The sequence below is a fragment of the Phycodurus eques genome, chromosome 5 (assembly GCF_024500275.1).
Source record: "Phycodurus eques isolate BA_2022a chromosome 5, UOR_Pequ_1.1, whole genome shotgun sequence".
NCBI lineage: Eukaryota > Metazoa > Chordata > Actinopteri > Syngnathiformes > Syngnathidae > Phycodurus > Phycodurus eques.
The window spans coordinates 6974712-7263069 of NC_084529.1; the positions used below are offsets into that span (position 1 = coordinate 6974712).

Here is a 288358-nt window from a genome sequence, read left to right on the forward strand (position 1 = left end):
TGGTGAAATTTTAATACTAATAATGCATGACAGTTATACGGCACTTTTGCCCTGGGGCAGTCTGGCAGAAGCTTGGCCCCCATTCTGTGCCCACGGCCCTTCCGACCACCACCAAACATCCAACCACATTTCTTCATATGCAATACGGGCTTATGATGACATGTGCTCAGGTCGGGATACGAACCGGCGACCCTCCAGTTTCAGGGTATATTCTTATCCTCTCCCCTTTTATAGTAGGCCTACTATTGTATACATTCCGAATGGGATAGAACTGAAGAAATTCAAATGCAAATACACTGCGTATAGAGATGCCTCATCATCTAAACATTTTCCAATCAACAACCTAGTTGTTAACACTTGTATGCATAGAGTGACTTTATTTTGTGTATAACTGTATGCCAATCAATCAAATGGAAATCTTCCAACCTCCATTTACGTATTTTAACCTCATGCTGCGTTTTGATGCCCATCCAAATACCCCCCCCCCCCCCCCCCCCCTTTGCATTTGCACGCCACTGCTTGTGATAGTTGCATTGCAGCTGCAACTAATTGCGTACGTGGTGAGTGTTAAAGAATAATATTTTAGAAAAATGTTCCAACCAATGAAAAGTGTTTCGGATGAAGTGTGCCTAATCCTTTCCATGGCCAACGTACCCAGGGGTGTGTTTAGTTTAGTTCGTGCTGTTCTAAGTATACATCATGCATCGTTAAGCCGAAGCGTGTGAGGCTGCCGGTGGGGGTGGGGTGTGGGGGCAATCTCGTTCCGCCCCTAACCACAGCACAACATCCGCGCTGACCTTTGATGTGCTCGTTGACGACCCTCTCCAGCTCGTCCAGCCTCTCCACGATCCTCAGGGTCTCCCCTCCGCTGTCCTCCCCCAACTTTCTGCGCGCCTCGACGCCCGTCTCCGCAACTTTAGGCTCGCTGCTCGCCAGGAACTTGGTGATCCAGCCGACGTAGAGGAGACACGCGATGTTGGTCACGCCGCTCACAATCACGCATGTCGACACCAAAGTTTTAGTCCTCCTGGTGCACAGCATCGCGACATCCCTCCCTCGGCGGGCTCCTCGTTCCTCTCCCTCCTGTGTCCGAGGCGCGTGAGAGGCGAAAGACGCACAGGTGCGGAGTCACAAGTCCTCAAGACATGCTTTAGTTTCGCCTTGATTCCCACAGTCGGGAATTGCTGCGAAAGCGAGAGAGAGAGAGAGAGAGAGAGAGTGTGTGCTCATCGGTTACTGAGTCAAAAGCTCTGCGAGCCCTTGCGAAGCTTTCTGATGATCCCACTCTCATCCTTCAGTCCAATAGGAGGAGAGGAGGCGGGGCGCGGCTGGAGCACAAAGGTAGAAAGAGGAAAGTGTGTGTGTGCGGGGGGCAACAAGAGGACGCTCAAGTGCGTCCGTTCATCCACACAAAAGGTTGGAAAGGCCCACTATGGAAATTTGCCCATGTTATAGTTCAATGGGGGGAACAATACATTTCTGGTAGAATCTAACAGTGCGTGGAAATTGTACAGAATTGTCATTTGCTGATTGCTTGGGCTCTAACGAGACAAGTTTACGCGACAAACGCGTCATCTTCCAGATATAACGTTTAAAAAACCTCAATTCCCTCCCCGAAAGGCAATCACACCGAATAGTCGCCAAGAGCCAAAAACGCCCCTTATATCATTTATGATCTCCATGTCCATGGCAGCAGAAACAGGACTGCAATTTTTTTTTGCTAAAACCATAATAATAATAATAATGTGTGTGTGTGTGTGCATGCATGCGTTCAAAACTGTGACCCTCTGACAAAACCCCTGGCCCCAGGTCGGCCCCCGTCGGTGAAACTGGTCTTGGTGAAATTATATATTTCTAATATAAAGATTTAAACACCTTCGCCAGAACAGAGAGTTTAGATATCGGTCTGTATAATTGTTTAAAATACTAGGGTCACCTCATGTCAGGACAGGTACAACAAGGTGAGATTTCCAAAGGGATTTCATTTGAAGTCAAGTAAGATTAAAAATGTGACACAGTGACAGCTGTAATTTCAGTTGCCAACTTCAGGAGGAGTGACTGGAAGTTATCCGAGCGAGCTCTTTTTCTGGGATTAAAGTCCCTTTCAAGTGAAACTGTCTTCTGAATTTGACACACCACAGACAAGAGTGTTGTTACCCACTCTGCCAAATCTGAATGGTTACATAATTGGCAAGTATGTAAAGGGCATTTTAGTATAATGTGATCAATAACGGTAAAGATATGGCTCACTGAATTTCCTTTTGAAAATCAATTCATTTGACTGATATGAATGTTTGAATTATTTGCTTCTCCTCACTCGGGTTGCGGACGTGCTGGAGCCTAACCCAGCTATCATCGGGCAGGAGGCGGGGTACGCCCTGAAGCGGTCGCCAGCCAATTAAAACATACAATTAAAAAAAAATAAATAAATTCTAAAATATTTTTCAAACCTTTAATACCAAACAGTCTTCACCATTACGTATCCAAAATGAAGTTTCATGATTTCTGAAGATGCTAATTATGCAAAATTATTAATTATTAATTTTTGGTTCATTTGGATTTTCCTCCGATTGCTTAATATGTAGTTTCCACGAAAACCAACGCAAATGCATCTTAGTGTTTTCAGAGTTGCATTTTGTTGGTTCTTTTACAAAGGATCCTTCTTTGTCATTCAAGCTGTCTTTACCGTTAATACCAATGGAGAGACCCTCATTATGTACATCAGAGGGATCGGCGAGCTGAAATGCCAGCATGAGGCAGCCATTTTGCATTCACACAATAACAGACAGAACAAATAAATGTTTATTTCTGAGATATGAATGAATAATATGATAATTATATAATATTATATAATTTATGACAGTGTCAGTACTATTGCATGTATTTACCATTACTAAGCTTGTATAAAGACAAGAGCGTTTGGATCATTGATGCACTTGCATCTGCAGAGTTTGAAGGGCAACACATGTAAATTGTGCAACTCCCACACATCCATTTTTACAGCAATAATAAGCGCAAAAATAATGTATTTTAGACTAATTATAGTAATTTGAGTTGGACTTATGTGAATCAATTCATGTCATGCGTGTGTGTGTTCCGGTTTTTGTCTTCCCCCTGTTTCACAGCTTGCTGCCCTCCACCTTCATCTAGAGGGACTATCAGAACATCAGGACAATATGATGAGACAGGTGGCCTCACACTTTGAAGTTCTTATGAAAATGATTCAGAAGAAGGAACCAGTTGGCACAACACCCGATGCCGCCACGGTACCAATGTTTTCATGTGAAGCAGTTATCATGCAGCCACCTGCCACCTCCGCTGCTGTCCGCCCACAGCTCTCTCGACCGGAGAGGTTCTCTGGAGATTCTGGGAATATTAAGCCATTCATCACTCAGTGCGAACTCCACTTTGAGCTGCAGGCAGCTGCCTTCCCCACCGAGCGGGCAAAAATCGCTTTCGTCATTTCCCACCTGACCGGTCGTGCGGAGGCGTGGGCTACTACTGAATGGAGCTGCTATTACGCCGCGTGTCATTCGTGGGCTTTTTTTTTGTAAAGACAATGGAACAAATTTTTCAGTTTTCCACACCAAATCGTGAGGCAGCTCGCTCCCTTGTCACCTTACAACAAGGCAAGTGCAGGGTTTCCGATTACGCGATTGAGTTTCGCATTCTAGCAGCTGAAAGTCAGAGGAATAACAGGGCACTGCTCGATGAATTTCTTTCAAGGACTATCCCCCATTGTCAAGGATCATTTGGTCCTGCTAGACCTGCCGACCGACTTGGACACTCTCATCGCTCTCGCCGTAAAAATCGACAAAAGGCTTTTGGATCGCGAGCTGGACGGAGTTCGGCGGAGGGGTTAGTGTGAATGGTATAAATATTCTGTGTGATACGTTTTATAAATTGTGTACACAATATAAAGTAAACCCTAGAACTTTGATGAATACAATTATATGACTATGTATGTAAATAGTTATAAAGCGCTTTAAAGGGTACCCATTATATTTATTAAGTAAATAAATGAGGTATACGTATTGTATTTATACATAGGTAAGCATACGATATTCTGGAAGATAAATTAAATAATACATAAATTAATGCGTGTGCCTGGCGGATGTGATCAAGGCAGAGTGGCGTCGTGACTTTCTACTTCCAGGTCAGCAGAGCGGACCAGAGCGGCTCTGCATGCCCAGGATAACAGCCTGAAAACAGTACCGGATGTTTTTGGTGTCAGAAAACGCTTTGGAGTTTGAATAAATGGCGTGTAAATTGTTATCTGAGCTGGTGAATGTGATTTGATATATAGAGAGCTTAGAGAGCGGGGGCACGGTGGATGACTGGTTAGAGCGTCAGTCTCACAGTTCTGAGGACCCCCCCCCGGCCCCACCTGTGTGGAGTTTGCATGTTCTGCCCGTGCCTGCGTGGGTTTTCTCCGGGCACTCCGGTTTCCTCCCACATCCCAATAACATGCATGGTAGGTTAATTGACAACTCTAAATTGCCAGTGGGTGTGAATGTGAGTGCGAATGGTTGTTTGTTTGTATGTGCCCTGCGATTGGCTGGCAACCAGTTCAGGGTGTACCCCGCCTCCAGCCCGATGATAGCTGGGATAGGCTCCAGCATATGTTGCAAAGTAATGAAAGATGTGTTAACTTGTGTCAGAGGGAGTCATTTTTCATTTTTTACGGAGTGGCACACAAGTAAGTGGCTGGAAGACTGTAATTGGGAATATACAGAGAGTCTGTAATTTTTGTAAGTAGATATACATAGAAGTTCCTGTTTGTGGCAAACCGGATTAAGAAAATTACGCGAGGTACACCAGTCAACTAAAGACATCCTTACAATATTGAGTTGACACAGTATCGTGACTATTAATACAGCATAGCGAATGCAATCCTTTCCATTCACAGAAGTGGGCGGATAGGCCAGAGGTGTCAAGTTGAGTTGCTACTTACGCTACATACATCATGAGACTGTGCCTAATTTGCATCATGTACAAGGGAAATGTGTGGAGTACATGTTTTTGAGAATGCTTAATATGGTATGAGGATTAATCTGTTTGATTGTCTCCCCAGATTCAGCATTAGAGCAGGGAGGACAAAGAGGATTTTTCCATCTGTCTGGCAAGTAAATTTTGGGGAGGTTTATTTATTTGCATTCTGTCTCCTAAATCAGGTTGATTACAACAATTTGTGGACAAGCGGAGAGCTACTTTTTGAGGGTAATAGTAAAAGGGTAATAGTTAAGCGCCATATATAGATTAATAAATACAAATTAAGGCTTCTTGAGGAAATAGCAGACAGAATAATCTGGGATGTCCTTCTGAGACCCAGAGCTCTAAAATCGCAGGGAACTGGCACCAAATTGTTTATGACAAGACACAGGCGTCCCACCTGGGGTGGGGGGGCAGCTTTACGACGGGGCGCGTGTGTAAATTTTACGAGTTTATGGTATTGGAAAGGCCAGGGAGAGATTTACAATAGGATTGTTTAATTACTGCAATGGATAGAGGCCTGGGCTGTAGTAGTTGAGGGTGACACGATTTGATAATTTGCCAGATGTAATATTGGGAATTAGGGGACTTACGCTAACATTTAGTTACAGTATATTAGCGAAAGCAATGAAGGACACCTGTAGACTTGTAAAGGTACCTGGGGAGAATTAACGTGTGGTTGGTGGTGCGACATCTAGCCAAACCACTTATTTTACACCTGGATAGTGATAAAAATGAATTATTATTAGCCTGAGCTATTTTTAAATTGTCACTCGAGTAGAAATATCGCTTTACTGAGGAGGAAGACCTCGTGTAGTAATGGTAATATTCATTTCAAGCCTATGAACTTTCAAATACAAACTGCGTGGTTGCAGGAGTTGGGTTGACTGTTTGTCCAAACAGGAAACGAGGGAAGTTGGATATTAATTGTGTTAAAGAAGCCTTGGCTGTACAAGTTTCATAACTCTCGAATTATGGATGTGGATCCGCAAACTGGGTAAGAACGCTAATGCTTCAAAATGGGATGCTTAGGTGTTATGGTTCAGCCAATAAGTGTGCTGTGTTCAGTTTTGTCTGTGTGGTGTATGTGAGAGGACATTCACTCCTGGGTCCAGGTCAATGTTGTTGTCTGTGAAGTCTCGCTTGTCATGTCATGTTAATGGTTTATGTTTTGTGTTAAATGTTTGTGTCGTCTTAATTAAAAGCAGAAATGGAGCACTTATGAAGCCGGCTGACAGAAGTAATGAAGGATGTGATCACGTGCAAGAGACCATAGACCTTTAGTTACCAAGGACTGACTGACGAGAGACTGTTGAATGACTGATTTGTTCAAATAACATTATTTTACAGGACGCCGAGGAGGATGCAGCTTGATAGTGTTGTTGTATTGCAGGTTGTTGGAGTGCTGACTCAACGCTGATTTTTATGTGATTCTTGGTTTATTGACATTAATCTATTTTCGGAATGCCTTCAAAACAAATAGAACAAGTGGAAAAGAGGGCAGTGAAGCCAACAGGGGCCCTAGATTTGAACTTCACGCTCGGGGAAAGGACGCTGGAAACAGGTAAATTTTACTGCTGCTGCTAAATTGTTTTGACAATATGGAGGGAAACTGAAGGAAACTGGAGCACCCAGGACTTGACTATTCTAACTAACTTCACTGAACTGTAAATACATGTTTTTATCCATCAACCTAAAAATAATTAACACATTTAAATACAGTATGAACATTAAATCAGACCATTTGCTTACTTAAAACAGATATTTCAAAACATGGACGTTATATATTGCCATCAATCGCAGCTGATGTCAAAAGTGCTCTTTATATTGTAGTACGAATGTTTAAAAACAAATAAAAACATGCAAAGCAGTGCGCAAACTCCGAGAAGAAACTAAGGATTGGGTTTGTTTCTAACTTTAAAATACTGTACTGTACTGTATTAGTCTCAGTGTCAGGGCTCTCATTCATACTATTCTTTTCCAAAAACAAATACAAAGTGAACAACTTTGAGTTGTGAAGAATAATAATTATTATTTCTAAGCTATAAATCCAATATCCCCTCCATATCCTCCCATATCCTCTCTCCACATTATCCCTTGGACTGTTAACGTTCACGTTACCTCCTAATTTGTCATAAATTGCCTTTATTATCAACGTCTAATACAATGTTTCTTAACCTGGGTTCGATCGAACCCCATGGCATACATCTTGTCTGATCTGTTCCTTGTGTGATTGATCGTCTGCCCAGCGATTATTAACAATGCAGCTTGGGAAAATGTGTAACACTGTGTTAAAAAGGAAGTGAATTGTTTTGATGGTTGTATAAGTGTGCGCGTAACAGCCTGAATAAAGGGAGATGAAATGACCACTTAGACAGCGATGTTTCTTCTCCGGAAGCTCTACCGAGAATGAGATGTATTTTAAGTAGTCATAAATAATACAAAAGACATTTAAATACAAATATTCCAACAATGATACAAAAAAACCCACTCTTTTATATAACATGCATATTCACAAAAATAGTTCATAATAAATTAAACAAAACTTACATATAAAAGATGTATTATGCTTCAAATAAACTAAACAGTACATAAAGATATTCATTTATCTGTAAGTCTATTGACTAATGAAATAGTTTGCCAAAAATAGCCATTAAAAAAAATACATAAATTCTGAACACACACATCGCCCCAAACCTCTTAAGTTGCGTGCGCATGCATAGCCGCATTGCCTGAGTGGGAATGTACCACGTGACTTCCCACTTCTCACCCGCGGCAATCTACAATGGCCGCTGAGTGTCACCCAAACTAACGAACTTAACTCGGACATGAAGGTGAAAGTACAGCTTCCGACACAGTCAAAACAAATACGCGACTCAAAAACAAGCTCTAACCCGCTGGTTTCCCAAAGCTTATGCACATTAATATTCACAGATCATACCTGAATCAAGGGAGATGAAATGACCACTCAGACAACGATGTATCTTCTCCGGAAGCTCTACTGAGAATGCGATATTGCTCTCCAGATAGCTACGAAGTTGCAACCCTGGTGCTATGGCCCCGTATTATCAGTGCATCAACTAGTTCTAGTTCAGGAAACCCTTTATTGCCTTACTCAATCTGGTGTGCAAGACTATAGAAGGTAAGTTTATCCTGTTTTGCCTGTTTTTTTGTTGCCTGTTTTTTTCCCTTGAATTTCAACACCCTGTTGCAGTGCGACAATCTTATCATCTTTTATCTCTTTTATGTAGCATGCATATTCACAAAAAACCTTCCAAGCATCTCATTTTGATGATCAAACTGAAAGCACCATGATCATTAGAATTACTTCAAACTTCACAGAAAACAAGAATATACTAGTCAATCACCACCATATACTTTGCTATCGTCACCACTCTTATGAACTTGATTTTCAAAGGTGAAATCGAGGAACATTTTCATCTTTGTCGAAATTTCAAAATGAATTGAAACATTTTAAAACGAGGTGGTAAAGGGATTTCCCCGCAACATAATCTGAAAAGATTATGTTGTTATTGTATGTTATGTTGTTATTAGTATTACCTTGCGCGAAACACAATTTTGGTGGACCTCCACTGAAGTCACCTGCCCTATATCTGAGTAAAAAGCAAATAAGGAAAAAAATGGCGTCCTTCTTTTGGGATTTAGTATAAGATACCTACTGAAAGTGCCCAAAAAATAATTTTCCGGGCTGAAAGTACTACACCGTAACTATTTTGCTTGACCCAGCCTCACAAAGTCGAGTTCTTCCGTGAAACTTGCACCTAGAAAATTGATTTTTAATCATGCCTGACCTCGTCCTCCTCAGTAAATAAATTTTATGCGCATATTCAGCTCAACCAATCAGAGGATCGGAAAAATGCCAACCTGGCTCAGTCTGCACAGTGAATCTGAGATCTGACTGGTTAGACCATTTCAACGGTGTGTGTGTGTGTGTGCGTGTGTTTTATCTGTTTGACGCCAGCACTTGGGATTCTGAAGGCCTTGAGCAGATGAAATACATTCATACAAACATTAAATTACACCAATATTTTTTTTTACATTCTTTTAAATCATAAATATTCAAATCAGCGGAATGCCAACATTAAAAATAAAAGGTTATTCTTATATATGCAAAAACTCTTCACACCTCATAGTTCCTGTAATATCGAAATACATAAGTAAAACTCTCAGCCTTGCATACTCCAGTACATGTCCGATTGAAGTTTTTTGGGAGACAAATTGTATCAATGTACCTTGAAGTAAAAATGTGTACCCACAATGCAAAATGCATTGCAAATGTTCTCAGGTGTGGTTATGTTTTATTTTTTTACATTATATTATATGCATATTTTCCAGAGATATTGAACAAAATATTAAGTTCAACAGGTATCAACAAATTGTCAGAAAAGTACAGATTTACCCGACACTCCAATATTGATTTTAATACTTGCTTGTTAAATGAAATGTGACTTCAATAGAACTCTAATGAATCCTTTATCAACAGGATAAACCTTGAAGGAGCAAGTCTGTCTCAATAAACTGATTTAATTTCACCTGATTACTTGCTTTCAATGAGCTACAATCGAGTCAAACTACTCAAAACTAAAAAAAAAAAAAAAGGTTTGGCCATATCTTTGGGGTGTGAATGAGCGTCACGTCTTCCCTTTTCCCTTGTAACTGGACAAGCAATATGGCTGAAATGACTACCACGTTTACAATGGCTTTATTTTATTGCAGTGAAAATCCGGGATTTATACCTTCAGCATACAAGCCTGCAAGGTGGTGACTACAAGGTTTGCTCTGCTCCTTAAGACAGCAAAAAATGCTATACCATGATAAAATTATCAGGGGTCAGCACTGATGACGGCCATCGGAACACTGAAACTTGAAAATCAAAGGTCAGGTCACCAACAGTTTCAAAATAGTACTGAACATTTGGCATTTGTATATGTAAGATATATAGGCTTTCTTAGGGTGCACAATGTATTTTTTTTGCCTATGCTGTCATTGTCATGTTTTACTTGATTTTGACTTGAATACATATTGGAACAAAAACAACTAATCAATGAGTTCAAAAGTCACTGATGGTGTAGCAGTACACTCGCCTGACTTTGGTGCAGGCAGCGTGGGTTCAGTTCCCACTCAGTGATAGGTGTGAATGTGAGTGCGAATGGTTGTCTGTGTCTATATGTGCCCTGCGACTGACGGGCGACTAGTTCAGGGTGTAGTCCGCCTTTCGCCCAAAGTCAGCTGGGATAGGTTCCAGCGTCCCGCGACCCTAACCAGGATAAGTGGTGTTGAAAATGGATGGATGAGTTCAAATAATTGGCACATGTAAGCATTAGGATAAGCAGTCTGAATAACACCGACAAATACAAAGATCGTTATTGCCATCTGCAGGCATACTACAGTATTGGTTAGGTGGTTAGATGCTTGGAAACTGCTGATAAATAAGCTACTAAAAAATATATGAGAATGTTTGAACGATAAGTATGAACTAGTTAAAATACTAATGTGATGATGTACATAACAGGACAGCCTTATTGACAGTTACAGTTTGCGTATTGCCCAGTGATGTGGATAAAATGATCAGTTGTCCGATCCTCACCACTTAGCAGTAAAATGATTGAGTCTTGATACATTTCAAGAATTCAGTCTCGCAAATGTGGAAATACTGCATGCTGGAATCGTAACTGATATCTTCAATTCCAGCCCTTGTGGTTTTTCTAGTTCCTGTTAGTTTTTGTAGTTTGGGCCTTTTTCTAATCCACAGATGACTGTGTTTGATTCTCTCCTCTCTGACCTCTAACTTGTGTACCCGTTTCGCCGTTTGTATGGGACCACGGTGGCCAATCGAGGCCCATTCTCTTGTTTCCAAGTCACCTCATTCCGTGCCCATTTTGTTCACCTCGTTTTGTTTTTGTTTCGTTATCATATTGTTCCATGCCTGTATCTTCGTCACATCCTTCTGCGCTTGTTTCTTCAAACCGTTCCATGCTAGTCACTTACTTCCTAAATTCCCATGGTGCAAATCTGTCCACCAGTTTCTTCTAGCTCACCTTCTTTAGTGCCTGTAGATGCTGTTCAATTGTTTCTGGTATCCTTGAGCCTCTATGACAGCCAGTTCGGGCTCCACAGCAGCTGTTCCGGCTTTCGGACCAATTACCAGGTCAGCGGCTAGTGCGTGATCTGCGGCCGCCTTCTGCACCTGTTCTGTTGACGTAGGTCCTGTGATAGCCATCAGACTCTGCTCCGGGAATTGCATATTTAACACCCGTCATTCGTCTCTGCTGGTCGGGCAAAGCCTCATGCCTGGCCCCTCCAACTTTGTCAGACGTCAAGGCCTGAATTGCCAAGCCTTTACTTCCGCCTACCCTGCTTTAGAGAGTTTTGGTTTTGTGACATCTGTCATGTGTCTCATAGAGAGGGGCCACTGATCTGTGGTATTGTTTTGGGTTTGACAAGAGAACTGATCATTTTTCTTTTATGGATTTGGTTATGATTGGGTTTTGAATTATTGATTTTCCTTTGTCTCCTGTTCTTATCTTCCCTGTCTGCTCGTTATTTTTCTAGTCAGCCAGTCAGCTCTCTCGAGCCACTTGTGTCTTGTCCAGATGTGTCTCGTTGTCTAGTTTGTCTCTGTGGACGTAGTTTCCAGTTTCTAAACAATCTCGAATGTCACAGTGAGTGTGTCTTTTATTCTTTTAGTGTTTTTTGGACTCAGTAACTTTTTACCCTTACTCCAATATCTTTTACAGTGTTTGCCTTTTTCATCGCCTGAGATCCTGCACTTGGGTCCACCTGCCTTTTGTCTACCACACAAAAAAAACAACAACCTGGCCAAAAATCTTGGTCTCAGCAGATTGGCAACCGTTAAAAGGATACAACTGGACTCTTCTTGTTTGTCAGTCCTTCATTCTCTCTGTCAAATTTCAACTAACTATTTATAAAGAAATATGGTTCTAGTGTCACAGGTTTTATGCTTTGTAATTGTTTATGATACAGAGACGTCTGATGACAATATGCTGGAAGAACTATTCTGCAGATCAAAGCACCTTGACAAAGAATTTTAAGGGTCAACAGCAGCCAAGTATTGATTTAATAAATGGCACATTTAACAGAAATGTATTCTTCCACCAAGTATTTATGTGGTTTTGTGTGTAAAGTAAACACACTCTTTCCATCTTCACACAGGTCCAATCTTTGTCTTTACTTGAGTGCTATCCTTGATTCAAATGAGGAATTATAGTTGGAGTTGGATCAGCTGACCGAGAGCTGCTGAAGGTGCAAGGAAGCAGCACTCCATTTAAATACATCAAGATCTGGAATGGGTGCAAAGGCTTCACTTGGGGAAATGTAGCAGATGCACATCCACACAAGTTGAGTGTTAAATTGCCACTCTGTTAAAAGACAATACACATATCTTACTCAACTATCGGGATATACAAACTTTTGATGCACTGTATTGTGTTCAGAAGAGAAATTCTCTTTTTACACACTGATGTAGCAAAGGGGTTCAAAGTCTTGTTCAATCAGACCTCAGTACTGCATACAGAATTGAAAAAGTGCCATTATTACTGAGCAATGGCTCTGATACAAGTGCCAAACAAGTTACCTGAACTGATTGTATTAAATAGACATCTAACTAAACCTCATACAGTTTTTTGTGCTTTGTTTTTGTTTTTTTACAGTACACGCCTGGGTGATGTGCCATGTTGGCCTGGCAGCAGTTGTACCAGGGATACTAACTGGAGTTATTAACTCATTAAGAAGGACGGTTACATCATGGGACTGGAGACATTTGAGTCAGTGAGGGACGAGAGATCACTCAGAAATCCACAAACAATCCTCCTCAGCCTCTCTATGTCACTCTGGAGCAGCAGCTGAGCTCATTCTCCAAAAGAATCATTCAGTCCTGACTGTTTATCCAGAAATAAACAATAAATACTACTGCAATAGTCCTGTATTTTGGGTGGTGACTGGGATATGGAGTAGTTATGACTGAGCTCTATGAAGTTAAAGAGCATTTCTGACACAAAGTAAAAATTCACGTCTTTGAATCAACCTCCATTTTTGTGTATTATTTAACTGATCTTAACTGACTTATCATTTAGATTGTTTTGCACTACTTTCTAGTTACTAACTTTTACTTTGGAAGCATTACATATACAGTACATATCCCAATTCCAATGAAGTTGGGACAATGTGTAAAATGTAGATAAAAACAGAATACAATGGCTTGCAAATCCGTTTCAACCTATATTCAATTGAATACACTACAAAGACAAGATATTTCATAATCCAACTGATGAATATTATTTCTTTTTGCAAATGGTTTTTCATTTTTAATTTGATGCCTGCAACACATTCCCATAAAAGACAGGGTCAACAGAAGACTGGGAAAGTTGAGCAATGCTCCAAAAACAACTGTTTAGGCTCTTCCACAGGTGAAGAGGTTAATTGGAAACAGGTTTGTGTCATGATTGGGTATAAAGGGACCAACACGGCATGGTGACGACTGATTAGAGCGTCTGCCTCACAGTTCTGAGGACCGGGGTTCAATCCCCGGCCCCGCCTGTGTGGAGTTTGTATGTTCTGCCCGTGCCTGCGTGGGTTTTCTCCGGGCACTCCGGTTTCCTCCTACATCCCCCAAAAAAGGTAGGTTGACTGAAGACTCTAAATTGCCCGTATGTGTGTATGTGAGTGCGAATGGTTGTTTGTTTATGTGTGCCCTGCGATTGGCTGGCGACCAGTTCATGGTGTACCCGCCCTCCTCCCCAAAGATAGCTGGGATAGGTTCCAGCACTCCCACGACCCTAGTGAGGAGAAGCGGCTCAGAAAATGGATGGATGGATGGGACCAACACTAAAAGACTCAGTTGTTGACAAGCAAGGATGGAGCGATTTTTACCATTTTGTGAATAACAAATGGCAGTTATATTATTCACCATTTTGCGAATAACTGCGTGAACAAATAATCCAACAGTTTAAGAATAAGTTTAAGAATAATGTTTCTCAATGTACAATTGCAAGGAATTTAGGTATTTCAACCTCTATGGTAAATAATATCATCAAAAGATTCAGAGAATCTGAAGAAATCTCTGTGCATAAGCAACAAGGCCAAAAACCAACACTGAATGCCTATAACCTTCGATCCCTCAGGCGGTACTGTGTGAAAAACTGGCATCATTGTGTAAAGGATATTGCCATGTGGGCTCAGGAACACTTCAGAAAAACATTGCCAGTTAACGCAGTTTTACAAATGCAAGTTAAAACTACCATACAAAGCGAAAGCCATGTATCAACAACATGCAGAAACAATGCTGGCTTCTCTGGGCCCGAGCTCACCTGAGATGAACTGTTGCTAAGTGGAAAAGTGTGCTGTAGTCTGACGTGTCCACATTTCAAATTGTTTTTGGAAATCATGTACTCCGTGTCCACTGGGCCACCCGGAATGTTATCAGAACAAAAAAAAAAAACAAAAAAAACATCTGTGATGGTATGGGGGTGTGTTAGTGCCCATGGCATGAGTAAATTGCACATCTGTGAAGGCACCATTAATGCTGAAAGGTACATACAGATTTTGGAGCAACATATTGTATGCTGCCATCCAAGCAATGTCTTTTTCATGGACGTCCCTGCTTATTGCAGCAAGACAATGCCAAGCTACATTCTGCACGTTACAAGAGCGTGGATTTGTCATAAAAGAGTGCGAGTACTAGACTGGCCTGCCAGCAGTCCAGACCTTTCCCCCATTGAAAATGTGTGGGGCATTATTGAAGCACAAATTACGACAACGGAGACACCAAACTGTTGAGTAATTGAAGTTGTGGGAAATAATTCCACCAACAAAGCTTCAACAATTAGTGGCTTCTAGAGGCTTATTGAGTGTGATGTGAAGGGTGCTGTAACTCAGAATCAGAATCATCTTTGCTTGCCAAGTATGTCCAAAAAACACACATTTTGTCTCCGGTAGTTGGAGCCGCTCTAGTACGACAACAGACAATCAATTGACAGAGAATACTTTTGAGACATAAAGACATTGAGAAAAACAGTCACTGAGCAATAAAGGGTTGCTAGTTATCTGGTAATGCCGGTACAATTTATTATATTTTTTTTTGACAATTGTGCAAAAAGATGCAGGGTCCTCTAGCACTTAGAGCAGTTCGAATGACTAATATCGCAATAGTCCGGTGCCATGGCCATTGTGCAAAGGGCACCGAGACTTCAAGGAGTGTATGCAGTTTAAAGTGACGAGTAGTGCGATAAACTAGGACAATGTTGATTGTGCAAATGTTGCAGATGCTACTCTGGCATGAGTGGCCAGTATTGGTCAACAACAAATAGTGCAGCGTGGCGAGACTAATGAAGTGAGTGCACGAGTAATGTATAATTGGCCCGACAGAAATGTGACAACAAACTCAGACAAAAAAAAATAATTGGCAGCATGTTGCAATGGAATTATAAACTAGCTGTTTAAGAAGTTGATGGCAAGAGGGAATAAGCTGTTGGAATGTCTGCTAGTTCTAGTTTGCATTGATCAGTAGCGCCTACCTGAGGGAAGGAGTCAGAAGGTGTGGAGGGTCCGAGAGGATTTTGCACGCTCTTGTCTTAGTTCTGGCAGCGTGCAAGTCCTCAAGCGTGGGTAGGGGGTACAGACAATCGTACCAGCTTTATTGAAATGTTGAATATATATGAGTGAATATTTGCAAGAAAAACAATAAGGTTTATCAGTTTGAACTTTGTAGTGTATTCAAATGAACATAGGTGGAAAGGGATTTGCAAAACATTGTATTCAGTCTTGATTTACCCTACATTTTACACAACGTCCCAACTTCATTGGAAATGGGATTGTTATGTGTGTGTGTGTGTCTGTGTGTGTACACATGCTTGTGTTACGTTGCAAGTTACTAATTAGCCTAGGTTTTCAAGCAAATAGGAAGCTTCCATTGCTTTAAGCAAAGAACAAGCCATTACGTTTTATCGGAACATGAAAGGTTTCAAATGCTCCAGTGGTCCCTGGTTAGAATTCTGTAAATTATGCAGAAATGGATAACAACAACCACTTGAGAAAGGTATGATGGTTTAAAAAGTTACTGACTAGAGGTCAAGTGCTAAAAAAAAAATACCATGAACCCATGCCGATAAAATTGTTCTGAAAAATGTCGTTGATCAAAATCTATGCACACCAAAAAATAATGCACATAATTTTGGAGATGAGGTTATACTGTGAAATTTTGATGCACATTCTGGATTCTGTTTCATGCAGGTAAAAACAATAATAGAATTACAGAATATGTATGCCTGTTATTCCCATAACACATTAATCTCTGAGTAATGTTTTCGACTTAATGTTTAATTTAGTCTCATACAAGTACAGTGATGACCTTCTGTTATTTTAGAAAAGGCGTTTCAAATGCTGCCTGCGGTGTTCAATGATGCAGTTTTACAACTTACATTCTAACTCAAAAGGCTTACTCGATATTAAAGAGTAATAATTACCATAATACACAAAATAATAATACACAGCTAGAAAATTGTCCTTCATTTCCTTGTACCATAGAGTGACAGTTTTAGTTGATCCTGCATTGTGGTGTGTTTTAATAGATCCTGTAATGACTCTTGTTCTGTAACTGTTCACTGCACATGGCCTCTTACATGGCCTGCAGCTCTTCCTGGTCTGACTCGGGTGGAATATAAAACTGCCCGACACAATGAAGCTTCCTTCATATGGCTTTGACAAGAGAATGGCTTTAGTCCCTTTACTGGCCTTTTTTAACCTGCTTTAATACAAAAACAACAACAACACCAAAAAAAAACATACTATTTATACAGTATATACTTTTGTTCTGAATGGAGCTACAAGTTATCAACGATGGAATTCACCTGTCTGAATACAGATCCAGAATTCCTCAATCAGTGACCAATGACAAGACAGCAGAGTATGAATCTGATTATTACCACTACTCCGGGGATGGCAGTCATGTTGTGTCCTGCGGATCTGATGTCCAAAGTGGCTATGAGACCCTGGATGCCCCACCAAACTACGACTTCTATGCCAACACAGACGTTTGTGGACGACGAAAGCGCTTCAGGCCATCTCTCTACCAACTGTATGCCAACCCTGAGGTGAGGAAGTGACATGCAATCATTAAAATGTACCAACAATCCATTTTTAATATTATTATTGTGTGTGCTTTCCATTTAATTTTAAGCAAATTTGTAATCCCTAATTTTTGGCTTAAAATTGATTGCCTTTACTAGGACATCTCTCAGCCTCCCATGTACGTGAAAACAACACCTGGTGGTATGGAAGGAGACAGTTCTGAGGAAGAGGAGCAAAAGGAGCCCCCGCCTGAACCAACACGATTTGGCTGGGTGCATGGAGTAATGGTCAGTAATGAGGAGTGCCTAATGCGTCTGTGAGTTGTAGGCAAAAATACAAATAATCTGTAATAAACAGGATCTCATGGCCAGGGCTAAAATAAGGAAATATAGTCATGTTAATTTCTTACAAATTACATCATGATCATGTCTATATTGTGGAAATCTACTGTTGTGGCTCATGGTTTTGGCCGTGACAACATATTTGTATTTCAGCAACTTTTCTGCTTTTGCATTTTTTCAAGATTGATTATGTTTTTGTTTATAAAATGCTGGAAAACAACCATAAGGAGAAAACATTTTGGTTGAAAATAAATTGTTCTCATCATAAAAACATGAAACCTGAAACAACAAGAGTAGTGATATATTCACATTTTCACTTCTTTTTGGTTTCCAACTGTGGTTGTTTTTAAAGTGCTTTATAAATGATTATATATAGTACTTCTTTTTTTTTTTTCAACTCATGGTGTATTTTTACCACTAAGGCTTATCTCTTTAGGGACCTCTAATGGAAACTAAATTACTAGCTTTTGGCACAGCTAAAGCCTCCATCCCCTCAAAGGACACTGATTGGTCAGTTTATTTCATGCATTGCATTTGACCCCTTTGAAGTAAAGCAAGATAAATTTGTTTACGTATCACTCTGGTGAATATTTTGACTGGTAAATCATTAGCCACACAGTAGAGGTTTACAGATAGCCATTTATTAAAAGCGGTATTTTTTACCTAAATGCCGATATCAGAACACAAGGTTTGAAAACTGTTTTGACCATGTTGGTGCTTGAACTCAATTGATGTTCAAGTTCAATAAAATCTGCTGCCTGTATGGTTGAGAAAATTCAGTCAGTCATGTATTTTTAGATCCGTTGCATGTTAAACATTTGGGGGGTGATCTTGTACCTGAGGCTCCCTTGGATTACTGCACAAGCTGGCATAGGCAAGTCAAAGAAAACACTCCTGACCCTACAGTATACCCTTTATTAGGGATGCACGATAACTACCACACCGATAATTATCGGCTCGATATTGGAAAAATAAATTACGTCACTCCATTGGTCAGATGTTGAAAATAATGGACCAATAACAAGAAACGGCTCATACAGCAGGGCGCTGGTCGGCAGCAGCTGCTGCTGCTGCATTGACTTGTGACAGGCATGGATAGTTTAACCAAAATTATTGGCCTACGAGTGACACCAAAAATAGTCTATATCCACAATAAATTAGCATATAATCGCCAGCTCTTGCTGAAATTACAATCATCCATCTACTGACGTTGAGTTCGTAACTTCGACACTCGTTACTGTCTGGTCAGAGAGCAGCTCTTGGCAAGACCCAGTGGCCTATGACGCAGCGGACTCGCTGAGCAGCGCAAGCCAACAGAGGAGCAAGGGGGGGGCGGTTTGGCTGCATGCAGAAACGGTGTTGCCGTCGTGGGTTAACAGCTAAGGCAAAAGCTAACCCTTGCAGAAGGCCGCACCTATCCATCTTTCTTCCCAACCTTCGCTCACTGGACAATAGTTTAAAATAAAATACATGCATATTTGAACCTGTGTATTATTCAAGTTTGAGAAGGAAAAAAAAGTGCATTGAGTCATCAATACTATAGGAATGATTACACAATAACAAAGTACTCTACATTGCATCTCAACTCACTGCAGGCATTCTTTTATTCTTATTACAACCTCAATTCCAATGAAGTTGGGACGTTGTGTTAAACATAAATAAAAACAATACAATGACTTGCAAATCATGTTCAACCTATATTTAATTGAATACACTACAAAGACAAGATATTTAATGTTCAAACTGATCAACTTCATTGTTTTTAGCAAATAATCATTAACTTGGAATATTACGGCTGCAACATGTTCCAAAAAAAGCTGGGACAGGTGGCAAAAAAGACTGAGAATGTTGAGGAATGCTCATCAAACACCTGTTTGGAACATCCCACAGGTGAACAGGCTCATTGGGAACAGGTGGGTGCCATGATTGGGTAGAAAAGAGATGGGGTGAGGTTTCACCTCTTTGTGAACAAGTGCGTTCAACGTTTATTGAATGTTAAAAAGAAAAGGTGATGTAACACAGTGGTAAACATGACCCTGTCCCAGCTTTTTTGGAACATGTTGCAGTCATATAATTCTAAGTTAATGATTATTTGCTAAAAACAATAAAGTTTATTAGTTTGAACATTAACTATCTTGTCCTTGTAGTGTATTCAATTAAATATAGGTTGAACATCCATCCATCCATTTTATGAGCCGCTTCTCCTCACGAGGGTCGCGGGCGCGCTGGAGCCTATCCCAGCTATCATCGGGCAGGAGGCGGGGTACAGCCTGAACTGGTTACCAGCCAATCGCTGGGCAAGCTGCCTTTATGCCCAGCCAAAAGGGGGTGCCCCCGGGGGCCAAAAGGGGGAGATAGACAGCCTCTTAATGTTATTTTTGCATCATAGAATTATTTTGTGGTTTAAAAATTTAAGACATTCAAATTAGGAGAAATACAATCACTCATGGCATTGGTGTGGTGGTAGGCACTGCGAGCGTTCATGCAAAGTTCTTAAAATGTCCCACAACATTCAAATTCGGAGAGGCTATGTTTGCAGTAACTCTCCACCGCCTGTGGGTGTCACTCATGTCCCATCCATTGTCCCAGAGGTCTTAAGTTGCATTTCAAAGGACAAATGGTCTTTTGAACTTTTATCTTGGCATGCGGGACCAGCAGATTTTCAAGCTTTTTGGGTCGGTATCTATACCTAGGGGGTCTCCTGATGACTGGGAGTGCAGGTTTCTGGGGTAACTGCTAATTAATTTAAAGTCCAGATGAGAAGTCAGGATTCCTGGTCTCTGCTTTTGATGAGCTCTTTCAGACTGGCTGGTAATTCATTGAGCGTCCATGTGAGATAAATCAGGCATCCCCGTGACCGTCTGTATCAGCAGGCGAGCGGAGATAGGGATGCAGTCCCAGCCCGAGATTGGGGGTCATGGTGCCATCTGGCAAGAGCATGTCTGTTACAGTGCCCTGCAATTGGCTGGTGACCAGTTCAGCGTGTACCCCGCCTCTCACCCAGAGTTAGCTGAGATAGGCGCCAGCACGCCCACGACCCTAGTGAGGATAAGCGGTCAGGAAAATTGATGGCTGGATTTATGTTATATAGATACGATACAGTGTTCCCTCGTTTATCCCGGGGGTTACGTTCCCAAAATAACCCACGCTAGGTGAAATCCACGAAGTAGGAACTTTATTTTTTACAATTATTATACTATGTTTTAAGGCTGTAAACCTCACCATTAACATTTTCTCACATTTCTCTCTTGTTTAAACATGGTCAAAGTTCAAACCTTTGTAAGAAAAATAAGTACATTATTATTATTATTATTGTTGTTGTACTTATTATTATTATTGTTAATATTCTTGTATAACGAAACAAAGGTCAAAACCTGGCGGCACGGTGGGCGACTGGTTAAAGCGTCTGCCTCACAGTTCTGAGGCCCGGGGTTCAATCACCGGCAAGTGTGTGTCACGTTTGGGGTTTGTCCGAAGGCGAGGAATGCAAGGCAAGAGTATGGAGGACCCAAGTGCAGGGAAGCAGGGAGGCAACGCAGTAGTGCCGGAGTATATAAAAAATTATATTTAATTCCAAAAACTAAGGAAAACAAAGATCATGAAAAAGTCTAAATGCTAAATTAACAAAGTCCAAAATCTAAACACAAAGTAACAAAGAAACACTTGAGTAAACCCAAAACAAGAAACAAGACATGACTGGTGAAATAACTGAGTGACAACTGACAAGAACTGAAAGAAACCAGGGAACTAAGTACAAACAGATTGACGAGACGAGGAACACCTGGACAAGACACGAGTGGCTGGAGAGAGCTGATTGGTCGACACAAGGTAGACGAGAACAGGTGGACACAACAACGAAATGAACACACGACAAACATGGAACACAGGAAAACATGGAACAAAACTAAACACAACCCAAACCAAAACACGGACCATGACAGTGTGGAGTTTGCATGTTCTCCCCGTGCCTGCGTGGGTTTTCTCCGGGCACTCCGGTTTCTTCCCACATCCCAAAAACATGCATGAATTGGAGACTCTAAATTGCCCGTAGGTGTGACTGTGAGTGCGAATGTTTGTTTGTTTGTATGTGCCCTGTGATTGGCTAGCAACCAGTTCAGGGTGTACTCCGCCTCATGCCCGACGATAGCTGGGATAGACTCAAGCACGTCCGCGACCCAAGTGAGGCTCAGAAAATGGATGGATGGAGGTCAAAACCTGTTTCAAGGCCCAAACATTTACAAAATAAAAATGTAAACATTTTCTGACAAATAATGATGACAATGTTTAGAAATAACAAATATAATCTGAATGAACAACGTATGAGGTTGGAAACATAAGAAATTATTAATTGTGACGTATTTCACGCTTCCTCTGACCATCACTCTTCGTCTTCGGCTGTAGCATCCATTTCCACTGTCTTTTTCTGAGAGAAGAATATAGTTATAGGTAGTTGTTGCCGCTCTTTTTTCTTCTGGGATTCTTATAAACAGACATGCCACCTTCGATAGTTAGCACCTTCCTTTGCCTTTTGGGTGCGACTGCAGGTGCCCTTGTCGGTGCAGCACGTTTCGTCGACATTGTTGGTTATGTCTGGGAGAAAACTTGCAAACAGGAGGCACTTGAGAGTCACATTGCTAGCAATCGAACACTAATTTAAACTTAGCAAGCCGAACGCATTCTGTGCTGTACGGGAGACATGGCACGGAGGAGATGGATTCAAATTGGTCTACAGTACCGTAGCCACTCAGGACGCAGAATACAATGCGGGTTTGTACACTGTAAAAAACAGCATGCAAGATTGCACTGTAAAAAATCCGCGAAGTCGTGAATCCATTATAGTCGAACCGGGAAGTAGCAAGGGTTCACTGTATATGATCATAAATTATTATACTATATTAGTATAATACTATTTTAAATTCAATTATATTTTCTATACAAATGCATTGAAGGCAATTATATGACCAGTTTGTTCTAAAAAACAACTATATACAATATACATACAGTACAGGTCCCTGCACCAGCTTTCTATCAGTTTGTGGATGCTTGCTTGGCTTGGAAATCTTGGAAGAAAAAAAAAGATCAAAACCGTTTAAATAATTACTGTATATCGATTATCAGTATTGGTTTGAAGAAGGAGAAGCAAGTTATAAACTATCTACTAACTACAACAACAAGAAAAGTTATCGTGCATCCCTACCCTTAATATTTGTTGTGATTTTCTGTAGACAATATAGGCAAAGAAAATGAAACATTTTTTTTTTCTCTCAAGCTGTCTTCCTTTACAATTGTATTTTGAACCAGGTCTAACCTGGGTGATCATCCTTCTTTCCTCGTGTATAACTGGCATCACTGGGCTCTCTACATCTGCTATTGCTACCAACGGCAAAGTCAAAGGAGGTCTGTTCCATCTGTGATCCATCACTGGCTGATACACGCAACATGATTAACATGGCATGTAACATGGCACCTCTCAGTGTGGATGGCTCCTACAGGTTGTCTTTCCTTGCCAAGTCTTTCCTCAGTGCCTTGCCATATATCTTAAATATTTGTCAATAAGTGCTGTGTTTGTGTGTACAATTTGTTGGTATTAGTGAGTTTGCATTTAAATGTGGGGATGGAAGGGGTGGGCTTTTGCATAATTCCTGCTATTTTAATTGTCTATTTTTATCTCTACAAAACTTTGTGTTGCATTTCTGACGTATGAAAAGTGCTAAATAAATAAATTGGAATTTGAACATTGAACCATATCCACTTTCAAGAAAATGTATCTTAATGTACTTTAATATGCAGCAGTATACAGCACTATTGATAGCTGCTGTCATACTGTATCTTTTAACACAATGTTTCTTAAATAACCTGGGTTCGATCGATCCCCAGGGGTTTGTGAGTCAGTAACAGGCGTTCGGTGGAGTACAAGACTCACAGTGTGTGTGTGTGTGTGTGTGTGTGTGTGTGTGTGTGCAAACGTCCATCCAACCGTCCTTCCATGGAAGCCTACCACTTAACTCCTCGTTCCCTATTTAACTCTTGTGTCCCATGTCTTTCCTGCCACCAAGGCAGTCGCCTGTTCTTTCCACTGCCTGCCACCTGTCTACGCCGCTGCCTGCCAACACATCCAGGACCACCTCCATAACCTTTCCTCAATAAACTGTTCATCATTTTACATCTGCCACCTGCTCTTGGGTCCAGCTACTCCCCACACGTGACAGAATACTTAAGCCACTATGGACGGAGCAAGTCCGGAGGGACTGAAGAACGCACTAACCTTCCAAACCGCCCACATTGGACGACAGGACAAAATAATGCAAGAAATCACCAAAACGCTCCACTCCCTTTCGCAACAGGTCTCCCTCCTTTCCCAACAGATGCAATTCATTCAACCCCCTGTAAGTACTCCTCCTGAGCCCGCAGCCTCCAAGCCAACCCGCTTCCCATACAAAGATCCTCATGTCTCTCCGCCCGAGCCCTACTCCGGGGACCTAGGTGCATGTAGCCAGTTCCTACTTAATTGCTCACTCGAATTCAATCTCCAACCATACAGTTATCCCACCGAACGATCCAAGGTAACATATGTCACTAACCTCCTCCACAGCAAAGCAGCACAGTGGTCCACGTCCCTATGGAAAAACTCCTCTCCGGTACTTCATTCATTTGAATCTTTTTCCACCGAACTCCGCAAAGTATTTAATCACCCTGTTCAGGGCAAAGAAGCCATCCGTCGCCTCCTCACGCTCATGCAGGGCGCTAAATCAGCAGCAGACTATTCCATTGAGTTCCGGATATTGGCAGGTGAATGCGGGTGGGACGACGCGGCGCTAAGGGGGATTTTTTCAAATGGCCTCTCCGACCAATTTAAGGATTAGCTAGCGGTCCGAGACGAGCCCTCCTCTCTCGAGGGTCTCATTGCCCTTAACATCTGTCTTGACAACAGACTGTGAGAGAGAGCACGAGAGAGGAGGGTCCGCGTATGTAAGAATCCTCCCACTCAGACCACCCCCGCACTTCCGTCACTTCCCGTAGCTACCACAGAGCCCATGCAAATTGGTAAAACGCGTCTAGACCCACAGGAACGTCAGCGTCGAGTCATGCAGCGGCTGTGTATCTACTGCGGTCAATCCGGTCACTTTATTTCCTCGTGCCCTCTCCGACCAAAAGACCACACTCACCGCGACCCGAGAGCGTCGTGGTGAGCCAAACCTCCATTCCCTTAAGCTCTCCCTCTCGCATGACCATTCCCACTTGCATTATAGTTTCTGATCAGAACACCCCCATTACTGCCCGTACAGATTCCGGTGCCGATGGCAACTTCATTCATGAAGCAATAATTCACCAGCTCCAAATCCCTCTCCAACCACTTCCATCCCCGAAGAAAGTCACTGCCTTGGATGGCCGAATCATCTCCCCCGTTACCCACCAAAAAGTGCCATTCACCTTGCTCATTTCGGTTAATCACTGTGAGAACAACTTTTTTTTTTTTTATCCCTTCCCGATACCCCATTCGTCCTCGGAATTCCCTGGCTCAAAAAACACAACGCCACCATCGACTGGACACACTTAGCCATCACTGGATGGAGCCCTCACTGCCACTCACACTGCCTCCTCTCAGCCATACCGCCCTCTGATAAATCGCCACCCTCTCCCACGCCCTTTGACCTCTCCCGAGTCCCGGTGTTCAACAAAGATCTGGCCATTTCTCTACCCCCCCCCACACACACACACACCGCCCATATGACTGCACAATTAATCTGCTGCCGGGGGCCCCTCTTCCCTCCAGTCGTCTCTACAACCTTTTCCGATCTGAGAAAAAGGAAATTGAGGACTATATCCATGACTCTCTGGCTTCGGGACTCATACGACCTTCCTTTTCTCCAGTAGGGGCCGAGTTCTTCTTTGTTGAAAAGAAAAGCACCACTCTCCGCCCATGTATCGACGACCGTGGTCTCAATGACATCACCGTCAAAAATAAATCTCCGCTTCCCCTTATCGACCCCTCGTTTGAACCCCTCTGTGACGCCCAGATATTCACCAAGTTGGATTTACGGAACGCCTACCACCTCATCCGTATCCGAGAGGGGGATGAATGGAAAACCGCTTTCAACACCCCTCTCGGACACTTCGAATACCAGGTCATGCCGTTTGTATTGACTAATGCCCCCGCTGTCTTCCAGACCTTCATTAACGATGTCCTCCCTGATATGGTGAACCGGCTTCTTTTTGTCTATTTGGATGACGTTCTTATTTTCCCCTGCTCCCTTGAAGAACATCAGGCATCATGTGCGCCAAGTCCTCCAATGCCTTCTTGAAAACCCGAAAAATGGGAATTCCACCTGTCCTCCATACACTTCCTGGGCTACGTTATCTCCAAAGGACAACTACAACCCGACCCTGCCAAGATCCAAGCTGCCGTTAACTGGCCCAATCCCACCACCCGCAAAGAACTGCAATGTTTCCTTGGATTCACCAATCTTTACCATCGATTCATCCGTAATTACAGCAAGATTGCAATTCCCCTCACTAGCCTCCCATCCACCAGCTCCCCCTTTCAGTGGACCCTGGCAGCATCCCAAGCATTTAATCAACTCAAGACCCTGTTCACCAGTGCGCCCATTCTTCACCAGACCCCTCCCTCCAGTTTGTGGGTCGAGGTTGACGCCTCGGACATGGGGGCAGGGGCTGTCCTCACGCAGCGGGACCCCACGACCCAGAAACTTCACCCCTGTGCCTTTTTTCCCTGTCGTTTGTCCCCTGCTGAGAGGAACTACGACGTCGGCAACCGAGAGCTGCTGGCCATTGTATGGGCCTTGAAAGAGTGGAGACACTGGCTGGAGTGTACTGAACTACCATTTATCATTTGGACAGACCACAAGAATCTTTCTTACCTCCATTCCGCCAAATGCCTTAACCCTCGACAAGCTTGCTGGGCTCTCTTCTTGAGCAGGTTTAATTTCAGTCTCTCCTTCCGTCCTGGCTCCAAAAACACCAAACCAGATGCCCTGTATCGAATTTACTCACCCCCCTCCAGCCCTGATAAACCAGAGCACATCCTTCCTTCCTCATGCTTCGTTGGAGCAGCCACTTGGCAGATTGAACAGGTGTTTAAGGAGGCCCAGAAGACTCACCCCGATCCCAAGACCGGGCCTCCAAACCGCCTGTTCTTACCCGATTCTGCATGCTCTGACGTCCTTCATTGGGCCCACAACTCCAAACTCACCTGTCATCCCGGCATCACCCGCACCATTCACTTCATCCGACAGCACTTCTGGTGGCCCACCCTTGTTAAAGACACCAAGGAGTTCGTCCAAGGCTGCTCTGACTGTGCCCGAGGGAAGTCTTCACACCTGCCCCCAGCTTGGCTGCTGCGTCCATTGCCTATCCCGAGCCGCCCTTGGTCCCATATCGCTCTGGACTTCTTTACCGGCCTACCCACCTCTGAAGGTAACACTATCATTCTCACTATTGTTGATCGCAACAAACTGCAACAAACCCTAACCTGACCATCATCGCTCCCCAACGCCCGAATACAAGGTGGGTCAATCCGTCTGGCTCTCTTCCCACGACCTTCCACTTCAGACGGAGTCCTGGAAACTCACTCCGAGTTTCATTGGTCCCTTCCCCATTACCAAAATCATCAATCCCACTTCCATCCAATTAAAGTTTCCACAGTCCCTGAAAATTCATCCCGCATTCCACATCTCCTTCCTGAAGCCTGTCTCCACCTGCGCCCTCCACGTTTTTATTTTTTGTCAACATAAAATCATGTTCTAATAATACAGAACAGAACAGAAAAAAAAAATAAAGGCTGAAAAAAAATCTTGCTTATGAAAGGTTATTCCCAGTTCCCTTGTTGTGATTCTAGAGGCATCCTTGTTTTTGTGCCATCCACAAAATTGGAATGCACTGATAATTTGCCCCTACTAGCTTTGTGTCACCTTAGGCACCCCACTTAAACCGGCGTGTCGTATCTACCTATTGTTCATATCTATGACAGCAATAGACCAACAAGCGCTAAAGCATCGATCAACCACTTTCAAATATGGGCAAGCTTGCACTGTATAGCGAACAATTATTTTCAAGGACTGTAGTTGTAAAAACAAAGAAAAGGAACAGACTTTGTTGTGAAAATTATATGAGTGGCACTTGCCAAGGTGAAAGGCAACAGCAAAATTTACGTTCATTTCAAGTAAATTTTCATTGAATTATATAGTCCATCCATACATCCATTTTCTTCCATTTATCAGTGGTCAGGTAGCAAGGGAAGCTGCTTAAACAGGGAGGCCCAGCCTCCAGTCCCTCTCTCCAGGCACTTCATCCAGCTCTTCCTGGGGGATCCCCAGGCCAGAGGGGCGACATAGTCTCTCCAGTGTGTCCTGGGTCTTCCCCGGGGCCTCCTCCTGGTAGGACCTACCAGGAACACCTCACCAGGGAGCCGTCTAGGGGGCATCCTAATCAGATGCCGAGCCACCTCATCTGACTCCTCTCGATGTGGAGGAGCAGCAGCTCGACTCTCAGCCCCTCCCAGATGACTGAGCTTCTCAACATATGTCTAAGGGAGAGCCCGGACACCCTGTGGAGGAAGCTCATTTCGGCCACTTGTATCCGCGATCTATTTCCTCAGTCATTCACGTTCCACATCCCTAGAGCTAGCTAACATGAAATCGGACCGCCAAGGTCCCCGCCTTTGGCCACCGCCCAGCTCACACTGCACTGGAGTGGGGACCCTCATTGCCTCTTTGGGCTCTGCCCGACCGGGCGCCATGGGTGCAGGCTCCCTGACCACCAGGCGCTCGCAACTGACCCCCACCTGGTTGCAGACGGGGGCCCCGGTGACCTGCGTCTGGGTGAGGAAAAACAGTATCCACTCAGGGGGTCTCTTCAGCCATGCTTTGTCTGGTCCCTCACTTAGCACCTGTTTGCCATGGGTGACCCTACCAGGGGCATAAAGCCCCAGACAACTTAGCTCCTAGGATCAGTGGGAAACACAAACCCTCAACCACGATAAGGTAACGTCTCAGGAAGGGGTTAATTTAATTGCGTTTTTGTTTTTTGTGTGAATTTGATATTTTATTGGTTTTGTTTTTTGAACACTGATTTTGAGTGCATGAATAAAATAAAATATATACCTGTTTTGAAAAAAATATATACCTGTTTTGAAATTGAAATAAACCATATTTCATTTTTCTAATTACGAAGGGGTCCGTGAGTGCGCGTATGAAACTTGCGGGGTTCAGTACCTCCTATAAGGTGAAGAGCGACTGTTTTAACACTTACGACTGACCAAAATAAATGGCTTATCTTAAATTTTTCTCAGGTGGGACCTACTTTCTAATCAGTCGTAGCCTTGGTCCAGAGCTGGGAGGGTCCATTGGTCTTATTTTTGCCTTTGCTAATGCTGTGGCTGTGGCCATGCATACTGTGGGCTTTGCTGAGACTGTTGTGGACCTCATGCATGTAAGTAGCATCCTACCTTCTAATCAGTCGTAGCCTTGGTCCAGAGCTGGGAGGGTCCATTGGTCTTATTTTTGCCTTTGCTAATGCTGTGGCTGTGGCCATGCATACTGTGGGCTTTGCTGAGACTGTTGTGGACCTCATGCATGTAAGTAGCATACTGATTGTTATAGAATGTGGACAAAGAGTTGGTCAAAATTGTTTGGAAACAGTAGGAATGCAAAATCTCTCACGGACCAATAAGATGGGCAAATTACTCTATTTGGCATAGTACACCTACTCACCCCAACTCATTTGTTGGTTTTTCATGATTTTGTCTCAGGTTTTATGTAGTGTTCAATGTTCTTCTTCCTCAGTTTCCTCAGATTTACTTTTGTCTCTCAGGAAAACGGTGCTGTAATGGTGAATCAAATCAATGACATCCGCATCATTGGTATCGTCACGGTCACATGTCTTCTAGGTATCTCAATGGCTGGCATGGCATGGGAGTCAAAGGTAAGCTCAACTAAATATAAGACCATGAATAAGTGGCTGGTGATTTTTCAAAGTATCTTTTCAACAAACTTTAATTCAAAAGCATTTTTAAGTGTTAAGTTTCACTCGGGTGCTAATATTATATTTTATGTAGTTGATAATTACTAAAGAACAATAAGCCTTAATGCAAAAAATATTTTACCATGCCAGCGTTGCATTGCATCATTACACATTTCACAATTGATCAATTGAGATTATTTTTGATTTTGAGTTTTTAAAGATACATCTTAAATATTGTGACATTAAATTGGGTTCAGTCTAATAACACTAAGAACAAGTGACACGTTTAATAAGCAGTGGTCAATTTGAAGATACTGGATTTCTATGGGGCGGCACGGCAGATGACTGTTTAGCACATACAGTATACTTCGCAGTTCTGAGGACCCAGGTTCTAATCCGACCTCGCCTGTGTGGAGTTTGCATGTTCTCCCTATGCCTACATTGGTTTTCTCCGGGTACTCCGGTTTCCTCCCACATCCCCAAAAAATCCATGGTAGGTTGATTGAAAACTCTAAATTATTATATGAGTGCTAACGGTTGTGTGTTTATTTGTGCCCTGCCATTGGCTGGCGACCAGTTCAGGGTGTACCCCGCCTCTCGCCCAGAGTCAGCTGGGATAGGCTACAGCACGCACGCGACCCTATTGAGGATAAGCGGTACAGAAAATGGATTGATGTATTTCTCTGTAAATGTGTAATTTGTTTTCCAAAGGCCCAGGTTCTGTTTTTTCTGGTCATCATAGTGTCATTTGCCAGCTACATTGTTGGAACAATTATCCCTGCATCGCCACAGAAACAGGCCAAAGGTTTTTTCAGCTATAAAGGTGACCGAATTTCTTCCGTCGTAGCGTTTGCCGATATAAAGTCTTAAAGAGAATTTTTTTCAGTGTGTGACTCGCTGTCTCACAACACTATAAATAACAGACCAATTCACTCTTAACAGCGGATATTTTTGCAACCAATTTTGTGCCCAATTGGCGGGGCCAGGAGGGCAGCTTCTTTGGCATGTTCTCCATTTTCTTTCCTTCTGCGACTGGCATCCTGGCAGGAGCTAACATCTCAGGAGATCTGAAGGTATGTAACATTTTCTACACCTTCAGTGTCTCCTCTTTCATATTTACTCATGGCATGTCAAACTCTGCATAGTTGTTTGATACATTGCCTCCGCCCTTGTCAGGATCCAACAGTGGCCATCCCCAGAGGAACACTCATGGCTATATTCTGGACCACCTTGTCATACCTCGTAATCTCTGCTACCATTGGTATTGTATGCTCATATCCGAAATGTTAAGATACTTTCAAAAACAATCATTTTCAATATACTGCATTGAAGTAATGGGAACCAAAGTGACTTTTTTTCATGGAGTGCCATATCCCTGGCAATACCCTTGTGATAACCTCATCACCAAGAGAGGGCACCCTCAGAACAACTTGGTTTAAACGTTGGCAAATGTATCACAATATGAATACCTACCTGTGGTAGTAAGTTTGTGTAAGTCATATTTCATTATGTGTGTGAATTATATGGTATGTGTTTCTTATATCTTCCAGGCTCCTGTGTGGTCAGGGATGCATCTGGACTATTAAATGATACCTTGTCCTCATACTCATTCAGCAAGAACTGTGTTGGTTTGGCTTGTCAGTATGGTTGGGACTTCACAGACTGTATCAACAACAACACCTGCAACTTTGGCATTAGTAATTACTATCAGGTAAACGCACACAAAAATTGGCAGCATCAAAATGATGATGTTACATGTTCTTTCTGTCTTTGTTCAATGTGACTCAGTGATAGGATTTAGATTATTTTATAAACAAACCAACATACCAGGGTATGGGTATTTGTTGATTGATTGAGGATCCATACAAGACACTCAACACCCAACTGCTCAGGGCATTATCTCTTCTTTCAGTGTCAATGAATCCGTTATTCTCATAGAGGGAGTAACTTTATGAACTTTCATTTCTTGGGTAGTCAGAAAAGTGAGCAACTAGAATAAAACAGAATCTTTGTGTCCACAGTCAATGAGCATGGTGTCAGCCTTTGCTCCACTCATCACTGCTGGTATATTTGGTGCAACACTCTCTTCTGCTTTGGCCTGTCTAGTGTCTGCACCCAAAGTGTTCCAGGTACTATACACACACTGAGACATCTGTTGGTAGAAGACATCAGGTGGTCTGTTTCGCATGTTAAGGACTAGAAGCAAAATATCTTATTTTTGGCTTCATATTTATGATAATACCATTAAAAAAAAAAAAAAAAAAGATGGGTGTGTAAATATACAGTGAGAATTGTAAATGTCATAGTTAACCATATTATGTGCGCAGATGACCTGTTGCTACTCATGCCCAGTTTCCAACAAATGCTAACTATATATTCTGAGTAGAATGTCCATCATTGCTTAATATGCCATTTCCATGAAAACTAACACAAATGCATGTTAGTGTCTTTAGCGTTCCTTTTTTTTGGGGTTATATTATAAATGGTCCTGGTTTGTCACTCAAGCTGTCTTTAGTCTTAATGCCACTTGAAAGAACCTCATTATGTTGTTGCAATATACTCGAGGGATCTTTGAGCTGAAGTGCCAAGATGGGGCAGCCATTTTGTATTCACACAATACCAGACTGCAAAATAAATGATGTTATTTCTGAGATATGAATCAATATGTGTGAATTTGTAAAAGTATCAGGACTATTTTATGTCTTTACTGTCATTACGATTGTATAAAGACAAGCATGTAATGGTTTTAATGAGTAGTTAGGATCACGTATGCAGTTGTATCTGCATAGCTTGAAGGGCAACATGTAAATTTCGAAACTCACTCAAGCTGTTTGTCTTTAATGTGATGCACCTATTTTCTTGACCATTATGAAATTTCCACAATATTTCCACAATTTGTTCTGTCAATGAGGACTGCCTTCATTATGAATGCTTAAAATTTTAAATGATCAATACCTTTTTGAAAACAACCGTTTCAGTATGGGAGACAGGTACCCATATAAAACCAAGGCCCCATAAAAAAATTGCAAAATTAGATTTTTATTTTATTTATGTGTCTTAACCCTTATTGATCAAATTACATGAAAATGACCTGTGTTACTTTGCCTTTACGTTATGTATCCTATTTTGTCTCTACTTTCTCTAGTGTCTGTGCAAGGACAAGCTCTACCCTCTCATTGGCTTCTTTGGCAAAGGTTATGGGAAAAATGACGAAGCACTGCGCAGCTACCTCTTGGCATACATCATTGCTGTTTGTTTCATTCTCATTGGTGAGGACTGGAAGGACTATACAGATATATGGGAAAATAGTCTCAGTCTCTCTCTCAGGAAGCTCTTGAAGAGCACGGTTGTGACTCGTGAACATGCGTGCGGCGAGCTCAGCTACCACACATATCCTTCTGTGTCCCCTCTACACCCACACAGGGCTCTCGTGAGCCGGCGAGACTTGTCTACATTCCATTGCAATGGACAGCGTCGTTGACACTAGCACCCGTGCTTTTCTGCTCACCCACCTTACTGTTATTGTCATGTCATTGGTGTAAAGCGTCTTTGTGTGAAACGCTCCCAGCCGACTCGTTCACGGCGGCGGCCAAGCTCAAAGAACAAATCATTTCATAAATAATAATTATATAATATATAATATAATATATAATAATTGTTTTCTTTGGAACAAAACATTTGTGAACGAAACGCTAGCCTGAAATTTTAATAAGAGGCCATCACAAATTATGCCCAAAATGTTTGTACCAACTTATCTTCTTTTTTTAAACATTTCATTAAAATCTACAGTACATTATACATATTGCAAAAATGACAAGCAAGACATGATAAGAATGCTTAAATACTTATACAAATCCCAATTTCAATGAAGTTGGGACGTGTAAAACGTAAATAAAAACAGAATACAATGATTTGTAAATGCTTTTCAACTTGTGTTCAGTTGAATGCACTTCAAAGACAAGACATTTAATGTTCAAACTGATGGACATTATTGTTTTTTTTTGTTTGTTTGTAAATATGCTCTCATTTTAAACTTTGATGCCTCTAACACGTTTCAAAAAAGCTGGGACAGGGCAACAAAAGACTGGGAAAATTGCAAAATGCTAAAAAAAAAAAAAAAAAAAAAAAAAACACCTATGTATGGAACATTCCACAGGTGAACAAGTAAATTTGAAAAAGGTGAGTGTCACGACTGGGGATAAAAGGCTCAGTTGTGCACAAGCAAGAATGAGGCGAGGTTCCCCACTTTGTGAACAACTGCATGAGCAAATAATCCAACAGTTTAAGAACGTTCTCAACATACAGTTGCAAGGAATGTATGGATTTCATCATCTCCAGTCCATAATTTCATCAAAATATTTAGAGAATCTTTAAATATCTCTGTACATAAGCACCAAGACCAGAAACCAATATTGAAAACTTGTGACCTTCGATCCCTCAGGAGGCACTGCATTAAAAACCGGCATTATTGTGCAAAGGATATTGCCACGTGAGCTCAGGAACACTTTGGGAAACCATTGTCAGTTAATACTGTTTGTCACCATGACAAATTAAAACTCTATCATGCAAAGCGAAAGCCACATATCAATAACACCCAGAAACGGAGACGGCTTCTCTGGGCCCGAGGTCATCTGAGATGGACTGACTGGACTTATTTCAGCAAGACAATGTCAACTCACATTATGCATGTGTTCCAACAGTGTGGCTTCATATTAAAAGAGTGCGAGTTCTAGACTGGCCTGCCAGCAATCCAGGCATGTGTCCCATTGAAAACATTATGAAACTCAAAATATGACAATGGAGACCCCAGACTGTTGAGCAACTGAAGTTGTACATCAAGCAAGAATGGTAAAGAATTCCATATACAAAGCTTCAACAATTAGTATCCTCACTTCCCAAATGCTGACTGTTGTGAAAAGAAAAGGTGATGTAACACAGTCGTAAACATGCCCCAGTTTCATCTTTTTTTGGAACGTGTTGCAGGCATCAAAGTCAAAAGAAGTGAATATTTGGGGGGGGGGGGAAGTATCAGTTTGAACATTATCTCATCTATGTTGTGTATTTAATTGATTATACTGTACGTTGAAAATGATTTATTTGCACATCATCGTATTCTGTTTTTATTTATTGTTTACACAAGGTCCCAACTTCATTGGAATTGAGGTTTGAGCTTGGTACGTATAAAGCCGCTGAAGTTGTAATCATCACTACAATATGGTAAAACAATGATTGTACTGTCTCTGCTACGTATGTTTGGACAGTCAGCTAAACTCGTCTTCTACATCAAGACTAGGAAGATTTTAATGTTAGTCCACATGTTTAATGACACATCATGTTTTTCTTGTTTACTTTCTGCTGAGTTCATGGTTTTGCTGACACGTCTTCTGGTTTGGTGAAGCCACGTCTATGGGGCAACACGTCGATTTTACAATGCAATTAATAATGTTATGTTGTATAATCATATTATTAACTATTCAATAAATGTTATTTTAACTTATACTAAATGCAACTCTGTAACTTATATTAAAGTTACACTTATATTAAACTTACACTTATCACTAACAGAACACTCCCCGCCTGGCATAATTGCATGCCACCCACTTTGTCCATCATCTAGATATCTGGAGGGAGAAGCAACAGTAGTTCTGTAGCTGGTCTCACGAACAATGTCTCTCCTACAGACTTGATTTCCTTCACCTTAACCTGGCGGATTCTCTCGTCTTTGCTTGGGAAGGTCTTTGTTACCATACCAAATGTCCATTCATTCCTTGGTATTTGCCTGTCCTGAAGGAGAAACGATGCTCTTTGGCTCAATGTTTGGGGGTGGAGACTGCCACTTTCTTCGTGTTTGCAGTGTTTAAAGGAATTGTTTACGCCACCTGTCCCAGAAGGTGTTGGGCAGGTGCTGGATGAGCCTCCACTGATGTTTGTAGAGATGTTTATTCATATTTACGCAGTGTCCCTGCACGCACCTCGCACACTTGCACAGTTGCGATGAAAACATGAATGGCGGCCACGGGCGCACAGAATGGGTTGCCAAATATGGTGTTTTTACCCCGACTGATTATCACACTGTATACAGTGTGATTTTGTCTTGCAAGTCATTAACAAAACCTGGCACTCTTGAATGAAAATGAACTTTTGTTTGCTGTTCACTTTTGTTCACAGACACCAGAATGAGCGCATTATCAAAAACGTTCATCAGGCAGAAATTACCTAAGTTCAGTTCATGTATATTAACTAGTTCATGAACTTTTGTTCATTGAACTTGCTCAGGTACAACACTGGCTGTCTGTGTAGTATGTTGTGGTGTTGAGTTGAAGATCATGTTCTGCTGAGATCAGTTCTGCTAACTCTACAGCAAGTAGTGCTGCACAAAGCTCTAATCTCAGGATTGTGTGCTCTGGACGGGTGGGCCTGCTTCGCCTTTCCCACACCAAAGCCTAAAAGGTTATTTACAGCACTGTGATTTTTATGCGACCAGTTCAGGGTGTAGTCTGCCTTTAGCCCAAAGTCAGCTGGGATAGGCTCCAGCGGCCCGCAACCCTAACCAGGATAAGCGAAAATGAAAAATGGATGGATGGTTGATTTTTATGTAGGCTACTACAGCGATTGCTTTTGTTGAGGCATCTGAGAAGACACATTACTCTCTGCAGACTTCTCAATTCTGTTACAAAAGCTCTCCATGATGTCCAGGACTTCTTAATTTCACAAGGCAATGGTGCATCCAAGTCATCATTCTCTGCAGTGAGTTCTCTTAGAATAGCTCTGCCTTGGATAGTAACTGGTGGTACAAATCCAAGAGGGTCATAGAGGTTGTTGATGGTGGATAAAACACCTCGACGAGTGTAAGGCTTAACCACATCAGAGACACTAAAGACAAAGCTATCTGTTCGGAGGTTCCAATCGAGTCCAGGACTTCGTTGCATCGGCACTGTGTCTATGTTTAGGTTGAGGTCTTTCAGGTTGCTTGCATGGTCCTTTGTTGGGAAGGCTTCCATGACCTCTTTGTTGCAATCTCATGTAGTCTCAGGTTTGACCTGGAGAGGACATCTTGTCTTTTTTAGGATGTTGATAGATGCTTCGACTGTAGACATGACTTCAATCTATCATCTGTGAAACTCTTGCATCAGAAAGTGTCTTACATAAGGGTCAATATGGAACTCGCTGTTCTGAACAGACTGGTTTAGACCATGAATTGTCACTGCAGGTGAGGGGTTGTTCTCGAAGACATGGACAGTCATGTGGTAGTCCACAATGTCTTTGTCGATGTTTTAGGAATCTCAAGAAGTTCCTGTACTCTGCTCTGATGGAAATAAAAAAAAGAATTAGACATTTATTCAATATCTGCCATGAATGCAACAGCTCCCCTCCTGGAAGCCATCACCTTATCGTGGTGTTGGGGTTTGTGTGTCCCAATGATCCTAGTATCTAAGTTGTTTGGGGCTTCACACCCCTGGTAGGGTCACCCATGGCAAACAGGTCCTAAGTGAGGGACCAGACAAAGCACGGCAAAAAGACCCCTATGATGAAAGATGTTAATGGATTGAGGTTTTCAGGACGCGGGTCACCGGGCCCCCCCTCTGGAGTCAGGCCTGGAGGTGGGAATCGAAGGCGAGCGCCTGGTTGGCCGGACCGAGAGGGTAGCCTCCCTTCGCCTTCACGTAGGATGACGGGTCCTAACTGTTGTTTGTGCCTATGCACCAAACAGCAGTTCAGAGTACCCACCCTTTTTAGAGTCCTTAGAGGGGGTGCTGGAGAGCGCTCCCGCTGCGGACTCCATCGTTCTGCTGGGGGACTTCAATGCTCACGGTGGCAATGACAGTGAGACCTGGAACGCCGTGATTGGGAGGAATGCCCCCTGATCAGAACCTGAGTGGTGTTCTGTTATTGGACTTCTGTGCTCATCATGGATTGTCCATAACGAACACCATGTTCAAGCATAAGGGTGTCCACATGTGCACTTGGCACCAGGACACCCTAGGTCGCAGTTTGATGATCGACTTTGTGGTCGTGTCATCGGACCTGCGGCCGTATGTCTTGGACACTCGGGTGAAGTGAGGGGCGGAGCTGTCAACTGATCACCACCTGGTGGTGAGTTGGCTCCGATGGTGGGGGAAGATGCCGGTCCGACCTGGCAGGCCCAAATGTATTGTGAAGGTCTGCTGGTAACGTCTGGCAGAATCCCCTGTCAGAAGGAGTTTCAACTCCCACCTCCAACAGAACTTTGCTCATGTTCCGGGGGACATCGAGTCCGAGTGGACCATATTCCGCGCCTCCATTGCTGAGGCAGCCGACCGGAGCTGTGGCCATGGGGTGCTCGGTGCCTGTCGTGGCGGAAATCCCCGAACCCGTTGGTGGACACCAACGGTGAGGGATGCCGTCAAGCTGAAGAAGGAGTCCTATCGGACATTTTTGGCCTGTGGGACTCCTGAGCCAGCTGATGGGTACCGGCTGGCCAAGCAGAATGCAGCTTTGGTAGTCGCTGAAGCAAAAACTCAGGCATGGAGGAGTTCAGTGAGGCCATGGAGAAAGACTTCCGGATGGCTTCAAGAAAATTCTGGTCCACCATCCGGCTTCTCAGGAGGGGGAAGCAGTGCACCATCAACACTGTGTATACTGGGGATGGGGCGCTGCTGACCTCGACTAGGGACGTTGTGAGTCGGTGGGGAGAATACTTCGAAGCCCTTCTCAATTCCACCAACACGCCTTCCCATGAGGAAGCAGAGTCTGCGTTCTCTGAGGCAGGCTCTCCTATCTCTGGGGTTGAGGTCACTGGGGTGGTTAAAAAGCTCCTCGGTGGCAAGGCCCCGGGGGTGGATGAGATTCGCCCAGAGTTTCTAAAGGCTCCGGATGTTGTGGGGCTGTCCTGGTTGACACGCCTCTGCAACATCGCATGGACATCGGGGACAGTGCCTCTGGATTGGCAGACTGGGGTGGTGGTCCTCCTTTTTAAGAAGGGGGACCGGCGGGTGTGTTCCAACTACAGGGGGATCACACTCCTCAGCCTCCCTGGTAAGGTCTATTCAGGGGTGCTGGAGAGGAGTGTCCATCGGGAAGTCGAATCTCAGATCCAGGAGGAGCAGTGTGGTTTTCGTCCTGGCCGTGGAACAGTGGACCAGCTCTACACCCTCGGCAGGGTCCTCAAGGGTGCATGGGAGTTCGCCCAACCAGTCTACATGTGTTTTGTGGACTTGGAGAACGCGTTCGACCGTGTCCCTCGGAGAGTCCTGTGGGGGGTGCTTCGGGAGTATAGGGTACCGAAGCCCCTGATACGGGCTGTTCGGTCCCAGTACGACCGGTGTCAGGTCAGAGTTTGGTCCGCATTGCCGGCAGTAAGTTGGACTCGTTTCCTGTGAGGGTTGGACTCTGCCAAGGCTGCCCTTTGTCACCGATTCTGTTCATAACTTTTATGGACAGAATATCTAGACGCAGCCGAGGCGTAGAGGGGTCCGGTTTGGTGGCCTCAGTATTGCATCTCTGCTTTTTGCAGATGATGTGGTTCTGTTGGCTTCATCTGGCCGTGATCTCCAACTCTCACAGGAGCAGTTCGCAGCTGAGTATGAAGCGGCTGGGATGAGAATCAGCACCTCCAAATCCGAGACATGGTCCTCAGTCGGAAAATTCGGATGCCTCCCGGACGTCTCCCTGGTGAGGTGTTCCAGGCATATCCCACTAGAAGGAGACCCCGGGGACGACCCAGGACACGCTGGAGAGACTTCGTCTCTCAGCTGACCTAGGAACGCCTTGGAATCCCCTCGGAAGAGCTGGATGAAGTGGCTGGGTAGAGGAAATCCTGGGCGTCCATACTAAAGCTACTGCCCCCGCGACTCGACCTTGGATAAGCGGTAGAAAATGGATGGATGGATGAATGGATGGATGAATGCAAACACTTTTTTTTTAGGCAGATCAGGACACCTAGTAATGTATTGTTCAAGTCAGGTCCAATCAAGAGCACATTGTTGAAGGACACACCATTGAACTGAGCAGTAAAATCAATACTACTCTTATTTTCTTAGGCTTCTTGGGATGGTATACGCCGAATATTGGCAAATACCACAGTTCTTCTTCCTCATTAAGGCGAGTTGCTAACTCAGCATGAACAGTTTTAAACATCTGGTCCATGAAGCTGAAAAAGTGGTCTCTCATGTCGGACTTCCTCTCAAAGAGACAAGATACACTTTAGTGCCTGAAGTCTGTTGTTGAGAAGGCGCTGGCGTGGACTCTTAAAGGGCAATGGAGCTATTCAACTGTTGTTGGAGTCTTTCTTTATTCCATTGGTCATTATTTTCATGAATGAAGCATCCTGTATTGAAAGAGCAACTTGGTTGTCCTCTTTGGTTCTCTTGAACATATTGAATCTGAGATGGTCATTGTCACAGGTAGATTCATCTTCAGAGCTTGCTGCAATGTGGTTCATTACTGGGATGGCACTGTATTTTTCTCTCTAATAGATCACGTTAGGGCAAGGGTCAAAGAGGGATGGCCGTTATAGCTCTGTGGTGTTTGAGTGGAAGGTGCTGATTGTTAGTTGTCTGTGGATGCTACCAAGACACATCTGCTACAACAACCCACCCAAGATCCAACTTCAGCGCATAGGTCTGCTTGTTCACTCGTTTGCAGATCTTGTATACTCTGATGATGTCGTGACCCATGAGAAGCATGACTTGGGCATTTGGATGTGTTTCTGGGATGAGGTGAGGCATTGACTTTAAATGTTCCTGAAGAAGAGTTGGAATCTTGTCTCTGTTGCTTGGAATGTCATTACATTCTGTAAGGTTGGGTAGTGGAATTCTGAGTCCAGGGAGTTATTTGCATATCCCTTTGCCCCGCTTCCCATTACTTCCTTTATTTCTGCACATGTAGAGAGTGTGTATGGAGTGCTTGGACTTTTGCACCCAGTACACTAATCCCATACTTTGCAGTTTTTAGCAGTGTGATGACGAACAGCATTTGAAGCACTGATAGTTTTCTTTCAAGAACATCCTGCGATCTTCTATGGGCCGTTCTCTGAACGCACTACATTAGCGTAAAGGGTGTGGTTTTCCATGAATAGGACACACTTTGTCAGTGTCAACTGCTTTTGATGAAGACTCTGTAAATTCAGAATCAGCTCTGGGGCTTATCTCTGTTTTGCTGGCTGAGATTCTTTGATGCTTGTTTGCCTGCCATGCTGACCGTTGACTCCTGGGGGTAATGTCTGTCTGTGATTAAGCTAAAGCTTGGGCCATTGGTAATGCTTGCTTCTTGGTGAAAAATATAAAAAAAAACAAAGGGTGGATAATGTACGTTCCCTCACCGCTTATAAGATGCACCAACTGAAGCCCACTTCTCTTGTAGATGAAAGGAAAGCTTCTGCACAATTGGGTTGACTACAAATGCTGTGTCAAATAAGAAGAGACCAGGTAAAACAAATTTTTCCTTAGCTGATACAAGCTCCCTTAGAAGATCACTCAACTTTATTAATTTAGTAGTCTAAGTAAGTATAAGTATATTCCCAATTCCCTATCTTTGGAAAGGTGTAAATGTGCTTAAAGAGAGCGTCCTCTATTGTTTTTGTTGAGCTATAATTTCTCACGAGTCTCACCCATAACATGTCCAGGCCTTTGTCTGGACACTTGAGATGTGAATTGCTCTGATCTGTTCAGCATGCTCTTTTGACTCCTTACTTAGCCACTTTAAAAGAAAGAGCCATCTCCTCACTTGCTGTTAAATTTAATCCACTGGTTGCCGATAGAAATGAGTGTTTCCAGGCTCTCAAATTCTAAGGTTTGTCATTAAACTGAGGAAAGCCTGTAGAAACCAGTTCACGGTGTGCAAGGAACCTCACAATATTGTTCTATTTAGAGTTGCTACGGTTGGAGTTTGGAGATGTGTGAGAGGAGAGGGGCGATGCACCATTATGGTCCTTCTGAGGAAATGAAATGGTGGAGCAGAGTGGCATTCTCCAAACTTGAATTGTCATGGCTCACGACGTATTCATCCTTATAAAGTTGAATGTCTTGGGGACCAGCGTGTGACTCTGGCTTTAGTGGGACATCCTCTTCATTTGACTGGTGTTCTTTTTTCCAAAGGTTTGATTTGTTTAGCCACATACTGTTGAGTGCATTGTGTGGCTGTTAAATGGAGTAGAAATCAGTACAAGCATGCAGAGGTGTGGACTCGAGTCACATGACTTGGACTTGAGTCAGACTGCAGTCATGAATTTGATGGGTTTAGACTTGATCATATGTCAAAAGATATGCAACTCCACTTGGACTTGAACAGCAATGATGTGTGACTTCACTTGGACTTGAACCCATTGACTTGAAAAGAATTGCTACTTTGACCAAAGGACTGAGAAACCAACACTTTGTGGCATTCTCTTTCTATACCTATATGTGCAACTAACTGTTTTACTACAGGAAAATATGATAAGTGACAACATATTGCTGAAGGTCATGATTATTTATTAGGTGAAAGTGTCCAACGCCATTATTGCTAAAGTGTAGTTAGTTCTTATTATCTTTTAAAAGTTAATACCCGGCAGACGACTGGTTACAGCGTCTGCCTCACAGTTCTGAGAACCGGGGTTCAATCCGCCAGCCTCGCATAAGTGGAGTTTGCATGTTGTCCCCATACCTGCATGGGTTTCCTCCCACATCCCAAAAACATGCAAGGTAGGTTAATTGAAGACTCTAAATTGCCCTTAGGTGTGAATGTGAGTGTGAATGGTTGCTTGTTTATATGTGCCCTGCGATTGGCTGGCAACCAGTTTAGGGTGTACCCTGCATCCTGCCCGATGATAGCTAGGATAGGTTGCAGCCCTCCTGTGACCCTTGTGAGGATAAGCGGCCCAGATAATGGATGGATGGAAGTTAATACCCTGTTAGGCTTACTCTAGTAGAGGAATTAACCAAGAGGTAATTTTTTTCACACACTACGTAAAGTAATGGTTTAATTTTTTTTTAAATAAAAAAAAACAATAATAAATGTGACAGCTTGATAAGGTATGCATTCTAAGAACCGCTGTTAACATACACAGAAACGACAACATTTAACTTGACAATAAGGATGTTAATTGTTGCAAAGAAATTGTTTTTACATAATCCACTTTGCATTATGGGAATCACGCGACTTGACGTCACGTAGTCTTGTTTTCGTTAGCATTAGCAGCTAGCTTTGTGAGCGATCATGCAAATGGTTACACAGCGGTGCTGTCTGGGCTTTCTGTACATTCCAGTCTAGTTTACTCAGTGAAGTGTTCTTAATGATCTTGTACTGTATTTATTTTTGTATTCACTTTATTTACCGATTGATCTGCACACAGCTGGCATCTATAAGACGTGAAACTACATTCTTCGTGTCCTTTTCTTCGCTTCTTTTTGATTTAATATTTTACATAGTGCCCCTAGTGTTCTCACTGAGATACCACAGTTGGATAAAATTTCACCTTTATAATGTTGACAAACGTGTTGTTTTTAATACTCACAAGAAATGCCACGTTTAAACTAAAATATATTTATATTTATTGTTTGTATTTCTTTGAAATTGCCTCACTATAAACAATTGTAGACAAGAAAATACAGCTTCCTGCAATATGATTATCTAAAATGACTCGAAAGGACTCGAAACTCAAAGTGTAGAACTTGCGACTTGAATCGAGACTTGCACGTCTCGATTCGGGACTGGAGTGCAAAGATTGCAGACTTACTTGTGACTTCCAAAGCAATGAGTTGGTCCCACCACTGCAAGCATGTGACTAAATTGTTCACTCATGGTGTCAACAGCAGCTTCCAATTCTATCGATCGATCCATCCATCCATCATCTAACTTGAAGCGATTCGTTGGACACTGATGTGTTAGGCATCCACTTGAGCGTGATGACTTCATTGTCACCAGCATGTTCATGTTATCTTGCCCCCTAGGAAGCCTTGGTTTTACTGTACTTGGTTTCAGTGTAGTTTTCTTTGGGCACTCCGGTTTCCTCCCACATCCCAAAAACGTGCATGGTAGGTTGATTGAAGACTCTAAATTGCCCGTAGGTGTGAATGTGAGTGCATATGGTTGTTTGTTTATGTGTGCCCTGCGATTGGCTGGCAACCAGTTCAGGGTATACCCCGCCTCCTGCCTGATGATAGCTGGGATAGGCTCAAGCACTCCCGCGACCCTAGTAAGGAGAAGCGGTTCAGAAAATGGATGGATGGATGGATGGATGAATGGTTTCAGTGTACTGTCTCGGCTAAGTTTGGACAGTCAGCTAAACTCGTCTTCTCCATCAAAACTCTGTTTCACGTTACTGTTGGTCCACAAGTTTAATGATGCAAAAAAACGTGAAACCAAGATGCTACTAAAGGCATACGATGTATCTGAATTAGAACTGGATTTTTCATGTTGACTTTCTGCTCACTTCCTGGTTTCACTGACACTGGTTTGGTGACGTCATGTTTGGTTGTGCAATACATCGATATTACAGTGCAATCAATATGGTTATGTTGTATAGTATTATTAACTATTTAAGAAATGTGTTATTCGAACTAATCATAAATGGAACTCTAACTTGTATTAAACTTAAATCACTAACAGAATAATGATGTTGTGGAGACATTGACGGAGCTTTTCTGTGCTTGCCCTTTGTCTTTCTGTTACTGCAGCCGAGTTGAACACGATAGCGCCGATCATCTCCAACTTCTTTCTCTGCTCCTACTGTTTGATCAACTTCAGCTGCTTCCATGCCTCAATCACCAACTCACCTGGTAGTATAAATTGACATCTTCCTACTTGAGAGAATCTATATGAACTGAATACATAAAGCTAAAGTATTTTCTCGCGTAATTTTTTTTTGGGGGGACAACACATTTTCATATTTTTATACTGTATGAAGTCATGAAAGTATAGATTTAAGTCAAAATTGCAAATTCCTGTATGAATTAGTATGCAAGAAATGTTTTGCAAAGACTTTTCCAGCACTTGAGGACAAGCACTTTACTAACTTTATTTCGGGAAGTACTGTAAATTAAATACATATTGTGAGTAGAGACAAGATATATCCTGACATTGTATGTTCATTGTATTATAGGTTGGCGCCCAACCTTCAGGTTGTACAATAAATGGCTGTCTTTGCTCTGCGCTGTCTGTTGTTTGGTTATCATGTTCTTGTTGACTTGGTGGGCAGCGCTCATTGCCTTTGGTGTTGTCTTGCTTCTTTTGGGATACACACTCTACAAGAACCCCAGTAAGCATGCTACACGCTTAGTTAAAGGCACACAAGCTGTCATTCGCTCATGTGCAGACTTTTCAATACTTTGTGCCTAGGTGTGAACTGGGGCTCATCAGTACAAGCCAGCTCCTACAACATTGCACTGAATCAATGTATGGGCTTTAACCAGGTGCAAGACCATGTGAAGAACTACAGGTCAGTGGCTGAGAGTTATCGCTGCTGTCACCTGAATTATTAATTGCAATGGAATGTAAATGTTTTTTTCCACGCAGTTTTGTACTTCTCAGCAAAATAATTGTCTGGTTGTGTTCCTTCGATATTGAAGAGCGATGGTTGTCTTTCGCTCACAGCGGATCATTTCCAGCTCATCCCCTCTCATTTAATTTAACTTCTGACTAAAATAGTAACACATAACTGAAACCAATGTAATTTTTCTATCCTAACAGTGAAGCTCGCTCTCTCGGTGTGTGTGCAATCTGTGAAGGGGATTTTTTTATTTTTTATTTTTTACAAAATACCAGGAGTTATTGTTACAACCCACTTGATAGAGTCGTCACTCTTCTGATCAGTGACCTTTCTTGCACTGTGCTGAGGAGCTGATACTGTATTGTCTTTATGAAAAGGTATTTGGTCAGAAATTTAAATTTGGACACTTTCCAGCAGAATTAATTACATTAAATGGCTTTTTTTCTGATTTATTGGCTGATTTATTTTTCACTGGTCAAACTTTCTCACTCTATGTTTAATACATATTACCTAAGAATCTATTAGACTGTGGGCTCAAATGCAGTAGCATGACCTTATTATTCAGGATTTTAGAAATTATTTGTTTATTTGATGAAGAAATGCACAGTGCTTGAGGCTAATTTGGCCTCGCTAGCCCTACAGTAAGATATGTGCTGTCCTCATGGAATTGAAGGATACAGGACTGAAAATCAACTGAATTAGCCTAAATCTTTTTTTTTAACGTTATTCCCATAAATTCATCATGAATTCCCATTAATTCACAGAATTTTGCTACCAAATGAACCAGTCCGTTTAGTTCTTATTTTATATCAAGAAAATAGTAGAAATCTGAAACACTAGGTAGAATGATGTACAGTATGTCATGAGAGCAGGTTTTGTTTATTGTTTTGTTTGAGAACATTTTGTATATGTAACTTAACCCCTGATAATCTGATTACCCTGATATTATTTGTCCTTCTTGCAGACCACAGTGTTTGGTCCTGACAGGACCTCCCAGCAGTCGACCAGCTCTAGTGGATCTTGTCAGCTGTTTCACAAAGAATCTCAGTCTCATGATGTGTGGCCATGTGATTACTGTGAGTGCAACACAGTGAATAATGATATATTTGTTGATCTTGAAGTGGTTCAGTATGTTGGGTAAATTTATATTTTTCCATTTTCCACACCGCTTATCTTCACTAGGGTCGCGGGCATGCTGGAGCCTATCCCAGCTGACTCTGGGCGAGAGGCGTGGTACACCCTGAACTGGTCACCAGCCAATCCCAGGGCACTTATAAACAAACAACCATTCGCACTCATATTCACACCTACGGGCAATTTAGAGTCTTCAATTAACCTACCACGCATGTTTTTGGGATGTGGGAGGAAACCGAAGTGCCCAGAGAAAACCCACGCAGGCACGGGGAGAACATACAAACTCCACACAGGCGAGGCTGGGATTTTAACCCGCGTCCTCAGAACTGTGAAGCAGATGTGCTTACCAGTCGTTCACCGTGACACGTGATGGGTAAATTGAAGACTTTAAATTATCCTTAGGTGTGAGTGTGAGTGTGAATGGTTGTTTTTCTATACAGGTATGTGCCCTGCCATTGGCTGGCAACCAGTCCAGGGTGTACCCTGCCTCTCGCCCGAAATCAGCTGTGACAGGCCTGAAGCCTGTTACCCCAGTGAAGGTAAGCCGTATGGATGGATGAAATTGTTGCAGATGTCTTGTGACATATTTGATACTGTTAGTTCATGGCAGCTTTTTATTGCACTCATTTCCAGACTGATCTCTCCCCACAAATGCAGAATGAAAGTCATATTTCCTGGTTGAACCAAAGAAAGGTGAAGTCATTTTACAAAAACGTGGTGGCGGCAGACCTACGATCAGGGGTGAACATGCTGCTACAGGTCTGATATACGAAACTTTATTGAGTACTGTCTGTCTGTCAACTACTTTGTTTTCTAACCTACTACAACCCCAATTCCAATTAAGTTGGGACGTTGTGTTAAACATAAATAAAAACAGAATACAATGATCTGCAAATCATGTTCAACCTATATTTAATTGAATACACTACAAAGATATTTAATGTTTAAACTGATAAACTTGATTGTTTTTAGTAAATAATCACGAACTTAGAATTTTATGGCTGCAACACGTTCCAAAAAAGCTGGGACAGGGTCATGTTTACCACTGTGTTACATCACCTTTTCTTTTAACAACTTTCAATAAAGGTTTGGGAACTGAGGACACCAATTGTTGAAGCTTTGTAGGTGGAATTCTTTCCCATTCTTGCTTGATGTACAGCTTCAGCTGTTCAACAGTCCGGGGTCTCCGTTGTCGTATTTTATGCTTCATAATCCGCCAAACATTTTCAATGGGAGACAGGTCTGGACTGCAGGCAAGCCAGTCTAGTATCCGCACTCTTTTACTACAAAGCCACACTGTTATAACATGTGCAGAATGTGGTTTGGCATTGTCTTACTGAAATAAGCAGGGGCGTCCATGAAAAAGACGTTCTTGGATGGCAGCATATGTTCCTCCAAAACCTGTATGTACCTTAGAGAATTAATGGTGCCTTCACAGATGTGTAAGTTACCCATGCCATTCGCACTAACACAGCCCCATAGCGTCACAGTAGCTGGCTTTTGAACTTTGCGTCCATAACAGTCCGGATGGTTCTTTTCCTCTTTGGCCTGGAGGACACGACGTCCACAATTTCCAAAAACAATTTGAAATGTGGACTCATAGGACCACAGAACACTTTTACACTTTGCATCAGTCCATCTTAGATGAGCTCGGCCCCAGAGAAGCCAGCGGCGTTTCTGGGTGTTGTTGATAAATGGCTTTTGTTTGCTTGTAGAGTTTTTAAATTGCACTTACGGATGTGCGCCGAACTGTATTAACTGACATTGGTTTTCTGAAGTGTTCCTGAGCCCATGTGGTGATATCCTTTACACATAGATGTCGGTTTCTGATGCAGTGCCGCCTGAGGGATTGAAGGTCACGGGCATTCAATGTTGGTTTTCGGTCTTGCCGCTTACATGCAGTGATTTCTCCAGATTCTCTGAACTTTTTGATGATATTATGGACCGTAGATGATGAAATCCCTAAATTCCTTGCAATTGTACGCTGAGGAAGCTTGTCCCTAAACTGTTCGACTATTTTCTCACGCACTTGTTCACAAAGAGGTGAACCTCGCCCCATCTTTGAATGTGAATGACTGAGCAATTCAGGAAAGCTCATTTTCTACCCAATCATGGCACCCACCTGTTCCCAATTAGCCTGTTCAGCTGTGGGATGTTCCAAACAGGTGTTTGATGAGCATTCCTCAACTTTCTCAGTCTTTTTTGCCACCTGTCCCAGCTTTTCTGGAACATATAGTAACCATAAAATTCAAGTTAATGATTATTTGCTAAAAACAATAAAGTTGATCAGTTTGAACATTAAATATATTTGTAGTGTATTCAATTAAATATAGGTTGAACATGATTTGCAAATAATTGTATTCTGTTTTTATTTATGTTTAACACAACGTCCCAACTTCATTGGAATTGGTGTTGTATATTGGATGCTTTGTAGAACTTTTTGGATAGAAATTGTGGACAGCTGTGCATCATTTTAGTGACTGGAAGATGTATCGTTTCTTCAGCACACCAGCACATAGTTTTATTAAAAATATCAATCATACATACTTTTACAGATTACATACAGTCACCTTTCTCAAGAAATGTCATCTTGCATCATGTTCCTGTAGATTTACATGGACCCATGATTTTTGAAAAACAAAAAAAAAAAAAACGGTGCATTGTAATATAAGGGATTTGGATGGATGGGTGGATGAATGGACATAATATCACAGTTGATCGAAACGATAACAACGATATGACTATACAACTTGACTATACTTTAACTTCCACTTGGCACACTGACACCATGGCCAAATAGTGACTGTTACATTACATACTTTTATCATTGCTTCACGGTAATAAACGGTAGGCACCTCTTAATACTATTTACATGGTCCAGCCTAACACCCCAAATTCTTTGAATATATTTGCTGTGTGAGTTCCAGATACACTACGTATTGATGCTTTTCCGCTTTCCACTTGTAATGTTGTTGTGTGAACACCAGGGGACAGGTTTGGGTAGGATGCGACCCAATGTCCTGCTGATGGGTTTCAAGACAGACTGGCACACTGACTCACCTCAGGCAACACATAGTTACATAGAAATATTGCAGTGAGTGGCATTTCTATGATTACACTTATTTGGCATCAGGACTACAAAATGTGACTTGAAATTGCTGTGTGCCAGTACATTTGTTTGTCCATTTGTCCAGGGATGCATTTGACCTTCAGTATGGTGTGTGTGTGTTAAGAACAAGAGAGAAACTGGATATTTCTCATTTATATCAGTCACACGGTAAGAATCTCAGTTAAAATACAGTAATGTTAAATAAAAAAGTTGTAATAAAGTAGATATAGAAGACATTTATTTAGAGGTGATCAATAAGGTTATAAAGTCAATTATTATTTTTTTTAATAGTCAATCCAGGCTTTGATGAAGGACCCGGAAGCATAAACATCATACATACCACTTCTGGACTGAACATCATTTCATGTATGTACATGTTGCTTGGTTTATATAAGTTATGAATTTAGCTATATAGTTTTTTGTTATCTGTCATGAATTTAGTTAAGCTTTTGCATGAAAATGTCCAAAACATTCAAATGTAAAGCTAAATGGACACATCATTAGGTACATCTGCACGACCTTTTAAATTAATTAGCTTCACTTGCACTAATCAATCACACCTCCCAAGTAACTTAATCACATGTCACCCAAAAACTGGATTACAAACACTCTATCATATAAAGTATATGATGCAGTTTGACATAAATCCAAACTTTAACTGATTTTAAAAAACACATTGTTCAAAATGGGCGCTACGGTGGACGACTGGTTAGAGCGTCAGCCTCACAGTTCTGAGGACCCGGGTTCAATCCCCGGCCCCGCCTGTGTGGAGTTTGCATGTTCTCCCCGTGCCTGCGTGGGTTTTCTCCGGGCACTCCGGTTTCCTCCCACATCCCAAAAACATGCATTCATTGGAGACTCTAAATTGCCCATAGGCATGACTGTGAGTGCGAATGGTTGTTTGTTTCTATGTGCCCTGCGATTGGCTGGCAACCAGTTCAGGGTGTACCCCGCCTCCTGCCCGATAACAGCTGGGATAGGCTCCAGCACCCCCGCGACCCTAGTGAGAAGCGGCTCAGAAAATGGATGGATGGATGGATTGTTCAAAATGTTCTCTCTGACGGTCCAATTCAAAAGGAGCACTTTTATTTTTGGTGAAAACAGAATTTATGACTCACCCCTCATATTTGGTCTTATTCGAGCTTTCCGGTTTACCCAAAGTGGTGCCCAGCGAGTGTAGAACTACACGCAAACATACTGTATTTATGAATTGAATAACACCCGCATTTTATTTGCAGCAACTTTGCCCATTGACCCAGATCCTCAGCTGAGTAGGCCTACACTGTTTCAGAAAAAACAAGGACAGAAGACAATTGATGTATACTGGCTGTCTGATGATGGAGGTCTGATGGTGTAAATGTGCAAGTCTACATACTTCAGTAATGTAAAACACTTTGTCATTAATGTTCTAATATGTTCTTAACTAGGTCTTACTCTGCTGCTCCCTTACTTGCTAACTCGGAGGAAGCGCTGGGCCAAATGTAAAGTTCGAGTATTTGTGGGAGGAGACAATTCCAAAAAGGACGAAAGGAGAGAAGAGTAAGAATTTAGATCTCTTATTTAAACCTTTTAAGTATGGATCATTGCTCAAATACATTTCTTGGTTTGCATATCATGCAGAATTAATATTGTATTAGTATTGTGTAAATTGCTTAGTGCACAAGTCCAGCCATATGTGTTTCCAGTCCATTTTGGGGGGTGCTGAGGCAGCCCTAAAATTAATCCCAGTTCCCCTCAAATTTGAGCCATCCCCCCCCCCCAAAAAAAATTAACTGTATATAATTTTTTAAAAACCTAGAAAACTACAGAAAATACAGCTACCACAATTATTATCTTCATGGGATATAGACTTATTCATATCACCAGTGACAAGAGTTGTTCAAACGCCAGTGTTTATCTTCCCAGGTCACTATGGGTAGTCCATGTGCAGTTTGCAGGTGTGTACACAGTGTGTCCACCATTTCAGATAAGCTTACTGGGCTTGCCAAACCTGCTATCACCCTTTGTAATGGAGTGTAATGTCTTGGTTGGCAGAAAGCCTGTTCAAATCAACGGCTGACCAAGAATTATCGAGTCATTCACGCCGATTTTCATTAATTAACAAATGGTAGTGTCATGTTGCGTTATGGGCTGTATATGAAGTTTTGATACGAATTATTCCAACCTGAAGCATGAAACTTGAAGCTCATTTTAATCTTATATGCAGCCATTATGTGTCACAAGTGGAACCGATACTTACCGAGCATATTGGCTTTTGGCACTTTAGATAATGGGAAGACATTTAACTTTACACTAACTTGTATTGCAATATAATATTACGATAGGTATCACATTGTTTATATTGAATAATGTTTGGCACAAAAGCAATGACGATGGATGAATCCCACATTAGCAAACTTGCATTTCACTCTTAAATACTTGATGCCTGCGTTACTTTTGGTGATATATATATATTTTTTACAGTAGGCATTCTCAGACAGTGTGTCAAAATGAAAGAAAATTAGTAGGCCTTTACTGCATGCAAATAGGCCAAAAGCAAGAGGTTTTATTGTGATCATCAGTTGGTTGGATTGGAAACTATTATTACTTTATAAAGTACCCCACTTCTCGGCCAAAGTAAACTAGGGCAGGCTCCAGCACACCTGCGAGCCTAATGAGGAAGATGGTATAGAGAATGGATGGCTGGAAGGAGTTTACAGTATAGATTTATTATTTCTTTCCAGGGTGATGACACTTATCAAGAAGTTCCGTCTCGGCTTCCATGATGTAGAAGTGCTTCCTGACCTCTCTCAAAAACCTCAGTCTGCGAAGTAAGCCCGTCAGGATGGATGTTTACCAGAATTAAGATGATTTAAAGCAAATAAACAAATAACTGTCGTCATCTTAAAGTATCTTAAAATTAATAATATAGTAATAATCATGTACTATGCATTGGATGCAAATAGTCAAATGCCAGGTTTTTGTCATATAAATAAAGACACCAAAATAAATAATTTCAAAACCTTTTCCACCATTAATGTACCCTTTAACCCGTGCAACTCTTTTTTTTTCTTTTTTTTTTTTTTTTTATAGAGGTCAAGTAAAAATGAACTGAGATAATGTGGTTGCTCAAATGTTCATATGCTCACAACTGGGGATGTGGCTGTGTTCAAAATGAACCAGTCACATTCAAATGTTCAAAAGTGTTTCTGATTATCCCCAAATAAAGTTCATATTTGCTGTAAGATGACAGCATGAGAGGGCTCTCCCTGTTAAAAGTTATCAGTCATAAGAAAGGTTCCGAGGCATTAAGTATACCATTGAATAAAGTGAAGATGGGCATCATCAAGAGGAAAAAACAAAATTACCTGATGGGCCCTCCAAAATTGATGAAAAGATAAGAAGAAAACCAGACTGGGAGGTTGCCAAGAAGCCGACAACAACATTACAGGAGCTGCGGGAATTTCTGGCAAGTGCTGGATGTTTAGTATATGTGACAACAATCTCCCATTTTCTTCATTGTCTGGGGTATGTGGAAGTGTAGTAAGAAAGACACGTTATCGTCAAAAGAAACCCACCGAAGCCCAGCTACATTTAGAAAAAACATACGTAAAATCTCCATACACATTTGGGAAAATGTGTTATGGGCTGACGAAATCAAGGTTTAACTATTTGGCCATTATTCCAAAATATATGCTTGGTGAACACACATCAGAATCAGAATCATCTTTATTTTGCCATGTCCCAAAAAGGTTGGAGCTGCTCTAGTACGACAACAGACAGTCAATTGACAGAGAATACTTTTGAGACATAAAGACATCACTGCTCTTCACCAAAAGAACACTATACCTACAGTGGAGCCTTATGCTTTGGGGCTATTTTTCATCAGCTGGAACTCGGGCTTGGTCAGGGTAGAAGGAATTATGAACAATTCTAATGAACATCCGTGGAGTGACCTGAAGAGGGGGTGTGCATGGGAGATGCCCTCACAATCTGACAGATTTTCAAGTAATTTTTTTGCAAAGAGCGGGCAAATATTGCCACCTCAAGATGTACCACACTGATAGACTTCGACCCGAAAAGACTGAGTGAATAAAAGACAAAGGTGCTGCAACAAAGTATTAGTTTGAGGGTGTGCATATTTATGCAGGCAAGTTATTTTAAATTTTTTCTCCACTTATTTATTTTTTATTCATTTATTTTATCCAATTGCATTGCACAGGCTACAGGTCATACTTACGGTGGAAAAAGTCCACTGTTATATCCACTGCATATCTAAAAAAAAAGAGTTTCAAAAAGTTTCACAACTTTAATGTGTGACTTCTTTATGATCTCATTGTTTGCAACAGCATTTATCATTTTGAGAATATGGTGCGTTCCTTCAAGTTGGACATAAACCAAAAAAATGAATCTGATTGTGGCTCATCAAGAGCACAGGAGGAGCCCTGGTGGGTCACTGACCAGGATTTGGAGAGGAACAGAGCCAAGGTCTGTGCGCACACACACACACACACACACATACACACACACATATTCTGATTTCCATGTGGGATGAGGACCAAGTTTTTTATCATGACTTGGGAGAGGCAAGGGGCCGGGTGTTTGCCGCGCCCGGGGTAGCAGCCGCCCCACCCGCCCCTCACTGCTGCGTTGCAGTCGTTTACTGCTGCAATTATTATTTTCATAAGCGGTACAGAAAATGGATGGATGGATGGATGGATGGATGGATATTGAAATAGCTTCTACTAAACATGTCTCCTTTTCTGTTGGAATCAGTCCTTCCGTCAGATTCGTCTCAATGAGATTCTGCAGGATTACTCCAGAGAAGCCGCACTGATTGTTATGTGAGTATTAGTATTTGTGCCTACTATATATATTCCATTAAATTGAACACACACTGTCAACATCATTAATCTGGCCTTGTATACATCCAGCACCATGCCAGTGGGGAGGAGAGGCGTGTGCCCCAGTATTCTGTACCTGGCATGGCTGGAATTCCTGTCACGTGACTTAAGCCCCCCTGTCCTGTTGGTCAGAGGAAACCAAGAAAACGTCCTCACCTTCTACTGCCAATGAATTGTTCTCTGGTGTTTCGGGCATAGATAATGAACAGCAATTTATTAGTTTTGACAGATCTACATCGTGATGAAAAAGTTCTTTTAATAATTTCATTGTCATCAAAACTATACATCATACTCAAATCAAATCAAATGTAATGATTTTAAATGACATAATCATATACTATACGTTGAATCACAGTGACCAATAACCATAATATGCATTCTTTGTTAACATGCTAAATTATGTTTAGTGTCAATAATGGTTTTGTAGTTCTCAAACTTTTTACACCATCTAAAAAGATAACTAGCTCTTCACGTACCATCATAATGAACAACATTAAAATACAAAAAATACATTGTAGGTGTATTTTGTGTCTATCAAAAATAAGACATAGGTTTTATTTAATTTTTTTACTTTTGATTCTTATTGTTTTTCTTATTCTTATTGTATTGTAACCCTCACTGTCTCCTGTTAAACATATGATTCAGATTTTTGAAATAAATGTTAATACCACAGCATTAATCAATTGAGTGTTCTCCATTCATTGGGGGGGGGGTTATTACTGTTAGATCATGGTTTTAATTAAATTAGCATGTGACGTAATTTCTATTGCAGAATTCTTGTGGGTCAAGAAAGTTAAGTTGATGCTAGTTTTACTCATCCATCATTAAGAGAATTGAACATTTAAATTACTGTAATTTGAGTACTCCACACTCACAATTTCTCCAAATCACACTTTTTTAGGCAACGGGTTTGCAGTTTTTTTAAAATAAAGTCAACTTATTATATTTTACTGTATAGCTTTCTCGTTTTTTAAACAGCAATGTATCTTTCTTAAATCTGTCCAAAAACGCTGGAAAGCAAATTGTCAGTCTTTGTTAGTTGTTTGTGAAATTCTGTATAATAAAATGCCTTTTATTGAAAAGCTCTTGCATCTTGGTCTTCGATGTCATTTAATTGCAAAACCAGACAACGCCAAGAAAATTGTTAAAAAACAATCAAATCTAAAAAAATAACAAAAATCCCAGAACTATAAATTTACTCTAAAATGGTAAGTATTATGATTTGTGATTAAAAATGAATACCTGGTGAATGTACTAGAACTACAATCTCTTAAAGGTCCCATGGCATCAGTTTTATGCATAACATAGGTCAAAATAAGTCTGTGACCTGGTTTAAATTTGATGTACGTGGTTTGTCAATTGAATGCAAAAGACGATAAACACATAAGGCTTTCATAACGATAGGATGAGATTTCTGGTTATGTGACGTAAAAATTTGCTCATTATTCACGTACCTCCGCACTTCACGGTTGCTTACATGTTCACTCATCTGCATCTGCCAAACTCAGAGGAGTCAAGGAGTACATGGCTTCCATTTATTTTGGGAGAAATTTTGGAACCAGAATTGTGCTGTGTTCGGGTCTATTTCGTGGAGGATGGTTTCGTAAAATAAGCTTTCACTTACTGCTGGGAGTGCATTACTGGGTTTGGAGTGAGCCAGTAAACTGGCTGTGCAGCTGCCACAATCCATGCAAATACAGTATACAAACGCATGCATGTTGTGTTTTACAATAATACGTAACTGTATTTATAATGTTGAATGTAACTGCAGTCACTGTGGCCAAAATGTGTGCCACAGACGACCGCCCAAGCCAGTTATGTCATAGTCAGAGGTGGGTAGGAACGCGCTACATTTACTCCGTTACAATTACTCAAGTAGTATGTTGGATAAATTGAACTTGTCAGAGTAGTTTTCATGCATCATGCTTTTTACTTTTACTTGAGTATTTATGTTAAGAGGAAACAGCACGTTTACTCCTGTAGCGTATATGGGTTAAATAAAAATTTAATTAATTAAGGCGAAAAGAATGAGCTGGAAGCGACGCCTGCGTTTCTTCCGGTTTAGCGTAATTTTAAATTTCAGCGTTATAAATCAAGCTATTTTATCTTGTAAAAGGGGCACCACATCACTTTTTATGTGGATAAAATTTAGGGAAAGTGACGAGAAATCTTTTTTATCAGTCTCGTAATCTGAAGGTTGCTACACTTTCTGAAATGTTTATGAGTTCTAGACGGTTAGAGGTTTCTTTCCTTGAACCCAAACACACACACAACAATGCAGGTAGCGAATTTTATGGAAAATGTAATGATCTAACATGGGGAATCTACAGGGAAGCAATACAGAAAAACACAAAACAAAGTACAGACGAACATTGGCAAAGGAAACTAACTTGTGATGTGAGATTGGTAGTGAGCATGGAGTGTCAATGCGTGTAGCTGGAATTCCCGTTCTCGCTAGTTCAAAACCCAAATATGGTCTAACCCATCCATCCATTTTCTGAGCCACTTATCCTCACTAGGGTCGCGGGCGTGCTGGAGCCTATCCCAGCTGTCATCGGGCAGGAGGCGGGGTACACCCTGAACTGGTTGCCAGCCAATCGCAGGGCACATACAAACAGACAACCATTCGCACTCACAGTCACACCTACGGGCAATTTAGAGTCTCTAATTTATGCATGTTTTTGGGATGTGGGAGGAAACTGGAGTGCCCGGAGAAAACCCACGCAGGCATGGGGAGAACATGCAAACTCCACACAGTCGGGGCCGGGGATTGAACCCGGGTCCCCAGAACTGTGAGGCTGACGCTCTAACCAGTCGTCCACCGTGCCGCTGGTCTAACCCAATAACCCAATATATCTGTACTTTTAGTAGACTGCAAGTTTGACTTACGTGTGTTGACCAATTCAGGCAGACGGGTCGACTTTCCGGGGGTTGGCAAGAGCGCTCACGAGGGATGGTTTGCAGGAAAAGGAAGCAAAGAGAAAAAGACGCACTTCAAGTACAGGTGGGCCGGCGCGCTGGCAGTGCTTGCCACGCGGTGAGGGAAAAACTCACACCGCAATTCCTTCCCAACGGAGTCCTGTCCGTAGACTGCCCCACACCCAAAAGGGTAGCTTTGGGGAGCTGGCAGGTGCTCCCTGCGGTCCACGCTTGGCAGCGCGGCAGGAAAGTTCGGTGTCTCCCAGCCTCCGCCACCTCGTGGTGAGGCTGGGGGCTCCCCGGGCTGGGCCAGGCCTTCGGCAGGTGGAACAACACGAGAGCGAGAGAGAGCGAGAGAGAGTGAGAGAGAGAGAGAGAGAGAGAGAGAGAGAGAGAGAGAGAGCCAAAGGAGCTTCGGCCTTTTATCTGCTTCAGAGAGCGAGGCTGGCCCCTTTTGACCAGATGGAACACAGACCACGCCTCTAGAATTGCATTTCATCTTAGTATAATTTGTGACTTAAAATCAGTGGAAAAAAATATGAATTACTAGAGTTAAGATAACGAGACCATTGTTCCGCTTTGCATTGTCCTGTGCCCATCCTCTTTAATCCCTGTCACAAATGTTTCAATTGTATGTGTTTGTTGAGAACACTAATATTTGCAATGTGGCATTTGTGTGTGTGGAGTGAAACATTTAATCTGGTTCAGTTGACAACAGATTCAACATCAGACGTTCAAGTTTTCAGAAATACAGTCACTCGTGGCGTTCATGTAAGGTTCTTAAAATATTATATCACATTCAAGTCCAGTGAAGATTGTGCATAGATAATCCGGGATTTCCGCCACCTGTGGGTGTCGCTTGTGCTCCGTCCATTGTACCAGCCCAGATGGGCAGGTGTCATAGAACACAGCAGGAAGGAGAAGTCTTTGTTGGTGAGACTCTCCAGGCTGGCTGGTGGTGGAAGTTAATTAATTTTGCGTTCTGATGTCTTTTGTCTCATCTTTCATGCTCTTTGTCCTTGTAATTCAATTAGCGTCTGTGTCCAAAGTTGAATCTCGCAACTCCGTGGTCGTCTACCTCGGCGGGGAGAGCGGCGGTAGCCCGAGACTGGGGTGTAGGGTGTCATCTTTTAATGGCCTGTCCGTTACGGTGATCTACATGCCACTCCATACTTTCTTTTTTTAAAGTAATTAGTGCATGCGTGATCTATTTATACATCGCCTTGGATTTGCACATAGGGCGACGTTGCACCAATCCAACGTGATCACAAGTATCATTTGAATGCACGTCACCAATCAAACAGCGCAAGGCAGGCACATGACCATACACAAAGCATTCACGGGCCAATCAAAGTGATTCATATTGGGAGGAAAAAAATCAGTCGCTGGACTTGTGTTTACATTACAGACTCAAAAATACAACAGCTTTGTCATGCAGCGTAGTCTAAAATCATGACTGCCCAAACTTGGATTATTTCAATCTACGCTTGACAAAACACCTTGCGGTAAATTGCAGATTTTTTTTATTGTTGTTTTGGCTGTGCAACATTAGCTCTATTTTATGGTCATAAGTAACTGTAAAACGTACATCTTTGGGGTAAATTCTGTAATCTCTCTCTCTCTCACTCGGACACCCACTCATGCGAGGATGTAAGACGCATCTTCAAACAAAAGATTAACAAAGCGTCAGGCCCGGACTTTGTGTCCCCCTCCTGCCTCAAAGTCTGCGCGGACCAGCTCGCTCCAGTCTTCACACAGATCTTCAATAGATCTCTGGAACTGTGCGAAGTACCATCCTGTTTCAAACGCTCCACCATCATCCCAGTCCCCAAGAAAACTACAATCTCAGGTCTGAATGACTACAGGCCTGTCGCCCTGATATCTGTGGTCATGAAGTCCTTTGAACGTCTCGTGCTGGACCACCTCAAGAGCGTCACAGGTCCCCTGCTGGACCCCCTGCAGTTTGCCTACCAAGAAAACAGATCTGCGGATGTTGCAGTCAACATGGGACTGCACTTCATCCTAGAGCACCTCGACAGTCCAGGGACCAGTGCGGGGATCCTGTTCGTGGACTTCAGCTCAGCGTTCAACACCATCATCCCTGAACTCCTTTCCTCCAAGCTTCTCCAGCTCAGCGTCCCGCCTGCCATCTGCCAGTGGATTTACAGCTTCCTGACAGGCAGGACACAGCAGGTGAGGCTGGGAGAGACCACCTCATCCACACGCAGCATCAGCATTGGGGCACCCCAAGGTTGTGTCCTCTCTCCGCTGCTCTTCTCTCTCTACACGAACGACTGCACCTCAACGCACCCGGCTGTCAAAGTCCTGAAGTTTGCAGATGACACCACTGTCATCGGCCTCATCAAGGACGGTGACGAGTCTGCATATCGACAGGAAGTGGAGCGGCTGGAGCTGCAGTGCGGCCAACACAATCTGGAGCTGAACACGCTCAAGACTGTAGAGACGATCATGGACTTCAGGAGGCATTCTTTGCCATAGCTGCCCCTCACGCTGTCCAACTACCTTGTGTCAACCGTCGAGACCTTCAAGTTCATGGGAATTACAGTCTTTCAGGACCTAATGTGGGCGATCAACATCAACTCCGTCCTCAAAAAGGCCCAGCAGAAGATGTACTTACTGTGGCTTCTGAGAAAGCACTGCCTGCCACGGGAGCTGCTGAGGCAGTTCTACACAGCGGTCATCGAATCAGTCCTGTGTTCTTCCATCACAGTCTGGTTTGGTGCTGCTACAAAAAAAGGACAAACTCCGACTGCAACGGACAATCAAAACTGCTGACAGGATTGTCGGTACCCCCCTACTCACCCTTGAGGACTTGCATGCTGCCAGAACTAAGAAAAAAGCGTGCAAAATCCTCTTGGACCCTCCACATCCTAGTCACTGGGATGTCGTCCTCTTCCGGCTCCTTCCCTCAGGTAGGCGCTACCGATCAATGCAAACTAGAACTAGAAGACTTTCCAACAGCTTCTTCCCTCTTGCAATCAACTTATTAAACAGCTAACTTACAATTCCATTGCAACATGCTGCCAATTTATTTTGTCTGAATTTGTTGTCACATTTCTGTCGGGCCAATTATATACGACTCGTGCACTCAATGTAGTAGTCTCGCCAAGCTGCACTATTTATATATCTGTTGTTGACCAATACTGGCCACTCAGGCCAGAGTAGCATCTGCCCCATTTCCACACTGAATGAGGAGTATCTGCAACATTTGCACAATCAACATTGTCCCAGATTATCGCACTACTAGTCACTTTAAACTGCATACACTCCTTGAAGTCTCGGCGCCCTTTGCACAATGATCATTGCACCGGACTATTGCGAGATTAGTCATTTGAACTGCTCTAAGTGCTGGTGCTTGCACAATTGTCAAAAAAATACAAACAAAAAAATGTACCGGCATTACCGGCCGCCTCAGCAATGGAGGTGCGGAACATGGTCCACTCGGACTCGATATCCCCCGCCTCCCCCGGAACATGAGCAAAGTACTGTCAGAGGTGGGAGTTGAAACTCCTTCTGACAGGGGATTCTGTCAGACGTTCCCAGCAGACCCTCACAATACGTTTGGGCCTGCCACGTCGGACTGGCATCTTCCCCCAGCATCGGCGCCAACACACCACCAAGTGGTGGGCAGTTCACAGCTCTGCCCCTCTCTTCACCTGCGCAAGTTCGATGACATGACCACAATGTTGATCATCGAACTGCAACCTAGGGTGTCCTGGTGCCAGGTGCATGTATGAACACCCTTATGCTTGAACATGGTGTTCATTATGGACAATAACAGAACTTCGCTCGGGTTCTGACCGGGGGGGCCGTTCCTCCCAATCACGCTCTTGCAGGTCTCACTCTCATTGCCCACGTGAGCATTGAAGTTTCCCAGCAGAACGATGGAGTCCCCAGTGGGATCGCTCTCCAGCACCCCCTCCATGGATTCCAAGAAGGATGGGTACTCTGAACTGCTGGGACCCACGTTACCCTTTCGGGCTGGGCCCCATGGGTGCAGGCCCGGCCACCAGGCGCTCCCCTTCAAGCCCCACCTCCAGGCCTGGCTCTAGAGGGGGGCCCCGGTGACCCGCGTCCGGGCAAGGGAAACCTAGATCTATTCATATTTTTCATCATCTTTTAGCCGTGCTTTGTCTGGTCCCTCACCGAGGACCTGTTTGCCATGGGTGACCCTACCAGGGGCGTGAATCCCCAGACAACTTAGCTCCTAGGATCATTGGGACACACAAACCCCTCGACCATGATAAGGTGACGGCTTCTATGAAGGGCAAAAATAAGTCTATACATATAAATGAACTGAAACAAATGATGGGTAGAATACTGCCCGCGGGCCGGATTAGGCCTCCTGACTGGTTCTGGCCCGCACGTTTGAAATAACTGGTTTAGTAGGTACAAGATACTGTTGTCCACTGCAAAGGACATTCCATAAAAAATAAATAAATGTTTTTGGAAAAAAAATAACAAAAATAAAAAATTGCTGTGGCGTGTTGTTCTCACCCAAGGTAATTATTCAATGGGAAAAAAAAAAAAAAACATTTATTTTTCTGGGTCTCAGCTATATTTTGTGACATGGGCTCAGTTCAAACTGTGATTAATGGCCAAAACACAGGAAAACTGGACAGTAGTTTCGTGGGGACAATATACAGGGAATTAATTTCTCAAAACCCTTCCATCCATCCATTTTCTCAGCCACTTATCCTCACAAAGGTCACGGGAGTGCTGGAGCCTATCCCAGCTATCATCGGGCAGGAGGCGGGGTACACCCTGAACTGGTTGCCAGCCAATCGCAGGGCACACATAAACAAACAACCATTCGCACTCACATTCACACCTACGGGCAATTTAGAGACTACAATTTACCTACCATGCATGTTTTGGGGATGTGGGAGGAAACCGGAGTGCCTGGAGAAAACCCATGCAGGCACGGGGAGAACATGCAAACCCCACACAGGCGTGGCCAGCGTCTGCCTCAGAGTTCTGACCAGTCGCCCACCGTGCCACCATTTCTCAAAACAAAAACAAAAATAAAAAGGAATTTTATACAAGTTTCTGTTGGGATATCTGTATGAAAATTTGGATTAATAAAGGTCATGTTAGGATAAATAAATACTATAAATGTTAATTATTGGGGCACTGGAGGCAGTAATCCTCAAAGCTACAGCAGATACCAGGAACAACATCCGACATGTCCGTCCAGAAGTGTGCAATACCGGGAACAGCTAAGATCCTGCGCAGAAGCCTCAAGCCTCTGGTTCAGCACCCGAATGTAAACTGTGAACTGTTTGGATGCCATAATGCACACCACGTTTGGAGGATAAATGCAACTGCACATCACCCTAATAACACCATACCAACAGTGAGGTTCTGAGGTTGGAACGTGATGATGTGGGGCTGCTTTTCAGCAAATGGTACTGGTAAACTTCACATTATTGAAGGAAAGATGAATGGACAAATGTACCGAGACATTCTCGTAAAAAATCTGCTGCCATCTAACGAGGATTATGAAAATGAAATGAGGGTGGACATTGCAGCAGGATAATGATCTAAAACATACTGCCAAGGAAACTCTCAATTGGTGTCAAAAAAATAAAATAAATAAAGCTGCTAGAATGGCCTAGCCAATCACCTGACTTGAATACAATCGAAAATCTTTGGAAAGAACTCAAACTCAAGGTCCATAAAAGAAGCCCACGGAACCTTCAAGATTTGACGACTGGTTGTGTGGAGGAATGGGCCAAAATCACACAAGAGCAATGCATGCTACTAGTTTCTCCATACAGGCGGCGTCTTGAAGCTGTCATTGCAAACAAAGGCTTTTGTACAACGCATTCAATAAATACCAGTTGGCGTGTCCAATACTTTTTCCTTGTGTCATTTCACATTATTATACACAACTTAATTTCTGAGTTTATTTGTTCTACTTTCTTTGTATGTATGGATTACTTCTGGTGCTACTAGGCGGCACGGTGGACGACTGGTTAGAGTGTCAGCCTCACAGTTCTGAGTACCCGGCCCCGCCTGTGTGGAGTTTGCATGTTCTCCTCGTGCCTGCGTGGGTTTTCTCCGGGCACTCCGGTTTCCTCCCACATCCCAAAAACATGCACTAATTGGAGACTCTAAATTGCCCGTAGGCGTGACTGTGAGTGCGAATGATGTTTGTTTCTATGTGCCCTGCGATTGGTTGGCAACCAGTTCAGGGTGTACCCCGCCTCCTGCCCGATGACAGCTGGGATAGGCTCCAGCACGCCTGCGACCCTAGTGAGGAGAAGCAGCTTAGAAAGTGGATGGATGGATGGTGCTACTACTTCTATCTCGTGATATTTTCATGTCAAGAGCAACTTTGGAAATATATTTAATGGGAAAAATGGTGACTGAAATAGTTATTTCAGCTGCCGTGTGTGTGCTTGTGTGTGTTCATCCATTTTCTGTACCTCATAAACTCAGTCAAAAATAACTCAGTGGTACATTTTTGGGGAAATGTTTTTCAATTAATTATTTACAATCGTGATGAAAAATACTAATAAATTATTTTATTTTTTTCCGAAGTGATTTTTTTTCTGCCCCTTCCCAGATGATGCAACATGACTGACGTCGTTTACATAATAACACGAATGCCTTCGTGCTGTTCGCAGAACAAGCTCACACTCTTTCAATTTCCACTTGTGCAGCACTTTCCCGGAAATGTAGTTAAACAGCATTTCCTGTAACGCTAACAAAACTGATAAAACATTCATTACTTCGATCAACTAAGGCTGGAACTTGACCATCAATTTAGAATATGTAATTAGCACACGAAATTGCACCAAGTGGGGTTATTTTACGAATGAGTCTGTAAAATAGACGATCTTTTTTTGCAAGCCTGATTCGCGCATGCTCACTCAATGTTTGGTTTCTGGTACTCCACGTCCGAACGCGAGCAAGAGTTGACCAATCAGGAGCGGCCACACTGCTTGTTTGGCAACAACATTCGCTCTGGTCGCACTTGACACGGTATTTGTACACACGCCTATTTAACAGTCCAACTGTTGTAGACAAGTTTTGATTTTGACGGAAAATAATCTCCTTAGTTTCTTCTTTTTTTTTTGCGTGTGTGTGACCGTAAAACTCAGTTTTTACGTACAGTGTGTTACGATATCGAGTCGTCGCTGGAACGCAAGCCCCAAACGTGAGAAGTTGAAAAATGGACGTGGAGGACTCTCAACCGAAGACTATAACAATTCTCCTCAAAACACCCAGCCAGGCTGTGGAGGACCAAACAGTCGAAGGGGTCCATCTGAACTGGACGGTGAAAGACTTAAAGACGCATCTGTCGGCAGTCTATCCAACTAAACTGGTGAGTCTTTTGAGGCGTTGGCTAAAGTTAGCGGAAGCAGCTAACCCAGTGTTGGAATGTCAAGACGAGCTGCCTTCTTGGGTCGGTCAGGCTGACGCCAATAAACAGCCCTTGCTGAACAGTTTCAGCCTCTCTCGACTTCCAGCCCCTACTAAATAACTCCCCCCCCCTGCTAAATAAATGGGACAGACTAACTTCTTCATTCTAAATGGGAGAGATTAACTTGCACTGCATCGTACTGAAAGCTGATAAATGTTGGTTACCTCATTTAGATACATGACAGATTTAAAATATTAGATACTGGTCTCCGGCGGCACGTTGACCAACTGGTTAGCACATCTGCCTCAAAGTTCTGAGGACCCGGGTTCAGATCCGGCCTCGCCTGTGTGGAATTTGCATGTTCTCCTCCCACATTCCAGAAACTTGTATGGTAGGCTAACTGACTATTCTAAATTGGCCATAGGTCTGAGCGTGAATGATTCTTTGTCTATATGTGCACTGCAATTGGCTGGCGACCAGTTCATGGTGCACGCCCAGTGTGAAGAGGCCTTTAGATAAAGGTGGGAAGTAACGCGCTACATTTACTCAAGTAACATTGTGGATAAATAGTTCTTGAGGTAGTTGGAGTCAACCATACTTTTTACTCAATACTATTACTCCGTTACAATGATCGACATCCCGCATGCTACTTTTATTTATCCATTAGTGTGTGCACGATATAGACTTGATCTTTCACTTCCGCATAGGGCGCATTGCGGCCAATCTAACGTGATTACCAGTGTCATTTGTCTCCACCAATCAAGGCAGTCACATGCCCGCACACAAACCCTACGTGGGCCAATCAAAGTGATTCATTTTGAGGAAAAAAAAAAACAGCGGCATAGTCTTCTTCCCATGGGCTCACCACCTGTGGGAGGGGCCATAGGGGTCAGGTGCAGTGCGAGTTGGGCGGTGGGGGAAGGCAGGGACCTTGGCGATCCGATCCCCGGCTACAGAAGCTGGCTCTAGGTACGTGGAACATCACCTCTCTGGCAGGGAAGGAGCCCGAGCTGGTGTTTGAGGTCCAGAAGTTCCGACTAGATATAGTCGGACTCACCTCCACACACAGCTTGGTCTCTGGTACCAGTCCTCTTGAGAGGGGTTGGACTCTCTTCCACTCTGGAGTTGCCCACGGTGAGAGGCGCCAAGCAGGTGTGGGTATACTTATTGCCCATCAGCTCGACGTCTGTACGTTGGGGTTCATCCCGGTGGACGAGAGGGTAGCCTCCCTCCGCCTTCGGGTGGGGGCCCGACGGGTCCTGACTGTTGTTTGTGCCTATGCACTAAACAGCAGTTCAGAGTACCCACCCCTTTTGGGGTCCTTAGAGGGGGTGCTGGAGAGCGCTCCCACTGGGGACTCCATCGTTCTGCTGGGAGACTTCAATGCTCACGTGGGAAATGACAGTGAGACCTGGAAGGGCGTGATTGGGAGGAATGGCCCCCCCCGATCAGAACCCGAGCGTTGTTCTGTTATTGGACTTCTGTGCTCGTCATGGATTGTCCATAACGAACACCATGTTCAAGCATAAGGGTGTCCACACGTGCACTTGGCACCAGGACACCCTAGGTCACAGTTCGATGATCGACTTTGTGGTCGTTTCATCTGACTTGCGGCCACATGTCTTGGACACTCGGGTGAAGAGAGGGGCGGAGCTGTCAACTGCCCACCACTTGGTGGTGAGTGGGCGCCGATGCTGGGGGAAGATGCCAGTCTGACGTGGCAGGCCCAAACGTATCGTGAGGGTCTGCTGGGAACGTCTTACAGAATCCCCTGTCAAAAGGAGTTTCAACTCCCACCTCCGACAGAACTTTGCTCATGTTCCGAGGGAGGCGGGGGACATCGAGGTCTAGTGTACCATGTTCTGCGCCTCCATTGCTGAGGCGACCGACCAGAGCTGTGGCCATAAGGTACCCTTTGGTGGACACCAACGGTAAGGGTTGCCCTCAAGCTGAAGAAGGAGTCCTATCGGGCCCTTTTGGCCTGTGGGACTCCTGAGGCAGCTGATGGGTACCGGCTGGCCAAACGGAATGCAGCTTTGGTGGTCGCTGAAGCAAAAACTCTGGTATGGGAGGAGTTCGGTGAGGGCATGGAGAAAGACTTGGAGAAAGACGTCCGGACGGCTTCGAGGAAATTCTGGTCCACCATCCAGCATCTCAGGAGGGGGAAGCAGTGCACCATCAACACTGTATAGTGGGAATGGGGCGCTGCTGACCTCGACTCGGGACGTTGTGAGTCGGTGGGGAGAATACTTCATAGACCTCCTCAATTCCACTGACATGCCTTCCCATGAGGAAGCAGAGTCTGGGTTCTCTGAGGCAGGCTCTCCTATCTCTGGGGTTGACATCACCGAGGTGGTTAAAAAGCTTCTCGGTGCCAAGTCCCCGGGGGTGGATGAGATTCGTCCGGAGTTCCTAAAGGCTCTGGATGTTGTGGGGCTGTCCTGGTTGACACGCCTCTGCAACATCGCGTGGACATCGGGGACAGTGCCTCTGGATTGGCAGACTGGGGTGGTTGTCCCCCTTTTTAAGAAGGGGTGTGTTCCAACTACAGGGGGATCACACTCCTCAGCCTCCCTGGTAAGGTCTATTCAGGGGTGCTGGAGAGGAGTGTCCGTGGGGAAGTTGAATCTCAGATCCAGGAGAAGCAGTGTGGTTTTCGTCCTGGCCGTGGAACAGTGGACCAGCTCTACACCCTCAGCAGTGTCCTCGAGGGTGCATGGGAGTTCGCCCAACCAGTCTACATGTGTTTTGTGGACTTGGAGAAGGCGTTCGACCGTGTCCCTCGGGGAGTCCTGTGTGGGGTGCTTCGGGAGTATGGGGTACCGAACCCCCTGATACGAGCTGTTCGGTCCCTGTACGACCGGAGTCAGAGTTTGGTCTGCATATCCGGCAGTAATTCGGACTCGTTCCCGATGAGGGTTGGACAGAATTTCAAGGCTCAGTATTGTATCTCTGCTTTTTGCAGATGATGTGGTTCTGTTGGCTTAACCAAGCCGTGATCTCCAACTCTCACTGGAGCAGTTCGCAGCCGAGTGTGAAGCGGCTGGGATGCGAATCAGCACCTCCAAATCTGAGACCATGGTACTTTGTCGGAAAAGGGTGGCATGCACTCTCCAGGTCGGGGATGAGATCCTGCCCCAAGTGGAGGAGTTCAAGTATCTTGGGGTCTTGTTCACGAGTGAGGGAAGAATGGAACAGGAGATCGACAGGCGGATTGGTGCAGCGTCTGCAGTCATGCTGACTTTGTATCGGTCCTTTGTGGTAAAGAAGGAGCTAAGCCGAAAGGCAAAGCGCTTGATTTACCAGTCGATCTACGTTCCTACCCTCACCTATGGTCACGAGCTGTGAGTCGTTTCCCGAAAGAACAAGATCCCTGATACAAGCGGCCGAAATGAGTTTCCTCCGCAGGGTGTCCGGGCTCTCCCTTAGAGAGAGGGTGAGAAGCTCGGTCATCCGGGAGGAGCTCAGAGTAGAGCCGCTGCTCCTCCACATTGAGAGGAGCCAGATGAGGTGGCTGGGGCATCTGAGTCGGATGCCTTCCGGACACCTCCCCGGTGAGGTGTTCCAGGCACGTCCCACCGGGAGGAGACCCCGGGGACGACCCAGGACACGCTGGAGGGACTATGTCTTTCGGCTGGCCTGGGAACGCCTTGGTTCCCCCCGGAAGAGCTGGATGAAGTGGCTGGAGCTTCTGCCCCCGCGACCTGACCTCTGATAAGCGGTAGAAAATGGATGGATGGCATAGTCTTAAATTGTCTCTCTCTCTCTCGCTCTCACACACACACACACACACACACACACACACACTTCTCTATCGATAGAGAGAGAGTCTTCCACATTGCTTCTTCCAGATCATTTATGTTAAAATATTAAATGTTAAATGTATTAAGCAATGGACAGATGTTGGGGATTATGTCACAACACAGAATCAACTAACTTAAAATTCAGAAATGGCCAATAAAAACAGAAAAATATTGTACTTAATATTTTCCCAGAGGATGCATTTGGGATTCACCTTTGAAGTTTGTAATAGTGAAAAACGAAGTGAACCAGACGGATTTTTGTCAATTCTTTCCCAGAATGAGAGTGATTAAAGAGGAGGGTGCTATTAATTGTGGCACAGTTTGACGCAGACATCAGGTGCAGGTGGAGATGGGCCTGGCTCAAGTTGGAGGCCAGAACAAAAAAGAAAAGAAATGAGGCAAATTTAATTTTAATCTTAAATTTGTACATCATGTACTTGAGCGGTGTAAATAAATGTTTTTCTGCGTGAAGAAAATGTATTTTGCCTTATTGTACTCTTCCAGATTGCTTAATTTATGTTAAAATAAAATTAATTCTCTGTGGGGGCCCGGGGGATCCCCACAGAAAACCCCCACAGTGTTTTTTTGTTTTGGTTTTGGTTTTCTTTGTCATGCCTCTGGTGTTTGCATGTCTGCATTATATTGTGAAAGTAATCTAATTTTGTGAGTTGTCAATGCACAATATATTGCTTAATCAATCTGCTATGAAATCAAGTAAATGAACTGACCCTGCAGCAATACCATTGTCAGGTGTTTTTTCAGATCCAATAAAAGGTCAAATCAAATCAAAACAAAGATTTACAGTTGTGCTCATAAATTTGCATATCCTGGCAGAATTTATGATTTCATGGCCATTTTTCAGAGAATATGAATGATAAAACAAAAACTTTTTTCACACATGGTTAGTGCTTGGTTGAAGCCATTTATTATCAAAACAACTGTTTACTCTTTTTAAATCATAATGACAACAGAAATGACACAAATAACCCTGATTAAAAGTTTATGTACCCCAGTTTTTAATAGTCTATTTCCCCCTTTAACATGAATGACAGCTTGGAGTCTTTTGTGGTAGTGGTCGAGTGGCTCAATGATATTGACGTCAGGAGACTGAGATGGGCACTCCAGAACCTTCAATTTATGCTGTTGTCGCCAATGACAGGTCCACTTTGCTTTTGTGTTTTGGATCATTATCATGTTGGACTATCCAAGTACGTACCATGCGCACCTTCCGGGCTGATGAGTGCAAATTTCCCTCTCGTATTTTTTGATAAATGCTGGATTCATCTTGCCATCAATTTTGACCAAGTTTCCCATGCCTTTGTTGCTCACACGTCCCCAAAACATCAGCGATCCACCTCCATGTTTCATAGAATGAATGGTGTACCATTCATCATAGGCCTTGTTGACTCCTCTCCAAATGTAACGTTTATGGTTGTGGCCAAAAAGTTAAATTCTGGTCTCATCAATCCAAATGATTTTGTTTCAGAAGTTTTGAGGCTTATCTCTGTGCTGTTTGGCCTATTGTAAGCATGATTTTTTTTTTTTTTTTGTGGCATTGGTGTGGTAATGGCTTTCTTCTGGCGAGTCGACCATGCAGCCCATTTTTCTGCAAGTGCCTCCTTATTGTGCATCTTGAAACATCCACACCATTTTTTTTCAGAGTTCTGTATTTCAGCTGAAGTCATCTGTGGGGTTTTCTTTGCATCTCAAACTATTTTCCTGGCCATCGTGGAAGAAATGTTTGTTGGTCGACCTGATCATGGTTTGATTTCAACAGAATCTCTCATTTTCTACTTCTTAGTTTGTACACTGCTGATTGGCATTCTCAGTTCCTTGGATGTCTTCTTTGATCCCTTTCCTGTTTTATACAGTTTAATTACCTTTTCCCACAGATCTTTTGACAATTCTTTTGCTTTCCCCATGACTCAGAATCCAGCGATGTAAGTGCAAGTGTCTGTCAGGAGCCCAGAAACTCACTGAACCTTTATACACACACTGATTACAAGCAGACAGATCACAGGTGTGGATGGTTACCTTTAGCAGCAATTCAAACCCATTTGTGTCAACTTGTGTGCATGTTATCAGGCCAAAATCTCAAGAGTATGTAAACTTTTGATCAGGGTCATTTGTGTAGTTTCTTTCGTCATTATGATTTAAAAAGCATAAACACAGTTTTTTGACAATAAATTGCTTCACCCAAGCACTAACCATAAGTTGAGGTTTTTGTGTTATTATTCATATTCTCGAAACAAAACAATGGCCAAGAAATCATTAATTCTGCCAGGGTATCTAAACTTATGAGCACAACTGTATCTCCAGCATGTCACTGAGAAAGTTATCACCATACCATGCTGAGACTAAGCAGTCACATTTCAAATTCAGCAGCTCAAGCAAGAATTAAGTTCCAATATGTTGAAAAATGCAGTAATGTAATTTAGGGGCATAGTCATAGTCTTGGATTTGCTTCATATGAAAAGTGCCATGAGATAACTTTAGTTGTGAATTAGTGCTATAAAAATTGGTATCAATCAGTCAAATTTTAGTTATATAGTCCTTTTCATACACTAAAAATGCAACACAAAGTGCTTTACAGAGATAAAAGTTAAATTAAAATTGCAAAAAATATACAGAAATCCACCCCTCCTATCCCCACATAAACACACCCATACGAAGACACACAAACACATAGCAGATATTGACTAATAGTGTAGAGAAGAGAAGGAAGAAAGGCCATGAAATTTTAGTGTGCGGGGAAAATTGTGTGATTTCAGATTGTTTAGAACATTGGTGTCAAATTTAAGGCCCTGGGGCCATAATCCAGCCTGCCATATCATTTAATGTGTCCCGTGCAAGCAAATTATGTGCGCCTACTTCATGTTCTTCTGGACCAAAATTTTGATATTGTCTTCCCTTTCAATGAAGCATTTTAAAATGTGAACGTTAGTAATGAGGCAGGCAGGTGTATGGTGTACCACTTTCAATTGTACGAAAACCAAGCTGCATCAGATGCACAAAAACTGGGGCAAAATCTTGGCCAAAAAAAAAAGTTGAAAACCTATTTCTACAAAAACTATGGCAGATGAAAACCGAGGTTCCACTGTCTAATATATAATGATATGACGATTATATACATTTATATGGTTCCACGGTCATAAATGTCCCTCTGAGGGAAACCATAACTACATTGTGGCCCGTGACAAAAATTAGTTTGACACCCCTGGTTTCGAACCAACCTGCAATACTGTAAAACCGACTTTATTTTCTTTTTGTTTGTTTCCATTAGGCTGAGAGTGACCAGAGGCTAATCTATGGTGGCAAACTTCTACCCGACCATCTTCACATAAGAGAGCTCTTCGCACAGGTATGCATGCGTTAGTATTTGTTTGGTCTGCGCATACTGATACAAGCTGTAGTTAACTATTCAACGTTTTGCCTGGGTAGTTCCTTGCTTAAAAAGTGTATGACACAAGTGGAACCTTGGAAAATATCATTATCAAATCAAACTTTATTTATAGGGCACTTTTCATACAATGATGGGCATCTGAAAGTAGGCTTGACACGATCAGGATTTTTGGGGCCGATCACCAAGTTTAAAAAAATGATCACCGATCCAATGACAAGATGGAGGAATGTGTCTATTTAAATGACCTGTTAATTTACTGTATATATACTTGTGTACTTGCTCAAAAAATTATATTTACTATAAATAATGTATCTTTGTTCCTCTATTTATGCCAGTAAGGCATAGTGACAGACAGAACAAATGAATGGTCTTCTATTAGATGGCAGGAAGTAAATACACTAAATAATGTATCCACTTTTTGTGCCATATTTGTTTTTTGGTGTGCCGTGAGATTTTTCAATTGTAAAATATGTGCCTTGGCTCCATAAAGGTTGGAAATCACTGCTCTAGTCAGATCGTGTATTCTAATCAGTCAGGTCAAACAAACATTACATGACAGAAATAATGTGTGCTAACTTACTGTAATTGAATTACTTTATTTTTAATTAAATTACTTCACCCACACCGAAACTTTAGAGCATGATTCGACAGAACGGCGGCATGTTTACATCCAACCATTCGTGATACCACTAGCTTGCTAGGCTATATAACATTTTATTGCCTGCTTGTGAGCCGTATCGTATTAAAAGTACATACCTCAAGCAAGCCTTAAGTGAACATCCTGTCCTGAGCACCGGTGACCACCATAACACGTTTTCCCCCATTTTGTCCTTATAATACAAAGTCGGCGCGATCCACTTGTCATCGCCACGGTAACGGGTGTATCCGGTCGCATTTGCGTTGACAATATAAAGCCCAATGATTGTAAAAAAAATGGGATGCGGTGGTATCAGAATACAAGATTTTATTGCAGTAGTCTGACAGTGCAATTAGTGAAAGAGCAAATTTGTCTTGTAGTTTGATCCGGGCATTACGTGTTGTCTGTTCCACACCGCCGTTGTCTGTTCCACGCCGCAGTCATTTTAAAAATAACTTTATTGGCCGTCAGATATTTCCAATACTACGTCAAAAGACGTGACAAAGCTAAAAATAAACTAGCTTTTGGTTTTAAATATACTGTGCACGTGGCGGCGTGGAGTAAATGTCTTTTGCGGAGCGGATCAATGACGTCATTGATCGGATCGGCGAATTATGACATTAAAGCCGATCAGCACTTCAAAGCCAGGTAAAATAAGATGTGATGCACTTGGGTAAATTTAATCCTCTCTAGATCTGATAATTTGGTTTTGTTCAGATGGCTCAATTGTTCTGTGTAACTCTTTCAATGTCTTATGACTACACTACACTATATACAAACATAATAAGCCCAGAACTCTTCGGTATTCAGGTTGGTATTTTCATGATCAAGAGAATTTAAATTAAGGTGTGATGAAAAACTGAGCCTGTTTTTTTTTGGGTTTTTTTTTAAACACAGCTGCCTAATGTCTCTTTGCTTTCTCAGACAGATCCCATTCCTACACTGCATCTAGTCTTTGCTGCTAAGATGCAACCCAAAGCACATCTGGGAGCAAGACCAAAGGTGAGAAAGTTAGAGTAGAGGTGGGTGATCGGGAGGGGATCAAAATCTTTTGTTTATTTTAATTGTACGATAATGATAATTTGACGATATCCTAAAAAAATGGTGTAAGTTTGTACTTACGTCCCAGGACAGTTATTGATGGACACAGTGTTTCAGAACAACAGCCCTTGTTTATTTTGTAAAGTGCTTCATACGTCTACTGCAAAACATTGCACAAGAATATTATATGGCAATATTTACAAATTTATAACTTACCGAATACAGGAGAATATGCCAAATCAGGTTTGTGCAATAGTATTTTAGTTGCGCTTTTGTAACAAAACAAAACAAAATTAAGATGACATAAAAATGTAAACCTAATAGAATATTTTGAACCAAATAGATTTTTTTTCGTCACTACAGCACACACTGAGATACAAATTTGGGTATAACACTGCAGAAAGAAATGTAGTTGATGGTGTTCTTTATGTCTTGCCTCTTGGTTTGTCGTATGATAAGTGTTTGCTAAATGACTTAGCGATGGTTTTCTGATAGTGTGCAGATTTACCTATTTGTCTTTAGTGGTAGTCATGTTTGTGGAATCACAAAGTTTTACGTATTCCTAATACTCAGGCTTTGAGGGTTACTTTAGAAATGTATTCCGATACCTTTACTAGTTACCTATGACGATGATGGTATGTGACGTCCTGACTGCGGAATCGTTTTTTTCCCCCAGTGACAACTTTAGCAGCTGGGATTGGTGATAGTGTTTAAATAAGTAAAGCAGTGGGTGATCAGTGACGGGGTAGTGAAATATTGACTTTCGGTGCAGCCGTAGGGCTATGCAAGCTAACTCATCCACTACCCTCACCAGCAGCCGGGATGACTTTGACAGAGCACAGTTTTCTTTGTAAATGTTACGCAAGATGAATAAATCCTCATTTATGCTGTGGTTAAAAAATCAGTTTACTCACTAAGTACTTAAGTAAAAAGTCATCCTCCAAAATATTTCCTTAGAGTAAAAAGTACTGAGTGAAATCATTACTCGTCACATTATTGTCAAGTAACAGTACGCTTACTTGAGTACAATGTTCGGCTACTCTATCCACTTATGGAGCGGACATCCTCTATTGCTACTCTTACGTTAAAGCAACATTTTTGCTCATCAGATCAGCCATTGTCGTATTTGTTGCACTGGTCTTTTGTACAACCCCAATTCCAATGAAGTTGGGACATTGTGTTAAACATAAATAAAAACAGCCCATATTGAATTGAATACACTACAAAGATAGGATATTTAATGTTCAAACTGATCAACTTTATATTGCTTTTAGCAAATAATCATTAACTTAGAATTTTATGGCTGCAACACGTCCCAAAAAAGGTGGGACAGGTGGCAAAAAAGAAATTTGAGGAATGCTCATCAAACCCCAGTTTGGAACATCCCACAGGTGAACAGGCTCATTGGGAACAGGTGGGTGCCGTGATTGGGTAGAAAAGGAGCTTCCCTGAATTGCTCAGTCATTCACAAGCAAAGAGTGAGGTTCACCTCTTTGTGAACTAGTGCGTGAGAAAATAGTCAGTTTAAGTACAACGTTCCTCAATGTACAATTGCAAGGAATTTAGGAATTTCTTCATCTACGGTCCATAATATCATCAAAAGGTTCAGAGAATGTGGAGAAATCACTGCATTTAAGCGGCAAGGCCGAAAACCAACTTTGAATGCCCGTGACCTTTGATCCCTCAGGCAGCATTGCAGCAAAATCCGACATCATTGTGTAAAGGATATCACCACATGGGCTCAGGAACACTTCAGAAAACCAATGTCAGTAAATACTGTTCAGCGCTACATCCGTAAGTGCAACTTGAAACTCTACCATGCAAAGCAAAAGTCATTTATCAACAACACCCAGAAACGCCGCCGGCTTCTCTGGACCCGAGCTCATCTAAGATGGACTGATGCAAAGTGGAAAAGTGTTTGTGGTCCGACGAGTCCATATTTCAAATTGTTTTGGGAAATTGTGGACGTCGTGTCCTCTGGGCCAAATAGGAAAGGAACCATCCGCACTGTTATGGACGCAAAGTTCAAAAGCCAGCATCTGTGATGGTAATGGGGCTGTGTTAGTGCCAATGGCATGGGTAACCTACACATCTGTGAAGGCACCATTAATGCTGAAAGGTACATACAGGTGTTGGAGAATCATATGCTGCCATCCAACCAATGTCTTTTTCATGGACGCCGCTGCTTATTTCAGCAAGACAATTCCAAACCACTTTCTGCACATGTTACAACAGCGTGGCTTCGTAGTAAAAGAGTGTGGGTAGTAGACTGGCCTGCCTGCAGTCCAGACCTGTCTCCCATTGAAAATGTTTGGCGTATTATGAAGCGTAAAATACGACAACGGAGACCCCGGACTGTTGAACAGCTGAAGCTGTACATCAAGCAAGAATGGGAAAGAATTCCACCTACAAAGCTTCAACAATTGGTGTCCTCAGTTCACAAACGTTTATTGAATGTTGTTAAAAGAAAAGGTGATGTAACGCAGTGGTAAACATGAAACTGTCCCAACTTTTTTGGAACGTGTTGCAACCATAAAATTCTAAGTTAATGATTATTTGCTTAAAACAATCAAGTTTATCAGTTTGAACATTAAATATCTTGTCTTTGTAGTGTATTCAATTAAATATAGGTTGAACCTGATTTGCAAATCATTGTATTCTGTTTTTATTTATGCTTAACACAACGCTCCAACTTCATTGGAATTGGGGTTGTATTATTCCGTTGAGGTGCTGAGGGTCGTGGCCCTGGTTGTGGTCCCAGCGGAACCGCGAAGCACACATAACATTGGCGACAAGAGCTGATCTGCTAGTACATCTTGTATTAATTAGGAAACGCGCCTACAATTATGTAATTAGTTTACGATGTTAATGTTAAATGTATTAAGCGACGAAGCAATGTTAGATGTTACAACACCGAATGAACCAATTTCTGGCCAATAAACACGGAAAAAATACTGTACTTAATATTTTCCTGGAGGATGCATTTGGGATAAGCCTTTCAAGTTGGTAATAGTGAAAAATCATGTGAAACAGACAATGATTTTAGTCAACACTTTTCCAGAATGAGAGTGCTTAAAGAGGAGGATGCTATTCATGTGGCACAGCTTGAAGCAGGCATCAGGTATAGGTGGAGGTGGGCTTGGCTCAAGTTGAAGGCCAAAACAAAAAAAGCAAAGAAATGAGGTTAATTTAATTTTAATCTTAAATTTGTACATCAGTGTACACATTCGGTGTAAGTCAATGTTTTTCTGCGTGAATAATTTTTTTTAATTTTGCCTTATTGTACTCTTCAGTCTTCCAGATTGTTTAATTATGTTAAAATTTAAAAACAAATCTCTGTGGGGGACTGGGTGATCCCCACAGGTCCCTCCTGTTTTTTTTTTTTTTTTGGGGTCACCTTTTTCATGCCTTTGGTGTTTGCATGTCTGAAATTAGGTTAAAGAACCAGCCCAGCAGCATCCCTCTAGTCCAAGGCCCACGCAACCCCCTGCTTCTGCCAGTAGCACAGCAGAGCTTAGACAGAGGAGGCAGGCATCTTCAACTTCACCTGCCACTCCAGTAAACACACACACGCCAACATCACCCCCAGGAGTTCCTGCAGGGCCTGACGCAAACGTGTAAGAAAAACCTGAAACGCTGTCTGAGTTTTTTTGTTTTGTTTGTTTTATTTTTTTATTTTTTTTTATATTAAAATGAAAGAAGTTTGTTTTTTGTAACATTGTCTCGTTTGATGTGAATCCCGCATCCTAGATCCACAAAAATGATGAGGGATGCAAAAAGCTTTGTGAATGTGCGTCCTCTGACGCACAACATTGTTTACCTACATATGTGGGCAAGGCTCAAATTAAGCAGTCTCGCATCATAGTTTCCGGATCACAATTCACATTTTGCGCATCAAAAAACATGTTGAAAAGCAAAACTGCAAATCAGGTTTACTGCGAAGACGGAAGACCGCAGTGGCGTATATGACACAATGCGCTGACGTCACCGAAGCGTGGACGCGTAAGTGGAGCGTTCGACTGAGAAGCACCAGGACAGCTGTTGCAAAATGCGAGAAACTAAGGTGAAGCGCAAATCGGTGAGCTTAATGTTAGTCTACTAACATAACATTAGCTCTGCGGGCAACAGAGTGTCTCTTTTAATTATGAGGACGGTCGAATATGTGGCTTTTTATTTGTTTCCCCCCCCCCCTCCCGGACAAGGACAGTATCACGCAACCATAATAGTAGTACGTACAGTGTGCTTTTTGCTCAATGTAGTCTTTGTGTGACGTGCGGCCAATCTGATGATCCATAAGTGGCAAAACCTGGAGTCATGTAAGCGAAAAACGTGGCAAATGTGGCCAGAGAGGAATAAGAGTCAAATGGATCATCATCATGTACGCAAACAGAGTAGGGTTTAGGTGAAGGGAAATTAAGGAAATGTTTTTCTCTTTAGAGGTTTCTTCATTTTAGTTTTAACAAATTGAACACTTCCAAAACTTGTAGTAGTACAAAGAATATTTGTCTTATTCCTAGTCAGCTGGTCTAAGCTCATACGTAAATGCATAGCCATGAAACTAATGTATTACTATGTCACAAAATGCAAAAATCCTAGCTGTTTAAGTGCAGATGCACAAAGGCTGTTCAGTGGTAAGTTCCCACTGGGAGCTATTATTAAAAGTGCATATAATATGTGAAATGCCATTATGAATCAAAAGAAGGTTTTGAACAAACATAACCTCTAAAACGGTTCAATTAAGATTTATTAAATAAAACTGTGTAAAATTGTTTGACACTTCATTGTCGTGTCAAGATGCCAAACAGAAAAGAGGAAACTGAAACTTTATTTTTCTTAAGTTCAGCACTTTATGTGAACACATAACATTTAGATTTTTTTTTTTCTAAAAACATTTGCTGTTTGGCATGCCTAAACACATAATATATTGATAGAGAGCAAGAGCAATAGATAACACAAATGATGTACAAACAGCATAAAAGATTCAAGAGTAACAACCATAATAAAAATCTGCAATATAGTGGAACCGTGAAGCAAGAACTGCAATGTAACAGAGGATTACTGTATCTGTATTCCGTGATGATAAATTGCAGGGACTCATTGCTCCAGGGCTGGGACTCCATGACATGTGCATCACTGGACTCACATCGTCTCACGTGTAAAATTATCTATGTTGTTGTATATCAAACATAACCTTAGTCATTTAAATATTGTTATTACATGTTACATTTCTTTAAATAGCCATTGTTAAACAATAGTCTTGGGTTTCACAAAATAATAATTATTTTTAAGCCCATACTGTGACTTGTAGCAAGGTCTGTTTTATGACACTGGGGAGGAATTTGAAAAAGAAATTCTGTTGTTAGATTTTTATGTTGCTTAAAACTTAAAGTGGCACGCTGATTCCAATATTGCAGTCAGTATTTTCTATAGCACGTCAAGTTTTTTATCTCCAGAGTTTACCCTCCAGATAAGCAAAATTCCACTGATTAGTTGTAGTAAGACTTGCCAGCTGATTACGATTGGACTCATCTTCAGCTATGTGGCAACTTGTTTGTGCAGTCACAATTGAGACAGTTTTCAAAGTTTGTAACCATTCCATCATTGGTGTTTTATTTACATAGGTATATATTTCCTTTGTTTCGCTTTGTTCTCACTTTGTTCAAAAACCTGTCGTGATAGAGAAACATTTCAAACCAGTTTTAGATTCCGCACTCAAAAAACAGCTGTCAGGCCTAAATCAACAGAAATTGCAAGGGGGCTGTATTTGTAAGCTGAAATGGGAAACGGGTGTTGAAACACACCACTGACCTGATTTGCATCCTGACAGGTGTTTCATATAAACAACTTTAGCCTTGTATAACATACGTAATGTAACTTTCTTTGTTATAGTTATGCCCTCTGTTTGATTTTTGTGGTAAAATAGTTATGCCCTCTGCTGATTTTTGCGGCAAAAGGTTGCTGAAGCTAAAAATGCATATGGTGATTTGAGTAGATAATAATGATATGAATGATAATATAGAACTCCCTCATTTCTTCCTGCAGGCCTGGAACACCACAGATGACGCAACCAGCATTTCCAGACTACTCTCTGTACAGCCCCCAACAACTTATGTGGCTCCAACATGTCTATGCACGACAATATTACATGCAATAGTGAGTTTATGTTCTAGCACTTTAAACGGACCATTTACTGTTTTTACCAATATTGTCTGAAGTGCTGGAAATGTCCTTGGTCTGAAATAATCTTTTGTTTTATTGATAAAAGTCATGGGGGTCGCCATCATGCATGATATGTAAGTGGGACATTCCCTACGATTTAAGCTGTACCCGTAACAACAGTGGAAGAACCATTTAAAAATACACGTTAACTTTACTCTGGTGACTGTTACACAATAATCCCTCACTATATTGCACATCTCTGATTCAGTTAGCTTTATAGGGTGTGATTTAAATGTGGCAGCAATGACTCACAGAAGATCAGTTGGGCACCTGTTCTTAGCAGGAAACAAAACCCTTACTATATCCTGTCAACGTACTATCTGCGGTGCCTGCACTGTCTGAGGTGCACATACGCAACAGGTCGGCCATCTTGATCACTAGCTATGGCAAAAACAGTAAGACAAAAAGGACAAAATGGGTATCGAAGCGAAACGTCCGCTCGTAAAATTGGGTTACAGTTAGGTTTAAGGTTAGGATTAGGGTTTACGTGACAGTTAAGGTTAGGATTAGGGTGAGTGTTGAGTACTACCTCGGTATTTTGTCCTAGTGTGGTTGCCGTAGCTAGTTGGGCATGTGCGCAGCAGATCGCGCAGGCACTGCGCTAGTGTCGTGACATATGCAATTTATACAATTGGTTAATCACCAAGTTGCTTGAGGTGCATATAAAATGACCGGAAAGTAACTGTTTAAAAAAACCACAGTCAGACTTTTATGAAATAAATTCACAAATACCAATGATAGCTCGATGAATAGCGAGTACACACGCTCGTAACAATATTGACAGGAGCAAATGCAAGTAAAGAGCAATGTTTTAGCTTGACTTTCTACATCACAGGAATACATTTTGGGTACCCATAAGGCTTTTTGCTGATTACATCAGTGTGAGCAATGGCGCAAATGGTTAACCCAGGAAATGGCCTGTTCACACCACGTCCGCATGGGCTGTTGTTCACATCACTCAAAGCAGGGCATGCCCATTAGGCACGTGCTTGTGTTGTGGGTGTGGATGGTGACCTCACTTGGAAAAATAAAATACCTGTACCGCTCTAAAGTGCAGTTTCACAAATTGGCATATATGAAACAAAATGTATATAGTATTTACAGTTCCCTCCAAAAGTATTGGACCGGCAAGGTCAAATCCTTTATTTTTGTTGTATACTGAAGACATTTGTGTTTCAGTTCAAAAGAAGAATGAGACAAAAGTTCAGAATTCCAGCTTTTATTTCATGGTATTTACATCTAGCTGTGTTAAACAACTCAGGACAGAGCATCTTTTGTTTGAAGCCACCCACTTTTCAAGTGATCAAAAGTATTGGAGCAGGCATTATTAAATTAACTTAAAGTGAAGAACATTGAATATTTGGGGACATAACCCTTACTTGGAATACCTGCATCAAGCCAGCGACTCATTGACTTCACCAGACTGTTGCATTCTTCATTTTAAATGCTTTTCCAGGCCTTTACTACAGCCTCTTTCAGTTCTTGTTTGTTTCTGGGGTTTCTCCATTCTGTCTCTTCTTCAGGAGGTAAAACGCATGCTCTATTGGGTTAAGGTCTGGTGAACCACTTGGCCAGTCTAAGACCTTCCATTTTTTTCCCCCTTGATGAAGTCCTTTGTTGTGTTGGCAGTGTGTTTTGGGTCATTGTCTTGTTGGATGATGAAGCTTCTCCCGATTAGTTTGGATGCATTTTTCTGTAAATGGTTTTGTAAACTTCAGAATTCATTATGCTGCTACTATCATGACTTACATCATTAATAAAGTCGAGAGCGCGTTCCAGAAGCAGTCATGCAAGCCCAAGCTATGACATTACCTCCACCCTGCTTCACATATGAGCTTCTTTGTTTTGGATCATAAGGAGATCCTTTCTTTCGCCATACTTTGGCCTTTCCATCACCTTGGTAGAGGGTAATCTTGGGTTCATCAGTCCAAAAAACTTTGTTCCAAAACTTTTATGGCTCATCTCTGTACTACTTTGCAAAATCCAATCTGGCCTTCCGCTTCTTTTTGCTGATGAGTGGTTTGCATCTTGTGGTATGGCCCGTATATTTCTTCTCTTGAAGTCTTCTTCGAACAGTGGATTGTGATACTGACTGTTGTCTTTGGGTGTTTCTTCACAGCTCTCAAAATGTTTCTGTCATCAATTCCTGTTGATACCCTTGGCTGACCTGTTCGATGTCTGTTGCTCAGTACACCAGTAGTTTTTGTTTTTCAGGACATTCCAAATTGTTGTACAGGAAGTCCTCGATTTACTAACGAGTTCCGTTCCTACGCTGGCGACGTAACCCGGATTTCCGCGTAAAACAGATTTCACCGTTAGTCGAAATTTACGTCGAAATACTTCGTATAAAGAAACTAAAATACATTAAAATAAAAAAAATAAGATGCTGTACTTACCATTACTGCTGAGAGGTGGATGGAGAAGGAGGGGAGGCTGTGAGAGCTATTGTTGCCCGGACCTGCGCGCTCGGATTGCCCCTGTCACAGGGCCGCACGGAGGCCGGGCGCTCGCGCCCTTCCTCTGCACCCCACACAACTTGTCGTGCGTTCTGAGGAAGCATGTGCAGGTTCTACTGGCCACTATGGTGCTGGGGACAAAATGCCAGACGAGGCACGGGCGTCGTAAAGTAGGTCAAGTATGTCGTAACTCGAGGACTTCCTGTATTGGCTATACCCAATGTTTGTGCAATAGCTCTGATCGATTTTCCTTATTCTCTCAGCTTCAAAATGGTTTACTTTTCTCTCATGGACCGCTTTTAACAGCAAATGCAGTTTTCAGAGGTGAAACCCAAAGCCGAAAACAAGCACTATCTAATGGTTAAACGATCAGTCTAAAAGGCTACACCTGAGCAACTAGAAACTCCCATCAGTGTTCCACCACTTTTGCCCACTTGAAAAGTGGGTGGCTTCAAACAAAAGGTGTCCTGAGTTGTGAGTCTAAATGTGAATACCATGAAATGGAAAAAAAAAAACCTTTTGTCTCACATTAATTTTTTTATCTTAAACCCAGATATCTTCAGTATACAACAAAGAAAAAGGAATTGACCTTGCTGTTCCAATACTTTTGGAGTTGACTGTAATAAATAATTGATTGCTACTTTGCAGATGTAATTTACTGTAGGGGTTTTCTGGAATTTAACCCCTGTGATATATGAGGGTTTACTGTCGTTATAGGTGGGTGGTAACTTTGACTAGTTCTGATCATGCTAATGTGTTCTACCATCAGCCAAGCAGCTATGGCAGCAGCTGGCACCGGCCCCTCCATAGCACCTGCAACTGTTGTCCATCACCCTCCTGTACCGGCCCACCAGGTACCTGTACCAGCACCCATTGCCAATCAGAACCCCATCGACAATCTGCAACCAGCCAACCCGAACCCAGCACAGGATGGTGCGTTCATTGACGCGGGCGTAGCCAATCAGAATATGCGAATGAATGCTCAGGGTGGCCCTGTAGTGGAGGATGAGGAAGACATGGAGCGAGACTGGTTGGACTGGTTGTACTCCGCCGCGAGACTCGGTGTTCTGCTCATGATTGTATACTTCAACTCCAACCTGAGTCGCTTCCTTCTGGTGATGGGCACCCTCTTCCTCATGTACCTGTGAGTCTACTCTGTTAATCTTACCTATGCAGGCACGCACATTATCTTCCTATAATCCTAAATTGTGTTAAACAAGGACATCTTAAATTTGATCACATACTGTAATTTCTCGTGTATTATATGCTCTCAAGTATAATCAAAGTTGACCCACACAACTGGCACAATTGGCACAATCAAAGTTGACCCCAAAAAAATCATCTTCTGCCCATACATAATTTACACCGACTTTCAATCATATGTGCAGATGCTTATGTTTTGTTTATTCTTATTTCCTTTGGAAAAAAATTTAATATATACTACGTTCAGCTACAAGATATAGTAACAATATTATGATTCATTTACATCTAAATAATGTAATTAATATTGAGGCAGTGGTGCACTCAAAAGTTAATGTTTTAACAGTGTGGCTTTATGCCTAGATCGAACTATAGGATTTTAGCCCCGATATTGGCCCGATGAGCTATCGCGGCTGATTTCCCAGATCAGGCCTGACATATTTTGCCAAGAACGACAAAACTTCTTGTAGTGTGACTAGGGCTGGGCATCATTTGAATTTGAACGATTCTGGTCCCGATTTCCGTTCCTTATTTCAATTCCGGTTCCAAACGATTCTCAATTCCGATTCTTTTAGGGGCGTGGGTAAAAAAAAGTTGGCATGGTTTAAATAAAGGGTGTCCAAATTATGAACATCCATTTTCTTAGCAGCCCGCAGCATAGACTAAAATGAACATTTGACTCAGGGTTCTTTATAACCAGTATCAATATCAAACCTGTCAACTAAAAGGCAATGTGTGTGGAACTCACTCAATTGACTTAATATTTATTAATTCATGTTTCAGCTAAAAGTTAAATATAGCATTGTTACAATTGTTATTTGGGACTGTTTTATCACGTTAAATGGTTTATATGTGCAAGTTTTAACTTGACTTCCTGTTTTAAGCTTGTAGCCTTTTATCTTGAAGGGTATGCACCGCATACATCAGCATTCTGGCACAAAAAGTAACTTCACATGGCACTGGTGTTTTTTTTTTAATCTATTTTTTTTAATGAATGGAACAAAATGCTATAAAACGATTTATTTCCCACCGATGAGGCACAAGGTTAGTTTGTGATACTATGAGACGTTTATGTGAATTTTCTCCCAATTCATTGTGATGTAAAGTTGATACGGTTAAGTTCTAGCTCAGTGTTAAGCTTTTTTTTCTTCCTGTCATCGGCTCTTAGGTTGGTTTGAAGACTAAAATAAACGCTAAAAACCATCAGTGCAAAAGTGCAACCAACCGTTTCCTTTGTTAGTGGTCTCAATGTCGGCATAGCCGTATTTTATAGTTTCACTTACCCAATTGAGTTGACGTCACTGAATCTCCGCACAGTGTATGTAGGCTGAGGCTCGGAGCGCTTCAGACGCTACACATCAGGAAAGCCTCATTTGCACAATATAGTCTTATTCCAAGTGTTGCACTGAGGTGACTGGTCATTAATTTTAACAAAGTTAAGACCCACTTTTGTTCGCCGCCGCCCCCGTTGAGCACAATTACTTCTTTGTGAGTGTTCTTCTACGTTGGTTTACGTCGCTTCTTTGTTGATTTTCGCCACTTCTTCATCGGGGCCGGCGGAGTAGGCATCAAAACTGGGAACCAATATGTTCATCATTTTGCACCAGTCGTGAAAGTGATAGATATCAAGATTGACCTGCTGAATTGTCACATGTTTGTGGCTCATATCAGTTATGTGCTGGAAGGAAAACTTCTTCCTTAAAGCCACATAGTTTAAACATTAACTTGCCCTACTGCCTCAATATTTATTACATAATTTAGATGTAAATAAATCATAGTGTTCTTGATGTATACATAAATTGTTTGTTACCTTTCGATTAAATCAGTTGGCATAATTTGAAAAGGCGCACTTGTCTTGCATGTTGTCAAATGTAAATCGTAGACTCAAAGTTTTCAAAGAAATCAACAAATTATGACGTAAAATGCAAGTGTCATGGCAATGGGTTTAAAACATAACAGTTTTTCTCTTTTTAAATACATTTGCAATTCTTAAGACAGGTTTTAGCGTTGTTAGAACGGTTGTACTGTACATCGATAGTGAAAATAAATTATTTTGGCATAAAGCTGCACTAAAATGGGACTTTGTTTCATGCACTGACTTGGCCTTGACTGTAGTGCCATGTTATTCTCGAGAACTAATGATAGCAGTGTTATCGTTTCCATGACAGTTCTGAATTGAGAAAATGTCAGTGTGGCCAGGTGTCTATCTTAATGGGTGACTGTTATCATCACTTCTGACCAGGTTGATTATGTCCTGCAAATATTTGTTTTGTATTATATAGCCCAAACCCAGAAGAATCGTTTGGTCGCGTAATGAGACATTTGGCTCTTATATTTGCAATTTTTGGTCTATCGTGCTCTCAACAGGTCTTCAACATTTTGATAAATAAATAAGTTAATTTTTCTTCTTTTTTTTTTTGGTACAGTCACACTGCAGGCTGGTTCCCCTTTAGAAGGCGAGAGCAGATCCAAGGACCCAACCACCTGCAGCCCCCTGAAGTCCAGCACAACGAGGAGAATGAGAACAGAATCCCAAATCCTGTGTGTTAAACTACTATTTATGTTGACTTGAACCATTATAATAACAAACTAATTATTATTTTAAATACACAGTATTATTATATTGTTTTTTTAAATAAGAATAAAATTATTGTTATTATTATTGAAACCCTTTGTCATGTCTTCTCAGGTCGCTGAGCTCGCTGAAGGACAGAGGGAACTCTCTGCTGATGCTGAAGGATCAGATGAACGTGAGCCAGTGACAGCTGTTTTGGTGCCTCCACACAGGGTGTCAGTCATGTGGACAGCCTGGGTTTTTTTCAAAACATTTTTCTCCTCGCTCATACCTGAGGTTCCTCAGGACATGGCCAACTGATCTGCTCGGACAGACCATCCCCATGCAGACCTGAGGTGTAGTTACCCATGGAGTGGTTCTTTTTGACGGTGGAAGAAAAACTTCGTGTCCCAAAACAGCAGCATTATGTACACAGGTATGAGAGACTGGAGCCAGCCTAGTGGGACAGAATGTTGGGCTGGAGCAGTCATGTAGTTCTTTAATAAAGAACAGAAATACAATATTAAAACCAAACCTAAATCCTGCAGTACAAAATCACATTTAGTTTGTTATTTGAAATTGGGGTGGAGAAAGTTCCACATTGATTGAATTCTTGCTTCACAAGGTCTTGTGATGCTCCAAGCTGTTAAAAGAAAGTCTACCCATTGGCCTCTCCAACTTACAATAATTGTCTCATTCACACATGTGCCAAAGTTAGATGGTGAGGAAAACCAAGCTAAACCTTTTATTTTGTGTATTTTTTCTGCATGCTTAAATGATTAGATGCGATTACGCCATGTATTGTGTGTATAGCAGGAAAAAAAGCATTTGGGTGGGGTGAATTAAAGTTCATTTTATCACCATGTTAAGAATTAATCCAAGCAGTTTAAAGTGACGAGTTGACTGACTGGATACATAAACATACTACACATACTAAATCTACACAAAGAGAAGAAATATTGAAATGCAAATCAGTCCAGCATGTCCAGTCCAGACTGATTCTTTTTGGCTACTGTAAATTCTGTTAGCATAATGAAAATATTGTATATATACCGTAGTATGCACTTTAATACTGTATGCAAGCATCTTTACACAGGGGTTGTTAGTTATTAAATCAGTTATTATATAAATGGTAGAGACTGAGATTCGACATGAAACCGAGATCTCTTGAAAACGATTTGAACTGTAATGAATAAATATATATATATATATATATATATATATATATTTATATATATATTTATATATATATTATATATATATATATATATATATATATAATATATATATATATATATTATATTATATATATTTATATATATATATTTTTATATATATATATATATACACACACATACACACACACACACATATTAGGCGGCACGGTGACCGACTGGTTAGAGCGTCCGCCTCACAGTTCTGAGGACCGAGGTTCAATCCCAGGGCTGTGTGGAGTTTACATGTTCTCCCCGTGCCGGCGTGGGTTTTCTCCAGGCACTCCAGTTTCCTCCCACATCCCAAAAACATGCATGGTAGGTTAATTGAAGACTCTAGATTGCCCGTAGGTGTGAATGTGAGTGCGAATGGGTGTTTGTTTGCATGTGCCCTGCGATTGGCTGGCAACCAGTTGAGGGTATACCCCGCCTCCTGCCCGATAATAGCTGGGATAGGCTCCAGCACGCCCGCGACCCTTGTGAGGAGAAGCGCCTCAGAAAATGGATGGATGGATATACATATTAAATGACTTGAAAGCCCTAAGTAATGGGTTCCAACTGTCTTTACAGCATTTTCTTTGTCATATCTTGTTGCTAGTTACTTGTGATCATAATCTACTTTTTTGATGAAACGTGCTTTTCATCCTCTTATTAAATAATTTGTATATGGGGCATACAGTTATCCCCCACTTAGAGGATTTATACCCTGGTGAAGGAGAAAATTTTGTGACCTTGGTCACTGTGTACAGTATATATGAATATTTAAAAAAATTCTCAATGAATTATGTTGAGTTGTTTTGTATGTTGGGAATACTTGCAATAAGATGCAATAAATATTCTTAACTTAAACGTGTTAGTGTTTGTTTCAGATGAGCCACAGTTGTGATTACAGTTACTATTGATTTCCCTTAGAGTACAGAGAGTTTTTGCCCCGAGGTTTAAATACATGAACTTGCCATGTCAACACAAAACCAAGGCATGATAAATATTTCGACCAGGAGTGTGCTCTCTAGTTTGAGTGACCCCAGTGAAAACAGTAGAACATTCACGTGATCACATCGGCAGGCGGCCCCAGTGTTCACTGCTCAGTACAAGACTGGATACTGGGGGTGTTTGTTTGGTTGGTCATGAGTCATAAACAGTGGCGGTCCAAGCTCGAATCGCACCCTGCGTGAAACTCGCCTTTGGCGTCCCCTCAACCCCCCCGACCAACCACGTTTCCACATGCACGCACGCACACCCCGATGAAAACTACTCTGAACATTTTATTTTCTAAAATATAATAAAACATTACATATATTATTCAGCAACAGCGAGAAATAAGTAAATTAATAAAACAAACTGATCATTAAAACAAATCTTGCATTACATGATGAAAAAGAATTAAGGGAACCTAACTGCATTAATTTTGGCTTTTGTTTCCCAGCGCGCTTGCTTTCTTTTAAACACCACAAGGGCGTGCAAATATAATGATTGACATATCGCACAAAAGAAAACCATTTCACAAAGCAATTTTATTTTTAAATATTGCTGTGTGAAAGCCAGAGCTTTATTTCGGTATAATTTTGTTGATACAACTTTTTAATTGTTGAAGCATTTTGTTTTATCACATTTTAGTTCAGTTTTTTTGACTACATAAACACTCAATAAAAAATATAACAATATTTTCAAAACATTACACTCAAGCGCAGAAAGTATTGGCTCAGATTTTTTGTGATTCTCTTTGTTGACGTTGACTTTGGTTATATGGAGAGAAATAAATTGCATTTTCATCTGGGTGCAGCAATGGTCGTCTACAGTATTTGGTGAATTTACGCATTGTACTGTATTTTTGCACTATGTCTGTACTTGCAGTACTCATTAATCACTGAGAAGTAGAAATGGCAGGTTTCGTAGGTTAGCAACAGCAGTATGTAAATGGTTCAAACAAAATGAAGTCATGGAACGTCTGTTTCAAATGGTGACGAAATGTTTTTTTAATAAATTAGTGTATATTTATTTACAATGTTTCATTTTGCAAAGGATCTGCCACTTGTGTGTGTGATTGTGTGAATCGTGTGTAGTGTATTGAAAAAATGTGCCCTGGTTTCAAAATCGTATTTAAGCAATTGAAAAACAACTCTAATTAGTCATCGATATGCTCTGAAGTTGTGCCTCAACATAGTTGCAACCGTTTTACTAAAACCTTTTTAGCAATGTAGAGGAACGGGAAAAATGTGAGCTTTATGGCTCAGCAGAAATGACATCCTCAAGCCAATTCTTCTGACCATGGATAGACCTAAGGTGAGTGCTCTTGTATTTTTCATAATTTGTAGTCGTAATGGGGTGTGTCACTCAAATCAACCCAACCCTGTTACTCATAAGAGAGAGAGATTAACTCAAAGATTATTTTTATTGTAAAGCAAAGTTTATCCTTGACCGATTAACATAACAGCTTGGATGTAACTTTTGAGCAATTATGTGAACATTAGCAATGTTTTGCTGTAATTAGAGTAATACTAAAATTTCATTTAGTAGTCAAATGATGAGCCCATCCAGGCACAGCCCCAAGAGGCTCCTTCCCATGGATTCAACACCTGTGGAAGGGGGCAAGGGGGTCAGGTGAAAACCGAGCTGTGTGGTGGCCAATGGCGGGGACCTTGGCGCTCCAATCCCCGATTACAGAAGCTGACTCTAGGGACGTGAAATATCAATTCTGGCAGGGAAGAAGCCCGAGAAAGTGCCCTCTCCAGTTTGGGAATGAGATCCTGCCCCAAGTTGAGGAGTTGCAGTATCTAGTGGTCTTGTTCATGAGTGAGGGAAGAATGGGGCGGGTGATGGACCAAGCGGATGGTGCAGCGTCTGCAGTCATGCGTACTCTGTATCGGTCAGTCTTGGTGAAGAAGGAGCCGAGATGAAAGGCAAAGCTCTCGATTTACCAGTGGATCTACGTTCCTACCCACACATATGATCACGAGCCGTGGGTCGTGACTGGAAGAAGAAGATCCCGGGAAGTGGCCAAAGTGAGTTTCCTCCACAGGGGGTCTGAGCTCATGCTTCGAGAGAGGTTGAGAAGCATCCAGAAGGTGCTCAGAGTCTACTGCTCCTCTACAGTAGTAGATGAGGTGGCTCGGGCATCATGTTCGGATGCCTCCTGGAGGCCTCCCCTTTGAGGTGCTCTATGCAGATGCCTCTAGGAGGAGGCCCTGGGGATGACCCAGGACATGCTGGAGAGACTATGTCTTCCAGTAGGCCCGGGAACGCCTCTGGATACCCCTGGAAGAGTTGGACGAAGTGGCTGGGGAGAGGGAAGTCTTGGCTTCCCTGCTTTACCTGCTGCCCAATCGGCCAGACCCAGATAAGTGGAAGAACACGGATGGATGGAAATAAAATATTGATGTATTCAGCAATACTTTTAAATGTTTTTCAGGTCTCTCCATTTCTGGAACATGGTTGCGCCAAATAGCAATATGACAAAATATCTCATGAAAAGTGTACTGTTGATGGTTAAGCTGGACAAATCAAATTATTGTGTTACAGTTGAGAATGAGACTTAGAAAATTATGTATGGATGATACAGGTTTTGGCGGCACGGTGGGCGACTGGTTAGCAAATCTGCCTTACAGTTCTGAGGACTGGGGTTCAAATCCCGGCCCCGTCTGTGTGGAGTTTGCATGTTCTTCCATGTCCCTGCATGAGTTTTCTCCGGGTACTCTGGTTTCCTTCCACATTCCAAAAACATGCGTGGTAGGTTGGTTGAAGACTCTAAATTGCGCATACGTGTGAATCTGAGTGCGAATGGTTGTTTGTTTCTATGTGCCCTGTGATTGGCTGGCGACCAGTTCAGGGTGTACCCCGCCGCTCGGCCGAAGACAGCTGGGATAGGCTCCAGCACGCCCGGGACCCTAGTGAGGATAAGCGGAACAGAAAATGGATGGATGGATACATAGGGATTATATTTTGATGTAATTCCTTGAAGAAGATATGAATTGCAACCTGTAAAGTGCTGTGTCATATCGTAATACTAATAAATGATCCATTACCAAAAATACAAAATTTGCGTTACCTAAATTCTCATCGATGATCACTCCCAGAAATGTAGTCGGCCTTGCCTTTACATTTTGGGTGCATCTGCAGCTAAAGACTGGGCTTCAGAGTAAAGCTACATCTGGGCCCTAGAGTGAAAGTTGGCCTCCTGCCTAACCTGGTAATCATGCAAACGACCATTTGTTGGCAAATAATACCTAATGCCATACAGCCCACAGTGTTTTCATTGTATCATGCAAACCACCATTTCTTACACAATCAAACCTGACGCCACAAAGACCACAATGAAAATTGTGTGCTAAAAAAAGACAAATAACTGTCAAAACTCAATACCACCTTGATAGAATACAGTCGTCAGCTCTGGGGTAACCCTTACAGGATGGTGAATGTGGTGTACACACATGCTTCCACTAGATGGTGCTATATTAAAGGATCCATAAATACAGACTGCTGTCAATCACTTACCACCAACAAGTACAAATAAAAGTAACTGGGCTCAAAAAGGCTTACTGCTGGACAATAGCTTGTTCATACTGGAATGGTCTTCTATATTTAGTTCCGCTGTTCATTGGAACATCAGCATTTTTGACCGGGTACACTGGTTTAACCTCTTATTAGGAAACGCAAGGACAGAAGACATTTGAGGAGGGGGGAAAAAAGGTTTGTTCTCTTCGTATTGACATGCTTATATCCACAAGGCATAATTAAGCTCATTGAGTGATTTCTTCCCACTTTAAAAACAAATACTTTATAGTTTGTAATATTCATTTATTTAAATGTTGAGACAAGGCACGGTGGACGACTGGTTAGAGCGTCAGCCTCACAGTTCTGAGGACCCGGGTTCAATCCCCGGCCCAGCCAGTGTGGAGTTTGCATGTTCTCCCTGTGCCTGCGTGGGTTTTCTCCGGGCACTCCGGTTTCCTCCCACATCCCAAAAAACATGCATTAATTGGAGACTCTAAATTGCCCGTAGGCATGACTGTGATTGCGAATGGTTGTTTGTTTCTATGTGCCCTGCGATTGGCTGGCAACCAGTTCAGGGTGTACCCCGCCTCCTGCCCCATGACAGCTGGGATAGGCTCCAGCACGCCCGCGACCCTAGTGAGGAGAAGCGGCTCAGAAAATGGATGGATAAATGTTGAGGTTTTGTACTGTTTACTGCATGGAAAACGTCACACTTTGGTCAGACAATGAAAGACTCAGAGTGACAGACAAATCTAAATTAGTACAGCATTTGGGTTTTCATAAAGTGATTCACTCAGATTGTAAAACTGGATGAGTAAGTTGCATTTTCTTCAACACCTAATAACATTCTCTGAAAGATAAGACTCGATCACAAGTCGGTTAAAATTTAGAAGCTGGAGCACAAGTCATGGACTACATTGACAAGAGTCCAACTGTGAATATGATCTTGCCCTGAACCCAAGTTGAATGTGTGTGTGTGCGTGTGTGTACGTGTGTGTGTGTGTGTGTGTGTTGACACAAATCCAAACAAAACGCACAGATTACAGAGTCAAAGAGTCTTCTTGCAAAATGACTCATGGCGTCTCTCCACTGTTACTCCTGCTACTGCTGTGTTCTTTGTACGGATCATCTCATGGATGCCTGCAGGATCCTGCCCAAGCCTACAGATTCACTGGAGCCGCGTGTCGTCTCACGTACCCTGCAGCTGTAGTGTGTGAGTATAAACGTAGTTCACTTGTTGGCATGTTTTTTATTTTAAATACTTGTTTCCCTTCACTTATTATCTGACTTGAGGGATTATGCCTTAAGGTAATAATGATCCGTTTGGTTCTTCACTGTCAAAAGTATGAGTTATTTTTATTGGAGGAGTGGTTAGCACATCTGTTTTAAGGGAGGGGGGGGGTTAAACCGCAACCTCTGGCCTTCCTGTGAGGAGTTTGCTCTTACGTGGTTGTGTCAATTTTCTCCTGGTTTGGTTTAATGAAGACTGATCTATCCTTAGGTGTGAATGTGAGTGTGAATGCTTGTCTATATGTGCCCTGCGATTGACTGGCAACCCATCCAGGGTATGTATACCCAGCAAACCCCGGCTCTCTCCCGAAGTCAGTTAGGATAGGTTCCAGCTCACGCGAAATCCTAACATTAACTGGAAACTAAAATTGCAACATCAAACTTACAGTGCAGCACTTTAAATACGCCAATCCATCACTTTTAAATCGCTTGAAATGCGAACATGCTAAATTCATTTAAAATATTATTTTTATCTTTTGGGATGAAGGTCTTTGTCATGTTTCCCCCTTTTTTTTTTTTTGCTGTATAAAAATACTAGGTGGATTGACAATACTTATAAATGAGTTTTACTATTTTTATACTCTGAAAAGTGAGCTGCATTAGATGATTGAGTTTTATAATTAAAATGTGTGTGCGTGCGAGTTTTTCTATTGGCAAGTCCCATTCCTGTCTGTATGCATGTGCAGATGAAGGACTGAGTGGTGATGTGTCGATATGCTTCTGATCAGGACTGCTATCATCTCGTTTTTATACAGTGAATGAGAAAACGACCAAAGTGATAGAGGCAGCATTTCAGCATGCCAGATATCCAGGTGTTAAAGCAGAGAATACAGTGCTATTCATTGGCAAAGTATCATATGGCCTTGAAAAGTGAGTAAATGTGCAACCCTGATTCCAATGAAGTTGGGACGTTGTGTTAAACATAAATAAAAACAGAATACAATTATTTGCAAATCATGTTCAACTTATATTTAATTGAATACACTACAAAACAAGATATTTAATGTTCAAACTGATAAATGTGATTGTTTTTAGCGAATAATCATTAACTTAGAATTTTATGGCTGGAACACGTTCCAAAAAAAGCTGGGACAGGTGGGTGCCATGATTGGGTAGAATTGCTCAGTCATTCACAAGCAAAGATGGGGCGAGGTTCACCTCTTTGTGAACAAGTGCGTGAGGAAATAGTCGAACAGTTTAAGGACAATGTTCCTCAATGTACAATTGGAAGGAATTTAGGGATTTCATCATCTACGGTCCATAATATCATCAAAAGGTTCAGAGAATCTGGAGAAATCACTGCACGTAAGCAGTGATTTCTCCAGATTCTCTGAACCATAAGTGGGTGCCATGATTGGGTATAAAAGGAGCTTCCTTGAATTGCTCAGTCATTCGCAAGCAAAGATGGGGCAAGGTTCACCTCTTTGTGAACAAGTGCGTGAGAAAATAAGAAAATAGTCGAGCAGTTTAAGGACAATGTTCCTCAACATACAATTGCAAGGAATTTAGGGATTTCATCGATGGTCAAAGATATTATCCAAAGATTCAGAGAACCTGGAGAAATCACTGCATGTGAGCGGCAAGGCCCAAAACCAACATTGGATGCCCGTGAACTTCGATCCCTCAGGCGGCACTGCATCAAAAACCGACATCAATGTGTAAAGGATATCACCACATGGGCTCAGGAACACTTCAGAAAACCAATGTCAGTAAATACAGTTCGGCGCTACAGCCGTAAGTGCAACCTGAAACTCTACTATGCAAAGCAAAAGCCATTTATCAACAACACCCAGAAACGCCGCCGGGTTCTGTGGGCCCGAGCTCATCTAAGATGGACTGATGCAAAGTGGAAAAGTGTTCTGTGGTCCGACATTTCAAATTGTTGTTGGAAATTGTGGACGTCGTGTCCTCCGGGCCAAAGAGGAAAAGATCCATCCGGACAACGTCCCGACTTCATTGGAATTGGGGTTGTATAACATCCACACAGTTGGTAAATTAAATGTCTTTAAATCATGTGGTGTTTCTGCCTCTATTTTCAGTTTGGAAATTCACAACCTGACAATTGGTCAGAGCTCCTTTGAGCTTCGTCCGGGTGAAGGCATCTCCATGGAGATAAGCAATGTATCCGCAGTCTTCACAGGGACCATCCATTATGGATATGGCAGTTGGCTGTGAGTGTGTCTGGAAAATTAAATTCATCAAATAAAATCATTGATGTGTCCAATAATTATATTAAATTTCTCACCCAGTGTTTGTATTTCTAATAATTCGTGCAAAATATGTAAAATCCTTTTGTTCAAATACAGTTTAGAGAGCAAACGTGTGAACAACAAAATACACTTCAAGGAGGCTTCCATCTCCTCAGTCACATAAGTGCAAATGCATTGTTTTTTTCAGAAAATATAAATACATTTGATTTTGTTTCATCTAGAGTCAATGTTGCTCAATCAATTGATTTTGAGATTGAGTCACAGACTGACCTTGGAATCAACCCCAAACTTTGTAAGTATGTTATTATTCAAACTGCGTCAGCTTTGATTCAAAAACAACTGAAATTTGTGAATCTGAGCATATTATTATTGTTTATGAAATTTATATTGACCGTCTTGTCTCAGATTGTGGTAAGGGGAAGGTAGCAGCAGACACATCATCTTGCTACTTGAACTTTGACAAGCTGCATTTACACCTGCATGGAGCGAGAGAGTGAGTTACGATAGTAAATACTCTTTAATAAAGTTTAATAACATTCAGGCTGGGAGCTGAATAATCTTTGCTCGCATTGTGTGCGCGCGTGTGTGTGCGTGTGTGTGTGTGTGTGTGTGTGTGTGTGCGCGCGCACGCGCGCATTCAGACCAAACTGGCTCAAGAGGCTCTTCACTGACTTCATCACGTTTACTGTCAAACTAGTCATCAAGGGACAGGTAAGGGCTACATCCAATCATCTTTTAATTCTGATATAATCATCAAAATTATAGCCACAATATTGTTCTTCTGTTAAAAAATTTTTTGGGGTTTTCTTCGAATTTAGATTTGTAAGGAGATCAACAAAGTGGCAAACATATTAGCCGACTTCATACAGGAGAAAGCAGGTGGGTTCAACTTGCAGTACTTGAACTACTACCTCTACCTGAACTACTACCGCTTTGTACTTTTTCAATAATTTTTTTGAACATTTGAAACTTGCCAATATGTCAGCTAACCAACTCTCTCTCTAACCTCTAAAAAAAAATTGCAGGGTTAACAAAGTGGGGTTTAAAGTGCCATAGCCAAAAGTGATTGTATTACAGCCATTGGCCAATTATTGTCTCTTTTGTTTTTCATCTTTCTGTTTAGGTCTGTAAATCAAACGGTGAAAGCGCGGTCAAACAGAAACTGATTATGGTGACAAAATTTCGAATTCCCCCTCCCCCAAAATCAGCAAAGGGCCGATTATTGGGTGGATCCAACAAAATTATCCTAAACCAGTGATTCTCAAAGTGTGGCACAAGTACCACTGGTGGTATGCGGGATCACTGCCTGACTATAGTTCAGTTGTATTTAACTTTTTAGGAAAATACATTTTTATTTTGTTTAACAACTGTTTGTTTTTCAACTTTTAATTGGGTAACATTTTTTATTTTACCTTTCTGTGTGGTACTATTTCATTGAATTATTTTCAGTACACTTTTTATACTTTCCTGTATTTAAGCACAGTGTCAATATGCAAACTGCATAATGTTACAGTGGCTTACAATAATCTTAAATATAGGCTACCAATCAAAAGTTTTGAAACAAAGTTCTCATGGTATTTAATGGAGAACTGTCTCCTAACATTTTACTGGTAGTGTATTTCTTGGGCGGCACGGTGGGCGACTGGTTAGCACATCCGCCTCACAGTTCTTATTTATTGATTTATTTATAAACCTGCTCTGTCCAGCTGCACGGCTTTGCAGAATGTTGGATCCGTACGCCTTTGTGGTGGAACAGTGTTTCTGTGCAACAGGGGAGTTGGAAATACACTCTGTGCTTATTTTAAAATTTTTGTAATTATTCTTATGTTTATTGAAAATGCAGCAGGACATAAAAGGGTTTTGAGGGACAGAGTGGACAATGGGACTAGGGGTGAAAACCACAGCAGAACAATAGTGAGACAGTCTAGATATTTGAACACAAGTAACAATACAACAGTCATTTGTAGATTGGTGGGTGGTGGGACACACACCCGGTGAGGACATGCAATAACTAGCCAAGAGAACAAGATAAGACAGAAAGGACAGAAAAGGGCAGGACATGGTGTGGGAAAGGCAGTGCTACTGTCGAGTGGTGCAGTGGGATTCTTTTTTTAGTGTCTAAACACATGTAAGAACCTGTGAGTTGTTAGTATAACCTATGTTGTTATTAGTGATCCCAGCATTAGTAATTAAAGTCTATAGTGTTTTGATCAAACGTATTAGTGAATGAACACCATATCACATGCATGTTAGTCAACTGGTGTACGGAGTTTCTGAGCCGGCACATCGAGGAACAGCGAGCTCGCCACCGACCCCCAGGACCCAGGGAAGTCCCGAGCCTGACCCAAGTGGAGGGGCACGGGCACCAGACCACCGCCCCCAACCCCCTTCCGCCATCCAGCGAGCCCCACCGCTATAACAGCACCCATCACCCCCGGGGGCCCCGCCACCAACAGGCCCCAACGCAGGAGCCAGCAGCCTCCAAAAAACAGTCATAACCCGCCAAAGCAAGCCCAAGTTAAGTGCCCGTCATGAGCAAGGATGCGCGAGGGTTCCAAGAGACGGAAGAGGAAGGCGGGGCCCACCCCTCCGCGGCCCGACAAACAAAGGAGGAGGGGGAGCGCAGGCCCCAGGAGTCTAACCAAGATAAATGTGAAAACCCACCACCCACCCTATTACTATGGTTACCAGGTCCATGACTGGCAACTATTGTCCCTGTACTGTGGTTGTATTTGTTGGGGTGTTGTGCATTAAAATTGGAGAAACTGGTGGGGGTGAGGCGAGACGGTCACAGGGCACAAGGATAGGCAAATGTATGTAGTGCATTTAAAATCTGCGGGAGAGAAGCATGGCGGGCCAGAGAGCAGGCTGGACACCTGGCCAAGTGTCCTCCCCAGCCCGACCCTGCCCCTCCCCCACAGGCGGGTGTATAATGCATTAAAACTGGAGGAACGGCAGAGCAGTGAAGGGGACGGGGCGCGACCATACCAGAAACCAATGCAGATGTGTCAGCCCCCGGCCCGGCGCCTGCCGCACCATGCCTGGTGCGAGTCCACCAGTGGACCCTGAATGAGATATGTGTGTGCGGAGTATGTACAGTGTGAGTATTAAAACATGTCCAGTGTGTGAAGTAAGAGGTTAGACTCCCGCGAGTCCAGCCCGGCCCGACCGGCAGCCGACAGGAGCCTGTGGCAGACCAGAGAGAAAATGGGGGGAGCCCCTCCCCACCCTGCAGAGGTCGACTGGGACACGACCTCCGTGATTGTGATGAAGCTCGTTCTGTAGTCACTTGTCAAAAATGGAAGGGCATCTTTATGAAGGCAAATATGTAGATGTGGCCCACTTCACCTTGGTGCTCCAGTGGAACTCAAAGAAGGACTGGAGATGGAAGGTGTGGTAAGACTCACATTGGAATTTAAAATGGCGTGTCTTCAAGTGCAAAAACAAGGACTGGCAATACATGCAACAATTCTCACATTGGATGCGGTTTGGCCCGTGTGATTACTGGAACGGATATAGTGCCAGGCGGCGGCAATTCTGGGAAGGGACGTAAAGCCACCTGCGCATATAAACTATAGTTATTTAGCCAATATAAATGCCCAAAATACAACTTGCATCACTGAGATTATGCAGTCTCTTGATGTGCTTTCAGAGCAGTTCCTCAGTGACGGTGACATCACAGTAGATATCGGCGTGACCGCTGCGCCCACCATCACTGCTAACTACATAGAATCGTACCACAAGGTAAGCAGTATTTGTATATTCAAAACACCCTGACCTATGCAGGCAGTCAAAATCCAGCACATCGAACAGATAAAACTTCAATCTAAGGAAAAATGCTTTAAGCAGAACCAAGACTGTCTGCCTTGACCGTTTCGCTTGACCGAGGATGGATGGGCAGAAAATAGAGGGAGAGACAGAGTGTGCGTTTTGAAACAAACATGCATACAGATATTGCAGATATGTTTGCTTCTGTCATTTCACCCGTATTTAATCACATAAGTTAATTGAGAACCTTTTCACATTTATGATTTCATAACCATGCGGCAGTCATAACAGAGACATTAACAATAATGTAAATGATAAATTACACGCATTCATAAAAGCGCAAACAACTGTAAAAGCGATTATGATGTACAATAGCAAACCCAGAAAGTGGCAATGAATCCCACAGCTGTCAGAAAATGGCGCAGAATTCAATACCTTGGTGATTGTTACTAATTAGTAACAATGTTACTAATTATTTAGTTTACCATTTGTTTTTCTTCTTTTCTCCATCTTCCAGGGGTTCACCAACTATAATGACTCTTCTGCTGTCATTAGTGATTCAACTTTCAACCCCAAGCAGCTGACTGACAACAGGATGCTCTACTTTTGGATCTCAGGTCAGCATTTTCCGTAATACAACAATACGATAAAATACAGTGTGCACACCTCATAAAATACTAAGTATTAAAAGATGACGTTAGCTGGCGGTGTTGCTGAATTAGTATGTAAATTGTCATTTATAAGCTGCCATGTTGGACAAAAAGAGCTACTGACCATCTTGTTAAAAATAATGATCATTTTTACTGGGTACAGTTGTCAGCAGAGGTTACAGTAACAGACTTTATTTCTCAAAAATGCATACTTAATGCTCTCCTTCCTTAAGATTGTTTTCGGTACTGTTTTTGGAAAGTGATGAAATGATAAAACGTATTGTTACTCTTAGACCGCGTCTTAAACCCTTTGATGACAGCTGCCCACCAAGATGGTCGCTTCCGGCTCAACATCACTGGAGCAGAGTTGATTGTAAACAAACACCTCAGATTGATTCATATCCACCATGATTTACAAAAACACGTCAAATAGCATTAAGAACGCTTATGAATGTGATTTCAGGAACTTTTCAAGACAAACGTCTCGACAACCATGCCTGATTTTTTTAAAAAGGTATTGTGGACCATATATTATTCACTCCCAAGAACAAACGTACGGAAGCGTATTGCATTCACTTGTAACACAGGTAGAAAAAAAATATTCAGAAAAACAGGTGGGGAAAAAAAATTGTCAGAAAAACAGGTGGGAAAATTTTTTGTCAGAAAACAGAAAAAAATAGTCAAAAACAAAGCCCTAAAATAAATACTCAGAAAAACAGGAGTTTTTTATTTATTTATGTTTTAATCCAAGTGAATGCAAGGTGCTTCCGTACAAACACACACAAAGTATGCATATAAACACTTTGGTTTCTTCCAGCCTGGAGATAATTACAAACTGCCTTGCTGTGTGTGTTTGTGTGTCAAGTGCCTTGCAGAAACAAGTTATTCCGAATTGCACGCGTGGAGTTCGTCTGTGCCCCGCATGAACACTTCCACCTCTGGCACAACTGTCTGGGCTGAGGCCTCTGGCCAGCTGCGGTGTGAACGTCAAGAAACGCTCTTCTTTCAAACGGTGAGACTGTGTGAAAATTGAGTTTCGAAATGAGAAATAATGCATTTTCAAAGTAATGGGTACTCGAGCATTACTTTAACAAAGACGAGAGGGGCAATTTCCAATCAACAAATGTTTGCTGAGTAGGAAACATTTACCTATTCAAGCATTATCCTCATCTACATGCGACATTTCGTATCAGCGATGAGTGAATATGATTTTTCTTTGAAGTCGTTTATTAGAGTATAATAACCAATGTGCCAGAAGTACTGAAAGCAGGATAATTTTGGTCTCATTTCAGTTACTTCACTAAAAAGTGATTATGTATTATTGCCATCTATGGAACAATATAATGTACACTTAAAAATATAATTTTGTGCAGAAAATCAGGAAAGAAATCACGCTTTTAACCTCAACAAATATTTAGATCGTTTTGAAGCTCTGCTAAAAGCATTTTAATTGGCCATTATGAAATCACATTTTATGACTGAAACAATACTTGAGCTCATTGGTAACATTACAGTGGACCGCTGAAAAACAATTGCATGGAAAATATGAACTTTTTTTTTAATATATATATGATTCTTTGATTATCTTATCAAGTTTGTCATACATTATGCATATGTGCTTAGTACGTCTGCGTCATAGTCCCTTCGTGCTTGCACGGGTTTTCTCCAGGTACTCGGGCTTCCTCCCACATTCCAAAAACGTTCACGTTCGGTTGAATGAAGACTCGAAATGGGCCAAAGGTGTGGATGTGTGAATTTGTCTATGTGCCCTGCGTTTAACTGCTTGCAGGTTCATGGTGTTGTACGCAATCTCCTGGATGGGATCCACCTCACCTTTGGCCCTGTACAGGATAAGCGGTAGAAAATTGATGTTGTACTAGGCTCATAAAATACAGTAATATTGGTCTAATTCTATTTGTTGAAGTAAGACTGGAGAAGTAGTTGTTGTAGTTGTACAATAACCTGTTGACAAAAGTACAACACTCACTATTCTATACATTAGATCAGGAGTGACAAACTTGTTGTAGTTCAGGGGCAATCTACAGCCTAATTTGATGTCAAGTGGGCCTGGCTAGAAAAACCATGTTTTGTTGTAACCAATATCATCCTCATAATTTCTATAAATAACAGTAAATTGGTGTTAGCGCTTTTGTTTTGATCCCAATTAATACAAGTACAATAGGAAAATCTTAATATTTAATAAGCTATCTTTTTACAGAACATTGGAAACACGGTCCAATTTTGAAAATGTGCAGTTTGCTTCGGTTTATCATCGTGTGTGCATTATAACTGATTACAGTGATTGTACACAAAGGCGCAAAACTTTTCAGTCACACGTATTTGGAACCGCAGGATACAATATTGCACTAAAAATGTAGTCAACTTATAAACATCTAGGAATTATTTTCACTCCATTTTCTAGATGTGCATAATGCATTCTCAAACCGAAATGTAGTAAAAACGTGATTGTGGTTTGTAACAACCTGAATAGTCTCCCCATGAATCATAGTGTCAGTGGATTGCTGACTTTGTCAAGTTTATGGACATTTCTTTGGTCTTATTGGTGTTTACAATTTAGTGTGACTTATTGTACCATTTAAAAAAAATAAATAAAAAAAGTCACTGGGAAAAATGTCTGCAGGAATCTGAGGTTGCACAGTGTTAAAAGCAGATGAAAAGTCCTCAAATATAATTTTAGCAAAGGTCTTTGGTTTCTCAAACTGTGAGTGCAAAATGTGCATCATTATTATCAAAATAACCTGTACAACTCATCCATCCATCCATCCATTTTCTTTTTCCCCCTTATCCTCACTAGGGTCGCGGCCTGCTGGAGCCTTAACCCAGCTATCTTTGGGCGAGAGGCGGGGTACACACTGAACCGGTCGCCAGCCAATCGCAGGGCACATATAAACACTAAATCTTTTTAAAAATACAATGTTTTTAAGAGAGGGGAAGTAAAAAAAAAAAAAGACAAAAATGAGATAACATGGTTGCACAAGTGCACCTGCCCTCTTATAAATGGGGATGTGGCTGTGTTTAGAATTCATCAATTAACATTCAAACTCAAGTGAAATGGGAGTTAACACAAAATTGCCATTTTAAAATGCCTCTGATTTCCTTTGACTGACATTTATGTAGTCACATCTTACGACACAATCTGCAAAGAGCTTCCGCAGCTTCAGAGGGATCTCATTGTTCAAAGTTATTAGTCAGAAGAAGGGTACAAAAAAGTTCCAAACCTTCAATGTCATATACCATATGTCAAATTCTCCCAAGGACTCAAATGCCCGTCAGATACCAAAACATTTTGGGTGGAATTGAGGAGACAGAGGGTCATTTTAATTTTTTTAAATATTGATGAATGAAAAAAAAAAAGGGCTTCAGCAAATAGGGGACTCTTTTCATTCAGGACAACAGGGTAGGTGCTGAGTGCCACTTGCGTTTTATGTGTGCACATGCCTGCAATGTATTGCATCTCTTTACCAGACATTCCAGGCACTTTTTGACCAGTGACCAGATATTGGATGTCACCCACCAAGCCAGTGACGTGGTCATTGAAGTGTCATGGGGGAGAAAAGTGTTCAAAATCTCTACTAGCAGTTCAAGCGTACAATAATAAGACAAGTCCATGGTTATCTATAGTACAGCGTGGGCTCAGATGCAACAAAGGAGGGATCGATCAACAATCTTTTTATTCCACTTATGATAGATCACCGGCGAACGTAATCACGCCAAAATAACAAGAAACTTGGATGTCTGCTCAACCTGCTTTGCTCCGTACGCGTTTTTTCTTTCAGTACCTCATGCCCACCACCTTGGTTTTCTCATTCAATCACAAGTCAGGACTCAGCCGAGACACACTCACACCTCACAGTCTGGCGGGAATTTTATAACTTTTAACCCAACGTATACAGTAATTGCACGGTCGCTTCAGTACATTTTTCACTTTCAAATACATCCCGCTGGCCGGAATCAACACCCGGGTGGGCCATGTTTGGCCCCCGGAGCGGATGTTTGATGACATATGTTTCTCTGATTAATGTGTTTATCATAATGTTCCTGTTGTTTGTTTCTTCTGCAGTTCATCACCACTACTGTCACAGCTTCTTATGCCAACAAACACGTCTTACTGCACAGCAAACCTTTAGAGTAAGACCATTCTCATTCTTTTTTATTAAGAACAAACGAATTATATCTCAATGGGATGCACTGGATTCAGGCTACTATCTAGTGTCCTCCAATGGATGAGAAAATCGAGGGGGTATTGTACATTGTTTTGTATATGATAATGCATTTTATGGTTTGAAATTTACCTGAAGTTGAGTTTAAATGGGGTGATATGGCCCAGTCTTCAAGAACTGAGGCACAAAGGAAAACATTTAGAATTTTGCGCCCACCTCGGATGCCAGACACTCATCTGTGATCATTTATTTCTTCCTCCAGGATTGTTGTACTACATGCTGATTTATACCAAAATCCTCTGGTAAGTGGATTGTGCTGTCATGCCATATTCTCTTCACAACCACTTGTCATTTTCATGTCTAGGGGATGCCTTTGTTAAAACAGACATATTGTACATTTTGTGTCTTTGTTCTTGATAACAGGACTCTCACAATCTTCAAAGTACACAAAGAATCAAGTAAAATTACAGCAAGCCCACTCACTGACAGTTAAAGCCTTTTCGATTGTCACTCGTGGAGGCAGCACATACCTCCAAATTACTCTTGTCAATTAGTGTGCGGAACCATGCATCTGACGCATGTATCGACAAACACAAATGCGCCCGCCACACGTCGACAGCTTAGTCAAACATTGGAGTTTGTCCCAGCAATCACAAACAACCGCTGATAACACTGTAAACTAATGCTAATCAGTGCAGCTCTACTTTTGGCTTTGACACTTTTTAGTGCTGACGTGTCGTCTGGCAGTTGGACCCTGGCTGTCACTAAAAGGCAGCTGCCTAGCTTAGCTGCCATGTCTAGGATAGTGAAAATCAGCATGGGACAGTTTGTATGGAAATGTAAAATTGAAAATGTCTCGCTTTCTTGTGTAGTATCACACTTGATGGGTGAGTAGCAACTCCAAAGACTAAAGGGCATGCAAGCAATTACAGTATACAGTAAATTTTTACATTCCCTTCAATGTATTGTATGCAGCAATTTTATAAGTGCGTATGTTTCATGTTTCATTGAACAATCTCATATGCTGGCAGCTGTGTTAATCTTTAGTATGAAACTCATGTCCACTAATGTCCTCATGAGGAACAAAACTTTACATTTTTGGATTCTGAGTAATTATGGACAATCATGCAATTATCTCAACCAAATATTTAATTTACTGATTGATCATTTTAGAAAGATCAAGCGCAACTGGATTTCATACAAGAAGCCGTGACGAAGATAGGCATCCCCAAGGTGTTGTCTGGTAAGAACCCAATACACGATAATTTTTGCATGGTCATGGACAACCACAATTGTATCTCACCACATATCCACCAATTTGATACTGTATGTTACTTATGTCTCGTGTAAAATGTTTAGTCTAGTCATTTGCTAAGTGAGTGCAATGTTTACCATCCTTCCATTGCAACATACTCCATCATCATTCTGTGGCTAATCAAAACATTTAAAAACTTTGACTACCCTAATGTCTGCCACAACATCCTGCCAAATGGTTTATGTAGGTCGTAGGAGGGGTCCCTCCCACAGCCATCATAGGCCAATGTGACCAGCTTGTACCACCTGATTGGCTGGTACAAGTGTCAGTCCAAGTGTCAGTCCAAAAGTCTCGAGGCAGTCGGTCATGTTCAGGTGTTCAATCATTCAATTACCATGCATGGAAGGAACTCAAAGACAACACCCAAAATAATGTAAACTAAACCAAACAATCAAGCATTGAAACAAACATTTAATACATAACAAACAATTTCTCGTGTATAATGCGCAGCCATGTATAAGACGAACCCCCAAAGTGGACCTAAAAATTCTGGAAAACCATTCTACCCATGTATAATGCATTTTTACAATCCATGATTTTGCTTCTACCCATATGATCAAAACATAAAGTATTATCTGTATTTTGTTAGGTCTTTTTTTTCAAATAATTATTCTGAGGTTAAGCACCTTATTTGAACACGTAATAGTTTTTTTTTTTATTAAAGTGCTTTAATTTTGAAATGCACAGCCCTACTTTTATTTAGTAAAATAGAATGTTTGATTACCGAGGCAGAATTTGTAAGAATTTATAAAACAAATTTAAAGAAAAGATGAAGGACCAGGCGAAACACATTGAATTTTATTTTAATGGGATAAAAATTAAACTGTCAAGCATTTCAGAAAAGCATTATAATTGAACAAAAGATAACCATAAAGAAATTAATGATGGTTGTTGTTCAGTCATCAGTCATATTTAAAAAAACAAAACAATATTTCACAAATTCTGCCAGGGTATGTAAACTTATAGGCACAACTGTGCATATATGCAGTCATGCGTACACCCCTGTCATATTGGAATGAAAGTGTAGGCTACACCTTTTTCATAACCACTAGATGGCGGTGGCATTTTGGAATGAAAGTGCACACCTTTTTCATAACCACTAGATGGTGGCATACATTTATAAGATGTGAAAGTTTTTTTTCCTATTTTCCCCTATACCCATGTATAATGCGCACTATTGACTTTTGACAATTTCTTGGGGGGGGGGGGGGAAATATGCATTATACACGAGAAATTACAGTAGTCAAAACACAACTGAACCACTCAACTGATAAATCACAGCACAACAATTACATCTGAGTTGAATGGACTGTGGTCCTCTTCTATGGTTGCTGCTCTAGTACTTGAAATGGAGATAACCAGGCTGTTGGACAAACAGGGAACATACTTATTTGACATCTACAACCCACAAGTGCTTTCTCAGGATGTAAGTATCACTTTAATGGATTTTTGTTATTTGCCATTTGTTGCACATTTCTTGCACTTATTGTTATTCCCTTTTGCTCAGGGATTTGTGATAATACAGATGGACTTTGGTTTTCCTCATCACCTCCTTGTTGACTTCCTCAAAATGACACTACAGCAAACAGGCAAACTTCAGCAATAAAGAATCAAATTTGACAAACGTTTGAGCACCTTTTACCTCACCCCCATTCCACAAGTAACACTGTAATGTATATAGAGTGTTATATTTATTTATGTGTGTGACTGTGTGGATATAATTACTCTGTCAGAGTTTTCCCTGTCTGAGAACATTCGTCAGCGGGCAGGTTGGAGTCCTGGAAATGTACATATTACTTATTTGGATGTCCCTCCTCTGGACACCACTGGGTTAGACAACACCAGCCATCCACAGGAAAGGACAGAAGATGGCTCCTACCCAATAAATGGAGAATTTCAGCTTCTTCCCTCTGTACAGGCAATTTGTACCTTCAGCCTTTAAAACATTGAATGCTACACAGTAATTAGGATACTGTTGATCCTAGGTTTTTACTGAATCTTTAACTAATGACCAGGGTGGCACGACTGGTGAGCACATTTGCCTCACAGTTCTGAGGACCGGGGTTCAAATTCTGCTTCACCTGTGTGGAGTTTGCATGTTCTCCCAGTGCATGCGTGGGTTTTCTCCGGGTACTCCAGTGTTAGACTTGACATCTTGAGGGCAAGAAAGACCGTGTTTATATGTTATATAACCCAAATTCCAATGAAGTTGGGATGTCGTGTTAAACATAAATAAAAACAGAATACAATGATTTGCAAATCACGTTCAAACTATATTTAATTGAATACACTACAAAGACATGTTATGTTCAGACTGATATACTTGATTGTTTTTAGCAAATGATCGTTAACTTTGAATTTTATGGCTTAAAAACGTTCCAAAAAAGCTGGGACAGGTGGCAAAAAAGACTGAGAAATTTGAGGAATATCCTTTACACATTGATGCTGGTTTTTGATGCAGTGCCGCCGGAGGGATCGAAGGTCACGGGAATTCAATGTTGGTTTTCGGCCTTTCCGCTTACATGCAGTGATCTCGGTGGAATTCTTTCCCATTCTTGCTTGATGTTCAGCTTCAGCTGTTCAACAGTCCGGGGTCTCCGTTGTCGTATTTTACGCTTCATAATGCGCCACACATTTTCAATGGGAGACCGGTTGTACTGCAAGGCAGGCCAGTCTCGTACCCGCACTCTTTTACTATGAAACCACGCTGTTGTAACATGTGCAGAATCTGGTTTGGCATTGTCTTGCTGAAATAAGCAGGGGCGTCCATGAAAAAGACATTGCTTGGATGGCAGCATATGTTTCTCCAAAACCTGTATGTACCTTTCAGCATTCGTGGCGCCTTCACAGATGTGTAAGTTACCCATGCCATTGGCACTAACACAGCCCCATACCATCACAGATGAACCTTGCGTTCATAACAGTCCGGATGGTTCTTTTCCTCTTTGGCCCGGAGGACACGACGTCCACAATTTCCCAAAAATATTTGAAATGTGGACTCGTCGGACCACAGAACACTTTTCCACTTTGCATCAGTCCATCTTATATGAGCTCGGGCCCAGAGAAGCCGGCTGCGTTTCTGGTTGTTGTTGATAAATGGCTTTTGCTTTGTATAGTAGAGTTTCAAGTTGCACTTACGGATGTAGCGCCGAACTGTATTTACTGACATTGGTTTTCTGAAGTGTTCCTGAGCCCATGTGGTGATATCCTTTACACATTGATGTCGGTTGTTGATGCATGTGCCGCCTGAGGGATCGAAGGTCACGGGCATTCAATGTTGGTTTTCGGCCTTGCCGCTTCCATGCAGTGATTTCTCCAGATTCTCTGAACCATTTGATGATACTATGGACCGTAGATGATGAAATCCCTAAATTCCTTGCAATTGTACGTTGAGGAATATTTTCCTTAAACTGTTCGACTATTTTCTCACGCACTTGTTCACAAAGAGGTGAACCTCGCCCCATCTTTGCTTGTGAATGACTGAGCAATTCAGGGAAGCTCCTTTTCTACCCAATCATGGCACTCACCTGTTCCCAATTAGCCTGTTCACCTGTGGGATGTTCCAAACAGATGTTTGATGAGCATTCCTCAACTTTCTCAGTCTTTTTTTCCACCTGTCCCAGCTTTTTTGGAACGTGTTGCAGCCATACAATTCTAAGTTAATGATTATTTGCTAATAACAATCAAGTTCATCAGTTTGAACATTAAATATCTTGTCTTTGTAGTGTATTCAATTAAATATAGTTTGAACGTGATTTGCAAATCATTGTATTATTTTTTAACACAACATCCCAACTTCATTGGAACTGGGGTTGTACAATAGTCAAGGGCTCTATTGCTGGGGAAAATAGTAGTGGGTTGAGGGGATAACCCTGACAAATCCCCCTTAGGAAATTGAAATTTCAAGACTTTTTGGTGTTTGTAATTACAGCGGCCTTGGGTGTTGTTAGTAGATAAAAGTTCAACTCAATAAATACAGTATTTATTGTATTCTTTGTCTGCTGTTTGCCAGGTGCTGAGGGCATCAGAGCGCCAGCTGTCCCCTGGTGGTGGTTCCTTTATTTTTGTTTGCTGTCTCACGGGTGCTCTTTTGGACCCTCCCTTTGAAATTACCGTTGTCGTGGTAAATTCCTCATCCCTGTCGGTAATTTGTTGGTTGGCAGGTCTTCTCCCACTACTTTGTTTTATTTTAGTCAGCTAAATATTTGAATTAATTTGTGTCAGAAAATATTTGTACTCTGGAACACGTCCTGTGGACCTTTCTCAAACCGCGTGACCTTCTTTTCTAAATAAGTGTTTTATTCCTGAGGTGGAAGTCCCCAGGTGGCGTTGTGCCCCCATTTAAAAAAATGTTTTTTTTAAACTATAGTCCACATTGCCACACAAGGAATTTATACAGTAATTTCTACATTTGTTCCCTTCAATATATTGTACTCAGCAATTTTATCATTCAAAACAGTTTCTGTTTTTAGGAGGGGGGGTGGGGGGGGGGGGAGATTTATATAAATCAGATTTATATAAATCACTGCGCATCCTTTAGTTCCATGCAAACACAACAATGCAGGGCCGTGCCACTCAAACCAAATGTTAAATCTATTCAAGATTCATGTTCTCATCGTATTTTTTTATTTTATTTTTTTTTTAATTTGTTTTTGTTTTTTTAAAAAGTGTTTTTCCAATCATTTTGCAGGTATTTTACACCCCTTTTACAACCCTACATTGTTTCTGAAATTGTACATGTCAAGATTCTGGAATGTATGTTTCATCTAACAATCGGATATGCTGACTTCTGTGTTAATATTCAGGATGAAACTCATGTCCACAAATGTTCTCATGAGGAACAAACCTGTACAACTTTGGATTCTGTGTAATTATGGACAATCATGCAATTAACTCAACCAAATGTTGAATTTACTGATTTATGTTTTTAAAGTATTTTGAGTTGAATGGACTGTCGTCCTGGTGGTTTGCTCTTCGAATACTTGAAACGGAGATAACCAGGCTGATGGACAAACAGGAAAGATACTTATTTGACATCGACAACCCACAAGTGCTTCCTCGGGATGTACAGTAATTGTCACTTGCATGGATTTTTTCATTAGCCCTTTTTTTTTTTTTTTTTTTTTTTTTTTTTTTTTTGCTGCACATTTCCTACATGTATTTTGATTCCCTTTTGCTCAGGGATTTGTGATAATGCAGAAGGACTTTGGTTTCCCTCATCACCTCCTTTTTGACTTCCTCAAGATGACACTACAGCAAACAGGCGAACAAACTTCAACAATAAAGTTCGGGAACCTTCTCCTTCACCCCCAATCCCACAAGTAACACTGTAATTTATATGCAGTATTATGTTGATTTGTGTGTGTGGATATACACTAATTAGTAGAGTATGTCGGAGTTTTCCCTGTCGTTCGTCAGTGGGTGGGTTGGAGGCGTAGATATGTATGTATTATTTGGATGCTCCCCCTTTTTTGGATGCCTACCGCCCCGTCGCCACTCCCCCTGCATGCCATTGGGTCATGCCATTAGGAGTACACGGAAACCCCGAGCAAGCATGTGGAGAACATGCAAACTCCACACAGGAAGGCCTGAAATCCAGAATCTCTCAACTGTGAGTCATGCGTGCTAACCACTATTGCACTGTGCTACCTGTTCCATATTATTCTTGAATACAATATGACATATAATATATGTAATGTGTTTTTTCTTTGCACAAAAGCAAAAAAAAAAAAAAAAAAAACATTTCTTTTTTTTTTTTTTTTTGTCTTTCTATCAGATATTCTTGTTGAACCAATTGAGGGACCACAAATGTTGATCAACCGCTAGGTGGAGTAGTTGTGTTAGTCTTTGTGCACTGTTGTCAGTGGACATTTCAGTTTAGCGCACATTACTTGCATTCTCTGGCCATCTGACACTGCCCCACCAGGTAGCGCTCTTTTCTCATTTAATGCGACCTTAAGCTTTTATTATTTACATTTTTTTTTCTCATCGAATGAGACCTTAAACTGTTTTAATTGATTTATTTTTCTCATTTGATGCGACGTTAAGCTTTTATTTTTGATTTATTTATTTACGCCAAGCGTTGTAGACTGTGGACAGAGGAATGACAGTCAGCGCTAAAAAGTAAAGAATATCAGTGATATCAGTGGTCTGATATTTGATTTGATATATTTTAATGGACTGTTTTTTTTGTGTGTGTATTTTACTGTACTGTAATGTAGTTTATTACTATGCTGATTGCTGATTTAATGCATTTTACTATTGTGTAGTAGTTTTAGCATACCTTTAGCATATTATAATGTAGTTTTATATTCTACTATGCTGATTTTATGTCTTGCATCACTGTGTAATGCAGTTTTAGCATCTTGATTATTTGTATTTTATTTTATTTTTTTGTCCTGATTATCCTTTTCATGTGCAAACCCAAATCGGGACAAGGTGTGAAAACTAGCATTAGCGCTAAACCCTCTGTACAACGCATCAGTCGCATATTTGGCTCCTGTAACTGTTAAACTGTATCGTCCCTCTTCAAATAAAGTCTCTTCATTCAAGTGAGAGAGACGACTAGATGAGACAAGAAAATGAAACCAATCTTTCGGCCCGCGTGTTACTTCCCAACGGGTGAATTTTCAGCTATAGTTGCTTGTTTATTTTAATATTCATCTTTTCGCAAACGTTGAGTGATATCATGCGTGCTGTGGTTGCGACATCAACGATCCCGGTGCCCTCGTGCTGGTCAAGCATCTGTAACCGGTTCAAAGAACATGTCCAATAAGAGGTCATCTGCAAAGTGACAGTGTGAAGGTGAGCTAGGGTGTATTTTGATTGGAAAAGAAGATAGAGCGATTGGGAAGTTATAATCAACCCTATTAACCCAAAAAATAATTTGAATATTAATGCTGAAAGGATTACACTGAAAAAAAAAAAAAAAGGTAATTTGAATTTACTGAAAGGTAGAGTAGGTAGAATACCACGTCAGATATATTACCTTTGTTTTGTCTCGAGAGCTGCCCTATTAATTATTTTCAACTTTTAATTAAAACTAATTTAGTGGCACAACATGGGGCCAGAGGGGGCGTGAGTTTCCAAAAGATCAATTTAATAATATTCTCGTGTCAGGTCACACAGACAGTTTAAACATAAATGACAAAGTTTAGTTGTTTTTTTTAAACAGCTAACCACACCTTTAATCCAAAAATGTATATCAGTTGAACATGTTCTGTTATACTAACAGATTGTTTGATTATTGTTTAAGAAGAGAGGGGGGAAATACCACATTTTAATCATGTGCAACCTAAAGTTGAATACTTTTTTTGCGTGTGAGTGTGTGTACAAGTATGTTTTGTGTACAAGACTTTGATCTTAAGTAGGTTGACCTCTTGGAGAGTTCAGAAGCTTACCTTAAAACAAACGTGACACATGACCTGTACTAATCAGTTGAAATGCTGGTTCTTGTAAAGCGAAGCCTGATTTGGATGGTTTGGCAGTTTGCTGGCTAATAATGTTGACATCCTAGCAACAGGGCAGCACGGGAGTCACTATAATGCGGCCATCAATAATTGCTGTAATTATGGTAAATACTTGGCACGGTGGTCAGTTTCACTATCACTCTGGCTGCATCTGACGAAACGACGAGAACAACTGCAGACAGGACACAAGCAGCGTGTCTGGGCACATACCCCAGCTGATCATTTCAACTATTTAGCCTCGCATCCCTCTCTGTCTGCGATAACATTCCTCAACGTCGCATTCTTGCACGCCGTCTGTCTGTGTGTCAGCAGATGCTGTGTGCCAACTCAGTCCTTGTTTACTTGTCAAGCTGCCCAAAGATAATATAACCACAAATCTTTATTTGGGTCCTCTTAAGTGATGGTCAGTGGCCTTCATCCCCTTCCCCAATTTTTTGTTTTCTCTTGCTTTGCATTCCTTTCAGGTTAAAACACAGCAGTGGATTCTCAGGGCCAGCAAAGGCCTTCTGTGTTCGCCTAAACAACATCGAACCAATCACCTACATTTGCAACTTCCAATTCAATTTCATTCATTCATCTTCTGTTCCGCTTCCCACTCATGGTGGTATTCGTGCTTCAAGATCCCCATCATAATTTGCCATATAATTTTGTGACAAAATTAGGAAATACACTGATTTCAACGAACATATTCAGGCTGTCTCAAGTGTATACAGTGAAGTCACACAGTAGAACGGAAACATCTACATTTACTTGGTCGCCGATGCTTTCAGCAGGGCAAACACCTTGGCAAAAGTATTACGAATCAAACTGTTTCGCTCATTTCAATGTCATTAACAGTTTTAACCCAGCCCCCCCCCCCCCCCAACACATAAGGCAAAGTAGATATTTTCAGGTTTTGCTTTTATTTTTATTAGTGCAAGACAGAAATACAGATGAGGTTCATGTTTTCTATGCTGCAGTAGTGTAGCGTTAACCTTTTTCAGTTTAGTTCAGCATTCATTACAAATGGTGAACATGTTCAAATCCAGATGTGAGACGTGTCACTGCGAACCACAATCGAGTTGGTGAACAGTGAGTGTATTTCTTCCCTTCCGTTACAATTGTAGCAAATGGCCCAGTGTGAACAGCAATATGCATATATGCAATAATGTTCCGCAAAAAAAACAAAAACATTTTGATACATGGAAATGTTTACCATAATCATTGTAAAATTACAAAGCATTGACAAAAGAGCCATGAACCAGTGTAGGCCAGGATCTACCCTTAAGTTTAAGTTTGGTCCAAACCAAGTATCATGGCGGAAGATGCCGGAGACAACGGATTGAGATTTGGTCTCCCTGTAATTTGTTCAATCAAAGACATACAAATAAGGCTGAGTTTGACTTTATGATGTTCAAGGGTTGTAGAACAGTTGTTAGTTTGTAGGTTGTCGGCCAGATAAATGTCAGCTTTGACCAGCTCCCCTTTATTACAGATCATTTAATTCATAACTGTCACAACATACTCAAAACCTGCCCAAAAACTAAAATGGCTACAGCTCCTTATTACTGTCAAAGAAGATATATGATCTGCGATTGGCTGGCATCTAGTTCAGGTTGTACCCCGCCTCTCGCCCAAAGATAGCTGGGATAGGCACCAGCGCACCCGCGACCCGAGGGAGGAGAAGTGGTTCGGAGAATGGATGGATAGAGGATATATTATGTAATGTCAAACAAACACAATTACCAGCCATATTCTATTAAAGGTAACAAAATTAAACTTGGCTCAGACTTTCACATTATGAAAAATCTTCGCTTAAGTCTAATGGACAGTATACTGATGCACCGTTAGTCCCGTTGCATCTCCAAATCATAGAACTACAAACATAAACATGTTAAATATAAATAATAATTAAAAAGAAGAACTGCATCCAAAATCAAACAAACCGTTGAACAACTCAAATGAATCCCAGTTTAACAATGAAGTACTTTTGTTTTTCCTCTGCAGTCCTTCGAAATCAAAAGTGCTACACTGGACAGTCAAACAAAATCAGGATCGTTCCAACATCGGACAACTGATGCAGATCGCGATGGGAATCACTTCCTTGTATTCAGTGTAAATCACATATATTAAGAGTCACAACTCTTCTACAAACAATATGAGACCATGCCAACTGTATACTTCACATGATCACATTTTGGGGTTTCCAAAATCAAAACTCAGTGGCTTAAAAGTGAGAGACAAATGTAATACTATTACATAGCTACAGCACCTAACAAATGTATTACACCACCCAATGTGCTGCCAACTTAACGCCGGGTTGTCACTTTGTCGCTATACTAAGTGAGTCAACAGTCACTAGAGGGGTCGGAAAGGATGCGGACTGAAATTCAAACTATAGTTATTTACTTTCATGAACAGACATTTTGTTTTAGAGGTTGAATGTTTTGCCAATGTAATTTCTGACTTCTCAAAATGCTGGATGGTCTCAGGTGGTCCTATACATTTGTTAAGTACTGTTAAGTCTAGAAACCTTTCGTGGTGATTGCACAGCTTCCAGCACAAAGCTGCGTAAAGTACAACGCATGTTATCTGTTAATGTAAAATATTAAACAAAGCAGATGCCTATTGATGTAGATTATTTCGTGTGACCAACTCAGATGCATTTTCAAAGCTTAGCAGGCTGCTGTGTTTGTTTTAATTTGCTTGCCAGCTATCATGGGTATTGACAATTGCAGAAATCATTACAATTGCCCCCCCCCCCATGTCAAAAACAAACAAAAAATGCACAAATGTAAGGACAGACAATTTGAATGTGTTTTTCTTATTCACCCAATACTATAATACAGTCTATGATTCCATTGCCATGGAACTGTAATAGATGAATTTCAACACTATTTTTCTTCATTGTAATATGTTTGACTACAATTCCCCGATGAAAGTAAGGCAACAATTTATCAAGGTTATAAAGCGAAGATGGAATGTTATTTTAGCAGAAATTGCAGTTGCACTGTCACGACTGTATACTTACTTCTCACAGTTATCCATATTTACACTAAGTGCTCCCGAGCCGTGTCAGAGTTAGTGTGCCGTTACATCAAATGACAGATAACATAATACTCTATAATGGAGCTAATATATGACGGTTTCACATTGATGATTTGAATCGGAGCGTCTTCAACCCAGGACAATTCCAACACATGGAAATACACCATAATTCCTTTCCCTGGCCTACATTGAAAATACCGCCATTAAAACCTAAAATAGCATGTATTTCAACAGTATATTGTCAAGTCATAAGACCACCAGCAAGACAGTCCATTGGTAACAGAGAGGGCCGGGTTACTGGTACATTAAGGTCTATATATAATATACAAAGTTGGATGCTTAAGTAAGCAGTAATCTACAACAAGAATTTCACATTTTGGCCCTTTCCCACAGAATGATCAATAACATATACGTACATTGATGCAATGTTAATGCGTCCAGTCTGGCTTCAACTGAAATCCATTTTTTATCAGCTTCAGGCATAGCCTGTATTAGTCATATCAATTGAGCCATGCAGAAGCAGAACTAGCCCTGACCAAATAATCTGTCAGTAGAGAGCAGTTGAAACTTTGAGCTGCAGCAGAATTCGGGGTGTAGAGGAGCACCCAGACTTGGGATTTGATTGGACGCCACCACCGACAGCAGCCAGCAAATACTCTTGTGGCAGAGTGTAAGTAAAGCATGGAATCTTTAACAGCTTGTATGACCTCCCTCATCGGAGAACGTTGTCCGTCCATCTGATCTTTTCGCTCCATTAGACGCTCCACATTTTCTTTTGCTGGAAGTAGGCTTCAAATCTATCCAGGGCATACTCCTACAATGCAGATCATTTTCAGAAAGAATCAAAACACAGATTAGATGTTTATGTACAGCACGTTTTTAATGTCAATATTTTAAGTTACTGTAATACATTTTGCATCATTTAACAAAGCTAAATGAGAAGACAGTCAACCTAAATAATACAACTCCCTTTAGTGGTCGGCGAAAGAATTACTGCCAGAGTACAATTCACTTTTAATTTACCAACATTCAGTGTTGGCAAAGTTCATTTTCTACGCAAACTAAAAGTTCACTTCACCATTCTTAAAAAGTTCATAGTTCATAATTCAACATTTTGAACTAAGTTCAATGTTCCAAAAATGCACGACATCATAGTTATTTCCCCCCCCCCAATATGTTGCTGATGGGCTATTTCATTTCCCCATCATCAGTGCACACGAGTAGGCAGCTGCAGCTTTCACCCTACAATCTCAAAAACATAAGGAAAAACTTGATTGAATAGTTTAGTTTTAAAAGGAGGAATTTAAACACAAACAGGGCTTTTGTCTTTAATGTGCAAAAAAACAAACAACCAAAAAAACAACAACAAAAAACCCCGCAATATATAGAAGAATAAAATAAAATAACGTATGACCGGAACGATGGTGAAAAGACATTAATAACGGCATTTATCACAGCTGTGGCTAACTATATTAACAAAATATTTTAGCTATTCTAGTCTTATAATTAGAAAAAAAAAAAAAAAAAAAAAAAAATCAAGTTCATATTTTGACAGTGTGTTTTAAATAAATCATTCTGACACAAATAATAATTTTCCTCATAATCAACTCTTACAATTATGTACCAAAGAACACATTCACTCCCATCTACGCAGTGTCCCTGAACGTACACAATCGTACAGCTGTAATGTAAACATAAATGGCGGGTTCCCAAATATGGCGTTTATCCTCAAGACATATAAAGGCTCGTATACTGTGTAGTCCGTTCAGCCGGGTTTTGTCCTGGAAGTCCCTAACAAAACATGGCACTCTTGAATGAATATGAACTTTCATGCGAAAACCGGTCTGGCACCAGAAAGAGTGCCGTCTCAGTAACGTTCATCAGGCAGAAATGAACTAAGTTCAGTTCAAGTTCAACCAAAATATGAACTTAAGTTCATTGAACTTGTTCAGGTACAACCCTGACAACATTTGCCTTTAATCTTTAAGAACCGTTAGATTTTAACATAAATTAAGCAATCTGGAGGACTCTGAAGAGTACAATAAGGCATAATAAACACCGCTCAAGTTCATGTTGATGTAAAAATGTGAAATTAAAATTATATTTGTCTCATTTCTTTTTTTTTTTTTTTGTTCTGGCCTTCAAGTTCAGCCAGGCCCATCTCCACCTGCACCTGATGCCTGCTTCAAGCTGTGCCACATGAATAGCGTACTCCTTGTCAGAAGAACAGCTTCAAACAATATACGCAACAAAGGGAATAAAAAAAAAAAACTGCACCTCCTGTATGCAAAATGCCAATGTAAAGGGAGCCTTGGTATATTTGAATGAGAAAAGAACACTTATTTAGTTATTTATTATCATCTAATTAGTGTCTTTTATGTTGTATGTACAGCACTTTGTTACAGATGCGGTTGTTGTGAAAGTGCTACGTAAATAAAGTTGAGTTGGGTGATCAAATGGAATCAGTTAAATTTTGTTTCCTTTGATCATAAGATATTTGAGATATAGATTTGGGCCTTTTCTTTTTAACTTATTGCAAACGTAGACTGCAGCTGTTCACCCATTGATTTGACAACTTGACTGTTAGAGCTTGGGCGGAGGTCTGCTGTGTTTGTTTGAGTGTGACACACACACACACACACAAACACACACACACACACACACACAGACACACACACAAACAAAGTAGAGTGCAATGTGTAGCAAACATTTGACATGTTGGTTGACATGGCAGTCTGAGCTGACCTATGGTGACCAGTGCTTAACAAAATTATTTACTTCCCCCCTGCAGGTCAATATTGCGCGACGTGTATGTTTTGTATTCAATTCATGTTTAGTTGGCTTTCTTAACCTAATGCAAGCGTACAAGTCGTAAATCGCAACACTCACCAGATATCCAAACTTGATGGTAGAGAGACGGGCCTGGATGATAGACCACAAGCCCCAAAAGAAGTGGGATGCAAGGGAAAACCTGTGTCCCAAAGCACCGCACACAGACATTTGGTTTTAACTGCCGCTTGCCTTTGTAATTAATTGTCTGACAGTGTCAAATGAGGTCAGTTTACTTACCTGTTGACCTCCACGTAAAGCTGCTCCTTCATTTTCATTTGGTCCTCGTGACTTAGTTTGTCAAATCCTTGATCGGACGCACGCAGGTAGTTTTCAATGAAGTGGAGCTGTACAGAGACATCACAAAGTTGTTTCAAGTCAGAATTTGATGTGAAAACCATCCAGTCGCCAACCAAAGAAGTTCTATACAATACGTATATCCCACACCTGCTGAGCCTTGGAAGGATAACCCTGAGCATTCACTTTGAAGAAAGGAAACTCGTCACAGTTGTAGTCATACATCCATTCACAGAAATGGTTGCCGATATCAAATCCCCTGCAACAGATGAAATACATATTTCAGAGGATTTAGATTACAGTGAAATTACCCAATTTGGGCCCTATGTAAATTTGTTGAACAAATTCCTGTTTTGGAACGTCACGCACTGAATCAGTAGACCTGACATTATGCATCATTTTTTCCAGCATGAATCAATTGTAGCAAGGGATCAATTAGGTGTTGTAATTAGGAAGATAATCATTTACTGAACATCAATGCCCAAGTAAGAGTCCCGTGTACTACTCTGCGTGTGTTTTCATGCACTTTCCCCCACTTGAAGAGAGTAAGTGATCTTGTTTTTCCATCGAGGTCCACTTCTCCCTTAGGCTCCCTGCACTGAAGCCCTGTGGTTTATAGCTGGTAACATTAACATAAAAACAGAAGATGTAACTGTAGACTAATTCTAGGAAGGGTTTAACCAAACAACCAGGAACTGAAACACAGAACTCCCAACTATTCATGGGTAATGTCTGTGGTGTCAAATTTTATAAAACAACATGTTGAGATTACCATAATTATGAGTGTGTAATGTGCACCCATGTATAATACGCACCCCAAAAGTTGCCTTACCCCTTCTGCCTTTCTATAATGCATTTTTACAATGCATGATTTTGCTTCTACCCATATGATCAAAACATGAAGTATCAGTATTTTCTTAGTTTTTTTTTTCAAATAATTATTCTGAAGTTTAGCACTTTATTTGAACATTTAATGCTGAAATAAAGTTAATTAAATAATGCTAATTTACTTGCTCTTATTTTGAAATTTACAGCCCTACTTTTATTGAGTAAATTAGAAAAGACACAGTTGTGCTCATATATTTGATTACCCAGGCAGAATGAGTACAATTCTTCAAAGAAAACGAAGGACCAGGCGAAACACATTTAATTTTATTTTAATGGGATTCAAATTAAACGGTCAAGCATTTCAGAAAAGCATTATCATTAAACAAAACAAAGAAATTAATAATGGTTGTTGTTCATCCATCCATCCATCCATCCATCTATTTTCTGAACCGCTTCTCCTCACTAGGGTCGCGGGCGTGCTGGAGCCTATCCCAGCTGTCATCGGGCAGGAGGCAGGGTACACCCTGAACTGGTTGCCAGCCAATCACAGGGCACATACAAACAAACAACAAGTCGCACTCACAGTCACACCTACGGGCAATTTAGAGTCTCCAATTAATGCATGTTTTTGGGATGTGGGAGGAAACCGGAGTGCCCGGAGAAAACCCACGCAGGCACGGGGAGAACATGCAAACTCCACACAGGCGGGGCCGGGGATTGAACCCGGGTCCTCAGAACTGTGAGGCTGACGCTCTAACCAGTCATCCACTGTGCCGCCTGGTTGTTGTTCAGTCAGTCATATTTTAAAAAAGCAATATTTTACAAATTCTGCCAGCGTATGTAAACTTATGAGCACAACTGTACATATATGCAGTCATTCGTGCCCCTGCCATACTGGAATGAAAGTGTAGGCTACACATTTTTTCATAACCACGAGATGGCGGCATACATTTATAAAATGTGAAAGTTTTTTCCCCCCCATATCCCTATGTATAATGCGCACTATTGACTTGACAATTGTTTTGGGGGGGGGGGGTGCATTATACACGAGAAATAATAATAATTCTTATTCAATTAACACAATTCGGCTCCTGTATGGCCAGAAGCGCTTATACCTTTGCCAATAATATTGAACATGGTGCCTGATTTTAGCAGTGTTTCGAGCCCCAATCTCACATGGTGAGAAATCCTAACGTATTTTATCTTTTGTTTAAATTGATGGTATTCAAATCAATACATTCATGAGCAAATTGGGGCTGAGGAGCCATGACAACATGGCCGTATTCTCACAGCCTTCTGCTACAAAGTAGGTCATGTAACTCATGTCATAGTTGACAAACATACAGCATACATGGTATGGTTGTGTGTCCATTCTTCCTGATCAATTCAGAGCATTTGCTCTCACAGCTTGTGTGCGCGGTATGCCATTTGTATACATCACATTACATGAGCAGAGCATATGAGGAGCCTTAAAGGAGCTGCGGTGAAGGGGAGGGGCGGAGGCGAGTGGGAGGGAGGGAGGAAGCTGGGGGATGGGACAAAAGGACTGTGGGAGAAAATGAAAGCTTTGTCTGCTATTCTCTGTGAGTTCAGACAAGTGTGAGCTATTCGGTTTACCCTTGAAATTGGTAAACGATACAAGTACACGTTCCCAAGGACAAGACAGTCGCCTCATTCCCACTCTTTAAACATTTTCTCAATATGCACACTGCTCACACACACTGCTACTCTCACACTGCTTGCTCTCACTTCTTTTCCTTTCGGCACACTGCTCACACACTCTGCTACTCTCACACTGCTTGCTCTCACTTCTTTTCCATTTCTGCTCGTCCCTTTATGGGTCGCCACAGCGAGTCATCCTTTTCCATGTAAGCCTATCTCCTGCATCCTCCTCTCAAACACCAACTGCCCTCATGTCTTCCCTCACGACATCCATCAACCTTCTCTTTGGTCTTCCTCTAGCTCGCTTGCCTGGCAGCTCCAACCTCATCATCCTTCTACCAATAAACTCACTATTTCTCCTCTGGATGTGTCCAAACCATCGAAGTCTGCTCTCTCTAACTTTGTCTCCAAAACATCGAACCTCGGCTGTCCCTCTGATGAGCTCATTTTTAATTTTATCCAGCCTGGTCACTTCGAGAGCGAACCTCAACATCTTCATTTCGCCACCTCCAGCTCTGCTTCCTGTTTTCTCTTCAGTGCAAGTCTCTAATCCGTACATCATGGCTGTCCTCACCACTGTCTGATAAGCTTTGCCCTTCATCCTAGCAGAGACTATTCTGTCACATAACACACCTGACACCTTCCTCCACCCGTTCCAACCTGCTTGGACCCGTTTCTTCACTTCCTGACCACACTCACCGTTGCTCTGGACGGTTGACCCCAAGAATTTAAAGTCCTCCACCCTTGCTATCTCTTCTCCCTGTAGCCTCACTCTTCCCCCAACAGCCCTCTCATTCATGCAGATATATTCTGTCTTACTTCAGCTAATCTTCATTCCTCTGCTTTCCAGTGCATGGCTCCATCTTTCTAAATGTTCCTTCACCTGCTCCCTGCTTTCACTGCAGATCACAATGTCATCTGCAAACATCATGGTCCACGTGGATTCAAGTCTAACCTCATCTGTCAGCCTATCCATCACCACTGCAAACAGGAAGGGGCTCAGGGCTGATCCCTGATGCAGTCCCACCTCCACCTTAAATTCATCTGTCACACCGACAGCACACCTCACCACTGTTCTGCTGCGCTGGTACATGTCTTGTATTATTCTAACATACTTCTCTGCCACTCCAGACTTCCGCATGCAGTACCACAGTTCCTTTCTGGGTACTCTGTCATAGGCTTTCTCTAGACCTACAAAGACACAATTTAGATCCTTCTGACCTTCTCTGTACTTCAAGGCAAATAATGCATCTGTAGTACTCTTTCTAGGCATGAAACCATACTGTTGCTCGAAAAATACTCACTTCTGTCCTGAGTCGAGCCTCCACTACTCTTTCCCATAACTTCATTGTGTAGCTCATCAACTTTATTCCGCTATAGTTCCCACAGCTCTGCACATCACCCTTGTTCTTAAAAAATGGGCACCAGCACACTTTTCCTCAATTCCTAAGGCATCTTCTCACGCGCTAGAATTCGATTGAACAAGCTGGTCAAAACCTCCACAGCCACCTCTTCTAGATGCTTCCATACCTCCAAAGGAATGTCATCAGGACCAACTGCCTTTCCATTTTTCATCCTCTTTAATGCCTTTCTAACTTTCCCCTTACTAATCATTGCCACTTCCTGGTCCACCACACTTGCCTCTTCTACTCATTGTCCTTATTCCTCAACTCATCAAGTATTTTTTCCATCTATCTAGCACACTACTGGCACCAGTCAACATATTTCCATCTCTATCATTAATCACCCTAACCTGCTGCACATCCTTCCCATCTCGATCCCTCTGTCTGGCCAACTTGTATAGATCATTTTCTCCTTCTTTAGTGTCCAACCTGGCACACGTCATCATATGCCTCTTGTTTGGCCTTTGCCACCTCTACCTTTCCCCTATGTCGCATCTCAATGTTTCCTTTCACCTCTCCTCGGTCCTCTCAGTCTCCCACTTCTTAGCTGTGTGCTGAGGGTCATTGTTTTGTTGGAAGGTGAACATTCGGCCCAGTCTGAGGTCCTGAGCACTGTGGAGAAACATTTCATCCAGGATACCCCTGGACTTGGCCACATTCATCTTTCCTTCGATTGCAACCACTCGTCCTGTCCCTGCAGCTGAAAAACACACCCACAGCATGATGCTGCCACCACCATGCTTCACTGTTGGGACTGTATTGGACAGGTGATGAGCAGTGCCTGGTTTTCTCCACACATACCGCTTAGAATTAAACCCAAAAACTTCTATATCTTGGTCTCAGCAGACCAGAGAATCTTATTTCTCACCATCTTGGAGTCCTTCAGGTGTTTTTTTTTAGCAAACTCCCTGCGGGCTTTCATGTGTCTTGCACTGAGGAGAGGCTCCCGTCGGGCCACTCAGCCATAAAGCCCCGACTGGTGGAGGGCTGCAGCGATGGTTGACATTCTCGAACTTTCTCCCATCTGCCGACTGCATCTCAGCCACAGTGATCTTTGGGTTCTTCTTTACCTCTCTCACCAAGGCTCTTCTCCCCCAATTGCTCAGTCTGGCCGGAAGGCCAGCTCTAGGAAGGGTTCTGGTCGTCCCAAACGTCTTCCATTTAAGGATTATGGAGGCTACTGTGCTCTTAGGAACCTTAAGTGCAACAGACTTTTTTTGTAACCTTGGCCAAATCTGTGCCTTGCCACAATTGTCTCTGAGCTCTTCAGGCAGTTCCTTTGACCTCATGATTCTCATTTACTCTGACATGCACTGTGAGCTGTAAGGTCTTATATAGACAGGTGTGTGGCTTCCTAAATCAAGTCCAATCAGTATAATCAAAACACAGCTGGACTCCAATGAAGGTAATGATCAGAAGAAATGAACAGCACCAGAGTTAATTGTATGAGTGTCACAGCAAAGGGTCTGAATACCTACGGCTGTGTGATGTTTCAGTTTTTTAATAAATCTGCAAACATTTCAACAATTAATTTTTTCTGCCAATATGGGGTGCTGTGTGTACATTCATGAGAAATAAAAATGCACTTAAATGATTTTAGCAAATGGCGGCAATATAGCAAAGAGTGAAAAATTTAAGGGGGTCTGAATACTTTCCATACCCAGTCTTTCTGAAACTTACATAAAGGTTCAGATTTTCAAACAGCATTACAAAAGATTATGACTTTCCTTTTAAAGGAGCAGATGCAGCTATTTTAGAAATTCTAGAGACTTAACTCTGTAGAACAGTATATCGTGAACATTCATATTTAAAAGAAATATATGTTGACCTGGAGCAAAGAACGTGGGTGAAAATTGCTCAGATTGGTGATAAACACCCTGTCACGGTATAAATATACCTCTAATGATCTTCTCAAATTTCAACAGGACAAGTGATTTGTTTAAAATGTATGCCAGTGATAACGCAATGTTGCTGTGCTAGGATAGAGTATGATGCAACACTGACATGGTATGTAAATAATAAAATTATCAAACCAATGTTTTAGAAAAGAAAAAAGGACAATCAAATGTGAAGAAGAAGCAAAATCGACACATCCCTGACATTTAGGCCACAACTTTATATAGCAATTGGGCACTTGAATGGCTTGTCTTTACAACTTGTGAGGAGTGTGCAAACATACCTATAGTTATAGCTGCTGTACTCAAAGTCAATGAGCATTAGTTTCTGTTTGTCTGACTGATGGCGACCTTTTAGAAGCAAGATGTTTCCTAAAGTAACAAACGCAAATGTTTTACATCACTGTCATTCAGTAACCTTAAACAATATAGAGTTTACATTTAGTTTGCACAAACAGGATATATGTGCATGCTTTTACCTTCTTGACAATCATTGTGGCAAAACACAACTGGAGAGTGGGTAGACTCCAGCAGAGACCTAAACATAGAAAAAAGGAGCTCAGCACTGCATGTCACATAAGCTTTGATATCATGCATCATACATGTCTAATAACCCTGATGGTGAAGGAATTTTTGAGCTGACTGGCCACAAACGTAATCAGTCTTGTAATGGTGACCATCTGAACAGGAAAATATGACACCATCCACCGGCGTCATCGAGTTAATCGTCAAATAATGAACACAATCCGCTAAAATATTACAAGGGCTTCAGTGACCAATGTATTAGTTTGTCGTCTGGTGCCATTTAGGTTCATATATTACCCAGCTGATTATATATAGTCACTTTCTTGAACTGGTGACTGGTTAGCACATCTGACTCACATTTCTGGCAACCGGGGATCAAATCCCGTTCTCCCCGTGCCTGCGTGGGTTTTCTTCGGGTACTCCAGTTTCCTCCCACATCCCAAAAACATGCATGCTAGGTTGATTGAAGACTCTAAATTGCCCGTAGGTTCGAATGTGAGTGCGAATGGTTGTTTGTTTCTATGTGCTTTGCAATTGGCTGGTGACCAGTTCAGGGTGTACCCCGCCTCTCGCCTGAAGATAGCTGGTATAGACTCCAGCACGCCTGCGATTCTAGAAAGGATAAGCGGTACAGAAAATGGATGGACTTTCTTGAGGTTCCCTTTATTTTGCCAACACTGCTCTTTTTCTCCAGCTGCCATCTACCAAATGGAAAATGCCTTCAATACCTACATTTTGATTATGTAACACCAGGCTAAAACAACGTACTTAAGCCAATCCATCTCCTGTAGTAGGTTGTAGCTGAGCAAGATGTTGAAACGCCGGAGGTGAGACTCTCGGGTGAAGTTGAGCCTCATGACTTGGCTTAAGTACCTGATGAAAAAGGCAGGCAAACAGAAAGGCACGTCAATTATGCAGTCATCATCATGTGAGAGAAGGACTGGAAATCTCTCAATACTTGCATGTTGATATACTGTAAATTAGTGTCACAAACAGAAAGATACGAAAGATAAATATTTGGAGCTTTTGAGTACAAATGTACATAGTCAGTGGTGATATAAGGATGACTGTTGAAGGTTACTTTGAAATTACTTTGGATGTTTTGTTGTCCCTTTACCATTACACCTGTAATTCATGGTGAATATTTAGTAAGAACAAATAAAATGGCAATAGCACAAGATAATCTGTTCTAATCTATTCATCTTTTAGTTGTAAAGTAGATCGTGCAGGAATTTACGAGTCATATGAGTACCATAATACTACCATGGAGGTCACAAAACAGTATTTTGGAACTTTCCATGAAGAAAAGTAGAACAGGACAACGGACTTTGACACGAGACACTGACAATAACTCTGCTGCATAATGCTTGTAAACGCATACTAGACAAACTTTCGGTCAGTTGAAACAGAAGTACAGCATAATCTCGATGAAGTTACCGGATTTTAGACGTTATCTATAAAAGTGGGGGATGTTGACTTTGGAGTGATTTAAAAGTGGTAGTCTGTTTGACTCATTGTATAAACATGGAAACTGGACTTGCAAATAAAGAGCATGCAGGATGTGGAATCGGAGGTTACGGGACTTTTTTGACCAGTCAAATTGACAAGTAATATTCCAGAATTACGGCAAGTAGGAAAACTACTGGAATGATATACCCATAGCCTTCTTTAACCAAGATAAAAAATACAAATATAGTAGACTTTACTCCGATTTTATCAGGCTGATCGGTATCGGCCGATATGATCCGATCAATGACGTCATTGATTGGCTCTGCAAAAGACATTTACTCTGCGTCGCCATCGTGCACAGTATATTTGAATCCAAAGAGTTTATTTTTAGCCTTGTCGCGTGTCTTTTGACATAGTATTGGAAATATCTGACAATAAAGTTATTTATAAAAAAAAAAAAGAATTAAATTAAATTTAAAAAATACACGTCAGCCTTGTGGAACAGACAACACGTAATGCCCGGATCAGACTACAAGACAAATTAGCTTTTTCACGATTGCACTATGTCAGACTCTGCATCCCGTTTTTTACGATCATTCACCTTTATCTTGTCAACTCAAATGCGACCGGATACACCCGTTACCGTGGCGACGACAACAAGGGTGGATTGCGCCGACTGTATTACAAGAACAGAATGGGGAGAAAAAAACGCATGTTGGTGGTCACCGGTGCTCAGGACAGGAGAGGACGTTAATTTAAGGCTTCCTTGAGGTATGTTCACGTACTTTTAATACGATATGGCTCGCAAGCAGGCAACAAAAATGTTATGTAGCCTACCAAGCTAGTGGTAGCACGAACGGTTGTACGTAAACATGCCGCCGTTCTGTCGAATCATGCTTTAAAGTTTCGGTGTGGGTGAAGTAATTTAATTAAAAAAAGTAATTTAATTACAGTAAGTTAGCACCCATTATTTCTGTCATGTAATGTTTGTTTGACCTGACTGATTAGAATACACGATCTGACTAGAGCAGTCATTTCCAACCTTTATGGAGCCAAGGCACATATTTTACAATTGAAAAATCTCACGGCACACCAACAAACAAATATGGCACAAAAGGTGGATACATTATTTACTGTATTTACTTCCTGCCATCTAATAGAAGACCATTCATTTGTTCTGTCTGTCACTATGCCTTACTGGCATAAATAGAGGAACAAAGATACATTATTTATTGTAAATATAATTTTTTGAGCAACTACGTACACAAGTATATACAGTAAATGAACAGGTCATTAAAATGGACACATTCCTCCATCTTGTGATCGGATCGGTGAGCGGTTCCAAAAATCCTGATCGTGTAAAGCCTAAACTATAGTATAGTTACATAAAACAAGATCCAGTCAACAGTGTAGTCAAAGTGCAGTTAAATCTAAAGTATCGTCTCAATTTGTCACTTGCTATCAAGACAATGCTGTTTGTACCATTTCCACAAAGTTCATGATGTAATCAAAGCATTGTTTGAAGGTACGTAGTGAAGGGACGATTCTCAATTCAAAGCGAGGCACACGGACATCTGCTGCAAAGTGGCCATCAATGAGTCAGACCAGTAGGCCCTGGACTGACTGGCTGGAGTGGCTGTGGAAACTTTTGCTATTATTTTATTTCAAACAGGGTTTCTAGATTTTTTTTTGTTTTGAATTTTATTCAAATAGAATTTGAGAAAAAGAAAATGTTAGACTTGTAGAACAATAAAATATAAGTTTTGTAACTTACTTGTCCATGGTTCCAAACAACCATTTGGGCTCCTTATTGAAAGGCATCCTCATTCCATGAAACTTGGCCATTTTCTGCGCAACCTCTGACGAAATGCTTGGGTCACTCAGCTCACAGGTTTCCAGCTTACGGCTCTGCCAATACATAGTACAATTTATTTAAAGGCATGAAATTATCTTCTCTTGAATATGAACTGGCCATCCACACAATTTTATGAATGAATACAAGCGGTGACTCTCTAAATGAGCTAACCAAACTATACGACACATCTCTTCGTATGAGGAAGCACAGTTGTACACTACCGCAAACTACATGATAATAAACATGTTAAATGTACAGTACACTTCTGTGACAGTGTGTCAATCTAAACAGCATTTTGTAAGGCAAAATATTTGATTCAGTTCTGGTGTTGGAATATCATTAGATTGCGCAAGTGGTCAAAAAGTAGTCAGTGTGTATTTTTTTTATAACAAACGAAATCAGACAAAATTTACATTATTTCTAACAACAATCCAACTGATCGGGAAACTTAAAATCAATTTGCCAGATTGTTAACGTATAACACTCCTGACAAGCATGGGTCTCTTCCATTAAAATACATGTTAGCAACAAATAGTAACTTACAGGCACATACTGCTCCAGTCGTCCCTGAGGAAAAATACCGTAGAGTTTAGGTCCCAATTTCCTCTCTGCCAGGATTGCAAACATCACACTCTCCAGCACCATGGCCTCTGCCCCCTAAAAACAGACACGCAATAACCATAAGTAAAGTAACAGCTGAAGCTGTCTAGTATGGCCCTAATGAGCAACCGAAACAATGACGCATAAGGAAAACAAAAACAGGACATTCAGGGATCTGGAAGAAAAAAAAAACAAGATCCCCTTATCTTGCATAAAAACTACGCTAAAACAAATGATGCAAGTGACTCTTTGTGGCAACCATAAAGAATTTAAAGTTTGCTTAGCAATGTGACCATATATTTTGTTTATTCCAGTTTCTACGACAGGGCACTTTATTTCAAAACAAATTCAAGAAGACTCTCATCGCTATGGAGCAAATTCAAAATTGACATGCGTGGGACTTTGTGAGATATCAGCCTAACAGAGTCATCAAGTAAGTCATTCAAGAAGAAAATACTTCATACAAAATGTTTCTTTTGTATGAGATAGGCTGATATTAGTTTTAAAAAGCATGTCTGAAATGGGGTGAAGTATAGAAACAAGGTGATGGAGGAGAAAGAGGGAGAAAAGGGAATGGAAGAGAAATACGCAGTGGTTGCTGGTTAGTTGGGTTCGCCTGTTGCCGAGTTGTGAGGGAAACACAGCAGATGGATTAAAACTTCCAAGAAGCCTTGGCCCGGCGACAGCAGCAATCACTGTTGAAGCTCCTGAAGCAAAGTAGACAGCCTCATCTTTCTTCCTTTAGCTCAATAATACAACTCCAATTCCAATGAAGTTGGCACGTTGTGTTAAACATAAATAAAAACAGAATACAATGAATTGCAAATCATGTTCAACCTATATTTAATTTAATACACTACAAAGATATTTAATGTTCAAACTGATAAACTTTATTGTTTTTAGCAAATAATCACGAATTTAGAATTTTATGGCTGCAATACGTTCCATAAAAGCTGGGACAGGGTCATGTTTACCACTGTGTTACATCACTTTTTCTTTTAACAACATTCAATAAACATTTGGGAACTGTGGACACTAATTGTTGACGCTTTGTAGGTGGAATTCTTTCCCATTCTTGCTTGATGTACAGCTTCAGCTGTTCAGCAGTCCGGAGTCTCCATTGTCATAGTTTGCGCTTCATAATGCGCCACACATTTTCAATGGAAGACAGGTCTGGACTGCAGGGAGGCCAGTCTAGTACCCCCACTCTTTCACTACAAAGCCACACTGTTGTAACACGTGCAGAATGTGGTTTGGCATTGTCTTGCTGAAATAAGCAGGGGTGACCATGAAAAAGACATTGCTTGGATGGCAGCATATGTTTCTCCAAAACCTGTATGTACCTTTCAGCATTAATGGTGCCTTCACAGATGTGTAAGTTATCCATGAGATTGGCACTAACACAGCCCCATACTATCACAGATGCTGGCTTTTGAACTTTGCATCCATAACAGTCCGGATTGTTCTTTTCCTCTTTGGCCCGTAGGACACGACGTCCACAATTTCCAAAAACAATTGGAAATGTGTACTTGTCGGACCACAGAGCACTTTTCCACTTTGCATCAGTCCATCTTAGATGAGCTCGGGCCCAGAGAAGCCGGCGGAGTTTCTGGGTGTTGTTGAGAAATGGCTTTTCCTTTGCATGGTAGAGTTTCAAGTTGCACTTACGGATGTAGCACCAAACTGTATTTACTGACACTGGTTTTCTGAAGTGTTCCTGAGCCCATGTGGTGATATCCTTTACACATTGATGTCGTTTTTTGATGCAGTGCCGCCTGAGGGATCGAAGGTCAGTCAATGTTGGTTTTCGGCCTTGCCGCTTACATGCAGTGATTTCTCCAGATTCTCTGAACCTTTTGATGATATTATGGACAGTAGATGATGAAATTCCCAACTTGCTTGCAATTGTACGTTGAGGAATATTGTCCTTAAACTGTTCGATTATTTTCTCACGGACTTGTTCACAAAGAGGTGAACCTCGCCCCATCTTTGCTTGTGAATGACTGAGCAATTCAGGGAAGCTCCTTTTATACCCAATCATGGCACCCACCTGTTCCCAATTAGCCTGTGTGATGTTCCAAACAGGTGTTTGATGAGCATTCCTCAACTTTCCCAGTCTTTTTTGCCACCTGTCCCAGCTTTTTTGGAACGTGTTGCAGCCATAAAATTCTAAGTTAATGATTATTTGCTAAAAACAATCAAGTTTATCAGTTTGAACATTACATATCTTGTCTTTGTAGTGTATTCAATTAAATATAGGTTGAACATGATTTGCAAACACAAACAAATTATTTAACACAACGTCCCAACTTAATTGGAATTGGGGTTGTACACAAATCTCTCACCTCAACACATAATTACCGTAAAATCTCGTGTATAATGCGCACCCATGTATAATGCCCACCCCCAAAGTTGACCTCAAAATTCTGGAAAACCCTTCTACCTATGTATAATACATTTTCACAATGCATGATTTTGCTCCTACCCATATGATCAAAACATTAAGTATTGTCTGTATTTTGTTAGTTTTTTTCAAAGAATTATTCTGACATGAAGGACCAGGCGAAACACATTTAATTTTATTTTAATGGGAGTCAAATTAAACTGTCAAGCATTTCAGGAAAGCATTATCATTAAACAAAACATAACCATGAAGAAATTAATGATGGTTGTTGTTTAGTTATCAGTCGTATTAAAAAAATAATTATAAAAAAAAAAAATTTAAAAAACATTTCACAAATTCTCCTTGGGCATGTAAACGTATGAGCACAATTGTACATATATGCAGTCATATGTACCCCTGTCATATTGGAATGAAAGTGTAGTCTACACCTTTTTCATAACCTCTTGGTGGCATACTAGAATGAAAATGTAAAAATTTCTCATAACCTCTAGATGGCGGCATACATTGATCAAATGTGAAAATCTTTTTCATTTTCTCCTATACCCATGTATAATGCTCACTATTGACTTTTGAAAGTTTTTTGGGTCAAAAATGCACATTATACACGAGAAATTACGGTAAATCCACCACAGAGCTAAGAATAACGGGGAAAAACTGCATCTTGGTTTTGCCCCAACTCCTTCATAGCTTTATTTCCCATCTGATTTGATTCAAACAAAGTTACTTACTGCGATGTCGTCTGAGCTTTTGTTGTCACCACTCTTGTTGAAAATAAAACTATTTTTTTTGCTAAACCCATAGCAAAGACAGTGTAGCAATTAGCAATGTAAAAAAAACGCTGCCCCCTTTAAGACTGCAGTGAACAACTTTCAGATGAATGGCTGCAGAGGCAGAACACAGAGATGACTACCGGGGTCTTTGGCCACCAGCCAAGGAATGTACTGTCCAGCAGGAAGATGCCTTGCCTTGCAGGAAACGGCTTCGCTTTGTGAGCCCCTCAATATGACATGCCAAATCCCTTTACACTGAATCACTTGCAGCAAGAGGACAATAACCAATACATCTTAACCTTTCCATTTTCTGTAAGGTAGAAATCACTGGCGGCGGGCTGAAACCTCCTATGTCCAAATTTGGTCAATGTATTTATTTATTTATTTTCCAAAAGTTGATACCACTGGGTTGTTCCCATGTGTTTTTACAAATTATTGACCAGTACAAAATGTTGAAAATAACTTGCTCCCTTTGACATTGCAATTTTAATGGCTTATTTCCAGAAAAGGAATGGTTTTGAGATTGGAGGTTTCTGCCTGATGCCAGTGAAATGTATAATATACAGTACTCTGTGGTAGTACAGTAATTGCTAATGATCCAGAGGTAACAGCCTGTAGATATGAAGCAACCCATTTACCACCACCAAGATTTTGACAAAGACAACATATACAGTATGTCCTTAACAATGATATTAGGGAAGGTGATGTATATTAATGTTCAATCAGAAATGATTCCATAAAGATTATGCACAGTATTAAGAGATTAAATTTGCAGTTGTAAATGTTAATGACTTGTATTTGATCTAGATTTAATATATGGGTGCATTGCATTACAAAGAACTGTGTCCCTACTCTAAAATAAACAACTGAACATCAAATGAATGAAAATACAACTTAGATATATCGAGTTATTTGTTCTGCTGCATAGGTTGTATTTGAGTAAAACGAAACACATAACCAATCACAGCAGTTGTTTATTTGTAATGTACCGTACATACCGTTTATTTCAGGACACACAATAGAACAGCACAAGAAGTCACACAATTTAGACACTGTGAATAAAAAAATATACCTGCGTATCAGAGGCAAATGTTCCTCATTGCCACTGCAGAGTAAGCTCCCCATTCTTATGTAATACTGTAATTTATGCATGGGCCGATCACATGCGGTTTTAAATCTCCAGTGAGTGTATATTATCGAATATCTCATCATAATCATCTTACTGTAGGCATATAAATCATACCACCCATCCGTTAGCCAAAAGATAAAAATATTTCAGTGAGTTGTACAATTATAATGCACTGTGCTATGTCCCATCTTTCAAGTGTTGTCCACTAAGCATAGTTTGGCCTACTTGTTCCTGTATCCACCATATATTTAGTGTTAAGTTTGTTTGTTCAGGCAAAATGAGGTGATGCCAAAACAAATAATATATAATAATAATTTCCAACAACGTAAAAGGCTTCACAAAAATACTCTTGTCTGGTTTTTTTTCCCTTCCTACAGACAAGATTATACTACATTTTAGAACTATGTCAGTCTTAATTAAAAATATTTGTCATCAAGTCACAATTTGGATGTCAAACAGAGGACTTTATCATTCCTACTGGAGTCTGCACCTTCCTCATACCATTTCCTATACTGGAAGTCAATGCAAGCTAGTCTGAAAGCTGACTTAGGTTCTGGGAACAGAGCTTGTGTCATATAGCCATGCTACAACATTACTACATGACTGGCCTTAAGAGTGTTTCAGAAGGTGCACTGTGAGCTAGTGACAGCTGCTCCCGCAACCTCAATACTTATCTGTCCCCTAATGTGTGCCAATAAGCCAGTAAAGGTAAAGATAACTACATTTTATCTGACACATTAACCTGATCTGAACTAGAATTTGACAACCTAAAAGTTATTGAATTTGGGTCAAATAACGATTGATAAGGCCTCAAATAAGAACAAGAAGTTGTGTTATGTAACACAGGCAGGGTCTTTCTACATCTATAGCAAACAAAGTGGTAACAGATACTGCACTTCATTGCAGAGTGGTCTGAAATAACCTCAAGGGGATTAAAGAAGTGTCATCCCTTCTAAGCCAAATAGGATTTACCTGGACCAGACCCACTGTAGACAATCAAGGTTAGGTTATCTCTAGAACAGGGGGGCAGCTGTGGCTCAGTCTTTTAAAGACTTTGCTTCAGGGACAGGAGGGTTGCAGTCCTGAATCTCACTACAGACCACCAAAACAAGGACAAAGGAAATAGTTGTTGGGGAGATGCTAATCTGCTGCTAAGTGTTCAGGCCTTGAAAAAAGCACTGAAACGCCCCAACTGGGATGTTGCACAAATGAGTTGCTGGCATGCTTTGCCAGGCCCTGCCTGCTCCCTCTTTGAACCAATTTATAATGTACATGTTTGGATTGGTTCCACGTTAGTAATGCAAGCTACATATTACAGCGGCCTTTGTTCAGCTAATTTCGGTCAAGGGTAAATAAAACGGAAAATTCTGCTCTTGCCAGTCAAGCAGTAGAGCGCTTAGAAAGGCAACAATCTAATGAGTTCATTTCGATCACATGATGGAGGGGGTTGTCATTCAATCTCACAATGTGAGAGGTCTTTGTGACTAAGAGGTCATTGTGAGGCTTGCGGGTGCAACTGAGGTCATTCATGGGGCTTCTTTCAAAAATAACTTAACTCTTGATGAGTCATCCACTGCCTGTTGTTCTGAACGGAATTTCATACCCGTTAAAAATGATTGGCTGACAAATACTATACTGATTTATTCATTTCAAGCTGTCTGAGCTGGAGTTTAACATTGTTCATCACCGTCACATTTCCCGGGAGCTCTAAGTCATGCTCCACAGGCGTTCAAGGCAGGAAAGTTTGTTGAACGTAAGTACAAGCACCCAAAGGGTTACAAAGTCATCTCTATGACTTCCAAAAACAAGAGTTTCATCTAAAAAATACCACTACAATCCAGATGGGAACTGAGAATTTGGAGGGGTAGGTATTTTAAGACAAGAGTTCCATCCCGAAAATGCCACCACACTCCAACAAAGGAACTGAGAATTTAGAGACACATTGGACGATAAGTGTTGAACGGGTAGTCAATGGGCATAGGAACATGCTGTACATTGGCACAATCATCTGTTACTTACTTGAAAGTGATTCTCTTTGTTTGACTGTTGGGATTCCCCTTTATTACAGGACATCTATCAACAAAAGAAAAGGAAAGAACTATCCATGAATACATGAGAAGCCATCCATGAGCATCCAAACCAAGCCATGCCCATGGTGCATATAATACAGTATGAGTTCAAAAAACACAAACACACATTTTTTGGGGGAGGAATAATCACTATTCTGGCATAATGCAACAGTAAGAAAAAAAAGACGACTGAAGGTATTATCACTGAAGACGCAACATGGGGTTGTGTTTTCTGACCCAACCAAAGATTATATTGACTTAAGATGGGCTAAAAAGATCACCCTCTAATTTATTAATTTACTCTTGGTACAATATTCCACTCACATATTTTCATTGCCGAGAAACGCCATCTCTTGCGCAAGTAAAGTTTGTTTAATCATTAGTACCTGTGCACACTGGCAATGAAATCAGACTCACTTAAACGTATTGGCTTTTTGATTAAACATCAGTAATTCCTAAAATTAGATTCTGTTTTGCAGAAAATGGCTCCCGTTACCTTGGTGAAGGACACAGTGTCTTTGCTCTCTGAAATCTCTGGCAGTAAAAGCCAAGTTTAGATTAGACCCATTAGCACTTGCATTGCCAGCAGGTATTAACTAGTTTGGGTCTCATCTAGCCTGAAATGATTAGCCACACCCATGATAAATGGCTTAATGACTGAACGTGATTAACTTAAAGGCTGTACCTATTGGGATGGAGTTTTGTTTTCAGTCGTTTTGAGGCTGGAGATAAATGTCAGCGCTTCAAACAAGTACCAGCTTTCAGAAAAACACTAGTCCTTGAATGCTTATCACTCAAGTGTAGGGATGTTTCAACGGTTAGTATTATTATTTGGAAATCTTAATTATTGCTAATAGTATATTTGCGTACGATGCTTCCTGTGGGTACTGCTACTTCAAGGGCAGAAAGACAGACAGAAAGAAAAAGGAAAGCACATCATGTCTAGCTAAAATGTAGCTGTGTGTGTGCAGAAAATTTGCACATAAACATCCATCCATACATTTTCTGTACCACTTATCCTCACTTGACAATAATAATAAAAATTCCTGTGTCACTCAACTCTGCCCAAATCTCGATGCGAGGTAATAAACAAGTGCTCGTTTATTTGGTTCATATATGAACAAATAGTACATAGTACATCTGGGCTCAAGTTTCAGCTAAATATAAAAGCATTTTTTTTAAATCTGTCTGTCTGTTCACAGGTGCAAGCAAGTGGCTTGTTGTGGAAGCAGGTGGTATGTGTCAAATAGGGAAATAACAGCAACAAATGTGAAAGTCAACTTGAGAAGTTAGCAATTCAGCAGCAAGGAAAGGATAATATGCAAATAAGGACTTGAATTAGTTGTTTTTTTAACACTAATGAACAGAAGGCTGCGATTGGCTGGCGAGCAGATCACGGTGTACCCCGCCTCTCGCCCGAAGATACCTGGGATAGGCTCCAGCACGCCCTCGCGAGGATAAAGCGGTACAGAAATTGAATGAATGGATGGATGGATGGATGAACAGAAGGCTATTTAAGTTAAAAATATATTTAAAAAATTCAAAGGCCATACTACAGTATGTGTCTCATGTATGGTTTCAAAAACTTTGTCGTTCAGTTGACAGCAGTAACAGTGGAGGCTGTGTCAAAAACTGTACCTAAATGCTTCTGAGCACTGACTGGAGTAACAATAGGCCAAGTTGCACACATGCACATGACGTTTGTTGTTGTTTTTTCAGCTGAGAATTTGCGGATTCATTGTGAGCACCCCTAGCTTTGAAAGCGTTTCAAAAGTTGTTCCAGGTGACTGCTTAAGTACAATCACTTTGATACTTTGAGGGGAAAAGAAAAAGACAGGACGGGGGTTTAACACTTTGTTCTCTCGCCACACTAAAATATTAGTGTTGGCAGTCAGGGTTGCGCTACATGAGTGTGCAATTCGTCTTTGCATTAGTCTGAGATTTCAGAGATCTCATACTGTACCGTGTTTTTTGGTGGGTTCAACAGGGAACAAGAGTGCCCAAGGCACGCTCCTTTGGGAAGCCTACGGCAAAGAACACATGCATGTACAGCCATGGGGGTACATCACTATGTACGACAATGGCGTGCGTAAACACAGACAGACATCACTGCGCATGCATGCACTATCATCAGCCTATGACCTTCAGACACGCACGCACGCACGCACGCACGCACACACACACACACACACACACACACACGCACACACACACACACGCACACAAAGCCCTTCCACCTCTTCTCTCTGTGTTCACACATAGTTATAGTAACCACCTTTTTTGTTAGTTTCTTGTCTTGGCTTAAGCAACAAAATATTTGAGCAAAATACAACAGTCGCATCTGTCCTAAACGCAGACAAGTTAACATTCATGCAAATTACGTTAACAAAAAATCTGTGCATTACTTTAAATTTCTGATTGATTGTTCGTCTTAAAAACAAGCAAGCAGAAAAGATTCCATGGTGCACGCCGACTCTTAACAAAAGAATGCATCCTTGGGAAGTGCTTATCTCTCTTTTGACTGTGTAGTGAAAAGACAGCCATGAGCTGTTAGAGAAATTACAATAGAAAAGATTCCCACCTGCAGGATGGCCCCATAAAGGCGCAACAGAACGGTCCTTGGCTCATCCCCAACAGTATCCACACTCTCTGGGAGGCTGCACAGGAAGAGCTTGTTACTCAACCCACCCCTGGAAGACACATAAATAAGTCAGCATGACAAATGCAAAAAGAAAGAACCAATTGCAACTCTGCAATAGGGCAGAAGCAGTGCCAAACCACATCCAGCAGTCGGCATTCTTTTTCTTTCTTTCTTTCCAATGAGATTAAATAGAATAGTGCTGAAATTGGACTAGTCGTGTTGCTTTCATGCTGTTCCTTTCAAATAGATTGTGCGGGTTCGATTCCCAGCCAGTGTTCCAATACCCAGTCACTGGCTCTAAGCCTGGATAAATGGGTGGGTTACATTACGAGGCGCATCCAGTAAGAAAACTAGTTGTCCTAAGACGAAAAGTAACTGGCGCTGCAGTAAAAGTGATCCCTAAATATAATTGAAAATACCAAATAGCTCTTGAAATGGCTTTTCCCCCCCTCTTGGACCTACCACTTAATGACCAACTTACCCATTAAACATAGGATACCTGATCAAATAAGTTTTAAATCATTTTTTGTATGATTTTCTTGTCTTGTAATTATTCAAACATTTATTTTTTTTAAATCATCAATGTCGGAGCATAAGTAATGCTCTGACATTGTCTCTCAACATACACACAACCCTGTTACTGAAACAGTTTTAGCCATTTATGCCTGGATCTGACTACAAAACAAATTTGGCCTTTCACGATTGCACTGTCAGACTACTGCCATAACACCTTGCCGTATCTTGGTCAGACAGTGGCAACACTTCGCGATGTGTATACCGATACCACCGTCTTTTACGATCGCTGGGCTTTAGCTTGTCAAATCAAACAGTCGGAAAGGCGAGACCAGAAAACATGTCACATTTCATCGCAAACGGATACAACCGCTACCATGGCGACAAGAAGTTGTTGTCAAACAATGGATCACTGTAACAATGTTGAGTAAAAAAAGAACAAAAAGAGGGGAAAAATGTGCTGTGTCTACAGGTGCTTGGGGGATGACGTTTTGGGCTATCCATTCAAGGATTGCTTGTTCACGTACTTGTAATACGATACTGCTCACAAATAGGCAACAAAACGTTATGTAGCATAGCAAGCTAGTCCTAGCACTAACGTTTGTACGTAAACATCCCAGTGTTCTGTCAAATCATTCTCTAAAGCTTCGGTAAACATTGGTTTGTGCGCGTGAATAAATGTTGACAACGGCAACCAAGTATGTAGACAACAGCAAGTACTGGAGGCGACGCGCCGGTCACAATAATCAATCCTGACAACTCCTGTCGGAGAGTTGTCGATATGTCACACTACACGAAAGATATCCCAAAAATCTAACATACTAGACTTTTTTTTTTTTATTTTGGCATCGTAGGGCTATCTTAAGGCCAGATCGTTCGTCGTGGATTATTTCACACGACAAGACATTTTGTCATTCCCGACAAAATATGTCTGGTCCGATCTGGGAAATCGCCCGCTACAGCTAATTGGGCCAATATCGGGGACAAAATCCTGTAGTCTGATGTTGGCATTAGACTCCAGAGCAGTGATTCTCAACCAGTGTGCCGGGGCACATTAGTGTGCCATGAGCGCTCTTCAGGTGTGCTGTGGGAAATTATCAAATTTTACTTGCTCAAAAAACATTTTATTTCCAATAAATAATTCTTCTTTATTCATCTATTTGTGCCAGTGAGGCATAGTGACAGACCGAACAAATAAATGGTCTTCTATTTGATGGCAGGAAGTACATACAGTAATTAATGTGTCCACCTTGTGACATTTTTGTTTGTTGGTGTGCCGTGAGATTTTTCAATTGTAAAATATCTGCCTTGGCTCCATAAAGGTTGGAAATTACTGCTCTAGAGGAGGGGGGGGGAAGTGAATTATATATGACTGAGCAGAAAGGCCATCATCAATTTCTCTGACTATGGGTAGACTTAAGGTAAATCCTCTCTTCTTTTTATTATATTTTTCAGTGTTTTTGGCTGTAATGGAGTTTGTCACTCAAACCAATGCAACCATGTTACTCATATTAGGTGTTACATGTGTATGTTACAATATTTTTCAAAATACCTGTATATCAACATAGATGATATAACTGGATGAAGGGGTCCTCCAGCAATAAAATGAGCCCGAGATTGTAAAAATCTGATAAGGATTATAAACCACGTTTTATGTCACAAATCAGCCCAAATTGACGTCTCCACAAATCAATGTAAATTATTAGCACTGTGTGACTGAAACCTTGACTCTCTGATAGAAAAATGCCCAGATGTCTCTTATTAAACGGTCATGCCTGCATTTGCAAATGCAATACAGCTGCTATTCACAAGATCACAACCAATTTTGACGGACACAAAACAAATCGTTGAGTGCGCACCAAATTAGGGGACATTTTTCATACGGGTACCTTTAGTACATAAACTAACAGTTCTTCAAAGTACCTGACAGATTCATACTCTCCTTCGACTAAATCATTTTATTTTTTCCGAGCAAAAACTTCCAAAACAGTGCAGCCATTCTTCAAAAACATTTTAATCCAACAAAACTATATGGAGGATGATGTAGGAGTTTTCCCAATGACGCCCAAAAAAGGGGGATTGCAGGAATTCCTTTCCGCATCCCTAAAATTTATGATTTTGCAAAGGGTATCACTGTCACTTAGTGAAAGGCGTGTGTTTTTTTTGGACCTAGTTGGCAAATAAAGGCAATTTCGATTCTACCCTTGGAACGTATAGGCGCCTGCCGACTCGACAGAAGCTAACGTACCAACGTATAGCAGAAAAAGACTGCTATCAAAGGTTCTTTTTTTTTTATGTTTATATTATACAGCTAACTTTGTTCTTGACCAGTCAGCACAGCAGCATCCCAGTCAGCTAGCATGTACTCTTGAACAAAAATTAGCAATGATTTTCAGACCTGCTTCTGTAATTAATATTCAAATAAATATATACGTGCAATTTAATAATGATTTATTCGGCAGTAATTATTTTATCTGTAACAGGGTCGCGCCAAACAAGCAAAATTGAGATTTTAAAAAAGGGTATATAAGCACAAGGACCCGAACGAGTATGACACATGTCAATTCTATTTCATTTGAGAGCCGCGGTGGTCACAATGCTAAGGAAGGGCCTTCTCATCGCCCCGACCTCACCTTATGACGGTGATCTCGAAGTCGTCCTCCGCCAGGGTTTCCCAGGACCCATTGAGGAACTCTTTGCACCAGAGGTAGCCGTTCAAGCGTGTGTCCCGGTCGGGAGTGTCGGGACGGACCAGCTCCTCGCGGTCCTCCTGAGTATCGGGCTGGACGTGCAGGGCGTTCTCGGTCACCAGCAGACCCAGCGACATGGAGGGGGAAGAGGAAACCCCGTTGATAAACGTGGTCTTCATTTGAGCTTTTTAAACAGCAGAAATCTCTACGGCGAATTCTATCGTTACGCTAATGTGTTCACCAGTTTCTACTTCGATATGGGGGGGGGGGAACAAAAACGCTATATAACTTATTTTCAAGCAGTGGGTTTACGCGTTTCCCTCAAATGTAACTAACCAACGTGACGTTCTAAGCTTTGTAAACGACCAGGTTGCCGCACGCCGTCAAGTCGTGCTCTGGAATGGATTGGACAAGATATCGCCGACGAGTGCACGTTTAAGGCAAGATGCAAGGGCGTGGATGGTATGGTCACATGACTCAAGTACGCCAATTGGCCCTCCTCATTGGGTCGGCAGCCCAGCGGGAAGGCAGTGTGGGCTGGACCAAAACAAAGCGCACTTTCCTTTGCTCGCCAAGTAGACGTAACACACGCGACGCAGGACAGTTGTTACTGTGAACAAGTCAATTTCCAACATTATAGAATAGATTGAAATAAAGACAGTTAAAGTCATCCCGAGTAGAATGTGCAGGTATGCCAATCTGTCGAATGCATCATTTGCTGTACATGAAACGCATCGATACGATAACGTCACAATGGTATGGTCACCGGTATCTCAGCTCTCCCCCAGCCCACAAAAACGACACGAGTCAGCTGTCTGGACTCGCATAAGTTGTCACAAACAGAATTGGCAAAATCGCATTTCTTGCATCCAACGTAATCATAATTGTGTCCGACGAATTCATTTTTGCTTTACACCTCGACTGAGTTTGCCAACTAGGATGCTTTTACAACGCCGCCTATGGCCATTAATAAGCAATGATGAGCGGGGTGCGCCATCTAGGCCTTCACTTTATGTGATACAACGCGGCGGCTTCTGATGACGTCAGCTGCACCTCAGCCCACAAAAACGACACAAGTCAGCTGTCTGGACTGGCACAAGTTGCCACAAACAGAATTGGCAAAATATCGCTTTCTACAGTTTTGGGTCTTTTTTTTAAATCACCCACAACTTTTGAACCGTCTCTGTTTAACTTATGATACAACGTGTAAAATAAACAGCTTCGACGGGAAACTCCTTTGTGTCCTTTTTGCGTTAGCCACCAATAGCAGGTTAGCTTTTAAACCGGGGGGGAAACGACTGTGCCGAGCCTGTTCGACCAAAAGGTAAATACACGTAATTTGTCTTCTGTATAATTACCTATAAACATAATTTTTCAAAGTATATAACCTGCTAGAGAACCCACATATTCTACCGAGCTTCGTGTCGGCTAACGAGCTGCAGAGTATATAAACCGATGATTAATATCTTAAAATGAGTATGTTTTTTCATGTGGCAACCGTTGGTAAACAACCTGGGCGACTGGTTAGAGCGTCATGCGATATTAGATTCATTAAACACTTTGGAAAATACTTTTACGAGGGCGTAATCCTGCCTAAATTCTACATTAAAAATCGTTTCCATTGATTCTTGATTGATTAAGTAAAATATATATATATTTTTAGAGATGGTGAGTTTGGGTTTTCATGTCCTGTAAGCTATAATCATTAGAATTATACATGTATATTTAAAAAAAAAAACCTCAATGAAACATTACATTCTTGAGTGTGTGTGTAGTGCATCTCTATGAGTTTCACTTTTTGAATTCAACTAACTAACTAAATTAAAGCTTAATTTAAAATTTTTTTTACTAATTTATTGAGATGATCTGTAAAAGTTGAGTTATTAAAGTGATAAAGACATTTAATCCCTTAGTTCAAATGTAATTCACTCTTTAAATCAAGGATGTCTAAATGATGTCCATTTGCGGCTTGCAGTATTTTTGTTTGTGGCCCGTGGTGCATACAAAAACAGCATTTCACATGGCCCACAAACAACAACAAATTGGTTTTATATAGAGCTTTTTTAAATATGTAAAAAAAAAAAAAAAAATAAAAAATACTTCCAACTAAAATAGTAACAAAGTTTCTCTTTATAATGCCGCAGAAATTAAGATTATTCATTTTCCAGAAGCAAGAAGCAAGTTTTCCTCCACTTTCTGCTCTGTCTCAGGTTCTAAATTTATGAGCATATCACAATGATTAATTATGATCATCAAATAAACACTGCTTTCAAGATTGTCAGCTTACTACAAATTGCTCTTGTTTTGGTTGTTGAATATTGAGATCTGCTCAGGGCAGGGGCAAAACTATTCTAGTGGGGAGCCACCTTAAAAGCATGTAAAAATCTAAAACTATTTACCTTATCACCTTTAACACAAAACTGTGATGTAGCAGTTTCTCCAAAATAACATGTATAATTGCTTGAAGGATTGATTTTAGTGCGTTTAATAAGGTCGAAGAAAGTGACCCTTGCATCCTTCGATTTTTCTGTGTGCAGCCCTCGAAGGAAAATGTTTGAACACTCCTGCTTTGAACGAATTATGAAATTTTCACCCCAAAATAAATATCTAACACTTTGTCTTTGCCCACTTGTTGAAGCTGAAGAGGAAAAGCCAGACCACAAGACCTCCTGGTGGAGATTCTGACCTCTGCCATTGGCCACCATTTTGTCCTCGAAACATGCCTCCACGTAAAAGACCCTTGGTTCCTGTTCGCAGGCGTCGCAAAGCATTGGACGACTACTTCCCTTTCAACTTCCTGCCTGTGGAGTGCCAGCTACATGTGTTGTCTTTTTTGAATGAGGTGGATAAATGTAGTTGTGCTCTGGTTTGCTTGAGCTGGAGTTGCCTTGTTCGTTCATGGAAGCTGTGGCGAGATGCTGACTATTGCCGTTGGGGCGTCTTCCACCTGGGTCAGGAGGGGAAGTTTGTCTCCAATTGTGAGTTTGAGAGGTGGAATTCCTGGGTTCACCACTACACCCACCATCTCATCTCACGCCGGGCCAGCCTTCTCACACTGAAGGCCCGCTTTGATTTGGGGGATCGCTGTAATGGGTGGGGTGACCTGCTAAGTCACCTTTTGGATAATGTCCACTGCAGCAACCTCAGTCACCTAGACCTCAACTGGACCTTTACACTTTTTGAACCTCTGGATCTCAGGGTGCACTCCTGCGCTAGTTCCCATCAAGACAGCATTACTAAAATGGATCAGGTAACGGTATTAATATAGATTGTATTTATTAATTCCATATTAAATAGACATGTAGTCAGCCACTCACACAAATAGTGAGGGGCTGCTTCAATAAACTTACTGATTTGATAGTCTTATAGCTGAAAGATAACACTACAGAGTGCTTCAGTTCAAACATTTACATTTCTGGAATCTTAATTCCAATTTGACATGGCATAGTTTTCCAGTTATGCGGTTGGAAATGGTGTTTTGGTTTTGTTTGTGTCACAAAATAAACAGATACAGTCGCTCATGGGCAGTTCGATATTAGTACATTTGCCTTACAGTCGAGAGGTCCCAATTCCAATCTCAGCTCAGCTCCTGCATGAAGTTTGCATTTTCTCCAGGTGCTTTAGCAAGTTTTCTCTAGGTACACCGCCTTGCTCCCACATTCCAAAATACATGTTAGGTTACATACAAACATTTAAAAAAAAACAAAACAAATTGCCATTATGTGTACAGGTAGTGGTACAGCTCAATAAATTAGAATATGGTAGAAAAGTCCATTTATTTCAGTGCTCATACATGATGAAGGTTAATTAAACATTACTACCAATACATTTCAGAGGGCAAAATCCTGCCTAATTTCTACATTAAAAATTGTGTCCATTGTTTCTTGATTGTTCTGTAAAATTCCAGTTTCTAGAGATGGTGAATTTGGGTTTTTATTTGCCGTAAGCTATAATCATCAAATCTATACATCTATTTAAAAAAAAAAAAAAAAATTCATTATTGAATGTGTGTAGTCCATCTCTATGAGTTTCACTTTGTGAATTTAACGAGCTAACTAAATTAAGCTTTTGACACTATTGTAACTTGTTGAGATGTACCTGTAAAAGTGAGCTTCAATGGTTGTTTCTATCTGCCCTGCAATTGACTGGTGACCAGTGCAAGGTGTTCCCCGACCCTGGCCCCAATGTCTTCTGGGATAGACGCCAGCTCACCCACGACCTTAATGAAGAGAAGCGATATTGAAAATGGATGGATGATCCAGTGAAGGGAATTTCAGTTTAAGCCCTGTTGTCATTTACTTTTGTCTCTCACATACACACAAACACACACAGAAGCACAAAGAAACCTGACATTTGCAGACATGCAAGGAGAGAAATCAGCATGACTGTGCCCCAGAGTTAGGTTTTGTTGCCTTGCTTGCTGGTACCGCAACTGAAATCTGGATTCAGACTAGCATCTCTCCAACAAAATCCGTTCTCGGATGCTGGTTGTCCTGATTAATTTTGGCATACGAAATTAGGGAAAAACTGAATGAATGAGGACCCATTGCCTGAATGAATGAATGAAGTCATCATAAAACCACTGTATTTAAAGTAACATTTTAACATTCTTAACTACCATACATGTTTTATAAAGTAAGTTTAATGTTTTGAATAAATCCTTAAAAGTAATCAAAATAAAAGTACCCAGCCTTAATTTTAATGTGTAGCGATTGTGCAACGGGAAATTGCTGGTTGTGGTTGGGATGTAACTCTCTTCACCAAAAGAGTAAATGCTGCACTTGGGGTGTACATAAGCTTTATCATTGTCACTTGAAACATTGTGTACTGAGCACCCAGTCCACACTTGTGGATTTAATCCTTTAGCTCAGCGGTTCTCAACCAAGTCTCAGACATTTGGTACAGGGCTGTATAGAGAGACTGAAAAAAAATATCATAATTCATCATCAGTCTGAAAGTGAAGCTCTATTTTCTGCAATTACGACGACCGAAACAAAATATAAGTGTACTGTAGAATGGATGTAAGTAATACTCTTCAGGTGTCAGTGTCCCTTTTACACCAAGATTGGACTACCTCGTTGAAAAAAAACAAGAGCAGGGCTCCAACTAATTACAACAACTACAGACCCTTTCCAAAAAATTAGAATATCATGGAAAAGTATTTCCATAATTCGATTACATTTTTTTAACTTTCATAGATTATAAATTCAGGGCCCACAATTTAGACAATTTCAAGTGTTTATTTTTAGATAATTTAGGCTTCCAGCTCATAAAACCCACGAAATTAGGAATTCAAAAAAAATAGAATACTGTGAAGTAATCAGCCCAAATTTTGTAGGCCAGAAATGTTTTCAACCGAGTGTCACACACTAATCATCTACTAAACTTAAAACACCTGCACAGGTTTCCCCAGGGGTCAATAAATTGCTTCAGTTCAATATTGGGTTCAATATGGGGAAGACTGCAGACTTGATGCACCAGCAAAAGAGATGACTGTGGGCTTCAGCGGATTATCAAAAAGAGAAGATTGAAGAATCTAGCAGAGATCCAGAAAGAGTGGAATGAAGCGGAATTCACAGCTTCAAAAACCACCACATTCAGACGCATCCAGGAGATGGGCTACAACTGTCGGGTTCCTCGGGTCAAGCCACTTCTGAGCCTGAGCCAACGTAGGAAGCGTCTCAACTGGGCCAAGGAGAAGAAGGACTGGACTGTTGGCCAGTGGTCCAAGGTCCTCTTTTCCGATGAAAGTAAAGTGTGCCTTTCATTCGGGAATCAAGGTCCAAGCGTTTGGAGGAAGATGGGTAAAGAACAGAACCCAAGCTGCTTGAGGTCCAGTGCGAAATATCCATAGCCAGTCATAATTTGGGGAATGTCCAGTGCAGGTGTTGGATAACTCAGCTTTCTTTTCAACATCACCGCAAGAGTCTACCAGAATATTTGAGAGGACTTCATGATTCCTTCTGCTTAGGATCTGTATGGAGATGCAGATTATATCTTCCAGCAGGACCTGGCCCCTGCCCATACCCCCATGCCATCACAGTGCTTGACTGTCCAGCTAACTCGCCGGATCTACTGTATACCCCATTGAGAATCTACAGGGTATTATCAAGAGGAAAATGAGGGGCACCAGACACAAAAATAAAGAAGAACCGACAGCAAGCATCAAGGAAATCTGGGATTCCATAACTCGGCATAACCAGGCAATGGCACAGAATGATTGATTAAAGCAAAGGGATTCCAAACCAACTACTGAAGATTAACATATCATTTTTAAAGTACCATGTTTTGATTGATTTAATGAGACCCTAATTTATTTATTTCTTTGGTACAAAAACTGAGAAGTAAATGGGGATTTCTTCAAAGTATTCAAATTTTTTGAATTCCTGGTTTCGTGGGTTTTATGAACTGGAAGCCCAAATTATGTAAAAATAAACAAATAAATGCTTGAAATTGTTCAAATTGTGGGCCCTGAATCTATAATCTTTGAAAGTTTAACTTTTTGAATGGAATTATGGAAATAAATAAACTTTTCCATGATATTAAAGTTTTTGGGAAAGGGTCTGTACATCCAGCATACTGGTAGGGTTCTATCTTTAAGCATTGGTTTTCATTTATTGCTATGCTGCTCTGTTAAAAAAATTCTTGATGTAAAATCGGTCTCTGGCAGAAAAAGGTTGCTTTAGTTGTTCATTGAGCTCGTGTCATGAGATTTGCTAAAGTCTCACAATATACACAGAACCTTCGTGAGATATTCTTACTTCTTGTGTGAAGACATGTTTGATGGTTGGTAGATCTGTTTTGTGCAACTTCAAATTTAAATTTCTTCCAGAAATATTTTGTTAAATTCCAAATTGAGTGACATATGTCCCATTGGACAATATACTGTACATACAGTGAAGCATGGTGGTGGCAGCATGATGCTTTGGGGCTGTTTTTCTTCAGCTAGAACTGGGGCCTTAGTCAAAGGAGGGAATTATAAACGGCTCCAAGTAACAGTTAGTGTCAGAACAAAACCTTCAGGCTTCTGGTAGAAAGCTGAAGATGAAGAGTAACTTTCTTTCAGCATGACAATGACAACAAAAGCACACAACCACATCAACAAAAGAATGGCTTCACCAGAAGAAGATTTAAGGTGTTGGAAAGGCCCAGACAGATTCCAGACCTGAATACGATCAAATATCTGCAGGGTGATTTGAAGGGGGCTGTGCACACGAGATGCCCTCACAATCTGACTGATTTTGATTTTTTTACATTACAAGAACCTGGCATTTGAACATCGGTGTGTTAACTTTTTTATAACTACTGTACACTTTATGTACCTGCCCCTGATGTCAGGGTAGTGTAAAGACGGTTCCCCGTGGTTATATTAGTAGCTTGTTCATTCCATTTTCTTGAACCAATTTAATTTGTTTTGACAGGTGACCAATTTCCAGGAGCTGTTGACCAAACTCACTCAGAGCTGTCCTCGTATCACCAAGATGCGGTTACACTTTGACTGGTCAGATTTGTCAGTGTCTCTGCTCACCCACTTCCAGCAGCTCAGAGTCCTTGAGCTCAAGTACTTCTGGGTCTTCAAAGGAGTGACTCCATCCACACTGCAGACCCTAACGACATCCCTGCCTAACCTAAAATCTCTGACCTTACACATCCTGGTGCCGCCGAGGAACGTCGGCATTTCCTACTCTCTGGAATCTCTTTCTTTGGAGTTCTTGGACGTGTCACCCAGCAGAGGCCTGGTCTTTTCTTGTCTAAAATTACCTGCTCTGCGTGAGTTTAGAGCCAAGAAGACTGTCCGCGGCATCATATTGGACAGGCGCACCACGCTGAGGATCCAGAGTCGATGGCCCTGCTTGTATCATGTCCTTCGGGAAGGGACGCCAAGACTCCAGGCCCTCAACAATGAGAGACTCCTTCCTACGTGGAGAGAGAAGAGCTACGCGGAACTATCGGCCATCCTGGAAGTGTCCTGTTATTGTGTCCAGCATCTAGACAGCTTGATGTGGTAACCAACCAACTCTGTGAATGTACCGTTATTGCTCTATTACTGTTTTCCATTAGTTTGTCTACTCAGAGGGACACAAAGCAGTCACATAAGAAGTGACACTTGATATGAAAAAGACTCACTTATTTCTACATAACGCAAAATGTAGCTTTACTACTCCACTGTTTGTTCACACACGTCATAGATGGTTAAATAGTGAGTGTAAGGTTTTCTCCATGCGGGGAATCAATCTTAGATACAGCCAATTCAAACAAAAATGACAGAGGAATCACCCTTCAAAACACAATAGGAACAGCACTATCAAGGTAACAAATGTAAAACCCTTTTTTGTTTGACAAAGATATTTACATTACAGCGGTGGCACGGTGACCGACTGGTTAGAGCATCTGCCTCACAGTTCTGAGGACCGGTGTTCAATGCCCGACCCCGCCTGTGTGCAGTTTGCATGTTCTCCTCGTGCCTGCGTGGGTTTTCTCCGGGCACTCCGGTTTCCTCCCACATCCCAAAAACATGCATGGTCGGTTAAGTGACGACTGCGATTGGCTGGCAACCAGTTCAGGGTGTACCCCGCCTCCTGCCCGATGATAGCTGGGATAGGCTCCAGCACGCCCGCGACGCTAGTGAGGAGAAGCGGCTCAGAAAATGGATGGATGGATGGATGGATTTACATGACAGCAGTCACAAATGTGCACACAAATTCTGTTTTCAACGACGTCATAAAGGGGCAACAAAAAAAATGAATTAGTAAAAGAGGTAAGATATGAGAATCAATGAATTAACGGCAGTATCAGAAATCAATGTAAATATGCAAAAGGGCCTCATGTACAAAAGGTGCGTACGCACAAAAACGTGGTGTATGTTCTTTTTGAAACATTGCTGAAGCTGTGTCAATATAGATGTGTGTTTGTTTTGACTTTCCATTGCTGTCGAGGAGGTGTAATTTTGGTAAACTACTACAAGTGAGCAATGATGTGTTGTTTGCAAAGTTTAGGTTATTTTTAGATAATGAACTGTGGATGTGACGTTTGTGGAAAAAGTAATTTTATCCTTAACACAATTTTATTTCATCCTTCAGAGTATTCTCAAATGTCTCCCACAAGCTGAGAAATACAACCGATCCTTTTGTAATTACACACGCTGTTCAGTAGAGGCCCTTATTGTCATTCTTTGACCTGTGAACACTTCCTGGAGGTGTTTTTGCACATTTATCGAGTAACATTTGTTCATTAAACTGGTGGATTGTGATCAATTCAATGGATGATGTCTACAGTATCTATTTAAAGTGTTCTTTGCTGCAAAAGATTTTAACTATACTTTGATTGCTTGCTTACATTCCCTTCAATAATGTTACATGCATGTAGGCTTCCCTGTGTATGCAGTTCAGCACAAGTGATTAAACCAAGTCATTCTAAACCTTCTTTGCAAAGGCTTAGTAACCACACGTACAATTTAAACAATGGTGTGATCTGTAAAAATCTGTGAAAATGATTGTTGGTGCTCTTTCCTTTATGAACAACCCTCTAGTCGCTCAGTTATACAATATTTGTTTTGCTGAATCTGGCAGAGGGTGTCTTGAGTATGTGCAGGGTACTATGAAATCTTAAGACTATCAAGGCATTCTGAAGCGAAATGTGCTACCCCGTGACAGAAAGCTTTGTCGCAGCCACAGCCAATGGGTGCTCCAACACGATAAAGACCACACTTTAAAACACACAAGAATGGTTAAGAACAAAACATTGGACAATTCTCAAGTAGCCCTGCTCTAAATCCTGCTGTTCATCTGTGGAAGGAGCTGAAACATATGGTCTGGCGAAGGCAGCCTTCAAACCAGAGACAGCTTGAGGAGTTTGCTCACGAAGAGTGGACCAAAATTCTGTTGACAGGTGCACAAATCCCATTGAGAGATAGGGAGATCGTTTGAACGATTACCTCAAAAGGTTAACAAAATATTAATTTAGGGTTAGTGTTGTGCTCAAGATCACACAATTCTGAGACTCAGACTTGCCCAAGGCCAGAATTCACAGAACTTTGGGAGTCTAGACCGAGTCAAGACCAAGACCAAGACCATAAAAATCCATATTAAAAACTATGACAAGGTTGAACCGTTCAAGAGCATTTCCTCTTTAACTTTCTTTTAAATACATTTGACAGACAAAAACACATCTGCAGCTTAATGTTGACTAAATTGATGGCAGCGTTTGCAAGAAGCCATACGTGTTGTATTAATGTATTAATGTAATGTATTACCTTCGTCAGTTTCAAGTTATTTAAGCGGCTGTTGTGGGTTTATCTTTAATGTAGGGCTCACCAATATGGTGCCCATGGGCAGGTTACACCCAAGAACCAGATGAATAGCCCGCGGGCCTCTTCTAAAAGTACTGTAGCTCACTAGTGATGGGACATTGTGATTTTCTAGGAATGTTGTAGAAATTATGGTTTGAAAATTTAACTGAACATTTATAGAAATAAAGTATTACATGGGCAGCTCAGTGGATGACTGGTTAGCACATCTGCCTTACTGTTCTGAGGACCCGGCCCCCCGTCTGTGTGGAGTTGTTCTTCCCGTTCCTGCGTGGGCTTTCTCCGGGTACTTCGGTTTCTTCCCACATCCCCAAAACATGCATGGTAGGTTGATTGAAGACGAATGGTTGTTTTGTTTCTATGTGCCCTCCAATTGGCTGGCGACCAGTTCAGGGTGTACCCCGACTCTCGCCCGAAGATAGCTGGGATAGGCTCCAGCACGTCTGCGACCCTAGTGAGGAGAAGCGGTACGGAAAATTAATGGATGTCTGAAAATGATTTATTAATTACAAATATATTTTTGTTCATCAAAACTAGTGAAGTGTAGTGACCGGCAGAACTATTAAATGCTCTTCCATTAGATGCCAGAAGGTACAATAATCCTGTAAATCCATCCAAATATTTCCATTCGTACAGCAGAATAAATTATGTCTTTTTGAGATTATCGAAATCAAGAATAAAATCAATCAAAACTTCATTTATGTAGCACTTTTCGTACATACAATGCAAACCAAAATGGTTTACATGAATTGAAATCAACCTCTCCAACCACGTCCACAAGGACAGACACGCGTACACGTGAAAAGAACATGTAATGACCTGAAATACACAAGTATATCAGCTTCCCCCCCCCCCAAGTAAACAGGTCTAGCTTTCACACCGAATAAATCCATTTGTGAGTAAATCGAGACAAGATCATTCATTATTTCAGTATGCATAGTTTTTGTGACATTTTTGTTTGGTGGTGTGCTGTGAGATTTTTCTCATGTAAAATGGGTGTCTTGGCTCAATTAAGTTTGGCTGTAGGTGCTGCTGTAGATGAATATAAATAAATATTGATAACATAATTAAAAGTAATTTGAGCAATTTTGTTATTTCACAAATATGTATCAAATTGGCAGGCCTTAGCATTAATCAGTCACCAAGAATTAGCTTTCAGTTTTAAAATTGTTGGTGACCCCTGCTTTAATGAAATGGTATCAAATGCCTTGTGTCCATGTGTAAGTGTAAGCACTGATGCCTTACCTGATTATGAATGCCAACATGAATGCTGTTGAACACTGGATATAAAGTCTACACACCCCTGTTCAAATGACTGGCCATTGCAAACCTTTTTCACAAAACCATCTTTAATGAGACCAAAATCCTGTACCTTTTGGGGTAGGAATCTGTCAGTGTGCCCATCTCGATGTGGCAATATTTGTCCACTCTTCTATGAAGAACACTAAAACTGCCAGATTGCAAGGGCATCTTCTGTGCACAGTCCTCTTCAGTTCACCCCACAGATTTTCGATGGGATTTAGGTCTGGTCTCTCACTGGGCCCCTACAAAACCTTAATCTTTTTTTGGTAAGTCATTCTTTTGTTGATTGGGCTGTGTGCTTTGGGTCATTGTCATGTGGAAAGATGAAGTTCTCTCCAGCTTCAGCTTTATAGCAGAAGCCTGAAGGTGTGTGCTCACACTGCCAGTTATTTGGAACTACCCATAATTCCCTTCATCTTCACTCAGGCCCCAGATCGAGCTGAAGGAAAAACAAAACATGATGCTGCCACAACCATGCTTCACTGTAGGTAAGTTCTTTTGGTGAAGAGCAGTGTTGTATTGCACACCTTTTAGAATTGTGGCCAAAAAATTCAACCTTGGTTTCACCGGCCCATAACCCTATTTCGTATTTGGGAGATTAAAAGTATGTTTTTGCAATCGTAGAAGGGCTTGGATTTTTTTGTTTGTAAGGTAAGGCTTTTGTCTTGCCAATCCACCTCATAGCCCAGACATATAAAGAAGACAGGAGATTGTGACTTGTCACATTTACTAAACAGCCAGTAATTGGCAGAAATATCCGCAGGTCCGGCAATGTTGCTGTCAGCCTCTCGGCAGACCCATCTCCTGCCTGATACACTATATTGCCAAAGGTATTCGCTAAAATGCACTGACTCGCATATGAATTTAAGCTGCATCACATTTTTAATCCATAGGGTTTGATAGGACATCGGTCCAGCGGTTCCATCCTTTGCAGCTTCAAATTTTCTGGGAAGGTTTTCCTCAAGTTTTAGGGGTGTGTTAACGGGAATTTTTGACCAGTCTTCCAGATGCGCATTTCTGAGGCCGATGGTAAACGAGAAGGAGGGGGTCTCAGTCTCAGCTGAGTTGTCCAAAATCTCTTGGTATGTTGAAACATTCAAAGTTGCTTTCACTGGAATTAAGGGTTTAATATTTTGGACAATTCTATGCTCCCAACTTTATGGGAACATTTTGGGGACGGCCCTTTCTGTTCCAACATGATTGTGCACCAGTGCACACAGCAAGGTCCAGACAGACATAGATGAGAGAATTTGTTGTTGATGAACTTGACTGGTCTGCACACAGTCCTGACCTCAAACCAACAGAACACCATCCATCCATTTTCTTTACCGCTTATCCTCCAATAGAACACCTTTGGGATGAATTAGAACAGAGGCTGAGAATCAGGCCTTGTCATCCACCATCGGAGAGTGACCTCACAAATGTGTTTCTAAAGAATGGTCAAAAATTCCCATGAACAGACTCCTAAATCATGTGGAAAGGCTTCCCAGGACTATTGAAGCTGTTATGGCCCCAAAGATTGGACAAACATATTAAACCTGAATGATGATGGGACTTCGTATTAGAAACAAGGCAGGTAAGTTAATTCTTTTGGCAATATAGTGTACCTTTGAACAATGATGAGGATGTCCTCGGACCATGGCTTGTGCTATTAGATGTGGCGACAATAATGTCAGGAAAAGCCCACCAGAACATCTGAACGTCGGGGTTAATCGGAGGCAGTAGATGGTGGCAGGTTTGTGCTGACTCCCATTTAATACAAATTTAAATGTGATTGGTAATTCTGAACACAGCCACAACCCCCAGTTATAAGAGGGTGTACACACTTGTGAAACTACAATCTCAGTTGTTTCTTACTTCCCCTCAATTGAGTTTTACAGGTCACATTAATGGTGGGAAAAAAAGTTTTACAATGATTTCACTCGGTCACACTTTTTTATATCACCAAATCCTGGCATTTGAACAGGGGTGTGAAGACCTTTTCTGTCTACTGTTAAGTTGTAATGATCAAAATGAAAAATGGAAGGGAACTGAGATGGGCTGCATTATGCTTCCTGAGATTTACTGAGATTTACTGGACCACAGTAACCACCTCCAGATGTTTGAGCGCTATCTATGACGGATAATTTACAACCCTCCCCAATGAATCACTTACTCTTTGCTCCCTCTGCAATGTCTAGGTTAATACTTAATCCAAACACAGACTTGGGATAGAAGAGCCAAGCCCTATTTATGGGAGGGTGGTTACTTGGATGCAGATAATGTTTTGCAGCTCAGAGGGATACATGTACAGAGACCTGTCAGACTAAGCTCCGCCACGCAAGCAAAACAGAAGTTCCAGTCCAGCAGTCACCATGCCGAAGACTTCGACATCCAAGGCCTTTGCCGCTGCTTTTGGCATCCTGACTGTATCTGTCATTGGCAGCATTGTCACTATGATCATCTTGTACAAGACTGAGATCTCGACAATGAATCCGACGCCACGGCCGACCATCACTTCCACCACTATGGGACCGCCGCCTGTCATGCGGTTGCCGACAAATCTTGTACCTGAGAACTACAAAATCTTTCTTCATCTTCATTTCTACTCCGAAATCATAGAGGAAGTTAATGTCACCACTCCCAACCAGACTATGCTGTTCACTGGTAACTCATCTGTAGATTTCCATTGTGTTAAGACGACGCGGAGCATTTACCTGCATAGCCGAGACCTGAGGGTTTATGATCCGGTGGTGAAGAACAAAAATACAAATAAGGAGATCAGGACAGCTAACATGAAGTATCACACAGATGAAAGTAATTTCCTGGAGATCCAGTTAAAGGATCAACTGGAGGAAGGAATGAACTACAGCTTGTTTCTGGCATTCAAGGGGGAGATATCGCAACATCTTCAAGCGTTGTATGTTAGCACATACGATGAAGGTTTTCCACATCCTGACGATAATACAAATACGGAGAGGTAAGTGTGAGAAAGATTTTGATTTATAAATCCTAGCACTACTTTACATGTAATATGAGATCATTTTGATCAAACTGATACGAACTGGTGAACACTTTAGCACTTGGTGGCTTACATAAAATAGGCCAAGTCTGTTATTTGCTCTCTACAGTATATGACTTGGGGAAAACCAGTCACGGATGCAAATATAATACAGGTCACTGATCTCCTCTTAATGACAGATTCTCAATATTTTCGGAAGGCAAATTGACTTGATGTAGTTAATTAATATATGGCAAGTTGAGTTGTGAGCAATCGATGCCATTTAATATTTGATTCAAATTCATTTAAGTGTTGTAGTTTTTGTCAGTATGTTTTGCTGAATCTGAATGGAAATCTTAAAGGGCCATTAAGAATTTTTGTAATCAGTCAAAGGGCCACTTGTAGATCGATCAGCCCATATGTGATAGCAATATTGAAAAGCAAAATGTCCTTTTTATTCACAACGACTAAAATATGAACTAAAATAAAATGTCAGTTTCATTTTGACATATTAAACTAAATTGTTGAATAAAACAGAGGTGCTTAATTTTAGCTGTGATTTCCTCTTTTTGTTTGCCTGTGTCCGTCACTTTAACCATGCTGTCTTTTATTTTTGCATCTGAAAATGGTTTCTTGTGCTTTCCCAAATTCTGCACCACTCTGTTGCATTTTGTCTGTTGTATCATAAATAACACTAATCCTGCTTTCAGCTTGATATGAGGATTTCAGTGCATTTATTTTTGTTGTTCTTCCCTCTGAATTTTGAGGAAATGTCTCTTGAAAATTCCTATGCTTCATCTTATGATGCCATTTCAAATTGGAAATCTTGGGCTCGTTGGAGGCAGGGACAATGAATGCAAAATTTTCAGTCCATTGTTCTCTGAATTTCTGATTTTCACTGGCCACTTCTCTTTGATCAGCAGACTTGGAACACAACATTTTTGGGCTTTACAGCCAGCAAAGTGTCAACAATAAGTCGGTTGCTCCGGAAATAAAAGTTAAAAAATTATAATTGACACAGTAGCAGGCTGTTTGTGTGTTACTGGGAAGGAGACAAATCCTATTATTAGTGTTGCTGACCCAACCAAAACACATAGTGAAGGAATAAAAGGTGCTTATACACTGCAATTTGTTTTCGTACCACTTACGTCGTACCCACTGGTGTGCTGTGACAACAAATGTACAATGACTGGGTTGGTCAGCGGCGCACTGCGCTGTGCTGACCGCAGTGGAAAAAAAGGCCTTAACAGTTCGGGGGCTACAAATAGGCAGCCGGTGGGCCGGATGTGTCCTGTAGTATATTAAAAAGAAACTTCTTCCAACAGCACAACTTTATATTGTCTTGTGTCCCTTAAATACCTGATGGTGAAAATATTCAACTTTTTATTCATAGATTTCTTGCCAGTACCCATCTGCAGCCAACGGACGCCAGAAGAGTGTTTCCTTGTTTCGATGAGCCGGAAATGAAAGCCGTGTTTGTTGTGACAATCATTCATAGACCAAATATGGTCGCACTTGGAAATGAAAATGAGGCAGGTGAGTAAATTTAGTGAGGATACCATGATGTAAATGTGGAAAACATGTTTTTGACACAAAGGAAAATGGATACATTTTTATATGATCTGCTTTTTTTTCCTCCCTTCTTTCAGGCGCTGATATTATTGATGGCTGGAAAGTCACTCGTTTTAATCCGACACCGAAAATGTCCACATACTTGTTTGCATTCACAGTTTCCAAATTCACATCCATCCTGTCCAAGCACGACCGTGTGAAAATTCGAGTAGGTTTGCTTGAAATTTAAGACACATTGAGTTGCTGGAGAATCTTTTACTGCCCTTTACACTACCATGTGTTTAGTGACCCCAAAGGAAAGTAAAGGTCTGCAAGATGTGGGGACTCTAACAAATACAATGAATGTAAAAAATGAGAGTCAACCTTAATGTTGTAATTGTGGAAGGAGTCATAGCATGGCATTTGGGTGGGGTGGGGGGGGGGGGGGTGAGGTCATCAAAAGAGAGGTGGCGGTACAGCAGGTTAGAGTGCAAAAGAAACTAACATATACAGAGGCAGAGGGGAAAACGTAGTGGAGGAAAATGGGAAGAAAATAACGCATGACAAGCAAAACAAAAAAGTGAGGGGAAATTGTGGGTGGATACAAAAAGACTCAGAACATTCATTGTAAGGGTAATAAATGTGAATACAGATTATTGCAAAAAAAAAAACATTTTAACATAAGACAATGGGAGGAGGTGAGGGATGTTCTCATTGCTCAGGCCAGCCAAGAAACATTGAATCAAGGGTAACAAAAGATTACGAAATGGAAAGAGATATAAGTCATTGTGGAAGAGAGAACAGAGGCGTTAAATAGAGAGAGGAAAATAAAGAGGAATTAAGGAAATATGGCCTATAGTACATATTTAATTTTAGGAGTATTGAAGACTGAGGGTATTTATTTCTTTTTTCTTCTTTTCCTTTGGGCTTGTCCCTTTAGGGGTCGCCACAGCGCGTCATCCTTTTCCCATGTATCTCCTGCGTCCTCCTCTCGAACACCAACTGCCCTCATGTCTTCCCTCACGACATCCATCAACCTTCTCTTTGGTCTTCTTCTAACTCTCTTGCCTGGCAGCTCCAACCTCATCATCCTTCTACCAATAAACTCACTATTTCTCTCTGGATGTGTCCAAACCATCGAAGTCTGCTCTCTCTAACTTTGTCTCCAAAACATCGAACCTCGGCTGTCCCTCTGATGAGCTCATTTCTAATTTTATCCAGCCTGGTCACTTCGAGAGCGAACCTCAACATCTTCATTTCCGCCACCTCCAGCTCTGCTTCCTGTTGTCTCTTTAGTGCCACTTTCTCTCATCTGTACATCATGGCTGGCCTCACCACTGTCTTCTAAACTTTGCCCTTCATCCTAGCAGAGACTCTTCTGTCACATAACACACCTGACACTTTCCTCCATCCGTTCCAACCTGCTTGGACCCGTTTCTTCACTTCCTGACCACACTCACCATTGCTCTGGACGGTTGACCCCACGTATTTAAAGTCCTCCACCCTTGCTATCTCTTCTCCCTGTAGCCTCACTCTTCCCCCACCACCCCCCTCATTCATGCACATATATTCTGTCTTACTTCGGCTAATCTTCATTCTTCTGCTTTCCAATGCATGCCTCCATCTTTCCAACTGTTCCTCCACCTGCTCCCTGCTTTCACTGCAGATCACAATGTCATCTGCAAACATCATGGTCCACGGGGATTCCAGTCTAACCTCATCTGTCAGCCTATCCATCACCACTGCAAACAGGAAGGGGCTCAGAGCTGATCCCTGATGCAGTCCCACCTCCACCTTAAATTCTTCTGTCACACCTACAGCACACCTCACCACTGTTCTGCTGCCCTCGTACATGTCCTGTATTATTCTAACATACTTCTCTGCCACTCCAGACTTCCGCATGCAGTACCACAGTTCCTCTCTGGGTACTCTGTCATAGGCTTTCTCTAGATCTACAAAGACACAATGTAGCTCCTTCTGACCTTTTTTTGTACTTTTTCACCATCATCCTCAAGGCAAATAATGCATCTGTGGTACTCTTTCTAGGCATGAAACCATACTGTTGCTCGCAAATACCCACTTCTGTCCTGAGTCTAGCCTCCACTAATCTTTCCATAACTTCATTGTGTGGCTCATCAACTTTATTCCTCTATAGTTCCCACAGCTCTGCACATCACCCTTATTCTTAAAAATGGGCACCAGCACACTTTTCCTCCATTCCTCAGGCATCTTCTCACGCACTAGAATTCTATTGAACAAGCTGATCAAAAACTCCACAGCCACCTCTCCTCGATGCTTCCATACCTCCACAGGAATGTCATCAGGACCAACTGCCTTTCCATTTTCATCCGCTTTAATGCCCTTCTAAGTTACTAATCATTGCCACTTCCTGGTCCACCACACTTGCCTCTTCTACTCTCCCTTCCCTCTCATTTTCCTCATTCATCAACTCCTCGAAGTATTCTTTCCATCCAGCTAGCACACTGCTGTCACCAGTTAACATATCTATCCTTAATCACCCTAACCTGCTGAACATCCTTCCCATCTCTAGCCCTCTGTCTGGCCAGCCTGTATAGATCATTTACTCCTTCTTTTGTGTCAAACCAAGTCTCCTTCTCTCCTTTCCTGCCAGAAGATACACCAATTACTCTCCTGCCTGCCTCTCTGATCACCTTGGCTGCAGTGGTCCAGTCTTCTGGAAGCTCCTCCTGTCCACCAAAAGTCTGTCTCACCTCTTCCCGAAAAGCTCATCTTCCACCACATGTTCTCTGCTCTGCCTTTGTCTTCTCGGTCTTCCTCCCCACCACCAGAGTCATCTTACACACCACCATCCTATGTTGTCTAGCCACACTCTTCCCTACCACTACCTTACAGTCGGTAACCTCCTTCAGATTACATCGTCTGCACAAGATTTAATCCACCTGCTTGCTTTTACCGCCACTCTTGTAGGTCACCCTATGTTCCTGCCTCTTCTGGAAAAAAGTGTTCACTACAGCCATTTGCATCCTTGTTACAAAGTCTACCACCATCTGTCCCTCCAAGTTCCTTTCCTGGATGCCGTACTTACCCATTACTTCTTCATCACCACTGTTTCCTTCACCAACATGTCCAATACAAACTGCACCAATCACGACTCTCTCTCTGTCTGGGATGCTCAGAATTTACTTCGTCTAGCTCCTTCCAGAATTTCTCTTTCACCTCTCGGTCACATCCTACCTGTGGGGCATAGCCACTAATCACATTATACATAACACCCTCAATTTCAAGTTTTGGCCTCATCACTCGATCTGATACTCTTTTCACCATTCTTAGCCAACTCTTCTTTTAAAATAACCCGGACTCCATTTCTCTTCCCATCTACACCATGGTAAAAGTATTTAAACACTGCCCCTACACTTCTAGCCTTACTGCCTTTCCACCTCCTCTCCTGGACACACAATATATCAACCTTTCTCCTAATAATCGTGTCAACCAACTCCCGAGAAGTCCCCACATTCAGTTCTAGGCTCTGTGCTTTCCTCTTCTCTTTCTGCCGAAGAACTCGCTTTCCACCTCTCTTTCTTCTTCGACTTCGAAGGATATTTATTTGTTGAGCCTAATTTTAATTTCTAAGAGAAAAGGGCATGAGAAAGACAAGTTTTGTTTTGCTCCCTGTATGTACATACTCTGACCGACATTCCAGCACAGTAAATGGCAAAAATGCATCTTAAAACGTTAGACACCATCCGCCACAACACAAAACGAAGAAGACATAACATAAAAAAAAAAAAAAGCCATCAAAGTCAATGTAGATCAAGACAATTCTGAAGACTTGTGATCTAAATCTTATTGAACATCTGACAAAGGAGCGGAAACATGCAGCTGGAGAAGGCTCTCTTCGAACCGAGCAGAGTTGAAGCAGTTTTCTAATGAAGAGTAGGCTAAAATACCTGTCACAGGTGCACAAGACGCATTTTGCAGTAACAGAAATTGACTAATCAAAAGAATTCCCAGGGGCAATTAAAGGTTTAGGGGTGCTGAGCTTCCTGGCAGGTAAGATACATTTGACTGTTTTATACATTTGAATGCAGTTTCATCCCTACATTTATGAAAGAGAAGGCAGAACACTTTTTGGGAACGTCTGAAACTAAACTGTCAAATCTGATGGTTATTTAAATGTTGCGCCACAGCAAAAGAGGAATGGAGTGGATTTATAAGACAAACAGCTTAACATAACAGCTAGCGTCTCGGATTCCAATTCAAACAGAGAACACTGGCGCTGTCTCTGATCAAGTTTCCTAGCTTGGGGGGGGGGTGCTGTATTTTCATTGTTGAAGTATTAGTTACGTTTCAATCAAGTACTGTATTTTCTAGCTTGTTTACAAAGGAAATTCAGTACCAAAAAATAAAAAATCTGTCAAATTTTAGGGGTGCTGTGATTCGATCCATGTGTGCATGAGCACCCTCCAAAAAGAGCTAAAAACACCACCAAAATAAAGCAACGGCTGGTTTTCTTTTATTAATTCCCATAAATAGACCTATTATTTTTAATTGTTGGATTTTCTGTCTTTAATGAAAGGGTACCAACAATTTTGTGTTTCACTTGAGAATAAAAAAACAAAACAGGACCTGATGTGCCCTCTATGATTTTCTCATGCAGATATTTGCTCGGCCAGAGGCGACAAAAGCTGGACACACTCGATATGCAGCAAATGTTACCGGAGAGATTCTTAAGTTCTACGAGAAATACTTTGACATGAAGTACCTTCTGAAAAAGCTGGGTAAGACTTTATGTGACATATTTATGGATCCAATTCTGTGTGTCTACAATGTGATGACACTAAATATCTTTCTTGAAAAGTCTTCTAAAACTTCTTTGCAGTTTTATGCATCATAACTAGTATAATTTAAAATATATTCTTATGTGTAAACCAGGGCTCATCAACTTTTTTGAAATGCAAAGGGTTTGACCCACAATTCAGAATGTTTCTCAAAAAACCTTTAGCTATATGTTTTTATTTATAATTAATGATACTCATTAATGTGAGGACACCGATTATGTTAATGATTTCTCACAATAATTATCAACACTGATTTAACAAGGGTGGCACGGTGACCGACTGGTTAGAGCGTCAGCCTCACAGTTCTGAGGACCCGGGTTCAATCCCCGGCCCCGCCTGTGTGGAGTTTGCATGTTCTCCCCGTGTCTGCGTGGGTTTTCTCCGGGCACTCCGGTTTCCTTCCCACATCCCCAAAACATGCGTTAATTGGAGACTCTAAAAATTGCCCGTAGGTGTGACTGTGAGTGCGAATAGTTGTTTGTTTGTATGTGCCTTGCGATTGGCTGGCAACCAGTTCAAGGTGTACCCCGCCTCCTGCCCGATGACAGCTGGGATAGGCTCCAGCACGCCCGCGACCCTAGTAGGGAGAAGCGGCTCAGAAAATGGATGGATGGATGGATTAATGGATGATTTAACAAGGTAGGTCACAAATAATTACCCATATGCAACGCTTAAATTCTACTAATCTCAGTAAGTGTTTACATTTTCAAATGATTACTACAACGTTCCTAGGAAATCACAACGTCTCATCACTGGTGAGGTATTTTTAGAACAGGTGACTCGTGTGGTCCATGGACCTTGTTGGCACCATGATAACCACTGAAATAAGTCCCAAGATGCACTGCAACAGCTGGAATGTCATGTCATGTGTCATTAACTGTCATGGACACTTACCACCTCAAGTATTGTCAGAATGAGGCCAATTCTTACACAGTATTTCAGTTGCAGACTGAATACATTTGGGTTTGACATCAAAAAATGAATATGAGACCAATATTGGTGGACTTTATTGCTAATATGTCAGTGGTGTAGAACAGTGTTTCCCAAATAGGGGTATGCGAGCACATTGCAGGGGGTACGTGGAAACAGGCTTGGACAGGTGTCACGGAATACATGTACTGGCGTTACGTGTTCAGGATTTAAAAAAAAAAAAAGTAACTGTAATCTGGTGCAGTCTCTGGAAAAGACAAGTTATCAGATTACAGGTACATTTTTTAATAATTTGGATTTTCTTCCCGCAGGATCGGGGAGAGAAAGGCCAGTTGTTGATTTGAGCACTCGCCCGCTTTACCACTAGCAGGGCCAATCAATCTTGTCAGGAGTGATCTATCGATCAATCTACATTTCAAAAATCCGTTCATAAAATGGTATGTGCGCTACAATTAGTTCACCTTGGAAGACAATAATAGCCTTGGGCACAGTCTTGCCAAAATCTGCGTGCAGGCAAATGTGGATAAAACGGCCAGTTCCTCTGGATTCAGGAGAGGGATATTATATTATTTTCAAGGCAACATATTTATTTTCATTCAATAATCAATGGTGATAAATTCTACGTTTGGAGAATCATCCACACATGAGTGGGGGGGTACTCATGGTATGACAAAAAAATTCATGGGGTACATAAGGGAAAAAAAGGTTGGGAAGGAACCACTGGTGTAGAATGCCATTTTGAAACATTGTGCACATGCCCCCAACAAACACCTGTGTTGTTTTCTTGACAGAGGAGTATTTAATTTCTGGAAGAAGAACCCTCCTCATATGTGCTGGATATTTATTGTAGTTAATCATTTCCCCAGATCAAATTGCACTGCCAGATTTAGCTGCTACAGCAATGGAAAACTGGGGACTGATCACATATGAAGAGGGAGCTTTGCTGTATGAAGAGGGAGTGTCATCCCAGTTGCATAAGGAAACAATCTCTTATATCATTGCACATGAACTGGCACACCAGGTTAGTAAAAAAAAAGAAAAAAGAAAGAAATATTTTTTGTTAATAAATTAATTAATAAACGATGAAATCATTAAAGACCGCAGTATTATACTCCTCAATCTCCAATTTGCTCTAGCTGTCTGTTTTGTTGCTGCCCTCAGTCTTCTCTAAAAAGGAGAAATGAATGAATGAATGAATCAAATAATCTTACCACAGCCACATGCCAATGAAATGGCACAAATAGATTAAGTCCCTTATTCTCTTTTTTTCTTAATGTGTTACATTTGGATTTATGTCTTCAATGCTGCAGTACTTGAAAATGTGCCTGTTATGATTCTGTCTCTTTTTGCTTGCAGTGGTTTGGAAATCTTGTGACAATGAAATGGTGGAGTCACGTTTGGCTAAATGAAGGTTTTGCCACGTATTTGTCAAACTTGGCGCTGGATGAAGTTGAACCTACATTTAAAATGGTAAGTTCTTATTGATATATATATAGGTCATCTTCAAATAATTTGATAAATAACGGTAAAGACATTTTTAAAAAGTTCTAATTTTGCGCATACACACAAAAAAAAGATTTATGCTGCCTTGGTTTTACACGGGTAAATGTTTCCTGTGCTCAAGCAGCCACACTTGAATGGCTACCTCTTGGCACTTCAGCTAAAACAATCAAATAAATAAATAAATACAAATAAAACACTATACAGTGGAGCCCAGCTATTCGCGGGGACAGGGACTGGGCTGGACCGTGAATTGCGAAAAGTCTTGGATAATTGACTGCCATAATAATTGCATATGAAAAAAAATAAGAATAAAATAAATATATATGTATATCTATATGCACGTCGGCACGGTGGTGCCTGATTAGCACATCTGCCTCACAGTTCTGGGGACCGGGGTTCAAATCCGGTTCTCCCCGTGCCTGCGTGGGTTTTCTTCGGGTACTCCGGTTTCCTCCCACATCCCAAAAACATGCACGGTAGGTTAAGTGAAGACTCTAAATTGCCTGTAAGTGTGAATGATTGGTTGTTTCTATGTGCCCTGCAATTGGCTGGCAACCAGCTCAAGGTGTACCCCGCCTCACACCCAGAGTCAGCTGGGATGGGCTCCAGCATGCCTGCGATCCTAGTGAGGAGAAGCGATAGGGAAAATGAAGGAATGAATATATATATAGTTTTTTTCTTTAATTAGGACCTTTTGATGGATAACAACTGCCAATAATTCAACTACTTGTATCAGTAAGATAAATTCATCCATCCATTTTCTGAGCCGCTTCTCCTCCCTAGGGTCGTGGGCGTGCTGGAGCCTATCCCAGCTATCATCGGGCAGGAGGCGGGGTACACCCTGAACTGGTTGCCAGCCAATCGCAGGGCACATACAAACAAACAACCATTCCACTCACATGCACACCTACGGGCAATTTAGAGACTTCAATTAATGCATGTTTTTGGGATGTGGGAGGAAACCGGAGTGCCCGGAGAAAACCCACACAGGCACGGGGAGAACATGCAAACTCCACACAGGCGGGGCCGGGGATTGAACCCGGGTCCTCAGAACTGTGAGGCTGACGCTCTAACCAGTTGGCCACCGTGCCGCCCAGTAAGATAAATTGATTTTCAAAAGTAAATTCAGTGGGCCATTTCTTTACCTTTATGGATCAAATTTGATAAAAATGACCTATATATGTACAATGCATAATTTGCTAAATGTTTGCGAGTACAGATGGATTGGACGCCTCTTTGTATTCTTCTTCTTCTTCTTCTATTGAAGCATTATTATGTGATGTTTTGTCTGTGTCCCTTAGAGAGAAATGTACACCACAAGTGAACTCCATGCAGCATTTGAGCAGGATGCATTGGTTTCTTCACATCCTCTTACTGTCTCATATAACGACGTCCAGACAACTTCACAGATCATCGAGATGTTTGATGCTATAACCTACTACAAGGTATACTCAAATGATTATAAAACAAAGATGCCACTAATACTGTCCATTGATGTCATATACAGTATTTATGTTCTCCTTTATTCTTAAGACTGAGTGTATTTTGGATATTAACATTCACATTACTTTTATTATTTTATTTATTCATGCTCTAGGGAGCAATTGTGCTGAGAATGCTTGCAAACGCTGTGGAGCAAAGAGTTTTCGACAAAGGGATTAAAGTAAGTGTTGCTATAACTTAGTTTGAATCAGCAGAAATTGCATCCTAATTATTGTATGTCTGTAGCATGACCCCTATCAGAAATAACCAGTTCCGTTCTCTCTAACATGACAAAAAAGACAAGCCGAGGCTCATTAACAATGTGGCTACAATTTTTTCCCAAGATGCTGGTCGTATAATCAATTCGGGTTTGGGCATAGGGGGGCGTCGGTCCAGTGCCTGTGGCCCTTTGTTTGGGACTGGTCGGGGCACTTCGGTGGGGCTAGGGACCACCCTGGGTCCTGGGGGGTCGGTGGCGTCCCCCTGGCTGGGTCCCCTGTTAGATGAGCTCCCTGGCTCGCCCGCCCCACTTGGGGCCAGGCCCAACCTTTCTCAGAGTGCCGCTTCAGCAACTCCGTACACTTGCTGACTAACATTGCATGTGGTATGGTGGACGACTGGTTAGCGCATCTGCCTCACAGTTCTGGGGACCGGGGTTTATATCCCGGCCCCGCCTGTGTGGAGTTTGCCTGTTCTCCCCGTGCCTGGGTGGGTTTTCTCCAGGCAGTCCGGTTTCCTCCCACATCCCAATAACATGCGTGGTAGGTTGATTGAAGACTCCCATGAACACAGCTGAATTATATCTTTTTTATGCCTGTTTTTTTTATACCTCAATTTCTTTTCCTAAACTTTGGTCCATGTCCTGTTGAGACACAACTTCATTAGACCATCTCCAATTAGCACAGAAACCCGCTTTTTTTTTCTAAATCCAAAAGGTTCTGCCACATCACTCCCAGTTTGTCGTCCTTCAACTGGCTCTCTGTTAATTTAGGATTTAGTTTAACATTTTAACAGTCGCTTACAGAGTCTTCAATGGTCAGGCTCCTCCATACTTAGTCGATTTAGTGTCTGCACTCTGCTGACTGTCTTGTACCACCCCAATTCCAATGAAGTTGGGATGTTGTGTTAAACATAAATAAAAACAGAATACAATGATTTGCAAATCATGTTCGACCTATATTTAATTGAATACACGACAAAGACAAGATATTTAATGTTCAAACTGATAAACCTTATTGTTTTTAGGAAATAATCATTAACTTGGAATTTTATGGCTGCAACACATTCCAAAAAAGCTGGGACAGGGTCATGTTTACCACTGTGTTACATCACCTTTTCTTTAAACAATATTCAATAAACGTTTGGGAATTGAGGACACTAATTGTTGAAGCTTTGTAGGTGGAATTCTTTCCCATTCTTGCTTGATGTACAGCTTCAGCTGTTCAACAGTCTGGGGTCTCCGTTGTCTCCTTCATAATGCGCCACACATTTTCAATGGGAGACAGGTCTGGACTGCAGACAGGCCAGTCTTGTACCTGCACTCTTATACTACGAAGCCACGCTGTTGTAACACGTGCAAAATGTGGTTTGGCATTGTCTTGCTGAAATAAGCAGGGGCGTCCATGAAAAAGACATTGCTTGGATGGCAGCATGTTTCTCCAAAACCTGCATGTACCTTTCAGCATTAATGGTGCCTTCACAGGTGTGTAAGTTACCCATGCCATTGGCACTAACACAGCCCCATACCATTACAGATGCTCGCTTTTGGTTATTTTCCTCTTTTCCCCAGAGGACACGACATCCACAATTTCCAAAAACTATTTGAAATGTGGACTCATAGGACCACAGAACACTTTTCCACTTTGCATCAGTCCATTTTAGATGAGCTCGGGCCCCAAGAAGCCGGCAGCGTTTCTGGGTGTTGTTGATAAATGGCTTTTGCTTTGTATAGTAGAGTTTCAAGTTGCACTTACGGATGTAGCGCTGAACTATATTTACTGACATTAGTTTTCTGAAGTGTTCCTGAGCCCATGTGGTGATATCCTTTACACATTGATGTCTGTTTTTGATGCAGTGCCACCTGAGGGATCGAAGGTCACGAGCATTCAATGTTGGTTTTCGGCCTTGCCGCTTACATGCAGTGGTTTCTCCAGATGCTCTGAACCTTTTAATGATATTATGGACTGTAGATGATGAAATCCATAAATTCCTTGCAATTGTACGTTGAGGAACATTGTCCTTAAACTGTTCGACTATTTACTCATGCACTTGTTCACAAAGAGGTGAACCTCGCCCCATCTTTGCTTGTGAATGACTGAGCAATTCAGGGAAGCTCCTTTTATACCCAATCATGGAACCCACCTGTTCCCAATTATCCTGTTCACCTGTGGGATGTTCCAAACAGGTGTTTGATGAGCATTCCTCAACTTTCTCAGTCTTTTTTGCCACCTGTCCCAGCTTTTTTGGAACGTGTTGCAGCCATAAAATTCTAAGTTTTTGATTATTTGCTAAAACCAATAAAGTTTATCAGTTTGAACATTAAATATCTTGTCTTTGTAATGTATTCAATTAAATATAGCTCAAACATGATTTGCAAACCATTGTATTCTGTTTTTATTTGTCTTACACAACATCCCAACTTCATTGTAATTGGGATTGTACTTGATGTCCCTCACACAAGATTAAAAAGTAAAATGTGATGAGCCACATATCTGCTGCTTCTGTAGACATTTTTTAAAGAAGCATTTGTAACTGAAGGAATTCCATTCGGAATTGTTTTCATTTATTTTTGCTTTTGTATTAACTGTATACTGTTTTGTGACTTTTAACTACTTTGTGAGTCCTCTCTGTGAGAAGTCCTGTATAAATAAAATGGACTTAAAACAATGTACATGACTGCAGGAGGTCAGAATAATATGGGAAGCATGGCGCAGAGGATAGGATTACACTCTGCAACCGTATTCCACCCTAGCGGATGTCGTCGTTGTGTCCCTGGGCAAGATACTTCACCCACATTGCCCACGAATGAATGTTGCTGGATGTGGTTAGATTGTTGGTGGTGGTCTGAGGGGCCCTAGGTGCAGAATGGCAGCTATGCTTCAGTCCGACTGAAGCATAGCAGCTGTGGCTACCCAAGTCGCTGACCACCACCATCATGTGGGAAATTCTAAAGCATCTTTGAGTGTCTAGAAAAACGCTATACAAGTGTAATGCATTTAATGCATAAATAAATAATAATATATAATACAATGATAATAGACAAAGAATTGGCGGCACGGTGGATGACTGGTTAGAGTGTCTGCCTCACTCTGAGGTTCTGAGGTCCGGGGGTTCAAATCCCGGCCCCGCCTGTGTGGAGTTTGCATATTCTCCCTGTGCCTGCGTGGGTTTTCTCCGGGCACTACGGTTTCCTCCTACATCCCAAAAACATGCATTCATTGGAGACTAAATTGCCCGTAGGTGTGACTGTGAGTGCGAATGGTCGTTTGTTTGTATGTACCCTGCGATTGGCTGGCAACCAGTTCAGGGTGTACCCCGCCTCCTGCCCGATGATAGCTGGGATAGGCTCCAGCACGCCCGCGACCCTAGTGAGGAGAAGCGGCTCAGAAAATGGATGGATGGATGGACTAAAAATTGTCCTGTGATTGACTGGCAACCCTGGACCCAGAACAGGATAAGCAGTATAGAAAATGGATGGGGGGAATAAATTATTGTCAGTGATAACGATGTAGATTTCCGAGAATAGTTTCCACCTTGGTTCTGTCCATTGGCCACTCCTGTTTCGTTCTATAGTCTTGTTTCAGATTGATTGAATTTCTATCTCCATTGTATTTCAGCCGTCTTCGCTTTCTCAACGACTCTTTAACAGTAAACACTTTTAGTGTTTTATCGTAATTTAAACCTGGAAGAAAATGCAAATGTTATTCTCTAGAATTACTTGATACATGCAGCCAGGTTACAAAAAAAAAAAATAATCGTAGATAGGTTTGACAAAAAGTCATGCATGTTGCAACATTGCAGAAAATCTGGAGCCAAACATTTACCTCCCAAGTGGTCTGGACAGCTGTGTCCAAGCAATTCAAATCAATGCCTGCCAGAAAACAAAGGAATATGTGGCTTATGATGACAAAAAAAGTGAAGCAAGCAGGGTTGTCAGGAATACGGCAAAACTACTTAGTTACTGCTGTTTACTGTGAGTCGGTCTTAGGCATGAGCCCACACAGGCCTTCAGGTGAAATTGCAGGATGGTGTGTTGTTCTGTCTTTTGCTGCCCTTCTTATCGCTTCAACAACACCTTTGAAAACATCAGCAGATGTGAATTCACAGTCCGGCATTAAATTTGTCAATGTTGAGATTTTTTTAGATTTCACCAAGTCGGAAAGGAGTTCCAAGTCCATGTTGTTAGCTTCATTTCTACTCTTTTCTGATTGGTCAAAGTCAGCTGATGTCACATGAGCAAACATGGAGGTGTGCGATGACATCTTTGTGCTTCTTTCCTAACCATCATCCTCATCTGATGACTATTTATACTATAACACGGTATTTCTGGAACTATGTCCAAATGATAAGAAAAAAAAACAAGGCTCAGAGTGGCTGACATGACCATAAAAAAAATAGAAGAAAATCTACTGCTGCTGCCGGCAGATATTTTGTATTTTCTGTCCTTCTTTTATGTTTTATGATATATTTTAAAACAAACACCCCAGAGAAGAGCACTGGAGGAAACCTAACCCATTTATCTCCCTTTTTTGTAATCCTTCAAGATGTACCTCAGTGCCTTTAGTTTTGGAAACACCGACCAGCATGACCTTTGGGACTACATACAAAAGGCAAGTTAACAGAATCATACAAAAACAAGTTTTAAACTAAAATAACATATTAGCAAGCCTACACAAAAAGAAAAGCATCGATTACACAGATTTGTTCCATGCTTTCAGGCTGTTCATGACGATGGGGGTCACACTGATGTTGCCAAGGTGATGGGCACATGGACCAATCAAAATGGATATCCTGTCATTACCATCAACACTACAAACGGCGAGATCTACCAGAAACACTTCCTGTTCAACAGTTCTTTTGACACTAGGTAGGTCATGTTTTATATCTTATAGGAAAACCGATAATTACTTAAACTCATTCACTGCTAGCCTTCCCAGTTAACATGGATATTTGACTTCTGAAGCTGCCAATGGCAGTGATTATTTGTAACGCTTATGGTCTGCAAACAGCCAGAGGATGGATCACTGTGCAGACACCACCGACAACATGAGGTACAACAAAATTCATACCAAAAAGGAAAAAAGCTCATTAAGAAAAACAGTGATAAAATACAAACAAAAGGGGGTCTACGAAGCCAAAGTGGAAGGCACGAGTACTAATAAACATGAACAGACAGTGCCAATCAAGCCATCTTTGTAAAGGTAGAATTTGAAATAGAGCTCTGCTATTGTGAGTTTCACTTCGGTATACCTCATGAAGTGTGATGGATGTGTTTTTACCGTCTTGCTTTGTTTTATCTGCAAATGACGTCATGACTCCCACCAGTTCGGCCAACTCAATTTACTACTTTGGAAAGACTGAAACTCTCATGATACACTGTCTATTATTTTGATGTTTCAGTCAATTGTGGCATATCCCAATTCAAGTGGTGTCAAATACATCAGGAAATTCTCTCCAATGGTTGGAGACCAGCAACACAGGTAAGAGAATAGAAAGTTGTCACAAATTTTAAACTGAACCACCTTTTTTTTTTTTTTTCAAATTAAACCTGCAAAGATCTAAAAGGCATTCAGATCTTCATATATTTGGCATTCAGTGACTTTATGAATAAGAATAAGGCATATTCTGTCTTGTCCCCTCTCTCCATTATACCAAGCCCATACACATACGCACACACACACATTCTAACCAATATTTCCTTTGGCACAGTTAAAGACGCATTCATTTCTAAGCACGGAGAGTGGATCCTTGCAAATGTCAATTGTACCGGATATTATCGTGTTAATTACAACCCAGAGAACTGGGAACGACTCCTCGTTCAGCTGGAATCAAACCCACATGTGAGTACTTGGCCAACGTGGCAAATAAAAAAGCTGAGCATTGTTGCATGTATATGTTATTATTTGATGAGGAAATTAGGAGTTAGATTTAGTGTTTGGGACAGAAGGGGCACAAGTAGTACCATCAGTATTTGCTTTAAGGGGTTCCTTCAAGGCGGCACGGTGGACGACTGGTTAGAGTGTCAGCCTCACAGTTCTGAGGACCAGGGTTCAATCCCCGGCCACGCTTGTGTGGAGTTTGCATGTTCTCCCCGTGCCTGCGTGGGTTTTTCTCCTGGCACTCCGGTTTCCTCCCACATCCCAAAAAAAAAAAACATGCATTAATTGGAGACTCTAAATTGCCCGTAGGCATGACTGTGAGTGTGAATGGTTGTTTGTTTCTATGTACCCTGTGATTGGCTGGCAACCAGTTCAGGGTGTACCCCGCCTCCTGCCCGATGACAGCTGGGATAGGCTCCAGCACGCCCGCGACCCTAGTGAGGAGAAGCTGCTCAGAAAATGGATGGATAGATGGGGGGTTTCTTCAACAGAAAATTCTGAATGGGTGGACTGGTGGTTGGAACACTATCAGGGTGCCTTTGAGCAAGGCAAGGTACCTGTAGCCAGTGTTATACCTGAACAAGTTCAATGAGCAAAAATGTATGCACTAGTTCATATTTTGGGCGAATGTGAACTGAACTTGGTTCATTTCTGCCCGGCAAACGTTATTGAGAATGCGCTCATTCTGGCGTCAAAGAACGGTTTTGGAACCAAAATTCATTTTCATTCAAGAGTGCCAGGTTTTGCGGGGGACTTCCAGGACAAATCCCGTCTGGACACACTAGATATGAGCCTTCGTGTGTCGGGGATATAGGCAACTGCCATTCATGTTTACATTCAGCAGGCAAGTCGCAGCAGTCTGTGTGCACGAGGTGTGTTCAGGGACACTGTGTAAATGGGCATTAATGTGTTCTTTGGTGGTTTTGTAATGCAGTACATCATTGTCAAAATGTATTACTCGGAGAATTATTTGTATCAGAATGCTGTAGTTAAAAAACTGTACTATCACACTGTCATAATATGGAATTTATTTTGTTTTGTAATATAAGAATAGATGAGATAAAATATTTTGTCTTGTTAGTCAGCCAGAGTTGCTAGGAATGCAAAGTTATGTCCTTTCACCATCATTCCTGTCATACTGTGTTGCGGTACTGTGTTAGAGGGCATAAAAAAATTGTGAATTTATTAATTTTTGGAACGGTGAACTGCAATTTGTTGAGAATGAACTTTCCCAACACTGCGTGTAGAATCTTAAATAAAAAACGGTGAACAAAATAAAACATCGTATAATGCATTTATTAGAAGGGCCAAGCTGTCATAAACTGAATTTGTCCCAGAATGTAATCGTAATCAAAAACAGAATGCAAAAATATGCCTTACTATAATATGAGAACACCGTAATAAAAAAATAATAGTAGTAAGTAATCAGAAAGGGGTTGGAGGAGTTCAGTTCAAATACAATGTATACAGCCTCATTTCACTCTTGAATCATGATTGTACTGTATGCAGTATTTACTATATGTTGGGCGCTGCCCCTAATGCAGGGTCACCACCAGTCTCAGCTTCAAATAACTGTATTTCCTATTTCCCGCTTTGAACTGACAAATGGATGCATGAAGGTTTTGGGATCAGTTGTTCAAATGGCCACCGCGTCAGACTGAATTGATATCCAACCTGTTAGTTAAATTGCATACTGTACACATTTATCTTAAACATCTATCTCTTCTTTTTTTGTTGTTGTTGTTTTTTGCTGTCTAGCGCATTCCAGTGATGAACAGAGGACAACTTATTGATGATGCATTTAATTTGGCAAGGTAGTACTGTTGCTATTATTTATTATAACCTGTAATTTGAGCGTTCATATGAGACTCAACTCAATCAAATAGGGTGTTGTTCATTCACTTGACTTTTCTTTTAGGGCCAAAATTGTTGACGTGACTCTGGCTCTAAATGCAACGTGGTTCCTCCGTAGCGAGAAAGATTACATACCCTGGGAGTCCGCCGTTCGGAATCTTGAGTACTTTGTCCTCATGTTTGATCGCTCTGAGCTGTATGGACCTATACAGGCATGTTCCATTACAACATTACCAGTTCATTTATTTAAAAATCATACATTATACTACTAGTTGTCATATTTTTGAGAGTCTCTTGACTTTGTAATTGATACAGTGTGTTTACCGGGGACATAAATGTCTCCTGGTTATAAAATCAAACTAAACATTCTATGGATGGACCCATACATTCGTTAAAACGGGTTTTCCTTCAGAGCTATCTTCGGGATCAAGTTGAAAACTTGCACAGCTTCTTCAGCAACTTGACGGACAACTCTGAAGTTCCAATAGACCATTCCTTACAGTAAGAAACAATGCTTTGTGTGTAAGTGTGCCTCTGCGGAGCTTCACTGATGTTCGGGATCATTGGCAGAGCCTTCTTTCTCAAAGTTTTAGAAGAAATAACACACTGGTTTCATTTCAAGGCACAGCCAGATCATAGCCATTGATGTGGCTTGTTCCAACGGACTCCAAGAATGCATAGATAGAGCCACGTGGATGTTTAACAACTGGATGAATAGCAATGATACCAACACTAACAGGTATGGACACACCTGGCGAAGTCAAATGTCATACTTAGATATGTTATAGAATCAAGCTATTTCTTCTTTCTGTTCAGTCTGTTTAAACATTCGAACAGTGTGGTTATCTTAATTATCTCAACTATTATTCTTCTCTGACTTAAGTCTCCATCAGTGGCTTAGCAAAGGTAAGTATCAGTGTTAGGATAGTGACCAACTGTCAAAAAGGGCTTTTGATTTTGTCATTGGCCTACTAGAGGCAGAACAAAACCTAACAATGTTTTCCCTCATCTCTAAGGTCTCCCACATACTGTACAAAATGGATTCTTAGAGTAACATATTTTACTGCAAACATTCTTAAATTGATAAATACTTTTTATACACCCCAATCTTAAAAAAGAATAAAAATACAGCCTGGCCATATGACTGTTATGGCAAAAAAATGAATGTAGATGTTGATGCTTATTTTAGGCAAGTGTACATACGGTATGTGTCTACAGTATACGTTACACACATGTCAAGCTGTCCAGAGCTTCTCTTATTAATCTACATGAGTTTATATGTCTAAACTCCCATATGACCATACTATCCAATATCTTTTTTTTTTAAGTTTGGGGTGTATAAAAATATGTATCAATTTATCAGTGTTTGCTGTAAAATATTTCTACGTAAGAAACCCTTTAATATACTGTATGGGAGACCTTTAGCGATGAGGAAAATGTTGTTAGGTTTGGTCTTACCCTCGGTAGGGGTATCTCAATTTTCTGAGGACAGTGTCACTATCTGTGACTATTTATATTAGTTTTTTTGTCATAAATCCCATATCTTTGAGAACAGAAGATAGTGACTGGTCTTTTATTAACAATTACATTTGTAAGAGAATACTTCTAAAGTAAGTAAACTAAGTCACCAATTTTAGAATGGTGGAACGATGCGAGATTGGATAATAAAATGCCAGTCATCTTGGGATGTCTTACAAATTGAAGTGCATGCAAGTATTCATCTAATGCAATCTCACCAACATGGACAGAGCAAGAACATATATGGGAATTCTGACGGTTCTTCCTTTTTTTTTTTTAATACTAACAGTTCTTATCTAGATGCAAAAGTTGAACTGGAACAATTCTTGCTCCATGAATGGTAATGTTTCAAGTGTCCAATGAGGACACAGACAAGGGTCCATACAATGCAGTCTCCGCAGTCGACCAAAATCCGTTCTGAGATTTTTCTCTGATAAGTTTTCAGTTTTACAGTTTTTCCTGAAGGAAATAATGTAAATTGAAATCAACTTTTATAGATACAGTATCTGTCATTTCGCCAGAAATTAAATGTATCCAAATCCAAAAAGGGAACAGTAGCCTTGATTTGAGGTCAATTAAAGATTCCTTCAACTTGGAATAAAAAGCGTTTGATGTTTTGTGTGTGTATGACTCAGCATTCACCCCAACTTGCGGTCAGTCGTCTACTGCCAAGCTGTCGCTGCTGGGGGGAAAAAAGAGTGGGAGTTTGCTTGGAATAAGTTCCAGACCACCAGTGAAACCTCAGAGAAAGACCAGCTTCGTAAAGCACTGTCGTGCACCAAGAAGATCTGGCTTCTAAGCAGGTGACGCTCAATAACGTTTAAACTTGATGATGTTTCATATTTAATATGATAATAGACTTAATAAATAAGAGCTCATTTTATTATGGCCACACCTTCAGATAAACTGAAGAGATTTTGGGTTATATTGCAGATACCTGGAGTACACTTTGGACCCTGAGAAGATACGACTGATGGATGTTACTTCGACTATTAACTACATTGCCACAAATGTGGCGGGACATGGATTGGCCTGGAATTTTATTCGAGCGCACTGGGACTACGTTAGTCAGGGGTTGGTTCTTGTCTCGTTCTTGAATACATCTGTGTTATGTACAGTTGTGTTCATCTGTGTACTGTGCCGTAAAGTATTTGCCCCCTTCTCAAATTCTTTCGATCGGATTCAAGTCCAGACTATTACTAGGCCACTTCAAAACCTTCATTTTGTTTTTATAAGCAATTGAGACTTTGGTTTTGCTGTGGTGTTTTGGATTGTTCTCCTGCTGTAGACCCGAGTGCTGTTCACCTTGAGGTCGTGAACTGATGGTCCTACATACTCTTTCAGGATTTTCTGGTAAAGAGCAAAATTCATGGTTCCATGAATCACAGCAAGCTAATCAGGTCCTGAAGGAGCAAGGAAGCCCCCAGACGGTCACACAACCACCACGTTTGACTGTTGCTATGATAGTTCTCTTTTTGAAATGCTGTAATACGTTTATGCCAGATGTAACAAGACACACACCTTAAAAAAAGTTCAACTTTCATCTTGTCAGTCCATAGAATATTCCCCCAAAAGTCTTGGAAATCATTCAGATGTTTTGTTTCCCTCCCCAAAAAAATTAAGACAAGCCTTTATGTTCTTTTTAGTCAGCAGTGGTTGTCGCCTTGGAACTCTGCCATGGCTGCCATTTTGCCCAGTCTCTTCCTTATTATTGAGTAATGAACACCGACCTTAACTGAGGCAAGGGAGACACACAGTTATTTAGATGCTGTCCTGGGTTCATTTGTGACCTCCTGGATGAGTCGTTGGTGTTTACTTGGGGTAATTTTTGTGGGCCAGCCACTCCTGGGAAGGTTCACCACTGTTTTCTTTATTCACGGATGATGGCTCTCACCATGGTTCGCTGGAGTCCTAAAGCTTTGAAAATGGCTTTGTAACCCTTTCTAAACTGATTGACGTCTATTACTTAATTTCTCATCTGCTCTTGAATTTCTTTGGATTGTGCCATTTTGTTGCAGCTTTTTAAGATCTTTTGGCTGACTTAATTTTGTCAGACAGGTTCTATTTAGGTGATTGCTTCATTGAACGGGTCTGGAGGTAATCAGGCTTAGGTGGGGTCAGTAAAAATGAACTCAGTTTTCCAAAAATTGTGATTAGCCACAGTTAATTCATAATTCAACAAGGGAGCAATACTTTTTCACACAGGGCAAGTTCCCCCCTTAATAAATAAAATCAAAAACTGCATTTTATTTTTACTTGGGTTATCTTTGGCTGATATTTAAAATTTGCTTCACGATCTTAAACATTACAATGGGGGAAACTATGCAAAAGAAATCTCAACTGAGGAGGGGGCAAATACTTTTTCACGGTACTGGATGTTAGAGCATGCAATGGAGTTTGATCGCGACAGACATGGGCAGACAAACATTTTTTATTTAAAATTCATATTTAAAAAGTATTGTTTAATGATAAACGTTTAATCTTACAGAATATGAATATTACATTTGTTAAGCAACAAGCCACTGTGTAAAAAAACCAATTGGTGACCTTCCTAATGTCAGTGTTGTGCTATTTAGTAGTATTTTGTTTACCTATTTCCACCCAAACATGTAGCAAGCGAAAAGTAGAACGGACTTCCAAGTGGACTAAAGTTAGAAAAAAGAAAATGATTGTTCATGACGTGTGTTTAGTGATTTATAGAAGGGTTTTGTTAGTTCGAATACAGATATTGAACCGTCTGTGTTCATCTCTTGGTCGGAGACAAGAAGGAGAAGAAGAATCACCTTTTATCGTCATGAACATGCATGCACACGAAATTTGTTCTCTGCATTTAACCCATCACAGTGAACACATACACATGTTAGTAGAACACACTGGAGCAGGGGGCAGCTGACAAGTAGGACAACAGGATGTCTTGGCTAACGGACTGTTACTGCATTTGCGTCGTCCTCTGAAGTGAGCAGTTCTTTGAACAAACAGGTGCCACAAAGATTATAATCCACAGTGGCTTGTTTGAATTTGATCTCATCTAGTACAAAGGTCATCAATTGTAATCAGTGCTTATCTCGAGTTCTTTCTCATAAAGGCCACAATGTTTGTTGTTACCAGGAAGTGGTGCTGATTCATTTCAGTTGAAACGTATGTAATATAATCTTAATGACGTTAGAGGCTGATTCAAGATTTCCAATATTCAGTGCAAATATTTTTAACATGACAATCATGTTCTAATATAGATTTATGTCTGTTACCAGGGATGGAGCCAAGCTGATAGAGAGAGTGACCAGGAGGTTCTCGACACAGTTCGAACTGGAGGAGGTAATTCATCCTTAGTAGTGATGTCAAAACAAACCACTAAACTAAATGGTTTATTTTTTTCCAATGCAATCATAATGGCTATCAGTTATCCGTGGATGTTCGCTATTTGTACAGTTAAAACAGAAAATCTACATCCTAATGAAAATTTATGGGCGGGCCTGAAAAGGCGTGCACAGTGCCTTGAAAAAGTATTGGGCCCCTTCCCAAGTTCTTATATTTTTGCATAGTTTCCCCACTTGAATGTTTAAGATCATCAAACAAATGTTGATATCAGACAAATATAACCCAAGTGAACTTGAAATGCTGTTTTAAAATGGTGATTTCATTTATTAAGGAAATACAAACTTCAAAGTTACCTGACCCTGTGTGAAAACAGTAATGGCCCCCTAAACCTAATAACTGCTTGGACCATCCTCAGCAGCAACAACTGAAATCAAGCGTTTTCTATAACTGGCATTGAGTCTTTCACATCTGCGGATATATTTTGGCTCACTCTTCCTTGCAGAATAGTTAAATTCAGCAGAAATTGAGGGTTTCCGAGCATGAACGGCCTTTTAAAGGTCATGCCACTGCATTTCGATCGGATCCAAGTCCACTTTTTTTAAGCCATTCAGAAGTTGACTTGCTGGTGTGTTTTGGATCATTATCCTGCTGCAGTGCACTTCAGCTTGAGGTCACAAACTGATGGCTGGACATTCTCCTTCAGGATTTCTTTGTTAAAGAGCAGAATTCATGGTTCCATCATTGACAGCAAGTTGTCCAGGTCCTGAAGGAGCAGACCAGCCCAAGACCATCACACTACACCATGTTTGACTGCTGATACGATGTTCTTTTCCTGAAATGCTGTGCTACATTTATGCCAGAAAGTCAAAAAGTTCCACTTTTCATCTGGTCAGTCCAAATAATCATCTCGCAAAAGTCTTGGGAGTCGTTCAGATGTTTTTTTTGTTTTTGTTTTGTTTTTTACAAAACTAAGACAAGCCTTTACAGTAGGTTCTTTTCGGTCAGCAGTGGTTTTCAGATTGGAACTCAGCCGTGAATGCCATTTTTGTCTAGTCTTTTCCTTATTGTTGTGTCATGAACACTGACCTTAACTGAGGCAAGGGAGGCCAGCAGTTCTTTAGAAGTTGTCAGATGATGAGTCATTCCTAGATGAGTCATTGCTGTTCTCTTAGGGTAATCTTTGGAGGCCAGGCATGTTCCATGTTTTCTCCATGTGAAGATAATGGCTCTCCCTATGTTCGCTGAATCTTAAAGCTCTAGAAATGCCTTTCCAGACCCTTTCCAGACGGATAGATGTCAATTACTTTATTTCTTGATTGTTCTGGAATTTCTTTGCATCGTGTCATTTTGTTGCAGCTTTTTTAGATCTTTTGTCCGACTTGGTTTTGTCATGACAGATTCTGTTTAAGTGATTTCTTGACTGAACAGGTCTGGAGGTAATCAGGCTTGGGCGTGATCAATGAAAATTAACCAAAAATTGTGATTAGCCACAATTAATTCATGATTTACCATGGAGAGTAATTCGTTTTTCAAACAGGGCAAGGTAAGCGAGTAGTTTTTTTTTTCATAATAAATGAAATCATTTAAAAGCAGCATTCTAGGTTTACTTGGATTATATTTGTCTGATATTTACATTTGTTTGATGATCTTAAACATTAAAGTAGGGAAGAATTTGAGAAGGGGGCCAATACTTTTTCACGGCACTGGATGAGCAAGACAGCCTATAAACTTTGCTCAGTTACACAATTCTGTCAGAAGAAATGGGGCAAAATTCATGCCGACTATTGTGAGAAGCTTGTGGAAGGATATAAAAACATTTGACCCAAACCATACAGTTGAAAGGCAATGGTATCAAATATTAATGAAATGTATGTAAACTTATGACTTTGAAGAAAGTCCTGAAAAATTGTGAAAAACTAAAGAAAAACTGTCAGTATTCTGGCATTCAGCAAATATAAATAATTTTGGTTATCTTAATTGACCTAAAACAAGAAAAGTTTAGTCTGATTTCATGTCAGGTAGTGAGGGGGAAAAAAGCATGTCTTTTTATAACGGTGTATGTAAACATTAGTTTACAACTGTAGTATGTAGTTTGTGACACGAGAGAATTGCGCCTTATTTTGCTGTAACTGGCTGTATCATGCCGTAACAGTTAGCGGCCTGTTAACCACCACAGGCATTCTGTGTTTGAACGCGATGCAACGGCTACATACACTCTAAATTTGGCAAAATGAGACAAAACGTTAAACAAGCGCGGCACAACATGACACAACTTCAAAGGACTGTGAGGAGAATACCTATGCTTCTTGGGCCACTCTGGACCGCCTCAATGTTTCGATATGACCTATTACAACCCCAATTCCAATGAAGTTGGGACGTTGTGTTAAACCTAAATACAATGATTTGCAAATCATGTTCAACCTATATTTAATTGAATATGCAACAAAGACAAGATATTTAATATTCAAACTGATGAACTTTATTGTTTTTAGCAAATAATCATTAACTTAGAATTTTATGGCTGCAAGACGTTCCCAAAAAGCTGGGACAGGTGGCAAAAAAGACTGAGAAAGTTGAGGAAATCTCATCAAACACCTGTTTGGAACATCCCACAGGTGAACAGGCTAATTGGGAACAGGTGGGTGCCATGATTGGGGATAAAAGGAGCTTCCCTGAATTGCTCAGTCATTCAAAAGCAAAGATGGGGCGAGGTTCACCTCTTTGTGAACAAGTGCGTGAGAAAATAGTCCAACAGTTTAAGGACAATGTTCCTCAATGTACAATTGCAAGGAATTTAGGGATTTCATCATCTACGGTCCATAATATCATCAAAAGATTCACAGAATCTGGAGAAATCACTGCATGTAAGCGGCAAGGCCGAAAACCAACATTGAATGCCCGTGACCTTCGATCCCTCAGACGGCACTGCATCAAAAAACGACATCAATGTGTAAAGGATATCACCACATGGGCTCAGGAACACTTCAGAAAACCAATGTCAGTAAATACAGTTCGGCGCTACATGGTAAATCATGAATTAATTGTGGCTAATCAAAAGTTGCGCAAGTGCAACTTGAAACACTACTAGGCAAAGCAAACGGCATTTATCAACAACACCCAGAAACGCCCCAGGCTTCTCTGGGCCCGAGCTCATCTTAGATGGACTGATGGAAAAGTGTTTGTGGTCCGACGAGTCCACATTTCAAATTGTTTTTGGAAATTGTGGACGTCATGTCCTCCGGGCCAAAGAGGAAAAGAACCATCCGGACTGTTATGGACGCAAAGTTCAAAAGCCAGCATCTGTGATGGTATGGGGCTGTGTTAGTGCCAATGGGATGGGTAACTTACACATCTGTGAAGGCACCATTAATGCTGAAAGGTACATACAGGTTTTGGAGAAACATATGCTGCCATCCAAGCAACGTCTTTTTCATGGACGTCCCTGCTTATTTCAGCAAGACAATACCAAACCACATTCTACACGTTACAAAAGTGTGGCTTCGTAGTAACAGAGTGCGGGTACTAGACTGACCTGCTTGCAGTCCAGACCTGTCTCCCTTTGAAAATGTGTGACACATTATGAAGCGTAAAATACAACGGAGACAATGGACTGTCTAACAGCTGAAGCTGTACATCAAGTAAGAATGGGAAATAATTCCACCTCCAAAACTTCAACAATTAGTGTCCTCAGTTCCGAAACGTTTATTGAATGTTGTTAAAAGAAAAGGTGATGTAACACAGTGGTAAACATGACCCTGTCCCAGCTTTTTTGGAACATGTTGCAGCCATAAAATTCTAAATTAATTATTATTTGCTAAAAACAATAAAGTTTATCAGTTTGAACATTGAATATTTTGTATTTGTAGTGTATTCAATCAAATATAGGTCGAACATGACTTGCAAATCATTGTATTCTGTTTTTATTTATGTTTAACACAACGTCACAACTTCATTGGAATTGGGGTTGTACGTACTTTGAGGTTTAGTTGCATTCACTCAAGATTTACTACAGCCGATTAGTTTTGTCATCTGCACCTCAGATTCTGTGGCAATTATTTTGATGGTGTAGCGTATATTGGTTTTGGATAAAAACTTAATTAATTTTGGAGAAAGAACACGCCGGAAGTGAACGCCTATGTTTATTGCCGGCTTAGTTTGACGTACATTTAACGTTAAAATCAAACTATTTTTGTCTCAAAAAGGGGCGTCACGTCTCTTTTTATAGTCGTAAATTTTACGAAAAGTGATGGAAAACCTCTATCATCATCTGAAGGTTGCTACATGAATGAAATACGAGTTCTCGATTTCAGCGGTTTCAGTGTTTCACTCAAACACACAAAAATGACACAGGAAGTGGAATTCTATAGAAAATTTTATTATATCTAAGGGGGAAACCGACATGGAATCAATGCAGAGGGACTTGGACTACAAGGATTACAAGCAAATGTACATAAAGAACAAAATGTAGGGTGAATGACTGAACTCGTGATGTGAGGGTGGAATGAGCATGCGCGGTGACAATGCAAGAGTTGCGAAATTCTGCGACCGTTATGATAATCCAATTACAGTATGCACCAATTTGTACTCAGGAAACAACACACTGTACTCACGTAGCGTAGGCTGGCCGGTCTTCCAGATGGATGGACCGGGGCGCCGAACAGGTGCATTTGAAGAAAAGGGAGGGAAAAAGGAAAAACTGAGTAAAAGCAAGGGTAGGGTTGCCGAAGCGCCTTGGTGATGGTGTTCGTCATGGGCTCAGAGAAAACCTGTGCCGGAATTCCTTCCGAATTCCCAGCTTCCGCATTGTCACACACACACACACCCTGGTTAATCTATGCAATGAGTGTTTCAATTTTATGTGGTGGCTAAGAACACTTATTATTTGTGGTGTAACATTTGTGTTGCGTGAGGTAAAACATCTTATCTAATTCAGTTGACAAACAGATTTGACATCAGACCTGTGGAAAAGCAATCATTAGTGACATTGGTGTCATGATATATATTGGGAGCATTCATGCAAAGTTCGGAAAATCACAACGGACACAAAGTTAGTGAAAACTGTTGGTAACTGTCGCGGCTTGCATTGTGTAAACTTAGTCTTATCTGAGATTATTGACATATACAGTGACAGTTTGATTGAAAAGTGACATCAACATCAACAAGACTTGTTACAAATGGCATTGTGTGGGTCGCCAGCGGATGCTCACGTTTTGGTTTGAGCCTTTGCACAAATCTTTACTGATGATAGGAAAGGTGTAACTTTTTTCCATTTTTAAAAATGTACCTCTGAACCTCTGCAGTTGGAGAAGTTTGCAACAAACTACGATCTTGGTCCTGCTTCTGCGGCTATGGAGCTGGCCATAGAGCAAGTCAAAGTCAACATTGAGTGGGTCAGCGAGAACAAGGACATCGTACTGGAGTGGTTTCAAACCAAAACTCAGAACGATATCGAGCCTTTGTTTGGTCCATCAGATGGTGAAAGCAGCTTTTAAAGGCCTCCCTCTGCTACTAAACACAGAATCTAAGGTAACTCTTAAATCAATTCCAACAAAATGGACCAAAAAAACTGACTGATGCACTTTTCTAAAACCGACTTCTTGAGATGAATACAGAATCTAAGTCAAATGTAGATTACGTTACAAAATTAAACATACTCTATCCATTCATCCATTTTCTGAGCCGCTTCTCCTCACAAGGGTCACGGCAGTGTTGGAGCCTATCCCAGCTATCATCGGGCAGGAGGCGGGGTACACCCTGAACTGGTTGCCAGCCAATCGCATGGCAATGGCACACATAAACAAACAACCATTCTCACTCACATTCACACCTAGGGGCAATTTAGAGACTTCAATTAACCTACCACGCATGTTTTTGGGAGGTGGGAGGAAACCGGAGTACCCGGCGAAAACCCACGCAGGCACAGGGAGAACATGCAAACTCCACACAGGCGGGGCCGGGGATTGAACCCTGGTCCTCAGAACTGTGAGGCAGACGCTCTAACCAGTGCTGTGCCGCCTAAACATACTCTACTCTGCTAAAAACATGAATCAATACTTATTTACAATATATCCTCCCAATGCACGTGGAAAACAGATGAATGCTGCAAATGTCCATGTCCAGCTTGTACACATCAGAGCCAAAGAATAGAATCCTAACTGTTATCAAATAATTTTTTAGAAAGCTGATATATATATATATATTTTTTTGAAATCACATGACCAGATCATTTGTGTGTTAGGTTGAAATGTAGTCCTTGTGTACAATAGAGGGGCTTCAGAAAATATTGGAAACTTATGGTCACTGATATCTAATATACAGTAGTAACAAGGCTGATCCTTACACTATTTCTTTGTTATCATAAAACACGAGCAAGTTCAACCTACTTATTTATTCATCTATTCAATAGAGCAAATGTTCACCGAAAACATTCCACTGAGTTCAGAATGACAAAGAACTGCAAAGAATGATGACAGTTTGGGCTATTTATGTTTATTGTTTACATCCATCCCTTTTCTGAGCCGCTTATCCTCGCAAGAGTCGCGGGCATGCTGGAGTCTATCCCAGCTATCACCGGGGAGGAGGCGGGGTACACCCTGAACTGGTTGCCAGCCATTCGCAGGGCACATACAAACAAACAACCATTCACACTCACATTCACACCTACGGGCAATTTAGAGTCCTCAATTAACCTACCGTGCATGTTTTTGGGATGTGGGAGGAAACCGGAGAACCTGGAGAAAACCCACGCAGGCACGGGGAGAACATGCAAACTCCACACAGGCGGGGTCGGGGATTGAACCCCGATCCTCAGAACTGTGAGGCAGACGCTCTAACCAGTCGGCCCACCGTGCCGCCTTAATGTTTACATTATTACATTATTATTACTTTGTACCCTTGAGGGCAGGAATGGTAATCATTTAGGTACAAACCATGTGTACAGTGTGTATGTTTGTAACTTTGTCATCATACATGACAAAAATACGGTGGGGACAAGTGAACAACAAGCAATGTGTACCAAAGGATTGTAAAAATAAAATAAAATAAATGAGTACAGTATGTCCATTTTTTGTACACTCTGCCTTTTACAGGAATTCATCACCAACTAAGCTGACAAAGATGCATTGTTTTAATGTATTGAAAAACATTTCACGCATAACAAACTCTGGATTCACGCTGCTTTTTCCCAGTTTTCATGTACTGTAGGTAGTTTCATGCATTTTATATATTTACTACTGTAATAGTTTATTAGATGATTGTGAAAATAATGTGCATACATACATTTGTAAGGGGCATTGGTAGTTAAGTGTTTCTCATAGTTGACTCAGGCACAGCTGGTGTGGAATTAGTCATTCAAACTGCTCTAAATGCGAGAGGACTCTGCATCTTGTTGCACAATTGTCCATCCATCCATCCATTTTCTGTGCCGCTTATCCTCACTAGGGTCGCGGGCGTGCTGGAGCCTATCCCAGCTGTCATCGGGCAGGAGGCGGGGTACACCCTGAACTGGTTGCCAGCCAATCGCAGGGCACATACAAACAGACAACCATTCGCACTCACAGTCATGCCTACGGGCAATTTAGAGTCTCCAATTAATGCATGTTTTTTGGGATGTGGGAGGAAACCAGAGTGCCCGGAGAAAACCCACGCAGGCACGAGGAGAACATGCAAACTCCACACAGGCGAGGATTGAACCCGGGTCCTCAGAACTGTGAGGCTGACGCTCTAACCAGTCGTCCACCGTGCCGCCTGCACAATTGTCAAAAAATAAAAAATATAAAATTTATACTGGCATTACCAGATATCTAGCAACCCTTTATTGCTCAGTGACTGTTTTTTGTCAATGTTTTTATGTCTCAAAAGCGTTCCCTGTCAATTGACTGTCTGTTGTCGTACGAGAGCGGATCAAACTACCGGAGACGAATCCCTTGTGTGTTTTTGGGACATAATTGGCAAATAAAGATGATTTTAATTCTGACTTACTGTCAGCATTCCATTCATAATCTATGGTGATGGACTGGGGAGCAGTCCAGGATCTGAATGTCACCCTAAAGCGGCTGGGATAGAAGTCAGACCCAGCCAAGACTTTAACTTGCTCATGATGAAATTGCTTACAGCAGTGGTTATGAAACTTTTTTTTTTTTTGTGTGTGCATGAACTGAATTAAGCTAATGTTACAAACAGAAGAAGATGTTACAATGTGACGACATGAAGAGATGGCTCAAATAAATAAAAAAAAAAGCCACCTATTTCGGACAAAGCAGACTCTGGGCCACTGGTAAAGAAAAAAGAAAATGCATCAAAAAGACTTCAAAGAAGAATATGTGATGTTTGGATTCACAGTAACTGATTGGGACCCTCAGCAGCCTCTGTGTTTCTTGTTTGGAGTCAAGGTAATCTCAAACCACACCATGGAAGCAGCACACATCCAAGCATCTTCGGGTAAGACTGTTGACGTCTTCGCACGGAAATTTTCCACGTTCGGGGAGCACAAAATGACTTGCGCGCCCCAAGTCAGACTTCAGAAACTTCCCTCCATGCTTTTAATCAGGTAGCTTTGCTTGTCGCCAAGGCCATAATGCAATTTAAAATGCAGTTTCTGCTGTTTCTACCAAATTGCACCCCTCAGGGGTTCTCAAATTTGCAGGGGGTCCATGACTCCAAATAGGTTGAGAACCACTGGCCTAGCTCGTTTTACTACTGCCATCATAACTGCCAATCACCATTGCGATATTGCTTTTATTCATGCAGTTATTGTTAAACAGTATATCAGGCACGTGAGCTCAATGGAGTCATGAGGTACAAAATAAACAAATAATGATTAAATAATCTTTTCAATATGAGTTATCTTTTCTGCGAAGACCAATGCTGGAGTTTAAAGCTCTGCTTCAAACATCAGGTCAGAAAATAACCTGCTATTTTCAAAACTGAGTGGGACACTTGCAAACACTGGCTATGTGGCTGGCAGCGGAATGAACAGAATACAGTATATCTCTCTCTCTCTCTGACTCACACTTTCTGCCATGTGCCCCTCTCTTTTGTCTTATCAAGCAGCCAACCAAGCAGTCTAGGAAGAGTGCCGCACCACACTATGGGTCTGATTTTTTAATAGCCCAATTAGCGGCGCCGGGCGCTATATTGCGTGTTCAAACTAACAGATTACGTGCGCGCTGTTGGCAGGTGTGTTGCATGTGATCTACTAAGATTGCGATCTTTTACTAAGATCCCAAACAGTGGGTGCTAAATTGTGTATACACTCACTCTAAACAGGTGGAAAACGTGGTGGAGACCATTGTAGTTTGGAGTGTTTTGTGTCTTACAATTTTGACCATTGAAAATTTGAGAGCACCGCAAGAGCAAAATGAAGTTTAAAGTGATGTAATTGGAAGTGTTAGTGGAAGAGGGAAAACAAGCAGCAACCACATAAAACCATGTTTTGTTCGATTGAAATAGTCCCGAGTGCATGGCAATTGGATGTATGTGCCCATCCTGCTTAACATTCCATTTAAAATTACAACTATCATACTAATAATACACAAAGTGGAATTGGACCTCACTCAAGCAGTATAGTATGGGAACCACGATAGTGATGTTGTTGGACAATATTGTGTAATAATAAATGCTTCCTACAATGTATATGTATTTTTTTGTTTTGTTACAGTACAATATGTTTATGTGCAGCGACTACAGTAATCTACTAGTGGCTAATTATAAAAAAAAGAGTTGTTGAAGCTCATAAAGGCACCTGAGATGGCTATGGGGTCCTTCAAACCTGAAAAAAGGGTCCTGTAATATTCACTAGACAATGTCCAGCTATCGTCGTCACACGTGGCTTCTCAAAAACCCCTGCTTGGATTTATTTGTGTCCATGGGTGCGACAATAGCTTTGTCAAGGAAAACCTTGTGCCTGGTGGAAATGCACTGCCGAGGTGCCCTTGAGCCAGACACCAACACCACACAGACACCAACACCACACTTACTCGTGAACTATACTTAAGTCACATATTTTTTTTGTCATATTTGCATAATTCATTTACTCAACCTCTAATAGAAGCAATAGGGGTTGGAAACATGTTGTCACGCTGCGTTACATCATGGGCATAATCGCTATTTTAGGGGCTACGGTGTCTTGTTTACAACTGAAGACATGCTCTGTCTGCCGTGTTGCCTCGCTGTTAACTTTATATTTTGTCATTGAAACTGAAGTATGATGAGACGTTGCTCCGTTACACAGTGCAGCACCTCGTCACATGATCGCAAAGGGAAAAAATAAATCGTCAACGGACTAAGTTTGTACAGCTTTCCTGCTCAACGGCAAGACAGAGGGAAGCCTAGTAGTTTCAGAGCTCATAAAGAGATGTCGGTCGGACGGTTTTGAGGTCAGCTCTAAGCTGAAAAAATTTTATTTAACCTCGGACAATATCACGACAACGATGAGAGTGTGCTCCCTGCATTTTCATTAAGGTAAGCAAAAAAAATATGTATCTGCATCCTGTTGTTTTCTTACATGCAACGGAGCATGTGGGATCTAATGACGCGTTGCCATTGTTCGCCGGCTGGCTTCAGCATGTTAAGGTCCTGCATCCACCCGTTGGTAAACTGCACGAGATGCTAAGGATTTCTAATTCTTACACTGATCTGAAGTGTTGGCAGTCACACCACACACAGGTATGCGAATCCACCGCACATAAATGAGGCAGTAGATCCGGGTCGCTGCTCTACTCTGTGTTACTAATTTCATACAGATCCAAACCATTTATAATGTGTATTTTTGCCAGGTATTGGTCTCCAGCTTTGTGATATAGTTTTACTATATATACTATATTTGCTTCCCTTTCTGGCATTCTAAACGTCTTTCAGGATGCGACGACAACACAGTGACAGCAAAGCCTATGTTTATGTTCTCGTAGCCAATGAAAAGGCCGCCACAACCCACAATGCAAAGCGGTTACCATGCCCAATTCAATTTTGTCGAGTATGGTCTGGTGGAAACATGCATGAAAGAAGCAGAGGAAGTCAAATAACAGAGCTTGTATATGTGACTAAATCAAAGCCAGAAAATAAAACTGCCAGCTTTACTCAAATGAGACAAAACAGTTCTGTTTCACTTTGTAGGAGGTGAGGAAACAGTTGAAGCCAAGGCCACGTGTGCAAGACGTTCAGTGTCTTGTGGGGTACGGAGGAAATCTGATCCAGGACATCAAGCAGAAGTTGAGGAAGTTCAATCTGGAGATGGGCCGAGAGCTCAAGGCTGTTGATGTCTTTTCTTTAGTCGCCCTAAGAAAGAAACTAAACAGTGAGCTTTTAAACACCTTTTGTTTTGATTTTTACTTGTCCAACCATGCATTACGAGTTGCAACATGAATTATGAGGAAGTGGACACAGTGACTTTTAGTTTCTCCATGTATAAAAAGGTTGTGCCTTGCATCCATGTGGTGATTTGTTCTGTTAGTAAAACACAAGAGAGAGGAAGAGACTAGATGAGAGGGGCGGCACTGTCAACCGATCACCACCTGGTGGTAAATTGGCTCCGAAGGTCGGGGCATCTGGTTAGGGTGCCCCCTGGACACCTCCCTGGTGAGGTGTTCCGGGCATGTCCCACCGGGAGGAGGCGTCCAATCCTCTCGATGCGGAGGACCAGCAGCTCAACTCTGAGGTCCCTCCTGGATGAACGAGCTTCTCATCCAATCTCTAAAGGAGGGCCCACACACCGTGCGAGGTGTCCACGATTCACAGCCTCGGGATTCCCCATGAAGAGCTGGATGAAGTGGCTAGGGAGAGGGAAGGCTGGGCTTCCCTGCTTAAGCTGCTGCCCCAGAGACCCGAACTCAGATAAATGGAAGAAAATGGATGGATGGATGGATGGATAGCAAAACACAAACAGTAACAAGGATACTGTATGTGTGTGCGTAATGAGATCTGTCTGAGACATAATGGTGAATGTCACCCATCCATCCATCCATTTTCTTTACTGCTTATCCTCACTAGGGTCGCGGGCTGCTGGAGCCTATCCCAGCTATCTTCGGGCGGGAGGTGGAGTACACCCTGAACCGGTCGCCAGCCAATCGCAGGGAATGTCACACCTCAAGTTGTATTTCTTATGCAGTACAGTTCTGGATACCCATGAAACGGTTGCTACGGGTAAGTCCGTACCCACTGTAAATAGGTTGCATTAAGTTTTGTAAAATAAATTATCCATACAAAGAAGGTGACAAGTGACTACATATGCCTTGTCCTCCTTTCACAATGAGCAACTATCCATCCATCCATCCATTTTCTACCGCTTATCCGGGTCGGGTCGTGGGGGCAGTAGCTTTAGCAGGGACGCCCAGACTTCCCTCTCCCAAGCCATTTCATCCAGCTCTTCTGCGGGGATCCCGAGGCGTTCCCAGGCCAGCAGAAGGACGTAGTCTCTCCAGCGTGTCCTGGGTCGTCCCCGGGGTCTCCTCCCGGTGGGACGTGCCCGGAACTCCTCACCAGGGAGGCGTCCGGGAGGCATCCGAATCAGATGCCCCAGCCACCTCATCTGGCTCCTCTCAATGCGGAGGAGTAGCGGCTCTACTCTGAGATTCTCCCGGATGACCGAGCTTCTCACCCTATCTCTAAGGGAGAGCCCGGACACCCTGCGGAGGAAACTCATTTCGGCCGCTTGTATCTGGGATCTTGTTCTTTCGGTCACGACCCACAGCTCATGACCAAAGGTGAAGATAGGAACGAAGATCAACCGGTTAATTGAGAGATTCGCCTTTCGGCTTAGCTCCTTCTTTACCACAACGGACTGATACAAAGTCCGCATCACTGCAGACGCTGCACCGATCCGCCTGTCGATCTCCCGTTCCATTCTTCCCTCACTCGTGAACAAGACCCCAAGATACTTGAACTCCTCCACTTGGGGCAGGATCTCATCCCCGACCTGGAGAGGGCATGCCAACCTTTTCCGACTGAGGACCATGGTCTGAAATTTGGAGGTGCTGATTCTCATCCCAGCCATTTCACACTCGGCTGCGAACTGCTCCAGTGAGAGTTGGAGCTCACGGCTTGATGAAGCCAACAGAACCACATCATCAGGAAAAGCAGAGATGCGATACTGAGGCCACCAAACCGGACCCCCTCTACGCCTCGGCTGTGCCTAGAAATTCTGTCCATAAAAGTTATGAACAGAATCGGCGACAAAGGGCAGCCTTGGCGGAGTCCAACCCTCACCGGGAACGAGTCCGACTTACTGCCGGATATGCGGACCAAACTCTGACTCCGGTCGTACAGGGACCGAACAGCCCGTATCAGGGGGTTCTGTACCCTATACTCCCGAAGCACCCTCCACAGGACTCCCCGAGGGACACGGTCGAACGCCTTCTCCATGTCCACAAAACACATGTAGACTGGTTGGGCGAACTCCCATGCACCCTCGAGGACCCTGCCGAGGGTGTAGAGCTGGTCCACTGTTCCACGGCCAGGACGAAAACCACACTGCTCCTCCTGAATCTGAGATTCGACTTCCCGACGGACCCTCCTCTCCAGTGCCCCTGAATAGACCTTACCAGGGAGGCTGAGCAACTAAAAACACTAAAAGCACCTCTACATAAAAAAAAAAATAAAAATAAAAAATAACAGTAAATGTATACATGCATGAAATAGGTTTCATTTTAGATGCTGCCCTCACCCATTCATCCTCCTGTGATCCTTCTCCTTCACGTGCAGGCTTCTGGATGTTATCTGTTCCAGCTTTCTTAGCCATAATCTTGTCCGTCCACGATGCTCCAGTAGTCTCATCTCCAGCAAAGTTACACTTTGACACTGTGCCGCCATCTACTGTTGCTAAGGAGACTATAAATAGGAAGGTGTTAATAATTGAAAGTGAATCGAATTTGTCTTAAAAAATAGGTGAGCAAAATACCCATCAGGCCAAACATAGTCTAAAATGTAAATATACTGTATAATATAATATCTAAATAATAATCCTTAAAGGAAATAAATGCAGAATCACTTATCCTGTTCCAAAGTAACTGGCACATCAGCATAAGAAGAGGGGCAAATGCATTATAATACATATGAACAAGTCTGTTGTGGCCATGTTATGACCTGGGGGGTATTCCAGCAAGTAGGTTCAAAATGCTCCTAATCAAACCTGAATTTTGACTTGACTTCCCTGGAATTTAAAAACTGAGATCATTACGGTCCAGAACAGATGATCTGAATTCAGTCTACATGTGGTAAACCTTGAGCTAAGCGCATGCAAGGCCACAACCAAAAGAGATCATCAAGGGAGCCCCGATATGTCAATTCACCACGGAAACTGACAGAGACATGTCAAGTTACTTACTCCCCCCTTGGAGTTTGAGGCACGAGTCCGAGTGTTTAGTGATATGGAAATATATTCCGTAAAAATAAACAAACAAACAAACAAACAAAAACAATTAATCCACAGGTGAATGCTGACGGTTCAATGCATTACTATTGAATGCACTGACTTACCATTGAACTGCACTTTAAACTGCAGCATATGAAAATATCCTCCTGGAGCAGTCACCTTATCGTGGTGGAGGAGTTTGTTTGTCCCAATGATTCTAGGAGCCAAGTTATCTGGGATTTCATGCCCCTGGTAGGGTCACCCATGGCAAACAGATCCTAGGTGAGGTACCAGACAAAGCATGCTCAAGACCCCTAATGACGAGTAAAAATATTGGACCTATTTCCCTCGCCCGGACACGGGTCACCGGGGCCCTCCTCTGGAGCCAGGCCTGGAGGTGGGGCTTGAAGGCGATCGCCTGGTGGCCAGACCTGCACCCCTGGGGCCCGGCTGAGCACAGCCCAAAAGGGTAACGTGGCTCCCACTTCCCATGGGCTCACCACCTGTGGGAGGGGCCATAGGGTGGACGGGTGCAGTGTGAGCTGGGCGCTTGCCGAAGGCAGGAACCTTGGCGATCCGTTCCCCAGCTACAGAAGCTGGCTCTAGAGACGTGGAATGTCGCCTCTCTGACAAAGAAGGAGCCCGAGCTGGTGTGTGAGGTCCAGAAGTTATGAACAGATATCGTCGGGGTCGCCTCCACACACGGCTTGGGCTCTGGTACCAGCCCTCTTGAAAAGCGTTGCACTCTCTTCCACTCTGTACATTGGGGTTCATCCCGGTGGACGAGAGGGTAGCCTCCCTTCGCCTTCGGCTGGGGGGACGGGTCCTGACTGTTGTTTGTGTCTATGCACCAAACAGCAGTTCAGCGTACCCACCCTTTTTGGAGTCTTTGGAGGGGGTGCTGGAGACCAATCCCGCTGGGGACACCATCGTTCTGCTGTGGGACTTCAATGCTCACGTGGGCAATGACAGTAAGACTTGGAGGGGTGTGACTGGGAGGAACGGCCCCCCGATCAGAACCCGAGTGGTGTTCTGTTATTGTACTTCTGTGCTCATCACAAATTGTTCATGACGAACACCATGTTCAAGCATCAGGGTCTCCGCACGTGCACTTGGCAGCAGGACACCCTATGTCGCAGTTCGATGATCGACTTTGTGGTCGTGTCATCGGACATGCGGCCGCATGTCTTGGACACTCGGGTGAAGAGAAACGCGGAGCTGTTAACTGATAACCACCTGGTGGTGAGTTGGCTTCGATGGTGGGGAAAGATGCCGGTCCTAACCGGCAGGTCCAAACGTATTGTGAGGGTCTGCTGGGAACGTCTGGCAGACTCCCCTGTCAGAAGGAGTTCCAACTTCTGTCATGGGTGTGCGTTCCGGTTTTTGTCTTACCCCTGTTTCACACACACCTGCTCCTGTGAGCATCTTCACCACCTGTGCCTCGTTCACCCTAATTACCCCTTGTATTTAACCACGTGTCTCATTCCCTCTCGTCGCCAGTTCGTTGTACCTTGTCGTCGCGTTCCAGCATTCCTTGTTTCCACGTCACAGACTCACAGTAAGACTTGACCCTGTTCCGATTATTGATCTCGCCTCTTTGCCTCATGTTTTTGGATAGTGTTGCCTTTTTTGGATTGCCTGTCTGTGTACCGCCCTATGCCCGTATATTAAACCTCTCTTTTTGGAAACTGTCCATTTGTTTTGGAGTCGTGCAATTTTGGGTCCTATCCTCTGTTCCGTTCATGACAACTTCCACCTCCGGCAGAACTTTACCCACGTCCTGGGGGAGGTGGGGAACAATGAGTCCGAGTGGACCATGTTCTGCGCCTCTATTGATGAGGCGGCTGACCGGAGCTGTGGCTGTAAGGTGGTCAGTGCCTGTCGTGGCGGAAATCCCCGAACCCGCTGGTGGAGACCAGCGGTGAGCGATGCAGTCAAGGTGAAGGAGTCCTATCGGGCCTTTTTGGCTTGTGGGACTCCTCAGGCAGCTGATGGGTACCGGCTGACCAAGCGGAATGCAGCTTTGGGGGTCGCTGAGGCAAAAAGTCAGGACATGGGAGGAGTTCGGTGAGGCCATGAAGAAAGACTTCCGGACGGCTTTGAGAAAATTGTGGGCGCAGCCGAGTCGTAGAGGGGTCCGGTTTGGTGGCCTTAGTATTGCATCTCTGCTTTTTGCAGATGATGTGCTTCTGTTGGCTTCATAGCAGTGATCTCCAATTCTCACTGGAGCAGTTCGCAGCAGAGTGTGAAGCAGCTTGGATGAAAATCAGCAGCTCCAATTCTGAGCCAATGGTCCTCAGTCGGAATACGGTGGAGTGCCCTCTCTAAGTCTGGGATGAGATCCTGCTCCAAGTGGAGGAGTTCAAGTATCATCGGGTCCTGTTCACGTGTGAGGGAAGAATGGAACGGGAGATCGACAGGTGGATCGATGCTGCGTCTGCAGTGATGCGGACTTTGTATTGGTCCATTGTGGTGAAGAAGGAGCAAAACCGAAAGGTGAAGCTATCAATTTACCGGTTGATGTATGTTCCTACCGTCACCTGTGGTCACGAGCTGTGGGTCGTGACCGAAAAAACAAGATCCCGGATACAAGCGGCCGAAATGAGTTTCCTCCGCAGGGAGTCCGGGCTCTCCCTTTGAGATAGGGTGAGAAGCTCGGTCATCCAGGAGGGGCTCAGAGTAGAGCTGCTGCTCCTCCACATTGAGAGGAGCCAGATTAGGTGGCTGGGGCACCTGATTAGGATGCCTCCTGCCTCCTGGCATCCTAATCAGGACCGATACAAAGTCCCACGAGAGATAGGGTGAGAAGCTCGGTCATCCGGGAGGATCTCAGAGTAGAGCCGCTACTCCTCCGCATTGAGAGGAGCCAGATGAGGTGGCTGGGGCATTTGATTCGGATGCCTCCCGGACACCTCCCTGGTGAGGAGTTCCGGGCACGTCCCACCGGGAGGAGACCCCGGGGACGACCCAGGACACGCTGGAGAGACTACGTCCTTCTGCTGGCCTGGGAACGCCTCGGGATCCCCCCGGAAGAGCTGGATGAAGTGGCTGGGGAGAGGGAAGTCTGGACATCCCTACCAAAGCTACTGCCCCCGCGACCCGACCTCGGATAAGCAGAAGAAAATGGATGGATGGATGGAAAAATATATTTAAAATAAAATCTGACGGGCGCCACGGTGGCCGACTGGTTAGAGCGTCAGCCTCACAGTTCTGAGGACCCGGGTTCAATCCCCGGCCCCGCCTGTGTGGAGTTTACATGTTCTCCCCGTGTCTGCGTGGGTTTTCTCCGGGCACTCCGGTTTCCTCCCACATCCCAAAAAACATGCATTAATTGGAGACTCTAAATTACCCGTAGGCATGACTGTGAGTGCGAATGGTTTGTTTCTATGTGCCCTGCAATTGGCTGGCAACCAGTTCAGGGTGTACCCCGCCTCCTGCCCGATGACAGCTGGGATAGGCTCCAGCACGCCCGCGACCCTAGTGAGGAGAAGCGGCTCAGAAAATGGATGGATGGATGGATGGATAAAATCTGATCGTTTCGTTTACCGTATGTGCAATCATGCGTCTAAAACCATACTTGGAAGCAGTTTAATGAAATATAAAAATATCAATTTGGCATTTAAGGTAGAGCTGCACATTATAGCCCAAAACCAATATATCTATATTTTTCTTCTATATCGCGATACACGAGCTATATCTCCATATTCTGATTTATCCTGTAAATTACTATATAAATGTTAAAATCAATCCCTTGACTCAGAGATGCCAACCCCTATCATCACCTCTAAGGAACATTCTGGATATTTTGTCAAGAACATTTTGTGTCATGAGCTGCGCCCTGCAGTTCCTTTGTTGGAGCTTGGATGGCGCTTTCTTCCTAGTAATCAGCACTACCTCGGCCCTGCATGTGTTGTCAATCAGCCTTTATCAATGTACACTAGAACTAGCAGACATTCCAACAGCTTCTTCCCTCTTGCAATCAACTTCTTAAACAGCTAACCTACAATTCCATTGCAACATGCTGGCAATTTTTTGACTTGAGTTCGTTGTCACATTTCTGTAGGGTCAATTATATATTACTTGTGCACTCACTGTAGTTGTCTCGCCACGTTTCACTATTTGCATATCTGTTGTTGACCAATACTGGCCACTCATGCCAGAGCAGCTTCTGCTCCATTAGCACACTGATTGAGGAGTATCTGCAACACACAATTTCTGCCGCCGCTTCATCCGCAATTATAGTGAAGTTGCAATTCCTCTCACTAGCCTTACCAGCTCTCCAATTCAGTGGACCCTGGCTACATCCAAAGCCTTCGACCAGCTTAAGACCCTGTTCACAAGTGCTACCATCTTACGACACCCCGACCCCTACCTCCAAGTCGTGGTGGAGGTTGACGCCTCGGACACTGGGGCGGGGACCGTTCTCTCGCAGCGGGACCCAACTTCCCAAAAACGTCATCCCTGTGCTTTCTTTTCCCGTCGTCTATCCCCTGCTGAACGGAACTATGATATTGGCAACCGAGAGCTTCTGGCCATCATCTGAGCATTGGAGAAGTGGAGGCACTGAATGGAGGGGACTGATTCACCGTTTGTCATCTGGACTGATCAAAGAACGCCTTAACCCCCGACAAGCTCGCTGCGCCCTTTTCCTGAGCCGATTTAACTTTAGCCTCTCCTTCCGTCCTGGTTCCCGCAATGGCAAACCTGACGCCCTGTCTCGCATCTACTCACCCCCCTCCAGCTCTGCAGAACACGAAACCATCCTCCTTTCCTCCTGCTTCGTTGAGGCTGCCACCCAGGAAATCGAGCAGATTGTGAAACATGCTCAAGAGACCCAATGATGATGTTGTATCCATATCCATCCATATATGATGTTCTCCAGTGGGCCCACAGTTCAAAACTCACCTGTCACCCCGGAATCACCCGCACCATCCAGTTCGTACAACACTTCTGGTGGACTAGCCTGGTGAAAGACACCCGGGAGTTCGTCCAAGGCTGCTCTGTCTGTGCCCGTGGAAAGACTTCACATCTGCCCTCAGCTGGTCTGCTGCGCCCCTTACCTATCGCGAGCCGCCCTTGGTCCCACATTGCCTTGGACTTCGTTACCGGCCTACCCCCCTCTGAAGGTAACTATAATTTTTACTATTATCGATCAATTTTCCAAATACGTCCATTACATACCCCTCTCCAAGCTACCCTCTGCCTTTGCAACTGCTAACCTCCTTGTCATTCATGTCTTCAAACTCCACGGAATCCCCATTGCCATCATCTCGGACCGAGGTCCTCAGTTCTCCTCCCTTGTTTGGAAGGAATTCAGTAAAGCGGTGGGCGCAGCAGCCAGCGTGGCTTCCGGATACCATCCACAGACCAACGGTCAGACCGAGTGGGCAAATCAGTCCCTGGAGTCGGCCCTTTTCTGCGTTGCCGCACGCAACCCCACCTCCTGTAGCTCATTCCTCCCATGGATAGAATACGCCCACAACTCCCTCACCAGCTCTGCCACTGGTATGTCTCCATTCATGGCATGCTAGGGTTTCCAACCTCCATTATTTAGGGAACAGGAGCATGCGGTGGCCATTCCCGTGGTAAGGGATAACCTAAAGAGGGTCCAGTCCATTTGGAAGGACGTCAGGGCGGCCATAACTCGGCCCGCGGAGAAAAATAAACGGCTCCCGAACCTTCGTCGCTCCCCTACGCCTGAGTACAAGATGGGTCAGACTGTTTGTCTTTCCTCCATCCCACTCCAGACAGAATCCCGCAAACTCACTCCGCGCTTTATTGGTCTGTTCCTGATCATTAAAAGAATCAATCCCACGTCAGTTCAACTAAAGGTTCCACAATCTCTTAGGATTCATCCGACGTTCCATATGTCACTACTCAAGCCCGTCTCCCCCTGCACTCTTAACCTCCTCCGCCCCCCCCGCGTTATCGACGACCATCCGGCCTTCACAGTGCATCCTTAATGTGAGGCCCAGGGGCCGGCGTTACCATTTCCTGGTGGACTGGGAGGGTATGGTCCAGAGGAACGCTCCTGGATCTCCTGCATGCTGATTCTTGACGACTCCCTGATTTCGGATTTTTATGCGGCTCACTCTTGAAGCCGGCCGGGCAGGATGCCAGGAGGCGTCCGTTGAGAGGGGGGTACTGTCATGAGCTGTGCCCTGCAGTTCCTTTGCTGGAGCTTGGGTGGCGCTTTGCGCCCCTCTCTCTCTTCCCAGTAATCAGCACTACCACAGCCGCACACCTGTTGTGAATCAGCCTTTATCATCGCCTGCATTTAAGCCTGCCAGATCCAAGACTCCAATGCCAGTGTGTTAACGTTCACCCGTGGTACAGCGGCTTTAAACTTACACATAAATTACGCCAGTCCTCGCAATATATCTGACCTCCATGTTCTTCCTTGTCCTCAGTGCTCCCCGCCTTGCTGACCTCTTACACCATACCGCCAAGTTGTCCACCTGCTCACGCCACCCCCTGCAGCATGCTCACTGTCTCCAGTACGCCTCAAGGATCCACCTCCGACTCCCTCCACAATAAACCATTCTCCACAAACCTCTTCAGCCGCCGCCTGTTTCTGGATCCAGTTAAAATTAATACCATCACATCGTGACATTTGGATTTTGTCAGGAACATTTGCGTCTCAGCCAAAACAAACACACACCACCAGAAAAACTCTGAACAATGCTAACGTTAGTTTTATATTTTCATATTTGATTTGATTTGTTTTGAGTGACAAAATATTGACATCTTATTTTTTTTTTAACTTGCTTTTAATTTCAGTTTTGATTTATTCAATACGATATCTTGTCACTAAATTGCTAAACAAACAATAATGTAGAGACAAGCTTATTTACAAAATGATACATTACAAGAAATATCAAGTTGTATGGTCTTTTCACAAATCTACATTGGATTTTTTTAAAACTACGGTCAGTAAAATAAGAATGTAATTTTGATAACATTTATTGTGCAGATCTCCAAAGTCAAAATCAAAACACGGCACTCTTGCAATGCATAGGCTATAAAACGTATTCATGTTCATGGTGGTTGTGATTTTGTGGATTTTAGGTGTTTGTGTGTATATTTGTGGGCATGTACGGTATCCATCCATCCATCCATTTTCTGAGCCGCTTCTCCTCACGAGGGTAGCGGGCGTGCTAGAGCCTATCCCAGCTGTCATCGGGCAGGAGGCAGGGTACACCCTGAACTGGTTGCCAGCCAATCGCAGGGCACATAGAAAGAAACAACCATTCGCACTCACAGTCATGCCTACGGGCAATTTAGAGTCTCCAATTAATGCATGTACGGTATATGTGAATAAATACATATGTACAATCCCAATTCCAATGAAGTTGGGACGTTGTGTTAAACATAAATAAAAACAGAATACAATGATTTGCAAATCATGTTCAGCTTATATTTAATTGAATACACAACAAAGACAAGATATTTAATGTTCAAACTGATAAACTTTATTGTTTTTAGCAGATAATCATGAACTTGGAATTTTATGGCTGCAACATGTTCCAAAAAAGCTGGGACAGGGTCATGTTTACCACTGTGTTACATCACCTTTTCTTTTAACAACATTCAATAAACATTTGGGAACTGAGGACACTAATTGTTGAAGCTTTGTAGGTGGAATTATTTCCCATTTTTGGTTGATGTACAGCTTCAGCTGTTCAACAGTCCGGGTCTCCGTTGTCATAGTTTACGCTTCATAATGCGCCACACATTTTCAATGGGAGACAGGTCTGGACTGCAGGCAGGCCAGTCTAGTACCCGAACTCTTTTACTACAAAGCCACGCTGTTGTAACACGTGCAGAATGTGGTTTGGCATTGTCTTGCTGAAATAAGCAGGGGCATCCATTAAAAAGACGTTGCTTGGATGGCAGCATATCTTTCTCCAAAACCTGTATGTACCTTTCAGCATTAATGGTGCCTTCACAGATGTGTAAGTTATCCATGCCATTGGCACTAATACAGGCCCATACCATCACAGATGAACTTTGCGTCCATAACAGTCCGGATGGTTCTTTTCCTCTTTGGCCCAGAGGACACGATGTCCACAATTTCTAAAAACAATTTGAAATGTGTACTCAGCGGACCACAGAACACTTTTCCTCTTTGCATCAGTCCATCTTAGATGAGCTCGGGCCCAGAGAAGTCGGCGCCGCTCTGGGTGTTGTTGATAAATGGCATTTGCTTTGCATAGTAAGGTTTCATGTTGCACTTACGGATCTAGCGCCAAACTGTATTTACTGACATTGGTTTTCTGAAGTGTTCCTGAGCCCATGTGGTGATATCCTTGAAACATTGATGTCAGTTTTTGATGCAGTGCCGCCTGAGGGATCGAAGGTCACGGGTATTCAATGTTGGTTTTCGGTCTTGCCGCTTACATGCAGTGATTTCTCCAGATTCTCTGAACCCTTTGATGATATTATGGACCGTAGATGATGAAATCCCTAAATTCCTTGCAATTGTACACTGAGGAAGCTTGTCCCTAAACTGTTGGACTATTTTCTCATGCACTTGTTCACAAAGAGGTGAACCTCACCCAATCTTTGCTTGTGAATGACTGAGCAATTCAGGGAAGCTCCTTTTATACCCAATCATGGCACCCACCTGTTCCCAATGAGCCTGTTCACCTGTGGGATGTTCCAAACAGGTGTTTGATGAGCATTCCTCAACTTTCTCAGTCTTTTTTGCCACCTGTCCCAGCTTTTTTGGAACGTGTTACAGCCATAAAATTCTAAGTTAATGATTATTTGCTAAAAACAATCAAGTTTATCAATTTGAACATTAAGTATCTTGTTTTTGTAGTGTATTCAATTAAATATAGGTTGAACATGATTTGCAAATCATTCTACTCTGTTTTTATTTATGTTTAACCCAACGTCCCAACTTCATTGGCATTGGAGTTGTAAATGTTTACACATGTAAATGATCATATATGTGCTCAAGCTGTGTACATGCATGTCTCATGACATAAATGTGTACTATGTATGTATTAATTTGTATTGGAACGTGTAAGAAAATGGACATAGTTGTACAAATACTACTCAAAAACATCTGACAAAACTACAATGAAAAATGTATTTTCAAAAAAACGGTAGTTTAATGTGCAAACAAATATAAAATTGCTGATATAAAATATTTAGTTTCGTATTCAACATTCTATATACCTATACCTACTATATACCTCCTCTTGGCTGATCTGTGTGATAATAAGTAATTCATTTCCAGTTTTCAAACGGTCCTGTGTTTGACTGTTTTGTATTTAATCTCCAGACATACACACCTATTAATTTGCTTTTCATACTGTCAGCTGTACAAACGTGGTTCCAGCGAGACTTGTGTAAAAATTGCACTGTAGCAACAATCACTTATTTTGGAGTTTGCTTGGTGACATTTATCGATAGCTTAGTGCCAGTTTAGCATGGCTTAGCTGTCATCTCCTGTTAATACTCCTTGTCCTTGTGAAAAATTGTGGCTTGATCGTCGCCATGGAGGCGATGATTAGAGGAGCGCCGACGCCGCTCCCCAGCTTGAAGCTATTTTTTTACATGGAAGAAAACACGATAACATCATTAACAAACATTATGGCAAATGGTTGGTAGAATCTAAATCTTATCATAGCCAATCACTTTCCTTGGTACTTCGACGCCGAACTCGTGATAGCTGTTCATTCAGTTGCTTGCTCAGTGGCAAACTTCAAGTAATTTACACGACCGCATGACGTCTCGTTCTCTCCGGTTTGCGGACTATTTTCGACACACGGCAACTGGCCAAATTGTAACAGTTGTCATCTCTGTGACACCAATACAATGAATGAACCAGAGACTACAGTTGGATTTTGAACATTTATTAATAAAGTAAATATTCAGCACTTTTGTATTTAACACAATTTGATTTATATATTTGTGTCATTGATTTGGAAACCCAAATGTAACTGTCTATATGAATGTACAGTACATTAAAATAAAAAAAATAAAAAATAAATAAAATAATAGAAAAAAATCAATATTTGATTTGTACTCAGCCAAGAGAAAAACATTTTGTGCAGGAGCAGTGATGGGATATGCATGTGTGCCATCCATATCACATTTGAAAGCCAAAATGGCATCCAAATAGACTGCATGGGGGCAAACTTTTTGTGCTGAAGGGCTAAATCGGATTTTTAAAATGCACAAATGGGCCACGCCATTTGTAGATGAGGTCAAAATAAATAGTTGTGTATCGAAAAATTATTTACTCTAAAAATAAAATGTTTTAAAAATATGTTTATTTTATTTACAATAAATCCATTAACTAATTATGGCGGCACGGTGGACGACTGGTTAGAGCGTCAGCCTCACAGTTATGAGGACCCGGGTTCAATCCCCAGCCCCGCCTGTGTGGACTTTGCATGTTCTCCCCGTGCCTGCGTGGGTTTTCTCCGGGCACTCCGGTTTCCTCCCACATCCCAAAAACATGCATTAATTGGAGACTCTAAATTGCCCATGGGCATGACTGTGAGTGCGAATGGTTGTTTGTTTCTATGTGCCCTGCGATTGGCTGGCAACCAGTTTAGGGTGTACCCCGCCTCCTGCCCGATGACAGCTGGGATTGGCTCCAGTACGCCCGCGACCCTAGTGAGGAGAAGCGGCTCAGAAGATGGATGGATGGATGAATGACACAATTACTGATGAATAAAAATGAATAATTTTTAACCAATAAAATAAGTCATTCTAATTTAAACATTTTCCTATTTGTAATTATTTCAATGATAATTAACGAAGCAATTGTTGAAATATAAAAATTTCCAATGTATATTTAATTTTTGAAAAATCAATTAACAAATGATTTCATCAGATAAATGAATAAAAATAATGATGAATAAACATGTAAAATGGTTTATTTTACAAATAAAATAATTTATTCTCATTTTAAATGTAATTACAGAGGAACCTCGATAGAACGGACTAATAGGGGTGAGGGGTCTTCTGATATATCCGATGGTCCGTTACACTGAGGCACTTTCTTTTAGGCCCTCTGCACCCATATTATTGTACAGTACAAAATCTTTGTTTTGTAGGTTTTTTTTGTGGACAAAAAAAGCCCACTACAGTACAAAGTTATCGTAAATAAGTATTTTTAAAAAGTTGAAAATGATTGAAAGTTTCACATTTTGTCCAAACTTACCATGCTGGTGTGCTTGGTTATGGTGACATTGTTGACGTACAATACTCATCGTAGGCGAGTTGCTTTAATGAGCCGCGAGGAATTAGTGTGCTTCCTAGTTCCAAATCTGTTGCCCAAGGTGAACGGCTTGACCAAAAAAAACAAAACAAAAAAAAAAACTTTACTGTACCAAAAATAGCATGTTCCAGGCTCCAGAGACTTGTGTTTGTATTCCTCAGCGTTAACACTGCCAAGATACTGCTCTCTCTCTGCGCTCCGAGTCTATGTACAATAGACAATAGATATACCCATCATGACATGGCGACACATCAATGCGCCACATTCAATATGGCAGCAATGTAGGCAGAAGAGGCACATCTTTTGGAATTGGGTACATTTATATCTGTGACCAGGAAATACGTCAGTCTCATTCTCTGCCTGCATTGAGCCACAGTGCCAGTAAACAACAGCAGCCAATTCTGGAACTAACAGACTCTGTCAACGACAGTTTAAGTGACAAATGGAAATCCTACATCCATTATGTAGGGGTCCGTTTTATCAAGGTACCACTGTATTTCAAATTAAGCTAAATTAACTTAAATCATCCATCCATCCATCCATCCATTTTCAACACCGCTTATCCTGGTTAGGGTCGCGGGACGCTGGAGCCTATCCCAGCTGACTTCGGGCGAAAGGCGGACTACACCCTGAACTGGTCGCCAGTCAGTCGCAGGGCACATATAGACACGGACAACCATTCGCACTCACATTCACAACGTCACTGAGTGGGAACTGAACCCACGCTGCCTGCACCAAAGTCAGACGAGTGTACCACTACACCATCAGTGACCCTAACTTAAATCACCAATTATTTATTAAAAATAAACAACATTAAATGCATATGTATTTGATTAAATCAACCCACTAAGAGAAATGATTAAAAAATAAAGTGAAAAAAAATACATTTAATCCCATTTTTAGGAAATTCAACTTAAAGGTGCCATATTTTACCAAACCAACATTTTCTAGTATTATAATATTGGCTTGTTTAGGAAAACTTTTACTAACAGAATAAGTAAGGATGCAATCTTGTCTTTGTGGGGTTTTATTACAAAAAAGAAGAAATCTTTGCAAAGAAAGGAAAAGGTACAAGTCGTTACCCTTTACTGAAGTGCAAGCAAAGAAACACTGCTATACAGAAGTGAGAGAGACAGAGAAGAAAAGAAAAGAAAAATATACCCCCTCATTACCACAACATTCTCACACAATTATCTTTGTCCAGCTGCATGTGAACTTATCTTCATGGGAATGGGTACATGCGGAGACTGAGAAAGGAGGAGAAAATCAGCTCGTAGTCACAACATGGCTGGGACACACACAAGTACTGTGCTGACTAAGATCTATACATGTGAAGGTTGTATAAAACCAATAGAAGTAATATGTGGTATATATGAAACATACATTTTCCAACTCAGGCTCTATGGTGCCTCAGTAAGCCTTCCATCCATCCATTTTCTGAGCCACTTCTCCTCCTCTCCTCACTAGGGTCGCGGGCGTGCTGGAGCCTATCCCAGCTGTCATCGGGCAGGAGGCGGGGTACACCCTGAACCGGTTGCCAGCCAATCGCAGGGCACATACAAACAAACAACCATTCGCACTCACATTCACACTTACGGGCAATTTAGAGTTGTCAATTTACCTACCATGCATGTTTTGGGGATGTGGGAGGAAAACGGAGTGCCCGGAGAAAACCCACGCAGGCACGGGGAGAACATGCAAACTCCAGACAGGCGAGGCCGGGGATTGAACCCCGGTCCTCAGAACTGTGAGGCAGACGCTCTAACCAGTCGTGCACCGTGCCGCCCTCAGTAAACCTATCATATTAAATGTTGTTATGCCTCAATATGGATGGAATCGCAGAGAAACAGACAGGCCATGTTTGCGTCAGGTTGAGGAGACACAAAGAAAGTCAAGATTGAGCATACCTAACCTGCTAGCGAGCAGCGGTTAGGTTCACAGAGTCTGTTACCGCAGTGACCAAGTCTGAATTCCTTTTCCCCGGCTCTTTGAAATAGATTGATCAGGCTTTCCCTTATCTCAGGGTCAACTTCCTCAGAGTTTTCACCTAGCCTGCTCGCTGGAATACCCCCGGTTTTAAATCAGTTGGACAGGTCTACGTTTTTTTTTGTTTTTGTTTTGTGGACTATTTCTTCAAGACATAGCCTTTGGGGTGTAATAGAAAATGATTACTCAGCAGCCCAACCCCCCATCGTTAACGAAAAATTATATTTATTGCATGGATGGATGTGTGTTAATTTGACAGTGTGACATTACATAAGGGTACCCAAACGATGTCAAAGTGAATGTGTGTTAGAATAGACGATGCAGGCCGTCTAATGAAATATGAGTGAGTGTAGTTTTTTGGTTTTGTTTGTTCATTTTTTTTTTTCCCACCAAGTGTGGCCATTTACTTAATTCATCACTGGATTATGGCAGGTACTTAATTGAATCAGCAACATGCTCTCCTACCTCAAAAAAAAAACAAAAAGTCAGTGGACAGCAAATTTGTTAAGGCAGCTTTTGACACATCAATCCATGCAACGGTCTTCGGACACAGACTCACATATAAAGGGGCTGTTTCCTCTGGTCTTAAGTCGAATGTCTGTTCCGGTCTCCAGCTCTGTTTTGTCCATCTCGCACTCAGGATACCAGAAGGCCCATGTCCCGTCAGGTCTGTGCGTGTCAGTTATCCTAAGCAGCTCGGCTTTACATATCAATGCTGACAGCTGCTCCTCTGACAGGATGTCCGACTCCCCTTTAGCTTCCACTTCTACATGGAAATATAAGGACACAGACACACGCATGTACACATTAGAGAAAGTTAACTTTTTCCTAACGAGCTGCAGCCTTAGGTGGTCGTTCCATTTTCATCCTCGTTGTTGGTGAGAATAGCTTGCTAAAAAAGTATCCCAGTGTACTCAGTGCATCTGCAGATTAACATATCCCTTAAGACCTTATATAAGGTATAATCAGATCACATTTAAAAACCTCACATTCACTAAATATGTTATCTTACTCATCTTATCCGGGGTCAGGTCGTGGGGGCAGCAGTTTAAGCAGAGAAACCCTGACTTCACTCGCCCAGCCACTTCGTCTTCCAGAGCAATCTAGATACATTCCCAGGCCAACAGCCCCTGCAGTGTGTCCAGTGTTTTCCCCAGGGCCTCCTCCCAGTGGGACGTGCCTGGAACATCACACCTGGGAGGTGTAGTGGAAGCATTGGAACCAGAACCCCGAGCCACCTCATCTGGCTCTTCATGATGTGAAGGCGCAGCGGCTCTACTCTGAGACCCTCCTGGATAACTGAGCTTCTTTGCTCTCTAATATTTCTGCATGTAAATACTGTATTTTTAAAACCTTTGAACGGCAGATTTGTCAAGCGTAATTTTTAAGGATAATTAGGCCCTTAATTTAAGAAAATATACAGTTTGTATTGACTTTTTAAAGATTTGCGGACAACCTACCTATCTGCTATACGTTTCTTACCTCTTTTGTAAAGCTTGAACTGCACACAAAATATAAGGAGCAAACTGTTTATGTTTTTTTTCGTGAAAACAAGAACGTGATGGTTTGCACGGCTCGATGAATGATGCATATACGGTTAGTCATGACACACGTGGCTGTGGGTCGTTGGGGTGGCCACGTTTTTTTCTGACCACCCCCTGTCTCTGCCATTATGAGGAAATACAGAATGATGAAGAAAGTGGCAAAAAAAATGATGTGAATATTGATCAAATAAGTATCAGTTGGTCTTTACTTACTGTATGAGGACATGAGGAAGCCTGTGTTGACCTTTCTGGTGTCACTGAAGTTTGGCTCAATCTCCTTCCCGCTAGCATCGAACTTTCTCCGATGGACACGTCTAGGTTTGATGTATAGGACATGGTAACGAACCTGACAAATAAATAAATAAATAAATAAATGATTTCTGTTGAACTGTGCTGACTGGGGCAGAAAGGACAAATGTTGGTGAAAAACTCAAAATAATAAATGGTAGCTGTAACTAATTTTATTAACATCAAAATGTTCGTATTGAAATAGCATTTTACACAATCAGGTGTGGAAAACAACATCCATCATGCGGTGTCCGTTTTCATTGATGCATTTCGGAAGGCGTTGACAGAAGTTGGCTTCCATTCTCTCCATCATTGCTGTTGATTTGGTCTTGTTTGATCTTGGTTACTGTGACCGCCGAGCATTACACTGAGATGATTGATAACTTATTTGTGCCTGAATTGCGACAAAGACACATGGCTATCCGACGTGTGTGGTTTCAGGAGGACAGGGCGACGGCCTACGCAGCCCGAGCATCAATGGTCGTTCTCTTTTCGGTGACCACCTCATTTCCAGGTTTGATGACACTCCTTGGCCCCCTCAGTCCCCTTATTTGTCCATGTGTGATTATTTTTTTGTGGGGATAACTCACGGCACGTGTGTATGCGCATGGACCCCCGCTACACTGGAAGAGTTGAAGGAAGCTAGTCACGTGGAAGTCACCCAACTCAACAGAGCAATGTTGGAGATTGAAAGCCATTCCATCGCGTTCAGAAATACATCAATGAAAACGGACACCACATGATGAATATTGTTTTCCACACTTGATTGGGTAAAATTCTATTTCAATACGAACACGTTGATGTCAATCAAATTTGTTTGGAGCTACCGTTTATTATTTTGTGAGTTTTTAAAAAATGTCTGACTTTCTGCCCCACTCTGTATATACTGCAAAGCAGGGGTGTTAAACTCATTGTTGGTCAGGGGCCTCATGAAGCCTGATTTGATGTCAAAAGGGCAGGACCACTAAAATCTTACCATACCTTATATAATAATAAATGAGTTTTTTGCCTTTGTTTGAATGCAAAACAAATCAAATACATCAGTATTTATTTTTTTTAAATGTAATGATATTTTTGTCATCAACAATGTGTGCATAATAACTGTGAACAAAAGAGTGAGAACATCCATTCCATCCATCCATTTTCTGAGCCGCTTTTCCTCACAAGGGTCGCGGGAGTGCTGGAGCCTATCCCAGCTATCATCGGGCAGGAGGCGGGGGTACACCCTGAAATGGTTGCCAGCCAATCGCAGGGCACATTTAAACAAACAGGCAATTTAGAGTCTTCAATCAACCTACCACGCATGTTTTTGGGATGTGGGAGGAAACCGGAGTGCCCGGAGAAAACCCACCCAGGCACAGGGAGAACATGCAAACTCCACACAGGCGGGGCTGGGGATTGAACCCCGGTCCTCAGAACTGAGGGAGGCAGACGCTCTAAGCAGTCGTCCACCGTGCCGCTAGAGTGAGAACAGTGACACAAAGCTTTTAAGTCAAAGGTATAACTGACAGTAAAATATAGTGTTGTACCTTAAAATTGAATAAACTTATGAAGAGCGAGGAATTATTACCTATTCCATTTCTTACAGGGGCATAATAATTCTGAAAACTATCCTGAGTCTCCACCACCACTTTGGTATTTTTTCACTTTCAAATTCCTCCTGTGGGCTGGACTGAACCCTCTAGCGGACCCACCGGCCGTATGTTTGACAACCCGTCTGTACAGTCTTAGTTTTGATTGATTCAATGTGTAATATTTTTGCAATAAAACCAGAGAAAACAATCTGGAGTCTGTAGACTTTATGTCATCTCTTTTCAGATTGGAAATAACATTTTAGATCAATTTCGTAATTTTTTCAAAACAGCATCTGTCTCCAACTCACATTGTTTACAATGTCAACTCCTTTTAATTTGATGCAAGAACATCGCCACAAAAAATAAGATTAACTGCCCTTCAACAAATAATTGAAATACGGTAAACCCTCACTATTATATTGCTGATAATTAGTCAAATCACAGGATTTATTTCCATATTTTAATTGTCATGGTAAAATAAGCATTTTGCAGCCAAAAACATGGAAAAAACAAATAAAAATTCATTAAAACACATATTACAAGGCATAAAATACCTTTACAATACAGTACAAAAGGTCAGTTGTGCTGAGCACTGAGATTGCCGAGTGTCTTTGAACGCATCGCTGCTCCGTGCGTGTGGGTGAGGCGAGAGTTTGTTGACGGTGTACGTCTCACAGTAACCGTGCTTCGTGACTTTATCAATAAATGGGAGATTAATTGAAAGACGTTAGAATAGTCCATGTCGAGCCCTGCCGGCTGGCAGTTAGCAGCGGAGGGAGATGAGGGCAGCAGCAGCTATCGAGCCATAAAGACGGAACTTTTCAAACTGTTGAAGGAAAGAGCAGACAAGTGCAAGATTTATGCCTGTCTGGAGCCATTATAGTGCGGCTGTTAGGCACAAGAATTGTGCACAAAATGAAAGCAGCATGAAACTTTCAGGATTTGCTCTTGATGACATAAGCTTTGATTTAAGATGTGGCAGCGCTTCCAGTTTGACCTCTGGGGTCAACGAGAGATCAATGACCTCCGGGATATTACATTTCTATGCATGTAATAAGAAATTTATGTATTTTAGGATCTAAATCTCACTGAAATGTAAACTGAATGCATATTTCTGAGCATGAGAAAGTATTTCTGATGAGTCCAACACCCCAAGAGTTCAATAACTGTCATTCTTAGGGGTCAAAGGTCAAGGTCGCTTGAAAAGAGCCCACATTTTTGTAGGTCTAAATACAAAAAAAACTGCTCCTTTGTTATTTTACCATGCAAGGCCATTTTATGGATCATCCAAACTTACAATAGTTTGTGGCATGGTCTGTGTTTTTGTTGACTTGGTTCTGATTAGATTTTGTTTGTTTCATGCGCTTTTCAAGTTTTCCTGTGTCTCATGTTCATGTCTTGTCTGCTCATTTGGTTATTGTCTCCACCGCTTCTCGTCAGGCCTCCATCTTGTGTCAACTACTCAGCTCCCTCCGGCAATTCGTGTGCTGTCCAGGTGTTCCTCGTTGTCTCGCCAATTTGTTTGTATTTAGTTCTCTGCTTTCTTTCAGTCTGTGCTGCTCCATCATCAATTGTCTTCTGTATTCAGAGTCTTCATGTTTCCTTATCCTATTGTGTTTCTTCATGGTCAGTTAATGCAGTGGCATGACCTTAAAAAGGCCATTGATGTTCGGAAACCCTCCATTTATGCTGAATTCAAACAATTCTGCAAGGAGTTGTGTGCCAAAATATCTCCACAGAGATGTGAAAGACTTTCTGCCAGTTATAGAAAACACTTGTAGCTGCTGAGAATAGCTCAACCAGTTATTAGGTTTAGGGAGCCATCATGTTTTCACACAGGGCCAGGTAACTTTGAATTGTTTTTTTTCCCTTATTAAATGAAATTAAATGTATCCATCTATCCATTTTCTTTACCACTTATCCTCACTAGGGTCGCGCTGCTGGAGCCTATCCCAGCTATCTTCGGGCGGTAGGTGGGGTACACCCTGAACCGATCGCCGGCCAATCGCAGGGCACATGTTTTTGGGATGTGGGAGGAAACTGGAGTGCCCGGAGAAAAGGGCAGGGAGAAGATGCAAACTCCACACAGGCGGGGTCGGGATTTGAACCCTGGGCCTCAGAACTGTGAGACAGATGCAAACTCCACACAGGCGGGGTCGGGATTTGAACCCCGGTCCCCAGAACTGTGAGGCAGATGTGCTAACCAGTCGTCCACCGTGCTGGTGAAATTAAATTTAGAAGCATAAAATTTTCTCAATTTGTTATAATTTTCGGAGGTCTCCATATTGATATTAGACAAACCTAGAGATTCTTGGAGAGCGGTTAGATGAAAGTGGTTGGACCAAAGCACTTGTTCAAACTGGTGCAGGAAGCCCTGGAAATGCAGAATCTTTCTTTAAGGTAAGCCATGTGACCAAAACTCTACTGCCACAAGAGATGAGTAATATTTCCTTGTGACAGCTAAAATGTTCTGCTATGCCGATTTACGACGGAACAAGTGCATGCTTAGATATCAACAAAGCAAGGAAATATCTTTTCACTGACAGATCAAGATGACTGTAAAATGTCCCGCCTGCACAAGATGCTTTGAAACAACACGTCAAAAGAACAAAGTACCAAGCTAACATAAGATTGAACTTTGCCTCTGTTTCTCGACCACATTTTCCCATTCCCTCAGACTGGGGATGGATTGACACCAATGCCGGACGGCAGGTACTTTGGACAACAATCCAATATGCATCAAAGGCTTGCTACGAATTTATGCATGCACTCTGGTTGCAAAAAGGGCTGTGTTGGGCCCTGTAATTGTAAAAAGGTAGCATTCAAATGCACAGTACTGTGAACAAGTTCTGGTGACTGCAGTAACTACAACTGTTGTAACCCACCCAGGCAAGGCCTTTACAACAAATCCCATTGTATTATAATGATTTTAGAATGCTTATAATGTAATCTGTTCAACAGCATATGATGCATTGTGAGTCTCACTGGTGTTAAATTTGGGAGTTTCTGATGAGTTCAAGACTGTTGTTTCCGATGTTTTGAAGTTGAAATGGGCCTACATTTTTGTTGCATACATATTCATAGGCCTGATTTTTTTTTTTTTTGTCATGTCTATATTTACAAGTAATAGTTTGATTAAATACAAAGGAGCGGTACATTTTGTATTTAGATTGACCAAAATGTGGGGTTTTTTTTCAAGACCTTGGACCCTAAAAGTGACAGTTATTGAACTTTGGAGCTATTGGTGTTATCATAAATAATTTTCTCATGGTCAGAAACATGGAAATAGACGTAGTTTACATTTCTATCACATTTAGATCGTAAAACACATCAATTTTCGAATTTCATGCATAGAAATTTCTAATCCCGTAGGTCATTGAAGCCTAGAGTTAAAGCACACTCTGTTTTGACCCTTGGTGATATTAGCCCTTTTGAGGGGCTGGTCCTGTCTCATGCAGATGAGCCACACTGGTCACCCTGTCCCATCTAATGCTGGGCCAATGCCGAGCACACATTACATTATCGTGACGACGAGGGACGCAGCTAGGATTTACTACTTCTTGAGGGGTTTTTTTGTGTGTAAAAAAGCAAGTACGAACTGCGAAGCACACAGAAGCCCCAATAAAGACAGAATCACCAAGCCGCAGAATTATGCATAATTAGTGTGCAGATTTGCGAATGTGGGTTATGCAGCAGACGTATTTCCAAAAACAAATACCAGCTTCATGGGCAGAAAAATATGGTGGTAATATTCTGCAAAGCCCAACTGTTATGTAATGTCATTTATCTGGGAGAGTGCAGAACAGAAATACATATACTATAGGTAGTTCACAAAAGATTTGGTTGGAAGTGTAATTTCACACTTGATGGGTGGGCTGGTGCCACAGAGATTCAACTATATAAATAAAAGCAGGTGGGGGGGGAGTGTCCCATGACACTTTTAAACTATCGGCCTTACATATACGTCCATCCATCCATCCATTTTCCGTACCACTCACATTCATTATTTAATTTGCAATGGAAGGGAAAGTGCTGCTTTTTGTAGGTATGTTAATAAATCCACAAAAAACAGCTGCCATTTTCTTTTCTTTTTTGTGCCGGATTTTGTACGTGTCAATTTAGCATTTTCTCATTGTTTTGCGCAAGGTAATACTTGTTCTTTTCAGATTATATTGTTGGGAAACCCCTTTATCACCTTGTTTTTGTAATTTTCAATCTGGTTGACGTTTTCTGTGGTTCTGACAAAGATGAAAATGTTCCTCAATTTCGAAAACTAGAGTCGTGGTCACCCTTGTTGGCACCCCTTCTTTTTTTTGCATAACCTGCATAAATCTTTCTTTTTTTTGCATAACCTGCATAAATCCAACAATCATCATCAGAAATAAATGGAAATGTACCAAACTGATATCATTAGGATCTTTTAATTGGAGGTCAAAAGTAATTTAACATAGAATTCTTTTTCCTCAACTTAGATATTATAATTTAAAAAAAAGTAAAAATAATAAAGAATTTTTAAAAATAAATTAAAAAAAAAAAAACAGCATGTGCAGCAGTACTGGTACCGCTCCTTAATATTTAGTTGCACACCCTTTGGCAGTGATGACAGCCTCCAAACATTTCTTGTATCCATCTATAAGATTTTTGCACTTCTTTGCTGATATTTTTTCTCACACTCTTCATTTGCAATTTTTGTCAACATTTGCAGGCTTTTTTTCCCCAATGGCCTATTTCAGCTCCCCCCCAGAGATTTTCAATTGGATTGAGATCAGGACTCATTACAGGTCATTTTAAAACAGTCCATTTTTTTTTCCCTTTTCAACCATTCCTGTGTGCTTTTGGGCCTTTGTCTTGCTGGAGGACCCATGATCGTTGCCTCAAACCAAGTTGTCTTACACTGGGTAAGACATTTTGCTATAAAATCTCTTAAGTTTCTGATTTCATGATACCTGTGATACAGTCAAGACCTCCAATACCAGATGCACCAAAGCAGCCCCACAGCGTTATGGATCCTCCAACATGCTTGACTGTTGGCAGCGTTCTTTTTCTTAAAGGCTTCATTGTGCCATCTGCACACATACTGTTTGTATGCATTGCCAAAAAGCTCTATTTTGTTTCATCTGTCCGTAAAATGTTATCATTTGCTCTTTTGTAGCAAAAGTAAGTTCTCCGTAGAAAATGTTTCACTCGATTCATTTTTGATAGTCCACGTGGAGTACCAACATTTCATGGGTGTCAATAAGGGTGAACAGGACTGAATATGGTGGTGATTCACTATTATTATTCTTGTTTTCTGTGAAGTTTGAAGCAAATTTGACCATGCACTTGCTCTCAGTTTGACCCGCTCGAGCGGACGTCGCCATTGAAAAATCGCAAAATTGCCTGTTTAAACATCACATTTGCCTCTTAACTAATTTGAAACATCTGGGCATTTTTCTACCAAAGAGTGAAGGTTTCGCTCACACATCTCCTAATGATTTACACTGTTTACTGGGCATGAAAATTTGGCTGGAATTGCGACATAAATAGTGGCAGAAAAACCTGAATCCTTATCAGGTTCTTACAAACTTTGCTATACTGCTATTTTTCTATTGGGATCAATAGATACACTACCTTCTGATTGTTGACATCGGTCAGTGCATGTCTAGAAACATCAACAAGTGTTCCTTCAAGAATCACTCCAGGACCACTGCAGGAGGGGGGGGGGGAAAAAAAAGTATAACCTGTGACCTCTGTCGCTTACAAATAACAACTTCCTTCTCAGAAAATAAGCATCGCAAACATCGTCATATTGTGACAATTTTACAATACAAAACATTACAGCAACAGCTAATATAAAATGCAATTTCCTTATGTCACATTTATATGCGAAGAAATGATGTTGCAACATAAATCGAGGACTGTAACAACATTGCAATCTCCAAATATACTATGCGCGCGTGCCCCCTATAGGGCGTGATCACTAACTGTCAGATAAGAAAAATCACAAACTGCTGTGTGCTCTTCCTGGCCTAATTACATTCTTGGCGATTGTTGTTGTTGTTCTTGTCCTTGAATGCATACTTTACGAATATAGTTATATTCTTTTAACACGAGCTGACCACCCCCACCCGATAGTGCCTTCCCAATTGGAAGAACACGATCAGAAAGAAAACACACACAATTAGTCGAAATAAATTAGAAAACATGAGAATCTTTAGTTCACATCAACGTATTGAAGTACAGTAATGTACTGTATCTGGATTTGCTCCATAGTACGCAAGAAGTTGTCACGCTACCTTTCATGTGAGCCGGGTGACCACACGCTGTCATATTTCTCATTGTGTACTGGTTTGTTTTTTAAAGATGTGTTGTGATAGATTCGGCTCATTTTCCACCAATGATCCTGTATTACAGTACATGTATTTCCCCCCCCCCCCCCCCCCCCAAAAAAAAAATCCGTCAGTGTTTTTCCTGAAACTGACATTTCCGGTACCGCCCACACAGGAACGGTTCGCTTGATTTTTCATCCCGGTCGTACCGGCGGGCCTTGGTGTTGCTGATTGAGGCACTGAAGCATGTAAGTATTGAAGAGAAAATGAAAAATCTATACAGGCGAGCACAAACCGAGATTAGAGCACAGGACTGTGAGGCAGACTGACTAAGCTGTTGCCTCAATGGAATCCATCCATCCACGCATTTTCAGAGCAGCTTCTCCTCACTAGGGTCGCGGGCGTGCTGGGGCCTAGGCAGGAGGCGGGGTACACCCTGAACTGGTTGCCAGTCAATCGCAGGGCACATAGAAACAAACAACCATTTGCACTCACATGCACACCTACGCGTCAATTAACCTACCATGCATGTTTTTGGGATGTGGGAGGAAACTGGAGTGCCCGGAGAAAACCCACGCAGGCACGGGGAGAACATGCAAACTCCACACAGGCCTCAGAACTGTGAGGCAGACGCTCCAACCAGTCAGTCACCGTACTGCCTGGAATCCAGAAATACTCAATACAAATGTTAAAAGTCAAATTGAAGTGGATACTATGGTGAAAACAAATTTGTATTATTTATATTTTTAAATGCCTAAGCAAGCACTAAAAAAAACTTACACCTTGACGTAGGTTTAAGGAAATCTTTCCTCGACAGGCTGTACCTTAATCATGCAACACAATTAGGCAGGAATTCTGAGTCATGGACATCAGTCATAATGTCATCAAAGGTCTGTTCCCAGGTAGGACAGTGTCAGCAGGTCTCATGAAGCATGCTAATGTTAGTTGCCTTGTGTGTTTAATTACCACGTCTGGCTAAAGCAGTGAAACTTATGTCACTAAACTTACCGCCGTGTATGTATTTTTATTAGTTCCATACTTTCCGTATGATAAACAGTTAATTTCACTCTTGGTGTCTTGACTTCCATCCATCCATTTTCTACCGCATATCCGAGGTCAGGGTGCGAGGGCAGTAGCTTGAGCAGGGACGCCCAGACTTCTCTCTCCCCAGCCACTTCCACCAGCTCTTCCGGGGGGATCCTGAGGCGTTCCCAGGCCAGCTGAGAGACGTAGTCTCTCCAGTGTGTCCTGAGTCATCCCCGGGGTCTCCTTCCGGTGGGACGTGCCCGGAACACCTCACCAGGGAGGCGTCCGGGAGGCATCCGAATCAGATACCCCAGCCACCTCATCTGCCTCCTCTCGATGTGAATGAGCAGCGGCTCTACTCTGAGATCCTCCCGGATGACCGAGCTTCTCACCCTATCTCTAAGGGAGAGCCCGGACACCCTGCGGAGGAAACTGATTTCGGCCAATTGTATTTGGGATCTTGTTCTTTCGGTTACGACCCACAGCTTGTGACCATAGGTGAGGGTAGCAACGTAGATCGACCGGAGCAGAGATGCAATTCTGAGGCCACCAAACCGGAACCCCTCTACGTCTTGGCTGCATCTAGAAATTCTGTCCATAAAAGTTATGAACAGAATCGGTGACAAAGGGCCGCCTTGGCGGAAGTCCAACCCTCACCGGAAACTGAGTCCGACTTACTGCCGGCAATGAGGATCAAACTCTGACACCGGTTGTACAGGGACCTGAACAGCCCGTATCAGGGGGTTCGGTACCCCAAACTCCCGAAGCACCCCCAACAGAACTCCCTGAGGGACACAGTCAAACGCCTTCTCCAAGTCCACAAAACACAGAGGGTGTAGAGCTGGTCCACTGTTCCACGGCCAGGACGAAAACCACACTGCTCCTTCTGAAGGTGAGATTCGACTTCCCGAAGGACCTCTCCTCTCCAGCACTCCCTGAATAGACCTTACCAGGGAGGCTGAGAAGTGTGATTCCTCCCTGTAGTTGGAACACACCCTCCAGTCACCCTTCTTAAAAAGGGGGACCACCACCCCAGTCTGCCAATCCAGAGGCACTGTCCCCGATGTCCATGCGATGTTGCAGAGGCATGTCAACCAGAGAACGGAATTTTCTCTGGTTGACATGTCAACCAGGACAGCCCCACAACTCCAGGCGAATCTCATCCACCCCCGGGGCCTTGCCACCGAGGAGCTTTTTAACCACCTCGGTGACCTCAACCCCAGAGATAGTAGAGCCCGCCTCAAAGAAACCAGACTCTGCTTCCTCATGGGAAGGCGTGTCGGTGAAATTGAGGAGGTCTTTGAAGTATTCTCCCCACCAACCCACAACGTCCCGAGTCGAGGTCAGCAGTGCACCATCAACAGTGTTGATGCACCATCAACAGTGTTGATGGTGCACTGCTTCCCCCTCCTGAGATGCCCGATGGTGGACCAGAATTTCCTTAAAGCCGTCCGGAAGTCTTTCTCCATGGCCTCACCAAACTCCTCCCATGCCCGAATTTTTGCTTCAGCAACCACCAAAGCTGCATTCCGCTTGGCCAGCCGGTAGCCATCAGCTGCCTCAGGAGTCCCACAGGCCAAAAAGGCTCGATAGGACTCCTTCTTCAGCTTGATGGCATCCCTCACTGTTGGTATCCACCAACGGGTTCGGGGGTTGCCGCTACCACAAGCACCGACAACCTTACAGCCACAGCTCCGGTCGGCCAGCGTCAGCAATGGAGGCGCAAAACATGGTCCACTCGGACTCGATGTCCCCCGCCTCCCCCGGAACATGAGCAAAGTTCTGTCGGAGGTGGGAGTTGAAACTCCTTCTGCCAGACGTTCCTAGCAGACCCTCACGTTTGGGCCTGCCACATCAGACCGGCATCTTCCCCCACCATCGGAGCCAACTGACCACCAGCTGGTGATCAGTTGACAGCTCCGCCCCTCTCGTCACTCGAGTGTTCAGGACATGCAGTGGCAGGTCCGATGACACGACTACAAAGTTGATCATCGAACTGCCAAGTGCACATGTGGACACCCTTATGCTTGAACATGGTGTTCGTTATGGACAATCCATGATGAGCACAGAAGTCCAATAACAGAACACTGCTCAGGTTCTGATCGGATGGCCCATTCCTCCCAATCACGCCCTTGCAGGTCTCACTGTCATTGGCCACATGAGCATTGTAGTCCCCCAGCAGAACGATGGAGTCCCCAGCAGGACTCCAAATAGGGTGGGTACTCTGAACTGGTGTTAGGTGCATCGGCACAAACAACAGTCAGGACCCGTCCCCCCACCCGAAGGCGGAGGGAGGCTACCCTCTCGTCCACTGGGGTGAGCCCCAACGTACAGGCGCCGAGCCGGGGGGGAATAAGTATGGCCACACCTGCTCGGCGCCTCTCACCGTGGGCAACTCCACAGTGGAAGAGAATTCAACCCCTCTCGAGAGGACTAGTACCAGAGCCCAAGCCGTGTGTGGAGGCGAGCCCGACTATATCTAGTCGGAACGTCTCGACCTCACACACCAGCTCGGGCTCCTTCCCTGCCAGAGAAGTGGCATTTCACGTCCCTAGAGCCAGCTTCTGTAGCTGGGGATCGGATCGCCAAGGCCCAGCTCACACTGCACCCGACCCCTATGGCGCCTCCCAGAGGTGGTGAGCCCATGGGTAGGTGTCTTGACTTATTGTGTGCAAGTGTTTAACTAACTGGATAGCAGGGCCAGGACATGAGGATTTAGGTGTGTGGTGGTACAGGCGGCAGAATTAAGAAAAGAAGATTAGGAGGAGTGTTGAAAAGTTGGGAAATGGTAAAAGTGAAGTTACAGCTTGATCTATATTGGTACAAGCGTAAGCAAGCAATTTTGAGAGGGTGACACATTAAGGGGTTAAACAAAGCTAGTTGTCAGTACCTTTCCAGTCCAGCTGCACACACACTTATCATTCCAAAGGTGGGAGGAGAATAGGTGCATGCACAGGTCAAGGAATCAGGGAAGTCTAAACAATAATAGGTTGTATCAAAAACATTTGCAAGCAGAAACACTATTGCGGTCTGAGCAGTCATACCATCCATCCATTTTCTGAGCCGCTTCTCCTCACTAGGGTCGCAGGCGTGCTGGAGCCTATCCCAGCTATCATCGGGCAGGAGGCGGGGTACACCCTGAACTAGTTGCCAGCCAATCGCAGGGCACATACAAACAAACAACCATTCGCATGTCACACCTACGGGCAATTTAGAGTCTCCAATTAATGCATGTTTTTGGGATGTGGGAGGAAACCGGAGTGCCCGGAGAAAACCCACGCAGGCAAGGGGAGAACATGCAAACTCCACACAGGCGGGGCCAGGGATTGAACCCGGGTCCTCAGCGCTGTGAGGCTGACGCTCTAACCAGTCGTCCACCATGCCACCAGCAGTCATACCATAGAAGTGAAATTAGTAGCGGTAGAAAATTAATCATAGGTGTCACGTCTTTGTAAGGTTCAAAACTGTGTCGACTGTCAAAAGTGGAAGCATCAATCCACGCATTGGCCCCAATAATCATGACAATGCAAAACCAGAGGAAGGTTGGCTAAAAGCCATGGGTCCCTAGCGTGCTGGAGACATAATCATTCAGCCTAGTCACAACATTTGATCATTCCCGCCGTCCATTGCAGAAAGAGAGGAAGGAATCAGGAAGTGGAGGAGGTAGCATTGGAGGCAAGGCAATGTGTAAACCCACGTAGCTCTTGGTTGGCAGGGAAGCACATCTTTCTTTGTCAACACTACATGTCGCCGGATTTGATGTCTTGAAGGGCTCGGACTCTGCTGCTCCATGGCAGTACTGAGAGGACTTGTTTCCTGAAATTGATTAGTCAATGCGCAATACCTATAAATCCAGTGTGTCCATCAGCAGACCCGACTGGATCCGGCCCAATGGAGTGCCTGCAAACACAATCTCAAAAGGTGGATAGAGCGCACACGCACCGTCATATATTTTTGACCTAATTTAATTGACTTCCCAGCATTTATTTGCAGGTGGTAGCAACCATGTGTTCTAAGGTCAAATTCTAACCTGGCAGAAAGCTGTTGACAGAGGAAAGCTTTCCGAGAATTGTAATAAAATTCTGAGAATAATTTCGGTCAATTGTGCTGCTACCACTTACTTCAATACTTAAACATATCTACCATATCTAGACGATACTTTGTAAGTGCATTGGGTTGTTATTTCATTGTATACAACATCTGTATAGAGTCAACATGGGCCAACCCATTATCAGCATTATATTACAACCCCAATTCCAATGAAGTTGGCACGTTGTGTTAAACAAATAAAAACAGAATACAATGATTTGCAAATCATGTTCAACCTATATTTGATTGAATACACTAAAGAGACAAGATATTTAATGTTCAAACTGATAAACTTTATTGTTTTTAGGAAATCTTTAACTTAGAATTTTATGGCTGAAACACGTTCCAAAAAAGCTGGGACAGGGTCATGTTTACCACTGTGTTACATCACCTTTTCTTTCAACAACATTCAATAAATGTTTGGGAACTGAGAACACTAATTGTTGAAGCTTTGTAGGTGGAATTCTTTCCCATCCTTGCTTGATGTACAGCTTCAGCTGTTCAACAATCTGGGGTTCCCGTTGTCGTATTTTACGCTTCATAATACGCCACACATTTTCAATGGGAGACAGGTCTGGACTGCAGGCAGGCCAGTCTAGTACCCGCACTCTTTTACTACGAAGCCACGCTGTTGTAGCATGTGCAGAATGTGGTTTGGCATTGTCTTGCTGAAATAAGCAGGGGCATCCACGACGTTGCTTGGATAGCAGCATATGTTTCTCCAAAACCTGTATGTAGCTTTCAGCATTAATGGTGCCTTCACAGATGTGTAAATTACCCATGCCATTGGCACTAACAGCCCCATACCATCACAGATGCTAGCTTTTGAACTTTGCGCCCATAACAGTCCGATGGTTCTTTTCTTCTTTGGCCCAGGAGGACACGAGGTCCACAATTTCCAAAAACAATTTGAAATGTGGACTCGGCGGACCACAGAACACTTTTCCTCTTTGCATCAGTCCATCTAGATGAGCTCGGGCCCAGAGAAGTCGGCGCCGTTTCTGGGTGTGGTTGATAAATGGCTTTTGCTTTGCATAGTAGGGTTTCATGTTGCACTTACGGATCTAGCGCCAAACTGTATTTACTAACATTAGTTTTCTGAAGTGTTCCTGAGCCCATGTGGTGATATCCTTTAGACATTTTCTCCGGGTACCTCCCCCATCCCAAAAACATGCGTGGTAGGTTGATTGAAGAGTAACTTGCCCGTAGGTGTGAATGTGAGTGCGAATGGTTGTTTGTGCCCTGCGATTGTCTGACAATCGGTTCAGGTGGTACCCTGCCTCCCACTCGAAGAAAGCTAGGATAGGCTCCAGCAGCCCGCGACCCTAATGAGGATAAGCAGTATAGGAAATGGATGGAGGCTCCAGCAGCCCGCGACCCTAGTGAGGATAAGCGGTAAAGAAAATGGATGGATGGGTCCTCTTTCAGTAAAGGGGGTGAACGCCCAGCCCCTCTACTGGTTGCTTGCAAGTGGCGGATCTTCATCACGTCTCACTGCTAAGTCACGACGGCGAAACAGTGTACGTGGTACGGTATTATGTAAACTAGCTGACACATTTTTGGAAATAGGCCACAAGATTTACTTGGTACTGTAGTGTAATTTTTCAATTGATGGGTGGGCATGCTTGCAGGCACCATCATAGAGAACCAACTATTTGTGTACAAGTAACTCAAAAGTAAAATTTCCATAATGTCCCCTTTAAAACAGCAAAGAAAAGCAGCATACAGTACAAAAAAGAAATTTAAATTAAGATTAGCCTCGTTATATTTATTTGTGAATGTATCATCTTAACAACCATGTTAAAAGTGTGATTTCCACATTTACCAGTAATTGGCTGCGAAGTGTGACCTCCTTGAACCACCAAAGAAACCATTAACATTGGGTAGCAACAAGTCCTGGTGTTCCCACCTTTCACCGAGGGTCAGCTGGGATAGGCTCCAGCCCACCTGTGACCCCAGTGAGGATAAGTGGGACAGAAAATGGATGGATGGCAGAAACCACTAACATAACGGTTATGATAGGGAAAACAAAGGGTGCTGAGCTATACTAACTGCTACGAGATATGGAGGGTGGAATCAGTCTTGGATCAAATGAGGTTTCCCACTCAGCCAACTTCATCTACTGTGAGCAAATAGCGGGACAGTTGGATGTTGAGCCAGATATTTCGCTGTTGAGTCCATGCCCCTGGAGCCTCGACTTCATACAGACGGTCTCTGTGATCTTCATTCAGATGCAGGAAGTGCCGACACACTTAAGACAGAGGAAGACACCACAAAACAATAAAAACAGCAATTTAAAAAAAAAATCCGTTCTATTTTCAAATTCAGACATCCATTTTTATGGTTTATTACATCGAATAGAATATAACTTTATTGTCACTGTCACAGGCACAATGAAAAATCAGGGTGGCATCTCACAATTTGCAGCGTTGCGGTTAAAAACAAATATAGGCATACAATTATCAAAAAGAAACATATTTACAGAACAAATAATTGTTCACATTTGGGAGAATGGTAGTTATTTAAATACAGATGTTTTTTAAAAAATTTTTAGATAATATTGCACAGTTTTTGTTCATTATATTGCACTTAAGTGTAAGGGGGGTGGGGTGTAATCATACGTTCTTACTGTGGCAGTTGAGAGCAGATGTATTTCACAGCTTGGTGGTAGAAGCTGTTTTTGAGTCTTGTGGTTCTTGACTTTAATGTCCTGTGACGTTTTCCAGAGGGAAGGTGGGAGAAAAGTGAGTGTCCAGGGTGGGAGGGGTCCTTAATGATTGTACTGGCTTTCCGACATAGTCTGGTTGTGTAGGTGCCTGAGTTGGAGAGCTCCTTTTTAAATTTGTATTTTTTTTTTAAATTTCAGGTGTGAAGTTTTATTGTGGATTGATAGAAAATTAAAACATTCATACAGTATATACATTTCAATACATTCGTATATAACTAGGTCTGTCAAGTGAGACAGTTATGCAAGAACATAACAGTAAGTCTTGAATATGCAACTACTAAACTATATTAGGCTGTTGAGTATGTTTTTGGTTGGGTGACGTATCTCCTGTTTGTTTAATTCAGAAGATGATGAAGTCAGACAAGACAATCTTCATGGGAGAAGCGCAAACAATGGTGGTCAGATAGAGCATAGTCCATGTTTGGAGAAGATAATTTAACATTATTTTCATAGGTATCAAAGAGAAGCTCAGAGAAGTTTTCTTTGAACGACCACTGTTTAAACTGCTTTTGTGGGAATGCGCTTAATTTTTTTTAGCTGCAACTGCAAAGATTTAAATTCCCTACAAAGCACAGCAGCATCCTACATCTTCAACGCTTGGGAGCCCAAGTAATATACTGTATCTTCAAGAAACTTTAAAACAACGGTTTATTCCAGAAATAAGGGTGGGTGGATTGGTCAAAGCTCACTATTCATCATTTCATAGTAAGTCTAGCAGGTTTGTGATTTTAATACATAGAGCTGTCCCCTTTGTATGCGCTAAGGTGGTTTCCGATCCAGGGGGTAGGTATCTAATTATCACTGGTAGGATGTTCAACACCGCAGTTTTACTGGTAAACGTACTGTATATGTTCTTCATTAAGATAACCCAGATTTTTTTCAGGCATCTTTTTTTCTGAATTCCCGGACATGTCCTTACACCTTCTTATTTTAGGAGGTGACTTCAATTGTTGGTTTAGCCCTGATCTGGATCATTCTTCAATGGCGACCACCACCCACTCGAAATCGGCTAGATTAATTAAGCCCACTTCGGAAAATCTCTGGGTTTTAAGTATTCTCCTTTTTTTGCATCATACGTTCATTCGTGTAGATTACTTTCTGGTGGATAAGAGGTTTCTTCCTTCAGTGGGCTCATGCTCATATGAACCTATAGTCATTTCTGATCATTCCCTACTACTCGTGTTCAAACCCTGTGGCGTTTCAATACTGATTTGCTTCCAGATTAAAATTTTGTAGAACAGATTTCTAATCAGATTTACATAAATTTGAGTATGAACAAGACCCCTGGTGTCTTTGCATTTGTATTGGGGGAAACTCTGAAGGTTTATATAAGAGGACAAACAATTTCTTTAGTAAGTTCTGACCGAAAACAAAAAAGAAAAAGATCAGATGAATTACTAAAATGTATTTGCCAGCTGGACAGGATGTACACCAAATCACCAAATCCAGTCTTGTATAAAGAACGCCTCACTCTCCAATCAGAATTTAACACACCGACTACAGATAATGCTGTTGAACTACTTCTTAAATCCAGAAGTAGATATTATGAATAGCATGACAAGGCTGGCAGGCTGCTAGCCCACCAATTAAAGCAACCCAGGGCTTCTCACCAAATCAAAATGGCTGTAGAAATTACATTGGATCCTGAAAAGATTAATGATAAATTTAAAAACGACTATACCTCATTATACGCATCTGAAACAAGCTCTGATACACAGGACTTTAAGAATTATTTTCAGTACATTCAAAGTCCTTAAGGTTAGTTCCGATATAGCTGAAAAATTAGAAATGCCGATAACTACTGCTGAACTTTCGGTTTCCATCACGTTGATGCAGAGTGGCCGAAGCCCAGGAATTGACGGTTATCTGACTGAGTTTTATATAAAATTTCAACAAAAACTAGCCCCGGCTTTGATTGATATGTTCAATGACTCATTTGCTTCTCTTACTTTACCCCAACACTTAATCAAGCTTCTATTTCTCTTATGCTTAAAAAGAATAAAGTCCCCCTTGCCTGCTCTTCCTACCGACCAATCAGTCTGTTAATGTCGATTTCAATTTATTGTCTCAGCTGCTTGCCTTACGTTTTTGAAGTCTGTATTGCCTACTGTTATCTCTCCTGACCAAACTGGATTTATTAAAGATAGGCACTCTTTTTTTTTTTAAACTTCAGACAGCTTTTCAATACAATTTATCATCACCCCCTGACCTCTGGGCCAGAAGCTTTCGTTACATTAGACGCAAAAAAAACTGCATGTGGTGATGAAATGACTTTCACACTTTAGAGAAATTTGGTTTTGGCAACAACTTTATGACATGGGTAGAACTATTGTATTCATCCGCATTAGCCTCGGTGAGAACAAATAACATCCAGTCAGCTTACTTTCCTCTTCAACGTTCTACTTGCCAAGGTTGTCCCATGTGTCCCCTTTTGTTTGCCCTAGCTATTGAGCCCCTCACCATTTCACTTCATTGTGACCCCCAAATCACAGGTATTTCAGAAATGGGATTGAACAGAGAGTAACTCTTTATGTGAACAATTTGCTCCTTTACATCTAAAAGTTCTCTCTCTATTCCCGCGGCCCTCGACATTTAACTCATTTGATGCCAATATCATTGTCAAAATGTCCTTGAGAATCTGGAATCAGTTCAGACGTCATTTTGATCTGTGAACATATTAAATCTTAGCTTCTTTAACTGCGAATCATAATTTCCCTCCATCTTCATCAGCAAACTGGGCTAACCATGGCATTAAATAATTTAAGGATTTATACATTGATAACACCTTCACATCTTTTGATCAGTTGTCTAAAAAATGTGGTCTACCAAAAAATTGTTTCAGGTACTTACAGATCCGTAGTTTTGCTAATGCTAGGTTCCCTCAATTTCCTAATACACCCGCTGACTCTCATTTGGATGCGTTCTATAAATCAACACCTTCCCTTACGGGAATGATGCCATACTTTTATACTTGGATTCATTCTCTTCACCTTGTTTCTCTGAATTTGATTAAAGTACTCTGGGAAATGGACCTGGGTGAGGAGATCTCCAAGGAACTTTGGGGAGAGGCCCTTGGCAGGGTTAGTAAATCTTCCGTTTGCGCAACACAGAGTAATCCAGTGTAAAATTAATCATCGCGCCCACTTCACGAAGGTCGGGCTCTCTAAAATTTACCAGGACATTGACCCAACTTGCAACGGTGTCGCCAAGCTGGTGACCCGTGAGCCAGTGGAAGTCTCCTTCACATACCGTATTTTTGCGACCATAAGGCGCACCGTATGAAAAGGCGCAGTCTCAGTTGCGGGGTCTATTTCTCTATTTAACACATACATAAGGTGCACCGTATTATTGGCCGCAGGCATGCTAAAACATACGCTAGCTTCAAACATACGGTAGCATGCACGCACACTAAAACATATGCTAGCATGCATGTTGGCTCGGACAACAGTCAAAGCAGATACCTTGGCCCAGGCATCCACTTGTGAACCATGGAGTCGTTGTTCTTGAATTCTCTCGCGGCTGCTCGATTCCCATGTTCCTCCCCTTAACTGATAGCTTGCAGTTTAAACTGTGCTTCGTAAGCGTGTCTCTTCGTAGGTGCCATTTTCAGGGTCCTTAGCCAAACCGATGTTTTGCACAATGCACATACTATATACCTACTGGGGGCCTGCCTTTAGCGTCCTCTTTCACGCGCACCCTTCCCGCTTTGACGTCCGCATGCTGTCCTCAGTCACGTCCGCCTCTCCTCTATATAAGCAGCGTTTCGGCAGGAAATGCTCCCAGTCAGTCAAGCGGAGCGCTCATCAAAGTCACACAACAACAGTTACAGATTTAGGAACTCTTGTGCACACATAAGCACTGTTTTGCTTCCATCGGTGTGCTAAAATTCTGGTGTCTGTTGTGATACCTATTCCGACTTGATGGATATCCAGACTGATCAGCAGAAAGAAAGATACCGCAGTTATTTACTCGTTATGAAATGTTTTTGTTTGTTTTTTCTTTTACTTTTTTTGTGCAAGTGTATGTGCTTGGATATCATATTGTTGCTATTCATTTATCATTTTCACACTTTGTAATTATTATAAGCAACCTTTTTGTTCTCGTCTTGCACTTGGTTCCCTAGATTCCAATATCGATTTTGGCCGAAGAAAAAAACAAAAAAAGGGTTTATAATTATTATTAATTTTGTGTTTGTTTCTCTAGTTTTGTATTGTGTTTATCTTGCTATTGTCTAGTTGTTGTAACACTGCTATATCTGATAATGTCAATGTGTGGGAAAAAAAAGGAATAAAACGTCTCTCATTTCTGATGATCACTTTGGCCTACTACACTGCTGCATTTAAATGTTCATTATGGTTGTACTTGCAGCGCTATAGTACCGTATTTTTCGAAATATAAGGCATACTTAAAATCCTTAAAACTTCTCAAAAGTCAACAATGCGCCTTTATAATCCAGTGCGCCTTATGTATAAATTTTGGTTGTGCTTACTGACCTCGAACCAATTTTACGTGGTACACTGCGCTCCAAAATCTGTTAAAATGTTTTAGTATGACTTTGGTAATCTACAAAGGCGGATTGTCGGAGCATTACGGCTACCATAGTGAGGAGCCTCGCGGAGTAATACTAACTGTGCTTCAACATAATATTATGGTGTGTGTATAAGGGACCACTGTCCAAGATACTACTTAAGTCATTTGAAACATAATATGAATTATATATAATGTTTTGGTTTAGTAGATTACCGTTTGAAGATAATGAAATTGAAGCATGAGTGATCTGTATTATTATTATTTTTTTAAACAATGCTATTGAAAGTGAGTTTATAACAAAATTACTGTAAAAATATGAGATATTTTGGTTTATAGACTCCATCCATCCATCCATCCATCCTCAATACCGCTTACCCTGTTCAGGGTTACGGGAGCCTATCCCAGCTGACTTCGCGCGAAAAGCAGATTACACTCTGAACTGGTCGCCAGCCAGTCGCAGGGCACATATAGACATGGACATCCACTCGCACTGACATTCACACTGTCACTGATTGGGAACTGAAACCACGCTGCCCACACCAAAGTCAGGTGTGTCAGCCACTACGCAGTCAGTGACTCCGCAGACATTTAAATTTCAAGGTTTAAATATGGTTTTCATGTGGGTAAAAGTGGAAATTGCTCTAACCTGCAACCATGCTGGCTGAAAGCGGCACGCTGATTCCCAGCACCTCCTCGCTGGGGAAGGACGAGCAGAAATCAGCCAGCATCTTAAGTCCCAGTCCTCTCCTCCTCCAGCTTCTTCTCACCAGCACCGTGTCTAGAACAGGCATCTGGTAGCAGCGGCCGCTCCAGCTGTCACACAGACTGCCTGAAACACCGCACAGATATAAGTCAGGTGTGTACAGCATGACCGATACCGCACTGCATGGTTACAAAATAAAATAAACTGCATGTGGACAATTCTCATTGTGAATGTTAATGCACAAAACCAAAACCACAAATAGTAAAAAGCTGAATTAATCTTATCCACGTATGGAGCACTTGATATTGGATGAACAGGCGGACAGTCAAACAGAAAGACAGACACAGAAAATCACATACAATACTGTAGAAGCAGACCTTTGTGTTTGACAGTGTAGAAGCCTACTGCTTGGCCATCTCTCCACAGCAATTTGGCGCTCTCTGTGCGGGTGTGCATGGAGAAGAGTGTTTCCTCCTGTGAAGGCATCTCCACAACCTGATTCAGCAGGAACATAATGAGCCTCTCCATAAGTGACTGCACCTGAAGAAAACATGTCACCTACTGATTGAAAGCAGCACTAATAAGTAGCAGCAAAACACACAAACGCAGGAACGGTTCATTGTGACGGTGCAGTGTGTTTCGTTGTTAGCATCACAGCAGTTTTTACTTCATAATTACAAATTGATCAATATAAAAAAAATATAAAAGTTTCATCATCAGATTCATCGATTAATTAGAAAATAATCAACAGATTCATCGATAATCAAAATCATTAATTACAGCCCTCGTCAAATTGAATGCATTTATTCTGCGACTCTCTGACTTTAAATTTAAGCCTATATTCAAAATTAGTTGGATCGTTTTGCAGAAAATTTATTGAGCGAGAAACAAAACAAAGTCACCTTATCGTTGAACAATTTCCTTTGCAAGATCAAAATTTAAAAAATTCTGGCTTTAATATTGACAACTATATATATGTATTATTATTATTATTTATGGATCCATAAAGGTGAAGCATTCCTGGCCAAATCTATAAACCATGTTTTTTTCCTTTCAAACGAAGCTCCATGAAGCAACTTTGAGCCCTCAAACTCCTCAGACTATTGTCCATAATCTTCAAGTCATGTACTGTATATTTGGAGGATTTACAGATTCAGTGGATCAGCAGTATGTATAATTTATAAACTTGTTTGGGCCCCCGATACATTTGCTAACATTTTCTTTTTCCTCTTACCATGTAAAACAAAAAAAAAAAACACTAAAACAGTATACATTATTCCTGAAACTGCAGCTATTTTCCTGTAAGATCTGTTCAAAGCCAGTGAAAGAGTTCAAGCTGATACTTTCCCCACAATGCTGTGGTGGCAGCAGATATAATATATACAATATAAAAGTGGGATTACTGGAAGCAAGTCAGTTCTTGATTCGCATGATGTCCGGATAACATCATTCACACACCACCAACTTCCATGCAAGTATAAGGCCACCACTGGAGGGGAATGGAGTGTTAGAAGGCATTTTTGTGTGTCTGAATGTTTGTATGCGTGTGTGATCATACCTTGACTGGGATCACCAGGTGGGTGAAGTGCCAATATCGAGCATTTAGTTTGGTCGTCCTCAAACAGCTGCAACCATTTGATGCTATTTGCAGTTATTTCCAACTACAGTAATCGAAAGACACAACGGACATCCTTTGCTCGGGGTACATTGTCATTAACGCAGTACATTACAACTTTGGGGGTTTAAATACACTTCAATATTGTACCTTAGACGTTTTGGGTGATTGAAACCACTCATTATCTTTAGGTCTGGATTCCAGCGACAAAAGATATTGTTCAGACGCTGACCTCAAGTCAGTTTCCTCCACAAGTGGAAAGTCTACAGGGAACATCTTCCTGCACAGAACTTTAAGGTTGATGTGTACATTTAAAAAAAAATAATAATAACCACATCAAATGCAAGTAAGTAATTTGAGTTTTAGTTCCTTTTGATATAAGTATAAATGAGTAACTGAAAAAGTACTGACTCCAATTATTTATTGCAGGCGGCGCTGACACCTGACCTTTGTACTGCTGACGTATGCTACACAGCAAGCGCACAAATATTTTTGAAACATTCACTCACCAGGAACAACGTAACCTACATTTAGGACGTATTCAGCCGTAACACAAACGGAGGATTGTCATGGCATGTTTTAACATAAAAGACGTCCGCGTTACCACCTGTTAACTTTAATGGAATGCACTTCCTTCCAACACTTTGTACGTCGTCAAAAGCGTTTGTCTAACCTACAGCACCACTCTCAGCGAGGAAGTAGTTATTACGTCAACTGGACCTAGGTCAAGTGACGGGTGTGAGCCAGGGAAAAAAGGGAAATATGTCTTTCAAAATAAAAGACAATCCTCGAACGACAGAAGGAAAGAGACGAAGGAGAAAAACAACAACACCTCCAGAAATGGACAGGAAGACGAGTTGCATGTAGCAGTAGTTTGTGTTGCAATTTATGCTGAAGAGTTAAACGGAAGTGGTTAACGACTTTCCAAATGATTCTGAATTTTTCAACGAAAGTGTTCATAGCGTGTGTTGATGGTAACAGTCTTTCGATGGTAGTCTGATAAGAGTGGTGCAAATACCAAATCATGTCGCTTCTTTTGACAGCGAGTCAGCGACTTTTTTGCCAGCGTCGCAACATTAAAACAATAACCATCGTCAGAGTAAGTCACTTTTCATTTTAACTCGGTCGAGGTCATATACGCTAAGTAAAATCTCAATGCAGTGTTAGAAAAAACACTCAAAACAGTGAGAGACAATATCTAAATGAAAATCAAATGGGGAAAAAAAATAATTGCAAGTATATAAGTATTTGATTCCCTACCAACAATAAAGAATTCTGGCTCTTACAGGTTAGTCCTCTCACGTTAAGAAAGTGCTCCTCAACTCGTTAGCTGTATGAAAGACACATAGCTCATTTTGTTACCTTTATAACGACACCTGTCCACAGAATCACTCAATCAGACACCGAGCTCTCCATCACGGGCAAGACCAAAGAATTTAAGGACATCGGGGACAAGATTGTAGACTGGGAAACTGCACATCAGAGACACACGACCAATTCGCACTGATGAACACTTAATGCCTGGCAACGTTTGATTTCAACAATGTAAAAAAGCCAAGGACTCATTCATTTAACAAGTGTATTTAATGAATCACTGATATTTGTGAGGACATATTGCACTCACAATCTCTTGTGACTCCAGCACATGCATTGAAAAGGCCTTTGAATTTACTTAATTTGAACATGTACATCGGTTGCACATGATTAAAATGTGTTAAAATGACACATTTATTTGGTGAAGAGGGGTAAATGATCCTCCCTGTCCACGCCCACCACCTCTTCTCCAAATAAATTTTCATTTTAACACATTTTAATCATGTGCAACTGATAAACATGTTCAAATTAAGTAAATTCAAAGGACCTCTTCTTATCAGGGTGCGCGGGTGAGACCACGGCCAGTCGGGCGGGCAGCAGCAGCCGGTTGTTGGACCGCTTCTTTTTTTCAGTTCAGCGTGTGCGCACTCTTCCAACCCCACAGCATTGACGGCCGCACACACGCTGTCCCATTCCCTCCTCTTTCGCTTGTTGTTTACGCCAGAAGACAGCGTGCCAAAGAGGATTTTTTTGCTCAATGAAGTGTCATTGAGCAGCATCTCAACTTCACGTTCAGAATTTTTTTTTTTTTTCCCCTTCATTACCTTGCTCATTTTCTGTTTTTCCTGATCATGCAGAGATTGGAATAGCAGGTGCAGGTTTCATTTAAATATGATTTGCATGTTTAAATGTGGTCGTAGACAGGGTGGAGTCTGCTACTCCAATGTTTGCGCTCAATTCTATGTTGATTGGGATGTACAATGAAAATGTGCTTGTATTCATGCGTACGCACAGATTCATACATCTGGATATTTTTGTGCTGACAACGTTTTCTGGATTTGAGCGTATGCCATGTTTCAGTAGGAAATCCATGCAAGTCTTTGTACATGAGGCCCCAGGTGATCAAATACAAGAAATGTCTAACCTCACAGGCCAGCAAGGAGTTCTCCACCAAGTAATGTTTAGATAGGGGGTCAAATACTTATCTCCCTCAATGAATTGGAAAATAATTTGAATCTTTTATGTGTTTTTTTAGATTTTCATTTTATATTCTGTCTCTCCCTGTTAAAATACACCTACCATTAAATTATAGACCATGTCTTTGTCAGTGGGTAAAAAAAAAAAAAAAAATCAGTGAGGCATCAAATAATTATTTGTTTCACTGTTTGTTGTCTACAGAGTGGCGATAGGCTAAGCCTTTGTTGGGCTTTAAACGATACTTAAAATCTGATTTATTCTAGGGTCATTCTATGAAAATGGTGGCTTGCTGAACAGTGATTTTGTTTATTTTTATTTTTTAAAATCTTTTTTAATAAATAAAACTGTTTCATAACAGTTAACTCGTACTTAACATTGTAAATCAACATACATTACAGTTTAATATATAAATTTTTTTTTTACAGAATTGAATCATGTTACTAATGAGAAAAGCAACACAAGTGACAGTAACACCAATGACACATCTTCAGACAATATGGATTATTTAAGATGGTGGACATTGCAGGCAAAACCACACTTCTCAACGTATAAATATAGGAGCTAATCATATTCTTTGAATCTATTTTAAATTTCCTTTACCCTTACTATAAATACAATAAGTGACGCATCTTAAGTCCTCACATGAAATTATTAGTTCACTCTTAAAATTGTCAATAAATTAGAAGGTACCGACTTAATGTGCTTTTCAAAGTGGACATACCTCCAATGACTTCCTGCCCCAAAAATATATTTTCAGGGATGCGTCAGTTTTTTTAAATAAAAGTTTAATAGTAACACCAGTGAGATGAAATCTCAAATCTCAATCACAATTTTTTTTTGTAAATTATTCTTAAGAATGTTTATTTTTAAAGTATTATACCGGTAATAACTATTACACTTTGTATTATTATCATTAAAACAGGAGAAAAGCATTAATTTAAAGTTGAAATATTTCACTAAACCATAACTCCTTACCTGAGGGACATGCCAAATTCATGGCAGTGGCCATGCTCTTCAAGCTCCAGTATATTTAAAGAATGTGCATGAAAATGTCTTATGGTTAGATAACAAGAACACACTTCTGTTACAACAAAACATTTATATTTTTTGTCATTGTCCTACACTTTTTTTATGTTTTCCCTGGTGAATAATGCAGGGACAACAAAGCCAACATTTTTGTAGAATGACCCTCTGTATCAAGTTGCGACAACCGTTAATAAAGGTCAAGGGTAAAGGTCAAGATGTATTTGGGCAATGCCACAGGAAAAGTGATGTAACACAGTGGTAAACGTGCCCCGCTGCTAGCTTTTTTGGAACGTGTTGCAGACATCAAATTCAAAATGAGTGAATATTTGCAAAAAAAACCCCAAAGAGTTTATGAGTTTGAACATTAAATATCTTGCCTTTGTAGTTTATTCAAGTGACTGTTGGTTGAAAGGGATTTGCAAATCATTGCATTCTGTTTTTATTTACGTTTTACGTAACCTCCCAATTTATTGGAATAGGGTTTCTACTAGGTCATTTTGGTGGCACTTGAAGAGCTAAGTATTTTTTTTTAGGCGGTACTCAGGTGTTTAAAAAAAAAAAAAGTTTGAGAACCACTGGTCGAAGTAAGAGAAAATTATTTCACATGTGCCTATTGTGTGTCTACACAGAGTGCTGCTCTGGATAGTGCAGTTTCTACATTCAGGTCAATATGCGGAGAGGATGGGGTATCACTGGCAGCTGCCGTCAGAGAGCAACACGGCAAAGATGAATCTGTACACAGGTCTTTGTTTCACTAATTTATTTATCATGGTAATACTATTATGAATTGGTATTTGCTTGACCGACAATAGTCAAGATTAAATGAATAGTGTTTCAATACTTTTTTTGCAACAATTGTTTTAGCAGTCAAAGATGAAGAAAAAAAAAACAGCGGCTGAAATAAGTATTTAACACGTTACCATTTTTCTCACTAAATATATTTCCAAAGGTGCTATTGACATCAAATTTTCACCAGATGAACAACCCAAGTAATCCATACATACAAAGAAAGTACAACAAATAAGATCAGAAATTAAGTTGTGTTACGATGTGCAATGACACAGGGAGAAAGTATTGAACACATAAAGAAAGGAGGTGCAAAAAGGCACGGAAAGCCAAGAGGACACCTAAAATGTATCAATAATCAAACAGCAATCCAGCCCCTTGTCAGTGCAAATGAATATCAACTGTTTTAGTCTTAATTGAAGGCCTACAATAAGGTCTCATTGCCAAGGTGTGAGTTCAAGACTCATGATGGGTAAGAGCACAGAGCTGTCTCAAGACCATCGCAAACTAATTGCTGCAAAACATAACAATGGCATTGGTTACAGGCGCATACAGTATCTAAGCTTCTGAACGTCCCAGTGAGCACGGTTGGGGCCATAATACGTAAGTGTAAAGCCAATCATACACCATAACTTTGCCTCGATCAGGTGCTCCACAATATTTCTGACAGAGGAGTGCAAAGAATAATCAGAAATTGTCCAAGAGCCAAAGGACCACCTGTGGAGAGACTTGGATTGAGCAGATACTGTTGTCACAAGGAAAACGGGAAGTAATTCACTCCGCCGCCATGGCCTGTATGCACGCTCCTCACGCAAGACCCCATTGCTGAAACAAAAAAGCGTATCAAAGCTCATTTAAGGTTTGATGAACACCATTTTGACAAGCCAGTTAAATACTGGGAGAATACACAGTAGTCTGGTCTGATGAGAGCAAAATTGAACTCTTTGGATGCCATAATGCTCATCACGTTTGGAGGAGAAATGGGACTGCACATCACCCTAAAAACCCCATACCAACAGTGAAGTTCAGAGGTGGGAACATGATGGTGATGGAGACGTTCTTGACAAAAATCTCCTGCCATTTACGAGGATGATGGAATTTAAACGAGGGTGGACATTTCATCAGGATGAAGATCCATAACATACTGCACAGGAAACTCTCAATTGGTTTCAAAGAAAAAAAAATAAAGCTGCTAGAATGGCCCAGTCAATCACCTGACTTTAATGTGTGTAAAGCCTTCGCCACAGGTGTCAAACTGAAGGCCCGGTGGCCACATCCGGCCCGCCACATCAATTTATGTGGCCCGGTGAAAGCAAATCAAGTGTGTCGACTTCATGTTTCTTGCTAAAATAACAACATTGGAAATCGTCTTCCATTTTATATAACGTTGTTTGCAAACATATTTGTCCATAGACGCACAGCATTGCTTATCCACGTGTGTGTGTTGCTGAAGTGCTTCAGCGAATCATTATCCACTAAAAGTATGAGTCCTGTCTTGGTGCTAGCCAGTAGCCAATCAGAGGCACAGTAGGGGTGGGTTATCGTTTCATAAATACAACAAAGCCTTTTTTTCAGACTCAATGAATTGTCATTGTGGTAACGGCTCACAAAAGCAGCAACCTGCTGGCGGAACGTGGCTCCGTAGATGCACACAAGTCAGATACTTCAGGGAAAGTCAACTATTTATTCATGGCTTAAAGTACTCCGGCATATGATTTATTTTTACAAGAGCCAATGTGTGTGGGATGTAACCTGGCACTCATCGTTTGTCTTTCTCAGCTTACTACAAATAGTGGCTCCAGGGGGGGAAAAAAATGGACAAGGCAATGGTAGATGGTCGGGTGAAAAAATGTGGACGGTGCATCACCGAGAAGACAATGGACATTAACAAAATAATGAATTTTAAATCCCCTCCTTGAGCCGTCACCTTTTCGTGGTGGAGGGGTTTGTGTGTCCCTAGTGATCTTGGGAGCTAAGTTGTCTGGGGCCCCTGGCAGGGTCACCCATGACAAACAGGTCCGAGGTGAGGGACCAGACAAAGCACGGCTCAAAGACCCCTAATGATGACGACAAATAATGGACTTCGTTTTCCCTTGCCTGGACGTGGGTCACCGGGGGCCCCCACTGGAGCCAGGCCTGGTGGTGGGGCTCGAAGGCGAGCGCCTGGTGGCCGGGCCTGCACCCATGGGGCCCGGCCGGGCAGAGCCCGAAAGGGTAACGTGGGTCCCCCTTCCCATGGGCTCACCACCTGTGGGAAGGGGCCATAGGGGTCAGGTGCAGTGTGAGCTGGGCGGTGGCCGAAGGCGGGGACCTTGGCGATCCGATACCCGGCTACAGAAGCTGGCTCTAGGGACGTGGAATGTCACCTCTCTGGCAGGGAAGGAGCCCGAGCTGGTGTGTGAGGTCGAGAAGTTCCGACTAGATATAGTCGGACTCGCCTCAACACAGAGCTTGGCCTCTGGTACCAGTCCTCTCGAGAGGGGTTGGACTCTCTTCCACTCTGGAGTTGCCCACGGTGAGAGGCGCCGAGCAGGTGTGGGTGTACTTATTGCCCACCGGCTCGCTGCCTGTACGTTGGGGTTCACCCCGGTGGACGAGAGGGTAGCCTCCCTCCGCCTTCGGGTGGGGGGACGGGTCCTGCCTGTTGTTTGTGCCTATGCACCAAACAGCAGTTCAGAGTACCCACCCTTTTTGGAGTCCTTGGAGGGGGTGCTGGAGAGCGCTCCCGCTGGGGACTCCATTGTTCTGTTGGGGGACTTCAATGCTCACGTGGGCAATGACAGTGAGACCTGGAAGGGCGTGATTGGGAGGAACGCCCCCCCACCCCGATCAGAACCCGAGCGGTGTTCTGTTATTGGACTTCTGTGCTCGTCACGGATTGTCCATAACGAACACAATGTTCAAGCATAAGGGTGTCCACACGTGCACTTGGCACCAGGACACCCTAGGTCGCAGTTCGATGATCGACTTTGTGGTCGTGTCATCGGACTTGCGGCCGCATGTCTTGGACACTCGGGTGAAGAGAGGGGCGGAGCTGTCAACTGATCACAACCTGGTGGTGAGTTGGCTCCGATGGTGGGGGAAGATGCCGGTCCGACGTGGCAGGCCCAAACGTATTGTGAGGGTCTGCTGGGAACGTCTGGCAGAATCCCCTGTCAGAAAGAGTTTCAACTCCCACCTCTGAAAGAACTTTGCTCATGTTCCGGGGGAGGCGGGGGACATCGAGTCCGAATGGACCATGTTCCACGCCTCCATTGCTGAGGCGGCCGACCGGAGCTGTGGCCGTAAGGTGGTCGGTGCCTGCCGTAGCGGCAATCCCCGAACCCGTTGGTGGACACCAACTGTGAGGGATGCCGTCAAGCTGAAGAAGGAGTCCTATTGGGCCTTTTTGGCCTGTGGGACTCCTGAGGCAGCTGATGGGTACCGGCTGGCCCAGCGGAATGCAGCTCTGGTGGTCGCTGAAGCAAAAACTCGGGTATGGTAGGAGTTCGGTGAGGCCATGGAGAAAGACTTCCGGACGGCTTTGAGGAAATTCTGGTCCACCATCCGACGTCTCAGGAGAGGAAAGCAGTGCACCACCAACACTGTGTATAGTGGGGATGGGGCGCTGCTGACCTCGACTCGGGACGTTGTGAGTCGGTGGGGAGAATACTTCGAAGACCTCCTCAATTCCACCGACACGCCTTCCCATGAGGAAGCAGAGTGTGGGTTCTCTGAGGCGGTTCTCTCCTATCTCTGGGTTTGAGGTCACCAAGGTAGCTAAAAAGCTCCTCGGTGGCAGGGCCCCGAGGGTGGATGAGATTCGCCCGGAGTTCCTAAAGGCTCTGGATGTTGTGGGGTTGTCCTGGTTGAGACGCCTCTGCAACATCGCGTGGACATCGGGGACAGTGCCTCTGGATTGGCAGACTGGGGTGGTGGTCCCCCTTTTTAAGAAGGGGGACCGGAGGGTGTGTTCCAACTACAGGGGGATCACACTGCTCAGCCTCCCCGGTTTAGTGGCCTCAGTATTGCATCTCTGCTTTTTCTGATGATGTGGTTCTGTTGGCTTCATCAAGCCGTGAGCTCCAACTCTCACTGGAGCAGTTCGCAGCCAAGTGTGAAGCGGCTGGGATGAGAATCAGCACCTCCAAATCTGAGACCATGGTCCTCAGTCAGAAAAGGGTGGCATGCCCTCTCCAGGTCGGGGATGAGATCATGCCCCAAGTGGAGGAGTTCAAGTATCTTGGGGTCTCGTTCACGAGTGAGGGAAGAATGGAACGGGAGATCAACAGGCAGATCGGTGCAGCGTCTGCAGTGATGCGGACTTTATATCGGTCCGTTGTGGTAAAGAAGGAGCTAAGCCGAAAGGCGAAGCTCTCAATTTACCGCCGATCTTCGTTCTTACCTTCACCTATGGTCATGAGCTGTGAGTCGTGACCGAAAGAACAAGATCCCGGATACAAGCGGCTGAAATGAAATTCTCGATTTGCTGCGTCGCGCCATTATGACGTCAGTCACCCGCTTCGTTGCACACAGCAGTGGACCCAGAGGCTGCTGAGTCATGGGCATGACGTATTTGCATCTCTAAACCAATCAATATGCTGAATTTGGATGATTGGATCCTGATTAACCAGTAACAATAAAATTTTGATGCTTTCAATGCACGCAGAGGCAGACTGGAGAGACAATAACTGCCTATTTTCCAAATCGATGTAAATCCTTTTTTTTTTTTTTTATCAAAAATAGATATTTATCCTCATGCAAGCCAAACGAACTGCTCTCAGTATAAATTTAAGTCTAAGTTATTTTTAAAATATATCACATAATTTACCTTAGTCAGGATAAGTGGTATAGAAAGTGGATGGATGGCTGGATTGATTATTTTTATTTATTTATTTATTTTTGCCTCCCCAAAGCCGCATATGCCACCCAGTGGATATCCATGGAAAGGCACGGTCAGGGCACTCGTGCCGGTGGTCCCGGGGATCCACCCAGAGGGGGGTAACCAAACGGGGTCAGGTGGGCATTGATCATTCTCCCCGTTGAAAACTTTTTCACAGGCACAAAAGTTCAAACAGCACCTCCCTGATTGATTTATTTTCACTTCCCCGCTCAAAAAGATCCAAAAATAAATCAATTGTAGTTGTTACAAATCTATGTGACATTAATGGCGGAAAAAGGTTTAAAGTTATTTATTTTTGATCTAAATTCTTTTATATCACAAAAATATTTGAACAGGGGTGTGTAGACATTTTCTATCCACTGCAACCTTTTTCCCATTTTTTTAAAAAATCTGCCTGGTGAGCCTATTGTGCTGTTTAACAAGTGGAAAATAAATTCTATAACACCCTTTTTTGCAACAGAATTTGCCTTAATTTGTTATTTAACAAAGATTTTATTCATTTTTTTAAATTTATGTTTTAGCTTAAGTGATGTTCAACAATTTTTGAATTGGCACATTCATACTTTAATTTTTATTTTATTTGATCTTTTTATGATTAAAGATAAATCAGAAGTTACTCACCATTTAGTCAGTACTTGAGCAGGTCTTTCATTGAGTAGTTTTGTTTTATTAAGTCATATTATTCAAAAGAAAATAATTTGTTTTATTAAGTCATATTATTCTAAAGAAACAGTAATCTTACTCGAGTACAATATTTGGCTCCCCTACCCACCTCTGCTGTCTAGATGCCATCCACCGGATGTGGTGGTTTTTCCACATTGTGTGGAGGAGGTCAGTGCCCTGGCGAAGGTCTGCCATGACAAACACATTCCCATGATCCCCTTTGGTACTGGAACTGGCCTGGAGGGAGGAGTAGGAGCAGTAAAGGTGAGAAAGACGAAATTTATACAGTCCCCTCCAAAGGTATTGGAACGACAAGGTCAATTCCTTTGTTTTTGTTGTACGCTGAAGACATTTGGGTTTTAGATCAAAAGATGGATATGAGACAAAAGATGTGTTAAACAACTCAGGACAGAGCACCTTTTGTTTGAAGCCACCCACTTTTCAGGTGAGCAAAAGTATTGGAACAGACATTAAATTAACTTAAAGTGTATAACATATAATATTTGGGGGCATCAACCTAACTGTTGCATTCTTCATTTGAAATGCTTTTCGGCTCCCTCTTTCAGTTTGTTTGTTTCTGGGGATTTCTCCCTTCAGTTTCCTCTTCAGGAGCTGAAATGCACGCTCTATTGGGTTAAGGTCCAGTGATTGACCTGGCCAATCGAAGACCTTCCACTTTATCCCCCTGATAAAGTCCTTTGTTGTCTTGGCAGTGCGTTTTGGGTCATTGTCTTGTTGCATGATGAAGCTTCTCCCGATTAGTTTGGATGCATTTTGTAAATTGCAAGACAAAATGGTTTTGTAGACTTCAGAATTTGTTCTGCTGCTACCATCATGAGTTACATCATCAATAAAGACTAGTGACCCCGTTCCAGAAGCAGCCATGCAAGCCCAAGCCATGACCCTACCTCCACCATGCTTCACTGATGAGCTTGTGTAAGCTTCTTTCTTTCTCCATATTTTGGCCATCCATCACATTGGTAGAGGTTAATCTTGGTCTCATCAGTCCATAAAACTTTGTTCCAAAACTTTTGGGACTCATCTCTATACTTCTTTGCAAAATCCAATCTGGCCTTCTGATTCTTTTTGCTGATGAGTGGTTTGGATCTTAATGCAGCCCTATGGGGGGCACAAGCCAGTGCAAACTGTAGGCCGGTCCCAAGCCCGGATAAATGCAGAGGGGTGCGTCAGGAAGGCGATCTAGCTTAAAACTTTGTTTGCAGATGACACCACTGTCATCGACCTCATCAAGGACGGTGACGAGTCTGCATATCGACAGGAAGCGGAGCGGCTGTAGCTGTGGTGAGGCCCACACAACCTGGAGCTGAACACGCTCAAGACTGTAGAGATGATCATGGACTTCAGGAGGCATTATTCGGCACAGCTGCCCCTCACGTTGTCCAGCTGCCTTGTGTCAACCGTCGAGACCTTCAAGTTCCTGGGAATTACAGTCTCTCAGGACCTGAATTGGGCGACCAACATCAACTCCGTCCTCAAAAAGGTCCAGCAGAGGATGTACTTCCTGCAGCTTATGAGAAAGCACGGCCTGCCACAGGAGCTGTTGAGGCAGTTTGATTGAGGAGTATCTGCAACCTTTGCACAATCAACATTGTCCCAGATTATCGCACTACTTGTCACTTTAAACTGCATACACTCCTTGAAGTCTCGGCGCCCTTTGCACAATGGTCATTGCACCTGACTATTGCAATATTAGTCATTCGAACTGCTGCTAGAGGACTCTGCATCTTTTGCACAATTGTCAAAAAACAAAAAACAAAAAAATGTACCGGCATTACCAGACAACTGGCAACCCTTTATTGCTCAGTGACTGTTTTTTTGTCAATGTCTTTATGTCACAAAAGTGTTCTCTGTCCATTGACTGTCTGTTGTCGTACTACAGCGGCTCCAACTACCGGAGACAAATTCCTTGTGTGTTTTTGTGGACATACTTGGCAAATAAAGATGATTCTGATTCTGATTCAACCAAAGAATTCCATACCGGATCAGTCATGGCCGGGGTTAACAATGTCCGCCACCGGCGCCGTCAACCGGCAGGCCGCCGGTGGAAATTCAGCTACTGTGGGTCGAAGTCGAAGAAGAAGAGGTGGAAAGCGGGTTCTTCGGCAGAAAGAGAAGAGGAAAGCACAGAGCCTAGAACTGAATGTGGGGACTTTGAATTGACGTATTTGCATCTCTAAACCAATCAATATGCTGAATTTGGATGATTGGATCCTGATTAACGTGTGAATGTTGGAATGTTGACTATGACAGCAAAATTTCGCGAGTTGGTTGACATGATGATTAGGAGAAAGTTTCATATATTGTGTGACCAGGTGGAAAGGCAGTAAGGCTAAAAACTTAGGGGCAGGGTTTAAATTAATTTACCATGGTGTAGATGGGAAGAGAAATTGAGTCAGGGTTATTTGAAAAGAAGAGTTGACTAAGAATGTCTTGGAGGTGAAAAGAGTATCAGATTGAGTGATGAGGCCAAAACTTGAAATTGAGGGTGTTATGTATAATGTGATTTGTGGCTATGCCCTACAGGTAGGATGTGACCAAGAGGTGAAAGAGAAATTCTGGAAGGAGCTAGACGAAGTAAATTCTGAGCATCCCAGACAGAGAGAGAGTCGTGATTGGTGATGATTGTAATGGAGATGTTGGTGAAGGAAATAGGGGTTATGAAGAAGTGATGGGTAAGTACGGCATCCAGGAAAGGAACTTGGAGGGACAGATGGTGGTAGACTTTGCAAAAAGGATGCAAATGGATGTAGTGAACACTTTTTTCCAGGAGAAGCAGGAACATAGACAGCTAAACAGCTAGACAGCATAGGATGGTGGTGTGTAAGATGACTCTGGTGGTGGGGAGGAGGATTCGGAAGACAAAGGCAGAGCAGAGAACCATGTGGTGGAAGCTGACACAGGACGAGTGTTGTGCAGCTTTTCGGGAAGAGGTGAGACAGGCTCTCTGTGGACAGAAGGAGCTTCCAGAAGACTGGCCCACTACAGCCAAGGTGATCAGAGAGGCAGGCAGGAGAGTACTCTGTGTATATTCTCGCAGGAAAGGAGAGAAGGAGGCTTGGTGGAACCTCACAGTACAGGAAATCTTACAAGGAAAATGGTTAGCTAAGAAGAAGTGGGACACCGAGAGGAGAGGCGATAGGAATACATTGAGATGCGACATAGGGCAAAGGTAGAGGTGGGAAAGGCCAAACAAGAGGCATATGATGACATGTATACCAGGTTGGACACTAAAGAAGGAGAAAAGGATCTATACAGTTTGGCCAGACAGAGGGATAGAGATGGGAAGGATGTGCAGCAGGTTATGGTGATTAAGGATAGAGATGGAAATATGTTGACTGGTGCCAGTAGTGCGCTAGATAGATGGAAAGAATACTTCAAGGAGTTGATGAATGAGGAAAATGAGAGAGAAGGGAAAGTAGAAGAGGCAAGTGTGGTGGACCAGGAAGTGGCAGTGATTAGTAAGGGGGAAGTTAGAAAGGCATTAAAGAGGATGAAAAATGGATAGGCAGTTGTCCTAATGACATTCCTCTGGAGGTATGGTAGCATCGAGGAGAGGTGGCTGTGGAGTTTTTGACCAGCTTGTTCAATAGAATTCTAGCCCGTGAGAAGATGCCTGAGGAATGGAGGAAAAGTGTGCTGGTGCCCATTTTTAAGAACAAGGGTGATGTGCAGAGCTGTGGGAACTATACAGGAATAAAGTTGATGAGGCAAACAATGAAGTTATGGGAAAGAGTGGTGGAGCCTAGACTCAGGACAGAAGTGAGTATTTATGAGCAACAGTATGGTTTCATGCCTAGAAATAGTACCACAGATGCATTATTTGCCTTGAGGAAGTACAGAGAAGGTCAGAAGGAGCTACATTGTGTCTTTGTAGATCTATAGAAAGCCTATGACAGATACCCAGAGAGGAACTGTGGTACTGCATGCAGAGTCTGGAGTGGCAGAGAAGTATGTTAGAATAATACAGGACATGTACGAGGGCAGCAGAACAGTGGTGAGGAGTGCTGTAGGTGTGACAGACGAATTTAAGGTGAAAGTGGGACTGCATCAGTGATCAGCCCTGAGCCCCTTCCTGTTTTTAGTGGTGATGGATAGGTTGACAGATGAGGTTAGACTGGAATCCCCATGGACCATGATGTTTGCAGATGACATTGTGATCTGCAGTGAAAATAGGGAGAAGATGGAGGAACAGTTAGAAAGATGGAGGCATGCACTGGAAAGCAGAGGAATGAAGATTAGCCGAAGTAAGACGGAATATATGTGCATGAATGAGAGGGCTGGTGGGGGAAGAGTGAGGCTACAGGGAGAAGAGATAGCAAGGGTGGAGGACTTTAAATACTTGGGGTCAACTGTCCAGAGCAATGGTGAGAGTGGTCAGGAAGTGAAGAAACGGGTCCAAGCAGGTTGGAACAGGTGGAGGAAGGTGTCAGGTGTGTTATGTGACAGAAGAGTCTCTGCCCGGATGAAGGGCAGTTTATAAGCCAGTGGTGAGGCCAGCCATGATGTACGGATTAGAGACAGTGGCACTGAAGAGACAACAGGAAGCAGAGCTGGACGTGGTGGAAATGAAGATGTTGAGGTTTGCTCGTGGAGTGACCAGGTTGGATAAAATTGGAAATGAGCTCATCAGAGGGACAGCCAAGTTTCGATGTTTTGGAGACAACGTTAGAGAGAGCAGACTTTGATGGTTTGGACACGTCCAGAGGAGAAATAGTGAGTATATTGGTAGAAGGATGATGAAGATGGAGCTGCCAGGCAAGAGAGCTAGAGGAAGACCAAAGAGAAGGTTGATGGATGTCGTGAGGGAAGACATGAGGGCAGTTGGTGTTCGAGAAGAGGATGCAGGAGATAGGCTTACATGGGAAAAGGATGACGCGCTGTGGCGACCCCTAAAGGGACAAGCCGAAAAGAAGAAGAAGAAGTGGTTTGGATCTTGTGGTATGGCCTGTATATTTCTTCTCTCGAAGTTTTCTTCGAAACAGTGGATTGTGATACCTTGACCACTGCCCGGTCGAGGTTGAGGGTGAGGCTGAGGAGTGATGTTACTGACTGTTGTCTTTGGGTGTTTCTTCACAACTCTCACAATGTTTCCATCATCAACTGTTGTTGACACCCTTGGCCGACCTGTTAGACGTCTGTTGTTCAGTACACCAGTAGTCTGTCTTTTTCAAGACATTCCAAAATGTTGTATTGGCTATGCCCAAAGTTTGTTGAATAGCTGATTGATTTTCCCGCTTCTCTCAGCTTCAAAATGGTTTTCTTTTCTCCCATAGACAGCTCTCTGGTCGTCATGTTTGCTTAACAGTTTTCACAGGTGAAACCCAAAGCCAAAACCAAGCAAGATCTCATGTTTAAGCGATCAATCTAAAAGGCAACACCTGAGCAACTAGAAACACCCATCAGTCACATGTTCCACTACTTTTGCTCACTTAAAAAGTGGGTGGGTTCAAACAAAAGGTGCTCTGTCCTGAGTTGTTTAACACAGGTTGATGTAAATACCATGAAATAAAAGGTAAAATTCTGAACTTTTGTCTCATAGTCATCTTTTGATCTGAAACCCGGGCGGCATGGTGGGCGACTGGTTAGAGCGTTAGCCTCACAGTTCTGAGGACCCGGGTTCAATCCCCGGCCCCGACTGTGTGGAGTTTGCATGTTCTCCCCGTGCCTGCGTGGGTTTTCTCCGGGAACTCCGGTTTCCTCCCACATCCCAAAAACATGCATAAATTGGAGACTCTAAATTGCCCGTAGGTGTGACTGTGAGTGCAAATGGTTGTCTGTGTGTATGTGCCCTGCGATTGGCTGACAACCAGTTCAGGGTGTACCCCGCCTCCTGCCCCATGACAGCTGGGATAGGCTCCAGCACGCCCGCGACCCTAGTGAGGATAAGCGGCTCAGAAAATGGATGGATGGATGGATCTGAAACCCAAATGTCTTCAGTATACAACAAAAAAACTGAAATTGACCTTGCCATTCCAATACTTTTGGAGGGGACTGTATATGTCTTGCAACAACATTGGAATGGTTTTACTTTTAGTTGTCATTATCAACTGGGCAAATGGTCTGCACAATACAAACACAAATGATGTTGCTTATTTATATGCTTACATACAACTACTCCCCATTGTGTTCATGGACAGTGTTTTTCGGCATCCACTCCGAACCACCACAAACTAAGCGCAAGTGGATAAATTGGTAGAAGTACTGAAGGTATCCTTACACTTTCCTTAGGGTGGGGTGTGCTTCAGCCTGAGGAATATGAACCAGATTTTGGATCTCCACCAGGATGATTTTGACGTGACGGTAGAACCTGGTGTGACCCGAAAAGCCCTCAATTCCTACCTGCGAGACACTGGACTGTGGTTTCCTGTTGGTTAGTCAAACCCCAACCACATGTTAACGCAAGTCTGAGACAAAAAAAGACATACAGTGACAAAAATATGGAAGTCTGTACGTAAATGACGACAATGTAGTGGTGTCACAATACCAACATTGTGTATAATACTATACTTGCATAAAACACCTCGATACCAATACTGAAACGATGCTATGGCAAAAATAGAAAGCATCAGTAAAAGCAGTGGAATGAAAACTGATGTCAACAACTTGAAATACTTTATTTTTATTAATTCAAAATAATAAAAATCATAAAATTATGTAATACAGGCATTATCCCATTTTTAAGTCATTTGAAGGAAGAGCTGTGAAGCAAGAACCGCGATGTAGCGGAGGACTACTGTATCTGTATTCTGTGATGATAATTTGCAGCGACTCATTGTTCCAGTGCTGGGACTCATTGTTTCCATGTCATGTGCATCCGGGACTCACATAGTCTCAAGTGTAAAATGCCAGACCTTTTCCAAAAAATTTAAATATCATGAATGTTTATTTATTTCCATATTTCCATTCAAAAATTGAAACTTTCATAGATTCAAGGCCTATAATGTAAACAATTTCAAGTATTTTTGTCCTTATTTTTACAAAATCTGGGCTTCCAGCTCATAAAACCCACAAAATCAGGAATTAAAAAATTTTGAATACTGTGAAGAAATCACCATTTACTTCTCAGTTTTTGTAGAAAAATAAAAAATTGTGTCACATTAAATAAATCAAAAATGGTACTTTCAAAATGTTACTCTTCAATACTTGGTTGGGAATCCCTTTGCTTTAATCACTGCCTCGATGCGCTGTGGCATTGCCTGGTAGTTATGGAACCACAGATTTCCGTGATGCTTGCTGTCAGTTCTTCGTTTTTGGGTCTGCCCCTCATTTTCCTCTTGATAATACCCCATTAGATTCTCAATGGGGTTTAGATCTGGCAAATTGGCTGGCCAGTCAAGCACTGTGATCGCATGGGCATCGAATCAGGTTTTGGTGCTTCTGGCAGTATGGGCAGGGGCCAGGTCCTGCTGGAAGATGAAATCTGCATCTCCATCCAGATCCTCAGCAGAAGGAATCATAAAGTCCTCTAAAACATTCTGGTAGCTGTTGCGGTGACCTTGGATTTAAGAAAGCATAGTTTACCAACACCTGCACTGGACATCGCACCCCAACTCATGACTGACTGTGGATATTTCACACTGGACTTCAAGCAGCTTGGGTTCTGTTCTTCACCAGTCTTCCTCCAAACCCTTGGACCTTGATTCCTTAATGAAAGGCACACTTTACTTTAATCGGAAAAGAGGACCTCGGACCATTGGCCAACAATCCAGTCCTCCTTCTCCATGGCCCAGTTGAGACGCTACCTATGTTAGCTCAGGCTCAGAAGTGGCTTGCCCTGAGGAAGCCAACAGTTGTAGCCCATCTCCTGGATGCATCTGAATGTGGTGGTTTCTGAAGCTGTGACTCCTGCCTCATTCCACTTTTTCTTGATCTCTGCTAGATGCTTGGACCTTCTCTGTTTGATAATCCGCTGAAGCCCACGGTCATCTCCTTTGCTGGTGCATCTTCTCCTGCCACATTTTGTCCTTCCACTAGACTTTCCATTGATATTCTTGGACACCGCACTCTGTGAACAGCCAGCCTCCTTAGCTATGAACGGTTGTGGCTTACCCATCCTATGGAGAGTATCAATGATGGTCTTCTGGCTAGTTGTCAAGTCTGCAGTCTTCCCTATATTGCACCCAACTGAGACTATTGAACCAAACTGAAGCAATTTAATGACACCTGGGAAAACCTGTGCAAGTGTGATGAGTAGTGTGTAACACTGTGTTATAACATTTATGGCCTGCAAAGTTTGGACTGATTTCTTCATTGTATTCTAATTTTATGAATTCTTGATTTCGTGGGTTTTATGAGCTGGAAACCCAAATTATGTAAAAATAACGAACAAATACTTGAAATTGTTTAAATCGTGGCGGCACGGTGGGCGACTGGTTAGAGCGTCAGCCTCACAGTTCTGAGGACCCGGGTTCAATCCGCGGCCCCGCCCGTGTGGAGTTTGCATGTTCTCCCCGTGCCTGCGTGGGTTTTCTCCGGGCACTCCGGTTTCCTCCCACATCCCAAAAACATGCATGGATTAGAGACTCTAAATTGCCCGTAGGTGTGAATGTGAATCTGAATGGTTGTTTGTTTGTATGTGCCCTGCGATTGGCTGGCAACCAGTTCAGGGTGTACCCCGCCTCCTGCCCGATGACAGCTGGGATAGGCTCCAGCACGCCCGCGACCCTAGTGAGGAGAAGCAGCTCAGATAATGGATGGATGGGTGGATGTTTAAATCGTGGGCCCTGAATCTATCATCTATGTATCACTGTTACATCCTATATCAGTTTCTGTGAAAATGTACCAACAAAATCATTTCGTACATTCAACAACAACAAGCCGTGGTTCACTGCTCAACTTAAGCAGCTTCGCCAAGCTAAGGAGGACGCATATCAGAGCGGGGACAGGGCCCTGTATAATCGAGCTAGAAACCAGCTGACTAAAGAAATTAACATTGCAAAGAGGAACTATGCAGCAAAGTTGGAAAAATAGTTTAGCACTAACGACTCTAAATCAGTCTGGGATGCATTCCAATCGCTGACTAATTACAAGCGACGATCCCCCCAAGCTGAGAACAATAGCACGCTAGACAACTGGCGTTGGGCTGAAGCTTTTTTAGCTTCAGCCCAATGCCAGCGATTCATATGAACGATTCAGAAATATTGCTGAGGTATAGCTTCTTCTTACTGTAGATCCTGGAGCTGATGCTTCACTGTGTGGAATGGCAGCCTCTAGTGCATCTGGTACCAATGCAGTGCGATATGGAACCATGAAAGAAAATGTTATAAACATGGAGGTTGTACTTGCTGATGGGACTGTTATTCACACAGCTGGCAAGGGAAGACGTCCCAGGTAAGACAAAAAGGAGAGTTCATATTAATTTGTAATTTCAGGTGCTCTCAAAGCAAACATTTGCTTATCTGAGCAATAGTAATGATACACTGTGTGCATATGTAAGTTTCTCCCTGTCTTCATGATAAATTATAGAAAGACTTCAGCAGGCTACAACTTGACAAACCTGTTTGTTGGATCAGAGGGCACTCTGGGAATTATCACTAAGGCAACACTGCGCCTCTATGGTATTCCGGAAGCCATGGTGTCAGCAGTCTGCTCATTTCCTTCTGAACAGGCTGCTGTGGATAGCACTGTGAATATTCTACAATCTGGGGTAGCCATCGCTCGCATTGGTGAGCACAAGTTGCCTGTGCCAATAATACACCGCAAATGATGCTTTTTGCCTGTACAGAGGTTAACATAGTCACAATTCCTATGTAATTAGGACAAGACATTTTGTCACATACCGTAAATGCAAAGAATATAGCTGTTTTTGTGTGTTTGTGTGTTAGAGTTTTTAGACGATGTGATGATCAATGCATGCAACAAGTTCAGCTCTCTTTCGTATCCCGTTACCCCAACTCTTTTCCTGGAGTTCCATGGTTCTGAACAGAGTCTTGCAGAGCAAGTCAACACAACTGGTGAGTCTGTATATCATATTAATGACTGTATTTAGATGATTAAGTTAACCCTAGACTAGTAATGAGAAAATTCTAGAGATGTTAATCTACCTCTGGGAACCCTAGCCATTGCCTGCACAGCCACAGAATCACTACGTCTTCAAATTGTGCTATATGTGTAGAATGCCTGTAATGCCATAATAGTGAAACACATTACCTTTGTGTGTACTTAAAGAAAAACAAGTATCAAACATTGGTCACAACGATGCATTCAGCTCACAGGTGGGAAACAATATAATGATTAAAGTGCATGATTAATGCACAAAAGCCATGGACTGGGCAAACAGGTCCTAGTTGAGGGACCAGATAAAGCACGGCTCAGAAACTCCCAATGCCAAATAAAATCAAAAGACCTTGTTTTCTCTCACCCAGACGCAGGGGCTTGACTGTGAATCCCTGGGGGCTGAGCCTTCCATTGGCCCCCCTTCCCATGGGCTCGCCTTCTGTGAGAGTGGCAAAGGGGGTCAGGTGTAATGTGACCTTTTTGGCAGCTGAAGGCGGGTACCTAGGCGGTCCGATCCCCGGGTACAGAAGATGGCTCTAGAGCTATGGAATGTCACTACTCTGGCAAGGAAGGAGCCCGAGCTAGTTTGGAAATTCGAGAAGTTCTGACTATGCAGTGCCGTTGAAGTATTGGCCCCCTTCTGGCAGCACGGTGACCGACTGGTTAACACATCTGCTTAACAGTTTTGAGGAACAGGGTTCAAATCCGGCCTCGCCTGTGAGGAGTTTGCATGTTCTCACCGTGCCTGCGTGGGTTTTCTCCGGGTAGTCCGGTTTCCTCCTACAACGCAATAACATGCATGGTAGGTTTATTGAAGACTCTAAATTGCCCGTTAGGTTTGAATGCAAGTGCGAATGGTTGTTTGTTTATATGTGCCCTGCGATTGGCTGGCGACCAGTTCAGGGTTAACCCCGCCTCTCGCCCAAAGATAGCAGGCGACCCTCGTGAGGATAAACTGCACGGAAAATGGATGGATGGATCGCCCCCTTCTCAAATTCTTCTATTTTTGCATTGTTTTCCCACTTTAAGATCATCAAACAAATGTAAATAGCTTACAAATATAACCCAAGTGAACTTAAAATGCTGTTTTCAAATGGTGATGTCATTTATTAAGGCAAAAAAAACCAACTATTCAGTTACCTGACACTGTGTGGAAAAAGTAATTACCCCCCTTGTTCAATCACAAATTAATTGTGGCTAATCACTATTTTTGGTTATTTTCACTGATCACACCCAAGCCTGCTTACCTCCAGAGCTGTTCAATCAAGAAATCACTCAAACAGAATCTGTCCCGACAAAATCAAGTTGGACAAAAAATCTAAAAAAGCTGCAACAAAATGTCACGATTCAGAGCAATTCCAGAAAAAATAAATTGACATCTACCAGTCTGGAAAGGGTTACAAAAGACATTTCTGAAGCTTTAGGATTCCAGCGAAGCATAGGGGGAGCCATTATCCTCACATGGAGAAAACACAGAAGACACAGATCGACAGGCGGGTCGGTGCAGCGTGTGCAATGATATGGACTCTGTATCGGTCTGCCTTGGGCTGAGCAAAGGGCTGAGCAGATTAGCAAAGCTTTTGATTTACTGACTGAGCTACGTTCCCATCCTCTCTTATGGTCACAAGCTGTGGGTCATAACCGAAGCAACAAAATTACGGATACAAGCGACCAAAATGAGTTTCCTCTGCAGGGTGTCCGGGAGGGGCTAAGGGTAGAGCTGCTTCTCCTCCACATTGGGATGAACTAGATGAGCTGGGTTGGACATCTGGTTAGCATGCCTCCTGACGAGATGTTCCGGGCATGTCCCACCGGGGCTGCCCCGAGATCACCCTGTAGAGCTAGACAAAATGGTAGGAGAGAGGGAAGTCTTGGCTTCCCTGCTTTAGCTGCTGCCCCCATGACTCAACCCCAGATAAGCGGAAGAAAATGGATGGATGCCATGCACTGGTCACAAATCTAAATCCAATCAACAAACCCCCATCCCAATGATGTTGGGATGTTGTGTAAAATGTATATAAAAACAGAATACAATGACTAGCAAATCCCAACCCATATTCAATTGAATACACTACAAAGACAAGATTTAAAATTTGTATTTGCTGCCTGCAACATGTTCCAAAAAAGGTGGGACAGATGCATCTTTACTACCGTGTTACATCACCTTTCCTTTTAACAACACTCAATAAGCTTTTGAGAACTGAAGACACTAATTGTTGAAGCTTTGTAGGTGGAATTCTCCCATTCTTGCTTGATGTAAAACTTCAGTTGCTCAACAGTCTGAGGTCTTCGTTGTTGTAGTTTGCGCTTCATAATATGCCACACATTTTTAATTGGAGACAGGTCAGGACTGATGGCAGGCTAGTCTAGTTCTCGCTCTTTTACTACGAAACCATGCTGTTGTAAAATGTGCAGAATCTGGTTTGGCATATTCTTGCTGAAATAAGCAGGGATGTCCCTGAAAAAGACGTTGGTTGGATGGCAACATACATTGCTCCAAAACCTGTACTTTCCTTTCAACTTTAATGGTGCCTTCACAAATGTGCAAGTTACCCATGTCTTTGACACTAACACATCCACATACATCACAGATGCTGTTTTTTTAACTTTTGCGCTGACAATCCAGATGATCCTTTTCCTCTTTGGCCTGGAGGACACCTTGTCCATGGTTTCCAAAATCAATTTGGAATTTGGACTCATCAGACCACAGCACACTTTTCCACTTTGCGTCAGTACATCTCAGATGAGCTCTGGCCCAGAGAAGACGGTGGTGTTTTTGGGTGTTGTTGATATATGGCTTTCGCTTTGCATGGTAAAGTTGTAACTTGTAGCAACAAACTGTGTTATCTGAAGAGTTGTGGCAATATCCTTTACACAGTGATTCCATCCATTCATTCATTGTCTTCCGCTTATCCGAGGTCGGGTCGCGGGGTAGCAGCCTCAGCAGGGAAGCCCAGACCTCCCTCTCCCCAGCCACTTCCTCTAGCTCTTCCGAGGGGATCCCGAGGCGTTCCTAGGCAAGCGTGTTCTGGGTCGTCCCTGGGTCTCCTCCCATTGGGACGTGCCAGGAACACCTCACCAGGGAGGCGTCCAGGAGGCATCCTAAACAGATGCCCGAGCCACCTCACCTGGCTCCTCTCAATCCGGAGGAGCAGCGGCTCTACTCTGAGCCCCTACCGGATGGGCCCGGACACCCTGCGGAGGAAACTCATTTTGGGCCGCTTGTATCCGGGATCTTGTTCTTTCAGTCACGACCCAAAGCTCGTGACCATAGGTGAGGGTAGGAACGTAGATCGACCGGTAAATCGAGAGCTTCGCCTTTCGGCTTAGCTCCTTCTTCACCACAACGGGCCGATATAAAGTCGCATCACTGCAGACGCTGCACCGATCCGCCTGTCAATCTCCCGTTCCATTCTTCCCTCACGTGAACAAGACCCCAAGATACTTGAACTCCTCCACTTGGGGCAGGATCTCTCCCCCAACCCGGAGCGGGAGCTCCACCCTTATCCGAATGAGGACCATTATGCCGTTTTGTTTTAATGCAGTATCGCTTGAGAGATCGGAGGTCACGGGCATCCACTGTTGGTTTTTGGCCTTGCAACTTACGTGCAGAGATTTCTCTAGATTCTCTGAATCTTTTGATGATGATATTGACCGCAGATAATGAAATCCCTAAATTGCTTGCAATTGTACGTTGAGAAATGTTCTTAAACTATTGGACTATTTGTTCACACCTTGCTTGTGAACAACTGAGCGTTTCCAATTAGGTATTTTTTTTTTTTTTAGCATTCCTCAACTTCCCCAGTCTTTTGTACCCCCCATCCCAGGTTTTATAGAATGTGTTGCAGCAATCAAATTCAAAATGAGAGAATATTTGCACATAAAAAAAGTAACTTTCATCAGTTTGAACATTAAACATTCTGTCTTTGTAGTGTATTCAACTTAATATAGGTAGAAAATTATTTGCAAATCACTGCATTCAGTTTTTATTTTAGTTTTGTACAATATCCCAACTTAATTGGAATTGGGGTTTGTAAAGTTTTGTACTTCGGTTAAGTGTTCTGTTCAAACTTTACTCGTCATAAGAGTGTATTTCTGGCAAAGATATGACCTTTACAAACAGCAATACAGTAGTTCTGTTCAGTTTCACTTATAGTATTGGCACCAATACAAGACTACAGATTATATGGCTTTTCAGCTTTGTACTAGTAACAATCTGAATGTTTTCTCTCTGCACAATTATTTGCAAGTGTAAGTTGTGCTTCAATATAAATTACGCTTATCTTGTCTTGTATCCACAGAGGAAATCACACAGATGAATGGTGGCTCTGATTTTCAGTGGGCTAGAGATGCAGAAACACGAAACAGGTTATGGAAAGCTCGCCATGACGCCTGGTATGCTGCTCAGGCACTGAGACCTGGTTGCAAAGTAAGGTATCATAGCTCTGCATAGCTTTGTGAAACAAATTAGAACAAACTGCCACTCAGTAAAGCGCAAACACCCGCGAAGGTGGAATTGTGGAACACACAAGGGGGAAAGAAATGGCACACCGTATTTGTTTCACTGTCCCACCATATTTTGGCAAGCAAAAGGTTCTGAAATCAGAAATGCAGACCCTTTTTTGTGAAGTCACATCAAAAACAAAAGAACAAAAAAATGGTTTGATGATATAAGATGAACCATGCCTTTTTTATATCAACATGACAACAATAGTGTTTTTGCACTTGGAGGGTTTTAAAAAATAAATAAATAAATACCAAAAAAAACTTTGTTAAAAAGTAGAACTATTTTGGGATGAAAAAAAAATAGTATTAACATACATATTTTTTTTTTTGCCAAAGTCTCTTTGCATATCAGGGATTTTTTTATCGTTCATCATTTTATTTTATTTTGACCTATTCAAAGGGATTTTTAGTTTCCTCCTGAGTGTCAATAAAACTAAATTATGTTACAACATACTTTAATGAATTAATTTGGTGTCCTGTAACTGCAAAAACTTGAAAGCTCTTCATCAAACTAGCATTAAAACAGTGTGGTTTGTATCAGGCCCTTTTGTATTTTTTATACATCTTATTTTCTTAGGACAACGATTTAATATAGTTTGAAGTGGGTGACATTAACTCCTCAGTGTGTGTGGTTGTAGGCCTACTCTACAGATGTCTGCGTTCCTCTTTCCCAACTGCCTCATATCATTGTGGAGACAAAGTCGGACCTGATCCAGAACAATCTTACAGGTGAGCTTATGCAGATGTTTTACTTTACGTCATTGCCGCTACAGAAAATAAAAATGATCATTAAAATAAAATATTACCATGTATTTTACCATGTTATGTAATGTTTAAAGCTGAGATCAAAAACAAGACATTGGTGGTTCCTACCTGTTCTTCCTGTTTGTGTGATTCGAGAGAACTCAGTAACCCACTACAAGTTACACTTTTATGATAAACCGTTGTACTTATTTGTGTACATGGCAAAGCCGAATTGATTGACAAATGCCATTGTGTAAAAACAGAAAACTGGCAACTAGGCACATAAGTGTTTGAAATAATTATTTATAACTGTGTGTCCTGATTACACATCTCTCTGTCCCTTTCATATTTCCAAACGTAATACAAACGTCATTCTGATAGAGGCAAAGTAACAGAGGGCTTGACAGTGCAGACCTCTATGAGACCTATAGCCATGGATGAATCTCATCTTTACCACAAATTTAGTTTTTTTGGGGGTAATTAAAAAAGAAAAAAGTTGTTTTTAAATGTCCCTCACCATGTAATGCTCACACAGGTCCCATCGCGGGTCATGTGGGTGACGGTAACTTTCACTGTATGATGGTAGTTGATCCTAACGACCCAGAAGAATTGCACAGGGTCCATCTGTTCACTGAGAGACTCGCAAGGTAATGTATTTTTATTTCTTTGTATTATTTTTTTTTGTATGTACAGTACCTCTTTAAACTGAGACTCACAAACTTTATGAACAGCTTTATGATTTTGCTCTTGTTTTTGTCTTGCTCAGTCCAACACTTTGATGCATACTTTTTTAAGCATTGGTCTTCTCACGGATCTTGTAATTAGAATATTTTTAGGGTGTTTTCCTATTTGAATTGGTGTTGTATCCTAAAATCTAAAATTCTTGGGCCACCATTTCATTTGTTGTTTTAGTGAAACCGTAATATACAGTGTGACATAATTGTAAGAAGAGTGCACAAAACATTGTGGCGTGCGACACCTTTGTTTTCTTGTCCATCTGTTAGTTTGTAGGCTATTTCCTGGTTCATGCAGGATGATGAACAGTTGGGTGGTGTCATGATGATTAGGGTTGGGCATCGAGAACCGATTGGAACCGGGACTAACGTTCCGGTTCTCCCAGAATCGTTCAAATTTGAAAATTTCAGTTCCCAGTTGGACCATGGTCCGAGGTCGTAAAAGGGTGGCGTGCCCTCTCCAGGTCGGGTATGAGATCCTGCCCCCAAGTGGAGGAGTTCAAGTATCTTGGGGTCTTATTCACGAGTGAGGGAAGAATGGAACACGAGATCGACAGGCGGATCAGTGTGGCGTCTGCAGTGATGCAGACTTTGTATCGATTCGTTGTGGTAAAGAAGGAGCTAAGTCGAAAGACGAAGCTCTTGATTTACCGGTCGATCTACGTTCCTACCCTCACCTATGGTCACGAGCTGTGGATCGTGACCGAAAGAACAAGATCCAGGACACAACTGTCCGAAATGAGTTTCCTCCGCAGGGTGTCCGGGCTCTCCCTTAGAGATAGGGTGAGAAGCTCGGTCATCCGGGAGGATCTCAGAGTAGAGCCGCTGCTCCTTCACATCGAGAGGAGCCAGATGAGGTGGCTGGGGCATCTGATTCGGATGCCTCCCTGGTGAAGTGTTCCGGGCACGTCCCACCGGGAGGAGACCCCGGGGACGACCCAGGAGAGACTACGTCCTTCGGCTGGCCTGGGAACGCCTCGGGATCCCCCCGGAAGAGCTGGATGAAGTGGCTGGGGAGAGGGAAGTCTGGGTGTCCCTGCTAAAGCTACTGCCCCCGCGACCCGACCTCGGATAAGCGGTAGAAAATGGATGGATGGACGGTTCCCAGTTTCGATGCCTAGGCCGCCCACCCTGAAGAAGAGTGGCGAAAACCAACGAAGAAGAACGCACACGAAGATCTGCTTGTGCCCAAATGCGGTGGCTCCGAACAAAAGTGTGTCTGAACTGTCAAAATTAATGACCAGTCGCCTCAGTGCAACACTTGGAACAAGATTATGTTGTGCAAAGGAGCCTTTCACGGTGTGTAGAAGTCTGACGTTCTCCCTCCCGCTCCGAGCCTCATCCTACACCGCGCAAAGCTTCAGTGAAGTCAACTCTTGTCAGTTGGGTGAGTGAAACAATAACATGTCAATGCCATCATTGAGGCAGCTAAGAAGGTAAACGGTTGGTTGCACTTTTGCACTGATGGATTTTAGCATTTATTTTAGTCTTCAAACCAACATAGGAGCCGATGCTTAACATTGAGCTAAAAACTAAAAAAAAAAAAAAATTATCATAATTTGGACATCCTTTATTTAAACCATGCGAACGTTTTTGACTCAGCCCCCTAAAAGAATCGGAATTGAGAATCGTTTGGAACCGGAATCGAAATAAGGAATCGGGACCTGAATCGCTCAAATTCAAATGATGCCCAACCTTAATTATGATTTTGTGGGTTGGACCATCCTATTATTGTCCTCGTCACTCACATGTTGAAAATAAAATCCTGTATCCATACCTTTATCCATATCCTCACCAACATTTGACGGTCTCTTCTTTGGTTCATTCACCACTTTGTAATGCCAAAAAGGTCAATAAAACAACAAAGCTAGAGGTGGCCTAAGACGTTTGTACAGGTCTGTTTTTCTCCAAATCAAAAATTTTGAAACACTGATACATCACTGTATTTACTAATTACGAAACCCAGTGGGGTGACACGGTGGACGACTGGTTAGAGCGTCAGCGTCACAGTTCTGAGGACCAGGGTTCAATCCCCGGCCCCGCCTGTGTGGAGTTTGCATGTTCTCCCCGTGCCTGCGTGGGTTTTCTCTGGGCACTCTGGTTTCCTCCCACATCCCAAAAACATGCATGAATTGGAGACTCTAAATTGTCCGTAGGTGTGAATGTGAGTGCGACTGGTCTTTTGTTTGTATGTGCCCTGCGAGTGGCAGGCAACTAGTTCAGGGTGTAACCCGGCTCCTGCCCGATGATAGCTGGGATAGGCTCCAGCACGCCCGCGACCCGAGTGAGGAGAAGCGGCTCGGAAAATGGATGGATGGATAAACCCAGTGGAAGGTTGTTTAGATCTAAGCTCAATACAATTATTTTACTAACCCTGATCTCTTCATAAGATTGTTTAAATTTAATTCAAGTTGACAAACTTTTGAAATGTCCATTTTTAGCATGGCTGTCTCTGTTTAGACAATGGGGTAAATAGATGTGAACTCTTTGGAATGACCTGGAATTATGTAAATTTCTCAAATGTGATCCAATCTTCTAAATCACAACAACAGACAAACACAGTCTGTTTAAATTAATAACACACAAACACTTTATTGGACACACGATGTAAACATTCACATTGCATGGTGGAAAAAGTTTGCAAAACCAAGGCTAATGACCTCTCCAAAAGCTAATCAGAGTCAGGTGTCGGCCAACCTCAAGTCCAATCGTTGTGATGAGATGTTGGTTTAAGTTGCCTTGCCCTGTGCAAAACACACACCAGTTTTTATATTTTCAAGACGCCCTGACGAATGTGAACTATGAATCTCACAAATGAGCTCTCAGAATACCTACAATTAAAAAATAAGAGAAATTAACTTGCATGAAGGTGGAACGGGTCACACAAGTTGTCTTTAAAAGCCTTGATGTTCATCAGTCCATGGTAAGACAGGTTGTCGATAAGAATGTTCAGTACTGATACTACTCTCCTTGGGAGTGGCCGTCCTGTAAAGATGACTGCAAGAACACAGTGCAGTGTGTGAAGAAAAATCCTAGTGTTGGCTAAAAGCAGAAATATCATGCTGAACATCTCTGTTGACAAATCTACAATAAGTAAAACAAGAATTGAACAAGAATGGATGTCATTGGAGAACATTATGGGGGGAGCCACTCCTGTCCAATAAAATCATTATTACAGGTTTGAAGTTTGCAAAAGAATGCGTTGATGTTCCACAGTGCTACTGGCAAACAATTGTTGAGATGAAAACAAGGTTTAGTTGTTTAGAAGGAACACAATGCAATGAGAAACATTGCCCACAAAAAAATAGAGTTGGGAATCGCTGGCATGAGGCCGATTCGATACATACCTTGATACACAGATTGCGATTCGATAAAAGACACGATATTTTTAAGGGCGCAATGATTCGATAAGATTTGGTTCAGTATGGGAGTGATATGATTCGATTCGGAAACAATGCAATAGTTAAGATTTGTTGATGACGTTATTCATAAAGTATCTTGACTTGACTTAATCTATTTCTATAGAGTTACATTTGTCTCACCCTATTTTCAAACATGTAAAAGACCACTTATCCCTCAGCATTGTTGCCTTGTGTCACTGTAAATGATAAATGACCAAACCTCTGATGAGCTAATTTCTAATTTTATCCAACCTGGTCACTCCGAGAGCAAACCTCAACATCTTCATTTCCGCGAACGCCAACTCTGCTTCCTGTTGTCTCTTCAGTGCCCCTTTCTCTAATCCGTACATCATGGCTGGCCTCACCACTGTTTTATAAACTTTGCCCTTCATCCGAGCAGAGACTCTTCTGTCACATAACACACCTGACACCTTCCTCCACCCGTTCCAACCTGCTTGGACCCGTTTCTTCACTTCCTGACCACACTCACCATTGCTCTGGACGGTTGACCCCAAGTATTTAAAGTCCTCCACCCTTGCTATCTATAATTTATTCTTATTTTAAAATGTAATTATTTACAATTAAGCAAAATTAGCTTATGTAACCAATTATTAAAATAAAACATTGTTAAATGTATATGTATTTAATTGTTTTAATATTCAATCAACCAATTATAAGAGAAATGATTACAAAATAGATCTAATGAAAAAATACTTTTCATCCCATTTTTAGGAGAATCGCTTAATTAATGCAAAACAATATTTGTGACTCTTAATAAATGCTCATTGGGTCAGATTAAGCAACGTGGCGGTCCCCCTGAATTAGAAAACTGGTCCCAATCTGAGCTGCAGCATGTCTATCATGATTTAATAAAATATAAAACGTATTGATAAATGATTTCTACACCTATTTTTCTCACAAATCCAGGGAAAAACAATTGATTATTACTTTTTGAGTGGAGTTTTGAAAGCAAGTGACACCATTCGAAATGTCACAGTAATTTTGACACGTCAATCCAATTTTGGCCCATACGGGTTTATTGGTGGACATCTTTAACTGAAATTCTCAGGCAATCAGAGAAGAGGTTTCCCAAGTAGAAGACAAAAAACAAATGTTTAAGAAGATATGTTGCGAAATAATGAAGTTATACAGTTTTACTCTTATTTAATTTTTATTTTGTACCAGATTTTCTCCACAAAAACATTCCCCAAAAAGGCAATTTTTTTCCCCAACACAAAAACATCAATTTCTCCGGAACCAATCATTAGATTTTCATACTTTTCGGTCCTTAGTACTCAGATTCCAACCAGACTCCACATTTTGACAGTCTGCCATTTTTGGGAAATCTTTTCACATTGCTGATTTCATTAAAACTTACAGTCTGACCTAGTCCATTTTTGTCTGCAACAGTCAGCCCTAGATGGTGACAGTTCTAATGAAAAAGTCACAAAAAAATCCTTGAATTAAATTTTAAATTACTAAGTGTGTGAGGGGAACTGTCTCCCTGCAACTACAGTACAGTTGTAGTATTTCAAGCATTAACCAATGGAGAACTATTTTTGGACTGCCGAAGGCTGAAATAATACAGTAGTCAGCAGGTGTATAGGATCCATATACCTTTAAGTGACTGCAGTTTACATGGAGTCAGAGGCCATCTGAAGGTGTTAGTGGGGGGGGGGGGGGGGGGGGGACACTTTACGTCAGACTCCCGTTAGCCAAGGTTATGCATAATAGCTACTGCTAACTCTTTGACAAACAGTGAATCCCGTGTGCTGGATTCTTGACCAAACCCTCTGAGGCATACTTGTCCTCCTGACAACAGAATCCAAGAGAAACATGGAACTATTCCGAAAACTGGAAGATGTCCATTAACTTCTAAAACAGAGTGGTGCCCTTTGAATTGCGTCTTGGCAAATTGGACTGCCACTTCAAATTCATGCTTGTGCATTCGTGCATGATGCAAAGGGAGCTATCGGTGCCAATATATGAGGCGTCCAGCGGTACTAGTTCCTGATAGTCCCCTGCACAACATCACAAGCTGAAATGCGCAAGCATTGTAGGTGAATTGGACAAACTGGTGTTGATCAACTTGCATCAAGCTAAAGATTCAAGCTAAATGACTGTTTTAAATTCCTGCAAAAAACCTCTGAACAACGACAAAGAGAAATAACTCGGGGGTGAGACTTCAACTCATTAATCACGGCTAGTTACAAAAAATTATTTGTTAAAAAATAAAAGATTTAAATTGGATTTCGTGTTCCAAACAACTTTGTCAGTTCACAATTTCCCTGTACACCGATTACAGTGACTCATACTTAAGAGCTCGGCTACCAAAATGGAGGAATTGAATGAAACAGCGTTAATAGGACTAACAGGAGGCAAATTTCATTTAAAAAAAAATAATAATAATGATAACAAAATAAAAACACCCAATGAAAGCCTTGATAAGTATGGTTGTGTGCAAATTGTCCAAAAAGGAGTTTTCATACAACCGAAGCACTTCAACCCTCCAACATGTGAGCTAACTTTTCAACTGCCACACAGGAAGCATTTAAAGGCAATACTATTCTTAAAAAAAAAAAAAAAAGTCCTAAAATGGCACTTTAACCTTAGGTGTGTTTAATTATGGACAGGTTTGATTTTCTATTAGTTTTTCTACTGTTTTGTTTTGAAATGAAATGAAATGCATTTTTCTCTAAAGCCTCTCATTAAATGTATTTATTTATTTATTTTGAATTGAGTACCACCCCTAGAAATAACATAAGTAAAACTGGCATTTTGTCCACTGGACATTGCTGCAGGAGTGCTCTGCCAGAGTGCAAGTCAACAAGCTACAGGAGGCGCCGAGGTGAAAAAAAACAGCTTTATATATATATTTAAAAAAAAAAAAAAAAAAAGAGAGAGAGATATGACCCAAAAAAATTATATATCGGGGGTGGGGGGGAATAAATCAAACAAGCTAAAGGCAACACACAAACCTTGTCGGGCATTTGGAACATGTCCAAGATGTCAAGGTCTTCTGTTGCCTAGGCTTGAGAGCTTCTGGGCATGTGGTCATCGGAGACACACAGAGGGCATTAACACACATGCGCACATTCACAAACACGTACTGTATTTTTCAGACCACTCCTGAGCGCACACACACACACACACGAATCAAAAAATGCATAATGAAGAGGGGGGAAAAAAATCTAAAGTCACACCTGATTCTCAAGTCGCAGAATCAGTGAAAAACTTATTTCTGGAAAATACAGTTTATCTAGTATAGTACTGTATTTTCCAGAGTACAAATCGCTTTAGTCAAAAAAGTCACGAAGAGGAAAGAAAAAAAATACCATGCAGACAAACAACCTCTCTGTCGTCGTCCCCCCCCCAAAAAAAAAAAAAACACAACAGCATGAAAAAAAACCCTCAAGCGTGCTAGTTAGCGCTAGTATCGCTATCTTCGCCCTATCTTCTATGATTTAAAAAAAAAAACAAAAAAAAAAAACGTGGAAGTTTTAAGTATAAGACGTTTAGCTGACGGACTATTTTAGGTTTAACATTAGCTTACCACAGCAAGTTAGTTCAGTTGACCTAATTAGCTATTAGCTATTGTTTTATAGACAGAAAAACGGCCGTGTATTTCAATAAACTGGCTTACCGTGTGACTCCTCCTTGAAAGTAGACTCTGTGATCGACTTGGGCGCGCAGCTGGCAGCTTTCCATCAGAAACAGATTTGAAATCTTCTTCAGTTTTATTGCCGGTTGGCAAACTAGAAACTTTTTAAAACGTAATTACAAGTTGTCTGGATGGATCACAATTTTTTTTATTTAAGTTTAAAGCAAAATATCGCTATAATGATGTCAAAAACCATAGCTATTCTACATAAATCTAAGGATCTCTTCAACAAAACATCATTATACACACTCGGTGGTTCACTGTTACTGCCATATATGATTTATTGTGTTGAAGAAAAATAAAATTAAAATTAAAAATTGTATATGTATATAGACATGAAAGCTAAACAATAATATTGATTAACTGTGGATGATAAAGAAGTGATACTTGGAACGTACTGCATATGATTAGGTTAGTAAATTATTATGTCATTACTACATTACATGAACCGGCTTGTTTAAGATTCTTATAATATATACAAGCAGCTTCCTAAATCATTACTATTATACTGGTCAAGTATGCTCGCAGAATTAGGGGTAGGACCTGATGAGTTTTTTTCTTCATCCTACTCCTTTTGAACATTTACATTGTACATTCCTTTGATTATTTCCTTGTTTTTTTATTTATTTTGCTTTTGTTTTAAATTTTGCTTTCTTTTGTTTTTCCATGTGTCACAAGTTTTTCTTGTTGATTTAGTTTTCTGTATATGTCAATAAAAGAGTAAAAAATGTGTGGAGAGGAAAAAAAGGGACAGCACACCACCATCTAAGCCTCATGCCATCTGGAAAAATATGGAGGAGGGAGCATCATGGTTTGTGATTTCATTGCTACCTCGGGGCGTGGACGCTTTACTATAATCGATGGAAACATTCATAACTCAGTTTATCAAAATATTTTGCAGGAAAACCTAACACCATGTTTCCGCTAATTGAAGCTAATCAGAAGATTGGTTTTGCAAAAGGACCCAAAACAAGATTGGTTTTGCAAAACGACCCAAAACAGGAAAGTAAGTCAACAACAGTCAGTCAGTCGCAGGGCACATGTGGGAACATATCACTGTTTGTGTGATATTAGTTTAAGAAAATGGATTGTCTGTTGTTGTGCCTTAGAAGATCACATCCTATTTTATGATCAATTTATGTAGAAATCCAGGTACAGTAATTCCAAAGGGTTAATATATGTTTTCTTTACTTTTACCTGTCCATTTATTGCCTGAAAATCACAATGCTTTGTTTTGTACCAGACGGGCCCTTGCTATGAATGGTACATGCACAGGAGAGCACGGAGTGGGTCTGGGGAAACGAGCACTGCTATATGAAGAAATGGGATCCATGACTATGCAGGTCATGCAGGTCATCAAGGATGCCCTTGACCCAAACAACTTAATGAATCCAGGGAAGGTTTTGCTGCCAAGAGTACCTTGAAGTGTACAGTGACACAAGTAACCAAATCGTGTAGAACACTTATGTACACTCCCCCCCATATGTATCGGCACTGTTAGAGCACTAGCGAAGGTCATGAACATGTACTAGAAAACAGATGCTACAATAGAAGATTCCAATCACCCGTAAATATCATATCATTTGAAGTGTGTCCATCCTTAAATAAAGTATTACTTGCAGTGAAGACCTCTGGATGTAAACTGAAGTGACTCTATCTGGCTATACTGTCCACCTGTAGGCCTACCACGACCATATAAAGAAGCCTGCTCGCTCACCTAAAAACAATACTTTTCTATCCCTGCAAAGCAACGTAAGGAACGTCTTCTCCACCGTTGACCAACTATTCTGCCACCAAGGATTTCATCAGGTGCAAGAAAAGTAAGTTTGTAGACTGGCCAAATGAATCTCTTTCTCTCACTCTCTCTCAGACTTAAACCCTATAGATCAAGTTAGGCCTCGGGCCACATTTTTCCATTTCAATTGCGGAGCATAAATTACATTTTCATCAGGCAAACCCTGCTTTTTCTACCAAAAAAAACAAAAACGTATTTTCTTATATATACTATCATGGTGGTGGGTTTTCTCCAGGTACTCTGGTTTCTTCCCACAGCCCAAAAACATGGATGGTAGGTTAATTGAAGACTCCAAATAAAAAGTTAAAACTTTTGGTCACCTAAATACTGCCATCTTCTAAATTATCTATCTGTTCCTGATGCAAATACCTAAAAATCAAAGCCAAACTGTTAAATCTCTCGTCTCATATTCATCAGTAGATCTCAAACCCTAATGTTTTGATCAAAAATATAGGAATTGGTCTCACTGTTCCAAATTGGTTGGGTGACGGCGTATTCTTTGCTAAAACAGATGTTGAATACAGGCAAGGATGAAATGAAAGTGTTAACCAACTACCGGTATTGTTATAGGGAATTACTTGTTGTGGTCACTCTATTGATTGATAATAAAAAAATAAAAAAATGTTTTTATAGGCTTTCTGACCACACAAATGCTTAAGGTATCTTTGATCAACGGACAGATCACTTCATATTGTATGTTCATTTTAGTGGTTTGACCAACCATCATTTTCATTCAATCCTCCAAGCTTCTCTTTGTTCATGCTGTGCACATTTCCTTGTGATGTTTGTTTTTAGTTTGATTTTTGAAAATAATTCCTTTTTAATAATTTTTTTTAATTTGTGAGCAATTGAACACAACGCAGAGCCCGAGTTGCCTTTGAAGATATAATTTAATGTGGGGCGCTGTCTTTTTCCACTTTGACACACAAGACACATCTGGTTTTGTTGTCATCATTGCAGCCAATCATCTTTTTCTATTGGATTTAGAACAATCTGATCTGTTGCATCTCATTTTTGGGACAATTGCACTTTTGCTTTTTAGTGTTTGCTTCTGCTTTTAAAGCAATGAGAAAAAGATAAATGTGTGTTAAGCAACTGCACAAAGTTTTGGAATTTAGTTCAAAGGCATTTATTTGTATTCCCCTGTAGCAAATGAATAAATAAATACTAATTTGTACCTGTATATGGTTTTCAAATGTTTAAGCGAATTTAAATCTTAAAAGTGTGGTGTACATTTGTATTCAGCCCAATGTACTCTGACAACCCTCATTACAATACAGTGCAATCAATTGCCTTGAGAAGTCACCTAATATATAAAAAGATGTATGTGTAATTTACTCTCAGTGTTCTGTGAAGGCCTCAGTGGTTTGTTAGAGAACACTAGTAAACAACAGGATCATGAAACCAAGGATCTCACCAGAGAGGTCAGGGATAAAATTGTGACGCCGTTTAAAGCAGGGTAAGATTCTAAAAAATATCCCAAACATCTAAAAAAAAAAAAGCATGGCATAACTGCAAACCTACCAAGTCATGGCCGTCCACCTAAACTCACAGAGCGAGGAGAGCGCTGGGCAGAGGCGCAGCCAAGAGGCCCCAGGTCACTGTGTAGGAGCTACAGAAATCCTCAGCTCAGGTGAATCTGTCCACTTAACAGCTAATGTACAGTACGAATCCACAAATTTATCCTTTATGGAAGAGCGGCCGGAAGAAAGTCATAAGTCCGTTTGCAGTTTTCCACAAGCCATGAAGGGGACACCGTGAACATTTGGAATAAGGTGCTTTGGTGAGATGAGACCAAAGTTCAGTTTGTTTGGTCTAAATACAGAGCGCCCTGTGTGGCGGAAAACGAACAGTGCTCATCACGCTGACCACACCATCACCACTGTGAAACATGGCGGTAGCAACATCATGCTGTGGGGATGCAGGGACAGGGAAGCTGCTCAGAGTTGATGGGAAGATGGAGCTAAATACAGGGCAATGCTGGGAATAAAAAAAAAAAACTAAACTGTTGGATGCTCCAAAAGACTTGAGACTGGGAAGGCGATTAATTTTCCAGCAAGACAATGACCCTAAACATAACGCCAGAGCTACAATTGAATGGTTTGGAGCAATGAATATTTGTGTGTTAGAATGGCTAGTCAAAGTCCAGACCTACATTCCATTGAGCATCTGTGGCAATACTTGCATTGCTGTTCACAGACGCTCTCCAATCCAATTTTGCAAAGAAGAATGCGCAAAAAGAAAAAAAAAAAAAAAAAACAGCAAAAGCTGGTGGAGCCATACCCTAAAAGACTTGCAGCTAACCAAGTACAGTATAGTTCCATAGGTATTGCGATCACCTGCTTTATTGTATGACTCAAGGTTCGATTCTCTTTTCCACCGCTGAGCTTCAGAAGTGGGTTGGCTTCATAGGGACTCTTTGTGGAACAAATTGTTTCATGGCAAAGGAATACGCCACCAACGTGGCATAGTAATATCCATCCATTTTCTGAGCCGCTTCTCCTCACTAGGGTCGCGGGCGTGCTGGAGCCTATCCCAGCTATCATAGGGCAGGAGGCGGGGTACACCCTGAACTGGTTGCCAGCCAATCGCAGGGCACATACTAACAAACAACCATTCGCACTCACATTCACACCTACGGGCAATTTAGAGTCTCCAATCCATGCATGTTTTTGGGATGTGGGAGGAAACCGGAGTGCCCGGAGAAAACCAACGCAGGCACGGGGAGAACATGCAAACTCCACACAGGCGGGGCCGGGGATTGAGCCCGGGTCCTCAGAACTGTGAGGCTGACGATCTAACCAGTCGTCCACCGTGCCGCCGCATAGTAATATATTGTGTACAATTATTATTTGTAAATATTATCTTTCTATAGTTATTAACATCATAATTCTGTTTGATGTAATATATGTCATCACTTAACATTTTGCATGGCCAAACTTTTAAGTATGTTCTTATTATTTTTAATTAGCTCCATTCTTATTCAATTCTGATTTTGTGCATTGATTAAACTTTTAATGTCGTTATAAAGGGTGTCCTGTCCTGATTATTTAAGATATGCGGTTATAAAGGTGTGTCGTTATGACAACAGCATATATTAACATGATTACATTAAGAACAGCGCCATAGTTTATTTTTATGGGGTTGCAAAGCAAGCATGCACACACACATCAGGGATTAAACCAAATAATCTGTAACCCCCCCCCCCCCCCCCAAAAAAAAGAGCCAATAATCCTAATAATTTATCATGTGCTGGGATAATTGGCTGCATGTTAAAGAACTATCCACATCAATTAAAAAAAATGAAGCTATTTGATGCAGAGTCCGAGTGCATAAGGAGTCGCTTGATGTCCTCAAGTCGTTATAGGCCAATTTGCAGCAAATAGAAGGCTAATTTAAAGGGGAGAACACATCCTCATGTGCTCAAAAGAATAATAATGTTTGCGCGACATGATTATCAGGGATCGGACGAATTGAAATAAGTGAAAATGGGCCTAATGCATTTTAGCTTCTAGGACAGTCCCACGTGGTGGGCTATCGCTATTTCTTATCGGAGTTTGCGCACTGGGCGCTTCCATTGTCTGACGGGATTTCCACTCCGACCGGTTGGAGATCAGATCGGAGAGAATAGGGCACGGCGGACATGTTGCCGTTGGGTGGCGGCCAGACACGCAGCAGCAACAGTTGTGACGATGTCTGAGCTGAGATGAGACGGGAGCGGGGGAGCGAATATCGCGGCGCTGCTGAGGCGCGACCGCGTTGCTCGTCGCCGGGGACGCTGCCGCGTGCGTGTCATCCTGGGATCTCTGCGTCATTCAGCGGTCGTGTCGAGGTTTGTCTGGAAGGGGAGCTGGATGCAGACGCCCGGGCCGGCCGATGATCCGCTCAGCGGGGGGGCGAGCTGTCGCATCTGTACAGAGTCGTAGCTGACGAGCCTGCGGAGGGGAAAGGCGGACGGGCGGGCCGAGAGGCAGACAGGAGCGAGGGGAGGGGGCGACCCTTTGCGGATCGAGCCGAGCCCCGCCGTTTGTCGGATGGGGGGCAAGCAGAGCACGGCGGGGCGGTCCCGGGCTGCTTTTCCCAGTGTTTCCACGGATGACAGCGCGGTGCCACCGTCGGCCCGCTTCGCCCACTACCGCTCGAGCGGCACCATGGGCCCGCGGAGCCGCTCGGTGAGCTCCGTGGCCGCGATGGGCATCGAGCAAAGTCCCGCGGCACCCTTCGGATTTTACACCCCCAGAGGCACGGAGTCGGATCCGGCTGGAGGAGGGTCAGGGGGCGCTCCCGCCGCCTCTCACCGAACCGGCTACCGGGACAGTGGCGGCGGACGGCATCGCACAGACGGGGTGCTCTACCTGGGGTCCCGGGGGTCGCTGGCCGACACCTTACCCCTGCACATCGCTCCCCGCTGGTTCGGCGCTCACAGCGGTAAGAGCGCTCGGCACACCTCCGCAGTCCACGCATGAGAGGCGCTCATCGTCGTACATATCGCGACAGCATGCGGGGTAGTCGCCGTTCGAAACCTAAAACGCAGACTGAAATGAAAATGACTTGTAACTACAGTGCTGCAGAACATTTGGCTTTGTTGTCTCTCTCCTGCGCTGTAGCTGACTATTTGGAATAGAATCCAAATCTTTCCTTTGCATGGTGTTTGCTGAGTTTTGATGGACACTAATTGAAGGACACGTTTACCAGTGTGCTGCGGTTTGCAGGGTTATAAAATGGCATTGCATGATAAGAGTGGCATCAGATATTTCTATTTGGCCTAATAGGGTAACCACAACAGAAACAACTTTCAGCAGGCACGTGTCGAGCACACATAGACCCCAAGTGGTGCTCGAGTACTTGCCCCTTTGGCTGCAGCCCTTTTTTCTTCATTCAGCAATATTAAAAATAAATACAAAACTGTCATCAATTCCACCTACTGTTTTATATATGAGGTGCATTTATTCGAGTACTTAGGAGACTTATACAACCCCAATTGCAATGAAGTTGGGACGTTGTGTTAAACAAATAAAAACAAGATACAGTGATTTGCAAATCATGTTCAACCTATATTTAATTGAATACACGACAAAGACAAGATATTTCATGTTCAAACGGATCAACTTTATATTGTTTTTAGCAAATAATCATTAACTTAGAATTGTATGGCTGCAACACGTTCCAGAAAAGCTGGGACAGGTGGCAAAAAAGACTGAGAAAGTTGAGGAATGCTTATCAAACACCTGTTTGGAACATCCCACAGGTGAACAGGGTAATTGGGAACAGGTGGGTGCCAAGATTGGGTAGAAAAGGAGCTTCCCTGAATTGCTCAGTCACTCACAAGCAAAGATGGGGTGAGGTTCACCTCTTTGTGAACAAGTGCGTGAGAAAATAGTCGAACAGTTTAAGGACAATATTCCTCAACGTACAATTGCATGGAAAGTTGGGGATTGCATCATCTACGGTCCATAATATCATCAAAAGGTTCAGAGAATCCCGAGAAATCACTGCATGTAAGCGGCAAGGCCCAAAACCAGCCTGAAATTGCTGCATATTTCAGCAAGACAATGCCAAACCACATTCTGCACGTGTTACAACAGCGTGGCGTCGTAGTAATAGAGTGCGGGTACTAGACTGGCTTGCCTGCAGTCCAGACCTGTCTCCCATTGAAAATGTGTGGTGCATTGTGAAGCGTAAAATACGACAACAAAGACCCCGGAGAAAAGGTGATGTAACATAGTGGTAAACATGACCCTGTCCCAGCTTTTTTGGAATGTGTTGCAGCCATAAAATTCTAAGTGATTCTGATTATTTGCTAAAAACAATCAAGTTTATCAGTTTGAACATTAAATATCTTGTCTTTGTAGTGTATTCAATTAAATATAGGCCGAACATGATTTGCAAATCATTGTATTCTGTTGTTATTTATGTTTAACACAACATCCCAACTTCATTGGAATTGGGGTTGTACATATGCTCCCACCTTATTTATTTATTTATTTATTTATTTGTTTATTGAGTCAACCAAATGCATGTATTTAAATAGTAGCAGGTGTGTGCTGACTCCCATTTAACGAGTTTGAATGTGATTGGGTAATTCTGAACACAGCCACGCACCCTTTTATAAAAAGGTGTGTGCAGTTGTGCAACCACATCATCTCAGTTGTTTATTTTTTACTTCCCTTTTCCATTTTTTTTCATTTGAGTTGAGCAGGTTATAGGTTGACTAATAGTGGAGAAAAGGATTTTACTGGTTTATCTTGGTCGCCCCTCTTTTTTCACAGTTGTATCAATGTGTGTTTTTAAATGTGATAACAGAAATAAATTAGTTTAATATATGCTACTTTGTGAAGATACTAGTGCTCAGAGATAAGTAACTTTGCAAAAGCAGAATTCTTAATACAGCTCTCGTATTGGATCTACTTACAAGTGGTCATAATGTTGAGGCGGGTCAGTGTGTGAATGGGTTGAACATTGCAAGTGCATTCTGTGTCAAAAGCACAGTCGCGCTGCCTGGATAGGTCATTCCTTGTTGTGTGAAATGACACTAATAAGCCTGTTGCTAAATCTGGCTGAGTCAATTAGCTCAACGATTAGAGTCCAAGATGGGAGGGAGCACAAACTGGAGAAGATGGAAAATAGAGTGAGGCGGGGAAGGATAATATGAACGGGAGGGAGAAGGTTGAGGAGGATTTCTGCTTATCTTCAGCTTACCTCAAGCATAATAAAATGTTTGTGTGTGTGACTTGGCGTGTCAGGCTCAGGTATAAGCGTGTCAGTACAAATTCCGAACCACATGGCCACAGTTACTTCAGTGCTTGAGCAATGGATGTGCTGCAATCCATAAGGGAGGATTTGAGCATTTGAGATTCGAACATCCACAGCAGACACAATCGGGCCCCAGGCTCTCATTACTGAAGCCCCAGCCGGCTCACAGCGGGGGAATAACAACTTTAGTGTCAGCAGCTCAGTTGTTTTGGTTTTGCCCTGCCACTGATCTGATAAGTGTGAGGAGAAAAGACTATATGAGAGGAAGTCAAGAGTCGGTTGGGAAAAAAAACATTCTACAGTAAGAACCCTTGATGATGATGATGATGATGATGAGGATGATGATGAATTACGATATCAACAGTTTCAGGGAGATGACAACATGGGTGTGGATTCCAGATTGTTGGTGTGGCTAAAATATTAAGGCTTAGTAGCCCAAACCACAAAGAACAAATTATGTACAGGGCCCATTATTGCTTACCAAATAACAGGTTTGGAATCCTGTCAGACTCCATGATATATTTAAGATAACTTAAAGATAAAGTGTACTCACCAGATATGCTTATTATTTATCAGACGCGTGCAGTGTGGGCCTTCAGACCCTTCTCTGTTGGCCTAACCCTTACCAAAAGCACTGACCTGCAGTCACAACTGACATGAAATTGTATTAATTGATTTCCAACTGTCCCTTGTATTCATTTCAAAGTATATCTCAGCTGAGCAGCCTCCAGTTGTTTAAGGGTTATAAGGGGTGGTCCAATCGGAATTCAGCTTCTATGTGTGTTGCCATATGAATGTAATCTTCCAAGGGCCTTCAGACTAAAAATTGCTGGCCGATGCCAAGTATACATAATACAAATGTCTGTCCATCCATCCATCCATTTTCGACCACTTATCCAGGGTCGGGTCGCGGGGGCAGTAGCTTTAGCAGGGACGCCCAGACTTCCATCTCCCCAGCCACTTCTTCCAGCTCTTCCAGGGGGATCCCGAGGCGTTCCCAGGCCAGCCGAAGGACGTAGTCTCTCCAGCGTGTCCTGTGTCGTCCCCGAGGTCTCCTCCCGGTGGGACGTGCCCGGAACACCTCACCAGGGAGGCGTCCGGGAGGCATCCGGATCAGATGCCCCAGCCACCTCATCTGGCTCCTCTCAATGCGGAGGAGCAGTGGCTCTACTCTGAGATCCTCCCGGATGACCGAGCTTCTCACCCTATCTCTAAGGGAGAGCCCAGACACCCTGCGGAGGAAACTCATTTCAGCCGCTTGTATCTGGGATCTTGTTCTTTCGGTCACGACCCACAGCTCGTGACCATAGGTGAGGGTAGGAACGAAGATAGACCGGTGAATAGAGAGCTTCACCTTTCGGCTTAACTCCTTCTTCACTACAACAGACAGATACAAAGTCCGCAACACTGCAGACTCTGCACCAATTCGCCTGTCGATCTCCCGTTCAATTTTTCCCTCACTCGTGAACAAGACCCCAAGATACTTGAACTCCTCCACTTGGGGCAGGATCTCATCCCTGACCTGGAGAGGGCATGCCACCCTTTTCCGACTGAGGACCATGGTCTCAGATTTCGAGGTGCTGATTCTCATCCCAGCCGCTTCACACTCGGCTGCGAACTGCTCCAGTGAGAGTTGGAGCTCACGGCTTGATGAAGCCAACAGAACCACATCATCAGCAAAAAGCAGAGATGCAATACTGAGGCCACCAAATCGGACCCCCTCTACACCTTGGCTGCGCCTAGAAATTCTGTCCATAAAAGAGGAGGTCTTCGAAGTATTCTCCCCACCGACTCACAACGTCCCGAGTCGAGGTCAGCAGCGCCCCATCCCCACTATACACAGTGTTGGTGGTGCACTGCTTTCCTCTCCTGAGACGTCGGATGGTGGACCAGAATTTCCTCGAAGCCGTCCGGAAGTCTTTCTCCATGGCCTCACCGAACTCCTCCCATACCCTAGTTTTTGCTTCAGCGACCACCAGAGCTGCATTCCGCTTGGCCAGCCGGTACCCATCAGCTGCCTCAGGAGTCCCACAGGCCAAAAAGGCCCAATAGGACTCCTTCTTCAGCTTGACGGCATCCCTCACCGTTGGTGTCCACCAACGGGTTCGGGGATTGCCGCCACCTTACGGCCACAGCTCCGGTCGGCCGCCTCAGCAATGGAGGCGTGGAACATGGTCCATTCGGACTCCATGTCCCCCGCCTCCCCCGGAACATGAGCAAAGTTCTGTCGGAGGTGGGAGTTGAAACTCCTTCTGACAGGGGATTCTGCCAGACGTTCCCAGCAGACCCTCACAATACGTTTGGGCCTGCCACGTCGGACCGGCATCTTCCCCCACCATCGGAGCCAACTCACCACCAGGTGGTGATCAGTTGACAGCTCCGCCCCTCTCTTCACCCGAGTGTCCAAGACATGCGGCCGCAAGTCCGATGACACGACCACAAAGTCGATCATCGAACTGCGACCTAGGGTGTCCTGGTGCCAAGTGCACGTGTGGGCACCCTTATGCTTGAACATGGTGTTCGTTATGGACAATCCGTGACGAACACAGAAGTCCAATAACAGAACACCGCTCGGGTTCTGATCGGGGGGCCGTTCCTCCCAATCACGCCCTTCCAGGTCTCACTGTCATTGCCCATGTGAGCATTGAAGTGCCCCAACAGAACAATGGAGTCCCCAGCGGGAGCGCTCTCCAGCACCCCCTCCAAGGACTCCAAAAAGAGTGGGTACTCTGAACTACTGTTTGGTGCATAGGCACAAACAACAGTCAGGACCCGTCCCCCTCACCCGAAGGCGGAGGGAGGCTACCCTCTCGGCCACCGTGGTGAACCCCAACGTAAAGGCGCCGAGCCGGGTGGCAAAAAGTATACCCACACCTGCTCAGCGCCTCTCACCGTGGGCAACTCCATAGTGGAAGAGAGTCCAACCCCTCTCGAGAGGACTGGTACCAGAGCCCAAGCGGTGTGTGGAGGCGAGTCCGACTATATCTAGTCGGAACTTCTCGACCTCACACACCAGCTCGGGCTCCTTCCCTGCCAGAGAGGTGACATTCCACGTCCCTAAAGCCAGCTTCTGTAGCCGGGGATCGGATCGCCAAGGTCCCCGCCTTCGGCCACCGCCCAGCTCACACTGCACCCGACCCAGATGGCCCCTCCCACAGGTGGTGAGTCCATGGGAAGGGGGACCCACGTTACCCTTTCGGGCTGTGCCCGGCCGGGCCCCATGGGTGCAGGCCCGGCCAACAGGCACTCGCCTTCGAGCCCCACCACCAGGCCTGGCTCCAGTGGGGGGCCCCGGTGACCCGCGTTCAGGCAAGGGAAAACGAAGTCCATTGTTTGTCCTCATCATTAGGGGTCTTTGAGCCGTGCTTTGTCTGGCCCCTCACCCCGGACCTGTTTGTCATGGGTGACCCTGCCAGGGGCATAAAGCCCCAGACAACTTAGCTCCTAGGATCACTGGGACACACAAACCCCTCCACCAAGACAAGGTGACGGCTCAAGGAGGGGACAAATGTCTGTTTTTTTTTTTTTTTTTTTTTAAACAATCTGAACTAATCAGATTTCACATTGACTAAACAGCGTTATCTAGCGGAGCCCCCTGTGACGAAATTTTTCCATTCTCTGATTCGTTTAAAGCTATTTGAATGGAATTTCTCTGCATTACATGAAGCCGGTTGCTAAGCAGGATGACGAACATAACGGAAATGATGGTAAAAATTAGGGCTGTAACGATACACTAAGACCACGATTTGATACACGATTAAATTTTTCCTTTGGGAGTGGGAGTGGGGGAGTAAAAAAAAAAGAGATCATGATAGCAAAAACTGGAGTATTCCAGTATATGAAGTAGTACTTCATTATACATGATTGTAATATATATATATAAAAAAAAAAATAATAATAATATATATATATATATATATATATATATATATATATATATATATATATAAGCGGCACGGTGGACGACTGGTTAGAGCGTCAGGTCAGCCTCACAGTTCTAAGGACCCGGGTTTCATCCCCGGCCCCGACTGTGTGGAGTTTGCATGTCCTCCCCGTGCCTGCGTGGGTTTTCTCCGGGCACTCCGGTTTCCTCCCACATCCCAAAAACATGCATTAATTGGAGACTCTAAATTGCCCATAGGCATGACTGTGCCCTGCGATTGGCTGGCAACCAGTTCAGGGTGTACCCCGCCTCCTGCCCGATGACAGCTGGGATAGGCTCCAGCACGCCCGCAACCCTAGTGAGGAGAAGCGGCTCAGAAAATGGATGGATGGATATATATATATATATTAATAGTGTAGAGACTTGGGTCTGTGCTGTAAACCAGAAATTAAATATCAAAATATGTAAAAACAAAGAAACTTTTCTCGAACAAAATAGCCTATGTTTAAAAAATAGAACTAAACTACAAAGTGGAGTCTATGAACCAAACCTTCTATTGCATAAACTGCAACAATGTAAACATTTAAGTAACAGACTTCCTATTTGCGTTTCAAACCAGAAATTAAATAACAAAAGTAAAAAAAAATTAAAAAAAAACTCTCTGCCCAGTAGTCGCCCCACCACACCCAGTCCTCTCCGTACAGCCAGGTTAATGGTAGAAAACAATACATTATTTATTATAATATTTAGCATTTAGTAAATACAAACAATTTTGGTAATCCTATTGGACCTAAAACAGGAACATTTTCATTTGATTTCATGTCAGATAGTCAGGGGGAAAATTATGATCTGCTGTTCCTGCTGTGCACACCTTAGCCTCCTAAGGGCAGTGGGGCGCGATGGAGCTACCAGTTTTCAGTAATCTAAAAAAAAAAAAAAAAAAAAATTTTTAAAAGTAGAAGAACAAAGTCACCATTTTCCGCACCGCTTATCGTCACTATGGTCGCGGGCGTGGTGGGGCCTATCTCAGCTGACTCAGGGTGAGAGGCGGTGTACACCCTGAACTGGTCGCCAGCCAATCACGGGGCACATAGAAACAAACAACCATTCGCACTCACATTCACACCTACGGGCAATATGTCCAGCTTCCCCACGTGAAATAAATTGATTCAGTGATGGAAGAGTTTATCTGGATTTTACTCAAGGGCCAAGGAACATTTTCCTTTTGTCTCATTTTATTTTAGCATTCAGTAGTTTGACAGTTAATCATGAATTTCCGTTCCTTACATTTGTCTCGAGGACTGACGTGTTTTAAGTGCATTGGCATCTGCATTTTATTTATGTCGAGGATTATGAGAAATATCTATAAAAATAAAGAGAAAATATGTTATTGTAAATAAGTGTAAGGAGTAATAGAAAAGCATCATACACAAATTTGTAATTTCGATAACATCAAGCTCCAGGCAGATTTGAACCCCGGTCCTCAGAACTGTGAGGCAGATGTGCTCACCAGTCACCAACTGGGCCCATAGCAACACATCGAAGCTGAAATCTGTTCAAATATTGTACAAATCGAAATAAATTTTTAACGTAATTTTTCTTAAATATTTATCCAAAGGTGCTATTGACATGAACATTTCCCGAGATTTTGGGAACAACCCAATTAATCCATACATACAAAGAAAGTTCAACAAATAAGCTTAGATATTAAGTGAAATGACACAGGGAAAAAGTATTGAACACGTCAACTGGTATCTATTTAATACTTTGTACTAAAGCCTTTGTTTGCAATGACTGCTTCAAGAAATTAGTCGCATGCATTGCTCTGGTGTGATTTTGGCCATTCCTCCACTCAAGCAGAAGGTTCCGTGGTCTCCTTTTATTGACCTTGAGTTTCAGTTCTCTCCATAGATTTTCGATTGGATTCAAGTCAGGTGATTGGCTGGGCCATTTGAGCAGCTTTAATATTTTTTTCTTTGAAAAAAATTGAGAGTTTCCTTGGCAGTATCTTTTGGATCATTATCCTGCTGAAATGTCCACCCTTGTTTCATTTTCATCATCCTCGTAGATGGCAGGAGATATTTGTTAAGAATGTCTCGGTACATTTGCCCATTCAACCTTCCTTCAATAATGTGAAGTTTACTAGTACCATTTGCTGAAATGCAGCCCCACACCATCATGTTCCCACCTGCGAACTTCACTTTTGGTATGGTGTTTTTAGGGTGATGTGCATTGCCATTTCTCCTCCAAACGTGGTGTGCATTATGGCATCCAAAGAGTTCAATTTTGCTCTCATCCGACCAGACTATATTCTCCCAGTATTTAAGTGGCTTGTCCAAATGTCGTTCAGCAAACTTTAAATTACCTTTTACATGCTTTTTTTTTCAGCAATGGGGTCTTGCGTAGTGAGCGTGCATACAGTCCATGGCGACGGAGTGCATGAGTCACTCTTTTCCTTGTGACAACAGTACCTGCTAATTCCAGGTCTTTTTGAAGCTTTCCACAGATGGTCCTTGGCTCTCGGACATCTCTTCTAATTGTGCCGTGCACTCCTCCATCAGAAATCTTGCGTGGCGCACCTGATTGAGGCAAATTTATGGTAGTATGACTGGCTTACGTATTATGGCCTTAACCGTGCTCACTGGGACGTTCAGAAGCTTAGATATGCGCCTACAACCAATGCTATCGTTATGTTTTACAATTACTTTGCGATGGTCTTGAGACAGCTCTCTGCTCTTACCCAGCATGAGATGTGACTTGACTCACACCTTTGGAATGAGACCTTTTTGTAGGCAATCAATTATGACTGAACCAGCTGATATTCATTTGCACTGACAAGGGGCTGGATTGCGGTTTGATTATTGATGCATTTTAGGTGTTGTCATGGCTTTCCGTGCCTTTTTGCACCTCCTTTCTTTATGTGTTCAATACTTTTTCCCTGTGTCAGTTCACATTACTACACACAACTTAATTTCTGAGCTTATTTGTTCTACTTTCTTTGGATGTATGGACTACTTAGATTGCTCCCCACATCTGGTGAAATATTTATGTCAATAGCACCTTTGAAAGTATATTTAGTGAGAAAAATTGGTGACATGTTAAATACTTATTTGAGCCGCTGTGTGTGTGTATATATATCCATCCATCCATTTACTGTACCGCTTGTCCTCACTAGGGTCGCGGGCGTACGGGAGCCTATCCTAGCTATCTTCGGGCGAGAAGCGTACACCCTGAAATGGTCGCCAGCCAATCGCAGGGCACATATATCCAAACAACCATTCGAGCTCACATTCACACCTACGGGCAATTTCGAGTCTTCACTCAACCTACCACGCATGTTTTTGGGATGTGGGAGGGAACCGGAGTACCCGGAGAAAACCCACACAGGCACAGGGAGACCATGCAAACTCCACACAGGCAGGGCTGGGATTTGAACCCTGGTCCATAGAACTGTGAGGCAGGTATGCTAACCAGTCGTCAACTGTGCTGCTATATACAGTATATAGACCCTTTCCAGAAAATTTGAATATCATGGAAAAGTTTATTTATTTCCATAATTCCTTTCAAAAAGTTAAACTTTTATAGATTATAGATTCAGGGCCCACAGTTTAAACAATTTCAAGTACTTATTTGTGAGTTTGCTTATTTTCTCCGGTTCTGATCCGTAGGGCCGTTCCTCCCAATCACACCCTTACAGGTCTCACTGTCATTGTCCACGTGAGCATTGAAGTCCCCCAGCAGAACGAATGAGTCCCCAGCGGGAGCGCTCTCCAGCACCCCCTCTAAGGACTGCAAAAAGGGTGGGTACTCTGAACTGCTGTTTGGTGCATAGGCACAAACAACAGTCAGGACCCGTCCCCCCACCCGAAGGCGGAGGGAGGCTACCCTCTCGTCCACCGGGGTAAACCCCAACGTACAGGCGCCGAGCTGGGGGGCAATAAGTATACCCACACCTGCTCGGCGCCACTCACCGTGGGCAACTCCAGAGTGGAAAATAGTCCAACCCCACTCGAGAGGACTGGTACCAGAGCCCAAGCCGTGTGTGGAGGTGAGCCCAACTATATCTAGTCGGAACTTCTCAACCTCACACTCCAGCTCGGGCTCCTTCCCTGCCAGAGAGGTGACATTCCACATCCCTAAAGCCAGCTTCTCTCGCCGGGGATCGGATCGCCAAGGTCCCCGCCTTTGGCCACCGCCCAGCTCACACTGCACCCGACCCCTATGGCCCCTCCCACAGGTGGTGAGCCCATGGGAATGGGGACCCACGGGAATGGGGACTCATGGGTGCAGGCCCGGCCACCAGGCGCTCGCCTTCGAGCCCCACCTCCAGGCCTGGCTCCAGAGGGGGGCCCCGGTGACCCGCGTCCGGGCAAGGGAAACCTAGATCCATATATTTTGTTCTTCATAGGGGTTTTTGGAGCCATGCTTTGTCTAGTCCCTCATCTAGGACCTGTTTGCCATGGGTGTCCCTACCAGGGGCGTGAAGCCCCAGACAACTTAGCTCCTAGGATCATTTGGAAACACAAACCCCTCCACCACGATAAGGTGACGGCTCAAGGAGAGGCACACATATAGTCACAGAAATGATATTCACACATAAACCAGTAAAAAAACAGAGCATCTGAGGTCAGAAGAGATGGTGTAAGTATGAAAGACAGGATTATTTATGTTTCACTTTAATATTTTCAGGAAAATACGCCTCTAGCTGTACAAAACTTCATCCATCCATAATTTTTGTATTTAATTTTTTAATGCCACTTTCCCATAGAGGGTTGCGGGTAAGCTGAAGCCCATTTCAGCTGAGTTTGGGCGAGAGGTGGGGTACACCCTGTACCGGTCGCCAGCCAATTACAAATCATATTTGCAATTGTTTACAACTGGCAATTGTCAGGGGACCTGCACAACAGCTCTGTGTGACACTACACTTTTAGTAGTGTTGTTTACTGAGTCCACTGTGCACTATGGAGAATAACTGTGCAGTGTTAATTGAACGTTCATGGACTCCTTGGATTGGACAAACAACAATTTAATTTAAACCCGGATGGTGCCAGATTACACAAACGCAGAGCAAAAGACGTGAGTGAGACCTTTTTTGTTCTACCTTTCTCCACACGAGACCTTACTTCCATCAAAGGTCTTATCACCTATCCGATACATAAAACGTGTTTCTCCTTTACTGTAAGCTCTTCTTTCCATACACGCAGCATCCATATTCTCCATCTTTCTCCGTCACCCTCTGTCTATTTTTCCCTTTCTCTTGTTCTGTGCTGTTCCCATGGAAACAGCTGGTCACTCCAGTAAGGTATTGAGAGGTTTTTGATGTGAGGTTGTATGATTTGTAAGAGGTGATGTAATCAAGTCAACAGTTTTCAGGGATGCCGTTTTTGGTCATGACAGCAGATGGCTACCAATGTGAAGCCTGCCCTCTCTTCAGCTAAGAAGGGCTTTCTCGAGTGATGGTTGTGTGTGTCTCTGTCCATGTTTGTGTGTGTGTGTGTGTGTGTGTGTGTGTGCATGCGTGCATGTATCTGTGATTTTAAGGTCCTGTCTTGGGTATGGCTGTGACTACAGTGCATGTATTTCCAGGCCACTTCCCACTTTAGTTAGGAACATTTTGGGGGGCACTCCTACTCACTCATACTCAAATCTCAAATCTAAAATCCTGTAGTCTGTTCTATGCATTACATTTACACCAGCTGTAATGAGACACACGCCTTCCAAAAAAGTTTAAACTTTTGTTTCATCAGTCCATAGAGTATTCTCCCAAAAGTATTGGGAATTGTTTTATTTATTTATTTGTTCTTCTCAAAACTAAGAAAACCTGTTGTTCAGCAGTGTTTTTTTGCCTTGGAATGCTGCCGTGGATGTTTTTTTTTTGTCCAGTCTCTTCCTTTTTGTTGAGTCAAGAACACTGACCGTAAGTGAAGCGAGAGAGGCCTGCAGTTCTTTAGCTGTTGTCCTGGGTGCCTTCGTGAGCACCTGGATGGGTCATCCTTCTTTCGGTAAATTTTGTAGGACGGCCACTCGTGGGAAGTTTCACCACTGTTCCATGTTTTCTCCTTTTGAGGATAATGGCTCTCACCGTGGTTCGCTGGAACCCTAAAGCTTTAGAAATGGCTTTGTAACCCTTTCCAGACAGATAGATGTCAGACTACTGCCATAAAATATTGCCGTATCTCAGTCAACGTGTATTCTGATACCACCATATCCCGTCTTTTACAATCACTGGGTTTTATATTGTCAAATCAAACACTGTCTGGGAGGCGGAAACCTAAAACGTATCACCAGTCAACAGGACGGGTTACACCCCTTACCATGGGGAGGACAACAACAACATTATTTTTTCACACAGGGACAGGTAAAAAAAAAAACAAAAACACCATTTAAAAACAGATCTTAATGTTTACTTTGGTTATCTTTGTCTGATATTTACATTTGTTTGATGATCTTAAACAAAGGGTTAGAATTTGAGAATGGGGCCAATACTTTTATCACAGCACTGTAGATTAAGAAGCAATCTTTGAAGGGCTTTTCGAAAACACTATGAATTCATTTTGATCATTCAGAAAAAAACTATACATACTGTATATATATATGTACAAACGACCTCCAAATACTACAAATATTTGAACATGTTCAACAAAGTTAGTGTCTAAGATTGTTCTTTTTTTTGGGTCTTTATTTGGCATTCATTTCGTGTTAGAGCATAACTACATTTCTAGAACGTGGTTATCTGGGCTTCCAAAGATGTCAAGCCAATATGATAATGGTGACTTAAACTAGTGCTGGTCACTAAATAGTTGGTCAGATTCTTCACCACCACCACCACTTATAACGTTTGAGGATGCACAGCGAGAAATGACAAAAATAATAATTTGCTCTGCTGGTTGCTGCAGTATGCGAAAGAAAACAATGTACGAAATAATATTATCCATCCATTTTGTACACCACTTTGCCTCATTACGGTTGTAGATGAGCAAGAACGACCTGACTTTTGGTGGTCGCCAGCCAATTGCAGGCCACATATAAACAAACAGCTGTCCAAATTCACACCGATGGAAAATTTTGTCTGACATTAACCTGCCATACATGTTTTAAGAATGTGGGAGGGAGAAAATCCGTGCAAGCAAGGGCAAGAAGTCGCTGCAAAAAATAATCTGACCAAACTGCAGTGCTGTACTTGGTAGCTCAGCTTTTAATGACAGGTAATTGTGAAGTTTTATCGTTGTAAAATTTCTGCTAGGAAGGGAATTAGACAATAACTAAAAAAGAGTTCTATAGTGTTCCTTGTATGTAGCCTAACCTACAATACATTTATTATCATTATTATGTGTGATAATACTTTAAGAACATTGTCTATAAACTGATGGGAATGATTACCTTTTAGTGATACACATTTTGAAAGTTTGAATTGCCATACTTTTTCGAAGTGAGGTGGCCTTCCCTGGTCTTCCTCAGTCCCCTTCTCCCTCACTCCTAGTCTTTCCTCTTCTTCTGCCATCTTCCTCATGATTCACCCTCTATGTCGTCTTACTTTGCTGGATTGCTCCCTTGTGCACTCATTTCATCAGTTACACCCTCACCTTTATGTCTTTGGTAGGTTTTCTCTTCTTTCCTGTCATCCTATATTTTTCCCTCTGCCCACCTCCTCCTAACGTTTGCAGCATAAAGTAAATGAATCATCTCCCTCCCACTGCCCCCTTGTGATGCTTATTTTATAGCACCGCTCCACCAGATTCCCCCTTCCGCCGTGGTCTACCTGTCCTCTTCAGTTATTGATAATTATCAGCCATATTTCTACATTTAAAACAGATAAGAGCTCGTCAGAGAATAAAAACAAACAAAAAATCCATCTGCTTGGGAATTATTCTTCTGCAGATATTTTATGTAAGGTTTAATTACAGTCAAGCTTTTACAGTGCTATTGATCATAAGCAGGGAGAGTTGATTGTTTATCCATTATGCTCCCAGGCACTGTACTGTCCGTGACTCTTCCTATCTGTTCTAATATTGACATCATGGATATGTTTCATATTTATGAGACGAGGAGCCATTCAAATGGGATTAAAACCATTCTCTTTTTGCACATCATGTTGTTGGCCAGTGAGAAAACTCGCTGCACTGTCAAATTCATCCCGAGTGGGGGGGTGGCTAATCGAGGAGAATCGAGGAGTTAGCTAGCATAGCCCAACGGCCCCACTGTAAGTAAATATCTCACTAGCCTGTCACGATCACCCACTGCTGTACTTATTTAAACACAGCTGCTAAACTTGCGGTGGTCTGGTGTCCATAACCCTCCCTTTGGACTGGTCTGGGCACTTCAGTTGGGTTTGGGCCGCCCTTGGGTCCTGGGGGGGTTGGCGGCATCCCCCTGGTTTGGTCCTCTGCTGGACGGGCTCCCTGGGTTGACCCCCCCTTGTGGTTGGAGGGGCCCACCCTTCCTCAATGTGCCGGCTCAGCAACTCCGTACACCAGTTGACTAACATGCATGTGTCATGGTGTTCATTCAGTAAAAAGTTCGATAGACACGTTATACGCTTTAATTGCTTGTGCTGGGACCACTAATAACAACACAGGTTATACTACCATACCGACACACAGGTTCTTACAGGTGTTTAGACACTAAAAATAATCCCACTGCATCACCACCCACCGCCCCACACGCCCCGGCACCCCACCCCCAGGAGAGCCAGACGCCCCCCAACCCGCAGGGCCCGCGATGCAGCCAGTCCCCGCCCAGCCCGAGAGTGGGAGTGTGTCCCTTGTTCGTTGGAAAGGAGGGCGGATAGGGGCACATCCTGTCCTGTCCTGTCCTGCCCTTTTCTGTCCTATCTCATCTTGTTCTCTTGGTTAGTTATTGCATGTCCTCACCTGGTCCTCAGAACTGTGAGGCTGATGTGCTAACCAGTTGTCCACCGTGCCGCCAAACATCAGAATAATAATTTAAAAAAAATAAAAAATAAGCACAGTTAGTATTTCAAATTCCCCTGTTGCAAACAGCAAAACTGTCCCACCACAAAAGGCATACAGATCCACCATTCTGCCAGGAAAGGACAGGTTAAAAAAAATTAAATGCATAAATTTTATTTGGTTAGGTTTACATTTGGATGTCATATTAATTGTTTTTTGTTTTATTTGCAAAAGTTTAACTCAAATACTATCGCGCAAACCGGATTTGGCATATTCTCCGGCATACAGACAGCCTGGACATAACCTGAAGTTATTAATTGTGAACTATTGCCATACAATATTATTGTGCAATGTTTTGCATTTGATGTATGAAGCACTTTACAAAATAAACGATATTATGCAAATGCAGTTTTCACAGGTGAAACCCAAAGCCAAAAACAAACACTAGCTAATGTTTAAGCAATAAATCTAAAAGGCAACACCTGAGCAATTATAAACACTTTTGCCCACTTGGAAAGTGGGTGGCTGGAAACAAAAGGTCCTCTGTCCTGAGTTGTTTAAGACATCTATGTGTAAATACCATGAAATAAAAGCTGGAATTCTGAACTTTTGTCTCATGTTCATCTTTTTATCTGAACCCCAAATGTCTTCAGTATAAACCAAATCAAAGGAATTGACCTTTCTGTTCCAATACTTTTGGAGGGGACTGTATATTTTTGCTTAGTTAAAGATCAGTTCTGAATACACGAGAAAATGAAACATTTTATTTAATGAACGACCAATTGGTTTCCTCTTTCACATAACAGTATTTTTCTTAAATTCACAATGTACATATAGCGGGAAAATGCATTTTCTTGTCTACAAACATTTCTAGTGAAGCAATTTCAAACTCAGATATACCATAATTTCTCGTGTATAATGCGCACCCATGTAGAATAGGCACCCCCAAAGTTGACCTCAAAATTCTGGAAAATCCTTCTACCTATGTATAATGCATTTTTACAATGCATGATTTTGCTTCTAACCATATGATCAAAGCATACGTATTAACTGTATTTTGTTAGTTTTTTTTCAAATAATTATTCTGAAGTTAAGAATTTTATTTGACCACGTAATATTTTATTTTTATTTACTTGCTCTTATTTTGAAATTCACGGCCCTACTTGTATTTAGTAAATGACTAAACACACAGTTGTGCTCATATGTTTGATTACCCAGGCAAAATTTGTAAGACGGGTACAATTCTTTAAAGAAAACATGACGGGCCAGGCGAAACACATTTAATTATATTTTAATTATATTCAAATTAAACTGTCAAGCAATTCAAAAAAACATTATCATTAAACAAAATATAACCATGAAGAAATTAAGGATGGTTGTTGTTCAGTCCATCCATTTTCCATTTTCAACACCACTTATCCTGGTTAGGGTCGCGGGGCACTGCAGTCTATCCCAGCTGACTTTGGGCGAAAGGCGGACTACACCCTGAACTGGTCGCCAGACAGTCACAGGGCACATAGAGACACGGACAACCATTCGCACTCACATTCATACCGTCACTGAGTGGGAACTTAACCCACGCTGCCCGCACCAAAGTCAGGCGAGTGTACCACTACGCCATCAGTGATCTGTTGTTCAGTCATCAGTCGTATTTAAAAAGAAGGGTATGCCAGGGTATGCAGTCATACGTACCCCTGTCATATTGGAATGAAAGTGTAAGCTACACTTTTTTCATAACTTCCAAGTGGCATTGGTATATTAGAATGAAAGTATACACATTTTTCATAACCTCTCGGTGGTCGGTGGCATATTGCAATGAAAGTGTACAGCTTTTTCATAACCACTAGATAGTGGCATACATTTATAAAATGGAAAAGTTTTTTTCATTTTGCAAAATGATAGCGGAAAAAAAATGGAAACGTTTTTTTCATTTTCCACTAAACTTATGTATAATGTGCACCATTGACTTTTGACATTTTTTTTTTGGGGGGGGGGGGAGTTTTGCACATAATACACGAGAAATTACAGTAAATAGATAATAAAATGCAAGTGTTTGTAGCGCGAGGCTATGTTAAAGTCAAGTGTCGCACATCGACACGCACGGTCACACCACGCGCTTACACTCATCACTCGGATCTTCACCAAATAAAATTTTTGGGCTTTTTGTTGGTTGGACCACCCCCCTGAACAGTGATTCACAGCTCTCAGGTATAACAGAGAACAGCAAATGGTTGTCTTTGTTGATTTTTGTTACTTCAAGTCTGGACTGACCTCTGCTTTTGATCTTTTGCATTGTAGACTTTCAGTGATTCTTTTTTATTATCATTTTCGAGTTTTAATTTATAGCTTTGATATCTGTGATACTGATCAGGTTTGCTTGTGTCCCATTATAAATCCTTAATGGCAGTAGAGCTCCATTTATTGGCAGTGACACTTCCAAATGGCGCACACTAACAAGATTTGTAAGAACAAATAGTAATACGTTTCTAAAATGGATAATTTACAGTTCTCCAGTTCCGGTCAAATGTGATAAAATGGCAGTTAAATAACTATTACGTTAAAAAAAAAAAAAAAAAAACACACACGCACACATTTTTCTTTTATTCATTACCTTCCATGACTAAGCATTTTGAATTTCTGTTTCAGTATAGGTGATGTAGACGGTCAATATCACCCTATAAGTAGGGTGCCTGTAAGTCAGATGATCCCTCAAGAAGATATACGTACTGCATAAATCAGCAAGTCATATTGGCGCATCTTTGAAAAGACACAATAGAACAAATAGACCTCAAACAGTTTGATAAACCATTTAATAAATATATCTCGGTAAAGACACTATTGTACGGTATGTGTGATTTATTTTAATCTTTTTGACATATTCTGTGGTATTCTTCTAGGATTCAAGTGTCCTGTCTGCTCCAAATCCGTGGCGTCCAGTGAAATGGAAGTTCACTTCATCATGTGTCTCAGCAAGCCTCGACTCTCATACAATGGTGAGCGTCACCTCAGCCCTTTATTTTGGTTTTATACTGACATAATGACTAATTTACTCTTGAATGAAATATGGAGTCTGTATAAATATGGTGTCCCTGTCTTGGCTGCTCCACTTATAGTTATTCATGAAAATGTAGGTGGATCGACAAAATAGATGACTTAAAAAAAGCTTAAAGGAGACTTTTTATTTAATTTTTTTTTTTTTTTACCCCAGAATTTTAAAATGCTCTTGGGTGTCTTATAAACATGCCTTTGACATGCTTTACTCAAAATACACTAAAAATCAAGAACTACAACACACTTAATATACACCCTCGTTGCAATCAGTCAGTTTTGCGTGGGCGGTCCTGCCCTATTTTCCACTACTCAGCCTGCCCTATCTACTACTGGGCCAATTCCAATTCCAGCTCTTCCTACTGTGGTGGATGTCCAGGTGTCTGTGTTGCGCCGTTCTTCCTGATGAACGGTGCTTCCATTAAGCAGGGACAAATGAATACTTGGAGACATTGGCTTTGAGCTAGTTAAGGTTTATTAAGATGCATACGTGTCAAGGCAGCTGCTTACGAAGTCAGATTACAAAAAGCCCCCTGGAAATTCTTGATCATCAGCGTATAAAGGTCTGGCTATCGGGGCATGGAGTTAAACCTCGCCCCTGGGCTTAGCCAGA

At 42.1% G+C, this 288358-nt stretch overlaps 11 protein-coding genes across 29 annotated transcripts in view; 7 read left to right on the forward strand and 4 right to left on the reverse strand.

Annotated features, from left to right (window-relative positions):
- Window positions 1–1240, reverse strand: part of LOC133402936 (polypeptide N-acetylgalactosaminyltransferase 18-like) — a 179589-nt gene extending 178349 nt beyond the window's left edge. For all 6 annotated transcript variants that reach the window (XR_009768587.1, XM_061677284.1, XM_061677283.1 and 3 more), the window contains exon 1: window positions 798–1240. Coding sequence is in view for 5 of the 6 variants with exons in the window: in XM_061677284.1 (XP_061533268.1) it covers window positions 798–1041 (244 nt within the window). In the remaining variant the exon portion in view is untranslated. The remainder of the gene's footprint in view (window positions 1–797) is intronic.
- Window positions 1241–16844: 15604 nt separating this feature from the next.
- On the forward strand, window positions 16845–54160 carry slc12a3 (solute carrier family 12 member 3). Of its 2 annotated transcripts, XM_061676488.1 has the most exons (27): window positions 16845–17120; window positions 17256–17384; window positions 18237–18312; window positions 22740–22835; window positions 28747–28886; window positions 29268–29378; window positions 30129–30240; window positions 30360–30490; window positions 30594–30678; window positions 30968–31128; window positions 31439–31546; window positions 32563–32686; window positions 44051–44152; window positions 44476–44631; window positions 44712–44811; window positions 45827–45938; window positions 46630–46755; window positions 48984–49090; window positions 49191–49273; window positions 49397–49426; window positions 50048–50068; window positions 50341–50448; window positions 50533–50644; window positions 51829–51915; window positions 53434–53572; window positions 53861–53928; window positions 54019–54160. In XM_061676488.1, the coding sequence occupies exons 1-27, from the start codon at window positions 16845–16847 to the stop codon at window positions 54158–54160; spliced, it is 3042 nt and encodes a 1013-aa protein (XP_061532472.1). The 2 variants fall into 2 exon arrangements, with proteins under 2 accessions (XP_061532472.1, XP_061532471.1); XM_061676487.1 differs by lacking the exon at window positions 50048–50068 and having other exon boundaries at window positions 49397–49471; window positions 50344–50448.
- Window positions 54161–63837: 9677 nt separating this feature from the next.
- On the forward strand, window positions 63838–86834 carry herpud1 (homocysteine-inducible, endoplasmic reticulum stress-inducible, ubiquitin-like domain member 1). Of its 2 annotated transcripts, none has more exons than XM_061677487.1 (9): window positions 63838–63918; window positions 64038–64261; window positions 71387–71464; window positions 73068–73145; window positions 76620–76801; window positions 79227–79337; window positions 82629–83003; window positions 85486–85600; window positions 85749–86834. In XM_061677487.1, the coding sequence occupies exons 2-9, from the start codon at window positions 64109–64111 to the stop codon at window positions 85932–85934; spliced, it is 1278 nt and encodes a 425-aa protein (XP_061533471.1). In that variant the 5' UTR covers window positions 63838–63918; window positions 64038–64108; the 3' UTR covers window positions 85935–86834. The 2 variants fall into 2 exon arrangements, with proteins under 2 accessions (XP_061533471.1, XP_061533472.1); XM_061677488.1 differs by having other exon boundaries at window positions 63839–63918; window positions 64051–64261.
- Window positions 86835–92376: 5542 nt separating this feature from the next.
- On the forward strand, window positions 92377–106385 carry cetp (cholesteryl ester transfer protein, plasma). Of its 2 annotated transcripts, XM_061677040.1 has the most exons (17): window positions 92377–92531; window positions 93364–93478; window positions 94648–94779; window positions 95040–95110; window positions 95224–95311; window positions 95460–95529; window positions 95637–95697; window positions 98471–98562; window positions 99104–99203; window positions 99530–99609; window positions 99700–99750; window positions 100102–100248; window positions 103318–103385; window positions 103680–103719; window positions 104591–104660; window positions 106073–106158; window positions 106240–106385. In XM_061677040.1, exons 1-17 carry the CDS (start codon window positions 92387–92389, stop codon window positions 106336–106338), a joined length of 1515 nt encoding a protein of 504 aa, XP_061533024.1. In that variant the 5' UTR covers window positions 92377–92386; the 3' UTR covers window positions 106339–106385. The 2 variants fall into 2 exon arrangements, with proteins under 2 accessions (XP_061533024.1, XP_061533025.1); XM_061677041.1 differs by lacking the exon at window positions 93364–93478.
- Window positions 106386–113103: 6718 nt separating this feature from the next.
- Window positions 113104–141228, reverse strand: chka (choline kinase alpha). Of its 2 annotated transcripts, XM_061677288.1 has the most exons (12): window positions 140731–141227; window positions 137525–137633; window positions 134894–134947; window positions 128515–128628; window positions 127891–128024; window positions 125436–125540; window positions 124622–124680; window positions 124427–124514; window positions 118505–118613; window positions 118298–118404; window positions 118118–118199; window positions 113104–116042 (listed from the first exon to the last, which is right to left on the reverse strand). In XM_061677288.1, the coding sequence occupies exons 1-12, from the start codon at window positions 140964–140966 to the stop codon at window positions 115983–115985; spliced, it is 1257 nt and encodes a 418-aa protein (XP_061533272.1). In that variant the 5' UTR covers window positions 140967–141227; the 3' UTR covers window positions 113104–115982. The 2 variants fall into 2 exon arrangements, with proteins under 2 accessions (XP_061533272.1, XP_061533273.1); XM_061677289.1 differs by lacking the exon at window positions 134894–134947 and having other exon boundaries at window positions 140731–141228.
- Window positions 141229–141845: 617 nt separating this feature from the next.
- Window positions 141846–150186, forward strand: si:dkey-12e7.1 (uncharacterized protein LOC557553 homolog). The gene is made up of 3 exons (XM_061676606.1): window positions 141846–142111; window positions 143426–144037; window positions 148209–150186. The coding sequence occupies exons 2-3, from the start codon at window positions 143507–143509 to the stop codon at window positions 148794–148796; spliced, it is 1119 nt and encodes a 372-aa protein (XP_061532590.1). The 5' UTR covers window positions 141846–142111; window positions 143426–143506; the 3' UTR covers window positions 148797–150186.
- A 4460-nt stretch (window positions 150187–154646) lies between these two features.
- On the forward strand, window positions 154647–184376 carry anpeplb (alanyl (membrane) aminopeptidase-like b). The gene is made up of 20 exons (XM_061677290.1): window positions 154647–155354; window positions 156769–156911; window positions 157025–157155; window positions 161566–161686; window positions 163543–163697; window positions 164033–164146; window positions 165481–165624; window positions 165777–165842; window positions 170425–170490; window positions 170599–170747; window positions 171281–171360; window positions 171590–171720; window positions 173518–173573; window positions 173678–173825; window positions 174026–174114; window positions 174236–174352; window positions 175767–175934; window positions 176065–176205; window positions 178383–178446; window positions 183750–184376. The coding sequence occupies exons 1-20, from the start codon at window positions 154750–154752 to the stop codon at window positions 183939–183941; spliced, it is 2880 nt and encodes a 959-aa protein (XP_061533274.1). The 5' UTR covers window positions 154647–154749; the 3' UTR covers window positions 183942–184376.
- Window positions 184377–189462: 5086 nt separating this feature from the next.
- On the reverse strand, window positions 189463–215839 carry arpin (actin related protein 2/3 complex inhibitor). The gene is made up of 6 exons (XM_061677291.1): window positions 215703–215839; window positions 215038–215113; window positions 207779–207911; window positions 206581–206787; window positions 192107–192270; window positions 189463–189723 (listed from the first exon to the last, which is right to left on the reverse strand). Exons 1-6 carry the CDS (start codon window positions 215792–215794, stop codon window positions 189715–189717), a joined length of 681 nt encoding a protein of 226 aa, XP_061533275.1. The 5' UTR covers window positions 215795–215839; the 3' UTR covers window positions 189463–189714.
- Window positions 215840–221238: 5399 nt separating this feature from the next.
- Window positions 221239–231109, reverse strand: fam169b (family with sequence similarity 169 member B). Of its 8 annotated transcripts, none has more exons than XM_061677421.1 (6): window positions 230955–231109; window positions 230577–230716; window positions 230215–230472; window positions 229189–229351; window positions 228755–228937; window positions 221239–223101 (listed from the first exon to the last, which is right to left on the reverse strand). In XM_061677421.1, the coding sequence occupies exons 2-6, from the start codon at window positions 230700–230702 to the stop codon at window positions 222956–222958; spliced, it is 876 nt and encodes a 291-aa protein (XP_061533405.1). In that variant the 5' UTR covers window positions 230703–230716; window positions 230955–231109; the 3' UTR covers window positions 221239–222955. The 8 variants fall into 8 exon arrangements, 7 of the variants coding, with proteins under 7 accessions (XP_061533405.1, XP_061533404.1, XP_061533408.1 ...); XM_061677420.1 differs by having other exon boundaries at window positions 230936–231109; XM_061677424.1 differs by having other exon boundaries at window positions 230215–230300; window positions 230370–230472; window positions 230577–231109.
- Window positions 231110–231368: 259 nt separating this feature from the next.
- On the forward strand, window positions 231369–287682 carry ldhd (lactate dehydrogenase D). Of its 2 annotated transcripts, XR_009768590.1 has the most exons (12): window positions 231369–231525; window positions 234593–234705; window positions 240417–240558; window positions 246544–246685; window positions 249486–249645; window positions 249781–249980; window positions 250140–250268; window positions 254613–254740; window positions 255456–255546; window positions 256097–256208; window positions 264601–265177; window positions 287595–287682. XR_009768590.1 is itself a non-coding variant. In XM_061677300.1 (11 exons), exons 1-11 carry the CDS (start codon window positions 231451–231453, stop codon window positions 264779–264781), a joined length of 1473 nt encoding a protein of 490 aa, XP_061533284.1. In that variant the 5' UTR covers window positions 231369–231450; the 3' UTR covers window positions 264782–267642. The 2 variants fall into 2 exon arrangements, 1 of the variants encoding a protein (XP_061533284.1); XM_061677300.1 differs by lacking the exon at window positions 287595–287682 and having other exon boundaries at window positions 264601–267642.
- znrf1 (zinc and ring finger 1) overlaps window positions 268745–288358 on the forward strand; it is a 39926-nt gene continuing 20312 nt past the window's right edge. For both annotated transcript variants that reach the window (XR_009768591.1, XM_061677302.1), the window contains exons 1-2: window positions 268745–269580; window positions 287595–287690. Coding sequence is in view for 1 of the 2 variants with exons in the window: in XM_061677302.1 (XP_061533286.1) it covers window positions 269187–269580; window positions 287595–287690 (490 nt within the window). In the remaining variant the exon portion in view is untranslated. The remainder of the gene's footprint in view (window positions 269581–287594; window positions 287691–288358) is intronic.

Coding starts and splice junctions, on each gene's coding strand:
- slc12a3 (XM_061676487.1), top strand. CDS start 16,845: ATGGAGCTACAAGTTATCAACGATGGAATTCACCTGTCTGAATACAGA. Junction 29,379..30,128: donor GCATGGCATGGGAGTCAAAG/GTAAGCTCAACT, acceptor TGTTTTCCAAAG/GCCCAGGTTCTGTTTTTTCT. Junction 49,472..50,343: donor TGGACTGAACATCATTTCAT/GTATGTACATGT, acceptor TTTTATTTGCAG/CAACTTTGCCCATTGACCCA.
- herpud1 (XM_061677487.1), top strand. CDS start 64,109: ATGGACGTGGAGGACTCTCAACCGAAGACTATAACAATTCTCCTCAAA. Junction 64,262..71,386: donor CAGTCTATCCAACTAAACTG/GTGAGTCTTTTG, acceptor TGTTTCCATTAG/GCTGAGAGTGACCAGAGGCT. Junction 83,004..85,485: donor ACCCTCTTCCTCATGTACCT/GTGAGTCTACTC, acceptor TTTTTGGTACAG/TCACACTGCAGGCTGGTTCC.
- cetp (XM_061677040.1), top strand. CDS start 92,387: ATGACTCATGGCGTCTCTCCACTGTTACTCCTGCTACTGCTGTGTTCT. Junction 94,780..95,039: donor TATGGATATGGCAGTTGGCT/GTGAGTGTGTCT, acceptor TGTTTCATCTAG/AGTCAATGTTGCTCAATCAA. Junction 95,530..95,636: donor AACTAGTCATCAAGGGACAG/GTAAGGGCTACA, acceptor CTTCGAATTTAG/ATTTGTAAGGAGATCAACAA.
- chka (XM_061677288.1), bottom strand. CDS start 140,966: ATGAAGACCACGTTTATCAACGGGGTTTCCTCTTCCCCCTCCATGTCG. Junction 124,515..124,621: donor CCACAATGATTGTCAAGAAG/GTAAAAGCATGC, acceptor TTGTTACTTTAG/GAAACATCTTGCTTCTAAAA. Junction 116,043..118,117: donor CCATCAAGTTTGGATATCTG/GTGAGTGTTGCG, acceptor TCTGCATTGTAG/GAGTATGCCCTGGATAGATT.
- si:dkey-12e7.1 (XM_061676606.1), top strand. CDS start 143,507: ATGCCTCCACGTAAAAGACCCTTGGTTCCTGTTCGCAGGCGTCGCAAA. Junction 144,038..148,208: donor GCATTACTAAAATGGATCAG/GTAACGGTATTA, acceptor TTGTTTTGACAG/GTGACCAATTTCCAGGAGCT.
- anpeplb (XM_061677290.1), top strand. CDS start 154,750: ATGCCGAAGACTTCGACATCCAAGGCCTTTGCCGCTGCTTTTGGCATC. Junction 161,687..163,542: donor GTACCTTCTGAAAAAGCTGG/GTAAGACTTTAT, acceptor TCATTTCCCCAG/ATCAAATTGCACTGCCAGAT. Junction 176,206..178,382: donor TGGGACTACGTTAGTCAGGG/GTTGGTTCTTGT, acceptor GTCTGTTACCAG/GGATGGAGCCAAGCTGATAG.
- arpin (XM_061677291.1), bottom strand. CDS start 215,794: ATGAGCCGAATCTATCACAACACATCTTTAAAAAACAAACCAGTACAC. Junction 207,912..215,037: donor CCGATGTCAACAATCAGAAG/GTAGTGTATCTA, acceptor TTTATTTGTCAG/GTTCGTTACCATGTCCTATA. Junction 192,271..206,580: donor AGGAAACAGCCCCTTTATAT/GTGAGTCTGTGT, acceptor TCCTATTTATAG/TCTCCTTAGCAACAGTAGAT.
- fam169b (XM_061677421.1), bottom strand. CDS start 230,702: ATGTTCCCTGTAGACTTTCCACTTGTGGAGGAAACTGACTTGAGGTCA. Junction 228,938..229,188: donor CTACACTGTCAAACACAAAG/GTCTGCTTCTAC, acceptor GCGGTGTTTCAG/GCAGTCTGTGTGACAGCTGG. Junction 223,102..228,754: donor TTCAGCCAGCATGGTTGCAG/GTTAGAGCAATT, acceptor CTCTGTCTTAAG/TGTGTCGGCACTTCCTGCAT.
- ldhd (XM_061677300.1), top strand. CDS start 231,451: ATGTCGCTTCTTTTGACAGCGAGTCAGCGACTTTTTTGCCAGCGTCGC. Junction 240,559..246,543: donor GAGGAGTAGGAGCAGTAAAG/GTGAGAAAGACG, acceptor CACTTTCCTTAG/GGTGGGGTGTGCTTCAGCCT. Junction 246,686..249,485: donor TGGACTGTGGTTTCCTGTTG/GTTAGTCAAACC, acceptor TTCTTACTGTAG/ATCCTGGAGCTGATGCTTCA.